The 220,635-nt window shown below is 43.3% G+C and overlaps 6 protein-coding genes across 16 annotated transcripts; 2 read left to right on the forward strand and 4 right to left on the reverse strand.

Annotated features, from left to right (window-relative positions):
* The first annotated feature begins 787 nt into the window (after positions 1–787).
* Positions 788–2,667, forward strand: LOC142070946 (uncharacterized). The gene is made up of 2 exons (XM_075124945.1): positions 788–1,415; positions 1,802–2,667. The coding sequence occupies exons 1-2, from the start codon at positions 836–838 to the stop codon at positions 2,341–2,343; spliced, it is 1,122 nt and encodes a 373-aa protein (XP_074981046.1). The 5' UTR covers positions 788–835; the 3' UTR covers positions 2,344–2,667.
* Positions 2,668–23,649: 20,982 nt separating this feature from the next.
* Positions 23,650–101,321, reverse strand: CDC123 (cell division cycle 123). 2 transcript variants are annotated; one of them, XM_048836591.2, is made up of 13 exons: positions 101,107–101,315; positions 100,299–100,370; positions 96,818–96,878; positions 95,362–95,394; positions 87,445–87,540; positions 86,384–86,490; positions 73,664–73,712; positions 72,512–72,587; positions 65,689–65,811; positions 54,444–54,472; positions 38,988–39,116; positions 29,787–29,924; positions 23,650–25,215 (listed from the first exon to the last, which is right to left on the reverse strand). In XM_048836591.2, exons 1-13 carry the CDS (start codon positions 101,178–101,180, stop codon positions 25,189–25,191), a joined length of 1,014 nt encoding a protein of 337 aa, XP_048692548.1. In that variant the 5' UTR covers positions 101,181–101,315; the 3' UTR covers positions 23,650–25,188. The 2 variants fall into 2 exon arrangements, with proteins under 2 accessions (XP_048692548.1, XP_048692549.1); XM_048836592.2 differs by lacking the exons at positions 23,650–25,215; positions 29,787–29,924; positions 38,988–39,116 and adding an exon at positions 48,172–48,312 and having other exon boundaries at positions 101,107–101,321.
* Positions 101,322–101,330: 9 nt separating this feature from the next.
* NUDT5 (nudix hydrolase 5) lies at positions 101,331–121,355 on the forward strand. Of its 4 annotated transcripts, XM_075124543.1 has the most exons (10): positions 101,355–101,463; positions 106,227–106,390; positions 108,698–108,803; positions 112,690–112,757; positions 115,756–115,808; positions 116,581–116,688; positions 117,238–117,333; positions 118,849–118,950; positions 119,256–120,269; positions 121,000–121,355. In XM_075124543.1, the coding sequence occupies exons 3-9, from the start codon at positions 108,741–108,743 to the stop codon at positions 119,279–119,281; spliced, it is 516 nt and encodes a 171-aa protein (XP_074980644.1). In that variant the 5' UTR covers positions 101,355–101,463; positions 106,227–106,390; positions 108,698–108,740; the 3' UTR covers positions 119,282–120,269; positions 121,000–121,355. The 4 variants fall into 4 exon arrangements, with proteins under 4 accessions (XP_074980643.1, XP_074980645.1, XP_074980644.1 ...); XM_075124542.1 differs by lacking the exon at positions 106,227–106,390 and having other exon boundaries at positions 101,331–101,463; XM_075124544.1 differs by lacking the exon at positions 106,227–106,390 and having other exon boundaries at positions 101,341–101,463; positions 108,701–108,803.
* Positions 121,356–122,557: 1,202 nt separating this feature from the next.
* SEC61A2 (SEC61 translocon subunit alpha 2) lies at positions 122,558–145,239 on the reverse strand. Of its 5 annotated transcripts, none has more exons than XM_048836585.2 (12): positions 144,857–145,226; positions 142,834–142,901; positions 138,333–138,398; positions 133,477–133,555; positions 130,021–130,152; positions 129,767–129,876; positions 128,920–129,073; positions 127,737–127,897; positions 125,865–126,062; positions 125,483–125,674; positions 125,252–125,328; positions 122,558–123,672 (listed from the first exon to the last, which is right to left on the reverse strand). In XM_048836585.2, the coding sequence occupies exons 1-12, from the start codon at positions 144,945–144,947 to the stop codon at positions 123,486–123,488; spliced, it is 1,515 nt and encodes a 504-aa protein (XP_048692542.1). In that variant the 5' UTR covers positions 144,948–145,226; the 3' UTR covers positions 122,558–123,485. The 5 variants fall into 5 exon arrangements, with proteins under 5 accessions (XP_048692542.1, XP_048692543.1, XP_048692544.1 ...); XM_048836586.2 differs by having other exon boundaries at positions 144,941–145,215; XM_048836587.2 differs by lacking the exon at positions 125,865–126,062 and having other exon boundaries at positions 144,857–145,239.
* Positions 145,240–151,191: 5,952 nt separating this feature from the next.
* LOC142071028 (uncharacterized) lies at positions 151,192–152,733 on the reverse strand. The gene is made up of 2 exons (XM_075125221.1): positions 152,121–152,733; positions 151,192–151,733 (listed from the first exon to the last, which is right to left on the reverse strand). Exons 1-2 carry the CDS (start codon positions 152,674–152,676, stop codon positions 151,192–151,194), a joined length of 1,098 nt encoding a protein of 365 aa, XP_074981322.1. The 5' UTR covers positions 152,677–152,733.
* Positions 152,734–154,736: 2,003 nt separating this feature from the next.
* Positions 154,737–203,581, reverse strand: DHTKD1 (dehydrogenase E1 and transketolase domain containing 1). Of its 3 annotated transcripts, none has more exons than XM_048836599.2 (17): positions 203,373–203,581; positions 196,266–196,421; positions 193,908–194,119; positions 191,072–191,266; positions 190,470–190,739; positions 183,039–183,210; positions 181,172–181,370; positions 179,886–180,198; positions 178,356–178,440; positions 172,106–172,245; positions 166,868–167,018; positions 162,532–162,638; positions 159,627–159,791; positions 158,687–158,769; positions 157,395–157,564; positions 156,426–156,511; positions 154,737–155,302 (listed from the first exon to the last, which is right to left on the reverse strand). In XM_048836599.2, exons 1-17 carry the CDS (start codon positions 203,527–203,529, stop codon positions 155,201–155,203), a joined length of 2,763 nt encoding a protein of 920 aa, XP_048692556.2. In that variant the 5' UTR covers positions 203,530–203,581; the 3' UTR covers positions 154,737–155,200. The 3 variants fall into 3 exon arrangements, with proteins under 3 accessions (XP_048692556.2, XP_048692557.2, XP_048692558.2); XM_048836600.2 differs by lacking the exon at positions 203,373–203,581 and adding an exon at positions 198,087–198,704; XM_048836601.2 differs by lacking the exon at positions 190,470–190,739.
* Between the last annotated feature and the right edge of the window lie 17,054 nt (positions 203,582–220,635).

Raw genomic sequence — 220,635 nt, forward strand, 5'->3', positions numbered from 1 at the left:
GAATGAGCTCCTGATGGTGTGGCTAATGTGATTAGGTCCTGTGATGGTGTCACTTGGTTCTGAGTTATCACTAACTTTAAAACAGGTCATGATGTGTTTAACATAGAGTGCTAGCCCCCACCACCCCTTTTACCCCCTCTATCCTTCCTAAACCAGTTATAGCTAGTGATTTTAACATTCCAGTCATGAGAATCAGCCCATCAGATTTTAATGGTAATTATATCAAATTTCTTCTCATTAGTGAGAATTTCTAATTCCTTGTGCTTGTTACCCAGACTCCTAGCAATATTTATATTATATTGTGTGTGTATATGTTATATTGTGTATGTGTATATATATATATAAACAATTGAAAATTTTCTTCTCTTTTTTTCTCTTCCTCTCACATTCTTTGTCACATCGATTCAATTTGTTCACAACACGCTGAGTCTGAGTGTGTGAGCTTGTACCACATTTGCTTTCTTAGTACTTTCCTCTTAGCCCTGGTCTACACTAGGACTTTAGGTCGAATTTAGCAGCGTTAAATCGATTTAAACCTGCACCCGTCCACACAATGAAGCCCTTTATTTTGACTTAAAGGGCTCTTAAAATCGATTTCCTTACTCCACCCCTGACAAGTGGATTAGCGCTTAAATCGACGTTGCCGGCTCGAATTTGGGGTACTGTGGACACAATTCGATGGTATTGGCCTCCGGGAGCTATCCCAGAGTGCTCCATTGTGACCGCTCTGGACAGCGCTCTCAACTCAGATGCACTGGCCAGGTAGACAGGAAAAGAACCGCGAACTTTTGAATCTCATTTCCTGTTTGGCCAGCGTGGCAAGCTGCAGGTGACCATGCAGAGCTCATCAGCACAGGTGACCATGATGGAGTCCCAGAATCACAAAAGAGCTCCAGCATGGACCGAACGGGAGGTACGGGATCTGATCGCTGTTTGGCGAGAGGAATCCGTGCTATCAGAACTCCGTTCCAGTTTTCGAAATGCCAAAACCTTTCTGAAAATCTCCCAGGGCATGAAGGACAGAGGCCATAACAGGGACCCGAAGCAGTGCCGCGTGAAACTGAAGGAGCTGAGGCAAGCCTACCAGAAAACCAGAGAGGCGAACAGCCGCTCTGGGTCAGAGCCCCAAACATGCCGCTTCTATGATGAGCTGCATGCCATTTTAGGGGGTTCAGCCACCACTACCCCAGCCGTGTTGTTTGACTCCTTCAATGGAGATGGAGGCAATACGGAAGTAGGTTTTGGGGACGAAGAAGATGATGATGATGAGGTTGTAGATAGCTCACAGCAAGCAAGCGGAGAAACCGGTTTTCCCGACAGCCAGGAACTGTTTCTCACCCTAGACCTGGAGCCAGTACCCCCCGAACCCACCCAAGGCTGCCTCCTGGACTCAGCAGGCGGAGAAGGGACCTCTGGTGAGTGTACCTTTTAAAATGCTATACATGGTTTAAAAGCAAGCATGTGAAAGGATTACTTTGCCCTGGCATTTGCGGTTCTGCCTTTGCAAAAGGTTTCTGGGGAGGGCAGCCTTATTTCGTCCTTCATGGTAGGACACTTTACCACTCCAGGCCAGCAACACGTACTGGGGAATCACTGTAGAACAAAGCATTGCAGTGTATGTTTGCTGGCATTCAACCAAAATCCGTTCACGCGGTGGGAGGAGGCAAAATGCGACCTTGTAACGAAAGCACATGTGCTATGTATGTAATGTTAACAGCAAGGTTTACCCTGAAAGAGTGTAGCGACTGTTTTATAAAATGTGTCTTTTTAAATACCGCTGTCCCTTTTTTTTCTCCACCAGCTGCATGTGTTTCAATGATCACAGGATCTTCTCCTTCCCAGAGGCTAGTGAAGCTTAGAAAGAAAAAAAAACGCACTCGCGATGAAATGTTCTCCGAGCTCATGCTGTCCTCCCACACTGACAGAGCACAGACGAATGCGTGGAGGCAAATAATGTCAGAGTGCAGGAAAGCACAAAATGACCGGGAGGAGAGGTGGAGGGCTGAAGAGAGTAAGTGGCGGGCTGAAGAGAGTAAGTGGCGGGCTGAAGACAGGGCTGAAGCTCAAAGGTGGCGGCAGCGTGATGAGAGGAGGCAGGATTCAATGCTGAGGCTGCTGCAGGACCAAACCAGTATGCTCCAGTGTATGGTTGAGCTGCAGCAAAGGCAGCTGGAGCACAGACTGCCACTGCAGCCCCTCTGTAACCAACCGCCCTCCTCCCCAAGTTCCATAGCCTCCACACCCAGACGCCCAAGAACGCGGTGGGGGGGCCTCCGGCCAACCAGCCACTCCACCACAGAGGATTGCCCAAAAAAAAGAAGGCTGTCATTCAATAAATTTTAAAGTTGTAAACTTTTAAAGTGCTGTGCTTAAAGTGCTGTGTGGCATTTTCCTTCCCTCCTCCACCACCCCTCCTGGGATACCTTGGTAGTCATCCCCCTATTTGTGTGATGAATGAATAACGAATGCATGAATGTGAAGCAACAATGACTTTATTGCCTCTGCAAGCGGTGATTGAAGGGAGGAGGGGCGGGTGGTTAGCTTACAGGGAAGTAGAGTGAACCAAGGGGCGGGGGGGTTCATCAAGGAGAAACAAACAGAACTTTCACACCGTAGCCTGGCCAGTCATGAAACTGTTTTTCAAAGCTTCTCTGATGCGTACCGCGCCCTCCTGTGCTCTTCTAACCGCCCTGGTGTCTATCTGCACATAACCAGCAGCCAGGCGATTTGCCTCAACCTCCCACCCCACCATAAATGTCTCCCCCTTACTCTCACAGATATTGTGGAGCACACAGCAAGCAGTAATAACAGGGGGAATATTGGTTTCGCTGAGGTCTAAGCGAGTCAGTAAACTGCGCCAGCACGCCTTTAAACGTCCAAATGCACATTCTACCACCATTCTGCACTTGCTCAGCCTGTAGTTGAACAGCTCCTGACCACTGTCCAGGCTGCCTGTGTATGGCTTCATGAGCCATGGCATTAAGGGGTAGGCTGGGTCCCCAAGGATACATATAGGCATTTCAACATCCCCAACAGTTATTTTCTCGTCTAGGAATAAAGTCCCTTCCTGCAGCTTTTGAAACAGACCAGAGTTCCTGAAGATGCGAGCATCATGCACCTTTCCCGGCCATCCCACGCTGATGTTGGTGAAACGTCCCTTGTGATCCACCAGAGCTTGCAGCACTATCGAAAAGTACCCCTTGCGGTTTATGTACTCAGCGGCTTGGTGCTCCGGTGCCAAAATAGGGATATGGGTTCCGTCTATAGCCCCACCACAGTTAGGGAATCCCATTGCAGCAAAGCCATCCACTATGACCTGCACATTTCCCAGGGTCACTACCCTTGATATCAGCAGATCTTTGATTGCGTGGGCTACTTGCATCACAGCAGCCCCCACAGTAGATTTGCCCACTCCAAATTGATTCCCAACTGACCGGTAGCTGTCTGGCGTTGCAAGCTTCCACAGGGCTATTGCCACTCGCTTCTCAACTGTGAGGGCTGCTCTCATCTTGGTATTCATGCGCTTCAGGGCAGGGGAAAGCAAGTCACAAAATTCCATGAAAGTGCCCTTACGCATGCGAAAGTTTCGTAGCCACTGGGAATCGTCCCAGACCTGCAACACTATGCGGTCCCACCAGTCTGTGCTTGTTTCCCGAGCCCAGAATCGGTGTTCCACAGCATGAACCTGCCCCATTAGCACCATGATGCATGCATTGTCAGGGCCCATGCTTTCAGAGAAATCTGTGTCCATGTCCTGATCACTCACGGGACCGCGCTGACGTCGCCTCCTCGCCCGGTATCGCGTTGCCATGTTCTGGTGCTGCATATACTGCTGAATAATGCGTGTGGTGGTTAATGTGCTCCTAATTGCCAAAGTGAGCTGAGCGGGCTCCATGCTTGCCGTGGTATGGCGTCCGCACAGAAAAAAGGCGCGGAACGATTGTCTGCCGTTGCTCTGACGGAGGGAGGGGCCACTGACGACACGGCTTACAGGGTTGGCTTCAGGGAGCTAAAATCAACAAAGGGGGTGCCTGTACATCAAGGAGTATTTCAGGCAGGACTGCACGGAGGGTTCCAATAAGAAATGGTGCACCTAAGTTATCGTTGTTATTGGAACAAGGAGGTTAGCCTGGCCTCTGATTGATACATGGCTAGATTTACCTCGCTGCACCTTCTCTGTGAGTGACTGCAGTGTGACCTAGAGGAATGAGTCCCCTAGACAGGGGAGGAGGCAAATGAGTACAAAACAAATCTGGTCTATTTCTTGTTTTGACCCACTGCATCTATCTTTTACATCTTTGGCTGGCAGCAGACGGTGCAGAAGGACTGCATGCCATCCACATCTCATGGCTGCTCGGCAGAAGATGGTACAGTACGACTGCTAGCCATCCCCATCTCTTGCCTGCCTGGCAGAAGATGGTGCAATACGACTGCTAGCAATCCTCATCTCTTGCCTGCCTGGCAGAAGATGGTACAGTACGACTGCTAGCAGTCCGTATCGCCTGCCCGCTCACCATAAGACGGTTCAATAGGACTGACTGCAGGACTAAAGAGAATGACCTGGTCAAGTCACTCCAAATTTAGTCCCTTCGCCCATGTCTGCCCAGGCGCTCCCAGCCGACGCGGCCAGGAGCACCTCGGACACGATGAGGACGACTACCAATCGTATTGCACCGTCTGCTGCCAGAAGGCAAGGGGTTGCTGCTACTGTGCAGCAAAGCCGTACCGCGTCTGCCAGCACCCAGGAGACATAGGGTGACGGTTACCTGAGCGGGCTCCATGCTTGCTGTGGTATGGCGTCTGCACAGGTAACTCAGGAAAAAAGGCGCGAAATGATTGTCTGCCCTTGCTTTCACGGAGGGAGGGAGGGAACGGGGGCCTGACGACACGTACCCAGAACCACCCGCGACAATGTTTTAGCCCCATCAGAGTGCTCCATTGTGACTGCTCTGGACAGCACTCTCAGATGCCCGATTGTTTGCCATTGCTCTGACGCTGGGAGGGGCGCTTACAGGGTTGGCTTCAGGGAGCTAAAATCAACAAAGGGGGTGGCTTTACATCAAGGAGTATTTCAGGCAGGACTTCACGGAGGGTTCCAATAAGAAATGGTGCACCTAAGTTATTGTCCTTATTGGAGCAAGAAGGTTAGCCTGGCCTCTGATTGATACATGGCTAGATTTACCTCGCTGCACCTTCTCTGTAAGTGACTGCAGTGTGATCTAGAAGAATGAGTCCCCTAGACAGGGGAGGGGGGGAAGCAAATGAGTACAAAACAAATCTGGTCTATTTCTTGTTTTGATCCACTCCATCTATCTTTTACATCTTTGGCTGGCAGCAGACGGTGCAGAAGGACTGCATGCCATCCACATCTCATGGCTGCTCGGCAGAAGATGGTACAGTACGACTGCAAGCAGTCCGTATCGCCTGCCCGCTCACCATAAGACGGTTCAATAGGACTGACTGCAGGACTAAAGAGAATGACCTGGTCAAGTCACTCCAAATTTAGTCCCTGTGCCCATGTCTGCCCAGGCGCTCCTGATCGACCTCACAGAGGCGACCAGGAGCACCTCAGACATGACGATGACGGCTACCAGTCGTACTGTACCGTCTGCTGCCACAAGGCAAGGGGTTGCTGCTACTGTGTAGCAATGCCGTACCGCGTCTGCCAGCACCCAGGAGACATAGGGTGACGGTTACCTGAGCGGGCTCCATGCTTGCCATGGTATGGCGTCTGCACAGGTAACTCAGGAAAAAAGGCGCGAAATGATTGTCTGCCCTTGCTTTCACGGGGGGAGGGAGGGAACGGGGGGCTGACGATATGTACCCAGAACCACCCGCGACAATGTTTTAGCCCCATCAGGCATTGGGATCTCAACCCAGAATTCCAATGGGCAGCGGAGACTGCGGGAACTGTGGGATAGCTACCCACAGTGCAATGCTCCGGAAGTCGACGCTTGCCTCGGTACTGTGGAAGCGCTCCGCCGAGTTAATGCACTTAATGCACTTAGAGCATTTTCTGTGGGGACACACACACTCGAATTTATAAAACCGATTTCTAAAAAACCGACTTCTATAAATTCGACCTTATTCCGTAGTGTAGACATACCCTTACATTGCTAATTAAAACCCATTAATTGACTGCTCCAGATAGTCTCCACCTGAGAAGAAGATTAGTCCCCTCTACCTGTGAGATGCAAGCCATCCTGTTTGTACAGCTCCCCTCTCCTCCTGGAACGTGGCCCAATGCTCCACAAAACCAAAACCTTCAGCTTCACACCAGGTGCACAGTCAACAGTTCTCTGGGGTATTTTCTGCCTTCTCTTGCTCTTGGGACTGGAAGGATCTCTGAGAAGATCACTTGGACTTTCTTCTTCAACTCCCTTCAAAAATCCATTTCCTATCCCTATTTAAAGGAAGGGAAACTGAGGCACAAAAAAGTTAAGTGCCCTCCCCAAGGCCACACAGCAAGTCAGTGACAGAGCCAAGTTTAAATGTATGAGCTGCTGGCTCCCAATTCTCTATTAATTTCTCTAGATCATATATGGCCACTTGATATAGGGCCCAATCCAACTCCATCTGAAGTCAATTGACTCCACTCGGAGTTAGATCAGCAGTATAGTCCTTATTTCAAATGAATGTGGCCGACAGTGGGACTCAATAGTCTCAGCACCACTGAAATGTAGGAGGCAGCTCCCATATCCCCAAGGAAATTTCTGAAAGCCTGAAGCTGCTCAGGTATGGCCCTGACCCATCTTTTACCTGAAGTACTCACCAAACCAGCACAGACGACCCGGGGGAGACGACATTCAGAATTGTGCCAAGAGTGTAACGTAGGCTGTTGTGTCTGTTGCCCTGACCTGCACAGCTCCAATTCAGGCATAAACCAGCTACATCCCTACTTAAACCCAGCTCAGATTACATTCTGCACACAGGCCCTAATCTGGTGTCCATGGAAGTCAGTGGTCATTGGCTCAGGCTCCCTAGCTGTGGAGCTCAGACACATTTTCCCCCCTTTTAGCCCACGTGCTTTAGGTTGCTGGGAAACCCCAGTAAAACCCGACAGACTATTATACCCATGGTCAAATTCTGGTCTCATTAAAGTCAGTAGCAAAACTTCCATCGATTTCAACGAGACCAGCATTCGACCCTCAAAGTATTATTAGAAAAGAAACCTTCCGTCCCTTATTTGATTGGACAGGCATTCGGTTCGTTGGCACACGTCGAAATGTTGTGAGCCAAGGAAACCGAGGGTACTTTGCAATCCCTGCGGTCAACGGGAGCTGAGTGTGGCTCAGCACCTTTCAGGATCTGGCCAAAGCACCCTCATTGAAGCTAAGCCTATGTAATTAGGAGTCATACAGGTGCAAATTGGCTTCTATGCTTCAAATCATCACATAGTGTTTACAGTGGCCCCGGTGTGGGTTCCATCTTTAGGACTCCTAGTTTAACGTTAATGACTTTTCACACGGAATATTGGCTTTAGACAAACTGGCCGTCCTAACGAGCTGTTTTTGTTTGAAGGACGGAAGCTGCTCTTTGGAAGGAAATGAATGAAGGTAGGATGGAAGGAGGGAGCAAGAGAGAGTGGGCGAACAAATGAGCTGCTCACTTCCGGACCAGAAATAGCTATAATCAAAGTTACAAGGACTTGCAAAGTTTCAAAATGCATCTCAGAAATTCCTCAGCGTGACTCTCTGTTCCCCCATAGTGCTTTTGGGCATTGAGCTAACCTGTGCTGTGTCTCTGGCTGTACATCTTGTTGGGCAGAGGGTTTTGCTGCCCTTTGCCTGCTAGGTAATGTGTGCTGTCACCCCGCACACAGACAGCTACAATGGGGGTGACCAGATAGCAAGTGTGAAAAATCGGGATATGGGGTGGGGGGTAATAGGTGCCTATATAAGACAAAGCTCCAAATATCAGGGCTGTCCCTATAAAATCGGGACATCTGGTCACCCTAAGCTACAAGCAGAAGGCAGGGGTTCACCCTGCTACTGCTTAGAGCAGCAAAATGGGCTCTAGAGTATATCTGCTCGTAGTGGTCCCTCAGGCTCAGGCCCAGAGGGAGGCCACTGAGTGTTGCTGCATCAGGCAACAAACAGTCGATTAACAGTCTATGGCTCTGGCCCTCTGGCAGGCAGCGCGATAAGCGGTCCCCACTCCAAGCCTTGGGGCTCAGGAAGGGCCAGTCACAGCCAGGGCCCCTGGCCCTCAGGGCGAGGGTGAGCAGGAAGCAGACTTCAGCCTAAGCCTCCTAGCTACGGGAGCCAGCCAATGCAGTCTGGGGCCCACAGTCTCCTGGCTGGGGCAAGCCACAAGCAAAGCACAGGCCTTCTGACCTAGGGGTGAAAAGGCCGACACCCCCCAGGGATGGGGTTGGCGGCAGAGGGTAAGGGGACCCAAGTCCTCCCTACTCCACCAGGTCCCAGCCCAGGGCCCCGACAGTGGCGAATAGTTCCACCTCAGGGTCAGCGGAGATCCCACCAAAACATGCTGACTTGTGCTCCAGCAACAAACCTGGACTAAAGTCTGGTTTCCCTGGGCTACTTCTTACCACAGTCTGGGTGGGGAGGCTCCACAGTCCAAGGGCCCTCTGTCTCCTCAGGGTACGCTGCAGACAGCTGTCCGCCAACTCCTCCCCAGGGTTGGTCTCCTGCAGGGCAGGGTGCTGCACAGCGCAGGTTTAGCTCTGGCATTCTGCAGCGGCCTGGAGACATCTGCCTCCTTTCCGGGCTCCAGCCCAACTGAGCTGTTTCTACTTCCTGTCATGCCCGTTTCCAGCATGAGCGGGGGAGGCTGGCCCAGCTCCGTCCACCAGGAGGAGTGTAGTGGTCCCTTGGTCTCAGGCCTCATGCCCACCGGGGGGCCCTGCAGGTCAGTGCCTCCCCCTCCCTCCCCATGCCTCCCGCTCGCTGCGAAACAGCTGTTTGCGGCATGCAGGAAGCTGGGAGGGAGGGGGGAAGGTGCAAGGATGTGGCATGCTTGGGGAGACGGAACTGGGCGGGAAGGGGTGGGGTGGGGTGGGGTGGAGCAAGGGTGGGAAGAGGCAGGGTGGGGTGGGGCTTTGGGGGAAAGGGTGGATTGGGGGCAAGGCCTGGGTCACTTTGGAAAGTCAGCGCCTATGCCCAACATTACCCTCTTTGGCAGGTTCTTTCAGTGCAGGACATGTTGGCAGCATCTGCCTATTTCGTTACTTATATGGCCTTCATTACTGAAGCATAAGCATTGAGCAGCTTGCTATTTCTGCTCCTCCTTGCATCCCCCTCCAAGTCAGGATTTGGCTTTAATGCTTTTTATGAAGTACAGTAGTAGCCATGTCAGTCCCAGGATATTAGAGAGGCAAGGTGGGTGAGGTCATATCTTTCATTGGACCAACCTCTGTTGGTGACACAGAGCTCTTCTTCAGGTGCACATACATACATTCATGCAGACACTAATTTGCATGATCAAGTGCAATAGTACTGTCTCTGGGCCAAATTAATATCTGGTGTCATTCTATCAAGGATACACTTAGCTCTAAATGCACTTTGTATATTGATTCAATAAACCATCGAATAATCTTAAACCCACATTACAACATCTGTTGGAAAATAAACAATTCTGTGGGCCCCATTTTGATTTAATTCTCTCCCCACCGGTGACTGTGTGATGGTATTTTTCCTTTTAATTCAAGGGCTGGTGAGTTCAAAAAACACTACAGACTGGATGGAGCCATCTTGTGGAAAACTCCTTTAGCTATTTAAACAAATCAGACTATTGTAACTTACTTCTGAAAAGAACAATAGCACTTAGCACCTTGTAAACTAGGGGCACCTGCTGGTGAACCTCACAAAAGTTGAGGTTTTGCAAAACTCTCAAACTACATTCAGGTGCACAAAGCAAGTATGAGTTTTCCTAGTTTTTCCAGGATGGTTTCATTTAACAAGCAAGCTATTTTTCTGCATAAAGGGAACTCTCTGCTATGTGACGCTAAGCAAAGAAACCCACACAAAACACCACCAACCACAAACAAAATAACACAACAAAAATAATTCAGCTGGCACAAAGGGGTATGTTATGACCTGTATTTTTTTCCGGGTTGGATTGCTTCTCTGTCTCTTGCTCTGGTCCCTCTTTCAACCTCCCCATATTTGAACCTCAATTCTGGAAAGATTTATGCACCCCTTTAACTTTACCCATTGTGAGTACAGTAGTTTCATTGAAGTTAACGGGGCTATTCAGCATGGGTGAAATCCTGGCCCCATTGAAGTCAATGGGAGTTTTGCCATTGATTTCAGTGGAGCCAGGAGTTCACACAACACGTGCAAAAATAAGCACATGGGTAAGTCTTACAAGAAAAGGAGTACTTGTGGCACCTTAGAGACTAACCAATTTATTTGAGCATGAGCTTTCGTGAGCTACAGCTCACTTCATCGGATGCATACCGTGGAAACTGCAGTAGACATTATATACACACAGAGAACATGAAACAATACCCCCTCCCAGCCCACTGTCCTGCTGGTAATAGCTTTTCTGAAGTGATCATTAAGTTGGGCCATTTCCAGCACAAATCCAGGTTTTCTCACCCTCCGCCCCTCCACACACAAACTCACTCTCCTGCTGGTAATAGCCCATCCAAAGTGACCACTCTCTTCACAATGTGTATGATAATCAAGGTGGGCCATTTCCTGCACAAATCCAGGTTCTCTCACCCCCTCACCCGCCTCCAAAAACCACACACACAAACTCAATCTCCTGCTGGTAATAGCTAATCCAAAGTGACCACTCTCCCTACAATGTGCATGATAATCAAGGTGGGCCATTTCCAGCATAAATCCAGGTTTTCTCACCCCCCCACCCCCATACACACACAAACTCACTCTCCTGCTGGTAATAGCTCATCCAAAGTGACCACTCTCCCTACAATATGCATGGTAATCAAGGTGGATCATTTCCAGCACAGATCCAGGCTTTCTCACCCCGCCCCCCCCGGGAACACATACACACACACACATAAACTCACTCTCCTGCTGGCAATAGCTCATCCAAACTGACTACTCTCCAAGTTTAAATCCAAGTTTAACCAGAACGTCTGGGGGGGGGGGGTAGGAAAAAGCAAGGGGAAATAGGCTACCTTGCATAATGACTTAGCCACTCCCAATCTCTATTTAAGCCTAAATTAATAGTATCCAATTTGCAAATGAATTCCAATTCAGCAGTTTCTCGCTGGAGTCTGGATTTGAAGTTTTTTTGTTGTAAGATAGTGACCTTCATGTCGGTGATTGCATGACCAGAGAGATTGAAGTGTTCTCCAACTGGTTTCCCTATGATCCCACTGAGAGTTACCAAAAGCAACTACAGCATTTGCTCAAGAAACTTCCTGAAAAAGCACAAGATCAAATCCGCACAGACATACCCCTGGAACCCCGACCTGGGATATTCTATCTACTACCCAAGATCCATAAACCTGGAAATCCTGGGCGCCCCATCATCTCAGGCATTGGCACCCTGACAGCAGGATTGTCTGGCTATGTAGACTCCCTCCTAGGCCCTACGCTACCAGCACTCCCAGCTACCTTCGAGACACCACTGACTTCCTGAGGAAACTTCAATTCATCGGCGATCTTCCTGATAACACCATCCTGGCCACTATGGATGTAGAAGCCCTCTACACCAACATTCCACACAAAGATGGACTACAAGCCGTCAAGAACACTATCCCCGATAATGTCACGGCTAACCTGGTGGCTGAACTTTGTGACTTTGTCCTTACCCATAACTATTTTACATTTGGGGACAATGTATACTTTCAGATCAGCGGGACTGCTATGGGTACCCGCATGGCCCCACAGTATGCCAACATTTTTATGGCTGATTTAGAACAACGCTTCCTCAGCTCTCGTCCCCTAAAGCCCCTACTCTACTTGCGCTATATTGATGACATCTTCATCATCTGGACCCATGGAAAAGAAGCCCTTGAGGAATTCCACCATGATTTCAACAATTTCCATCCCACCATCAACCTCAGCCTGGTCCAGTCCACACAAGAGATCCACTTCCTGGACACTACAGTAATAAACAATGGTCACATAAACACCACCCTATACCGGAAACCTACTGACCGCTATTCCTACCTACATGCCTCCAGCTTTCACCCTGACCACACCACACGATCCATCGTCTACAGCCAAGCTCTGCGATACAACCGCATTTGCTCCAACCCCTCAGACAGAGACAAACACCTACAAGATCTCTATCAAGCTTTCTTACAACTACAATACCCACCTGCGGAAGTGAAGAAACAGATTGATAGAGCCAGAAGAGTTCCCAGAAGTCACCTACTACAGGACAGGCCTAACAAAGAAAATAACAGAACGCCACTAGCCGTCACCTTCAGCCCCCAACTAAAACCCCTCCAATGCATTATTAAGGATCTACAACCTATCCTGAAGGATGACCCAACACTCTCACAAATCTTGGGAGACAGGCCATTCCTTGCCTACAGACAGCCCCGCAACCTGAAGCAAATACTCACCAACAACCACATACCACACAACAGAACCACTAGCCCAGGAACCTATCCTTGCAACAAAGCCCGTTGCCGACTGTGCCCACATATCTATTCAGGGGACACCATCACAGGGCCTAATAACATCAGCCACACTATCAGAGGCTCGTTCACCTGCACATCCACCAATGTGATATATGCCATCATGTGCCAGCAATGTCCCTCTGCCATGTACATTGGTCAAACTGGACAGTCTCTACGTAAAAGAATAAATGGCCACAAATCAGATGTCAAGAATTATAACATTCATAAACCAGTCGGAGAACACTTCAATCTCTCTGGTCACGCAATCACCGACATGAAGGTCACTATCTTACAACAAAAAAACTTCAAATCCAGACTCCAGCGAGAAACTGCTGAATTGGAATCCATTTGCAAATTGGATACTATTAATTTAGGCTTAAATAGAGACTGGGAGTGGCTAAGTCATTATGCAAGGTAGCCTATTTCCCCTTGCTTTTTCCTACCCCCCCCCCCCCGACGTTCTGGTTAAACTTGGATTTAAACTTGGAGAGTAGTCAGTTTGGATGAGCTATTGCCAGCAGGAGAGTGAGTTTATGTGTGTGTGTGTGTATGTGTTCCGGGGGGGGGGGGGGTGAGAAAGCCTGGATCTGTGCTGGAAATGACCCACCTTGATTACCATGCATATTGTAGGGAGAGTGGTCACTTTGGATGAGCTATTACCAGCAGGAGAGTGAGTTTGTGTGTGTATGGGGGTGGGGGGGTGAGAAAACCTGGATTTATGCTGGAAATGGCCCACCTTGATTATCATGCACATTGTAGGGAGAGTGGTCACTTTGGATAAGCTATTACCAGCAGGAGATTGAGTTTGTGTGTGTGGTTTTTGGAGGGGGGTGAGGGAGTGAGAGAACCTGGATTTGTGCAGGAAATGGCCCACCTTGATTATCATACACATTGTGAAGAGAGTGGTCACTTTGGATGGGCTATTACCAGCAGGAGAGTGAGTTTGTGTGTGGAGGGGCGGAGGGTGAGAAAACCTGGATCTGTGCTGGAAATGGCCCAACTTAATGATCACTTCAGAAAAGCTATTACCAGCAGGACAGTGGGGTGGGAGGGGGTATTGTTTCATGGTCTCTGTGTGTATATAATGTCTACTGCAGTTTCCACGGTATGCATCCGATGAAGTGAGCTGTAGCTCACGAAAGCTCATGCTCAAATAAATTGGTTAGTCTCTAAGGTGCCACAAGTACTCCTTTTCTTTTTGCAAAGACAGACTAACACGGCTGTTACTCTGAAACCTGTCTTTACAAGATGAGGGCCTGGATTTTGTACTCTGCTGTGCTTTACTCTGCATTTTCACTCTGGTTTTTTTTCCCCCCACATCTGAATTACACTCTCTCCCTTCTCTGTGCTATTGTGCCCGCAGAGTCTCTCCTATGCCAAATGAGAATCTGCTACCATTTGAGATCTAGCTAAACTTTCAAACCCATGAGAGTTGTGGAAGATTGCCGTTAGGCAAAACGAATTCTTCAAAGTCCATTCTCCAAGGAGCCAGATGTCCTGTATTGAAGTTTCCCACCACAGAATGAAATTGTGAACATTTAATTTTGGATAACTGTGTAAGGAAGGGTAGGTATTTAAAAAGCAAAACAAAACTAGCTTTTAAATGGAACTGAATGATACTTTAACTCACTGAATAGCAGCTCAGGCTTTTCATGACCAAACAGAAGAAAAAAAAGAAAAGCAAAGTCTAGAATTCAGAATCTGCAAATTGCATTTTTAATAAAATGGATGATCAGGCTTCATAATAGCACCTGACTTACTTTCTTTGCAAATATAACATGATATTTTTAGTGTTTAATGTTAATTATTTTGTGTACTGTTAATTAATTTAATATAAAGATGAACCTAACCCTGTAAATAGAGGAAACACAGTTGAATGGGGGCTGTTGCCTTTAACTAGGGCACCCGTACCGGATCTTCAAATGGAAACATTAGCTAGGATTATCTTGTTTAATGAGCTGTCTGAGCCTTATGGAAAACTTTGAAAAACATTATGGGCCAAATTCTGCTTTCATATGTACATACATTGATGTCAGAGCACCAGATGTGACTTAAATGGGAATTCAAAGAATAGATCTGAAAGAAGATTGTGGACAGATGTTGAGACACACACGACTCTCCTATTTTTGTATAATTATTTTGGTCTTTACTAACAAAGGTATTTGCAGGAAAACAAGACCTTTGTTTCAACTGCATCTGCTCCTGCTACCTATTCCCCGCTTGGCTGCTCCCCATAAAGAGATCTTCTTGGCTAGTAGCTAGATTAGGGAGTTCCATTGATGAAGTATTAACCAATGTTCCCTCTAATTTTTTACATCCATGTGCGGAATGAATTTTGCTGTATGCACCAATATGGAGGTGATGTGTGGCAGAGGTGGGGCCGAAGGGTTCGGAGTGTGGGAGGGGGCTCAGGGTTGGGGCAGAGGGTTGGGGAGGGGGGGTGAGAGCTCCAGCTGTGGGTGCGGGCTCTGGGGTGGGGCTGGGGATGCAGGGTTTAGGGTACAGGCTGCGCCGGGGCTGTGGCAAGGAGAGAGGACTCCCCTGTCACGGAGTCCCTGGGCGATGCTCTGGAACTGCTCCCCATGAAGCCAGTCAGGACTCTGGGGCAGTCGCCTTTCTGTGAGCAGCCTGTCTTCAGGACACACAGCTCACACAGCTTCCACCTTCCTGGGTCTGACCTCGGAGCATTCAGCCTCCTCTGCCCCTCCGTGCGCTTCCCCCCAGCGAGTCCGCTCAGGCAGGGCTCCTGGGGAAGCCAGAGGGTCCTGCACCCCAACTTCGCAGTCAGACGTGACTCTCACCAGCCAGTAAAACAGAAGGTTTATTAGACGACAGGAACATGGTCTAAAACAGAGCTTGCAGGTGCAGAGAACGGGACCCCTCAGCTGGGTCCATTTTGGGGGGCAGTGAGCCAGACAACCACGTCTGCACTTCACTCCATGTCCCAGCCAGCCCCAAACTGAAAACCCCCTCCAGCCCCTCCTCCTCTGGGCTTTGTTCCTTTCCCGGGCCAGGTGGTCACCTGATTCCTTTGTTCTCCAACCCTTCAGCTCTCACCTTGCAGGGGGGGAAGGGCCCAGGCCATCAGTTGCCAGGAAACAGGGTGTTGGCCATTCTCTGTGTCCAGACTCCTGCACACACATGCCCTCTAGGGCTCTGCAATGATCATACACCCTTACTCCACCCCCTAGATACTTAAGAACTGCCTAGGGGAAACTGAGGCACCCCCACACTATTCAGAGGAAACCTTAAGAACAGTCCCACTTCGTCACATGCAGGGTTTAGGGTACAGGCTGCGCCGGGGCTGTGGCAAGGAGAGAGGACTCCCCCCAGCCCTCTCTTGCTGCAGCAGCCTGGGGAGAGGCACCTCTCTCTGGCTGTGGCAGCTCCAGGGCCAGGGGAGAGGCACCTTTCCCCAGCTGGGGCAGCTCCAGGGCCAGGGGAGAGGCACCTTTCCCCAGCTGGGGCAGCTCCGCGGCTGGGGCCGGGTTGAGGCGCCTCTCTCCACCTGCGCAGCCCTTAATAGCCAGCTGGGTGGCTGCACAGCTTAGAGGAAACTTAGGTCATAACTCTCTCTACAAGTGACATCATAACTGGCTGCTGTGGCAATACCTGTGATGTCATACAAAGAAGATTACATCATCATGCGGGGAACAAGCAGCAAGGGAAAAGGGGGTCTTAAAAACAGAGGGAGGGATTCTCTGTGGCACCCCCTGGAGGTACAGCACAGAATGCACAACCAAGGAGTGGGAGGTGAAGGTGATTTTAAGACATCCTTGTGCCCATGCTATTCTGGTTTGTTACGTGGAACTGGTGTGGAGTTTCTGGATGCTCTAATTTACAGCAACCTCCTGAGGGCAGTCTATAAGGTGCTTGCAGCTCAAAATTTCCATAGTATAGTGACTGTTCCAACATGTCCCCTCCCACTCCCAGCATCCCCCCTATGACAAGGCTTGGAAGTAGGGGAAGGAACAGTGTAGGACCACTTATGGTAGCCCTGTGCGGGTGCTGCAGGGCTTATAAGGCCCCAAGGTGCCACTAGAGCAGCATATAGAGGCCAGAGTGGAGAGGAGAATCCCATCCAGAAATTCTATTTGCATGCAAATGTCCTCATTGGTTAAAGATCAAAGGAAGAAAAACACCAAAATTATGCTATATATACACACAGCATGCAAAACAGCTCTTGGGTTCCAAAGATTTCCATGAGGTGTTAAGGGCATTTTCTAAGAGAAGCACATATCTCTGGCTGTAAAGCCTGTGACTCAAAGCCAGACGTTTAGAAGTAGCAATTTCAGGTGTCTGAAAGTGACAGGACTCTAGTTAATTTATTCCAGGGCTGGGTTTTTTCCCCCCCATGATGTTATTTTTAAAGTGGATTCCACAGCTATGAAGTCATTCCAGCCCTCAGCTCTCAACATGGGGGAGCCTCAGACTGACTAACTTATCATCACTCTGCAGAATTTAACAAAACTTCGAAGTTTAACGTAGACTTCCACACAAGAGAAAGAGGCTATGTAAACAGCATATGTGCAGCCATGTGCTGGAGGTAATAATTAAGGAGAATTATCCCTGGTAAGTATTGAAACAATGTAACTGATAAGGAATTAAATGTGCAGATTAAAGAGAAGTGGATGATCTCTTATTTAGGAAACGTATGTCAAAGGACACTAGCCTAGAAGAACCTCAAGCTGAATTGTTTCCACAGTGGATTGGAAAATCATGTTTGCAATTAAACTTTAAACAAAAGGAAAAGGGGACCAGAAATACAAATATGATGATCTTCTGTGCTTTAACACATGAATTCAGGTGCCAGCAGTCATTGCTTTTAAACAGTTCTTTCCAGTCTACTTCTGGAGCCCCACCAAGTGTTGGTTTCTGAAGGGATTAAGTTGTAGGCCTTGTCTCCAGTGGGACTGTCTACAGGAAGTCCAGTGGTAGAGGCACCAGCCTAGGACATTGGAGACCCAGCGTCAAGTCCTTGCTCTACCACAGACTTCCTGTGTGCCCTCGGGCAAATCACTTAGCCTCTCTGCGCCTCAGTTCCCCACCTGTAAAATGCAGGATAACAGCACTTCCTTGCATCACAGGAGTGTTATGAGGATAAACACATTAAAGATTGTGAAGTTCTTTGAGATCTAACGAAAAGTACTATATAAGAGCTAGATATTATCATCATATCAATTACCAGAACAAACTCATAATGCAGTTTATTCTAGTTTCAAACTCTGGGGGAAGGGAAGCACTGCACCAGTATAAACTGTGTATGCCAGGGAGTGGCACTAATGAGATGGCTCTGAAACTAGAGCTGACATTGCACCAATTTCAAGGTTTCAGCTGACTTCTTTATTATTATTATTTTTATTTTCAAAGGGAAAAAACTGTCAACAAAAATTTTAGTTGAAATTTTTTGAGGTTTTCCTATCAGCTGGTTGAAATTTTTTGAAAACTAAAAAAATTGACAATTTTGACAGATTTCAAAATTTAAAGAAGTTAAAAAAATCAGAAAATTACTGGGATTTTTTAAAAAACTTTTTTCCATCAGTTAGTTCCATGTACAAAAAGCACTGAAGAGCACTGTGACGTTGCACCTCATAAGGCTTTATGGAGATATGCCTATGAATGTATATATGACATAACTAGAATATGTTTTATGCTACATATGCCATGTAACATATCTTTGTAAAGGTTATGATCTACTGAATATATTCATCCTATTTGTATGTATGTATCAGTTTTGTATTCGAAGTTATGAAGTTGGCTGTGTACTTGTTTGATTTTAAGTAGCTTGAGTAAGGCATTTCATCAGCTTCTTTAGATATGATGGAATGTGCAAGTTTAGTACCCAATCAAAAAACACTTAAGCTTATAATAGACCTTGACAGATGCCAATCCACACCTGAGCTTTCCTGGCTATGTGGCTTGGCCTGTAAAGTTCTGAGTCATGCATGGATGTGTGACTTGCCAATGTGACTCCAAAACTCCATTTTGTAGCTGTAATTCTGCACAGGTGGAGGGAGGGGTTTAGACCCACAAGGAGAAACTATATAAAGCTCTGGGAGACCCCTCCATTTTGTCTTCACCTGGCTCAAGAGATAGCCTCTCCACCCCCAAAGGATACCTAAAAGAAACTGGAACAAAGAACAGTAACGACAGGGGTGTGAGTGATTGTTGGACCCAGACTAGAAGGAGGCTAGTCTGTAAAAGAGGCTTATTGGAACACCTCTGAGGATGAGATTTTATCTGTATTCAGCTTCTTACTGTATTAGGGTTAGACTTGTGTGTTTTATTTTATTTTGCTTGTAACTCACTTTGTTCTGTCTGTTATCATCTGGAACCACTTAAATCCTACTTTTTGTATTTAATAAAATCACTTTTTACTTATTAATTAAACCAGAGTATGTATTAATACCTGGGGAGGCAAACAGCTATGCATATCTCTCTATCAGTGTTATAGAGGGTGAACAATTTATGAGTTTATCCTGTATAAGCTTTATACAGGGTAAAATGGATTTATTTTGGGTTTGGACCCCATTGGGTACTAGGCATCTGGGTGTTGGAGACAGGAACACTTCTTAAACTGCTTTCAGTTAAGCCTGCAGTTTGTGGGACGTGGTTCAGACCTGGGTCTGGGTTTGTAGGTGGCACAACCAGGCAGGGTTCTGGAGTCCCAACCTGGCAGGGAAAGCAAGGGCAGAAGTAGTCTTGGCAGATCAGTTGGCAATCCCAAAGGGGGTTTCTGTGATCCAACCCATCACAAGCACCAAATCCTGTTTCTAAATAAGGGCACATTCCAAGAACAAGGGCTTAACTCAAGATTTTTGTACCCATTTACTAACCACAATCCTATCTCCTCCTAGAAAGAAATAATACCCATTTGCAAGGGCTACATAAATACAAAAGATGATGGGTTAGGTCTCTTCACAGTGCCGTAATGTTACAGGGAGAACAGTTCTCCTGAAACCATAAACTATCACACGAATTAACCTAGTTTCCTATAAACGAGCACCTATGTGCTCTCCTCCTCCTCCAACAGACCTATTGACTGTAACGAGGTTACTCACACATAAGGGGTTTCAGATGGGGTCCTTAGATCAAAGTCATTGTCCTAAGGTATCTGGCCTTCGATTTGAGTTTTATTTTACTTTACACACACTCTCCCCTCCACTCCCTCCATTTGTGTCTCAGCTTCTTTTCAGGGAAAACAGCACCACTTCCACCCCCCAAACACACCAGAGCTGAAAGAGGAAGATGGGGGATGTCATTTGAATGTGCGTTTCTGTCCTCACTTCCCTTTTCTTCCTTATTCCTCTTTCAGTCAGATGCTTTTTGAAGAAAGAACACATATCAAAACAAGGATCTGGTGCTCTAGCTACTTCAAGAAGGCCTGAAATCCTTAGTTAGGCAAAACACCCACTGATACAGGGAAACTCTGGGAACTCTTAAAGTGCTTCTTCTCACCTTCTGCTGAAGTCAGTGGGAGCATTGCCTGAATGCAGGTTTCAGGAAGGGACCCTTATGGACAAACTTTCCAAGGTGCTCAGAATCCAACAGCTCCCATTGTTAACTATCAGGCTCCCTTTAAAGTTGTTAATTGTAGCTCAGGGTTCAGACCCACTAGCAAGGCAGCATATGAAGAACTTGCACTGCTACCGTCCATGTCACCTGGTACCTACGCTATGGAAATTATGTCCTGCTTCTTTTGTGAGTGTTGTATAAATGAAGGCTCTTTTATAATTAGTATTAGGACATGGGAAGGAAAGAAGTCATATCACTGAAATATTGCTGGAGGGTGTTTGTTCAACAGCTGGGATTGGCCTGTGTGATCAGGAGCAGCTGGAATTGAGCAACAGAGAGCAGTTTCTCTAATGCACCTTTAATTTGCATGTATAGGTTTGCATAATTAACCCCTGGGAAATGGCTGTTCATGCAAGTCCTACGGTAAAATGTTCAGATGTTTTAGTCGCCTAAGTCTCATTGTGACAAATTCAGAACTCAGTGGAAAACCCTTTTCTCTCAATCGTTCTTCACACAGTTAGTCATGTCCACTTACACACACCCACACCCCAACACCCAGCCAGCCACCCGCACACTCTATCTATTCAAATTTTACTCCTGCAGATGGAGGAAGATCAGATTTTTTTTAAAAGTGACTTGGAATATTCTCAGATACTGCAGTGATAAGTGTCATGCAGGTACTAGATAGTATATTTCATACTTTACCATACTGTGCAATATTTAGCATAAATTTGAAATATCCCAGAAAACAAGAATCCCACAATTGTGTTATGCAGATAAATGCAATTTTAATTACATCCAGTCTCAGGATTAGCATATGATATTGAAGGCTGTAGTCTTCTGAGGGAGCTAACAAAATTAATCAGTAACAAAGGAGCTACAAATCCAATTTCTGGTTGAGTTTTCACTAAACAACAACAAAAACAAAAACATCCCAAAGAACCGCCCCCCACACACAACATGTTAAAAGATTTAGAAAGGAGTTTCATGATACTGTTGAATAGCCACAATTTAAGCCTCAAATGTATATAGGGTAAAAATGATCTAAACTTATTTAAAGCACTCTGATACCAAGCCTCTAACATCAGGATTTATCTAGGGTTCATAATGTGTCAAAAACTGTGTGACTGTGGCCCCTCAATTATACTTTTAAGCATCATCTCAAAGACCCAAAGATATGTATTCTATTCCAGTGTTATTTCCTAAAATGATAGTAGGTTTGAGGAGAAATGCTATCCAAACACAGCTCTATCTGCAGGATCCTTCTACTTCAGAATGAAGAACTTTGCCGGGCTGATTTGCTTATTTACATTTTGGCTGCCACACTAGCAGATGTCACTCAGCCAGATGTCATTCCCCTCCAGCTAGAAAAGAGACATCAAGAGTTGCTTAAGCATGTTAAAGGGAACTAGCTTAAATGTGTACTAAGGAAGCAAATTCTATTTTTATCTATGCTTGCCCATTTCTGCTCTACCAACAATGCCAGCATTGACAGCTTGTCCCCTCCTCCTACAAAGATCCATGCTTTCCTCTGCTATGCCTTACGCATGGAACTGATCTGTAAAGCTTTTACCCTCTCCTCTAAGCCTACTTTCTGCCCCTGACACCTACAAGAATTCCCCAAGGATGGCGATAGACTGATAGTCAGTTGGGAAAGCTGATATTTATAAAATACAAAACAGAGTAAGTGTATGTATGTATATGCAAGACATATTTGTCCTCCTCTCCCCCATCCTTTGTAAGATGACAAACACCACAGACACTCTTTGTTTGCAGAGCATCACACATAATACGGCCCTGATCCTCTGGGTGTTACTGTCATAAGTACTTTATAGTAAAAATGTTACCCAAGATCTCACTACATGTGAAGGGTCTGCTAGCCTTTTATAGATCTACCAAAAGAGCCTTTACACAGAGTTAGTGAATACCACATTCTTTAGGATGCCATGGCAATATGCATTGCCACTTAAAGGCTGTGTTGTGACTTTTATCCTAATGTCTATATTCTCACTCGACTGTCTCTCATTGGGTTTCAACTATGCTTACTATGGTGCCCTGGGTGTCAGCCATAATGGGCACAGAAGGATATGTGAAAGATTTACACAGAGTGCCTGACTGAGAATGTTGGATATGTTTGTGAGGATAATTTTATGGCCATATAAGGTGTCTAGCATCCAACAGGTGGTATTCATTCTGCCAAAGGAGGTGGTATGGGGGGGGAGGGAGAAGAATACTTACCTCGTTCATATTTCCCTTTCCAGACTTGGCAAAGCAGCACATTCAGAAATGAAATCTGCAAATCTGAATCATGTAAAATATTATGCAGAGCAAGGTGATTTTTTTGGTTCAGTTCATTATTATATTTTCTGTTTTTTCTGATGTTGAGATTAATCAAACCATTTATCAGTGGGATTAGGAAAGATGAGGGGGATATTAAGAAAGCAAAGGAACTACAAGAGCCCCCATGGCCAAGGGAAGGAGTAAGGCTATATTCATCAGAGTCCTCTTCATTAAGTAGGCACACTGTACTGGAGGTAACTTTTACTCTTGGTAATTTTTTAAAAGAATATTGGAATATTGTTAAGACTGATGTCCAGCTAAGAAATTAAACACAGCTACTATTGACTGAGGCATAATGGGGAGAATTTTCTTTAGCACGCTGGGAAGAACTGCAATCCAAGAACCATGACTGTCCCACTGAGATGATGCATAGATCAGACCCTGAGCAATTCCAGCATTTTATAAAAGATGTTACTAGTTGGCAAAGTGTTTTTTCACTGTCTGCACAACTACCCTGCATGCACCTACCTCCATTCTCTAATAATTTCCTTATACTTCCCATGTACTTCAAATTTAAAATAATGTTTGCTTACATTTTTAATTGTACAATGTAAGGATCTGATCCTACAGCCCTCATTCACATAAGTAGTCAATAGAATTATTCACTTATGAACATGGCCTTGATGAAATGGATTCTTGTATTTCAGTAATCATCATGGTTCTGTGTAGAAATTCATCTCACTATGACCTGACATAGAGTGAAGTAGAGAAATATTCAAAAAGAGGATTGGAAAGGTTAAAATTGTCCTGGGGCAATGGTATTGACACCCCGCCTACCTTTGTCTGACCAAAAAGAGAATTATTAATTTTTCTCATGGTCTTAAGTACCTCCAGAAGAATGTTATGACCCTCCCTTATGAGTGCTACAAGAAGACTTCTGAGAATAGAGCTCCTCAATATAGCAGAAAAAATAACAAGATCCAATGGCTGGAAGCTGAAGACAAACAGTGAGGGTGGATTCTCTACCTCAGAAGTACTTGAAGTCTTCAAATGAAGGTTGGGTGTCTTCTTACAGGCATGCTCAAACACAACCAGAAGTTATGGACTTAATGCAGGAATTCTTAGGTGAAATTCTATGGTTTGTGTTATGCAGGTGGTCTGACTGGATGATTGTAATAGCCCCTCAGCCCCACCACCTTAAAATATATGAATTTTCTGAACATTTCCTTTGTTGTTGTTTTTTTAAGCAATTCCTACCTGAATTAGCAACATTTGATACCTCATGCTTAAATGGCAACTCTTTAATATGCACCTCAAGCTTCAGAAAGAAACACATTTTGTAATTTCAGACTGCAAGAGCCATTGTCTGTTACTTCCTCCATATCAAAGACAGCAATCTTCCAGATGTATGTTTGAAGAGCACATATGGTAGATCAGGATGTATATTACAGCGCTATGCCACAAGTAATGATCATTCAAAACTAAAACCACAGAGGGATAAGCAGTGACCAATTTTCTAAGTATTATCTACCTTTTTATAGAAAAACTGAGGAACAGCGAGGCAAAGGACTAAACTCCTTAAAATAGCTGTTGATTTTTGGATGGCCAGTTTGAGACAAATTAGGATCAGATTTTCAGAACCAAGGAGCAACTGCAGCTCGTTTGCACTTCAACTGCAGATGAGTATGCTGTGCTCTCCTGAAAATAAGGCCCCACCTATCAAGCTGGATACCCAAAAATGGAGTTACCCAAATTATTTGACACTTTTCCTAGGTTTGTTACCAACTTGCCAGAGAACCCAGGTTTCCAGCTCCGTAGTCACTGCATTAAGCTGTCTCCTATCACTAGAGGGGGCTGAAGCACCAAATGAATCCAAAATCCATCATAAATTACAGGGCCAATCCTTTTCCCATCAAAGCCAGAGATTTTGGCCACTGGATGCAATAAGAGCAGAACTGAGTTTAAACACAGGCTTACTTCACTGTATGAAGCCACAGCTGATTGCTTAAAACTTATACTAAATGAATAAAACACAGCTTCAAATATTAAATTGGTTTCTGAAGTGCCCCGTTTCTGCAAATTTCCCAACTACATCTGCACTCTGAAAAACACTACTTCATTTCACAGTGCTTTCAGGATTTAGAAAAAAATCAATGACATCCACATTTGTTGGTAAATTGTTTAGCAAATATTAATGGATTAAATCTATTTTTTCTTTAACGTGAAATACACTATTGGTGGTCTTTACTGAGAAAAAATTATTTTTTTTCAACCTTCTCGTCTATAAAAACAACAAAAAAGTGTTCTCAAAACTTAAATTAAATTTACAAAGTTAAAGGAATTTTTTTTTGTTTCCCTACAACCAGACTGCTTTAAAATAGTCTGTGTCTAAGCATTGACATTTTGACTGCACAAGAGTTAAATTTGTAGGATGTACTGACACATGAGTGAAAGTCTTACAATTTCAGTAAAGCTCAATGACTTGGGTGCGCACAATCTTCAAGACTGGGGATTTGATTACTTAGATGCACGCAGAGCTTGACTTGTTTGCATTGTGGCATTTGTACAAGCGTCTAACTTGGAATCTAAGGATGTTGTATCATACAACACAGGCCGATGTACCATGTCACCATACCAAAATGGTTTCCTAAAATTTGTATTTATTAAACCAATACACACATTAGATTAGTATCTCTTCAGTTGTTTCAGATGAATATAAAAAACAAGTAATTCTTTAAATTGATGGCTTTGAATAGCTACTCTATTATGTGGCCTTAATTAGCCAAATTTCTTGTTTTAAATTTCATCTTACACTTCGTGGTTCCTCAGTCATCATCTTGCTGATTTCTTTTCTGTCAAGGAAACACGAAAATTAATATCAGTGTTAGATAAACTTATCTTAAATAAGGCACCAATCTAACATTATATATATTTTCCAGAGATTGACATTGGGATGCAGCAAATTCTGTTCCCTACTGGAAACCAACACAGGTTTTTATTTACAATAGGGAACAGAATCTGTCACATCCCAATGTCAACCAATAAAAATGCTCCCCAAAACAAGAACTCTGGAAATCCAAGAATTACAGCCAGGGTAATACCAACATTCACCATCAAAAAAAAATCTGATCACACAGGTGCCTTTTGCATTGCATCCTGAAACTGGAAAGTCTCTAGGTGTGACAAGCTGCTGGTTGTACCACACTGCAAAGCAGATGACCTACCACTAAGAGTCTAGATCTTCAAAAGGCTCATCACTATGGTATCTAGGCACTTCAATGCAAAACTCCCCTATGCGACTTTCATATGAGGAATACACAGATCTCAGCAATAGGTGCACCACGAAAACTATACGGATTAGATAGTGTTCCCATCAGCCACTGCCTGAACGAGAGATACTGAATGTTAGCTTGCTGAAGATAGTACATTAATCGGATTAATGGGCTTGGCTGGTTGCTTAGGCTTTGGGGAAGGCTGCACTTGCAAATTTTTCATAATGCAACCCCTCCCCATTCAGTAATACATATACTAAACGTTTTCTTCTGGCCCTGGGACAACACAATCTATTTTCCTCTTAACTCTTTCTAGGGCACCTAGAGATGTGACTGCAGTGGATTCTGCAGTCTCTCCATCAAGCTTCTCAGCTAGCAGATGAAAATGCCTGCATCATAGGCTAGGGCAGCAAGCTTCAGATAAGCCTCAATATCACGAATTCTAAATGCAAATTCTGATCCTTCCAGCTCAGTGGTTCCCAAACTTTAACAAGCTGTGAACCCCTTTCACTAAAATGTCAAGTCTCGCAAAACCCCTCCTAAAAATGAATATCTCCAGAGATTTTCTCCTTTACCTGAGTATAAATTATAAAAGCAGTGATCTTGGAAATATAAAATTTGTTTTATGACATGCTTATTACACACTATTTATTATTAATTATTTATCATTACAATATTTTTATTACATTATGAAAATGGCAACACTCTTCCAAGATCTCACTTTCGTAGCTCGTATCACTTTGAATAAGCCTGTTATAAGACAAGGCTCCTCTGTTTCATCAAGGAGTATCAGATGTGAAACAGCAGGAAGGGATTTAAGAAGCCAGCTCAAAGGGTTCCTCCTACACAAGCATTCAGGTCTTGAGCACTCCAGGCAAACATTACATTACAACAAAGCTTAAACTTGTTCTTCATCATAATTTTAAAAACAACACTAGCTGCCTACTTAATTTTAAAAACAGCAAAAAATATCCACCTCCCTTTCCATTTCTTATAAGGAGTCTTGAAGTTTAAATCTCCTCAGTGTGATAGATATGCTTGCTTTGATCTGTTTAGTTCTTGGAAGTCAAGTGCTGCCCGGGGTCCCGAGGGACAGCTTTGTCCGCCATTAGGGAATTTTTTCCTCAGAATCCCCTGTAACATTTTGCGAACCCCTATTTGGGAACCACTGTTCTAGCTCATAGCTGAACTTCACAATACATATTACTAGCAGACTTTATAAGGCAAAAGAGTCATTGTTAGGTCATTACCACAGCACCTAACACTGCCACCCTCCTTTGAATGTTTCTGAGAACTGAATTTATTCCATTTTACACTCCTATACAATCAGGACCTGCAAAGATGCATAGCTGGAGAGGTGACTTGAAGTACTAATAATTAGTTTTGGCTTGAGCATAAGATCGTGCTCTTCAAAACCCCACTATAAAGTACCATTCAACTCATGGCTCCTTGAGTATATTTCTCTATAGAGAGGATTCACCAAAACAGCTAAATTTTTAGCGAAGTTTTTGTTAATGAGACTTCAGTCTACACCATCCTGAGGGCCTATTTAGCCCTAACACTGTGCCTGAGGGCCAATGAGTAATTAATCTTCATTAGAAGGTCAGACCAGAGATTCATTCAATCCCTGATATTTTGGGCTGCCTACCTGAGGACCAGAGTACAATTTGACCACTGAGCAGAGCTAGTCAGGAATTTTCCATCAAAAACGTATTTTAAGGATAAATGTTGACGGCTAATATTGAGGATACTTGGAGTCTTATAGTTGGCTGATGCCAAACAAATCCTTGGGCTTTGCCTGCCCTCAAAATGTCGAAGATAGAGAGTTAGATCCTTCACTATTGGTAAGGAAGAGATTTGTGCTGGTACAAAAGGAGAGTAATTAGAAGTAATGGGATTAAATTGAAAAGGGGGAAGTTACAACAGATGTAAAAAGATTTCTGATAGCAAGTACTATTAGACCAGGGGTCTCAAACACGTGGCCCACATGCGGCCCATGGGGTTCTTCCCTGCAGCCCGCCAAGCTCCCCGCAGCCCCGCCCTCCATCCCCTCCCCAGCATGCCACGTTCCCAGCCTACCTCCAGGCCAGGGGTGGGCAAACAACGGCCCCGTCCCCTTAGGGCTTTGGATCTGGCCTGCGGATTTGCCAACCCCGTGATGCTGAGGGCCCCGCGTTGCTCCGGGAAGTGGCAGACACCACTTCCCTGCGGCCCTGAGGGGAGGGGGAGCAGAGAACTCCGTGAGCTGTTCTTGCCTGTGGTTACTTCCCCTGAAGCTCCCATTGGCCAGGAACAGGGAAGCACTCCCTCCTGCACCCCAACTCCCTGCCCTGAGCTCCCTGCTGCACTCGCACTCCCTCCTGCACCCCAACCACCTGCCCTGAGCCCCCTGCTGCACCCTGTGGTCAGCGGCGGGGGTGGGAGTGATGCGGCCCTCAGTCCAATGTATGAGTTCTCATGTGGCCCTCCTGGTGATTCAAGTTTGAGACCCCTGTATTAGACTGAGGAGTAGTCTTCCAATGGGAGTGGGGAACATTGCAATCTAGACTGGAAAAAGCACCAATTTGTTTTTATTATATATAATCGTCCAGAGAATAGAGACAATCTTTGCCCTGAAGAAGGACTTACAATCTAAGACAAGTAACATGTAAAAAGTGCATCTCTCACAGCTCATTACACTGTTCTGTAGCTTGCAGCTTTTGAGTGGAATTTGATTTATTTGTGTTGCCCTACAAAGTTGTGAGTGGTTGGGGGCTTGAGAGACTGCTGTTATACAGAATACTACTCTTGGTTAAAATCTTTCAAACTGCCTAAAGAGGTTGAAAGGAGGCAAAAAGATCATTTCAGCCTATGAACAAGTCATGTATATGAAAAAAGAACTGAGAAATTAAGTTTGTTTGAAGAAAAAACTGCTTAAAGTGTTTAAAACTTCTTGTGACATTACAAAATTATTTTGGTATTAAAAAACTAATTTTTTTTTAAACTTTCAGCCATTCAAACAGCACATTCCCACTTAGCCTATATTTATCTTTGTCATAAATATAAAGGGAAGGGTAAACCCCTTTGAAATCCCTCCTGGCCAGAGGAAAATTCCTCTCACCTGTAAAGGGTTAAGAAGCTAAAGTTAAGGTCGCTGGCACCTGACCAAAATGACCAATGAGGAGACAAGATACTTTCAAAAGCTGGGAGGAGGGAGAGAAACAAAGGGTCTGTGTGTCTGTCTATATGCTGTTTCTGCCAGGGATAGACCAGGAATGGAGTCTTAGAACTTTTAGTAAATGATCTAGCTAGGTACGTGTGAGATTATGATTTCTTTAAATGGCTGAGAAAAGAATTGTGCTGAATAGAATAACTATTTCTGTCTGTGTATCTTTTTTGTAACTTAAGGTTTTGCCTAGAGGGGTTCTCTATGTTTTGAATCTAATTACCCTGTAAGGTATCTACCATCCTGATTTTACAGAGGTGATTTCTTTACTTCTATTTACTTCTGTTTCTATTAAAAGTCTTCTTGTAAGAAAACTGAATGCTTTTTCATTGTTCTCAGATCCAAGGGTTTGGGTCTGTAGTCACCGAGGCAAATTGGTGAGGCTTTTTACCAAACCTTGTCCAGGAAGTGGGGTGCAAGGTTTTGGGAAGTATTTTGGGAGGAAAGACGTTTCCAAACAGCTCTTCCCCAGTAACCAGAATTTGTTTGGTGGTGGTAGCGGCCAATCCAAGGACAAAGGGTGGAATATTTTGTACCTTGGGGAAGTTTTGACCTAAGCTGGTAAAGATAAGTTTAGGAGGTTTTTCATGCAGGTCCCCACATCTAGAGTTCAGAGTGGGGGAGGAACCTTGACAATCTTAAACAAAAAAGGGAGCGTGTCTTCCAGTCACATTTTCATAGTCTATATTATGCAGTAGCTTTGCCTAAGATAAGGTAATAATAAAGTACAGTTTGTTCTTGGTTATTACAAGTAAAAACAATAAATCAGTCCAACAATACACACACACACCCCGCGCTCGCTCTCTCTCTCTCAAAAAAAAAAATCTTTATTTTACAAGTCGAATATTGTAATCCTTTTATATCAGAATACCATAATTCCATGCGCTTTAGTGCTCCTGGTTTACAGACTCTGCAGTCAGAAATCCCTCCATTGTGGTTTGCTTACCAGTTTGAGAAAATCAACTAGTTTGTGAACATCTTCTCCAGTAGAAAGGTCTACAAAGTCCTTGGGCAGTCGGTAGCTCAGGTAAGGGCTAGGCTGGACGGTCACTTTGCTGTTTGTACAGCGGAATGCTGGATAGTCCTTCGAGAAAGACAGGTTAAAAAAACCCTTCAAGTGTCTAAATGCAATTAAACACATTAATTTTTTTCAACTCCTGATAACACAGTTTCAGTTGCTCTGGTATTGAGTTTATTCAGTATACTAAAAATGGACTTATCACAGAGTGACACTGGCCCTTTAAAATGAAGCTGCCTCCTGATTCATCTTAAAAGAGGGTCACCTGAGCCCTAGAGGTGAGAGAGACCTCGTGAGTCAGAGCCACCTGAGAGCCTGACAACAGCGTGAGTCAGTCAGCGAAATGGGAGGATGAGAACTGCCTGGGCCAGTGGTAGAAAAGGGCAGGTGAGAGCTGCCTGGGAGCTGGCGACTGGAAGAGGTCACTGGGGAAAAGCCCAGAGAGCAGAAAGCTCTCTGCAGGTCCTCCATGAAAAGAGGGAAGAATTATCACAGAAGCCAGCGGAAGGCTAGCCTGCTGACATTCCTGAGCCTGAGAATGCTGGAGAGGGTAGAACACAGAGCAGTAGAGGGAGATACCTGCTGGCTCTCTGAGCCAGAGAGCTGAAGCCAGAGGACCAGGGAGGGCTAAAGTCTGGGAGTGAGAAACACTGAGGCTAGACTTGGTATGTTGTCTCTACTGTTTGGACTATGCTAGAGAAATGGACTATGTTTAGGGACTTTTGTAAAGGACTATTTTGCACTATGTTTTTATAATAAACGGGCCCCCTGGAGGGCTACACTGGGGCAAGAAAGCTTCCAGTGGAGCTATTGGGGACTCTGATAGGGAAACTGAGGCAGGTGCAACTACTGTGTCATGGCCTGCTACAGGAGGGCATTCCAGGTGGGGATCACCCCATGACAGGAGCATTCACAGATGCTAGGTTCCTTCCCCCTCCCCCTATATATATATATATATATATATATATATATATATATATATATATAAAATAAATAAATAAAATCTTCTGACCACTTATGGGCAGAAATTAAAATGCTATTAAATATTCAGATCTCCCCACACCTCAAACCTCCAGTAGGACACTCACTACATGAATACTATTGATACAGTATTGATTAAGTAAATAAGAAGTAATAGTGCCATAATAATTGGACTCCCCCTCTGATAGTGAACTTTAGATAAGGCTGTTGAGCCCTCAGCTAAAAAGCCTGTCTGAACACAAGTATATAATTTCTAGCATCAAGAGCATTAAATTCCCCTTTAGTAAGGGCTTCTGATTTAAATCCATATTTACAAGTAAAATCCTGCCAACGTTAAGGTCAAGACTTATGCAGCAAATATTTGTTGAAACCCAAAGATTTTTTTAAAGCTTCCATTGCTAGCCATAAGTTCTGGGTAGCCCCATCTCCCTTTTAGTTTAACAGTGATAGCAATTGTTCTCAACCATGGGTTCAGGGCCTCCTGGGGGGCCACAAGCAGGTTTCAGGGGGTCTGCCAAGCAGGGCCGGCATTAGACTTGTTGGGGCCCAGCGCAAAAAGCTGACGCCCTACTGCATGGGGTTGAAGCCCAGAAGCTCGAGCCCCTCCACTGGGGCTGAAGCTGAAGCCTGAGCAACTTAGCTTCGTGGGGCTCCCAGTGGCGTGGGGCTCCAGGCAGTTGCCCTCCTTGCTACCCCCTAATGCTGGTCCTTGCTTTTATATGCAGAGAAACAGTTGCTGGGGCACAAGGAGGCCATGGAGTTTTTAATAGGACGTTGGGGGGGCCTCAGAAAGGAAAAGGTTGAGAACCCCTGCTTTATAACATGGTCAATCTTCAAAGTGCTCTATGAGCGGCATGAGAGGTAGGTAAGTTTCCTCATTTTACACATGGAGGCAGAGAGATCTAGCAATTTACCCAGAATCAGTAGACCTAGTTGTTGAGCTAGAATTTTAACAAGATAAGCCATTCTACTTCTCATTTCAGTTTACACTAGGAAGCTGCACAAAGCACACATGCAAGATAAGTGAAACCCTTCAAAATAGACTAATAGTCAAACCACATCTCCTTGGACAAAATGCACTCTGAATTATTTAGATAATAAACAAAGAAGTCCTATCCTTTAACAGAACCGCTCTCAAATCTTTTCATATCACGCAGGCCACATCTTAATGTCTTGTGGAGCACCTTCCACCACATTAACCATCACACAGTCCATCTATCCCCACTTCATTTGCAGTTTCATAACATCTTGGTAGCAACTTGGGAGCAATTGCTTCCATGTAAGAGTAAGCTAAGGAAAGCATAATATGTTTTGACGTTTTCTAATGTTTAGCAGCTAGAAAGAGGAGTTTACTTATCTGTAACTGAAGGTTCTTCAAGATGTGTGGTCCCTATCTGTATTTCACTGAAGATTACGCATGCACACCATGCACCCGGAGGTGGTGATTTTGAAAGTAGTGTCCGTTTGTCCACGCATGCGCCCTGGCTCACCTGGTGCTTCCATCCAAGGCGATAACGGGTGAGGCGCACCAACCGCATCTCCAGTTCCTTCTCTACTGTGAATCCGGCAGATCTGTAACAGAGGGGAAGGAGGGTGGGAAGCAGAATACAGATAGGGACTACTTATCTCGAAAAATTTCCAGTTACAGGTATGTAACCTCATCTTCGAGTGATGGTCCCTATTGTATTCCACTGAGGGTGATTAACAAGCAATACATAGTTTGGAGGAGAGTGAGAGGATGAGGATGGAATAGTAGTGCAGTACTGCTGCCAAGTCCTGCCTAACGTAGAGTGAAGGCATGTATGGAAATCCAGGTGGCTGCTTTACATATGTCAATGAGTGGCATGAGGGGGAGGTAGACTTTATAGTTGGTAGTAGAATTTAATACACCCTGAAATCCACTTGGAGATTTAACGGGTGGAGATGTCCTGCCCCTTGAGTGTCTCTGCTATCACAACAAACAGTCTAGGGGACTTCCTGAATGGTTTTGTTCTCTGAGGTAGAACACCAAAGCTCAGCAAACCTTGAGGGAGTGGAGTCAACACTTCTCTGCAGATGCATATGGTTTGGGGAAGAAAACAGATTGATGAATGGCTTGATTGATGTGAAATTGAGAAACCTCTTTTGGCAAGAGCTCAGGGTGTAGTCATAGGAAGACCTTATCTCTGTGGAAAACTGAAAGGTGGGTCTACCATCATGGCTCCAGTTCACCAACTCTTCTCGCCGAGGTGATAGTAACAAGGAAGGCGACTTTCATGGAAAGGAGGGCCAGAGCACGATGCTAAGAGTTCGAAGGGGGGCTTCGTTAGCACAGAGAGAACAAGATTCAGGTTCCATTGAGGTGCTACATGTTGGACAGGTGGGAAGGTTCTGATGACCCCTTTCCAGAACCTGGTGGTTAGTGGGTGTGTGAAGATAGAGGAACCCTCCACTGGAGGGTGGAATGCACTAACTGCTGCCAGGTATACTTTCAGAGACTTGACGGTGAGACCTGATGACTTCAATGACAGAACGTAGTCCAGTATGAGGGGGATCCCCGCTGATTCTGAGGAAACCCTTTTTCATTGAACCCATGATGAAAAATGTGTCCACTTGGCCTGGTAACGTTGTCTGGTGGAGCCTTTCCTGATGCTAGAAAGGATTTTCTGCACCACCAAGAGCATGTTTGCTTTAAGGCAGATGACCATCCAAATAACATGGTCAGAGGTGTAACGCATGTGGACTGGGATGTCTGATCTCGCCTTTGCATTGGGACAACAGAGCTGGATGGCTGGGGATGGGAGCGGATGAAAGCACGTTCTTCTGATAGCTCGGTGCTCCGGGATGTTTAAGTGCATCGTGGATTCTCTGGGAGTCCCCTCAACCCACCCAGGATGCATCAGTGATAATCTTCTTGTCGGGGGAAGAGGGAAGAAAGGGAACTCCCATGCACATATGATGTGCATCCAACTGCCATTGAAGGGATGACAGTACCATGGTGGGGACTGGAGCCATGACTGAAGGCATTGACGGTGGAGTTGTGCAAAGGGGGACACATATGTACATGAAGCCATGTGACTGAGGAGGGACAGACAAATCCTGGCAGACATATGTGGGTAGCTCATGATGTGAGCTAGGTCATCTCTTAACACCTGGAGCCTGTCTGCTAGTAAATAGGCTCATGCCATGACCGAACTGATGGTAGCCACTATGAAGTCCAAAGACTATGTTGGGTCTCAGATCAATTTCTTGACGCTGACTCTGAGTGACAAGAGAAAGTTGAGCAACATGGAGGTCGATGCCTTGACTGCCCAGCTAGAAGCCAGTTGCCAAGACATGGAAACACCAGGACACCATGTTACGACGTAAAAGACCTTGGTGAAGACCCTGGGAGCAGTGGCTATCCCAAAAGGGAACACCCTGTACTAGAAATGATGGGTGTCCACTGTGAATCGCAACAAACATCTGTGGACTAGATGGATATTGATGTGAAATAAGTGTCCTTCATATTGACAGGTTTCAGAGGAACAGCCGTGATAGTCTGTATTCGCAAAAAGAAAAGGAGTACTTGTGGCACCTTAGAGACTAACCAATTTATTTGAGCATGAGCTTTCGTGAGCTACAGCTCACTTCATCAGATGTATACCATATGCTTTTCTCTAAGGACAGAATAACTGCTGCCAGTGTGACCATACGGAACTTGAGTCTGTGGATGAAGCGATTGAGATGATGAAGATCAAGGATCAGTCTCCATCTGCTTTTCCTCTTGGGTATCAGGGAAGAAAGTGGAGTAGAACCCTATTCCCTGATATTCCATGGGAACATATTGTATTGCTCCCCACTGTAATAAGGAGTTCATCTCTTGGGCGAGAATGCTGTTGTGAGAGTGGTCCCTGAAGGGGGACAGGGAGGGTGTCTTTGAAGAGGTAGTGATAAACTTGATCATAGATACGGTGGATGATGTTCAATACCCATTTGTCCATTGTTATCACACTCCAAGCATGGGAAAAGAGTGCTAAACCACCCCCAAAGGTGGTCAGAGGGTCATGAAGTGGTAGGCATAGTGGTTGGTGGCTTTCAGGGTTGCATCAGAAATACTCTTGGCTGGAGATTGAAGCCGTGACATTAAAGCTTGTGAAGGGGGCCTTGGGAAGTGAGGTCTCTGTCTCTTTTGGCTTTTTCTTTAGAGGCTCATGAGGTCTCAGAGTAGAATTGAAGAGACCTATAATGTTGGGTGGATGATTGGTGGTGGAATTTGCACTTTGGGGCAGGAGCGTAAATGCCTAGTGAGCGAAGGGTGACCCTGGAGTCCTTGAGGGTATGCAGCCATTCATCTGTCTTTTGGTAAAAAAGATGGGATTCATCGAAAGGGAGGTCTTCAGTAGTGTTCTGTACCTCCATGGGAATACCAGAAGAAAGGAGCCAGGACTCTATGCATAACTATAGCCATTTCCATAACCCGGGAAGAGGTATCTGCTTCATCCACCGCTGATTGGAGGGTTGTTCTGGATACCAGCTTTCCCTCCTCAACAAATACCTGAAAACAGGCTTGATTGTGTTGTGGTAGGCTATCAGTAAATTCCTTGAATTTACTGTAATTCAGGGAGCCATACTTGGCTAGTAATACCTGATAGTTCATGATCCTGGATTGTAGGCTACATAAGGAAAATACTGTGTGTCCCAAAAGGTCCAAACACTTGCCCTCCTTATCAGCTGGTGTAGATTGAGTGTGCTGTTTGGCTCACTCAGTTGCAGCCTGGACAACTAGTAAGTTTGGTGGAGGGTGAGAAAAAAGGAACTCAGGTCCCTCCTCGTCAGTAACATAGTAACACTAACATTTTTTGGCCCCTTTGGGGGTAGCTGTGCATGTCGCAGGGATGTGCCACACCGTCCTAGCAAGCTCCAGAACAATGTTCCCTCTAATTTTTGACAGGCTGTGCGCGCAAAAAATTTCTTCTGTGCAAATTTTTGACAGGCCGTGTGCACAAAAAATTTCTTCTGTGCATATTGTTGTGCATGTGACGTTTTGCCGTGTGCGTGGGGTTTAGGATCTGTGTGCGCGCGCACACACACACACAGCTTAGAGGGAACAGTGTTCCAGAATAGCATCATTAATTGGTAGTGCAATCCTGACCGGCCCTGAGGTGGGGAGGATATCCAGAAACTTATGCTGGGGGTTTTTCAGGAACTGTTGCAGAAAGTCATTCAGAGGGGATGGGGATGCTACAGTCACCACTTCCGTCTGGAGATAATGAGGGAAATCTTGCTGGTTCTGGTGGCACTGCTGGGACTGGACTAAGAGGTTCTTCCTGTACCACAGATCCAAGCATCTGCTGGAAGGACCCTTAAGGGGGAGGAAAGCCAAAAGAAAATTTCCTTGCAGACCAGGCTGATTGAGAAGGGGGGCAATAGGACCAGGATCCTCACTATGGCCAAAAGGCCAGATCTAAAGGGGGTTGTGGTGGTCCCCATGGCATGGGGTGCCCACGGCTCTGAGGTGGTTGAGATGGTAGATGTTGCCAGGGACATAGCTGTCTCCATAAAGGTGTGCAGGGACTGATAAGACATAGTCAGCTCTTCTCCCAGTTCTGATTTGTTAGAGGAGGAGAAGGTGGATTCAGGTTCCAATGGTGGTACCAGTGAAAGGGTGTAGATTATTGGAGAGGATGGTGAGGGCTCCCATATCTGCGGTATATCCGGTGATGGAGAAATGATCTCTCTGGAGGTGGAGGGGACTGACGGACAAGATGACTCCACATCTGGTAAGGCAAATGCATCCTGGAGCGCAGCTATGGCTCCAGATCTCCCAAGTGTAAGAGGCGTACTCCCCTCCACGGGTATCTGCGTCGGCACCGTGGACTTTCCCAGAATGGGGGGATCCCATGTCTTGTGGGGTGCCGGTGATGATGGTACTGATGGTCTGGTGCTCGGAACCGCCGGATCCCATTGTTTGTGGGATTCTTGTGCCTATGGGACTTCGTGCATGTTCCGTCACCAAGGCTCAAACTCATGGAAGGAGAATCCACTTTCTTCGACTTTGAGAAAGACAGTCCTAGGCTTATGGGTATGTTTCCTTGCCTCCTGACTAGGCCCCACCATGGAGACCATGGGGCTGGTTCCACCAGCACCGGATCTGGGCATGGCAGTGGAAGCTGTGTCCCTTGGTGATTTAGGCCGATGTATGGGAGGGTTCCCCAGCATGCATGAGCAGCGGGTCACATAGGCTGAGGAAGGCTGTGCCTACCCGAAGAACCCAACATGGCCCTGCCCACGCTCCTCTCTGAAGCCCTGCTTGCTGCCTTTCCCCCTTGGCTCCAGCTCAGGCAGGCTGCTCCTCTTCAGGGAAGCAGTGTGCTGGGTCTAAGGAGGCTGGGACTTGGGGGTGGCTGGGGCCATCCAGCGCTGGGAGGGAGGGGGAAGGGCTGGGACCGCGCGCCGCCCGCTTACCCTGTGCTCGGGGAGGGGCCATGCGCCACCCCCCCACCCTGTGCTCGAGGGCTGGGGAGGAGTTGCACGCCAGCCGCCCTGCACTCTGGGGCAGGAGGGCCAGGACTGGCGGCTGCAGGGCCGGGGGACGCTCTGGTAGGGGAAAGGCTGGGTCCTTGGGCAGGAAGGTGGGTCTGGCCGGGGGGCTAGCTTCCTCCAGCCGGCAGTTCACCCACTGCCCATGCCAGCCTGGGTCTGAGTGAGGTCTCATGGCGAGCTCCATGGGGGTGTTTCTGGAGGTGGAGAGCCTAGCTTTCTCAGCTGTGGCTGGAGAAAGAGAGGCAAATTATGTACCTGGATGCCGTCAGCTTCCCCCAAGCAGTACAGGCGCATTGGTGTTAGTCATTGACCAAGAAGAAGCGTGGGCGGGAGGTGCAGCATTTGAAGCCGGAAGTCCTGGGCAAAGTTCGGTACCCGCATGCGAGTACAAGGGTGGGGGGGGCATTGTCAAAGAAAACAAAAACCCCCAACTCTATCTAAACTAAGCACTAAAATTATGATAAAACTACAATAAACTGGCAAAACTAGTCTAAAAACTGGCAAACTATGTACACTATCTTATTTAAAAGTGCATCAGAGATGAGGACACTTAAAAGTTCTGACCCAGACCATGTGGTGATGAGAAGGAACTGGAGAGGCGGGTTGGTTCGCCTTGCTCTTTATCGCCTCGGACAGAAGCACAAGGTCAGCCAAGGTGCATGGACGGACCAACAGACACTACTTGCAAAATCTCCCACTCTGGGCGCATGGAGTGCATGCGTAGCCCTCGGAATACAATCCAATAAGGATCATCACTCGAAAAAGACAAAAGGCCAGCACCATGTGACAACCCACTTCTCCACAGATCACCAGCCAAATGCTTCACAAAGCACCAGTAATCTATGGTTTCAGAACAGCCATTTTAAATGCTCCCCCCAAGAGTTGCACTGGTGTTGGATGAACTGAGTCTTAAGTTTTAGTCACACGGGAAGAACGCCAAAGGACCAATAAATGAAGTGTTTTCTTCCTACAAACAGAATTTTGGTTTTACAGAGGAATTGCAACATGGAGCAGGGAAGTGAGAGCCTCTCTGTACAGTTCCAGTGAGACTGCACTTGGAATATTAGGCTTAGGGGTCAGCTCCTGCATACAAGAAAGACCAAGAAGTTGGTGGGAGGCTTAGAGAAAAAACAAACATGATTATGGAGCTGGGGTGATTAAATTAAACACACTGGGAAAGAAGCAGAGGTTGGTTAAGTGATGAAGAAAAAGGACAAATATTTGAAGGGTAAATACCAAGGAGTAAAAAGAAATTGTTTAAGGTGCCATATGTGCAAATAACAAGGGGTAATGGGGAAAAGGGAACAAAGGTAAATATTAGGACAATTTCTTATAAATCTGGTCAAGGCTGCAGAACAGAAGCCCCATTTTTGCATTTAAAACTGGACAAAAAAAAGCATTTGTTGAGCTTGAACACTGTCCAGAAAAGAGGAGACGTAGTAAACTCCTTGAGAGTAGGATCTATGTATGGGCCGGATATAAAGCCCACGGAAGTCAATGGAAGTGCGCCCACTGACTTTAATAGGCTTTGGATCACATCCTAAATACACTGAAGAAAAAAAAATCAGAGGCTAGACCACCTTTTGAGTTAACTAAATCCATCTCTCCGACACTGCAGTCTTATTCTTTACCATATTTCCTTACCTGTTCCATAGCCTCCCCTTCACTATGGTCACCTTTCAAGTTCTTCCCAGATGTCAGTTCTTCCCACGTAAACAGCAGAGAGTCTGTTACTTCACCAAAGGGGTTAAAATCGATTAACCATACCTTACTCTGCAGTACAACAAGAAGAAAATAAAATATCAACAAACAAGAGTGTATGTGAAATAAGAGGAAAAATTATCGTCTACTTAAGTGTGGAAACAAAAACATACTGCATGGGCTGTTACAAGACAGTTTTCATAAGAGGTCAAACAGGTCATGTAAATTGATGCAAGTTCTATGCAGTTTCCTATGGAAGGATCTTTCAGATTAGGCTTTATAGGGATTCTCTCTGCTCTGTGTAGACCTTCGCGATCCCCTGACACTTTGGATGACAACAGGCATTTGCCCTAAATGTCTTTTAGTAAAAGTTCCATTCCTCACACCAATCTTGTGACAGTGCTACATACAGTGGCAGTCTGCAGGATGGCTGCTTTCCACCCCAGAGATGGCTACATTTCAGGAATACTGTATAGTTTTTAAAATGCTTTGGGATCCTTCATGTTGAAAGACATTTAGAGTCATAGATTCTAAGGCCAGGAGGGACCACTATGGCCATCTAGTCTGACCTCCTGCATAACACAGGCCATACAACTTCCATAAAATAATTCCTGTTTGAACTAGAGCAGATCTTCTGGAAAAGCATCCGATCTGGATTTAAAAATTGCCACTGATGGGGAATCTACCACAACCTTGGTAAATTGTCCCAATGATTAATTACCCTCACTTATTTCCAAAATTTGGTGCTGCATTGGGTGTGAATCAAACCCTGGTCAAGCACTTGGAAGGCATCTTTGATACCACTATCCCACTTGGTAGATAATTTAACTAAAGACTAACTTGCATTTATCGAAGCTATGTATATGTAGCCATTTGCATAGTATCTGAGTGTTTCAGTCTTAGTGTATTCAACCTCACAGCGCCTCTCTGATGTAGAGACATACTATTATCCCCATTGTATAGATAAGGAGTGAAAGAAAGCACAAAAAACTAAGATGACTTGCCCAAGGTCACACAAAGTCTCTGGAGGGAACTGAACCTGGATCTCTCAGGTCTCAAGCTAGCACCATAAGCATTGGACCATCCTTCCTTTTCAGTAAAATCTTACCTATTCTGATATTTAAGACAAATTAGATTGTAACGAAGCATTACTCCTTACCAGTTGGTAGCAAGAATTCTCTCAATTTAGGCATCATATACAAGCCTAGATTTACCAAATAGAAGAAATGCTATTTGTACCATATTTGAGTGGCCGAGGAGTTTTCGTGGTTATTCATCAGAGCCATAATTCAGTGCAATTTGATAACAAAAGACTAGATAGCTACTTAGGTCATGGTATATTTAATTTTCTATTCCTTCCCTCCACTCCATCAGGGTCCTCTTTCTCTAGGACTATCAGAAAGGAGATCCTTTCTGACTCCGTCTACTCTACGGGTGCTAGAGCAACATAGGTATGGTGCTGTAGATATGCTGCTGTAATCCTACAGTGTAGGCGCAGACTACCGCAATGGAAGGGGTTTCCATCGTCACTATAGCAACTCCACCTCCCTGACCGACAGTAGCTAGGTTGACAGAAACATTCTTCTATTCACCTAGCTGCTGGGGGGGGGAGGAGGGGAGGGAAGAGAACTAAATTGAGAGCCAGATCAGCATAGCTATGGCACTCAGAAGTGTGGATTTTTCACTCCCCTGAGCGCAGTAGCTATGTTGACCGAAGTATAGGCCAGGCCTCAATCTCCTTGATACACTTGACAACTTCCATCCATTTCCTCTAAAATCCCTTTGAAGCTGTGAACACCAGCCTGGTTGCTGAGCAACATGAAATCTCCTCTCCCACTCCCTCCCAACTACAAGTTTAACATGCCCCCTATAGAGCCCTCGTGGGCCCTGATGGCTTGGAAAATGGAAGACATATGGAACCCAGTTTCACACGGCTTTTCATGAGTCTCCTTTGTTGTAATATCATGACACTGATTATCATACTGCAAGAAACTGAAGCTTCAATAAGCTAGTGCACAAGCTCACTATAGCAAATGATAGTACTGAAACCATAACACATTCAGAGAACTAGAGTTTGTTAATATGGAAAATAAAAGCTGTAGAGAGAGTGACACACTCTGTACCTTGGGGGAACATCCTGCACCCCAATGTTCATCCTTATAATGATTCTGTGGTATCCAATGCAAAGTTTGTCATGTTGGGTGTCTTTGGAAGGCTCATGATGCAAGACGGAGGTTCCTAGGGTTGTGTCTGGGACCAGAGATATTGGCTAATGTCATTCGGTTGCACAATCCAAGCAGCAGCTGGCCAAAAGTGCTTACTCACGTAGAGGCTGTGTGTGAACAGCCCGGGAGCGGGGGTTCTCACAATAGAGCAGGGTAAGGCTGGCTCCCAGAGTCGAGGACTGGAGTGCAGATCACCGGTCCAGATAACACCAGCGGAACCACAGTGAGATACTTCAGCTGTTATTTATTGCAGAAGGGTAAAGAAACAGAGGTGGCTTTGCACTGTTGAGCTGCAACCATGGTGTAGCAGCAGTACCACCACCAGAGCAGCACTCCAGGAAGCAGACTATTTGCATCAGCCTGGCTTATCATTTTCAATCCCTCTGCTTCTCTTCGCAAATAGTCAGATATTCTAATTACAATGATGCTTTGCTTGTGCTATCATCAGGGCATCTTGTCAACCCAATGACATCAGGAAAAGGAATTTATCATTTGGATTCCTACCACATCGGAAAACAAGCTAATGAACCAATTTGTGTGTCAGAGACAGGCAATGGCTGGCAAAGTTCGCTCTGCAGTTCAGAGAATCTTTCCTTCATCTCTGAAATTTTTCAGCTTGTTAAAAAAGAGTGGGGATTTTTTTTTGTTAAATGTATTCAACTTAACTGTTCATAGGGATTTTACATTCAGTTCATTAGGGAGTTTTACATTGCAGAGGCTTTAATATCAAAAGATAAATTATGGGATCGGTGAAAAGCAAGAACTGGAGTCTGTGGGCACCACAGCAGCACTTTCCTCTTCCTGCAGAGACAGGAAAGAGCCAATGTGCCTTCCACAACCTCTAATTGTTCCCAAAGCTTCTCCTCTAGTTGCTCTTATATCCCCACTGAATTTTGGTAATTACAAATTGGTAGGAGGAGGCATAAAAAATGAACAGATCTAAAACACTCCCCTTCAGCCCCTCTGAAGATTTATTAAAAGTAAAGCATCTATCCTCTGGATCAGCCACTGAACAGTCTTCAGACTAAGTGGAAAAACAAGACTGAAGCATATCTAGGAAACCCAGAGTAAAAGCCAAAGGCCCTAAAACACAATCCAAGACCACTTTCACGTCGCAGCTATAGAGCAAGAATAAAGCTATTTAATTGCAGGCTTCCAGTATTAGCAATCTCTTTTCACTTAACAAGGCAGATTAACATCTGCTTATATGTCTGAGTTGTATGCAATTGTTTTTGATAAAACCATGTACAGGGATCTGCATACATACTAGGTGTGTCCCTCTGCCTCTTGGTAAATTGCTAATGCAGCCTTTGTTGTCCCAAAGTTTGGGTGCCTCAATACCGAGTGTTTACTAGGCAAGCATACATACATTTTCCTTCAAAGATAGTCTCTCCTTTTCTATGTTCTCAAATTATGTAGCCTCAAGACTATGCATGATGTTTTCTGAAGATCCATTTGTGTAGCAAAAACACCACCATCACAATAGTGAAATTAACATAGGCTATATTTTGTATATGATGAGGGGAAACAAGAAACAACAGATGGTATGTATTTAGCACCCTAAAAATATACACCGGTAGGTCTATTATAACATGGTAACATTCATTTTATTTTCATAAAAAGATAAAAAGCATACTGCTTTAAGGCAGTAACTATAATATAAGAACATTTAAAGGAAGTTACTAGATAGATAAGAAATGCGATGTTAGTAAGGATAACCAGCAAAGTGAATTGCCACATTTCCCTAATTTCAGCCGTGTGCGTTCGTGCCCACAATGACAGTACACATGGGGCAATGAAGCCTGAGTATTAGTTTAAAATTTAGAAAAAAGAGTTGTGAACTAACAGTGGTCTGAAATATCTTCTTTATAATACTTTATGATCTTTAGATAAAAGTTACTGCAGAACTGCAAAGTGTTTTTACAAACAATTAAGATTTAGGAGGTATGCAACACGAAGTACAGCTACTTCCAGGCAGCCCATCACTAGACAATAGCTGAGAGCAGAAGTAAAGAAAGGTATCCAAAATGGGCCAACCAACCCTGGAGGGTAGCCTCTCCAGTGCTAGCTGCCTGGCTTTGGAGAGCATCCGGCTTTAAAGATTGTGGTAGAATGTTTAAAGAACCCTTCAAGCTGGCTGTTCTGCAAAGCCAGTCAAGAACCAACAAGACTGAGTTCAAGGAAGCCAGAGCACAGCAGAGAGAATATCAGTAATATCAGCTCAGAGTAGAAGCAGAAGGACTGAACTGAGTTTACATGAGCCGTATTAGAAGGCATATGAAAAGTTGCATAGAACAGATACATTCAAGTTGCTTATGTCGTACTCCAATCTACTGACGTGCAAATTCCAGCCTCCTGGAACGACAGGGACTTGCGGCAGCCTCCCCAGTGTTCTTTCAGTCACTCTACAGGGTTCTTGATCTTCCAAATGTTGCAGCCCTTGCAACAGAACAAACACACACCCAAGAGACATTTTGCTGGCGAAAGAGCTGTAAATAGGCAGAAGCTGGGCACTTCTCTCGTTCTCCAGGTGAGGTTGCCATGCAACCACATTGATCTGGAGCACAAACTCTGGAAACTGATTGAGCTACACAACACTCAACACCATTTCAGCACCTATAATTCACAAACTAAAGAGACACTGAATAATACATTGGCAAGTCATGAAAGTGTGTGTACAGGCAGGGATGAAGGAGGTGGGTCTGACACACCAAGGGACTAACTGGCAGTTTTCCAGGAGCCTGAGGGCTGCATGGAATTTGCACAAATAATTCAGAGATACACAGATAGACACAGCTATATTAACTGGATAGATGAAGAAAACATGCTTTTTGTCCAAGATCACCAAGATTAAAATCTTTCACTTAAATAATCTTTGTCTTCACCCTTCAAATTACAAGACAAGACAGCTACAGGCTGAATTTGGCCAGACTTGAAAGATTCTGCTCATTAACTTGGCTGTGGTAAGTAAAATTTTCCCTCTCTCTCTATCCTCCCTGCCTTCCTTCCCCCCATCATAGGCATAGAATATCAGGGTGGGAAGGGACCTCAGGAGATCATCTAGTCCAACCCCCTGCTCAAAGCAGGACCAATCGCCAACTAAGTCATCCCAGCCAGGGCTTTGTCAAGCCTGACCTTAAAAACATCTAAGGAAGGAGATTCCACCACCGCCCTAGGTAACGCATTCCAGTGCTTCACCACCCTCCCAGTGAAAAAGTTTTTCCTAATATCCAACCTAGACCTCTCACACTGCAACTTGAAGTCCTTGTTCTGTCATCTGTTACCACTGAGAACAGTCTAGATCCATTCTCTTTGGAACCCCCTTTCAGGTAGTTGAAGTCTGCTATCAAATACCCCCTCACTCTTCTTTTCTGCATGCTAAATAATACCAGTTCTCTCAGCCTCTCCTCCTAAGTCATGTGCTCCAGCCCACTAATAATTTTTGTTGCCCTCCACTGGACGTTTTCCAATTTTTCCACATCCTTCTTGTAGTGTGGGACCCAAAATTGGACAGTACTCCAGATGATGCCTCAGCAATGCCGAATAGAGGGGAATTATCACGTCCCTTGATCTGCTGGCAATGCTCCTACTTATAGAGCCCAAAATCCATTAGCCTTCTTGGCAACAAGGGCACATTGTTGACTCATATACAGCTTCTCGTCCACTGTAACCCCTACGTCCTTTTCTGCAGAACTGCTGCCTAGTCACTCAGTCCCTAGTTTGTAGCAGTGCATGGGATTCTTCCGTCCTAAGTGCAGGACTCTGCACTTGTCCTTGTTGAACCTCATCAGATTTCTTTCAGAAGTCAGGTTGGGTCAGCGGTTCTCAAACTGTGGGTCAGGACCCCAAATATTAGTGGGATCACCAGGATTGGCTCAGACTTGCTGGGGCCCAGGGCCAAAGCCAAAGCTCAAGGACGTCAGCCCTGAGCAGCGGGGCTCAAGTTACAGGCCCCTTGCTTAGGGCTGAAGCCCTTGGCTTCTGCTTTGGTCCCCCTGCCTGGGGTGGTGGGGCTTGGGGTTTGGCCCACTACCCGGGGTGGCAGAACTCGGGCAGGCTCAGGCTTCGGTCCCCTGTCCTGGAGACGTGTAGTAATTTTTCTTGTCAGAAGGGAGTCGCGGTGCAATGAAATTTGAGAACCTTTGGGTTGGGTGAATAGATTTTGTACCTGTGCTGTGTTTAGCTTTTAGCCTGACTTGAAACCAATGTCATAAAATGACCTGGTGTTGACTGGATGCATTGGTACAAGAAGTACTTCCAATCCAGACACACATCTGTTTATACAATGACAGTGCCAAAAATAGTACCTAACAACAAAACCCAGAAACTTTCTCTACATATCAGCCACCGAGAGACCTGAGAGTCAGAATCAGTACTTAAAATCATCAGTATTGCCAACTCCATCTGCTGGAACATTGTGAGTCAGGCCCCTCCCCACAAATCACAACTGGTTCAAATAATGAGTAAGACTGTCAAGCGATTAAAAAAATGAATCTCGATTAATTGCACTGTTAAACAATAATAAAATAATTTAAATATTTTTGGATATTTTCTACATTTTCAAATATATTGATTTCAATTACAATACAGAATACAATATGTACTTTGCTCACTTTATATTATTATTTTTGACTATAAATATTTGCATTGTAAAAAACAAAAGAAATAGCATTTTTCAATTCACCTAATACGAGTACTGTAGTGCAATATACTTACCATGAAAGTTGAACTTCCAAATGTAGAATTATGTACAAAAAAATAACTACACTCAAAAATAAAACAATTATTTGTTTTAAAAATTTTAGAGCCTACAAATCCAATCAGTCCTACTTCTTGTTCAGCCAATCGCTCAAACAAGTTTGTTTACATTTGCAGGAGATAATGCTGCTCACTTCTTGTTACAATGCCACCTCAAAGTAAGAGCAGGCGTTCTCATGGCATTGTTGTAGCCAGCCTCGCAAGATATTTACGAGCCAGATGCACATGTCCCTTCATTCTATAACCACCATTCCAGAGGACATGCGTCCATGCCATTGACGGGTTCTGCTTGATAATGATCCAAAGCAGTGCTGACCAACGTAGGCTCACTTTCATTATCTGAGTCAGATGCCACCAGCAGAAGGTTATTTTTCTTTTTTGGTGGTTTGGGTTCTGAAGTTTCCGTATTGGAGTGTTGCTCTTTGAACTATTCTGAAAGCATGTTCCACACCTCGTCCTTCTCAGATTTTGGAAGGCACCTTCAGATTCTTAAAGCTTGGGTCGAGTGCTGTAGCTAACTTTAGAAATCTCACATTGGTACCTTCTTTGTGTTTTGTCAAATCTGCAGTGAAAGTGTTCATAAAATAAACGCGTGCTGGGTCACATTATTTCTAGAGTACAGCAAAAGGCAGAGTCCTTCAAATAACATCGATCTCAAGAAGAGAGAAGATCTGTTCGGTAGTTAAGTCTACCCAATTCCCTTTTCTTTATTAGGAACTTGTCATCACCAGTAGTTTCTATCACACAGTCAAACACAATTAAGCCTGCAAAGTTAAGCACTAAAAATTAGAAAATGCCAGATTAAGGTTGCCTATGCAACCGGATCTCGGCCTCCTTGTTTGCAAGCAACATGATACAGTCTTTGGGCTTGTCTACAAAACGGGATAATGCACTCTATGGGGATGTGATTTTTAAGGTGCACTAATGTGCTGTGCATTAACTGTTCGGTGTAGATCCTGCTGGTGCACACTAAAGGCTCCCTAGTGCACTTACATGTAGTGCTGTTTCATTGAAACATTATATAGACAAGCCCGTTAATTACATGACCACACATTTTTCCACAGTACCACAACTTCATTCAGTGCACAGGATGGATGGCCCTCACTTAGTGAGCAGCTATTCAATATTTTGTTTTATCCTTATTCCATGTGTGGCCCAATGCCTTATTTACTGCATTCTACTCAAACCCTGTTATGAAGACAGAATTATTAATTTCTCCCTGATTCATCCCCAGATAGTGCTATTCACTAGTATCTGAGTGCTTCACAAATATTAATTTATCTTCACTATGCCCCTGTGAGCTGAAGGGTAGTATTATCTCCATTTTACAGATTGGGAGCTAAGGAACAGAAAGACTAATGTCAAAAGCATTCTGATTTTGGGTGCCCAAATCTAAGATGCCTAAGACCTGATTGGTTTCAGAGTAGCAGCCATGTTAGTCTGTATCCACAAAAAGAACAGGAGTATTTGTGGCACCTTAGAGATTAACAAATTTATTAGAGCATAAGCTTTCATGGGCGACAGCCCACTTCATCAGATGCATAGAATGGAACATATAGTAAGTATATGTATACACACACACACACACACACACACCCAGAAGGTGGAATTTGCCATACAATCTATAAGAGGCTAATTAGTTAAGATGCGCTATTATCAGCAGGAGAAAAAAAACTTTTGTAGTGCTAATCAAGATGGCCCATTTAGACAGTTGACAAGGAGGTGTGAGGATACTTAACATGTGGAAATAGATTTAATATGTGTAATGACCCAGCCACTCCCAGTCTCAAACCCAAGTTAATGGTATCTAGTTTGCATATTAATTCAAGCTCAGCAGTTTCTTGTTGGAGTCTGTTTTTGAAGCTTTTCTGTTGCAGAATTGCCACCCTTAAGTCTTTTACTGAGTGGCCAAAGAGGTTGAAGTGTTCTCCTACCGGTTTTTGAATGTTATGATTCCTGATGTCAGATCTGTGTCCATTTATTCTTTTGCGTAGAGACTGTCCGGTTTGGCCAATGTACGTGGCAGAGGGGCATTGCTGGCACATGATGGCATATATCTCATTGGTAGATGTGCAGGTGAACGAGCTCCTGATGGTGTCGCTAATGTGATTAGGTCCTATGATTGTGTCACTTGAATAAATATGCGGACAGAGTTGGCATCAGGCTTTGTTGCAAGGATAGGTTCCTGGGTTAGTGGTTTTGTTGTGTGGTGTGTGGTTGCTGGAGAGTATTTGCTTCAGGTTGAGGGGCTGTCTGTAAGCGAGGACTGGTCTGGCTCCCAAGATCTGTGAGAGAGAGGGATCATTTTTCAGGATAGGTTGTAGATCTTTGATGATGTGCTGGAGAGGTTTTAGTTGGGGGCTGAAGGTGACAGCTAGTGGCGTTCTGTTATTTTCTTTGTGGGCCTGTCCTGTAGTAGGTGACTTCTGGGTACTCTGCTGGTAGGAGAACACTTCAACCTTTCTGACCAGTCTGATGTTAGGATATAGATATTTAGGCCTGTTTGCAAAGGCCTATACTTTAAGAATTTAGGTGTATTTTTATTACTTAGCTAGTTATAGAGGTATAAAAGAAAGAATCAAAATCACTGTTTGCCAGCGTAAGGGCCTTTTGTTTACCGTGATAGTATGAAGCCCTGTTTTTAGGCTTATGCCTTTGGCTAAGCAACAGAGGCAGCCATAAGCTAGGAAGTGTAGGGTTACATTTTTACATTTTAAACCAGTTACACTGAAACAACAAAACTGTATTCTTAACAGCCCAATAGCACCTTATATCAATGTAACTGGTTTAAAATGTAAAAATGTAACCATACACTTCCCAGCATTAGCCTAAGAACAGGGCCTCAGACTGTCACAGTAAACAAAAGGCCCTTACACTGGCAAACAGTGATTTTGATTCTTTCTTTTATACCTCTATAACTAGCTAAGTAATAAAAATACACCTAAATTCTTAAAGTTAGGCCTTTGCAAACAGGCCTAAATATCTATATCCTAACATCTGCTGTGAAAAGTGGTATTGACGAATATCACTTTTCACATTGCCACCCTTACTTCTGTGCGGCTGCAGCCCAGCTAGCAGCTGCTGCTCTCCACTCTTTGCCTTCAGAGCTGGGTTGTGGTATAAGTACTTGGGGGGTGGGGTGTAAACTATTACAGACATAAAGAAAGGGGGCCCGACTAAATAATCCTGATCAAATAGCCACTGCACTAGATTCCTTGTTGCAATCTCCTCCTTTACCTCTCCCCAGTATGGCTTTCATCCCCTCTGTATTCAAATCAGACATTTTCCTCCCCCATGTTGCCTGGATGTTCCTGAAAGGCTATCAGTGAGAACACAGGAGAGAGAGGCTCCCTGCTTTCAGTTCCAGTGCCTAGCCTCACCGTGGTCTGAAGCAGCTAGGAACAGTCATTCTCGGGAAAGTCCAGCTTCTCCCTATTGCCCTTGGGTGGAGCATATTACTTTGGTATGTGGGGATAGTACACACTCAGTTTGGTCAGCATGAGCAGCTATGAGGCTTGAGCATGCTCAGTGAGGATAACAGGAGATTTTAGCTATTAAAATTGAAGTCTGAGCACGTGCAAACTGTGATTTTTCACAGGCTTATAAATTGGCCAACTTTGGGTGGATTTTCTCTGGAATGGCAAAAGGCCCATCGCTGACATAAAGGCCACGCTCTGCCATATTTCAAGTCCTTCTTCCAAAGCAGCAGGGCAGCTAGAGCTGGTCAAAGAAAAGATCAACAGAATTTTGTTTTGCATTGGCAAAACAACGTACTTTTCCCTAGCCTTGCTCTCAGAAAAGGCTAAACCATTTTGGCTGAAAGTTTTGGAAAAATAATTCAGCTGAAGGCAGACACCCAGTTTGGAAAATTTCAGGCCAAACAGTCCAGTTATAAGCAACTAAAACCAGGCTCTTATAGAGGGGACATGACAGACCACCTTAATAATAGGTGGAGGTATCAGTCGCCCCTGTAATATTTAATCAGTTTCTTGCGATATTGTGACACAGACGCCCAACAATGGTTCACTATTCTACATCAGCAACTCTTGTCTGGTCTGACATAGTCACTGCACCTCACACACTCGGGTCATGATATTTATTTAAAATGTGAGATGTAATATATCATTTGAAATCCACCACTACACTGGTCATTAATGTCACTGTGAAATGTTTGTAACAACTCTGTAGGTGAAATTATGGACATGCTCTGGTATTATATCCCAGAGACTGTAAACAGACAAAGGAGACAAAACAGGTTTTTTCTATATAAAGGAGAAAGAAAATATGGTGGCAGACACCCTGGCCAAGAAAGAGGATCCTGACCTGCTGCCTCTGGGTCAGCCAATGACTAACCCTCCTGCAGCTTTGTAAGGGGGGAGGTGTGACCCTCAGAGCACCCCAGTGCCTTAGGGCAAGTGGCTTCCTGGTATCTAACACTGAGTTTCAGCAGGCTTGATCAGTGTACCCCAACTCATTAGTGGCGTGATCTGTACGTAAAAGGTGTCGTGTCACTGGAAAACTATTGACACACTAGTGATTAATATCATTGTGAAATGTTTGCATTAAATACTACATGTGGAGTTATGGATGTTGTCGGATACTATGTTTTAAAGTCTGTATTTGAATGTAGTCTAAAACAGGTCTGCTCAGGCCTTGAATACAAATGGAGCAGGGTTGACCAGTAACAATGGGATAGTAATTTACATATGCAGTAAACAGAACTATTAAAACTCACAAGATGGCTGGGGAGTCAGCGTTTTCAGATCACAAAGGACTGTGTATTTGCTTGTCTGACCAGCCTCGTTGTCAGGCAGAGACAAAGGTGGCATATTTATATGCAAGGTAAACAAAGTCAACAGGAGAGCAAGTAGGGAAAGATGACCACTTACTCTTGGCAGGAGAAGGAGACAGCACCCCCCAGGGAACTTCCCTGCCTCTAGAAGCAAGATCAATTAACTTAGAGATATGGTTTTCTATGGTTTACTGGACTATTAAGGCAGGGGCAGAGAACCCTTAAGTTATGCATCACTGCACAGATACAATAGACCAGATCCTTGCAAGCCGAGAAAGATAGGTCCTTCAACCAAAGGGGTTGAAGTCTCTTATAATGGAAGACTGGTAAAGAAGCTACCTTGAACAAAGACTTTAGCTTGTTAAGTTAGGTGTTAGCCATTACAAAGTATTTTTACTTTTGTTTGTTTGTAACCCTTTCTAACTTTATTCCTTCTACTTGGTATCACTTAACCTGTGTCCTTTTGGTAATAAATTTGGTTAATTTTTACAATAAACCAACTCAGTGCTGTGTTTGAAGGGAAGGGTGTATTTACCCCAGTTCAGTTAAGCTGTGATGTGCTTCTGTGACGATCCATCACTCTCACAGATCTTGGGAGACAGGCCAATCCTTGCCTACAGACAGCCCCCCAACCTGAAGCAAATACTCACCAGCAACCATGTACCACACAACAAAACCACTAACCCAGGAACCTATCCTTGCAACAAAGCCCGTTGCCAACTGTGTCCACATATCTATTCAGGGGACACCATCATAGGGCCTAATCACATCAGCCACACTATCAGAGGCTCGTTCACCTGCACATCTACCAATGTGATATATTCCATCATGTGCCAGCAATGCCCCTCTGCCATGTACATTGGCCAAACTGGACAGTCTCTATGTAAAAGAATAAATGGACACAGATCAGACGTCAAGAATTACAACATTCAAAAACCAGTTGGAGAACACTTCAATCTCTCTGGTCACTCAATTACAGACCTAAAAGTGGCAATTCTTCAACAAAAAACTTCAAAACCAGACTCCAACGAGAGACTGCTGAATTGGAATTAATTTGCAAACTGGATACAACTAACTTAGGCTTGAATAGAGACTGGGAGTGGATGGGTCATTACACAAAGTAAAACTATTTCCCCATGTTTATCCCTCCCCCCCTCCGTTCCTCAGACGTTCTTGTTAACTGCTGGAAATGGCCCACCTTGATTATCACTACAAAAGGTTTCCCCCCCTGCTCTCCTGCTGGTAATAGTTCACCTTAAGTGATCACTCTGGTTACAGTGTGTATGGTAACACCCACTGTTTCATGTTCTCTATGTATATAAATCTCCCCACTGTATTTTCCACTGAATGCATCCGAAAGCTTATGCTCAAATAAATTTGTTAGTCTCTAAGGTGCCACAAGTACTCCTTTTCTTTTTACTCAGGATACTGTGTGCTTTTCTGTTGGTGTCCAGGCTGTGAGCCACAGCAGCATAACATTCACGCACCTAAGGTTACAGGGCAAGCGATGACAACCCCACACTGGTCTGGATTGCACCCCAAAATGTGAGAGACACCATTAAACATTTTTTTAAAGTCTTATCAAAGATTCTGTTACATACTTTTAAAGATAAACTGCTTATTCTCTGGAGAAAATTATTTGCAAAAGAACTACAAACATTATTGTAATATAACACATGCACATCCCAATCATCTTACTTTCCTACCTGAATGGTATCGAATCTAAGAAAATCTGAGAGAAAAAGGTGTTGTGGAGAGCTGGCAGCTTTTCAAAGAGACAATATTAAAGGCACAACAGCAAACTATCCTAATGTGAAGGAAATGGAGGAAGAATAGTACAAGGCAAATATGATTCCATCAGGAGCTCTTTTAATGACCTAAACATCAAAAAGGAATCCTACAAAAGATGGAAACATGGACAAATTGCTAAGGAGCAGTACAAAAGTAAACATAAGCATGTATAGACAAAATCAGAAAAGCTAGGGCACAAAATGGTTCTATAAATACATTAGGAACAAGAAAAAGAAATAGGAAAGTGTAGGTACACTACTTAACGGGAAAAGAAAGCGAATGACAGATGAGCTCAAGAAGGATCAGGTGTTTAACGCCTATTTGCTTTAGTCCTCACTAAAAAGGTTAACGATGACCTGATACTTAGCACAATCTTAACAACACAGGTGGAGGACATAAGCCAAAATAGGAAAGAACAGGTTAAAGAATATTTAGATCCATTAGATAACACTCAAGTCAACAGGACTTGATGATATAAGAAAACAACTGCAGAATGGAATGCTAAATAAAAAATCTAGATATTTTTCATTCACTCTGTGACGGGTTGGATCACAGAAACCCCCTAGGAGCTGCCACCTTATGTGCCAAGACTATGTCTGCTTCTGCTTTCCACCCTGTCAGCTTAGGACTTCAGTGCCCTGCCTGGTTTGAGCCAGACCCACTAGCCTGCTGTAAACCCAGACCCAGGTCTGAACCACGTCCCTTAAAGCTGTGGGCTTAACTGAAAGCAGCTTACAGAAGTGTTCCTGTCTTTAACACTAAGATGCCTAACTCCCAATGGGGTCCACACCCTAAGTAAATCCGTTTTACCCTGTATAAAGCTTATACAAGATAAGCTCATAAATTGTTCACCCTCTATAACACTGACAGAGAAATATGCACAGCTGTTTGCCATCCCCGGTATTAATACATACTCTGGGTTACTTAATAAGTAAAAAGTGATTTTATTAAATACAGAAAGTAGGATTTAAGTGGTTCCAAGTAGTAACAGACATAACAAAGTGAATTACCAAGCAAAATAAAATAAAACACACAGGTCTAAGTCTAGTACAGTAATAAAACGGAATACAGATAAAATCTCACCCTTAGAGATGTTTCAATAAGTTTCTTTCACAGACTGGACACCTTCCTAGTCTGGGCACAATCCTTCCCCGTGGTACAGCCCTTGTTCCAGCTCAGGTGGTAGCTAGGGGATTCCTCATGACGACTCCTCTTTGGTCTGTTCCACCCACTTATATATCTTTTGCATACGGTGGGAATCTTTTGTCCCTCTGGGTTCCCACCCCTCCTTCTCAATGGAAAAACACCAGATGAAAGATGGATTCCAGTTCAGGTGACATGATCACATATCCTGTGAGACCCTAAGCCCTCATTCCTCCCAGCCTGACTCACAGGAAGGCCTGCCTGCAAACAGAGCCATCCACAGTCAATTGTCCTGGTTGATGGGAGCCATCAAGATTCCAAACCACGATTAATGGCCCACACTTTGCATAATTACAATAGGCCCTCAGAGTTATATTACATATTTCTAGTTTCAGATACAACAGTGATACATTTATACAAATAGGATGACTACACTCAGTAGATTATTAGCTTTGTAATGATACCTTACAAGAGACCTTTTGCATGAAGCATATTTTAGTTACATTATATTCACACTCATCAGCATACTTTCATAAAGTCATATAGTGTGCAATGTCACACACTCACCATCACAATATTTCTCAGGAGGTTAAAGCCATCATTCATTTCACCTCTATTGTACTTAGGAAGCATAAGAATTTCCACAGAATATAAAGAATATGCCACTAATATGAGCCATTAACAACTTACCATGCTGTCTCTGTACACATCAAAAACAACTGGAAAGAAGAAAAATTGATTTGTTAGTTTCAAAATATATGTGGTTACATACATGGCTAAGTGTAAACAGATAAACAAGTGCTTATAGCACAAATGCCCAAAGTTTAGTCTGCCTACAAAACGGAAAGCCCAAGACAGCGCTCATTTATGATGGAGAGTAGAAACAGTAATAGAGAAAACTCCTGTTGCCAGTGCATAGACTGGGTTTTCTACAGGTCTTTATTGTTTAATACAGATATTTCCACCCCAAAACATTTTATGATGCTCTTCGAAACAAAGGAGAGCTTATCTTCAATATTATTGTTTGTACTGTAGTAGCACTTAGAGGCCTTAATCAGGGATCAAGGCCCCATTGTGCTAGCTGTGGTACACACATGTAATAAAAGGAAAAGGAGGACTTGGGGCACCTTAGAGACTAACCAATTTATCTGAGCATAAGCTTTCGTGAGCTACAGCTCACTTCATCGGATACATTAGTGGAAAATACAGTGGGGAGATTTATATACACAGAGAACATGAAACAATGGGTGTTACCATACACACTGTAACCAGAGTGATCAGTTAAGGTGAGCTATTACCAGCAGGAGAGCGGGGGGAGGGCAGGGGGCAGGAAGGGGGGAAACCTTGATGGGTCATTACATAAAGTAAAACTATTTCCCCGTGTTTATTCCCCACGCACCCACTGTTCCTCAGACGTTCTTGTCAACTGCTGGAAATGGCCCACCTTGATTATCACTACAAAAGGTTTTTTCCCCCTCACTCTCCTGCTGGTAATAGCTCACCTTACCTGATCACTCTCATTACAGTGTGTATGATAACATCCATTGTTTCATGTTCTCTGTGTATATAAATCTCCCCACTGTATTTTCCACTGAATGGATCCGATGAAGTGAGCTGCAGCTCACGAAAGCTTATGCTCAAAGAAATTTGTTAGTCTCTAAGGTGCCACAAGTCCTCCTTTTCTTTTTGCGGATAACATGGCTGCTACTCTGAAACACATAATAAAGAGTCCTTGCCACAAAGAGATTACATTCAGCACCTGAAGAGACAAAACAGACAGTGAAAACCAACAGGGGTGGGCGGTTGAGAGAAGGTAGAAGTGAAATGATCACTTTTAGTACACAACACAGTAGTCACAACACACCTACTGCCTAGCGATGTCTATTTTAATACAAACCCTTCACTATTCAGAGATTTCAATGAAACAGTTGTTTCTCCATATCTATATATCTATCTATATTTTTCACAGTAAACTTTTTTGTATTGTTAAACAAATCCATATATTTATTGCATCTTGGAGCAGCTTGTCCTAGAATCCACAAGAGATGAGGCAATTCTCCATTTAGTCATAAATGGATCACAGGATCTGGTCCAAGAGATGAATAGGTAATAGCGATCCAGTAGGTAATAGCGATCGTAATGTAATTAAAATTAACATCCTTGTAAGGGGACAAATGCCAAAGAAACCTACTACAGTACCATTTAACTTCAAAAAGGGGAATACACAAATGAGGAAGCTACTTAAATGGAAATTAAAAGGAACAGTCACAAGGGTGAAATACCTGGAAACTGCACGGTGACTATTTAAAAACACCATAATAGAGGTGCAAACTAAATGTATGCCCTAAGTGGGGGAGGAGAAAACAGTAAGAGGACCCCCCCCCCCCCCCCAAAAAAAAAAAAGGCCACTATGGCTAAACAGAAGAGTAAAAGAGGCGGTTAGAGGGAAAAAAGGTATCCTTCAAAAATTGCAAGTCTAATCCTAGTGAGGGAAATAGAAAGATGTATAAACTTTCAAGTTGAGCATACAAGGATAATAAGGCAGGCCAAGAAAGAATTTGAAGAGCAATTGGCTAAAGACACAAAAAACTACCAGCAATTTTTTTTCCCCCAGTACATCAGAAGCTAGAAGCCAGGCAAACAGTAAGTGGGGCCACTGGAGCAGTGGTACTCAACCACACAGACGTCTTCCAGGGGGTTTGTCAATTCATCTGAATCAGCGTTTCTCAACCTGGTGGTCGTGATCCCCCGGGGGGTCATGGGATGAGTTAAGTGGGGCAGTCACAAGTGCAGGGCTGGCATTAGGGTATGACAAGCCGGGCAATTGCCTGTGGCCCCACACTACAGGGGGCCCCACAAAGCTAAGTTACATGCTTTAGCCCCAGGTGGTTGGGCTTGGGCTTCAGATTCCTGAAATGGGTACAGTATTCTGGAAAGGTTGAGAACCACTGCACTGGAGGAGTGAGGGCCAAAAGGAGCACTCAAGGAAACTGAGGCCATTGTGGAGAAGCTAAATGAATTCTTTGCATTGGTCTTCATGGCAGAAGATATGGAGGAGTTCCCCACACCTTAACTATTCTTTTTAGGTGACAAATCTGAGGAACTGTCCCAGACTGAGGCGTCAATTGAGAGGTTTTGAAATATTACTGTTTAATATATCAGTTTAAGTTACCAGGCCAGATGGTATTCACCCAAGAGTTCTGAAGGAACTCAAATATGAAACTGTAGAAATACTAACTGTGGCATGTAACCTATCACTTAAATCAGACTTTGTGCCAGATGACTGGAAGGTAACTAATGAAACGTCAATCCTGTGATCCTGTCAATTACAGCCCATAAGCGTAACTTCAGTACCAGGCAAACTGGTTGAGACTATAGTAAAAAACAGAATTATCAGGCAAATAAATGAACATGATTTGTTGGGGGAAGAGTCCACATGGCATTTGTAAAGGGAAATAATTCCTCACCAATATATTAGAATTCACTGAGCATGTAAATAAGCATGTGGACAAAGGTGATCCAGTCGATATAGTGTACTTGGACTTTCAGAAAGACTATGACAAGATCTCTCACCAAAGACTCTTAAGCAAACTAAGCAGTCATGGGATAAGAAAGAAGGCCCTCTCATAGATCAGTAACTGGTTAAAAGATAGGATACAAAGGGTAGGAGTAAATGGTCAGTTTTCACAATGGAGAGCAGGGTCCTCCAAAGATCTGTACTGGAACCTGTGCTGTTCAACATACTCAAATGATCTGGAAAAGTGGGTGAACAGTGAGGTGGCAAAATTTGTAGATGATACAGAATTACTCAGAATAGTTAAGTCCAAAGGAGACTGAGAAGGTTTACAAAGGGATCTCACTACCTGGGTGACTGGGCAACAAAATGGGAGATGAAATTCAATCTTGATAAAAGCAAAGTACTTCACATTGGAAAACATAATCCCAACTATACATACAAAATGACCGGGTCTAAATTAACTGTTACCACTCAAGAAAAATTTTGGAGTCGTGGATAGTTCTCTGAAAACATCTGCTCAAAGTGCAGCAGCAGTCAAAAAAACTAACAACGTTCGGAACCATTAGAAAAGGGTTAGATAATAAAACAGAAAATATCATAATGCCACTATATATATGTATCCATGGTACACCCACACCTTGAACACTGTGTGCAGTTCTGGTCGCCCCATCTCGAGAAAGATGCACTGAAATTGGAAAAGGTACAGAGAGAAGGGCAACACAAATGATTAAGAGTATGGAACAGGTTCCATATAAGGAGAGATTACAAAGAATGGGACTGTTCAGCTTGGAAAAGAGACAACTATGGCAGTCTGTATCTCAAAGCAGCACCCCGGAACCGCCCTATTCACCGTGGTCATATCATTATATGTTTTGTATGAAGTACGCCTTGTGAGGCATCATTTTAAAAGTTGTAATCTGTTGAACATGAATATCCTGTTGGATTGTAGGCGCTATCATTGCATGTGAAGTTATGAAGTTTTGCTGTGTGTGTGTTACTGAAATATGTTGTGAAGTTGGGAACACTCAGAACCAGCATTTAGGTATAACAATGGAGCAGCCAGACCGTGTTAATGGCTCACCAACACCCATCAAGGAAAGAATCCACTGTCCCAGGAACTGTATACAATGGAGCTTGATCCACATCATAGCAAAAGATCTTTCCAACAAGCTGGAAGAAACTATAAAAAGAAGGGGGCAGTGACATCGTGACTTGGCCTTACTCCCCCCCACAACTCAACACTTGGAAACACATCTGGAGGACAAAGGTTGTGGACTGTGGAAGATGGCCCCAGGCTGGAGAAGAGTCCCAGTCTGTGCATTGAAGAACTATACCATCTGTTCAGGAGAGACACTACTTGATTCAAATCCTGTTTAATTTGTAGAACTCAGACTGCAAATTTATTTTATTTTTAGGTAACCAACTTTAATCTCTATGCTTGCTACTTATAATTACTCAAATGTCTCTCTCTTTAGTTAATAAATCTGTTTATATTTTACCTAAAACAGTGAGTTTTGATTGAAGTGCTTTGGAAATCTTAGCTCAGTTTACAAAGGCTAGTGTGTGTCCTCGCCACACTGAGGGAGGGGCAAACTGGGTAATGAACTTTCACTGGTCAGGCTTCTGCCCAGTGTGAGACAGTACAGTTATGGGGTGCAAGACTGGGGAGCTGGGGGAAATTGACTGGAGCCACTCTATTGTTGGTTCATGAGTGGCTAGGAGAAGCATTTATGTAACTCAGTTGGGGGTGTCCTTGCCTGTGGATGTCTGTGTAAGCGCAGCACCTGTCAGAGGTTTGTAGCTTGGTAACAGCATCACAGAGTGAGAGAGACACCCCAGATTGTGGGAAAGAGGGCTCAGCAGTCCCACTGTCCAGGATGCACCCCAGGAATCCCATCACAACAACTAAGGGCGGATATGATAGAGGTCTATAAAGACATGAATGGTATAGAGAAAGTGAAAAAGGAAGTGTTATTTGCCCCGTCACAAAAAACAGGAACTAAGGGTCACCTGATGAAATTAATAGACAGCAGGTTTAAAACAAATAAAAGGAAGTACTTCATATAATATACAGTCAGCCTGTAGAACTCTTTGCCATGGGATATTATGAAGGCCAAAAATATAACTAATTAAAAAAAATAGATAAATTAATGGATGATAAGTCCATCAATGACTATTAGCCAAGATGGGCAGGGACACAACCCCATGCTCTGGATGTCCCTGACTGCCAGGAGCTGGGACTGGATGACTGGGGATGGATCACTCAATAATTGCCCTGTTCTGTTAATTCCCGCTGAACCACACGGCACTGGCCACTGTTGGAGGACAGGATATTGGGCTATATGGATCACTGGTGTGACCTAGTATGGCCATTCTTATGTCTTCCTATGCAGAGTTAGGCACAGACTTTTTGAAAACTCAGGCCTTGTCTACATGCAGAAGTTGCACTTGTTTAATTGAAGTAATTTAAAAACTGATTTAGTGAAACCCGTAAAACCGCTGTGTGGTCACTCTTATTTCAGCATTAAGAATAGCTTATTGCAGCTTGGCTTAAACCACTTCCCAATTGACTTTAGCTAAACTGAAATAAAGCTGGCTTAAACTAAAGTGTGTGTCTACACAGCCTTTTGCACCAGGTTAGCTAAATCAGTTTAAAAATCACCTCAAGTTAAACCTGTGCAATTTTCTCAGGCAGACAAGCCCCAAGTCTGGCTGTTCATCTGTGCAAGGAACAACATTTAATGGAAAAAGAAACCTGGCACCTCTGCTCAACCAAGCTTATTGATTAACAGAAACAGGAGATGTGAGCACACTTGTTTCATTGATGCAAAAGCTACAGGCACTTCATAGTAAAGTCATCTTTGTCAATTTAAATCAGGCCCAAGGCAGTGATGACCATAAATCATTGCAATCTGATGGTTGTTTGATGCTCCAAGCTAGTTGTCAGTGGACAGGCATTCACATCACAACTGGTATTAAGTGGCACCATTGGCTGGTAATCTTTGCACAATAAAAAATCTAAAGAAGCAAGAACACTTGAGCTACTCCCTCTCCCACAGAGGTGCCTCCCGGACAGAACTGAGGTGTTTTGGTGGGGATTTATGAGACAACTTGCTCCACTATTGCCCACGCTGTACCATGCATTCATAGCTAAACTGAAGGTTTCAGATGCAAAGGCTACGAATTCAGCACCTTTCGTAAGGGTAATTAAAAATGAGGATTAAGAAAAAGTTTTCCACATTCCTCTTCATTTTTTGGGATAGTATTTTGAACTTTTTAAAATTAGTTAAAAGTTTTTCTAAAAAAAATTCATCCCTCTATTCTCTAACTGCTATGAATCTGAGGTACTCCAGCTGCAATTATTCAGCACTTCCACCTGGACATGGTACTAATCCAAGTGGAAAAAGCGCAAACAACTCTCTCTGTGAACAGCAGAGAAGCTAGGGAAGATTGCCAGAAAAACTAGAACACTATAACTTAAAAAAAAAATGGAAGTGAGAAGAACCTATTTAATAAAAAACAGAATCAATTTGCTACCCAACAGTGAATACTGTAACTGTCAATAGACAAGCTGGAAACAAAAATTAAAATCAATAGACACAAACAAACAAAAAACCCACTGTTGTGTGGCACTTCCTGGAAGTAGCCTTCCAAAAGAGAGAAGATCAGCATTTATTAGTGCCTGAGCCCACAGATTTGCAAGACTTCATCAGGTCAGGTCACCCTGAAGTCTTCTTTTCTCAAAAGAGAATTCAGAAGGAGAGCTCTGTCTATTTGGTATGAGGAGAAAGATTAAAGAAAGCCAGATGGCAGCAACCAGTAGAAAATCTTTTCCCCACCCACAGACCGCACTTTAGGAGCCTAACTCTAGGCACCCATTTTTTAAAAGATTGGTCTCATCAATTGATTGGTGTATCAATTGATGACATATCAGGTAAAATCATGTTGGAAATAAAGTAAAGGGGAAAAGCAAGATGATAATCAGAATGACATGATCTTCTGTTTGGATTTTTCACAGCTCTTTAGGTCTAGAAACACTATCACACTAGACACTGCTTTCAGGGCCACTAGCCTTCTCCAAGGACAGTGATCAGGACAAACAGAATTCCAGCCTCTGAGACTATCAAGGTTCTTTCATAAGATACCTGTCTCTGCAAGATTAACAACAATAATTCAGTAAAACATAGGTTGGCATGAGAAAATGTCACTTTTCAGAAAAATCAAGGGGACAGAAGATTGATTTGGTCACTAAGATTGCAAGCCCCTTTGGGCTGTTCTGGGTTTGTACAGTGCCTATCACAGTGAGGTCCTGGCCCATAACTAGGGCTCCTAGGGACTATGGTAATACAAATGGACAAGAAATCTAATCCAGAAAACCATTTAAACATGCACACGCTTAACCATTTGACAGGGTTATTGGCCTAGTAGATGAGGAGAAGCCGTAGAGGTGATACATCTTGATTTTAGTGAGGTTTTTGACACAGGCCCACTGGACAGTCTCATAAGCAACCTAAGAAAATGGCATCTAGATGAAATTATTACAAGGCAGGTGCAAAACTGTTTGAAAGGCTGTAATCAAAGAGTAGTTATCAATAGTTCATTGTCAAACTGGGAGGATGTATCTAGTGGGGTCCTGCAGGGGTCTGTTTTGGGTTCAGTTCTATTCAATATTTTCATTCATGACTTAGACAATGGAGTGGAGAGCATGTTTATAAAATGTGCAGATGACGCCAAGACGGGAGAGGTCGCAAGCATTTGGAGGACAGGACCAGAATTCAGATTGATCTTGACAAATCAGAGAGCTGGTCTGAAATCAACAAGATGAAGTTCAATAAAGATCAGCAAAAAGTAGTATGTTTAGGAAGAAAAAAATATCAAATGCACAACTACCAAATGAGGAATAACTGTTTAGGCAGTAGAAATGCTGAAAAGGAACTGAGGGTTATAGTGGATCATAGATTAAATGAGTCAACAATGTGATAAAGTTGCAATAAAGGCTAATACCATTCTGGGGTGTATTAGCAGAAGCGTATGTAAGACAAGGGAAGTTAACTGTTCTGCTCTACTCAGCTATAGTGAGACCTCCGTTGGAGTAGTGTGTTCAGCTCTGGGCACCACACTTCAAGAAATCTGATGGAGATACTGAAAGAAACTGTTTTACACTGGGCAGGGGATGGACTGAGTCCCCAATCCAGCAAACACTTAAGCATGCACATAACTTTAAACTTGTGAGTTGTCCCATTGAAGTCAATGGGGCTACCCACTAAACATGAGCAGCTCGCTGACTTCAACAGGACAATTCATATGCTTAAAATTATGTGCATACTTAAGTGGTTTGCTGGACTGGGAGAGTGTGGAGATTGTTCCCACTGTGAAATGTTTTGCAATTTTAGTTTTTAAACCACAATGCAGTGCAAGTTACTTCTACTACTGCAGTGGGAATCTGTTAAATTATAGTCCAGCTATGAAAAGGTCTAAGCAGCTAAAATGTTGAATGTCAACATTTAAAAATATATATATATAAAAAAAAGATATCATAGCTGTTCTAATGGCAAACATTTGGTAGCTTTTTAATCTTCATAAATAATTGATCCACATACTTTCTTATTAAATGTTCTTTCATATATGTTTCCATCCCCAATGTTCAGTTCTGAATGTTTTGTTAATTTAAAAAAAATCAATGAAGTAGTTAAACAAAAAAGCATCAGCACCCTTTTTGAAGGGACCATTTAATCAATATTTTTACTGAAAGGATCCAGCCTATTCCTTTAGTCATTGTTGGTAACTACCCATCATTTAAGATCCTGAATTGCTCTAGGCACTCATGTTACAGAACTGGCCTTTTTTCCCCCTGCAGTATTTATTAGGGCTGTCAAGCAATTAAAAAAATGAATTACAATTCATCACACTGTTAAACAATAATAGAATACCATCTATTTTAATAATTTTGGAGCTTTCTACATTTTCAAATATATTGATTTCAATTACAACACGTACAAAGTGTACAGTGCTCACTTTATATTTATTTTTTATTACAAGTTTTTGCACTGTAAAAAAAGAAACAGTTTTTTTCAATTCACCTCATACAAGTACTGCAGTGCAATCTCTTTATCATGAAAGTTGAACTTACAAATGTAGAATTATGTACAAAAAACCTGCATTGTTGTCACATAACTACACTCCAAAACAATGTAAAACTTCAGAGCTTACAAGTCAACTCACTCCTACTTCTTGTTCAGCCAAATGCTCAGACAAACAAGTTTGTTCACATTTACAGGAGATAATGCAGCCCATTTCTTATTTACAATGTCACCTGAAAGTGAGAACAGCCGTTCTCATGGCACTGTTGTAGCCAGCATCGCAAGATACTTACATGCCAGATGCGTTAAGATTCATATGTCCCTTCATGCTTCAACCACCATTCCAGGGGACATACGTCCATGTTGATGACGGGTTCTGCTTGATAATTATCCAAAGCAGTGCGGACCGACGCATGTTCATTTTCATCACCCAAGTCAGATGCCACCAGCAGAAAGTTGATTTTCTTTTTTGTAATTCGGGTTCTGTAGTTTCCGCATTGGAGCGTTGCTTTTTTAAGACTTCTGAAGGCATGCTCCACACCTCACCCCTCTCAGATTTTGGAAGGCACTTCAGATTCTTAAACCTTGAGTCGAGTGCTGTAGCTAACTTTAGAAATCTCACATGCTACCTTCTTTGCATTATGTCAAATCTGCAGTGAAAGTGTTCTTACAATGAACATGTGCAGGGTCATCATACAAGACTGCTGTAACATGAAATATATGGCAGAATGCGGGTAAAACAGAGCAGGGACATACAATTCTCCCGCAAGGAGTTCATTCACAAATTTCATTAACACATTGTTTTAAGGCGTGTCATCAGCATGGAGGCATGTCCTCTAGAATGGTGGCTGAAGCATGAAGGGGCATATGAATGTTTAGCATATCTGGCACGTATATACTTTGCAACGCCGACTACAGAAGTGCCATGCAAATGCCTGTTCTCACTTTCAGGTGACATTTCTAAGAAGAAGAGGGGAGCATTATCTCCTGTAAATGTAAACAAACTTGTTTGTTTTAGCGATTGGCCGAACAAGAAGTAGGACCGAGTGGACTTGTAGGCTCTGAAGTTTTACATTGTTTTGTTTTTGAGTGCAGTTATGTAACAACAACAAAATCTATATTTGTAAATTGCACTTTCGTGACAAACAGATTGCACTACAGTACTTGTATGAGGTGAATTGAAAAATACTATTTCTTTTGTTTATCATTTTTACAGTGCAAATATTTGTAATAAAAAATAATATACACTTTGACTTCAATTACAACACAGAATACAATATATATGAAAATGTAGAAAAACATCCAAAATATTTAATAAATTTCAATTGGTATAATATTGTTTAACCATGCAATTAAAACTGCGATTAATCCGATTTTTTTAAATCACAATTAATTTTTTGAGTTAATCATGAGAATTATGTGCAATTAATTAATAGCCCTAGTATTTATTTATTGGGAAGTATTAACTGGTTTATAAATCTGTGCCATGTAAATATCAGAAATAAAATAATTACTACAGTGAACTTTTGTTTAAAGAGATATTATATAGAAATATATAATTCAGAGTCATGAGATCTCTGTTTAATGGCGTTACAACATCTAAGACATCTCTTGCAGTGATTTTATTAAACTGAGCAAAATCTAATAAGACATTTAGCAGACAAGGCATATTTATCAGATGTTGATATTTAAAAAATTGGAGGTGTGTTTTTTTTTTGTTTGGTTTTTTTTTGCAGGTGAATAAACTATTAACTATTGAATAAAAGGTAACCAAATATCTAAATACCTATTTGCCCCCTATCTATTTTGTTGGGTACATAATTAATGTGTAATTTTTCCTTACCACCAACCTCCTCTTTTTTTTTTTTTTTTTTAAATCATTCCTCTACAGGTGGAAGGACTGATATTTTCAGTGAATACAAAACTCTCTCAAATCGAAGAGCCAAACACCGTGCAAGCAGCAACTAGCATTAGCATGCAGTCAGAGAACAAAAACATTACATAGCTGTAGAGTTAAGATATTAGCAATGTCAAATATTACTAGGAAATATTATTTTTCACTGGTATTTCTAAGTAACTGTAGGAAACAATCCCAGGCTGGCAAGCAGCTGATAGGCCTCATTTCTACTTTCTTGGCCCTGCAAGCCCTTTTGAGCCCAGAACTCATAGTGAAGTCAATGGGAGTTCCATGAAGAAATGTTTGAAGGATCAGGCCCCCAGATTCTATTTTAAAGTTAATTTTTACTTGTGTGACTAATAAGCAATTAGGAACTTCCATAAAACATTTCCCACTTCCCACAATCTTGCTTTCTAATACAACCCTTAAAGAGATACTTACAATCTTCATCCAAGAATTTATATTGAATGTGCTTCTTGAAGAACTCCTGTATACATCTACAGATCTCATCGTTTTGTTTAGAGATATGCTCATAGTATTGAGTGTAGTCTCTCTGGGATATACCTGTTATGAATTCAATTAATTAATTAATTAATTACATATGTACATTTTACAGCCTTTTTTTTCCTTTTCTTTTTTTTAAGTGTTACTGAGATGCCAAGAAGTTAGTGGGACAGGATTGAGTTATTAGAAAGATGCACATTGTGATCTATATTGAAAAATATCAATTTTAAATGCAACAAAATAACACTCCCAGCTGCTTACTCTTCAGCTTTACTTTCTAGTGTTTGAAGATTTCCCCCCCCCACCCATTACAAGACAGACAGACAGACACCCCTGGTGGTTTGTCACTTTCGTTATATGAGGACACTGTCTCAGTTTCCCACATTTTTAATAACTCCCTTTCTCATCAAAAGCCTAAAGCTGAGTTCCCACTGAATTACTAGCTTGACCTTCAGTGGTCCTCAAGCCAACCCTCTGACAGGCAAGCTACCTCAAGCTTAAAATCCCACTTAACTTGAGCCACAGATTTTTGTGTGTGGGCACAAGTTGGATTAGGGGCAACACTTGAGTTATACCTCTAGCTAACAGTGCTGTGAAAACAAGACCTATGTCAAAGCCTGTCAGGTCCAAAGAAGCTGAGCAAAACACCTTTTTTCAAACTCAATCATAAAAGATTAGGGTTGGAAGAGACCTCAGGAGGTTATCTAGTCCAATCCCCTGCTCAAAGCATCGGAGGGATTGAAACAGAGAAAAGGAGTCACTGCTGACTACTGCATCCTGCTGCAGAACACTTATTTTACTGTGCTGACAGAAGCCAGTGTGGCTCCTTACTTCTGTCTGTACATCCGGAGTCATTGAAGCTAAGTGGCACACAGCTCTAAAAGCAGTACTAACTGCTGCTGCACAAGACAAAATGGGAGCTCACTTAGCCCTCTTTCAAGGGTATATAACCTCCTGTATAGGAGCTCTTAAAATCATCATCATGGCAAAATCCCTAAAGGAAGAAGCTTTCTTGAAAATCAAGTGCCATTCCGATGGATTTCTACCTAGGCCCTTAATGTAATAAGGCTGGATGTTCAGTCTATGTCCATCACTGGCAATTTCATGGCGCTACCAAAGGTTTTGGTGACCACATGATCGTCAATCATGTCGCAGCATTCCTTGGTCCCTACACTTTGTAATTTATGGGTCTTCCATCCTAATATCATCTCCACACCAAGAAAGCCACCAAAACTGAATCAGCACTGATTGAGGTGGTTGCTGGGTTCAGCTATGAATGTCCTCATTTCTGGTCTTGTCCTGCCACTTAATATTGAGCAGCTGATGAAGACAAGAATCGAAAATGTCAGTCTGCCACTCTGAAGCCTTCCTCAGTGCTCAGCTTTCACTGCCATACAACAGAGTTAGCACAAGTGTGGTTCTCTAGCTGCAAGCTTTATAGCTAGCTTGACATTATGATGTTCCCACAGAGGCCTCTGAAGGCCCTGAAATATGGCACCAGCTGCTGCTGCTATTTGAGTGTCCAGATTCTTTGACAGGTTTCAGAGTAACAGCCGTGTTAGTCTTTGAGTATCTCCAGCGCTGTCTACAACACTGTGCAAATATTTTAAAATTGCCAGCTGCTCACGTCCCATCTGGACAGGTTGCTACTGACCTGGCTGTAATCTGGAGCTGGAGGCTGCTCGATGTTAATGGCCAGGGACTTTATTTTTAAAAATAATTCCAGCTCTGAAATGGGGTGGGGCAAATTAGCCCCAGCTGCGGCCCATGTACACAGCCAAACCTTTTCTATGTGGCTGTTTTATAGGTAACATCTTTACATAAGATGGGAAGGTCCTTTGTCATTTTACATTTTTTAAATAAATGGTGAAAGGTATATTTATTACATTTTTAAAATTAGAATTTAACAGCTAAGGGCCTGTAATACATCTAGAGGGAAATATAGGAGGGGGGAAAAAAAAAGATTCTAACCAAAACCCTCAGCATCACATCACACCTATGTTTTATTATATATTTAACCCTTTGGATACGTGCTAATCCTACAGTTAACAATGGAAGACTGACCAGCTCCTTTTACCACAGTGAGTAGGAAGGTTATGTGGCCACCTTGTGCCCCAATTGTTTTCTGGACATTGCAGCTACTTGGGACTCCTTGAAGAAGTCTCTACCCGCCCTGCCTACTTCTGCCAGGAACTTTTTCTCCCATGCTCTTTACTTGATGTAGTGCTGGGCAACCATCCAGGGTAGAGGAGGCTGGACACAGTGCAGAGAGGAGAGGAACTTAGCTCTGTATAGTGAAAGGAACAGTGGTCATGACTGCTCGTCAGGAGACAAGGCACAGTCTAGGAAAGCAGGAAGGCTCTCATTGATTAAAATTGATAGGCCCTCAGTAAAAAGCGTGAAAGGAAAAATGCCTTCATTTATAGTGCTCTCAGGTTAAATCCAAATATAGTCTCACAGTATCTTAAAATTGATCCAAAAGCAACTTTCATAACAATTTACTCCACTGGAATGAAATCCGAGGCGTTGTTTTGCTAATTCACTTCAATAGAGCGATCTCTTGTATCCAAAGCCAAACAAATGATAAACTGCCTTGTATTTGAGGCTCACAATTGCAGACTTTTTCTTTGTTTAGAAGACACTGGTTTAAATTGGCATCAATAGGATTATTCAAACCTGATACACTTAACGTATATCCTCAGTGACAGATGCTTTGACACTGGATACATAAACACGACCAACTGCACAAAACCCTGCTGGACACTGACAAATCAAGACATTCTATTATTACACATGAGTAACTTATGAAAAGAGAAAGCCATAACCTCCCACTACAGACATATGGATTACAACTGTTTGCTATTTTAAACTATATAGCAAACAATATCAGAGCTTGCAATTTAACATAAGAATATTGACTACCTTTTCACAGGCATGTTCTTAATCCACGTATGTAAAGTGGGGAGCTTGTGAGCTTAGTTGAATTTTTAATTACCAATAGTACTGCAAAGCCTACTGCAGGCCCAATATCACACCAAAAGAAGGTGGCAACTCTGGGGATGCAGCCGTCTTATTGCAAGTGTGCACTTCTCTAACACAGGATGAAGTGTTACTCCTAATCTTGGTTGACAAACGTGTCCATTTTAAGGAAATGGGAATGCAGGCATGTAGCTGGAATTATTTGCAGAAATGCAACTGACATGCCAATTAAAAAAAACTTGGCAGGTTTGTTATGTTTTAAAATATAACATGATGAAATGTATATTTTTATAAGACATAGTACACATACCCTGGGGTATTTGCAATTATTTGTATTGTGGACATGTGTTTGTCTAATCTGTTTTTAAAAACCAACAACAGAGATTCCACAACCTCCCTAATTTGTTCCAGTGCTTAACTACCCCTAGTTAGGAAGTTTTTCCTAATGTCTAACCTAACTCTCCCTTGCTGCAATTTAAGCCTATTATTTCTTGTCCTGTCCTCAGTGAATAAGGAGAACAATTTATCACCCTCCTCTTTATAACAGCCTTTTATGTACTTGAGAAGACTGAAGGAGGACATGATTGCAGCCTTCTTCTCCAGTCTAAACTAGTCCAATTTTCTTCTCTCTTTCCTTGTAGGTCATGTTTTCTGCATCTTTCATCATATTTGTTGCTTTCCTCTGGACTTCAATTTGTCCACGTCGTTCCCAAAACGTGGTGATCTGAACACAGAACTCCAGTTGAGGTCTTCTCAGCACTGAATAGAGTGGAAGAATTACTTCTAATGTCTTCCTTACAACACTGCTGCTAATACATCCCAGAATGATGTTTGCTTTTTTTCCCCAGGAGTATCATGTTGATGACTCTCATTTAATTTGTGATCCACTATAACCCCCAGATCCTTTTCTCCAGTATCCCTTCCTAGGCAGCCATTTCCCATTTGTGCAATCCATTATTCCTTCTTAAGTGTTGTACTTTGCATTTGTCCTTATTGAATTTTATCCTACTCATTTCAGACCATTTCTCCAGTTTTCAAGATCATTTTTAATTCTAATAAGATATTGAATAGAACTAGACTCAAAATAGATCCCTGAAACAAAAAAGGCATTTAACACTTCAGCCATTGCTACGTTTTCTGTTATTGTCTTTCTCTCCTCATTGAGTAGTGGTCCTACCCTGTCCTTGGCATTCCTCATGTATTTGTAAAATATTTTTTTTGTTCCCCTTTGTGTCCCTAGCTACTTAAATCTAGTTTTTCCTTGGTCTTTCTAATTTTGTCCCTACATGCTTTTTTTAAAATTTTATTTTATTTAATATATCTTCATCCTTTGTAATTTGACCTAGCTCTAGCTTCCATTTTTTGTATGACACTCTTTTGAGTTTCAGGTCATTGAAGATCTTCTGGTTAAGCCAGAGTGGTCTCTTGTCATAGCTTCTATCTTTCCTATGCATTGGGATAGTTTGCTCTTGTGACCTTGCTAATGTCTCTTTAAAAAAACTGCAAACTCTCCTGAATTTTTTTCCCTTAGACTTGCTTCCTATGGGATTTTACCTACCAATTCTCTGAGTTTCCTAAAGTCTGCCTTCTTGAACTCCATTGTCTTTATTCTGCTGTTTTACCTCCTATCATCCCTTAGGACCATGAACTCTACCATTTCAGGATCACGTTCACCCAAGCTGTCTTCCACCTTCTAATTCTCAGCCAGTTCCTCCCGGTTTGTCAGAATCAAATCTAGGACAGCCTCTCCCCTACTTGCTTTCTCCACCTTCCGTAATCAAAAGTTGTCTTCTATGCATTCGAAGAACCTGTTGGATAATCTGTGCCTTGCTGTATTATTTTCCCAACAGAAGTCCAGGTAATAGAGTCCACCACCACCTCCAAGCTCTGTGCTTTGGATGATTTAGTTAGTTCTTAAAAAAAAAGCAGAGTCATCCACCTCTTTTTCCTGGTTAGGTGGCCCTACCATAACCCACCCTTGGGGTTTTTTTTACCCCTTTTATCCTTACCCAGAGATTTTCAACAGGTCTGCCTCTCACTTCTATCTTAAGATCTGTGCAAGTGTATACATCTTTGACAAAAAAGGCAACACACCTCCTCCCTTTTTTCTCCGCCTGTCCTTCCTGAACAAGCTATATCCTTCTATACCGATATTCTAGTCCTGTGAATTATCACACCAAGTCTCTGTGATGCTAATCATGTCAGATTTGTGGTTATTCACTAGTATTTCTAGTTCTTCCTGTTTATTCCCCAAACGTCTTGCACTGGTATGTAAACATCTAAGATGTTCATCAGATTTCCCATCTATATTCCTTCTTGTCTCTCCTTGTTCCCCCTAGATTCTGATTCTCCAAGTAGGTTAGGTCAAATTCTAGATACATGTATTCTGGTCCCAAAAACATAAGCACTGATAAAGCAGCACTGTGTGACCAGCTGAACCTCACACAATAGCTTTTAACTACAGGATCATGGCCAGATTAGAGCCCTGAAAATGTGAGCCTGTCAAGGTTCCTCCCCCACTCTGAACTCTAGGGTACAGATGTGGGGACCTGCATGAAAAACCTCCTAAGCTTATCTTTACCAGCTTAGGTCAAAACTTCCCCAAGGTACAAAATATTACACCCGTTGTCCTTGGCCTGGCCGCTACCACCACCAAACTAATACTGGTTACTGGGGAAGAGCTGTTTGGACGTGTCTTTCCCCCCAAAATACTTCCCAAAACCCTGCACCCCACTTCCTGGACAAGGTTTGGTAAAAAGCCTCACCAATTTGCCTAGGTGACTACAGACCCAGATCCTTGGATCTTAAGAACAATGAACAATCCTCCCAACACTTGCACCCCCCCTTTCCTGGGAAATGTTGGATAAAAAGCCTCACCAATTTGCATAGGTGACCACAGACCCAAACCCTTGGATCTGAGAACAATGAAAAAGCATTCAGTTTTTTACAAGAAGACTTTTAATAAAAAATAGAAGTAAATAGAAATAAAGAAATCCCCCCTGTAAAATCAGGATGGTAGATATCTTACAGGGTAATTAGATTCAAAAACATAGAGAACCCCTCTAGGCAAAACCTTAAGTTACAAAAAAGATACACAGACAGAAATAGTTATTCTATTCAGCACAATGCTTTTCTCAGCCATTTAAAGAAATCATAATCTAACACATACCTAGCTAGATTACTTACTAAAAGTTCTAAGACTCCATTCCTGTTTTGTCCCTGGCAAGAGCAGCATACAGAGAGACACAGACCCTTTGTTTCTCTCCCTCCTCCCAGCTTTTGAAAGTATCTTGTCTCCTCATTGGTCATTTTGGTCAGGTGCCAGCGAGGTTACCTTTAGCTTCTTAACCCTTTACAGGTGAGAGGAGCTTTCCCCTGGCCAGGAGGGATTTCAAAGGGGTTTACCCTTCCCTTTATATTTATGACAGAGCCATACCCTTAATGACCACTCCAAAAACCTAATTCTTTGTGGTGGGTTTCTGCACAGCCCATCCATAGATTTCAAGGATATATCCACCACCCTGACGGGCATAAATATGTTGTCAGGCTGTTGGATTTAATACAGAACAGAATTTAACTCATCATGTTTAATATGACAGAAAAAAAATTGTAAACCCAAAGTTAAAACAAATATAGATGGAAGCAAGAAGGAATAACAATCCTAGGAAGATAGTGTTGTGATAGGGGAAGAAAGGTTTCCATGTTCTACTGTTTTTAAAGGAATAGGAGCAAACCTTAGATACCCCAGTGAATACTACGGAGTCTTTAAGAAGATCCTCACCTATAAGTTTGTTTTCCTTCACAAAGCATCTGAATTCTGCCCCAGGAATTAATTCACACCATTTTCGAAGCACAAGCTATAGGAAAAAAATATACAACATATCAAATTATGGCTTAAAAGAACTAATTCAATTTTTTTTTTTGTCAACACACACACACATTTTGGTCCTAAGATAGTACCTGCTGTTAAGAAAAATATCACAGGATACTCTTAACAAAAAGGAAAACCCCTCACAATTGTAATGTGTGTAATTATCTTGGCAAATAAGCCAAATTTCTTTGAAATCTTATCTGTCACTTATTTCTTTACCTGTGAAAAATACCTGTAAAAACAAAATTGCATCTCTAATACACCATAATTTTGCCCATTGGATCTTTCTCCCTATACTCCACTAGCATGGCACAGAACTCAAATATGAAAAGCAATAAACATTTAAAGACAAGCACGGCATTTCAAATATTTACTTGAACACTGTTTTAAGAATACAGGCACTGCCATGCGATTCAAAATAATACATCAGTTACAATTTTAAAGACTCTGTTATTGTTCAAAAATAAGCCACTGTTAATGATTGTATAAGATCCGAACAGTCACCACAGTTAAATGCAAGATTTACTTACCTAGCTTCTCATTCAATACAATGGACTCCGAAGATACTTAAAGGGATCACTAATGCACTATGCCTAGGTCAGTGGTCCAAATCCAGTACATGCAGCATTAACCAAGTCATTCTGATTACTCTGTAGACTAGGCAAAAGGAGTTGGTTATGCTGTCCATTAAGAACAGGACAGAGGCAAGTCACCTCAATTGACGCCTCCCTGCTGGCAGTCTCAGCAGTAAGGCTAAGGACTAAAATAGGCCATTTAGAGAATGAACAACTCTCTCAGCCATTCAAGTTTCCCCTCACTGGTCAAAGTGGACACGCTTTGGGAGAGTATTATGGAGAAGCTTGCAGGGCTACTGCTTGCAATGTATCTGGTGTGTGGATAAGCAGAGATACTCGTCAGTCTCCATAACTATTAGTCTGGCATTTTTATTTATTTATTTTTTACAAGCGCTAAAGTGTTTTATTGGTGTCACCCCAAGCATAAGTATCAGCCTTCTCAAGGGTAAGATATTTAAACTATCTAGAGCCAGGAGAGGAGTCTTACCTCATATTCCATGCAAGGATCAGGGGTATCATCAGTACAGTGAATAAATCTGGAAAAATAAATTATGTTGTCAAGATCTATTGTACATAGAACTGTTTTCACTCAGAGCAAGCATGACAAACTGGAACCATGCATCATAAAGGCATTCTTAAGCATTTCTAAGAGATTTTAACTCAAAGTAAAAACCAAGTACGGGTAAAATGCCACTGGCAAATGCCTCTGCCTTGGCACAGCCGGACAGTTACTCAAATACCAACAGAGATCACCTATCACCCATTTCTTTTACTGTATATTAAGGAAAAGCCTTGTTTGGGCATGAACTTCTTAGAGAAATTAATTTAAGACAGGTTAGAGGAAAGGGAGAAAATTATTTTAAAAAGGAGACACTATCCAGTTAGATATGAGTCAAAGTTAAACTGTATCAGAGCAACCTTCAACCAATAGAAAGGTTTCTACAATTACACACAACATTCTCGTCCAAACTATTGCTTCTTAACAATGGATATTTCCTCAGAAATGGTTGGATCATCAACACTGTAGCACTAAGAATCTCAAAGTGACTTCCTTGGATTTCCATTGACCACGCTGAGAGAAATGCAAAAAAGATAAACAGTACAAAAAAAGTGAAAAGTACTCTTAATGATTTAAGAATTTATTAGTAGCAGAGAAAAGCATTTGTTTATCATGTATGACTGTTATATTGATGGTGTCCCTTCAAAGTACTTCTTCATTGCCAAGATATTATTTGCTTGAGATAACTACAATTTGCCTTCCTCTTAAATTGTTATCCTGGCATAATTGCACTGACACAGAAATAGCACACACTTTGATGTTCTAGTTTCATTACATTGCCTGGAGCAAACAAGTACCTTTCTCTGGTAACTTCCTAAAGCAATGCACCCTTCAGTGAACCAAGCGATATCACCATGATTCTTACAGCAACAGTGGGTCTACTTTTCCTTTCCACCAATGAGGGAAGCAAAGTAGTTTAACTTGCCACTGCCTATACCAGAGCATGGCATCCCTCTGAGTCAACAATAATAAATAATGCATTTGGAAGAACAGATCTTAAGAGACTGAAACAAACAAAACCCAAAATATCCCTTCTCCCATGTTATTCACACAAATTTGATATCTGTAGCAGACACCAAAGATTTTTCTCTTGTGAGTTACAGTCTCTTACTCCTTCATTCAGTAGCCAGTAAGAATAGAAGCAGTTATTCCAATGCCAACTATTATGTATTCTCTATATTTTCAGAGTAATTATGAACACTACAATAAATCCTGTAACTTTCAAAGGAATGATAACAAAAATATATCCTCTTTCTAGAAGTAGAGTTCCCAATCTCATTTGTACTTGAGCTGTTAGTAAAATGCCTACCATTTAGTGAACAGCTCAACTGTGAGGAAGAGCTGGTTAAAAGGGTCACAACTGAGTGCCCTCCCAAAAGTGACAAGATTTATCCAAATTCAGTACAGATTAAAGAAGTATGAGGAGGTTACTTACCTGTAACTGGAGGTTCTTCAAGATGTGTGGCCCCTATCTGTTTTCCAGTGAGGATTTACACACGTGTAACACGTGTCTAGAGTGGGAGAATTTAAAAGTAGTGTCTGTTGGTTCGCGCATGCACCTTGACTCATCTCATGGTTTCATCTGCGGTGACAAAGGGTGGGGCGGACCAACCACATCTGCAGTTCCTTCTCCACCGCAAATCAGCAGATCTACTGCAGTGGGGAAGGAGGGCAGGAAGTGGAGCCCCTACGCAGACCTGATGAGGTTCTCTCCACCAGTGAAGGAATAAGATTACCTTTGGGGGAACTGTGAGCCTGACGCCCATGGTGTGATGAGTAGGCGAGTAAACTTTCTGGAACCTCCTCTGGAGGCAGCTAAGGGGAAGAAGAGCAAGGGCAGTGATGTATGTCCATGAGGCCATGTGATCCAGGAGGGAGAGGCAAGTCCTGGCCGGGATTGAAGGATTGTTGACTACATGAGTTATGAGCTCTTGCAGAGTCTGGAACCTGTCTTGTGGTAGGTAGGCTTGAGCCATCATTGAGTTGATGGTGGCCCCTATGAAGTCTAGGCATTGTGTAGGGTTTAAAGTTGACTCTTTGGTATTGATACCAAAGTACAGAAGAAAGGTGGTCCAGCAACATAGAGGTTGAGACCTGAGCTTTTCATCTGGAGCACGCCACCATGAGCCAGTCGTCGAGATATGAGAATACAAATACCCCGTAATGCCTGATGTGGGCTGTTATCACTATGGGGAAAACCCAGTGAGTATATGCTTTAATATGTACTACAGCACATGAGATACTGACTTCCCTCATCTTGCATACTATGATCAGTACTTCCTTCCACTGCATATCTGAATATTTGACATGAGGGTATCTGCAAGCTGCTCCTTTCTATGCCAGTTTGGTGCAGTCCTTGGGGACCTGGCAAGTATAGTCCTAAAATGGATAAAGTTTAAGTGCCCCGCTGGTGCCTTTGACAGAGACTAAGAGATGTTACTGCTCCTCTTCCTTTAAGGGAGGAATTAAAAACCTTGCATCCTACCTTCAGCACCCGTAGGCTGCCTTGAATATAGGTACCAAGTTCAGCAAAATGCCCGATAGACAACAGAATGCAACTAGGACACAGTGTCAAAATGATCAGGAGTGTCCGCTAAGCCACACCTTGAACATTGCATGCAGTTCTGGTCGCCCCATATCAAAAGAGATGTATTAGAATTGGAAGAGGTACAGAGAAGGGCAACAAAAATGAGTAGCAGGATGGAACAGTTTCCATATGAGGAGAGATTAAGAAAATTGATGCTGTTCAGCTTGGAAAAGAGACAAGTAAGGTAAGAGGGGATAAAATAGAGGTCTATAAAATCATGAAAGGTGTGGAGAAAAGTGAATAAGGAAGTGTTGTTTACCCCTTCCCATAACACTCGAACCAGGGGTCACCTGATGAAATTAATAGGCAGCAGGTTTAAAGCAAACGAAAGGAAGTTCTACTTCACACAATGCACAGTCAACCTGTGGAACTCGTTGCCAGGGCATACTGTGAAGGTCAAAACTATAACTGGGTTAAAAAAATAATTAGCTAAGTCAATGGAGGATAGGTCCATCAAAGGCAACTAGTCAAGATGGTCAGTGATGCAACCTCATGCTCTGGGTGTACTGAGCCAGTGGTTCTTAACCGGCGTACAGGTACCCCTGGGGGAATGCAGACATCTTCCAGGGGTACATCAACTCATCTAGAGATTTGCCTACTATTTCACCAGGCTACATAAAAAGCACTAACAAAGTCAGTACAAACTAAAATTTCCTACAGACAATGACTTGTTTATTCTGCTCTATATACTATAAACTGAAACGTAAGTACAATATTTATATACCAAATGATTTATTTTATAATTATATGGTAAAAGTGAGAACCTAAGCAATTTTTCAGTAATAGTGTGCTGCAACACTTCTGTATTTTTGTCTGATTTTGTAAGCAAGTAGTTTTTAAGTGAGGTGACACTTGGGGTATGCAAGACAAATCAGACTCCTAAAAGGGGTACAATAGTCTGGAAAGGTTGAGAGCCACTGTACTAGACCTCCTGAGGTCCCTTCCAACCCTGATATTCTACTAAGCCTCTAATTGCCAGAAGGCTGGATCACTTGATAATTTCCCTGTTCTGTTCATTTCCTCTGAAGCATCTGGCGTTGGCCACTAATGGAAGACAGAATACTGGGCTACATGAACCATTGGTCTGACCCTGTATGGCCATTCTTATGTTCATAATGAAACACAACTGAGTCCAGTCAAAGCTAAAGTGGAAAAATGCTTTAAAAGAAATAATCTATGAATCCTTCTCTCTCCTGCTGGAAATTGTCATGGATGTTTCCCACAAGATAATGCACCGCTAGCCCTGAAAACTATCTTGAATGTATTCATTCTATTAAGTGTTAGCACTGCCTATTTTATACCAAACTTATTGTGGTACTGAGCGTTAACAGGCACAGCCAAAGCCATCCAGTTACTTGTCTGTGACAGAGGAGGCTTTCCTTGAACACTGGAAGCAAGAGGCTGAGCAGAGTTCCTTTAACCTAAACACTGGTAAGGTTTAAAAGTACTGAGAACAGCAGCAAATAATTTTCACACATGCAGAATTAAGAGATGCCAGGGATCTTATTTCTGAAACTGTGTCAGAACTTATGTTTCAGACACTAGCAGGGGCTGAAAGATCTAAACCCCACAGCTTACAGAGCATGGGTGAAATACCGTTGGTCTCCATTTTATTTATTGAAATCTTATTTACAGGTAAACAGGAGAAAGATCTCTTTTTGTATATTTCACAAGTATACGAATCCCCACTGGCACATACTTGCTAAAAGACATCACTGAATAGAGCAGATATATGCTGTATAATTCCACTCATCCTTTGCCCATAAAAAGGAGTGAAGTGATTTACCAGGATTTACAATGCCTGCAGTATACATCAACTAAAGGGGCCATGAATTGATTTGCAAATCATTGTAATTACTCTTGTGGATAATAAAACAAACCATCGAAGTTGTAATGAAAATTGTAACAGTTATTTTATACCTGAAGAATACTACAGCCTTACAGTCTGATCCAAAGCCTGAACACAAGTCTTCCTGATGACCTGAACAGGCTTTTCGATCAGGCCCTTTTTCTCTACCCTTGGATTTAATTGTTAGAGATTTTACTTTAAGAACTTAAGGCAAGTTAGAGGAGGTGGTTCAAATGCCACTCAAAAAGGGCCTTGTATCAAACATTCTTTTAAGTGCACAGAAATGATGGAAAACCTAACCGAAAGATATCTCCAAATGTCTCAGGGAATGTCTACACTATAATCATCAGCCAACCTATGTAAGGTTGACTTACAACCACTTCAGTAATTACTGCAGTGGTTCATGTCCACATTGCCCTTCTTCTGCCGGTGATGCGGTCCTCACCAAGAGTGCTTCCATCAACTTAAGAGGGGAAATGTCGGGGGCTGAGAGCCAGGGCCCTCAGCTGCCACACTGGGCTTCTCGGCTCCCTGCCTCACGTCAACCCAACACTGTAGCGTAGACCAAGCCTCAAATTGCATATGGTACACTCGAACTAGGTTAACCTACCACCTGTATTAGCAGTACATGCAGAAAGAGGCTCCTGTGTTATCAGCAGATTTTTGTACAGGAATGAGGCATGGACTCTTATACTCTTATCAGGAAAAGACACTTAACAGCTTTCATATGCATTGTCTTCATTAAATCTTTGCAATCTCCTGCAGGGGACAGAGTCACCATCACGGAGGTGTTCAAGTGGGCCAGTATACTCAGCATGCAAACACTCCTCAAACAGAGATGCCTCCGCTGGGTAGGGCATGTGCACCGAATGGATGATGGGAACATCCCAAAGGACATCATCTATGGCAAACCGACATCTGGAAAAAGACCCAAAGGACACCCAAAATTGCGTTTCAAGGATGCGTGCAAGCAAGACCTCAATGAAATGGACATGGATGTGGATAACTGGGAAGATCACACTCAGGACCACAGCCTTTGGAAACAAGAGCTTAACAAATGTCTTCTAATACAGGTGGTAGGTTAACCTAACTCAAGTGTATCATATGCAATCTGAGGCTTGATCTACACTACAGTGTAGGGGCACTGTATCCATGATTTATCAAGACCGAAGGATGCCTACTAGAGGTCTGACATGAGTAATTAACACATGAAGGGAGGCCTCATTTGTTGGAAGATAGAATTAGAGAGGTAAAAATATCATTAGGATGAAAACAGAACATTTGTGCTAAATAAGGTAAATAAATAGATCAGAAGGTGGAAAAAAGAATGTGACCCAGCTAAGATAAGAGGGGGAACACCCATGGAACCATTTACTAACAATGGACAAGATAAATTAGGAATGGAGAGATGAGGTAAGGAGTAGGTCAAGTGTGGACAACACATGGACACAGCATCCTGCACAGGGATTGGTTCCTACACGGTAGCCAATCCAAAATGTATGTGCAATGTATAGTAAATGCAATGCGTAAATGTATATAAAGGAAGAGGTTTTCTGTATAACTTTGTATGGGTAGTATGCCCTATACCCACTCCTATTCTTGAGTCTGATCAACACAGCATAGTTTGCTGTAAGCCAAATAAAGGAATCTGAGTGATGAAATCTGAAGTTTAACTGAGATTTTTTTGGATCCCAGAGAACTGGATGAAGTGTTCTTTCAGAACTGGACAAGGTGTTCTGATAAGCCAAGTGGAAAAGGTCTCAGAGGGAATCCCACTATATACTAAAATCATTTACTGAAAGGCAGATAAAAACAAAACAAGAAAGTTTTGTTTATAGGAGGGACAAGGTTTTCAGCTTGATACAGAATCCAATTAAAACAGGGACGTTTTACTGCCTATGAACTACATTAGGTTATTTTAAAAAAACTGGCTTAAGGCTCATACTACACCAAACCCTGAATAATCTGTTTTCTGTTAAATTAGTTAAGTGAAATACAGTGCTTACATGAAAGATAAATAACACTGACTGCACTGTAACTAGTGTGCTGTGTTCAAGTCCTTGTTAGTCTATTTCTGTTCCATGAGGGAAGTTCTCATATTTAAGAATTTTAAAGTGATAGAAATGCCAGCTTCATGTCAGAAGCCAAACATTTAAAAGTTGGAAATGTAGCCAGTCATATTCAAGATGCTCTGACTAATCAGATTGTATATTGTTTATGATCTATACTATAGTAGCACCTAAATTGGAACCCCAGTGTGCTAGAGACTGCACAAACAATCCCACCCTGACCTGATTAGCTTGGTATAAACAAACCAGACATGCAGTGGGTGGGAGGGGAAAGAGGCACAGAGAAATGAGGTGATTTGCCCTTGGTCACAAAGCAGGTCATGGGTGGAGCTGGGGTAAGAAACCAGGTCTACCAATAGCCCGTTCAGTGCCACACTACCTCCCAAACAACAGAGCTTCTTTTACTTGTTGGACAGTTCAGGAGCACAAAGGTAACAAAATACAAAGAAACGTACATTAAAAAGTTTTTTGGCTGTTATTTTATGTCTGAGCAAAAGCTTTTTCATCCCACTAAATACAATCAAATCTATTTCTCTCTCTTTTTTACAAGCGCATCCAAGTGAGAGGGCACACAATGTCTCCAGTTTTTACCAGTTCAGCATTTTACTTCCATATGCTAGTTGCATTTCTAATTTCTGCTTGCCAAGATCTATGGCACTGGCATTTAATCAATAGCGTAATTAATAGAGACAACCTTGTGATTCAGCAAGTCTAATCATTTAGCCTGTTTGACTGCCTATGTTCATATGAATAATTTAGCAGTTCAGGAATGCTATGAACGGACTGGATTAAAAGCAGGATGTTTTATTCAAATACCTTTTATTTACAACAGTTCATCTAGGAGGAGGCCAAAGTGCTTCACAGATTAGGAGCAAAATTAATCCCACCTTAAATAAGTACAACTCTCACTCAAAATCAACAGAAATTGCCAAGGTTAAATTTGCCCATATTATCTACATCTCTATGGAATAATTCACCCTATTACCAAACTAAAGCCTGCTTTTGCAAAAACCACCACAGTATTTTACACTAACATTACAAAACAGCTTTTAGGAGGGAAAGTGAAGTGTAACTTTTCCCCAAGTGAAAACATGTCAGCCTTTAGATTAGATTGTAATTACCTATACCACAATTTGCCCAGAAGCCCAAGTCTCTTGCTGGGCATCTTTATACAATGAGAAAATAGGGGACACAATCCCATTAACTAGCATCCAGGCCTTGGGGTCATCATACAAGAAGGCTGAGACCATCAAATCCAAACTGGACTGAGAGTCTAAAATGAAGTCCTTACTAAGAACAGTTAAATGTCTATCCTTGAGCTAAGGGAAAAAGCAAAGCCAAAATATATCCCCTGCATGATGAATGACGATGAAGAAGCCCCTGGGCTCATAAGTGTCTTCTGTTTACTTTGGCCAAAGCATTTTCCATCAACCTCACTGGCAGTGGCGGATTAATGATTTTGCCGCCCCTAGGCCCTGAAATAATTGCTGCCCCCGGGCAGCTCCCCGCGCCCCCCCGCCCCTGCTCACCTCTGCTCTGACTCCTCCCCTGCGTGCGCCGCTGGGTCCTGCTTCTCCCTGCAGGCGCTTGTGCGCAAAACAGCTTCACGCAGCTGGGGGAGAGGGGGGAACGCGCCACGCTCAGGGGAGGAGGCGGGGCCGGGATTTGGGGAAGGGAACCAATAGGGGCAGGAAGGGGGTGGAGTTGGGGCGGGGACTTTGGGGAAGGGGTTGGAATGGGGGCAGGGAAGGGATGGAGTTGAGGCAGGGCCGGGGGGGTGCGAGCACCCACTGGTGCTGGGGGAAGTTGGTGCCCCTGGTTGCTTTTACAAATTTGCCGCCCCTGCAAATTGGACGGCCTCGGCATTAATACACCGCTGCTCACTGGGATTGGCACTAAAATTTCAATGTGTGCATTTGCATAGTGGCGATAGAAGCAAACCCTCCGTTGGATTATTAAACCCTCTTTAGTAAATTGTACTGATATACTGTCCTCTTACCCACCAAGGCATGGCACCATTTTAAAATACAATATAACAAGACTAAAATTAAATAGCCAAACCTAAGAGACAGAGAAGCATTACTAGAAAAGAAATATGGAGGTGTCCAACACAGGAGTGGACTTAGAAAAATCAAATCACAGGAAAAAGCTAGAAAAACTACACTATATGAAGCATCTGGCTTGCTGTAAAATAAGAATAGTGCAGGTTTTCATTGAATTGCATTATTGTTCAATTTCTTCTCTAATAGGATCCAGTTGTTTAAATGTATTTCTATCCCCTCTATGAACTTTTCAACCTTACTGCCAGGTCCATAGAATTTTTCATTTGAGTACTCTGATGCTCCATGACTAAAATATGTCTCACTCAAGTCCACTCAGGGTTGGCAAAAAAAAAAAAAAAAAACTTTTTTGTAATTTAATTTGAAAGTGTTTCAAGTAATTTATGGCACACTTCAGCAAAAGGCGGCCACAAATCCTTTTATAATGAGATAAGGCACTAAGACTAGTCAAATTCAAAGGTATGATGATGCATTAATGCTGACAAGAGGTGCACCACAGCACCATCATAGCCCAAGACCACTAGTTTAAGGATTATTTATTGGTATGTGTTTGTATGGCAATCTAGTTCCCAACCCTTGATTGGAACTTTGGGGTGCTATTTTAATACAAATTATACAACAATGAATTTGTGGTCCTGCAGCAATACATAAAGGCAAGACATATATAGCATTTCTTTCACACACTGTACAACTGGGTGGTTTACAGAATAAAGAACGTGGCCTGCATGAGCAGTTTACAATCTAGTATTACACACAAAATGCAGTGTTGTCTTCCTGAGACGACAGACAGCTCGTGTCTCTGCAGCTAATTAACATTTTGGCAAACAGCAGCAATGTCAAATTGACAAGCATCTCATCAGTTTCGCTGGTGCGCTTTAGAAACCACACTACAATTTCTGTTTTCCCAATGTGACCCCTAGGAAGACCTTGGAAATAGAGGGTAGGTAGAGAGTAGAGAAGCAGAGACTTATTTCCTCATTTCCACTCCCACACTGCAGGAGACTAAAGGGTAGAACAGCAGAAACTCTGCCAGTAGGCTCTGTGTGACGGAGATGACTTCTTCCAACAATTACAGAATGTGAAGCTTCATATTTATAAAAAAAAATAAAATATGTACTAGCTGGATGCTCATACTCAAGATTGACTCTGCCTGGAGACTTCAAGGACAACATCCTGGTAGAAACCCCAGCATCTTACCTCTCCCTAGCACCTGTGCTTCTCATGAAGGCACAAGCCGTAGACTTTGCTAGTGGAGCTACTCCCACCCTTGCATTTCCTACCTCTGGCTAGTAGATTTAGTCCTCCTGCTAGTAATTACTGGGTACATTTCCCCAAGACTTATAAACAAGTAGCAGCAAATTTTAAATGGCCAAAATTTCCAAGGACAACACATAAGTTGCACCTGCAAGATCTGCACACCCGATGGGCAACAATGCATGTGCTCAGTAGGGTTAGCAGCCTCCTTCCCTCATCTATGGGGAACAGCCGCTAGGAGGATTTTGTTGGGAAAACTGTGGAAGCTTCCAGACCTGCGTCTCACTCCCCAAAGCAGCCAGCGCCAGCTACAACAGAAGGCACCACATGGGTTAAGTCGGGGTCTTCCAACCTCTTTATGGATGGAAAGAGGCTTGTGGCTAAGCAGCCTCCCATCCCCTCTGAACAGCAGGAGCCAGAGCAGTTGCCAAAGAGTTGTCACAGCCTCCAGAAATCTTCACTTGACTCTGAAAACTTGAGCTCTGGATAGGTTTTTCCTCATTTGCTGTGTTATTGTTACTGGCGCGGCCTACTGCAACTTCTCACCTGCCCCAGCTCATTCCCCTAGTCCAACCTCCCTCCCTTCCTCCTCAGTTCAACCTCATTTCCTCATTTCCATACAGTTCTCCTCTCCCTCTGCCATTTCCTCTCTTACTTTCACAATCCTATCCTATCTCCGACCTCAATTCCACTGAATGACCCTCCCATCAGAACAAAGACACTAAAATTTAGCTATCACCACCCTGATCCGTTTGCATACGCGCTATCACCTTTTCCTCCTCCCTTTATCTTTTAAGTGTATAAGTGCTTCTGAGCAAGGACCATGTCCCATGCTCTTGGCTGGAAGTTGAAGCTAGACAGATTCAGGTTAGAAATAAGGAGCATATTCTTAACAGTGAGGGTAATTAACCATTGGAACAACTTACCAAGGGTTCCAGTGGATTCTCCATCACACAAAATCTAAATGAAGACTGGATTTTTTTTTCCCTTCTAGAAAATAGGCTCTAATACAACAACAGCTATTGGGCTTGAACCAGAGTTTTAACTGAGGGATGTGTGATGTAAGAGGTCAGACTAGATGACCACAACGGTGCCTTCTGGTCGTAAGAAGCTTCGAGTCTATGACTTTCAGTGTTTGGACACTGCCTAGCAAGTTATGGGCACTGCCATAATATAAAAATACAACTCCCCGTTTTGCATACACAATGTGGGCTAGGCGTTTGCAATGACGGCCGATATTGCACAAAACTTAACACCCCACCCAAGGAAAAGTCTGGCCCTACATTTTCCAGGATAGGGCAATGCACATGGACATTATAACTTGCAGAGCTGCTTTGACTTCACTACTGGACTGAAACCATTGCTAAGCTCCACAGAGAAATTTGGGGACCCGGGTGAGAATTTTTTGCACCTTGACAGATGCCAAAGTCTGTTGCCAAAGTTGCAGGACCAGAAAAGAAAGCAGTTGCACAGCAACAGCACAATTAAGTTTCACGTTTTAAACAAGAAAAGGCCTCATTACATTGTAAGTGCTCTGGGGCAGGGACTGTCTTCTTTGTTGTCTGAGTTGACAGCACCTAGCACAATAGGTCCCTTGCTCTTGACTGAAGTTCCTAGGCACTACCACACAATAAATAAGCAGCCAACAACTACTGGATAAAGCTTCCTCCCAAATATATAAAATTGGATTATTAAACTGGGGTTTTAGTTTAGTCATGGAAGGCATTTCTCCCCCTCCTGATCTTGATTTTCAAAGAAGTACTTTTTAAGCTAGACAATTAAATAGAATTTCCAAGATGGTTCTTAGCAGGGTACCAGCAACTGGAGTTAAACACTAATTAAGCTTCAAGTTAAAAAAGCGGTCTCTTCATTAAACACAACACTTTCATTGCAAAGAAATAAATTTAGGATGAGTCACATGTTTCAGAGGTCTGGAGGTCACAGATGCTAAATGGTCTTACCCAACTGACTGTACCCTCCTAATCAGAAGATTAAAAAGAAAAAACCTAACCCCTGCCTAATCCCATTGTACTCTCATAATTTTATCTCTGACGACAGAACAACACACTTCCGAGCAATAGTATTTGTCCAAATGCAACAAAAGGAACTGGGATCAAGGAGCTCCAGAAAAAAAAGGAGAGGTGACACAGCAGCAGAGGTCTCAGTTTCCTCCCAGCCAACAATACTGAACCCAAAAGTATTAGAAGCTGTAAATGAAATGACTGAAAGTGATGCCGGACCACAGTGAAGACACGTAATAATAAAAACCCCTAGCAACAAAGAACCGAGAGAGAAACGTCTTGATTAGAATGTGATTCAACTCTGATAATAGTGCATTTAGTCCACAAAGGCATTCTTGGTTTGTAGTCAGGGTCAGAACCCATTACTTTAATAAATAAATAATATTTTACTGAATTTTACCCATTAACACTGCAGAATCAGCACAGCTAAGAATGAGAGTAAGACAGAGTCCATTTCCTTCTTACCCGATTGGAACTTAGTAAACAATTCCATTACCCCTGTATAGCAGTGAGGTGGGTTGCCCAGGTATTGCTGAGGGGATAATTTGGCGTATAGAATCTTTTTTCTCATGCATCATCATCACTAGAAACAAAATCTGGTTTCACTCTCATCTTGGAATCCGAATTTGTGCAGAGTTGGCAGTTAGAAAACAAAAAAGAATTTTTTTAGTTGTGTATGGAAGTCACTGAGAGACAATGAATCAAACTCCACAATGACTTTTACAGTTACTTTTCAGAGAAGATTTATAGGAACTATTACTTTAGATTTGATCAAATTAATAAAACTATCTGTCTGAACTATACTTACGGCTGAGTGAAGTCACGAGTAATGAAGTCTGAACTCTTGAAGAGGAGGAAGATATCACTGAGGGTTTTACATTTCAGAGAACTATTCATTGCTATCCAGTAGGCATCCTAAACAAGAAGGAATGATATCATTTGAAATGTACCTTTACGTGCCTTATCAATAGCTGATATACAACTACTGCACACCATTTTGAAGTACGAGTTGACAGGCAGGACTACAAAGATGGACAACTGATTTTGGCAGGAGTTTCTCTTCTCATCATAGATTCATAGATATTTAGGCCAGAAGGGACCATTATGATCATCTAGTCTGACCTCCTGCACAATGCAGGCCACAGAATTTCACCCACCACTCCTAAAGAAGACCTCACATCTATATCTGTGCTATTGAAGTCCTCAAATTGTAGTTTGAAGACCTCAAGGAGCAGAGAATCCTCCAGCAAGTGACCCGTGCCCCATGCTACAGAGGAAGGCGAAAAACCTCCAGGGCCTTCCAATCTACCCTGGAGGAAAATTCCTTCCCGACCCCAAATATGGCGATCAGCTAAACCCTGAGCATATGGGCAAGATTCATCAGCCAGATACTACAGAAAATTCTTTCCCGGGTAACTTGGGAAACAATTCCATTACCCCTGTATAGCAGTGAGGTGGGTTGCCCAGGTATTGCTGAACACATGGCTGAATTAAGCTATTGTTCTGTGCATGGACATCTACTGACATCAGTGCAAATTGATTTTATTTTCTCTACAAAGCACTAATAAGTGCCTATCAAATGAAGAGAAGAGCTGAATTTTTGAGAAGAACACGCAGACTGTACCTCTTCCCATATAAATTCCAGCTCATGAAACAGTACCTGGGTGATGCAGAGCCGTATGACATCACTCAGGAAAGGCTGTGCAACTCGACTGCACCAAATTGTACTGCAGCAGCACTCCACTGAGAACTCTGCTACTGCACCAGCCTCCATCAGTGCAGTTACTCTCCTCCCAAGTCCCAGATACATCAAAGAATTGATTACAACGAAGTCTGTTAAAACATTTAGGATTTAATCAGTGTTCTTACCCTGGGAGCACTCCAGTTGAGCTTAGGGAAGATGCTGCCTCCCAAGGACGTGATAGCTTCTTGAACTTTAAGTGCAAACTCAGGGAATTCTGGTGCCTAAATGGAGAACAGAAGGTAATTCACGTTCATTTAATCAGGGAAAAGATTAGCTTTAGAAATAGAATTAAGGATGTAAATTACAGTTGCAATAGATTCACACGCAAATCCAGTATTACCACCCAAAAACCATGAGGCAGGCTCCAAAAATCATGAGATTTTAAATAATTTTTTGTTTTCTGGTGCTTGAACCTTGGCCGTTCATGTTTTCAAGCTTTTCTCTGCAATAATGAGGGCTGGAAACTTACTTGTTTTTTAAAATTAAAACTGAGGTTCCTGGGCTTTAGAAAAAAAACTGTATCACAAGACTGATGATAAAATCATAAGAACTGGCCACACTGCAAGTCAAACAAATAAGCAACTTTTAAAGAGACACCTGTAGGAGAAGTCCAGACTATAGATAAGGAAACAACATTTGACAAGATTAGAATTTTTTTCATGCTGATTTTAGGCATTTCAAACAAATGGTCTTTTTTGGGGGGGTGGGGGAGGGGTGTTGCATGTTAGACATTCCCCTAAAAATTTTGCACCCAAATATTGTAGCATTATGCCAAGGTATGAAAGTTAGAAAGTGGAACAATAAACAAAACTGACTGGTCTAATTTCAGTGTTGAAACTGATACAAGTGCAAAAGTAAACAAGCCAGTTAAATAACAAGAATATGCATCAGATCTTAACACCTCACTAAACTAAAAGTTAATTTATTAGGAATGTGTGTGTGTGTGTGTGTGTGTAAATGGACACACACACACACACACACACACACATTAAAAAGTGTGTGTGTCACACACTTTAATATTTATCACTTAACATGACGACATCCCTGTGGAGAAGAGCAAATCTTTAAACATCTACGTACACAATACCAGATCCCGATCTCCAAGCTGTTCTGCACCTGAAGTTAATAGGGCTTCATGCAATGTGGCTCCCCCGGATGGGAAAAGAGCTTGTAGGGCTGGGGCCTTGAAGACAGTCTTGAGTAATACATGTGTTGTTAACTTGCACCAAGAGAATAGACTGTGCTGGGAATCTTTGGCTTTGAAAAAGAATGTGATGCTTGTTTAAAAATAAATGATTTACTGTATAGTAGAACACCAAACGTAGAAAAAAAATCCCGCACGATGCTACAAGCACTACTAGTGTGGGTGGCTAGCACAGAGGAAGGAATAAATCTCTGCCCTTCAAAAGAATATCAAAGACTTGTGGACAGTTGCCAAAGATTTTTCATCCTGAAGAATAAATAAATGATGTCACAGTAAGCAGTGTTTAGAAAATGCTATTTCCATCAGTGTTTATATAAAATGCATCTCAAAAATAACACCTAGCTTAAAGATAAACTAAGATCTTTCTCCTCCCCTCGCACCCAGACTGCAAATTATAAAACCTTACATCCACAAGAATATTTTATAATTTCAGAGATCCTTTTTTAGCTTCTCCCAACACAATTTCCCACCAAATCACTTAAAAAAAAATCATTCCACTTAAGTGGAATGATTTAAGTTGTGCTTGGTTCCATATGTTCTGAGTTTTTACTTACTGCACTTTTTAGTTTTCAAGAGCAATCGTACTTGAAGTTCCTCCCTCCCAACCCCGCCCCAAAAAACCTGAACAAGCAATTTTTTGCACCATCTAATTACTTTTCAAGGTCCTCTACGGTGACATTCACCGAGTGATAGCTGGCAACACTGATGCTCTGTCACTTTGTGTGCATGCAGTCCAATCAGCATGAAGGTGCTGGGAGTGAAGGGGCATGCTCAGTGCAGATGGCATCTTCTGAGCATTTAGCAGCCAAAATGTAACAAGTCTCAACTGACCATGTGCGAACTGTGATTTTCGGAGACTCAGAACGCAGCCAAATTCAGGCAGCAAAGGCCGTATTCTGGAACTAGGGCAAAATTTGTCATATTTCATTTCCCTGCTCCAATGCATGGTAATGTTAAAAATTCGCAATAAAAATGATTGTACACATTTTGTTTACCATGAGCAAAACAAATTAGTCCATAAGCTTGTTGTAAAAAATTACTGAGCAGTTTTTGAAGTTCTCCACTCTCCCACCACAAAAAAAAAATCAACCTGGTAGACATCTGCCATGGAAAACTTCATCCCAAACAGTTAAAGTTTGCCAAAGTTCTAAGCAGCTGAAAATAGGGTACTACAGTGGAAAGTGTCAAGCACCTTAATGATAGGTGTAGCTACCTGGACTACCTCCAATTATTATTTCTATTGTTAGCTCCTAAGGACCCCGGACAGGAAGTTGGGCTCCATTGTACTAGGCACCATGCCAAAACAATACAAAAGAAGTCCTTGCCCAGCATGCTCACAACCTAGGACAAAATTAGATCCAGAATCTTTAAAAGAAATTGAAGCTGGTTTCAGTCCATCAGTTCCTAAAGAATCAACTTTGCAAAGACCACCTCTTTTTGCAGAACAAGTATTATAGTAGAAAATCAGAATATGCTGATACGTCACAAAAACGTCATCCCACTCACTCATGCTGTGAACTAATCAGACACCAAAAGAAGTCTTTTAAACCCATTTTTCCTGTGTTTTCTCAATGTCAGAGCACTCATGCTGCTTTTATAACCATTAGTACAGCATCACTGCCTTGGTCATATAGTCATAGAATTTAAGGCCAGAAGAGACCACTGGATCATCTAGTCTGATCTGCTGTATATCAGAAGCCACCACCCGCACACTAAACCCAACAACTGATATTAGACCAAATATTACAGCCCTTAGGGGACTAAACTATTATGTGCCACACCAGTGCCTGAGGCCCTTGAAATAGCAGGGAATTAAGTGGGATATATCCAGATGATTCTGGCAGGTGACCCGCATCCACATGCTGCTGTGAAAGGCAAAAACACCCCAAGTAGAATGGCAGGCCAGTGTTGCGGAAGCTTGTGTTAGCAGTGTGCCTGTGCTGTATAGTGCCTGGTCTGTGGACAGAGGACTGAATTCTATCGGGCTGTCAATCTGGCCCCTTTTACCAGCATTCAATTTGATCTTTACTGTCATTAAGTAACTGTGAGATGACTGTCTAGAGCCTTTCCATTTTAATACATTCCCTGCCCGCCCCATCCCTGCACAAATGGATTTCTTTGTGAGGTTTATGCAGCTGGCTTTCCTATGTAATTAACTTCTCCATCATGAATTTCTTAAGTGTTCATAGTGGCCATGACAGCCACGGCTGCAGGGCACAAAGTAAGGTTCAGAATGTAGATTATGAGCCAAGTAAAGAAGTTATTTTCACTGAATCTGAAAAAGATAGTTGGCTGTGTACGTGTGATGGATTTTCTTAGTAGTTTTTCTTTTAAAATACTTTGACATTTGAGAAGGCACTTCTTTGTGTTCATACAGCAGTCCCACAGTCCCAGGCTACACCCTGGGGGAACCCCATCACAGTTTGTCTTAGTGATTGGCTGAACAAGAAGTAGGACAGAGTGGACTTGTAGGCTCTGAAGTTTTACATTATTTTGTTTTTGAGTGCAGTTATGTAAAAAACAAAAAATCTACATTTGTAAGTTGCACTTTCAGGACAAAGAGATTGCACTACAGTATTTCTACGAGGTGAATTGAAAAATATTATTTCTGTTATCAGAGGGGTAGCCGTGTTAGTCTGTATCCACGAAAACAATGAGGAGTCTGGTGGCACCTTAAAGACTAACAGATTTATTTGGGCATAAGCTTTCGTGGGTAAAAACCCCCACTTCTTCAGATGCATGGGTGAAAATTACAGATACAAGCATAAATATACTGGCACATGAAGAGAATAGCTACCAGCTATTTGGATTCTCTCCTCAGACCCTGTGCTACGGGCACTCCTTGCTATCTTCGAGACACCACCAACTTTCTGTGGAAACTACAATGCATAGATGATCTTCCTGAAAACACCAGCCTGGCCACCATGGATGTAGAAGCTCTTTACGCTTTTTACACCAATATTCCACACAAGGATGGACTACAAGCTGTCAGGAACAGTATCCCTGATGAGGCCACGGCACACCTGGTGGCTGAATTCTGTGACTTTGTCGTCACCCACAACCATTTCAGATTTGGGGACGACTTATACCTTCAAGTCAGCAGCACTGCTATGGGTACCCGCATGGCCCCACAGTATGTCAACATTTTTAAGGCTGACTTAGAACTACTCTTCCTCAGCTCTCGTCCCCTAGTGCCCCTCCTCTACTTGCGCTACATTTCTGACATCTTCATCATATGGACCCACAGGAAGGAGGCCCTTGAAGAATTCCACCTGGATTTCAACAATTTCCACCCCACCATCAACCTCAGCCTGGTCCAGTCCACACAAGAGATCCACTTCCTGGACACTACAGTGCAAATAAAAGATGGTCACATAAACACCACCCTATACCGGAAATCGCTATACTTACCTACATGCCTCCAGCTTCCATCCAGGACATCATCACACGATCCATTGTCTACAGCCAACCCCTAATATACAACTGCATTTGCTCCAATCCCTCAGACACAGACAAACACCTACAAGATCTTTATCAAGCATTTTTAAAACTTAATACCCACCTGCGGAAGTGACGAAACAGATTGACAGAGCGAGACCCAGAAGTCACCTACTACAGGACAGGCCCAACAAGGAAAAATAACTGAACACCACTGGCCATCACGTATAACACCCAGCTAAAACCTCTCCAGCACATCAACAATCTACAGCCTATCCTGGAAAACGATCCCTCACTCTCACAGACCTTGGGAGGGAGGCCAGTCCTCGCTTACAGACAGCCCCCAACTTGAAGCAAATACTTACCAGCAACTACACATCACACCACAGAATCACTAACCCAGGAACCAATCCCTGTAACAAACCCCGTAGCCTACCCTGTCCCCATATCTACTCTAGCGACACCATCAGAGGACCCAACCACATCAGCCACACCATCAGGGGCTCATTCACCTGCACATCTGCTAATGTGATATGTGCCAGCAATGCCCCTCTGCCATGTACATTGGCCAAACCAGACAGTCTCTACGTAAAAGAATAAATGGATACAAATCAGACATCAAGAATGGTAACATACAAAAGCCAGTAGGAGAACACTTCAATCTCCCTGGACACTCAACAACAGATTTAAAAGTAGCCATTCTTCAACAACAACAAAAACTTCAAAAACAGACTTCAAAGAGAAACTGCAGAGCTAGAATTCATTTGCAAATTTAACACCATTAATTTGGGCTTGACTAGGGATTGGGAGTGGCTGGCTCACTACAAAAGCAGTTTTCCCTCTCTTGGTGTTGATACCTCCTCATCAATTATTGGGAGTGGACCATATCCACCCTGACTGAATTGGCCTTGTCCACACTGGTTCTCCACTTGTAAGGTAACTCCCCTTCTCTTCACATGCCAGTATATTTATGCTTGTATCCGTAATTTTCACTCCATGCATCTGAAGAAGTGGGGTTTTTTATCCACAAAAGCTTATGCCCAAATAATTCTGTTAGTCTTCACGGTGCCACCAGATTCCTCATTATTTCTTTTATCATTTTTACATTGCAAATATTTGTAATAAAAAATAATATACACTTTGACTTCAATTACGACACAGAATATATATGAAAATATAGAAAAACATCCAAAACAATATTCTATTGTTTAACAGTGTTAAACAAAACATGACACTTTACAAAGGTAAAATACAACAAATAACTCACAAAATCCCTTATCTGAACAATTTACAATCTAAGGCACCAATCTGAAAAAGACATAGGTGTGTAAGTAGCTCCACTGACATCAGACACTACTCACAAGCGTAAAGTTAAGCACATGTGTAAGTCTCTACAGATTCAAAATGCAAGGGTGTAAACTCTAAGTGAACATATAAGCTATTGAAGGTAGAGATCAGGATAGGTGTTTGTACAGTGCTTAGTACAATTACTCCTGGGGGAAATCCTGTGCCATTGCGTGCACACATATTTCATGTGCCATGCATATTTTTAATTTTTTTTTTTAACAGAAAAAAAAAGTTTCTGCTGAAAAGTTGCTGAAGTTCTGCCTTTTGCCCATCAGAGGGCGCTATGGTGCTAGAATACAGCAGCCGCTTCTGGCAAACCCCAGCTACGATAGGGAAGAGAAAGAGCCTGCCTTCTTCACAGTGCCTGTTGGGCCAGGTCAGGAGATATGGGGAGACAGACAGTGTGGGGCTGTTGGGGGGGGTCAGACAGGGGCTCATAAGGGCTAATGGGGGAGGACAGACTGGAGCAGGGGCTGAATGGGAGTGGAGGCGCAGGGTCACAGGGGGGAGGTAGGTCCAGGACCACATGGGAGGAGGGGGTACAGAGATACAGAGGGATGGCTCAGTGGGGGAGACAGGGGTGCAGGGGCACGTGGGCAGAGGAGGAGCAGAGCTACAGGAGGAAGGGGGATGGCTGTGTGGGGGCACAGACATGGGGACAGGGTGTGCATGGGGACAGCGGGAGAGGGTGTCTGAGTGGGGATGGAGGGACATACGGACAGGGGGTGCAAGGATACATGGGAGTGCAGGATCACATGGGGACGGGAAGAGATGTGCCTGACTGAATGGGAGAGGCTAGGGGTCAGCCAGGATCTGCTTGGGGGACACGAATCCCTCCCCACCCCCACCCCCAGAAAAACCTGTTCCATACTTTTCCCACCCATACCCAACAAACCTTCAAGTTCATACCCAGGCTCCTTCCCAGCAATTACTTCCCTCTCCTTCAGCTCCTCCATTACCCTTGACTTCCCCAAGCCTTTGCACTGCTTCTGAGAGGTGCGGAAAATATGGTTCTGTACTGTAGTTTAAATGAATTATTACTCAGCGTTCTGTATTAATATCCCTCGTAAAGAATCTATTTGTCAAAAAACATTTCCTGAATCTTTTTTGTTGTCTGTATTGTTAGAGACATACTTTCTGACAGGTATTTAGAAATAAGTTCCAAAATAATTGAAACTGGTGTGATTATGTTGTGTTATTTGACAAATAAAATATGCAGAATTTTAAAATGTGTGCAGAATTTTTAATTTTTTGGTGCAGAATCCCCCAGGAGTAAACAATGGAGCCACAAAACTGATCCACCCCCCCCAACACTTTGGCTCTACCGCATTAATAAGATGGATGGCTATGGCACAGATGATAGGCAAAAAGGGGTGCAAGTACATTAATATTTGGGGAACTGATGGACTTTTCAGAAGTGATTTGGAAGAGAAGAGGGAGGGGGCTTGGTTCACAGTAGTCAGGATCCTGTTTCAAGAGCAGGGGGCTGCACAAAAAGGATGCAAAGACAGGAGAAGGAAAAAATGACAATTTGAGCAGACAGTATGAAAGGGCCATAGGAGGAAATAATGGCAAAGGTGTAGGAGAGTGGGGTTGCGGAGAGCTCTGAAAGCAGAAAGCTACAGGGCCTTCATCTCTTCTGCTTAAGGTTTGATTATGTAATTGGGGAGCCATGTTGGAAGTGGCAAGAATGAAAGATGGCTATATTTAGTGCTGAACTTCAGTTCATTTCCTATAGCCTGGTGAGAGTCTGATCCTTAAACACTGGCCCATTTTTATTTTTGATTATCCACAAAGGAAGCAATAACAACTTGTTTTTCATATTACAATTTAAATAAGTTTCCGGTTACTGGTGTGTTTTGTACAAAAAGTGAGATTCCACCAGGTTCTATAATGAGAAACATCCACCCTGCCACAAATCTGAAATGGCCTGATACATGGTCAGTGTAACAATGGGTAAATTTAATCTTCTGAAAATGAGCTTAATTCTCAGGTTACAGAAAGAATAATGTGGACAAAATTCCATGCTTTTAGGTACATAAAGCATCCTTACCGTAAGTGTTGTGGTATTCTCATCATCCGACCACTAAATAAAAGAGGAATAGAACAATTTTAATGGTTTCTTGTATGTCCTAGCATATTTATTATTTATGTAACACCATAAATCTACACTGAATTGTACAATAGGTAAAACATACCAAACAAATCCTCTCTCTGTCCTGGAGATCTTGTACCATAAAGATGGGAGCGGGTACAACACCCAACATATAGAGAGGTGTTGTTATTGTTGACTGAACACTTCACATAAATGAAGATAGCAAATAAGAGCTTGTCTACACAGTGAGTTAGCATGCAGTAAGCCAGAATGTGAATTAACAGCGCACCAGTGTGCTGCACACTAACCTGATGTGTAGAACCTGCTACAATGCAGTGAAAGTCCCAGAGCATGCTGGGCTTCTGAGCCGTGCTCCGGAACTTTCACTGCGCTGTAACAGAATACACACAGAGAGTTAGTGTATAGCAGGCTGTCATGCTGTAGAGTCATACCCTGGCTTGCCACACACTAACTCACTGTGTAGACAAAACCTAAAAAAAATAATGGTCTAAATGAAAAAGGGAGAGGCAGAAATGTTCAGGTATCACGGGGCTATGAAAAACCATGCACAGCACGAAACCTTGGGTTCAGCATCAGTATCACCATCCTTAACTGTAGAAATAAGTCTTGAAGTCATCTTTGCAAATTGCAACCAGAATATGACAGAGAAGCAAGCCAACAAGATGTGCAGTGTAAAGCTTGGCACAGCTCTGTCCCTGCCTAAATCTTGTCCCAATTCCCACCACTTCTCAGTTCTAGACCAATGGTTAGCTAACTCCGCTTCAATTCTTTTTCTCTTTAAGAGCTTACATTGTTTTTCTCAGGGTGCCTCCTTTGCCTGGAATGTCCTCCCTGATCCTGTATGGTACACAGCCTCTCTTTGTTCCTTCAAATGCCCCCTGTAAAACCCACTTCTTTCCACAGCCTCTCCACTGTTTCTTTCGGAGCTTAACAAACCAGTTAATAAAGAAACTAATAAGAAATGTGCCTTGTGAGAAACAAATATCATAGCAACATTTTATCCAAACTTTCCTCCCTCCCTGAAGTCAGGATGCATCTAACTTAGGGATCGGCAACCTTTGGCACGCGGCCCTTCAGGGAAATCCACTGGTGGGCCGGGACAGTTTGTTTACCTGCAGCGTCTGCAGGTTAGGCCGATCACAGCTCCAACAGGTAAACAAACTGCAGGTAAACAAACTGCCCCGGCCCGCCAGCGGATTTCCCTGGCGGGCTGTGTGCCAAAGGTTGCTGATCCCTGATCTAACCTAAGATATAAGTTCCTCATTGCAGGGACCATGTTTTTATTATTCAGTAAAGTGGTATGCCTCCCTATGGATCTCTACAGATGTGGTAAGTATTAATACATTTACTTTGTAAGAGACTTCACACAAGTTTTATTACATTTTGTACCCACCTGTATTTCCTCTGCCTGATCATCAACACTGGCTTCCTGAGAACATGTTGGGGGATCATCCCTGAAACAAAAGTTAGAGAGGGGAAAAAAAAGCTCTTAGAAATCTTGAGTCTTGAGAGTTTGATTTTGACAGAACACTTCGGACTTCAACCATAACTGCTAGCTAAAGATCTCAAAGTGCTTTTATAAGTGGATGAATTAAGTCTCACAATACACTGTGATACAGTTACAGTGAGTCAGTGGCAAAGCCAAGAATAGAAGACAGATCTCCCAAGTCCAGTGCCCTAGTCACAAGATCATTCTGCTTTTTTGTCAGCATATCACTTTCACTTCTGAAACCATTCAAACTCATTGAATATTGTGTGACTCATTTTATTCAGATTTTTATACCACACCCATCAACACGGTAAGTGCCTCCCAGCAGTGCATTAAATGAGGTAACTAGAAAACCACAGGACTGATGCGGCTCCTCTCCCTGGGGGAAAACTGGGAGCTCTTAACTTTGCTTGATGTTCTGTGTGTTTTTGTAGGTAAGGTCAAAGAGGCAGGCCTTACATATGGAAGAGAAGTCGAGGTTTTTAATGGTTCTTAGATATTATTGGAATTCATTCCACAGTCTCAGACCACCATTTGAGAAAGTTCTGTCCCCTTACAAACAAGCTGGACTGTTGGTGCTTTGTTGTGCCTGGTGAGTGGAGTGGTTGACCACAATCTTCATCTTGGAGCTTTAGGTGATCTCTTAGGTTCCTTGGCCCATATCACTGAGCACCTCAAAGGGAAGACCGAGTCCATGACTATGATTCCATATTCTGCGGGAAGTCAGTGTAGCAAACAGGACAGGTTTCATGTTTGCCATGTTGCTAACGAGACAGCGTTACTGGAGAGCAAATACTGCAAGCAGCTAAAGCCTGGTCTATACCTAAAACCTAGGTCTACCTAGCTACATTGACTTAGGTGTGTGATTCCTCTCCCCTTCCCCTCCCACTCCCGCAAGATGTAGTTAAGCCGACTTAAACCCTGTTATAGACACCATTATGTCAACGGAAGAATTCTTCTGTCGACCTAGTCACCACCTTTCAAGGTGGTGGATTTACTACAGCAATAGAAAAAACCCTTCTACTGCCGTAGCAAGTATCTACATTGTAGCTGTGCCACTGTACACTTGCAGTGTAGACATAGAGTTTCTGCTAAAAGAAAAGGAGGACTTGTGGCACCTTAGAGACTAACCAATTTATTTGAGCATGAGCTTTCGTGACAATGACAAAGATACTATGGGGCAAACTACAATTCAGCTCTGCAGATCTAAGATTCAGATGCTGATTCATCCAGGTTTAAAAGCAAGACTAATCGTGATTGAGAGAAGATGATGTCTAGGACATGTGTGTTTGCTTTCTGGCTAAGAAAATTCACCTTCCAGAAAGTCTGGACTTTATACAGGACTGTATGTTTAAAGACACTTAAAAATCAAATTATGCAGCAGTATATGACAACCTCTCCACTGAACACAGTAGAAACTGCTCATGTCCAGCGACTGCATAATCAGACCTTGAGTCTTAGATTTTCAGAAACTTGGCCACAAATTGAATAATAGCGGCTAAGTTGATTTACATAGTGATGCAGGATCAGAGGCAGGATGCAGGCCCTTCCTAGCCATAAAAGTTTGATGATAACTCTAATTTCCCATACGCATCCTACAGAAAACATTTCAAATGGGGGGGGGGGGGTTCGGAGGGACAACCACCCCATCATAGTATGGTTTCATCTTTTTGAAATATTTTAATGAACACTCCCTCAGTCCGACTTTACTCCTGGGGAAATTCTGCGCACATTTTAAAATTCTGCAAAATTCTACATATTTTGTTTGTCAAAATAACACAACATCATCACACCAGTTACAATTATTTTGGCAATTTATTTCCTAATACCTGTCAGCAAATATGTCTGTAACAATACAGACAACAAAAAAGATGGAGGAAATGTTTTTTTGACAAAGATTCCTTACTAGGCATATTAATACAGAACTCTTGAGTAATAATTCATTTAAACTACAATCACAGGGGCCAGCTTCCTCATTTCCCAAGGGGTGATCAACCCCCACTCTGCCCCAGGCCATGCCCTCACTCCACTCCTTCCCACAAGGCCCCACCCCACCTCTTCCTACCCCCTCCCCTGAATATACCCTGTCCTCGCTCCACCCCTTCCCCTCAGCGCCTCCCACACACCACTGAACAGCTAATCCGCAGAGGGCAGGAGGCACTGGCAGGGAGGGGAAGGAGCCGATCGACATGGACGCTGGCGGGCAGGAGGCACGGGGGCGGGAGAGGGGAGGAGCTGATCAGTGGGGCCCCTATGGGTGTTGAGCACCCACAATTTTTTTCTGTGGATGCTTCAGCCCCAGAGCACCAACAGAGTCGGCACCTATGACTACAATACAGAAGCTTATTTCCCACACCCCTCAGAAGCAGTGGCAAAGGCTTGTGGGAATTAGGAGTAACGGAAAAACTGAGGGAGAGGGAAGCAATTGCTGGGAAGGAGCCTGGGAGTGAACCTGTGGGGTTGTTGGGTATGGGTGAGAGAAGTATGGAACAGTGGGTTTTTTGGGGGGAGGAGGATTGTTAGGGAGTTGGGGAGCTCCTCCATGCAGAATCTGGCTGACCCCCTAGCCTCTCCCATTCATTCAGGCACATCTGCCCCTATCCCCATGTATCCCATACCCCCACTCGGCCACCCTCTGCCCCGTCCTCATGTGGCCCTGCACTCCCCTGCTCTCCGTTCCCATGTGGCCCTGCACTCCCCTGCTCTCCGTTCCCATGTGGCCCTACACCCCATTCCCATTCAGCCCTTGCCACAGTTTGTCCCCCACCACTAGCCCTTCTGAACCCCAGTCTATGTGATTCCCCAGCAGCCCTCTCCCGCCCCCCATAACCCATGCCTCCTAACCTGGCCCTGCAGGCAGGGCGCTGTGAGCAATGCAGCCAGCTGCTGTTTGCTACTGCCGGTGAGCTGGCTGCTCTCTGTTCTGGTGCCACAGCAGACCCTGGTGGGCATAACAGCAGTGCCTCTCTGACGGAATGTATTCTCTCTACACTTGCAAAAAGATGCTACTGTTGTCAAAGGTTGGTTTAGCACTTCAAACTCTAGTTCCAGGTGCTTAGCCAGTAACTTCCACTGCTTCAGTGATCTGACTTTCTTTAAAACTTGACAGCAAACAAGTACTATTCAATTTAAAGGATTTTAACAGATTACATAATAAATTTAGGCCTGAATATAGGTTGTCATTTTCAAATTTAATTTTAAAAGGGCTGATTTTAAAAAAATAAACTTGTATTTAACTAAAATAAAGAATCTAATTTAAATTAAAAATGGGGGTGGGTTTGTTTCCTAAATAATTGATTTTCATTCACCCTATATTATCAAATATATGCAGATGAATTAAGTATAGGGAGACAGAATTTAATATTTGAAAAATACTTGATTTTACCTTCCTGAAACTACCAGAGTTCCATCATCCAGCAAATAATCCTTCACATTCTCTGGAAGTGGAAGTATAGCACTGAACAAACAAAAGGCAGAAAATTTATTAGAATAATTTAAAAAATCCCAGTAACATTCCATGTCCTTTTAATTCTGCGGAAGAAACACACACAGACATGAACACAGTTGTTGTGTTCTATCCCAACCTTACGCTCCCCCTCACGCCCCCCCCCCAAAAAAAGCCCAACCAACAAAAACACCTTTTCTTTAGATGGGGTAAGGGAGGTGGGGCAAAGAGAAGACTAAAACTTCATGAAGGATTTCTTTATATGAAAGATTTTCTATGCAATTCATTTTGTCACTGTATTCCTCAACCATGAAAAGGTGTAAGCTCCATGCCCTGCGTCCACACCTTCCCCAGCCCTCAATGCTCTCCCCTACACTCCGACCCCAGCCTCGGAAACACTGGGCACTAGCAGAAGACAGGATACTGGGCTAGATGGACCATTGGTCTGACCCAGAATAACCATCCTGGTGCTCATGCCCTCCCCAGGCCAGCTCCCCCCTTACTGAGTCTACCATGCCCTGCCCCCACACCCCGCCCCACGGGTCTGCCCCTCCATGTCCTGCCCCCCACTTGCCCCGGGCCAGCCCCACCCCTCCATGTCCTGCCCCTACACGTCCCCCGCCCGCGGCGGGCAGCCCCTCCATGTCCTACCTCCACGCCCCGCAGTCTAGCCCCTCCATGCCCTGCCCCCAAGCGCCCCCGGGCCAGCCCCTCCATGCCCTGCCCCCCGGGCCCGCTCCGCTCCCACCTGCGGATGGTGAGGGCCCGGAAGCGCGGGTACCACGCCGAGAACTGGCAGTGCAGCACCTGCTCCTTCTTCATCGCCGTGGCTCCCAGTCCGCTCCCGCGCCCGGAACCCTCCGCCCAGGCCCAGCGGAGCCGCCCGGAACTCGCTTCTAGTGCGCCAGGCAGGGGGCCCGGCGCGAGCGGCCAGCCGGAGACACGGGGGCGGAAGGAGTGGCAGCCGAGACCCGGAAGGGAAGCCCGGGAGGCTGAGAGGGGGGCGGGGTCAAGCGGTCCCTGCGCGAGGCCGGGAGCGAGCAGTGAGCGCGGAGCAGCCGCTGGCGAGGGTCCCGGCCAGCCAGTCACCGCGCAGAGGGCAACGGTCAGAGGCGGCTGGGGGGGAGGGGCCACGCCGTGTGGAGAGCGGGTGCGCCTAGGGCGGGAGCGAGACGGTGGGGGGATAGGGCGGCAGGAGGCGGGGCAATGGGGCAGTAGTGTTTCCAGCTTTGCCTGTTGCTTTGGGGTGTGCTCATTTAATAGGGTTACTCTTCTCGGGGGGGGGGCGGGGTGTCTGTATTTCTAACCGTGTGCTGCTTGTGTCCTCATACGGAGCTCTTCTTCTCCCTGCTCCCGGTCCCCTCCCCGAGGAGCGATCCTGCAGGTTCCCCAGGGCTGGCTTCTTCCTGCCCCACAGTCAGACAAGCACACACATTCACTGAGTGTGTCTGAGAGGACCGGGTTAATCAGCACTCCCAGGCTGACCCCTTATATGTCCCTGGTCTCAGCAGGCTGGTCAAGCAGCATTTCTAGGCTGTCACCCTCATATGCCCTGGGCACCGCACCGGCATAGAGTATGCCGAGCAGGCTGGGTCGAGGAGCACTTCCAGTCTGCCACCCTCATATGCCCCTAGACTCAGCAGGCTGGGTTGAGCAGCACTTCAAAGCTGCCACCCTCATGTGCCCCAGGTTCAGCACGTCCCTATCCCCGCCTTCACGTTACAGTTGTTCTGGTCGTAACCCACTTGATGAGCAAACCACAGGATTTTTGGATGCTGCAGGGATCTTTTAGCCGAGGTATGAGGAGCATTGCTGCAGAGCAAATGAGGAAACCAAAAAACACCTGCGAGGGGGCAGGGAGAGAGAGAAGCAACCAGCTTAGTCATGAAAGTTATTTATTGCCAGGTAATAACCATAGGGGAGCCAAAGAAACAAAAGAGTTAGATTTAATATTATAACTTAAACTTGATTATAAAAGTCAGGTTTAGAAAACTATAACTGATCACACAAGTCAGGGTCAGAAGGCTATACCGAGAGAGAGAGCTGGGTTCTCACCACCCCATGAAGCTTGAATCGATCAGGGGTCCCAGGTGGTCGTGGGTCCGTAGTGCTGGAGACAGGCAGAGCCCCTAGAATGATCAGGCAGGAGAAGATGAAGTCCCAATGGAAGTGATGCAGACTTTGGATCCAGGCATCACAACACTTACTTGAGCATGGGTAGGGGTTTTTGTGGAGAAACAACAGTGGTTCAAGGGAGAACACTAGATTTGTTTATGTGTAAACTGATGGCTCAAGGGAGTATACCAAAGTTGTTTTGTTCAGGCTAGACAATGCAAGCTGATCATTCCTTACTATGGGCGGTGTTCTTTGGAGGGAGCTCACAATGCTTAGGGAGCTTCACTATTTTGGATACCCATAAGGGATTTATTACTCAAATTGGTCTAATGACAACTGAGCTGGATGTGTGCAGGCATGGGTTCATTAACATCTGGAGCAGAGATCCCCATCGTGCAGTGCTTCCCTGCTTTTCTAGTCTTAGAATCTCTGTTCTGCATTCTGTATGCTAATGGAGATGCCTCCATGTCCCATCTCTGATGCAGATAAGGCTAGGGGAGTTTCCTTAATCTAGTCATCCTTAGCCCAGGGGTTTAGGTGTCTTTCTCCCTGCCTTTCCATTGCTTTTTGTAAGTCTTCGGATCAGTTTTGGTTTAAGCAGAGGCTGTGGGGGAAGGTCTTTTGTGAGTCAGAGCTGCTGGGTACTGCACCCTGGGTTCCCCAAGAACATAGAGGTGACAGGTAACAATAGGGATGGGCATGGCATAACAAGGAGCAGGGGCAATGGGGCAGTAGGGACAGGGATGGCATGGGCGAGCAGGGGGTACATGGCTTTTCCTCCTCCTTTGGGGATGATTCCTCATCACTTGTTGTCAGGGCAGCATATTGGTTTTCCGTCACCATGGTGGATGGGTTGGGGGCAGGGGTGGAGCACTGCCTGCTGCCAGAATTAACCAGCTGCCAGTGTCCTCCCTGTGACAGAGCCATATGCTCCTTTCCCGGTGATGTGACAGCAATTCTCTGTAGCTGGATAGCTTCCTCAGTCTTGGATGTCTCCATGTGAATACTCTCCAGGAATTCCTTGTGGGCACGGATGCTCCTCAGCCTAGCCACCTCCTCCTGTAGCTCCCCACCTGCTTCCTAAGACATTTCACCAGCAGGCACCTTTTGCACTGTATGGTCCCCCCCAGCCTGGCTTTCCGAGTGTGGGAAATGCAGGCCATGGTTTCTGCAAATCCACACCAGGATCTGGGTAGAGGCTTCCAGGTTAGGCTGTCTGTCTGGATACAGGCGCAGGTGGAGGAGACAGGAGCAGCCTTGGCACTGGCGATGCAGCCCTTCCTAACCATAGCAACTATATTCAAACTCCCTCTCAAACTCCCCTGTTTGCAGTCCCTTGGTTGGTTAGCCTCTGGCTTTTAAAGTCTTCTCTCCTAGGTCAGCCCTACCCCCTCATTAATCACATAGGGGGAGGGTGATCACAAGGCTAATTGAGGCTGATCAGAGATGATCCAGGGAACAAAGGCTCAACAGTCCCCAGACACACAATCCCATCTGATCCTGCAACTGAAAATAACTGAAATAACCTGAAAGAGAAAGAAAAACAAACAGCCAAACAAGCTCACTCATCCCAAAGTTAATACTTACACCTAGTTCATTCATCAGGGGATTCTCCTTCTTCCCATCTCAAGCTCCCCTGTTTGCTAGCAGGAGATCAGGCTAGATGGTCTAATGATTCCTTCTGGCTTTAAGAATCTGTGAATTTATCTAATCTGTGAATAATCTAATTATATGGCCCCATCACTTATTTTTTTAGGCCTCCCAAAATTATCAAATAGTCATATAAAGATAGATTTTTCCTCTTCTTGTCTTACTCCAGTTAGCAGGGTCTTGATTTTATTCAGTGTGAGGTGATGTTAGGGGCAGTATAAGTTGAAGAACTGTGTGCTCACCTTTCCAACCACTCTCCTTATTCCCACTATTCTTTCACTGCCTCTCCCTTTTTGTGTCTCTCTTCATGCCTTTTACACTGTAGCCCTTTGCACTCAGAACTACCCTTGCAGAAGGTGCACAAAATTATTATACTCCCTTAATTCAGACTCTTCTAAATTGGGCTAACTCACGTAAATCCTCACCTGCCCATTAACTGAAACAGACTTTGTAATAATAATTGCAATGTTCTGATAATCACCCTCTGGCGATTCAAAGCAGTTTTTCTCTCTCTCCATTTAGAACATAACCCCAATGAGGCAAGGACCATTTATTCCTTCATATCCCGTACAGTGCTGAGTAGGCCATTGGTGCTAATAAACATCAGAGCAGAAATGTAACATTGCCAAATATCAGGATGGCAACCATTGATTTCTTTTCCTTTTGGCTATTATTTTCATGCTCTTTCTCAGAGCTCAAGTTAGTGCACTATTTGCCTTCATTAGTTGTTTTTTAGGCTTGGTCTACACTCTATACCAACACAAGTTGGTACTGTAACTACGGCACTCAGGGGCATGGATTTTCCACACTCCTGAGCAATGTAGTTATACTGACCTAACCCCTAGTGTAGACAGTGCTATGTCACCGGGAGGGCTTTGCTCATCGACATAGCTGCTGCTTTTGGGAAAGTGAAGTTTCTATGCTGGCAGGAGAAGCTCTCCCATCTGCATAGGTAGCGTCTTCACTAAGTGCTACAGCCGCAATACTAAGTGTAGACAAGCCCTTAGCCTCATTAGTGATGTGGCACAGTTCAACAAATGAAGCTGGACTTAAGCTGCTAGCTGCTTCTAGCAGCAAAGCCAGATGCATTTGTGCAATGCAAATGCAGTGGCTATTGGTGACAGATCAGTGGATTTAAAAGATATTTAGAATCTGGAGGACAAATCATCTCAAATATATACATCAAGGTGCTGTAGGAAAAAATTTATACTTCAGCTACTTGACAGTATCCCCTTAGAACATTTTTTGAAAGACATCCTAGAGTGGTAAGAAACCTGGATATTTAGTTTAGTCCTGAGCTTTTCTGAACAACATACTCTAGCTGCTATTAACTCTGGTTGCTATCAACTGGGAAACATAGCTGGGATCAGATCATGCCTTTTGAAGACTGATTTAGGGAAGCTTATCCATGTTTTTATCACATCTTGTTGTAATGTTCTTTCAGCAGGGCTAACCTCTAAGCTGATTTGTAGGCTTTAGTTGGCTCAATTCTGAATTGCTTCAAGGATAAGTTTAAAAACTGATTGGTGAGGGGGGGTTACCTTCAAGAGAGGTCTGATCAGAATGTAGAATTAACAGTGGGACCAAACTCACTCCTCAGGTAAGCAGGACTCAATTGAGCCCCAGGAGAGGTGAGTGGAGCAGATACCATGACAAATTTAGTGTCCTATATTACTAGGCATAAGAGGCAAGCAGACAGGACTAAGACGATCACGTTTCTGCCCATGTTTACAATACGTATCAGCTGTTAGGCTGAGAATGCAAGCTAACCGTGAATTCACTGTTTTGTTTTGTTTTACTGAAATCAGGATTTTAAAATTGCACTGCTAGCTATAAAGCATTACATTAGTGGAGTTCATCTAAACCTGATACAGGACTACACGTTGTAGGTGATAGTACAAGAGAACATCATGTTCCAGATCTTTGGCATGATGTGTGTCCATAGATCAGATACACAAACGTAGTGCACGTTGTTACAATGCAGCTTTAAACCAGCTTATATTCCATTGCAGTTAATTGTTTATTAATCTTTAACTCTGTTGCTGCTCTCGAATTTTGACAGTATCTGAATCATAACCCTCAATGAGCCAAATTATATTTCAGTGTTTTGACACCTGAAAGTCCTGGTTCCATGCCATCTGCAGAATGTGGAAATCTGACACTTCTTTCAAAGCCCTTGTCTAAATGTTACTCGGAGTTATTGCACCAACTAGTGGAAAATATCAAAACTGCTGAAGCCGAGACACTGACCTGAAGAGAACCTCGGTGTAAGCTCAAAACTTGTCTTTCTCACCAACAGAATTTGGTCCAGTAAAAGATATTACACTTCACCTACCTTGTCTTTCTAATATCCTGGGACAGACATGGTTACAGCAACACTGCATATGTCTAATATCTATCATTGTCTCTTTCTGAAACTGTTGTGAAATAGGAGGAGGTATTTTCTGTCTATTTTGGATTCGGATATTACTAACCATTCAAGCTTAGTTTATTTTAGAACGTGTGACAAATTTTCCTTGTATCTCTTTGCTGCAGGTCTAACTAAACAGTAACTTTAAAGTCTGAGTCTTTTTTGTGAAAGATGCTTTGGCTTCATCCAGCAATCATTAAACTGGCAAGGACTCTGTCATGGGATACACTCACTGCTAGGATAGTGGCTACTCTGGGGATTAGCTCCCTCCAGCTCTGATGCCCTCTTCCATCATCCCACCCTTACCACAGCCCCACTTGCTCTATGGGATTCCATGCAACTTCTATTTGTAACTCAGCTCTCCAGCCACCTCACTATAGGTCCTTCCTTTCCAGGGTAACACAGTCTCTCCAGACCAACTGTCCAGCTGCCTTTCCAGGGCATCCTCTAAGACTATACACTATCCCAGTGGGTGATCGGGGAACCCAGACCCACCCACTATTCCAGGTTTCAGACCCTCTGCCTCATGGTCCGCTTATGCCAAGACCACATTGCTATTTCCCTGTACTCTTTCCTACTTCATTTCTCTTTCTCTGTGTTCTAGCCCACCCCCGGGGTTCAATTCAAGTGCCTAATTCTCAGGGAAAGACTAGCCTACTTCCCCTACCGCCTAATTCTGTTCTCAACTTGCTGGCTTTGTACAGGCCCAGCCTATACCTGCTCAGCTGAGCTTCATCTTCTGTTAGGGCTTACCTATCCAGTCTAATTCTTCCCTAAGTGCAGCCTGTTATTTTAATTAGCCCCTTCCTAGCTACCTTAACCCTTTCAGGTGAGGTGTGCTATGAAAACTCCATCACAGACCCCATTAGACCTACGAGAGTCTCTGGCCTGAGTATGGATTGTAGATTTGGGCCTGTAATAAATTAGTTGTGTTTCCGTAGTAGTATCGTTTAGTGTCCTCCAGACTATGTAACATTCCTTGTCTCTGTAGGACTGTGCTAGGGGAGATGTGCCCCGGTGCATATACTCAAGAAAGCTGAGATAAGCACACGTCCAATACTTTAAAAATATAGAATGGATTTTGTGAAAGAATGAGAGGTGAAAAGCACCAGCTAAAGTCAAATGTACAGCAGGAAAGTGCTGTGCAAGTTTTCCCACCCGTTGGTCATTTCTCATGATCACAGAATCTGTAGGGCTTTATCTAATGTATCCTGAAATTGGGGGAAAGACTCCTATTGGCTTCGCTGAGAGTTGGTGTAAGCTCATAAACACTAAACAAAAAGTTATTAGGTCATCTCTTCCACCTCATTGTCAATGTTGGATTGTTCCCCAGTGGGTTTTTTCCTCCCCTTCTGCTTTGTCCTGTCTGTTATCTCATTTCAGTAGGAACCCTGGGCTTCAACTCTGTACTGAACTATATGATAGTTTTGTGATGCAGACAAAGCACCAAACATTCCACTGACCTGAACCCAAGATTTTAGTGGTAAAAATGCACAGCTGTGCATCAGTGTGCTGCCTGGCATATCTTCTGCTTTAGAGCTAGACAGGACAAATTAATTGGGAAATGGATAATCCTGCATTGCCTCTTGAGTGGGAAAGGGACTGAATGCCCTATGTGATTTTTTTCCCCCTAGTCTAATAGCTTGTTACTCTATGAGATTGATTGATTGATTGAGATTGATTGATATGAGAATGAGATTCCTCATTCTCAGCAGTGGTGGTTTTCACTCTGAATTCCCTTTGATATTTGGGGTTAATTCCTTAGCCTTACCGTGTCATGCTTTGTCCTCTAGGCTAGTTTGCATGCTGTGGCAATAGTCTATTGAGTAAGATTCCATTGAGAGCAAAGTAGCACTGTGACTTAAAAGGGGCAACAGTAGTGGTGCACCCTGCCATGCATGGCATATAAATATTGTGGGGCAGCTCCATAGCTGGTGCAAATTTCCCTAGCTCTTTTGCAGTCAGCGGAGCCATGAAAATTTATATCAGCTGAAGATCTGCCCCCATCTGTCTTAGCAGCATCCATGATGTTTGCAAACTGATGAGTGTGTGGGACCTTAAATGTTAATGAAGCATGTTTAGGAGAATGATTTGTTAATTCAGAATGCACGGATGAATGGTTTGACTTTACTCTGAAGATAAATATCGATTCTCTGTTTTGTAGTAGTGTGGACTTTGTGCAGGAGGTGCAAGAGACATCCCTGAAAATGGAAAACAAAGCAACCACAGAGATTCTGAAATCTACCAGACCATCCATCCTTAAAGAAGAGGTATAAAGCGTTTATTTTTGCCATGTTTATATTTATTAACTAATGTAGCATTTATTTAAGGCTGCTATTGAATGTTAGAAAATATTACATCTGTGCAGAGTGAGAAAACCTTATGCTATGTAGCATGTTAGATGTATGAAGATAGGGCTTTTGTCCTGAAGTCATTAGAGTCAAAGTAGGTGATACGCAGATGAAAGATGAGGAACTTTCACCTTAACACAGTCATAGAAATTACACAGAGGTTATCTAGTGCATCTCCCCTCTCCCTCAGACCCCAGGCACAGTTGTTCCCGACAATACTTTCTAGGCTGTTCAGGGTAGCTTTGAATGTCTGAAATAATGGGACTTTCACCACTCCCCTGGAGAGATCATTCCACTGTAACTGAACTCACTGCTTTCTGATATTCAGCCTACATTTTCCTTTCCTTAAAGATGACCTGCAAAGGATTTTTTAAAATTGTGTGTGCGCCCTTCCCTTCCCTTCCCCCCCCCCCCCCCCCTGCTTTATGGTACATAAAGAGGACCTAACATGTTTGTTTGCTTTTTAGGGTTTTTTCAACAGTTTGTGCTTGTTCCTATCTTAGCAGTATTGGAAATATCAGAACTAGTCCTCTCTGGTTATAGTGGTAGTGTCCTGAGAGTATTGTGGATGTTTACTCTGAGCTTGTGCACCTTAACTGAAGCTGCAGGAGTGTTGTCTTTTAACAATGAAATCCTTTCTATAAAGTGTTTGTTAGCCATTGGAGTTAAATGGTTGTTTAAAAGAGGACTTTTAAACTGTCTTATTAAAAATCTCTTCCTCTTTCAGTTGCTCAGCTTTCATTCTCTTGATGCTTTTGGTGTCATCATTTCATTAGATCTCCAGTCACGATAGTTTCCCAGGGCAGACAAGACCCAAATTTCTTACATAAATAAGCAAGCAGGAAAACTAACATTTCGGGGGGGCTGGGGGCGGGGCTAAGGGGGTATTTTTCAATGAAGCAAAACTGGGCACAAGCCTTTTCAGGCCATTTTAGTTTCAGCCTATTACACCTCAATCCCTTTTGCTACTCTTAATGATTCCTTCTCCTGCTTTTTCTTTTGCACCCTCCAAATAGTGGTAGCAGGTTGTAGCCAGCTCTAGTATATTTCAGGTCATTTGTGTTTCCCTGTGCCATGCTGGTTTTCACCAGACTTCTTGTGGCATTGTTTGAGAACAGAAGCCACAGCCCCTCTGTCCAGGACCTTTTACTAAAGAAGTTGTGGACTTCTGATTCTGGATCACCTAACATTGGAGTACAGTTTCTCTCTAAGGCACCTGCTGATTGTGTCCTCTAACTGTTTCTGCAGTCAGGTTATGTTGGAGAGAAGCAGATTTTATTGGCATAACAGCAATAGAGAGAAGTCACAAATAGAAGGTGATTCAAACTGAATATGCTTAGCTGAATGTTATGTGAAGCATCCTTAGCTAGGGTCTAAGCAAAGGATTTGTGTCTCACAGCATAAAGCTTTCTCTCTCTCTCTATCAACTGGCACAGAGTTTGACCATGCATCCAACCAGGCATGTGACAGCAGAGTTTCTTTTTCCTTTATAGGTAACACTGAGGGCTTTGTGGTTCTCCAGTAGCATGTAATTCACCTGGGCTTTGGGGTGGATTCTGGAGCATTTAAATAACAACCACTCACAGGAGGTGCTGGATGACCTATACCCTATTAACTATTACACTGGGTTGCCTCTTAATTGCCACTTTTGGCCTCTGTTGGTATACCAGGCATTCTTATGACAGGTATCCTGTTTTACTCCCTACATGGCATCCCCTTTTGTCTTCTCCTTTCTCAAGTTTGGATGTGGTCCATTTCCTGGTAACTTTAGTCATTTCTTCCTTCCTCACTTTCTTGTAGCACATTGATATGGTTCTGACTTCCGCCATTCTCCTCTTTGCTATTTAGCAATGCCAAGATAGATACTGGGGTAATGATTTGCTGGGTTTGCTGCCTGTGCAACATTGTTGGGCCATGATCAATAATCCAGGCCTTTATACATTCTGCAAAGTTTGAAAATAATTGCTTAATCCCCGTTAACTCAAAGGCTTCAACTGGTGTAGAAATCTTGTTGTTTTTTTTTAATTATAATTCCCTTGATGTTGGCTGCAACTGTAACATGATTTTCGTCTCTTCCTATTTTGGGTCTCATTCAGTTTATTCCCTATATGCCTTAGGGGTTAATTTAAAGCAATAAAATATACGTGGGTGCTTGCAATCCAATCTTATAGAAGTCTGCATGCTTCCTACCTGTTATACCTTGGTAAAGGAATTAGAAACTTCACCTTCTCCATTCCTGCTACACTGCTGTGACCACAGATCATCCAAAAGCCCTTTGAAAGTATTTCTGGCTTCCTGTAATTCAAGGATAACTTAGAACAACCTTGCAAAATAACCATGAAAATTTCCAGGCACAAAATCGAGTTGGCCATGGTGATGGAAAAGTGGTTGATATTTTGTTTGCCCCTCAAAATAACTGACTTGTCCCAGGCAAGTGGACAAGCAGAATGCTGTAAGATGGACTTAGAATTGGTTTTAGGGATGAAGTGAAATGATCCATTTCCATTGTCAGTTACCTAATTCTTAGGTTACTAGTGGCTCAGTCTCTGTCTCTTCATCCTATGCTTGTTTTTCTCTCTTCACATGCTCTCGATGTTGCTGCTCCTTCTTGGGCTGCATTCTTTCTCTTTCTAGCAGGAGTTTCTCCTATTTCATGACCTTTGTGGCCAGATGTCTCATTTACTCTGTGGCCTGGTCTACACGACAGAAATTTGATGTACTAACCACCTGAGACTACGCTGGCCTCTAGAGAGTCTCCCTATTTATCCACCACCACAGTTCCCTGCTTCTGTCAGGTTTTCTCTCTGCTCACAGCTTGAGAGTGGAGTGATCCTGGTTCCAAATGGCTAATTGGAAACGCTTCTCCTCTGTAGCTGCCAGTCCTCCTCTCTGACCTCTTGCTGTTCCCAGTGCCATTGGTTTGGCATCACTCTGCTGATGTAACCTATCCCCAAGCCTCCCAGTCCTCTGCAGGATTTCAGAAACAAGTCTTCTGTCTGCCCTCCCAGCAGCCATTTAATTAGCAAACACTTCCAACTTACGTGCAAGCCATAATAAATGAGAGAAACGGCAAAACTAACATCTAGTTCCACCTCTCCTCAAGGGACCACACACGAATGGGCAAAACACTAGGTGGAGGGAAGTTAAGAATACCTCTGCTCAGCCATGAAAAGCCCACAGGCATGTAGGTGGCCATGGAGTTGATAGTAATGATAATGCGTAGAGCCTCTCATTGGTAGATCTCCAAAGGCCTTCAAATCAGGTCAGAATCGCTATCCCTATGTTACAGATGGGGAGAATAGTGACAGTCCCAAAGTGAGTCAATGGCAGAGTTGGGAATAGAACCAGTTCTCCTGACTCCCAGATCTCAGATAATTGAGCAGTCATAACCCGCATCATGGCTAAAGCCCATGTAGGCAAATTCTCCATACCCCTTTTACACACAGCTGAAACCAGCCCCCTTCTAGGGGCAAGGCACTGCCTTCATGTTTTATTTTAAAGATTAGGGCTGAGACTTTCAAAGCAGCCCAAAGGAGATGGGCACCCAAATCCCACCAAATTCCATTGAAACTTGGTTGTCTAATTCCCCTAAACTCCTTTGACAGTCCCAGCCTAGCCTTACATATGTCACATGAGTTATTTTCAGTTCCTATTTCAAGAACTCCTCAGTGCATGCATTTACATGTTAGTATTGCAGCTTCCCACACACACTGAATTTGCAACATCTTTCCAAAATAACAAAATTGCCTAGCAAATCTCGATGGGGACAATGTCCCTACTTGTTTAATTTATTATTTTTTGTTAGACAATCACAGAAAGAAAATGGGTGAAGCTTGAACAGACGACCTATGTTGATCCCTCCGGTAAAACCAGGTAATTTCCTTGCTGAGACATTTTAAAATTCTTGCAGTTCTTCCAATTTTCTCTGTCTGAACTAGCCAAAGGCTATGGAATTTGAGCACCTATAAACCAATTACTTGACATACTGGGCTAGATTACCCCTTTGACATTAATGCAGTAACTCTGAAGAAGAATTTGACCTTTTTTGTTGTTGGACTTTGTTAGCAAATATTGTTAGCAAATATTCTTTATTCTGTAGGTTAATACCTTGGATTTAATCCATGTGTTTATCTTGCGGTTCCAGTCATTTGCAAAGATGCTGTGCAGACCTAATGCTGCAAGGTTTTAACATGCAAACAGATGATTATCAAGAGCTCCCTTTGGTTTTTCTGGTCATTCCCAAAGAACTCAGTTTCCCCTGTTGATGGCATGATGTCTGAGACTGTGCAGGGTCTTGCATATTGTTGGGATGGTATTGTTTGGAGAAGGGGTGGTCTTGCCTGCTTCTTACCCTCTCATTCATATTCTCAGGCCTGTCTAATTCTTTTCATGTGTCAGATAAATCTATCTTTTTAATTTGTCGTGATGACTGGAAATGACAGCGCTACCTTATTTTTCTTCTTCCTAGAGCATTGGGGTCCTTTCTGATTGCTCTCTCTAAAGTCTCCTTCCCCTTTAAGAGTAGCCTCAAGAAGTGGCAATGATTGAGGCCTGTGTGAAAGGTTTATTTTTTGTGTCAGTCCCATCACTTATTTTTGATTTGCAAGAAAGGCTGTGTCATTTTTGACTTCCAGTTACTAACAGGAATGGGTAACTGAGCTAGGACCTTTCAGAGTAACCTTCTTTTATTTTCACATAATGATTGTTATGCATGAGGCAGACAGAATGTAAGTATTTGCTTATTGCTTTTTCCAGACAAAATTAGCCAGTCTATAAAATTTGTCTCTTCTATTTTATGTTGCAGCTCTTCAAAATAACCATTCTAAATATATTGACCTGCTGTCTTAATTTCACCTCTATGCTTCAGTTTCCCCATCTGTAAAATGGGGATAATGATACTTGTCTTCCTTTATAAAGTGCTTTGAGATCCATGGATGCAAAATGCTATAGAAGAACTAAATATTATTAGGACTGTCGATTAAGCGCAGTTAACTCATGCGATTAACTCAAAAAAATCACAATTAATTGTAGTTTTAATTGCTCTGTTAAATGATTGAATACCAATTGAAATGTATAAAATATATTTGGATGTTTTTCTACATTTTCAAATATATTGATTTCAGTTACAACACAGAATATAAGGTGTATAGTGCTCACTTTATATTATATTACAAATATTTGCACTGTAAAAATTATAAACAAAAGAAACAATATTTTTCAGTTCACCCTATTCAAGTACTGTAGTGCAAACTCTTTATCGTGAAAGTGGAATTTACAAATGTGGGATTTTTTTTGTTACATAACTGCACTCAAAAATAAAACAGTGTAAAACTTCAGAGCCTACAAGTCCACTCAGTCATACTTCTTGTTCAGCCAATCACTAAGACAAACAAGTTTCTTTACATTTATGGGAGATAATGCTGCCTGCTTCTTATTTACAATGTCACCTGAAAGTGAGAACAGGTGTTCACATGGCACTTCTATAGCCAGCGTTGCAAGGTATTTACATGCCAGATATGCTAAACATTCGTATGCCACTTCGGCCACCATTCTAGAGGACATGCTTCCATGCTGATGACGCTAGTTTAAAAAAAATGCATTAAATTATATTTGTAACTGAACTCCTTGGAGGGAATTGTATGTCTCCTGCTCTGTTTTACCTGCATTCTGCCATTTACATCTGTTATAGCAGTCTTGGATGGTGACCCAACACATGTTGTTCGTTTTAAGAACACTTTCACTGCAGATTTGACAAAATGCAAAGAAGGAACCAATGTGAGATTTCTAAAGGTAGTTACAGCACTCTACCCAAGATTTAAAAATCTGAAGTGCCTTCCAAAATCTGAGAGGGATGAGGTGTGGAGCATGCTTTCAGAAGTCGTAAGAGAGCAACACTCTAATTCGGAAACTACAAAACCCAAACCACCCTAAAAGAAAACAACCTTCTGCTGGTGGCATCTGACTCAGATGATGAAAATGAACATGCATAGGCCTGCACTGCTTTGGATCCTTATCGAGCAAAACCCATCATCAACATGGACACGTCCTCTGGAATGGTGGTTGAAGCTTGAAGGGACATACGAATCTTTAGCACATCTAGCACGTAAATATCTTGCGATGTCAGCTACGACAGTACCATGCAAATGCCTGTTCTCATTTTTAGGTGACACCGTAAATAAGAAGCAGGCCACATTATTTCTTGCAAATATAAACAAACTTGTTTGTCTGAGCGATTGGCTGAATAAGAAGTGGGCACAGTGGACTTTGTTTTATTTTTGAACACAGTTTTTTTTGTACATAATTCTACATTTGTAAGTTCAACTTTCATGATAGAGACTGCACTACAGTACTTGTATTAGGTGAATTGAAAAACACTGTTTTTACAGTGCAAATATTTGTAATTATATTTATTCTTTAAGTGAGCACTGTATACTTTGTATTCTGTTGTAATTGAAATCAGTATTTGAAAATGTAGAAAACATCCACAAATATTTAAATAAATAGTATTCTGTTATTAACAGCGTGAGTAATCATGTGATTAATTTTTTAATTGCTTGACAGTCCGAAATATTATTTATTTATTGTCCTAAGCAACCATCAAAAATCATTGCTAGCTAGACTATGTCTCTAACTAAAGGTGAAACAAAATTGAGACTGAGACCTTACAGATACTTTACAGGGATCACTTAGTATAGTGCTTGCCTCTTGGCAGTTGCTCCTTAGTACCATTCTCACTGTATGTTTGCATGTTTTGCTTTTGAATGAAGGTAGCAAAGTTCCAAGTTGGCTATTTGTGTGGAAAGCATGTATCTATAGTACACTTCCTTTTTTAGGATTAACACATCCACTTTCTCCTCTTCTTACCCAACAGAATTTGGGAAACCGTAAAGCGTACTACCAGGAAAGAGGACAGTTCAGCTGATGGTATGGCACCAGTTACATTTTTGTGCATAACTTCTAATATTAATAATGATGAGGTGGTCTGCTTCCATAAATGGCAACAACTGACACAATAAAAAGGTGCAAGAGAATAGGAGTAAAATAAAGCAAATAGTATATAGTGCCATAAGCCATGTATGGTGCTGTACTGTTGATCAAGTGTAGCTTAGAAGGAGTAGAACCTCTGCCCCAAGGAACTTACAAATCAGTACCCTGATTTTTGTGAGTAATCACATTGATGTTATTGTAATGGCTGGAGTAAGAACTGCTTGCATGACTAAGAGTTGCAGGATCAGGCCTTACAGCAAAATATTGTCAGAAAATGGATCTGTAGTCTGGGGGAAATCAGTGTCTGAACAAATATTTTATTTGATCACTTTTCCAATGGGAAGTCAGTCATGGTCCCGGGCAGTCAAAGGAACTGCAGCTTCCTGTTTGTTTGGAACCTGTTGTTTGGACAAGGGTGTGGGGACCAAATTAAAGTGGAAAGACTGTTAAGATTGTTGTAGCAGAGGGAAGGCTCTAGGGTACTTGATTGGAGCTGTTGCTTTCAGACTCAGAGTTCCTGATGATTATTGGGGTTTAAATCGAGATGAGGTCATCCAGCAGAGAACAACAAATGAGTTATCTTTATCCCTTTCAGTGCAGTTTTATTTTTCAAAGTCAGTGGAAGTTGAGGGTGCTCACAAGACATAAGTGTCAATATTTGAACTACTTACATGCTATGTTTTCATTGCTCTTTTCTTTATGCTGGCAGGTGTATCAGTTATACCTGTATTACAAAGAACTCTCCACTATGATTGCATTGTCCTAGTGAAACAATTCAGGCCTCCAATGGGAGGGTATTGCTTGGAATTTCCTGCAGGTAGGTAAAAAAAATATGAAGATGAAATACACAGAATGTATGTGTAGTTTACTCTGTCCATCTTGCTGAGGTGTGTAGATTTCAATGTGCTGTGTCTTTCAGATTCCAAGATCAGTGGTGGTTTCTGTACTAGAATACAGGCTGTTGAGAAAGAGGGATATTTAGTAGTAATAAAATGTGAAATAGCATAATGTCAGATTTTATTTGTAGAATCTGTCCAACCCAGTTTTTTTCCTCTCTCTCCCCCATCTTCCACCTCCAAAAGAGGGAAAACCTTTGTGAGCTTGGCATTGGCATACTTATTGTGAGAGAGGAAATTCCTTTTGGAGGGAGGCAGCATGATTTGGTGGATAGGAGGCAGCAGTTTTGGGTTCTGTTCCTGGATCTGACACTGATCTTCTTGACCTCGCAGTGCCTCAGTTACCCCATCTGTAAAATAGGGCTGAAGATATTTTACCTTCCATTGTAAAGCTCTCTTAGATCTAAGGATGGACAGTGCTGTAAAAGAGCTCAATTTTAACTATTTTTAATGTAATGTTTACACCGCAGGTCTCATTGAGGGAAATGAAAGCCCAGAAAGCGCGGCCTTGCGAGAGTTGGAGGAAGAAACGGGGTACAAAGGGGATGTCGTTGAATGTTCTCCAGGTCTTTGTTGTTTCTTGACTACCTGACTCAGAGCCAGTCCTGCCCCTCTTCATGGTCACAGAATGCCCTAAATTCAGTGGATCTACGATGGGTCCACTGTTCAGGATGGGAAGGGCACAGCGAGGGAGTGTGCACTCCCACAGTACCACATGGCAGTGCCCCAGGACAACACCAAGGAGCCATAGACATAGTCTGTGTGTCTGACAGATGTGGATCCACTGGATAAAATCCAATAAAGAAGGCTATAGAAACAGCTTCACTGTTGCTCTGAGGCATGTGGGGGAATGATTCTGCTCTTAAGGAAAATCCCCATTTACTCATGCTTTGCTCATGGGGCCAAGATTTCGTACTTAATACAAAAAGTTCAGTAACTTAAAGGTTTGGCGTCTTGTAATTAAAAGGTTTAGATGCCTGGGCTTGATTTGACTTCTTCTCCGATAGATTTAAGTGGCTCTCTTGAACCTACCCAAGAATAGCAGTTGCATCATGCAGTCTCTGTGCAAATCATCCTCATTTCAGCTGTGCAAAGGAAGGAGAACTCGGGTTCTCTCACAGCTGATTAGCAGGAATGGGGAAGAAAGAAGTGCTGCCTGACATCAAAGTCCCCAAATCTTTGCAGCCAACATCTGTATTTAAACATTTTGTACTGCCTGCCACAGAGCAGAGGCAAAACTGGGATTTAAGGAAAATCTTTATAAAGGGGGAAATGCTCGGGAAGAAATGGGAAATCTGGACCATGGCTTTGAGAATGTTGCTATTAAGATTGAACTTCGCCCGTTACTTTTGCACAATTTCCATAGACTGGAGTGTTGTGTGTGTAACTGATGGCAAAATTGGACTCTTAGCATAGTTTGACTAGGAGCCTGCAGTTTAACCTTTGAGGTACAGTGAATGAGGAGAATGTTTGTCACTGCAGTAGAAGTAATCAGTAGGAGCTAATACAAAAATGAAGAAGAATCTGTGTGGGAAGAAGCACTTGTAAGTAGAGCTGAGTGAATAACTAATTTTTTGGTTCAGTGGCAGTTCTGAGGTGGGGAAAAATCAGTTCAGATTGAAGCGCATCTGAATAGTTTTTGGCATTTTCAGTGAACTGAAAAAATTCATTTTGGGTCTGTCCAGAGCAGGGATTTGAACCTAGGTCTTGTACTTCAAGTGCATGCCTCAACCATGGGACTAACAAGATAGTGGTTGTGCTGCTGTATCTCCTTCTCCTCCTCCTCTGGCCGTTTTGTGAATGGCCAAAACTGTGGATGAATCTCACAAATAGTTTTGGGTTGACCAAAACTGCATTTTGTGGCAAATAAACGTTGTCCAAAACATTTTGCCCAGCTCGCCTTGTACAAACAAATAACTAACCCTGACTTTTTGCCTGGCTTTGTGATGCATGCTGGTGAAGTTGCCTGCTGAATAAGTTTTGTCTTAATGTATCAACTAGCTCTGAGTGAAAGTTGTGGTGTTAAAATGTCCAGTAGTCTCGGCTCTTCTTTCTCATAATGAACATCCTTTACTTTGTAGCTGTTTGCTTGGACCCTGGTTTGACAAACTGCACAACGCACATCGTGACCGTCACCATTAATGGAGATGATGCTTGTAATACAAGACCCATGCAAAAGCCTGGTGAGTCCAGGGCATGTACAATATTTAATTTTTAGCTGTCTCATTGGAGGGACCGTCCTCTCTAAATATGCTCGGAAACTGTTGAAGGGCTCAGCAATACAGGATTCTAATAACTTCACTTGGGTTCACTGACTCTCTAACTTCTGTCTGAGCTTTTAGGGCTTCATCCACCTCCCACTAAAGTCAATGGAAAGGTTGTCACTGACATTCATGGGTGTTAGAGCAGGAGCCGGCCCTAAGCTCCCATGTGTGTCCAGACTTAGTTTTCTTTGTGTTAACACTTTTCTTTCTTCTTGTCTTTACAGAGGAAGGAGGTACGTTGCTCACTTAACTTCACTGTGGCTTCAGCTTTACCGGATGTCACTCTGAATGTGCATGTCACCCTGCACTCTGCTCTTCTCTGTGGTCAGGAGATATTTTCTCAACATCGTTAGGATCACAGTCCTGATGGTGACACACTGTATGGGCTCCACTGACTTCAGCGCTCTTTAGATCAGACTTGAAATTCCCAAACAATTGTACCACAGTCAGCTTTAAGGAGGGGAAATTTCAGTTGAAATGGTCTCCATGACCTATCTAGGATCAGTTCCTCAGCTGATGTAAATTGCTGTAGCTGTATTGAAGCCTGTGGATCTGGACCTAGACTGAAATTCTGCAATTGTTAATCCAGATAGGGGGAACTGCTTGGGTAGTTACAGGCAAATAAGCAATACCTTGCATTCCTCAATCATTTCTGCCCAACTTGTGTGACAGGCAACATGTCAAGATGAGCCCTCAGTTCTCAGATGTCTTGTCATTCTTCCTCCACTCTGTGAAGTTAAAGGTTTGTGGTCTCTCTTACCATACCAAGTATGCAGGCCCAGGTTACATTAACATTTCAACAGTGAAATATCTGATCAGATGGATCTAATAGGGGGAAGGGGAATAGTGACTGTCCTTACAGGACAGTGGTTCCTGTCCCTAATAGGTCACCATTCTCCTAGCTAGTTCTGTAGTTATTTCCCAAATTACTGCCTCAAAACTGCATGTCAAAGATGCCTTTGATCTTGCCTGTGTCTTAGTCAGCTGAGCATGGTAGTGTGCCTGGGTGATACTGGTCTCTGGCTGAAGGTGAACCTGAATCCAGTTCCTTGTCTGCTTTCCATCTGAGTTTAAAGAGAAGGGAATGAAATATACTTCTCTCAATGTTAACTCAACTATCAGATATAACTTGACAGATTAAAGACAATCTGTGTGAAATACACAAATTTAATTTTTTTTAATAGAATTTGTGGAAGTTGTTTCACTACCAAAGAATGATCTACTGCAGAGAATTGAAGGTAAGAGCACTTATTTTCTCTGGTACATTAAGCCAGTTAATAAAACCTTTGAAAATTTTTTAGCTTCTTCACACTTACTGTAAATCAACCCACTTCTTAGTCCTTGTATTCCAGTTTCTCTGGGGATCTCTCAGCCTGGGAGATTTATAACAATTTTTAAAACCAAAACCATCTACCTTCTTACTTCTGTAATCTGGAAAACTTGCATATAACATGCCATGTATCAGGTGAACCTTCAAAATGTTGTTTGTCTTCCAAAAAGGAATGTTCATTAGCACAGTCTAGCCAGCTGCAGTCTTTGTTAGATGCAATTACCAATGCAGTGCCTGTTCCAGATAGCTTCCTACATCAGAGTAGCTACCCATTTCCACTCTGAAGCTTATCCTTTGTGCTTCAAGTCAGTTCATATGCTTTTTTTAAAAATATACTACCACTAAATTAGTTAGTAATAATGCTCCAGAGGACTAACATGTCACAAGACTTTAAAGGACTAATGTGTTAAAGGAAATATGGCAAAGCCTCCAAAAATTTTAACTGTGGCCTGGATTTGTTCTGATACTTCACACATCCATGGTACTTGTCAGCCTCTGTCTTGAAGTCTTCTGAAGTTTGTTTTTAATTTCTTGCTAACCGTATGAATATGAATTTGCATCTGCCCTTGTTATGTCTGTCCTGCCCATGCCTTTCTGTTTGGAAATTCATATTATTGGTTGGTTTGGGTGTTTTTCAGAGCTAGTGGCAGAAGAGCATATTTTAGTGGATGCCAGAGTTTATGCCTATGCAATGGCACTGAAACATGCAACACAAAAACCCCTCCAGGTGCCTTTTATGAAGTTCTAAGGCTGCATATGTAACCTCGTTGAATACTTCCAGGATGGAGTCAAATGGTCAATATAGACTTGGAAGCTGTATCTTTTCATACAATAAAGGTCCTGTAGACTACACACAGTATTAAGCAATCATATTTCTAGGAAAGATTGCTTGAACTATTTGTACTGTATAAAGCTTTTCTCTAACTGTTCAACCTCTAACTCTGAATGGAATTTTATCCTTTGCAGAAGAATAAAAAGAATCATGGCCTGTTAAGAGATCACATCTTTTCCTTGCTCCTTCCTCTTAAAGTATTTTTTATGGTTGAGCACTTTACAATTATGCTGAAACTATACACAGGAGTCGCTTAATCCACCATTAAAGTGGAGCTGCTTCTCTGGTATAACACCCTTGGATTAAGGTAAGGGGCGGTACTTACCAAACTGACCTACACTAAACATAGCTGGACAGAATAAACCACAAAGCTTTAAGCCTTGGCTGTGCTAAGTATATACACTTTGAAATGGGGTCAGACCAGTGGCATTAACAATATTATGCAAAATGCCATGTGATCGCCTGGGACAAGAACAAATCAAGCCTTTTGGTTTTTATATCTTCCTTGAAGATATCAGCCAAAGTTTTCAAAACTGTCAGCCCCTTAAAGGTGTCATGTTGGGTACCCAAAAATCACTAGTCACTCAAACTCTGGCTGGTGTCTTTGAGGAAGATGTAAAAACAAAGGGCTTGATCTCTTCTGGTCACTGGAGATTACATGGCATTTTTCATAGTGGTAACTGCACTGGATTGACCCTATTCCAAACTGCTACTCTGTAAATCCTGTGGTTGCTTAGCATGCAAGATTTCATGGGTCTTCAGCCTCAGTGAGGGGAAAAACCACCTCAGTGGTTTAAAAAGTAAGCTGATTAACTTAGGAAATCAAATTAACAAAGTTAGGATCCAAGATTTAAGAGTTGTCTACACTTGAAACACCGATGCAGTTTTAGCAGTGCTGCTGTAATGTAGTGCTTCAGTGTAGACACTACCTATGCTGAAGGGAAGGATTCTCCCATCAGTGTAGGTAATCTACCTCCCCAAGAGCTATTAGCTAGGTTGACGGAAGAATTCTTCCATTGACATACCACTGTCTACACTGCAAGTTAGGCTGGCTTACCTATGTTGCTTTGGGGTATGGATTTTTCACACCCCTGAATGATGTAGCTGACAACTTTAGTATAGACCAGACCTTAGCATGTATTTAACACAATGCAAACTACTCTAACAGATCTTTAACTTTGAAAAACCATCAAGGATGATTAGGTATTTTAAATCTCAGCTTAATTAGGACTCAAACTACTGTGAACAAATGTTTGTTCATTTAAAACGAAGTAATTTCACCATAACGTTATTTAAGCAAACAGGTTGGTTTGTTTGTTTTTTTTACAAGAGAAAAAACTTGCTTAGATAAGACAAGAACAGAATTTAATTAAATAAGTTTATTGTCTAATGTTTATACTAGTTACATTGCTGTTGTAAAGTACGACAACATAAATAATTTTTCAACAGGAATTGCTTATTTCCCCCATCTCCCCACTCCGAACAATGCTTTAGGAAGCAGGCCTCTGTCCTTCAGAATCACAAAAGCAAAGTGGACATGAAGTTTCAGTGGCAGTTTTCACAAGTACATGTTAAATACAAAAGGTATAGGCCAACCTGGTGGCATGACTGCACCTACCATGCGGGAAGCCCAGGGCTGAGAATGGAAGTGCTCTATGGGCCTTGCACATACAGCATCCCCCACAGCAGAACCAATTCACCGGTGAGAGGAGTAGCAATCTCAGGTAAAACATTTGTCCACCCTCATGACGAGGAGTTTGGTGACCAAGTGGAGACAATACAAATGAAGAGGGAATACTGAAGCACAACCATGGGGAAATGCACGTAAAAAAGTATAAAAAGTAATTCATGTAAAATATAGATTACATACAAATTCTGTCAAGAACTTATTGAATAAGCTCAAGAATATTGGCATGTGGCAATCTACACTCTGGTATTTTTTTCTGACTAAAAATGGGGAAATCAATTTAAGATCTTCACGCTGTGTGCAAAATGTTTACTAATAATCAAACTCTTACATTTTACCATCTCACTGTAGTGTCTGAATAGCAAAGTAGATGCATTTATTTCCAGCATTACAGGCAACACTAGATCTATTTAAACAAGATAATGTAAACTTTATTCTTAAGGCAGCTGGTACTGATGCTGCACACAGGCATTGCTCAGTGCCCATTACGATAATGGGACTTAGCACTTGAAAACAAAGAAAAAGACGACAGCATTATTGGACTGATGTGAGGCATGTTGTCAAAATACTTTCCCTTTCAAGCAAATCGTGAAATATTTGGACATTTAGAAAAATAAAGCACCCACTCCTCCAACTTCAGCCTGTTCTTTTACAAATATTTCAAAATACTGATAAATAATGGTGACTGCAAGCAGGATGCCAGTGCCTGATCCAATGGCTCCAAGAAAGTCTGCTAATACTGAGAGGGCACCAATACACAAGCCACCAAATGCAGCTGCTGTAGGGATGTACCTGAAACAGAAAGTTTTCATAATTAATGTTTTCCATCCAAGGGTCTTGTTTGCCTTGTTGTTGGTCACACTGTGCGTGACCAACTGAAGTAGCAACAGGAATGAGTGGATTCAGGCATTAGGAATTCAGAGTTCCATCCCGACTCTGCCAGTGACTACTGCTTTTGGTAAGTCATCACCTATCTGCGGCAGTTTCTCCAACTATACAAAGTTAAACAAAACATATTTGTCTACCTGACAGCACTGTGGTGAGGATTAGCGTTTGTAAAGTGGTTGGACCACATAGCATGCTACGTACATGCTAAGTAACTGCTGGGAAGCTAAAGAGACCGAAGACTGCTGCTTTTCAGTAGCTAAGCACGCTATTTATTTTGGGGCAAATTCTTCCCTTCAATACAAGTGTAAAGTCCACACCTGAGGGTAAAGTTTTTCTCTACATTTTAAGGAAACATAGTTAATTTGAGTCATTTTAATGTGTGATCTTCGAAAGAGCAAAAACTCACTCATACGGCAAAGAGTCACTTCTTAACTATTAGCGAACAAGAACATTTTGTTTCTTTTGCACCAGATCTCACTATGAAAGAGGGGGAAGAGGCAAGATTACAATGAGCGTCATCAGCAAGAGGGCACAATCATTCTAAGTAATTAGCCGCCAATTCCCTCCAATCAAGTACCTGCCAGCAGACACACACTGATTGTGCTGCAGCAGACCCCATCACAGGAAAAACAAGGCTGGGGTATAACAAAGGTTTACAAAGCATACATGAACATTGTATAATGTGATTAACGAAATGCCTTCCACTTCTATTTCCAACACATTAATGGTCTTTACAACAATAGCAGCACCACTGAGCATTATCCAGCCCTTTTATCTAATGTAGTTTTCAAATATGCTTCCACACATTTGAGTATTTAATAACTACACAAACCACAGGTAAAGCATGGAAGAGACTAATGATCTTTCCAGTTAGTCAGAATAGTTAGCTTTCCAGTTAGCTTTCAACACTAGTACCTTTCTAGAAAACATTCCACAACCTAACTAACTGTAATGCAAGTTGCTGACTCCAATCCATGATTTTTAAAACACAGGAGCCCATCAGACAATGTTGCCAATGGACAATGGAGGGAGCCCCTCACCCCCACCTCAGGGACAAGGCATAATGTGTTTTGCTTGGGCTCCAGTGCCACATATTGTGGAGGAAGAGCTGCTTCATGATGTCAGAGCTCTGTAGTGATCATTTGAGTGATAAGCTGGGAAATCAGGTTGTCTCCCCTTTAATAAAGCCACCCATGGCCTCATCCCAAATTCCCCCATTCTCCTGTTTAAACAGGAAGCCTCCCTTCATCTATTTTTTCGCAACTCTTCCATGAACACTTTGTCCCTCCTGTCTGCCTTCCCCAACTGACATGACAGCATAGTATGGAACATGTGAGAAGAGTGAAAAAGTAAGCTGCATCTGCATCTTGCACTGGGCACAAATCTTAGTGGCTCTGCAGGTGACCCCACCTTTGGTTGACCCAATGTATTAAAGGTACATAGTACTGCGGCGAACTGCTGCAGAGAGCCAGCATTTCCTTACCTATTAAGCTCATGAACCATCGATGTATCCCTGTGGCCTCTCATCACCATTTGCTGTTCTTTCAGTTGCTTAGCAACCTGCAGACACACATTTCTATCAGACTTCTGCAGTGTTTTATAACCAGCTGATAGTCATACAGAATAATAGCTGTGATCTGTTAGAAGCTAGTTATCTAAATTAGAGACAAGATTTTAAAACACAGTATTTTAGAGCAGTTATCAGAACACCTACATCTTTTGCTGATGAACCAGACACCTCAATCCATGTCTTGGAGAAGAACGCACAGGATCCCAACATAAAAATGATATAAACAATTACATGGACAGGATCCTCAAATATAGCACCCATGGATTCTGGGGGAGATAGGTAATAGCAGAGACCACCAACTGGGTAAGAGCGAGCAGGGCCACCACCACTGACATCCTACATGGGAGGAAGAAAAGGCAACTCATTATCTCTGGGACTCTCCTCCTTACCCTCTTTATGGAGGTTTCAGATTCCTTTAATTAAGACTGTAGATGCATGAACTTGAAAGAAAACTAGTAGTTAAACTTCCCACTTGTTAAATACCAAAATACTTATCAAAGTTATTTTATAAGTGATAGATACTTACTGCCCACTGTCCTAGTAAGTTTACTAAGAAGTTGCCACTAAACCGAACAGACAACATCTGGGAAATAACATAGAGGTTTGAAACTAAGGCAGACTGAAGAATGATGGGAATGTTGGAGGTATAGAAGAGCTTGATGGGATAGCTACTGTACTGTCCACGGTATCGGGCAGACTTGATAGGTAAATCAACACGAAACCCCTAAGAGAGAATTAAGGAAGTGTTAAGTTTATTTCTAAACCCAAAGGCATGTCACAACAGCACTCTTAATGAGATACGGTATTCACTAGATAACCTAGAATGCAAGGACTGAAATAAACAGCCTTTGGAATAGCTTGTTTGTTTTCCCATAATAACAAACAGAACAGCACTCTGGAATCTTCCTTGGATTGAGCCAAATATTTACACTGTCATCTTTATGCATTTAAGTCGTATGATTGACTGTAACATGGCTGTCCAATTTGTATGCCATTTCTCCTAGAATTTTCATTCACCTAAACAGACTACAGGTTAAAAATCACTTAAGAACTTTTTTTACCTGTTAGTAACACCTTAAATTAGCTATCATTTATGCCATTTTGCTTGACTTGGAATGTTAAAAAAATGGATGAGTTTCACGTTCTGATTTTCACTTGTTCACACAATGCTACAATTTTTGTCCTGAGGGGAATTGGATTATAAATTCTTTGGATCAGACAGAGATTGTTTGAACAAGAGCTAGTACATGGGGCTCTGAACCTAGGAATGTCTCTAAGTGATAACTGCAAATATAATGTTTAAGTCTGATTTAAATAAAACCTTAAGGATATTTAGAATGTCTTATTGCTGAGTTCCATAAAACCTCTTGTACACAACCCTTTCCCACTCTAAACCCAACAGCACCCTTTTAAAATGCACTCATTTTGTATCTAGGGTTTGGGAAAAAAAACACAACAAAACTTACCAGCTTTTAATGCAGAAGCCTAACCAACCTCTGAAGACAGTTGCAAGCAGAGCATTCTGCTGTTTTCTGGTTATAGCTAATCTCCTAGACTGAACAGGCATGTTAAGAGTCACATATGGTTTAGGAGCCAGAGATTTCAGTCCTTACAACTTGGATGACACTTATTCCACATGGGGGCATTCTTTTGAAACTGATCTCTCACAGAAACCAATCATAAGTGTCCAATTTTTAAATATGATCAAACATTTACATAAAAAGGCATATTGCATAGCTGGACATTTAGAGAAAACTTACAGGACAAAAGCTATGCACCAGTTCCAAGATTCTCGAACAACTGAACCAGTCATGTCACAGAGAAGTATGGCTCTCTGGCTGAGACTGACTATATTCTTTCAAGAGCTGACCACGAAAACAAACCGTGCTGTATTAAGTGTATTATCTACACTGTAGAACCACTAAGACTCGCAATAAAATTATTTTTCATTTCCAGAACATGAAAGTACTTCACCTGGAAAGGTTAGTGTGTGTGGCATTTAATGGCAATGTTAAAGATCTCACAAGTAACTAATGTAATTAGTAGTAGTATTTATTATTATTGTTGTCATAGTTCCTAGGAACCCCAATCACAGACCCCTGTGCTAGGCACTGTACAAACACAGAACAAAAATGTATCTGAATATCAACCACAGGTGGTTTTGGGTATAAAATTAAATAGCTGTAATGTCAAATGTCTGTTAGTGAAATGACAATATTAGAAAAAAAATTCTTACTTTGTTACTCCCTGAAATTATAAGACAAATACTTTAGTTGTTCCATTTTAACTTTTGTAATTAGTTCTTTCAGTACAAGACTAATAAATTAAGAGTCTGGATCCTTCTTCCTTTTGTAATTAAGTAATTGCCCTATAGCTGTAGATTGCACTTTTAATTTACCTGAAAATATATGACCACAGCAAACACAAAGACGGTAGCAATCAGATTCATGAGATTGGGCAAGTTTTGTCTGTAGAAAGCCTCCCGCAAAGCACGGACTTTGTCAGTTCGTGTAGCCAGAAGATGGAATAATGCAATCACTGCACCTTCAAACTCTGTTCCTATATAAAGCAAAACAGAGTAAACCACTCCATCTTTCTTTTTGAATTTTAAAGTAAAAAATTAGTGTGAATTTCTAATTAAGAAGGTCTGGTATTAATTTATATTTGCAAAAGTGCTGTATACACGTTATGAGATATGTTGTACTGTAGTCCTATTAGAACATGTATGTCAGAATGTAAGATTCCCTTCCAGCCTGCAGAATACAAGGACATTCAGGACACTGTCCTTTGTGATAAAACCTATAGTTCTCAACCATGTGACAAAAACAATTCTTTTTTTAATGGAGTGAGGAGAAGTTGGGGAAGAAGAGAAAAGGAGTGGTAGAAAGGAGCAGCAAGCAAGCACAGTAAATAAAAATGCCAGAAACTGGAGATGCAATCAATCAAGGTAAAATCTGGTTTAGAATTTGGAGTTTACACATAAACTATCTGATAACCTCTCAGCATAGATAGAAGCAGCATTTCTCTTTGGCCAAGGCTGGTCTCAGTGCAGCCATGGACACTGAGGACATGATAGAGAACTGAAGGTGGGATTCCCATTCTCCAAACTGTCACACGTATTTCAGAGTGTTATGAGGAGACACTAAATACAGGAATGTCTTATTCACAAACAGTAACTGTACCACAAACATCTCCTTTGAAAATACTAAATCCACTACCTTTCTATGTCTGGGCACCACAGTGTGCTAAAAGTAAAACACAGGATTCAGACTAGGAAATCCAGATTCCTGAGGTCAAGGAAGGATTAGGGTGATGAGGAAAAAAAAAAAAAAAGTCTGCACTGCAACCACTAGAATTTAAAGCCACAGAAGCGAACCTTTGGATTGTTATTCTTGATAAAGTTACTCTTATGGATCTGACAGTGTTTAGTCTCCATTTTTGGACAACAACTGTTGAAAGCTAATCAGCACCTCACTAAACCAACAGTTCCATAGTCAACTGCTACTCAGTAGTACAATAAAGTTAATTTCTAGCACGCATCAAGTGAAACTGGTGCGGTTATGGTTATCTGTGCAATGTACCTCTGCCAGTGTTAATGGTAGTGGGACTAAAGGCCTTCCAGACAATGGTTTCACAGATGTTGGTAGCAATAAAGAGGGAAATACCAGACCCCAAGCCGTAACCCTTCTGCAGCAGCTCATCTAACAGCAGCACAATCAAACCAGCAACAAACAACTGTGGGGAAAGAAATGCGAGTAAGCAGAAACAAGAATAAATCAGTCAAGAATTTAAGTATTAAAAATATTACTGATCATGTTTTCATTATTATGTGGGAGTATTCAATATTAAATCTAGATGTCCTGTTCCCTTCTAACCCCCCAACACAGATTCAAAGTCAGAAGGTCAGGAATTTAAGAGCAGGAGTCTTCTTGCTATATTTACATAACTTTTCAGTATTGACAATAATAGTCACATTGTTTAATAAAAATGTTTTCTACACAGAAGTGATGTGTTGGTTTCTTTCATTGTGCATGGACTGCTTTGATAAGATTTCATTAGGATCTATTTGCACCCTTTAATCAGAAATTTCCTAAACCCAGTGTCCACTGTTTTCAAAGCCACCTACTCCTGTTTTAATACTTAACAGCTTTGACAAATGGGATCAAACACGACGCACTTATCTGGGACATCTTGAACATATTTAACCACTGCATGTATGTTTGTCCTTCTGGGAGATTTTATGCCTTTCACATATATGCATTACATACATTTAGGATGTGCTGTTTACAATGTTAAGAACACTTAAGAAAAGAGAAGACAGACAATGGTTTGTTAGGGGAAGTAGGAGAAGGGTCAGGATTTTCAATCCATCTATACTATATCTGAATGTCACAGAAGTATTTATTCATAGAAGAATTAATTTTGTACCTGAATTATGATAAGGAGACAAATTCCAGCACCCATTTCAGCAGGATCTCCATACATCCCAGTCATGACGTACACAATGGCCTGCCCAATGGTAATTATCATCCCGAACACTGAAACAAAAAGCAAGCAATGCTCATTTATAGGCAGTTGCTGAGTTAGTATACTAAGGATGCCTTGTATCTAGCATTTTAGTTATACACTTTGGTTTGCCAAGAATAGAAATGTTTAGTAATTTTAACCAGAATAATGCTCACATTTCTGGGCTCCATTGAAAAGAGCTCTGTCTTTTGGTGTATCACCAACTTCAATGATCTTGGCACCAGCTAACAGCTGCATGATCAAACCAGATGTCACAATGGGCGAGATACCCAACTCCATCAAAGTCCCTGAAGAGGAAGAAAAATTATTAAACCACATCCCAAACCCCTGCACCTCTAAGGATCGGGCCTTTAGAAAGGTTCTGACCTGCAATAAAAAATAAACAACTATTCTTCATATCCTTTCAGTCAAACACTTTCCAGTCTAGTGATGTTTCAAACAACTCTCAAAGAAAAAAATCGCTATCTCCTCAAAAACGAAGAATGCTGTGTCACAATCTGAAGTTTTGAAGGCAATGTGGGAGAAATATGTGTAGCCTTTCACTTCAAACATTTTTGTGAAACTACCCTACAATCCAAAGCTGATGTGTACAGAGGCTGAACAGGGTAAGTAGTGAGTTCTCCAGGATTTCACAATACTCAACACTTCACTAGGGAAAGTCTTCCCCTGAATTCTCCTCTCATGTCAGCCGTATCTCTCAACTTCTTGGTCCATTTTGTGGACCATCAGAAATGTCTCAGAAGGCCACTGTGATTTATCACTCACCAATCAGAGAACCACTGAATTTCCAACTGAAGGTGCAGGCGGCGTTTAGGAAGGCAGAATATAATTACCCACATTAGAATCTGATGAGGACAGCAGGATTAAATTAACACTTTTAAGAAACAAGTCATGTGGCTATTAAAATGTTCTGATTTTTGTATCATCTACTAGCACCATGCCTCCGAGCTCTCTGCTAGGATATTGGTTCAGTATCAGCTCTGAGGGTAAAATGCTACCAATTGAAACAATACCTCCTAAGACATAGATATCTGCAGTGTAGTCTGTAATAATTCAGGGCTACTTCTCCTGAAACTACTTTTAGCCTTCTGGCTCTCTAGCTGTCAGCTCTCTTGGGTAGAGACCCATGTCTCTCCCCATCCTGACTGGGGTTTTTCCAGACTGCACAGTTCCCTGCTTACAACGTGAGTTACCCAGAAAGTCAGACTGCATGAGCTGGCCTGCTTTGCTTTCTCCTCCGAGGCTATACCCAGCATAATTGCACGCACTTAGAAGTTACCACACAGCCCTTTCTAAGTGAGCACATTTATACTTAAGGTGAAAGCATTACAGAAAAGAAAAAACATGAAAAACAATAAAAGGACCTAAACACATGCTAATAAGTTTACTAGAGATCGTCCCAACTCCAACAAGGGGTCTGGCAGGTGATCAGTCCTTCAAATCCCACCACAGGGTTTTTCTGGGGTTACAAGATCATAACAGCTGTTAGCTCATTCATCCTTTCCTTTATACAGTTTGGGCCTTTGATAGCGTCCTCATGTCTGCCGGTCACCTCTCCTCAGGGGGAAGCTTCAAAAGGATGAGTTCTTACATAACCAGCAGGGGCATACAGAGATTTCCTGGAAAACCCCTTTTTAACTGCGTTGTCCCAAAAATTCATTCTTCTCTGGCACTTTGTGTGAAATAGTCCTTTGAAGCTCATAACACTTCCCAGGGTGTACTGCATTTATAATACAGTAGATTCCAAAGCTATTAAAAAAATAATTCAATAAAATCTCCCAAAGCTATTACACATTTGGTTCTAAGCCAGCATTATAAATTTTGACTTTTTGAAGGTTTATCCATCCTTCAGCGAATCATAGGAAAGTCTCTTCTTTCCGAGCATGTTGCCAGTTTAACTGTTTGGTCCAAATGCTCAATGTTTCAAAGAGCCAAAATTAGTATGTGGCCAGTTCAACATTTTATATTGTTTTCATAGTCAAAATCTTAACTATGAGGAAGAACAAAAACATTTACAATTTTGATTCAAATAGGCCATATCATAAGAACATAAGAATGGCCATACTGGGTCAAACTAAAGGTCTATCCAGCCCAGTATCCTGTCTACCGACAGTGGCCAATGCCAGGTGCCCCAGAGGGAGTGAACCTAACAGGTAATGATCTAGTGATCTCTCTCCTGCCATCCATCTCCACCCTCTGACAAACAGAGGCTAGGGACACCATTCCTTACCCATTCTGGTTAATAGCCATTAATGGACTTAACCTCCATGAATTTATCCAGTTCTCTTTTAAACCCTATTATAGTCCTAGCCTTCACAACCTCCTCAGGCAAGGAGTTCCACAGGTTGACTGTGCGCTGAGTGAAGAAGAACTTCCTTTTATTTGTTTTACACCTACTACCCATTAATTTCTTTTGGTGGCCCCTAGTTCTTATATTATGGGAACAAGTAAATAACTTTTCCTTATTCACTTTCTCCACACCACTCATGATTTTATATACCTCTGTCATATCCCCCCTTAGTCTCCTTTTCCAAGCTGAAAAGTCCTAGCCTCTTTAATCTCTCCTCATATGGGACCCGTTCCAAACCCCTAATCATTTTAGTTGCCCTTTTCTGAACCTTTTCTAATGCCAGTATATCTTTTTTGAGATGAGGGGACCACATCTGTACACAGTATATCAAGTCAGCTTTTTAATTTATCTTTGTGTGTGTGTACGTGTGTGTGTATAAAGTGATTAAAAGGAGATAATATTCTGAAAAAAATATATATGCAAGCCAAATATTTACATTGCAGTATCATTTAGAGGCATCGCTTGGGGCTCAGGACAGCATTACTTCAGGCACTGTGCAAATGAGAAACAAAGACAGCCCTGACAAGTTTGATTACCCTTCTTTCACTTGCAATGAATTAATATACTGTCACATAAAACTATCAGCAAAGTTAATTTAAAAAAAAAAAAAAAAAAAGACCTAAACTGCTGCAGACTGAGAACAGATACAAATCAACAAAACAGAACAAGAATTAGCAATAGAGGCAGCATGATCTGAACAACTGAGAGAAGGACTCAGAGCTAGGAGTTCTAATCCCAGCTCTGTCACAGGTGCACTGTGATCTCGAGCAAGCCTCAACCTCTCTACCTTCAGTTTCCAGACCTGTAAAATTATTTGCTCATCTATTTTGTAGTTGTATTTTGTGGTTTAATTCACTAGTATTTATAAATCACCTTCTACTCCAAGCATCTCAAAGTGTAAACTAGTATTATCAATAAGTGGGAATCATTTATTCATATGGTAGGTTACCTGCCATACATATTTGAGATACTCTTTCCAAAAGTAGAGCATCAAGCTGAATTTCATTTGCTCCTCAGATGATGCCAAATTCCTATGCTATTTTCAAAATAGGAGATACCTGTATTGGCTTTTGAAAAGTGTTATGAATTTAAAGTATTACATCTGTCCTAAACACTCACAAAGTACTTAATTCTGACTCCTAGACTCCATGAAATCAAATACTTGAAAATCAGTTTAATGTCTATCAATTGTCAATCATACTAGTTTAAATTAATAGAATACCAGAGAGAAAAACAGTGAAGAGATGACTAATTTACTAACCTCTGTTTGATGCAAGAATTACTCTCATCCAATAGAAAGGATCTGCAGAGTCTGATGACATGATTCCAAACAAAGGTATCTGTAAAGATATGTGTAGTACTAAACGTCTAGACTACTCTGTAAAGCTAGACTGCATAAAGTACAAACAAATACATACTATAAAGAGTAATCCTGAACTGGTTTCAGGTTATAGATACATTGCTTTGGATAATTTATTCCAATATTCTTCATGTTTCGGACATTAAAACCAGAGCATAAAATTTATACGACAAGCAATATAATCCTCTGAGGAAAACCCAAAGCACAATATGAGAGAGACATATTTAATAACCTGTACAAATTAAATATACTGGTCTTCATGTGTTAGGAAGACAATAAAATAGTAAATTTTATTGGTTTTGTATTTCACTGACATTTTTGCATCAGAGTGTTTGAGCTTTCGATGAATATATAAAAATAAAAAGTTTTCAGATTTGAAAATGAAAACAGAAAGCATTCAGTTGCTAACTTAATTTTACCTTTGGGTCCTAATATTGTGTTTCTTTACAGTTAAGAGACATAGCAGAAAACTTAATACAAATATTTTCACCAATGATTAATTCCCCAACCACAGAAATGAAATATTTAAAATCATTTAACTCTGAAAAGTACCATGAATGGAAACAACCACAAATTTAAGTCAATAAAAGCCAGCATGGTAATTAACTTCACCTTTCGAGTTTTGATACCATATATCAAACAGATCAGAAGAACAAAAGAACTGCCATACTGGGTCAGACCAAAGTTCCATCTAGTCCAGTATCCTGTCTTCTAACAATGGCCAATGTCTGGTACCCCAAGGGAAATGAACAGAACAGGTAATCATCAAGTGATCCATTCCTTTGATACCCATTCCCAGCTTCTGGCAAACAGAGCCTAGGTACACCATCCCTGCCCATCCTGGCAAATGGACATTGATGGACCTATCCTCCATGAATTTATCTAGTTCTTTTTTGAACCCTGTTATACTCTTGACCTTCACAACATCCTCTGGCAAGGCGTTCCACAGGTTGACTGTGCGTTGTGTGAAAAAATACTTCCTTTTGTTTGTTTTAAACCTGCTGCCTATTAATTTCATTTGGTGACTCCTAGTTCTTGTGTTATGAGAAGGAGTAAATAACACTTCCTTATTTACTTTCTCCACATCAGTCATGATTTTACAGACCTCAATCATATCCCCCCTTAGTTGTCTCTTTTCCAAGATGAAAAGTCCCAGTCTTATTAATCTCTCCTCACATGGCAGCCGTTCCATACCCCTAATCATATTTCTTGCCCTTTTCTGAACCTTTTCCAATTCCAATATATCTTTTTTGAGATGGAACGACCACATCTGCACACAGTATTCAAGATGTGGGCATACCATGGATTTATATAGAACCAATATGATATTTTCTGTTTTATTATCTATCCCTTTCTTAATGATTCCCAACATTCTGTTTGCTTTTTTGACTGCCGCTCCACATTGAGTGGATGTTTTCAGAAAACTATCCACAATGTCTCCAAGATCTCTTGAGAGGTAACAGCTAATTTAGAACCCATCATTTCTGTATGTATCGCTGGGATGATATTTTTCAATGTGCATTACTTTGCATTTATCAACACTGAATTTCATCTGCCATTTTGTTGCCCAGTCATCCTGTTTGAGAGAAGGCATACTCTCTTGCTGCTGTTTTAACAGTACAGGCCAGGAACTCTTGATGTAGATTAGAATTTTGTTCTACTTTACCTGGAACTGTTTTTTATTGGTTCAGATTATCTTATTCTAAAAACATCATGAACAATGATTATTCCGTCTTAACTCCACTTACTTTCCAGACTGTACCGGGGCCTCCTTTGGCTTATACACCTTCACCATGTACTGTTACTTGTCCTCTCAGTCTTGATACCATATGATGCAGGATTTCTGCATATATAATTTGGTCCCTACAGATACTAGGAAACAGTTTTAAGTTTTGACTACAGTAGAACCTCAGAGTTACGGATACCTTGGGAATGGAGATTGCCCATAACTCTGAAATGGTCTGTAACTCTGAACAAGACGTTATGGACTTCAGCGGGGGAGTTGGGACTGCAGCCACAGCGCTGGGGGGAATGGGAGGGGGACAGCCAGGATTCAGTGCTGGGAGAAGGAAGTTGGTGCTTCTGACCCTACGGGCCACCAGGGCTCCTGGCTGAGGGCTCAGGGCTTTAGACCTGGGTGGAGCGCTGGGGCTTCAGCCCCATGACTCTGTTCTGGCTTCAACCCCGAAGGGGATGCTGGGATCTGGGCTTCAGCCCCGCAGCTCTGTTCCTGATTTCAGCTGTGGGGGACAGAAGGGGATTCGGGGCTTTAGCTACAGGGAGAGCACTGAGGCTGAAACCGGCGTTCCCCTCATAATTGAAGCCCTGAGTCCCAGCAGCCCCCGCAGGGCTGAAGCCTTAAGCCCCAGCGCTACCCCCCTAGTCTAAAGCCCTGAGTCCAGGTGCTCAAGAGGGTCAGAAGCCACGAGCACCACCCCCGCCAGAGCCCTGACACCTCCCACCTCTGGGCTGCAGCCCAGTCCCCCAGTGGCTGAAGCCCTGACACAGTACAATATTTGTTGTTTTTTTTTTGGTCTGCACTGCTGCTTGATTGAGGACTTCCAGTTTCACAGGGTGTTCGGCAGACCAGTATGTCCGTAACTCTGGCGTTCATTACCTTTGAGGTTCCACTGCACATACAAGTTTTGCATAATTCTCTATGATGGAGAATTGCACACATCATCAAATCTTCTAAAGCTTAACAGATAAAAATGATCTGTTACTGATTCGTTTGTTGGTTCAAAAATCTTTTCTTTTTCTTCTTATGCTACTCTTTGGAAGCAGTTCGTTAACCCTTCATGAGTAGGGCCCTACCAAACTCATGACTGTGAAAAACACGTTACGGACTGAAATCTGGTCTCTGCTGTGAAATCTGGTTTTTCGTCTACTTTTACCCTATACTATACAGATTTTATGGGGGAGAATAGTGTTTCTGAAACTGGGGACCCCAACCCAAAAGGGGATCATGCGGAGGGGTCTCAAGGTTATTGTAGGGGGGTCGCAGTACTTCTGCGCTACCTTCAGAGCTGGGTGGCCGGAGAACAGAAGCTGCTGGCCAGGTGCCCAGCTCTGAAGGCCACGCCCTGCCACCCTTACTTTTGTGCTGCTGTGATGACAGCAGCAGCGCTGTCTTCAGAGCTAGGCTCCTGGCCAGCAGCTGCTGCTCTCCAACCACCCAGCTCTGAAGGCAGGACTGCTGCCAGCAGCAGTGCAGAAGGGTGGCAACACCACAACCCCTTTATAATAACCTTGCAACCCTTCACAGTCCCTTTTTGACTCAGGACCCCTACAGTCACAACACCATGAAATTTCAGATTTAATATCTAAAATCATGACATTTATGATTTTTAAAATTTTAAGACCATGAAATTGACCAAAATGGACTGTGAATTTGGTAGGGCCCTATTGATGAGGTATTAGCTCTTTTGGAACCTACCTCAATTATGGAAAAAATGTGTCCCAGGAATTTTGTCAGACTGAAATCTACATTCTTCTAAACTAAACTACTTACTGAAAATCAGTCTATACTTGTTTCTTCCCTATTTTACCATTGTAATCCTTGTAAAGCTTCCACTATTCAAAGTCTACATTTAATATACATTTAGCAGCTACACAGTGCTGAAATAGTATGTTCTTCCATCTCAGACAAACATTTTAATGGCTCCCCAAAAGAAAACAAGCCAATTTTAAAAGAAGACTTCCTTTGGCCTCTAAATAGCCTTTCGCTGTTCAAAAACTTACAGACTGTATTTTGTGGATCACTTGAATATACCCATTACTCAGTGGCTCTAGAATGGTTATTTTATACACTACAATTTCAGAATCAATGTTTTAAAGTGCAATTTAAAAGCGCTGCAAAACCATGTACAAAAAGGTTTAAATGGACATTTATATTAACTTCATGCAATGAGATGTTCTCAGGTTAACTTAGGCTCCAAATTTAGGTTTTAATGATTCTTGGCCTGTGTTTTACAAACACTACTTAAATTTGTAAACGCTTGCTTTTTAGTAACTAACATCTCTATCCATATTTCCATTCCATTTTTTATATTTAAACTGAAACAGTATTTAAAGAACTATTTCCTTGTAGAGTTTGCAACCCATATACTGTGCCATCTTGTTAAAAGCATGGCTAAATTTAAAACAATCACGCTTCTATTTTTTTAAAAACTTACTATTACAACTAACGTCTTAGTTATAAGATTAAAAAGACAAATCTATTTTTCAGTTTGTTTACTGTGTGAATTTGGCAGCACTTTGTACGTAGTTTCACTTTTTACTCTATTATCAGCGTCCCCCATTTGTATGGGTGTTTCACACACAGTAACAAAGGAGAGAAACATATATAATTGTTAAATAAAGAGGAAAGATGATATAGTAAAATCAAAGAAATTGTCAGAGGAAATCAAGGGTAGGTGTGAAACCTGAAACTACTTTTAATTTATTTTTCAAATGAGACTAGATTTCAAGTTCACAACGCCCTTCTAAGGTCCGAAAATTAGGGTGTAACAAGAAGTTAATTTTTGTGGGGGAAAACCGTATGAATTTTAACAAAGGATGCTTCACAAGAGCAAGTTTCATTGACAGAACTACTTAAACGTTTAATGTAAAATTACAAAGTAACTGAACTGGTACAGATATACAAGGAATCCTCACTACTCCAACATTAAAAACAAACATTATATCCTCTTGCATGTCTTACAGAAAGGGGGGGGGTGTGCCTATGTGCGTGCATGCACATGTAAACAGGTACATACCTGACAGCACACTAAGAAAATGAATAGTGTAATAGCTGTCCATAGTACTTTCTCTCTGAACTGGATCTATAAAACAGAATTTAGAAAAAGTGGATTAATCACAAACCTGTGTTAACACTACATATTTAGAGATCATAATATAATAATATTCTATGACATAAAATGCTACATCATGTAGAGTTCAGAGCCAGAGTATTCAACCGTAACAGTAGATTTCTAACACTGACTGATGTTTAACACGGATTATCTGATATATCTAATGTGACAGTAGTGAAGTTCCTATGTAATACTTGAAGAATACCAATATGTAAGCTAGCTGTTGAGTTACACAATCTAACTTACACTGGCATTAGTGGAATGTATATAATTATCTATGATACATTAATGTAAGAGGGATTGGGGCAGAAAAGCAACACAATGGCCTAAAAAAAGAACATCCCAGCACACACCTCCCAGAACATACCTGAAAAACAATGGGGAAAACTATTAGCTTCAAGGATCCTACCACCTTTTTCCAATAGTTTAGGGTAGTCCGCCATCTTTTTTGCACTCATATTTTAAGGCACCTTGTGTGATAACTAAAATCCATATTCCCTCTGGCTCTACAAGACTATGACGACACTTCAGTATCAAAGAAAACACAGCTTTGTATCACCCAGTACACCCTCAAGCCACAAAAGTAAGAAAAGTTTCTTTAGCTGTAGTCTGACACGAAAGGAAAAAGGAAATGAGCTTTCTGAGGCCATAGGCCAGACACAGAAAAGGGCCATCCAGGTACTACCGCCAGAAACAACAAGTACTGAAACAACACGAAGTTATCGGATCAGATATGCCTGGACACTTCACTCCTTTGACATTTTCTCACCTACAGTTGGTGCAAAATGAGTGACATAAGTGTCCTCCTCACAGTGTTTTCAGTCTGTTCAAGTTCTTAGTTTAGAAAACATCCTGTTCAAACAGATTTTAACTATGCATACCAGGGAAATATGAACCACAGCTATCTGTTTATAACTAGTAGTAATTACTACTACTATAATTACTACTGTAATTACAATATTAACATATCCAATCAAAACTCACAAATGATGCTTTTTCATGAGAGAGAAAAGAATAGAAAGAGAAAAGCACATTTCTTGCTCTCACGGAATACAATGAGAAACTGATTTAATTGGGAGGAGGACTGGATGCAACTTTCACACATATTAGAAACTGATCAGTGACCTGGAAGAAAACAAAATCCTTACTGATAAAGTTTGCAGATGACACAAAGATTGGGGGTAGTAAATAATGAAGAGGCACTGGTACAGTATAATCTGGATCACTGGCCCGGCTTGACTAAGCCCTGGCTGGGATGATTTAGTTGGGGTTGGTCCGGCTTTGAGCAAGGAGTTGGACTAGATGACCTCCTGAGATCTCTTCCAACCCTAATCGTCTGTGATTTTATAACACTTGGCAAACTGGATGAGGGTAAACAATATGCATTTTAATGCAGTCAAATGTAAAGTACTACATCTAGGAGCAAAGACATGAGGCCTCAGACGGGGGACTCTATTCTGGGAACCAAGACTTGGGGGTCATGGGGATAATCAGCTGAACACGAGCTCCCAGTGCAGTGCTGTGGCCAAAAGGGTGAATACAACCATTGGTTATATAAACAGGGGAATATTGAGTACGAGTAGGGAGGTTATATTACCTCTGTATTTGACACTGGTGTGACCCCTACTGGAATACTGCATCCTGTTCAGGTGTCCACAATGCAAGAAGGATGTTGATAAATTGCAGAGGGTTCAGAGAAAAGAGTCATGAGAATTATTAAAGGAAAACATGCCTTATAAGCGAGAGACTCAAGGAGTTTGATCTGCTTTGCTCAAAAAACAGAATTTAAGGGTTGATTTGCTCAATTTGATAATAGGTGTCAGATTCAGTCGAGTGCCCCTCTCTGACACTCATTAGACTGCTGAAAGGGAACCCAGCCATTGAGTTCCTGGGCATTTTAAGCCTCCAGTGCCCAGCCACTGCTACAGTCTTCGAGTTCCTAGGCAACTCTTGGGACACAGACCCTCTATGACACTGCATGCCAAATTCTTCACAGTGATATTATTATGATACAATTATAGAATAATTCTGATGTATTTTATGCAAGATATATCATGTGAGGTGTCATTGGGAAAGTTATAATTTGCTGAATACGATTATCTTATTTGTCTGCATGTATCATTTTTGTGTCTGAAGTTAAGAATGTTAACTATGTACCTGTACTTCAAATGTAGTTACACCTGGGTAATGCCCACTAGACAAGATGCTTTCAGTCTAGACAGTGGGTGGGAAAGGGCCTATTCAGGGCAATGGACCATTAGGAAAAAACAACAGGCCTTAGGAGAAGCTTATCTCCCACCCGGGAAGCCTTCCTGAAAATGCTACAGACAGCCTCCAAGTAATGGCTGCTATGACTCTACTGGACATGTGATGAGACCACATGTCTCTAGACTCCATCTTGGGATGTCAGTATTTTTCCACAGACTGGTCTGGGAACCAAGCTTTGAAACAAAGAGTTCCCACCATACGTAAAAGCTATAAAAGATAGGGAGTGACATCATTTGGTGTTCTTCACTCCCCACCCAAGAAGACTCCTGGAAACACCCAAGGGACAAAGACTGAACTGGGGGAAGTGCTGGACTCAGACCAAAGATACTTTTAGCCTATGAATGAAACACATAGGGATTCCAAGCTGTAAAGCAAGTGCAGTTTGCCCTTAAAAATCTTCAGCCTGCTCGTATCATCTCTTAGGGTGAGAATCTGCTATTCACATCCTATCTATTTAGTATATTAAGCTTAATTTGCATTTTTTTGTTTATTTGCTAGGTAATCTGCTTTGATCTATTTGCCATCACATATAATCACTTAAAATCTATCTTTTGTAGTTAATAAACTTGTTTTTGCTTTATCTAAACCAGTGAGTTGGAATGAAGTGGCTGGGAATCATAACTCAGGAGCAAAGGCTGTTGCATATTCCTCTCCACATTGAGGGAGAGGGTGAATTTTATGAACTTACGCTGTACAGCGCAAGACGGTATAATTTTGGATTTATACTCCAGAGGGGGTGCACATCTGGGGAGCTGGGAGTTGCCTTAACTGTAGCCTTCCTATGCAGGGGCTAGTCAGAGAGCCCGCATGTAACTGCAGCTGGGTGTGGCCCTACCTGTATGTATGCTGGTAAAAGTGCAGGCTGGAGGGCTCTGCAGCTTGTCACAGCAGTACAGTGTGAGAGGAAGCCCAGGGTTAGGGGGCTCAGTGGTACCCCAGCTCCCAGACTGCACCCCAGGGATGCCCTCCTAACAGCTGGAGCCTGCTGTCCAGCCCTTGGGCACAGTACAAACCATTTATACTCCCTCATAGCTTAAATACACCCACTCCTAGAATTACACCCAAAGGTGAGAGACTTCTGGTTTACCTATTCCAGGGGCCAAGTGGTAAGTGTAAAGCATACAACACACACAGACACTGACAATTTATGTATTCTGTGTGAGATTATGAAGTCTTTGCAAGTACCTGTATCAGACTGTAAACTCCATTTGATTGTAAGGCTGGTCTTACCGTCTTTACATTCCCACTGTCTTTTAACCTCCATCTTGAACTATAATTCCTGAGATGTGCTGGCATACAGCTATCAACAGAATTGTTAAATTTTAGGATTGTCCATCTACATGACAAAGAGATGGCTGCCAACCATTTTTTCAAGTCTGAACTCAAAGGCAAAGGTAGCCTGGCCACAAACATGGTAAGGGTTTCTGGTCACCTGTTGAGGCTGATGAGGGAGTCACCCAACAGAACAGACTGGAAAATTATAAAAAAGGAGCATCTTTGGTGACAATTTTCTCCAGCTCAAGAGGAGGGAGAAGCAATCCAACATATAGGGAGCTGATGAGGCTAGGGACCGTGACTACATCCCTGAATACTGAGGAACCACAAGGACTCCCTAGGGACAGGTGAGCTAGAGAGGGACACTGCAAAATGATCTGTACTCACATGCTTTATCTGTTAAGTAAAAGAGCAATGGTATTAGATGTGTACAAAGCGACTGTTACCTGCTTTATACTTGCCATAGGCCTCCTTGCACTGTCAAACAGTAACCCAGAAGGCTCACACCTTTGGGTGGAGTTCTGGAAGTGGGTATGCTTAACCTATGGAGGAGTTTGAATGGTCAGCACTGAGTCCAGGGGCTAAAGAGCTGATTCCAGCCCTCAGTAGGGGGTGCTAGACAGAAGGTTTGCACCCCAAGAGCATACTTAAGAACCCCAAGGATGGGGTGTTGGCTTGGCTCTATTCAGGCTCTGGAGGCTTAAAACACCCAGGGACACAGTGACTGAGTCCCCTCACAATTGTCTACTGAGTGACGGGGACCCAGTGACTGAGTCCCCTCACAAAATAATCTATGAATTCTATCCCTAAAATAATCTATGAATTCACCCAATACAAGCAAAAATCAAAACACAGCACTAACCTTTCTTTCAGGCTTCTGGATTTCAGGTAAAACTGCACAGAAAGGCTTAATAACTTCTAAAAATTTAACTGTTTAAAGAAAAAAATAAATAAAATAAGTTTTTCAAGCTGAATCATAGTGAACTGTTACATATTACAGCACTCACTTTCTTACCTAGGATTCAGCCCTTTAAATATGCACATTAACTACTTGTATGACATTCAAAAAATGAGTTGCATACATAAATTCATACTCTTACCACTATCTGCAAATTCATGACAAAACATGGCAAAAGTTTGAGATGGAATTTAATGGTTTTTACTAACAAGGTCTGAATTTTCCTTCAGATTTGACTTGGTGTCATTTTTATACTCATGAAAGGAAGTATTATATATAATAATGACAGTAAGCTGGAACTTAAACATTAACTGAAGATGAATATCTGCTATCTTTCCATGTTAGGTAAATACAGAGACAAGATGTTGATTTATAATAGCACTAAAATATGCAGAGGGAAAAAAATCATCCTAAATCATATAATAGAATGGAGTTTCCCAAAGTAGTCACTTAAAAGAAACACCTGTCATTTTAAGCTCTCTAAAATACTAGATGTAATCAGAGCAGTGTGGGATTTTAGTTCCTTTATCATTTGACGTGGTTCTGCCTAATATTTCTAACTGAGAAAGAGTGAACAAGTTAGACAGTATGATCCCTTTTATTGGAACAAATTCCAGAGCAAAGAATGATTTTTTTAAAATTTTTTTTTGGCCTCCAAAGCATGTGCATTATAAGAAGACACAGTAGGTACCATGAATATCAGCAAAGATCAAGTCACCAATCCACCCACACACAAATATGCAGGCAGAACTGAAATGATCCCTTTTTCTTATTTTCTAATCTATTAGGCTGTATTTTTACACTTTAATACTTGGCGCCATGAAATCATAAGACAGGCCATTAAAAGACATGTTTCATTTATAAAGTTGAAATGATTCCATTGTTGGTAAACTAAGGCCAGAAGATCCTACAAAAATCCAACAGGTGCCAACAGATTAGCTGGATTATGTTGGCTTGACAGCGAACAGAAATTTGGAAATTAAACAGTCAGAATGAGATTTCAATTTTCGAACCATATTCTTCTTCTCTCAGTTTGTTGCTTCAGCCTGTTCAGTACATACAAACACACAGTACACATAGAGCAAGGCCAGAGCTCCCGTGCAGGGGATCTCAGGCAGTCTTATTGGACAAGCATGGTTTCAGAGTAGCAGCCGTGTTAGTCTGTATTCGCAAAAAGAAAAGGAGTACTAGTGGCACCTTAGAGACTAACCAGTGCATCCGATGAAGTGAGCTGTAGCTCACGAAAGCTCATGCTCAAATAAATTGGTTAGTCTCTAAGGTGCTACTAGTACTCCTTTTCTTTTTGGACAAGCATGGTGTCACTAACAGGCATGGCCCCACATGGCCACGGGTGGCACTTCAGCAGGCAAGGGCAAAGGCCAGTGTGGTCAAAGCCTCCTGACCTGCGCAGAACAGGCAAGCTGGACAAACCCACAGAAAGATCCACAGCCCTAATGATTCGTTTCCCCTTGCCTGGGACAGGTGTATTATTCCCCAGCGCATTTAGCCAGGCAGAATCACGCCCTCATGGACATGGTCACCCCCAACTTCTCCCAGCACATTCTACAGCCACCCCTGGGCCAATCCTCCCACACGTCCCTTCCAAGTCACAGCCTCCCGCTCGCCGGCCACAACTCCCCTGTACCATCCCCCTACAGCCAAGGCTTGTTCCTCCCGCTGGATTGCCCCATACGCCTCAGCCGAGGGTCTCTCTGTTGCCCAGATCGCCCCTCACTCCAGCCTAGTGTCTGTCAGTCAGCCCCCTTCCGGTCGCCTCTTGCCCTCGGTCCGTCCGTCCCTCCGACAGGTCACCCCCAGACGCCCAGCCCGGGGAGCCGTCGGTCCGTCCGTCCCCGCCTCCCTCAGGGCGCCCCCAGGCGCCCACCCTGGTGTCTGTCTGTCCCTCAGGGCGCCCCCACCCGCACACCTGGTGTCCGTGGCCCCGATCGCCCCTTCCCCCAGCCTCCTCTGTCGCCGCCCGTCGGATCCCGCTTCTCCGCCCGATACTCACTGCCCATGGCGGCGGGGGCCTGCCTGGCCGAGGGGAGTCCGGGCTTCCCCTCCCCCTGCAGCCCCCTCCTCGCTCGAGGCGCCGGCCGCTGCCAGTCACGTGACTGCCAGCCCTGTTCCGCGACGCAGGGACAATCAGGACCCCTCCCCTCTACCGGTCCGGTAACGGATCAGGCAGCGCCGTGGCCACCCACTTCCTGAGCAGTGTACGTGTGGGAGTCTGGGAGAGGGGCGGGACCCGGGACAACAGGCATCATTCCCCTTTCCGGGAAGGACCCTTCACCCCGCCAAAATGACTCCATTCCTTGACCCGTTAAGCGGACCGGGGCAGATGGCTCAGGCGCGGGGACGTCGCCTAAACACGTTAAAGGACCCAACGCGTCATCCCCAGCGGGTCAGAGGTCAAGGTCTGCGCCTCCTTCAGGCGGGGAGCGTCCACACATGGCGGGGCGGGGAGGTCCCATGCGACAGGGAGGGAAAGGGGCCCATGATGGGAGCGTGCACAGACATTTAACTCCGACCCCGGAACATGCCCCCCTCCCCGGCCGGAGCTCGCTTTCCCCTGTCTCGCTCCCCGCGTCCTGGCTCCCGCCGGAGCTCGCTCTCCTCCCCCGCAGCCCCGGGAGAAGCTCGCGCTCTCTCTCCGCCGCCGCGGGGCTGGAGGAGTCTGTGCCCCGGCGACTCAGGGCTCTGCCCCTGCTTCCGCCCCCCGCCCCCGCGAACTCGATGGGGGGGGGGTGCTAGAGGGGCACAAACCGGTTCCCCCCATGTCAGGAGGCCAGGGGAGGCGTTGCTATTTACGTTTCACCCTGAGACCTCCCGGGCTGGGCGCCCCCTGGGGTGAATGTGCTAGGCTGGGGCACAGCCCGGCTCAAGTCCCTGCTCTGCGGCAGCCGCCCTCCCCGGGGTGCTGTGAGACTAAGTAGAAGGAGACCACAGGCTCTGTCTGCATTACAAGCGAGGGTGATGCCCTGGTGCAGGCACGCATCTTCTTGAGGCGGTAGGAATATAAATAGCAGCATAACCACAGCTTTAAGGGCAGGAGCTACCTAGGCAACCCAGCCCAGCCCTACCTCCAAGGCAGTTAAACGGCTATTTATAGTCACACTAGCGCAGCAAGGTGTAGTGCTAGGCATACCCGAGCTGGGGAGTCACAGCCCTAGGGCAGCGAGCCCTAGATACAGGCAGCCCACGTTCTAGACTTAAGGTGCAGAGAATAGGTTTTCTGTGCTATGATGAAACCTGGTTGGAAGGGGAGAGTCTTCCTCAAGCCTTGCTGCCATAACCAGCACCAGACTTGCTTTCTTTCAACAGGGACCAAGAATTTTTCAGCAATAGCCTCTGTCTAGGGTAGACAGAAAAGGAGTACTTATGGCACCTTAGAGACTAACCAATTTATTTGAGCATGAGCTTTCATGAGCTCACGAAAGCTCATGCTCAAATATATTGGTTAGTCTCTAAGGTGCCACAAGTACTCCTTTTCTTTTTGCAAAAACAGACTAACATGGCTGTTACTCTGAAACCTGTCTAGGGTAGAGTTTCTCGACCTACCTCAACTTCCTGCTGTTTGGATTCCTGCTACAAAGTTAAAGAAATATAATATAGATCCCCACCCTCAGTCATTTCCTGCTTAGAAACACACAAACACAGCTATTACTCCTACTTTAAGGGATATAAGAGCAAAAGTGCCAAACCTCCATTGAATTTTAACAGGATGTGGGAGCCTAACGGTAGGCTTCTTTAAAAAACCTAGCCTACATGCAGTTGGACAATAGCAGGATCTGCAAACTCTTTTTGGTGTGACCACACAACACCCCTTTTCTCCAATCTTCACTGCATTCAATGTCATTCTGACAGCAGCTCCTAACAGCCATAGCTACACCTAATGTGGGAGGTTGGGGGCAGGCATAGGAAGGCTTGAAAATCCCACAAAACTCAACCACAGTGAAAAGGAAGGAAAGGGTTAAACACTGTAAAAACAAAAAGCATAAATAATTAGGGCAGAGCTATAAAGTGACAAAGAACAAAGGAACTCAAGTTTAATTCAAAGACAGGATTCCAATGGACACAAATGGGCACAATATACATATAAATTAAAAACCAATTGGGGAGGGGAGGAGGAGGAAAAGGTGGTGTATTCCATTCTCTCCTCATTTTGATGTCTGTTTTGTCAAACACTGAGCTTTTCAAGGAAGTGAGAGTTGTCTTTTTGTGTGTTTATGGCTAACATAGAACAGTGCCTACATAGGTTTAAACACAACTATTAACCTACACCATGGCTCAAAAGCTTCAGTACTACTGTTACCATATGAAATCAAAACAGGGATAGAAAATGAGCATATCCTCTTCACTCCACTGAAATGGACAGAACTAAGATTTCTGGGAGGAAAGTGTAGGAAGATGGTCAATAAACAGAGACTGTTCCCCCAAGGAAAAGTGTAGGGACTTCGGCATAGCTCTGGATTTGGACTTCATGCATGCAAGTGTCTGTAAATTTGTTATTGACAAAACAATCGCTGTCAACTTGGTAGAGGAAGGAGATTATGTAGAGCCCACTTTTGGCGGGGGGGGGGAGAGAAGGGGGAAAATGAGGTGAGTAAGTACTATATTGATGCAGTATTAAATAGAGGAGAGCAAAGAAAGCAGGGGAGTAAGGGATAATGTACCCTACGGCTGAACTCTGAAGTGCCCTACTTCAAATAGGGTTTGCTGAGTGAAGGCGGTAGGTTAGTGTACACACTGCAGTCGGTCCCAATTGTGAGCAATGAGTAGATGCCAGTAGATTACATAGCACTGGAGACTCACTGGTCCAGCTATGACTTCCAAGAAAAAACAGGAGCTCATTTACTAAGATATGACTAAAGTTCCCCAGAGCCTAACAGATAGAATGTAAAGAACACTAGATGTGTTTGCTTACACTGACTGTATTATAACTAGCAAAAGTTTGAGATCTACTGTTGCAATACTGTATGCAGCATACCTAAAGAAAACTGGAAAGGCCAATGTTATTGTTGCTATTAACCTCAGGAGAATGCAACACAACATTCCACAAGTACTCTGCCCAGGAAGACAAAGTGTCACAAGCTCCTGCTGTGCTCTGTCAGCCAAAGTAACATGTTAAACAACTGCTGACAAAGGTATAGTCTGGACACAAATTCCAACGTACTATTCTGCCTTGCTACAGACTCCCTCTGAAGTTAGGCAGGGTCACTTAACTTCTATGAAATGGAAGAAAAACGTGCCTCATACAGGAGTGTTCTGAAAATTAGTTTGTGATGCTTGTTTGAGATAAAAGCAATTTAATTTTAAAAATCAATGGGATTACTTATGTTAGTGCCCACCTGTGTAAGGGCTCCACAATCTAGTCCACTGAACAGAAAAAATGTTTCAGTGAAAACAGAAGTTTAAAATCTAAATCCCTGCCTGGAGCTGTTAACCTCTCCCCATCATGTGTATCTTAGGGTATTGTCTACACTACGGAATAAGGTCGAATTTATAGAAGTCGTTTTTTTAGAAATCGGTTTTATAAATTCAAGTGTGTGTGTCCCCACAGAAAATGCTCTAAGTGCATAAGTGCATTAACTCGGCGGAGCGCTTCCACAGTACCGAGGCAAGCGTCGACTTCCGGAGCGTTGCACTGTGGGTAGCTATCCCACAGTTCCCGCAGTCTTCGCTGCCCATTGGAATTCTGGGTTGAGATCCCAATGCCTGATGGGGCTAAAACATTGTCAGGGGTGGTTCTGGGTACATATCGTCAGCCCCCCGTTCCCTCCCTCCCCCCGTGAAAGCAAGGGCAGACAATCATTTCGCGCCTTTTTTCCTGAGTTACCTGTGCAGACGCCATACCATGGCAAGCATGGAGCCCGCTCAGGTAACCGTCACCCTATGTCTCCTGGGTGCTGGCAGACGCAGTACGGCATTGCTACACAGTAGCAGCAACCCCTTGCCTTGTGGCAGCAGACGGTACAGTACGACTGGTAGCCATCATCGTCATGTCTGAGGTGCTCCTGGTCGCCTCTGTGAGGTCGATCAGGAGCGCCTGGGCAGACATGGGCACAGGGACTAAATTTGGAGTGACTTGACCAGGTCATTCTCTTTAGTCCTGCAGTCAGTCCTATTGAACCGTCGTATGGTGAGCGGGCAGGCGATACGGACTGCTAGCAGTCGTACTGTACCATCTTCTGCCAGGCAGGCAAGAGATGGGGATGGCTAGCAGTCGTACTGTACCATCTTCTGCTGAGCAGCCATGAGATGTGGATGGCATGCAGTCCTTCTGCACCGTCTGCTGCCAGCCAAAGATGTAAAAGATAGATGGAGTGGGTCAAAACAAGAAATAGACCAGATTTGTTTTGTACTCATTTGCCTCCTCCCCTGTCTAGGGGACTCATTCCTCTAGGTCACACTGCAGTCACTCACAGAGAAGGTGCAGCGAGGTAAATCTAGCCATGTATCAATCAGAGGCCAGGCTAACCTCCTTGTTCCAATAACAACGATAACTTAGGTGCACCATTTCTTATTGGAACCCTCCGTGCAGTCCTGCCTGAAATACTCCTTGATGTACAGGCACCCCCTTTGTTGATTTTAGCTCCCTGAAGCCAACCCTGTAAGCCGTGTCGTCAGTCGCCCCTCCCTCCGTCAGAGCAACGGCAGACAATCGTTCCGCGCCTTTTTTCTGTGCGGACGCCATACCACGGCAAGCATGGAGCCCGCTCAGCTCACTTTGGCAATTAGGAGCACATTAACCACCACACGCATTATTCAGCAGTATATGCAGCACCAGAACATGGCAACGCGATACCGGGCGAGGAGGCGACGTCAGCGCGGTCCCGTGAGTGATCAGGACATGGACACAGATTTCTCTGAAAGCATGGGCCCTGACAATGCATGCATTATGGTGCTAATGGGGCAGGTTCATGCTGTGGAACGCCGATTCTGGGCTCGGGAAACAAGCACAGACTGGTGGGACCGCATAGTGTTGCAGGTCTGGGACGATTCCCAGTGGCTACGAAACTTTCGCATGCATAAGGGCACTTTCATGGAACTTTGTGACTTGCTTTCCCCTGCCCTGAAGCGCATGAATACCAAGATGAGAGCAGCCCTCACAGTTGAGAAGCGAGTGGCGATAGCCCTCTGGAAGCTTGCAACGCCAGACAGCTACCGGTCAGTTGGGAATCAATTTGGAGTGGGCAAATCTACTGTGGGGGCTGCTGTGATGCAAGTAGCCCACGCAATCAAAGGTCTGCTGATATCAAGGGTAGTGACCCTGGGAAATGTGCAGGTCATAGTGGATGGCTTTGCTGCAATGGGATTCCCTAACTGTGGTGGGGCTATAGACGGAACCCATATCCCTATCTTGGCACTGGAGCACCAAGCCGCCGAGTACATAAACCGCAAGGGGTACTTTTCAATAGTGCTGCAAGCTCTGGTGGATCACAAGGGACGTTTCACCAACATCAACGTGGGATGGCTGGGAAAGGTGCATGATGCTTGCATCTTCAGGAACTCTGGTCTGTTTCAAAAGCTGCAGGAAGGGACTTTATTCCCAGACCAGAAAATAACTGTTGGGGATGTTGAAATGCCTATATGTATCCTTGGGGACCCAGCCTACCCCTTAATGCCATGGCTCATGAAGCCGTACACAGGCAGCCTGGACAGTGGTCAGGAGCTGTTCAACTACAGGCTGAGCAAGTGCAGAATGGTGGTAGAATGTGCATTTGGACGTTTAAAGGCGCGCTGGCGCAGTTTACTGACTCGCTTAGACCTCAGCGAAACCAATATTCCCACTGTTATTACTGCTTGCTGTGTGCTCCACAATATCTGTGAGAGTAAGGGGGAGACGTTTATGGCGGGGTGGGAGGTTGAGGCAAATCGCCTGGCTGCTGGTTACGCGCAGCCAGACACCAGGGCGGTTAGAAGAGCACAGGAGGGCGCGGTACGCATCAGAGAAGCTTTGAAAACCAGTTTCATGACTGGCCAGGCTACGGTGTGAAAGTTCTGTTTGTTTCTCCTTGATGAACCCCCCCCGCCCCTTGGTTCACTCTACTTCCCTGTAAGCTAACCACCCTCCCCTCCTCCCTTTAATCATTGCTTGCAGAGCCAATAAAGTCATTGTTGCTTCACATTCATGCATTCGTTATTCATTCATCACACAAATAGGGGGATGACTACCAAGGTAGCCCAGGAGGGGTGGTGGAGGAGGGAAGGAAAATGCCACACAGCACTTTAAGCACAGCACTTTAAAAGTTTACAACTTTAAAATTTATTGAATGACAGCCTTCTTTTTTTTGGGCAATCCTCTGTGGTGGAGTGGCTGGTTGGCCGGAGGCCCCCCCACCGCGTTCTTGGGCGTCTGGGTGTGGAGGCTATGGAACTTGGGGAGGAGGGCGGTTGGTTACAGAGGGGCTGCAGTGGCAGTCTGTGCTCCAGCTGCCTTTGCTGCAGCTCAACCATACACTGGAGCATACTGGTTTGGTCCTGCAGCAGCCTCAGCATTGAATCCTGCCTCCTCTCATCACGCTGCCGCCACCTTTGAGCTTCAGCCCTGTCTTCAGCCCGCCACTTACTCTCTTCAGCCCGCCACTTACTCTCTTCAGCCCGCCACCTCTCCTCCCGGTCATTTTGTGCTTTCCTGCACTCTGACATTATTTGCCTCCACGCATTCGTCTGTGCTCTGTCAGTGTGGGAGGACAGCATGAGCTCGGAGAACATTTCATCGCGAGTGCGTTTTTTTTTCTTTCTAAGCTTCACTAGTCTCTGGGAAGGAGAAGATCCTGTGATCATTGAAACGCATGCAGCTGGTGGAGAAAAAAAAAGGGACAGCGGTATTTAAAAAGACACATTTTATAAAACAGTCGCTACACTCTTTCAGGGTAAACCTTGCTGTTAACATTACATACATAGCACATGTGCTTTCGTTACAAGGTCGCATTTTGCCTCCTCCCACCGCGTGAACGGATTTTGGTTGAATGCCAGCAAACATACACTGCAATGCTTTGTTCTACAGTGATTCCCCAGTACGTGTTGCTGGCCTGGAGTGGTAAAGTGTCCTACCATGAAGGACGAAATAAGGCTGCCCTCCCCAGAAACCTTTTGCAAAGGCAGAACCGCAAATGCCAGGGCAAAGTAATCCTTTCACATGCTTGCTTTTAAACCATGTATAGCATTTTAAAAGGTACACTCACCAGAGGTCCCTTCTCCGCCTGCTGAGTCCAGGAGGCAGCCTTGGGTGGGTTCGGGGGGTACTGGCTCCAGGTCTAGGGTGAGAAACAGTTCCTGGCTGTCGGGAAAACCGGTTTCTCCGCTTGCTTGCTGTGAGCTATCTACAACCTCCTCCTCATCATCATCTTCTTCGTCCCCAAAACCTACTTCCGTATTGCCTCCATCTCCATTGAAGGAGTCAAACAACACGGCTGGGGTAGTGGTGGCTGAACCCCCTAAAATGGCATGCAGCTCATCATAGAAGCGGCATGTTTGGGGCTCTGACCCAGAGCGGCTGTTCGCCTCTCTGGTTTTCTGGTAGGCTTGCCTCCGCTCCTTAAGTTTCATGCGGCACTGCTTCGGGTCCCTGTTATGGCCTCTGTCCTTCATGCCCTGGGAGATTTTCAGAAAGGTTTTGGCATTTCGAAAACTGGAACGGAGTTCTGATAGCACGGATTCCTCTCCCCAAACAGCGATCAGATCCCGTACCTCCCGTTCGGTCCATGCTGGAGCTCTTTTGCGATTCTGGGACTCCATCATGGTCACCTGCAGCTTGCCACGCTGGCCAAACAGGAAATGAGATTCAAAAGTTCGCGGTTCTTTTCCTGTCTACCTGGCCAGTGCATCTGAGTTGAGAGTGCTGTCCAGAGCGGTCATAATGGAGCACTCTGGGATAGCTCCCGGAGGCCAATACCATCGAATTGTGTCCACAGTACCCCAAATTCGAGCCGGCAACGTCGATTTAAGCGCTAATCCACTTGTCAGGGGTGGAGTAAGGAAATCGATTTTAAGAGCCCTTTAAGTCGAAATAAAGGGCTTCATTGTGTGGACGGGTGCAGATTTACATCGATTTAACGCTGCTAAATTCGACCTAAAGTCCTAGTGTAGACCAGGGCCTAGTGTAGACCAGGGCTTAGCCCTACAGAGTACCTTCCAAAGGCATGGGTGGCAAGCGTACAGTGGAAGACCACCCCACTATCCACATGAAAAGGGTGAGAGCCATGTGCAGATTTGGGGATTACGATCTAGTCCAACATCTCTTATGTCTGTGTGCACTTTATACTTAGTACATAAGATGTTGGTGATTGAAGATCTCTCTCCATGTTCCCAGAGCTCACTTTTAAGAGAATGGGTACTGAAATATACGTTTTACATAAGTTAGTGAAAGCTGGAAAAAAAAACTGAACGTGAACTTCTTATGAAACTCTTATAACTTATGTCACAGTACTGAAGAGCTCAACAAAATATTACGATAGCATTATTTGTGTGACACTTTTCTAAGTGCCAGCCAAAAAAGCCAAAGGAGTCATTTAACCTTTATATTAAAAAAAGAACTGCTGTATTCAATGTTCCAAATGCTAGATATCAAATAATCTGCATGTATTTCTGCTATTCAAATCTCTCTCAAAAAGCCAAGACAAGAGTTAAACTAAACTAATGAACAAATGCAGCAACATTTCTCGTCCACTAAGACCAGACAGCTGCACAGTAGAGATGTGTTATCTCAGATTGCAATAGTTACGGAATTCAGCACAGAAAAGGGCTTGGAAATGGAAATATAGGGAGAAAAATTAGTATTGTATTACAGTAATACATGTTAAGGAAAAGTTAGCACATGTGACTCCATTTTGGTTTGGGGCCCACCATTGTCTAAAAGCAAGCACATCATGCACCAAGAGGAGTGTTCCTTAGATACTGCATTCCTGTGAAAATCCTCCTCCTTGTCTCCAGCCTGCCTTGACTCCCAGTATCTGTTCTTTGTCAGTCCCTAAACTCCCGGCCTTTGATGTGAGGCCTCCCATCCTGATAATAAAAGTTACTGATGCATGGCTTTAGGACCATGCTGTGTAATTAACATACTAGTTTAGCACGAGGAATGCACCAAGCAGGGATAGGTGGTAGATAAGAAAAGGGTTTGTTTATTGGCTAAAGTTTCCAATGCACGAGGGCAACATGCTTTGCTAAAAAGTATATAACCTTGTATAATCTGTATTCGGGGTCCCCTCCTGGCTAGCAGGGGGGCACCACGCTCGAGCATAATAAACTTGGTGTTTTTTGGGAACTTGGCAGTTGTGGACTTTGTTTATGTGCCTCAGCCTAGATTCGAACTGTGCGTGTCCTACCAGGTGTAATTCGCAGCTGTTGTGTGCGTGTCCTACCAGGTGTAATTCGTAACATACATGCACTAAATGTCTGACGTCTCATATTCAAGAGTGTTGGGATATGAACAACAGAAATTAACAAGGTAAACAGCCATTTTGATACATCAAAACTCAGAAAGCAATGGCTAATTCTTTAAAAATGGGTGAGTGAATTTTTTGTTGAAGAAAGATGCTGGTTTCACAGTCCTGGAGACTAGAGCTCTCCATTTATCCTCAGAACAAACACAAGCAGCCAGCACAATCATCTTCCCATACACTGCCCAGCCATTGACACTCAACCCTGACACAGAGGCACTGCTCAGGGGGTGAGAAGAGAGTTGTGTCCATGGCTCATTCAATTCTCTGCTGAAATTGTCAATCAGGGAACCCAAGTGTGGTGGTATTTTTCCCCACCACTGCCCACTCAAAGAGAAAGAGACTGAGACCCATCAAACCTGGTTCTCAAATGCCAACAAAAAACACTTTATTGTTATAGAAATGCCATAGTTGAAGGCATTACTCAATTCTTAAACATCCACTGAGGTTTAAAAATCTAAATTTAAAGTCAAGGGAAAACTGTTCCCACAAATGAACAATACCAAAGAAATATGGATTTGTACTGCTATGTGGGATAATGCTGTATAAATTAAACATTTGATCTCCCAGTTAACTGACTGATCTCACTGCAGATTTGTTTTTATATAATGAAAAAAATACAAAGGACACTGAGAATTATCCTCTGCATAATACACATAGGCTGAGGTCATTATGGGTTTTGTTGTATTCGTACATTTAAAGAACTGTCTGCTCTTTCCAGAACAGTTCCTGATTTGTTCTTCCTTTGTAGGATGAAAAGGCCAAGGGGTTTTCCTTTTAAGGCGTTTACAAATATTATAAGAAACTGGTTTCCACGTAGAAAGGTCTTAGACAAAAGTTTTGGCAAGGAGGTCTTCCTGTTGCTGCTGGTGTAGTGTTCCAATGCCCACTGCTGGGGCTGGTAAGGGAGGTCTACTCACAAGATGGAGCTGCAATTAAAGTTCAAGCGGGGGAAGGGGGGGGAAATTAGTGATTTAGACGGATGTCTGATTAAGATTGATTTTACTCATTTAACATGATTCTATGCCATTATCACCATGGCATTTGAATGCCTCAAAATAAATGAAACACAAACACTGGATCCTTGAGTCCTATGTATACATGATTTAGGAAGCTACTGCTTCACCCTAACTGAACAATGGGATGATTGTCTGAGTAAACTATGCCCCAAGACCAAAATATTCATGGTGACAGTCCACCCAAAGGAGATTTCACAGTGGAGGACCCATAAGGTTGCAAAAAAGTTCAGTTCCAAGAATGAGAGCAAAAGTGCCCCAGTAGAACTTAACCACCACAATGGGACATAAGGGAAGAGGTAATCTTCTAAAGAGCTGGGTTTCAGACCATTAAGGAGAGAGTGGCTCACTGAATAGGACCTTAGACTGAGATTCTGGAGATATGGGTTCTAGTCCTGGCTCTCCCTCTGACTGGCTGTGAGACCTTGGGAAAGGCACTTAGGGATAGATCCTTAAAGGGATTCTGGCACTGCAGTGCCTAGCCTTGAGGCTCCCCTGCCACCTTGTGGAATTTGTACCCTGAGTAGGTGCCCACACCCCTATACAATGCATGGCAAGAGATAAATGCTTAAGAAAGGGCTTCACAGAAGCCAGCACTCTGAGCAGGCAGCTGCCTAAGCTAGCCAGTAGGAAACACTGATTAGAGTGAGGTAGCCTAACGTCCCATGCCAGAAAGGGACTAAGGCATCTGAGCTGAAAGGAGGCATCTATATCTCCACTTGGGATCCACAGCCATGGAATTAGGTGCCTATGCCCCTACTTGAGGCCTGTTTATCTTGTCTATTTCTATTGTGAACTCTTCGGGGCAGGGTTTCTCACTGTTTGTGGAGCACCTCACACAACAGGGCCCCAATTCTGGCTGTGACCACTAGATACTACTCTAACATATATAATAGCTTAAGTTGGAATATTACACTCATTCAAGGGTTTTTATGTTTATGAACATTAAACTAATTACTACTAATTCCTGGTAGCAAAATATATATAGTATCTAAAGACTCAAACATCAATTTAAAAAGATTACTGTAAACCTTACCTTACATGCCAACTGCTTCTCAAACCTTGGTGACACAAAGGCCCAGGGACCCATGTTCTGTGGCTCCTCCTGACTCCAAATAAAATCTGTAGGAAAGATAAGAGGCCATGTGTTTGTATATTCCATATGGACCAACTGACCTTTCCACTGAATCCAGAAACAGGTACTAATGAATCTCTAAGCTAGTTCTCTTCGCTGTATATTCCCACTCCATCTACAATGGTCCTGCTATCACAGCAAAGGCACCACCCTTCAGTCTGAGGATTAGTAGACTGGACTGACTTTGTTACTACGCAATGCTGCCGCCAGGGGTGAAAATAAATGGATAAAAATTCATATTTTAAGAACAAATTATTCTTTCCTTTTTGGTTCCTCTACCTCCAAATCCTTGCATTACAGAGAACACTCCCTCACTTCCATGTGCTTTGAAGGCTATCCCTCCCTCAAGGCCAAGGGATCTAACAGTGGTGATCAATAGGAAAAACGGCAATTAACTGATCTGCAATATTTGTTTAAATGCATGTGTTGTAAAATTAAACCATTGTATCAATAAGCTCTTTAGGGCAAGGATGGTCTCTTACTCGGTTTGTACAGGGCCTAGCACAATGAAAACCCAGCCTCAATTGGGCTCCCAAGTTCTACTGTAATACAAACTCAATCTGTACTACTAACAACCTGTAAATTTACCACACCCATCTGCTGAATAGATTCAGAACTGCTTATCTGCATCATAGGTTCCACACTAGCATATTCCCCTATGGTGCAAGTGATAAGGACTTGCGTTTCTAAAGCAGCAGATCTGAAGTTGTATTGGGGGGGCAGGACAACAAAACCAAACCAAATCTAAACCTTTTAATCCTAAAAGGAAAGAACAATGTGGAGCAGCAACAAGTGGAGTTCCTAGATGGCCATGGATTTGTTTCAATACTTTAAGAGAGGTTAAATGCAAAGTATAAAGATCTGCCTGACCTTTGGCATTTCTGTATTTGTTCATCTCTTGCTGTAGAGCTTCCAGGGGGAAAGGACACAGTTCTTCTAGCCTGACAATAGCAGTGCTGTGCTTCTTCTCTGCTAGTGCCTCTCTCTGTTTCACCAAAGCATAGTAATGCTTGCCAGAACACAGCACCACTCGGCTGATGCTAAAAGGCAGAAAAATTGAAGTGTTTTCAAGTACAGCATTTTAAAAAGAGACCCTACACAACCACTTGTTATACATTAAATCCTAAACTTTTAGCTTTTTCTTTTAAAAAGAGAAAACCGGACAAGGCCAAAGTGCTGACTATCAGATCAAAAGAAAGAAAAGAGGGCAGAAGAGGAAGGACTGTCCAGTTATTAAGTTCCCAGTCTTCGATCAACTCCCTGCTCTGCCCCAGACTTGGGAAAGTTACTTAGTCTCTCTGTGCCTCCATTTCCCATCTGTTAAATATGGATAGTAGTACTTTCCTAACTTTCAGGGGTGTTGAGGATAAATACATTAAAGATGCTGAGTCATTCAGATTCTACAGTGATAGTAGCCAGATAAGTACCACAGACAGAAGCTTATCCAAACAGGGCTGTTTATATTCCTATCTAAGGAAGGGAAAGACACACAAAACATACTTTTGAAATATAGTTCTCTGCTCCAGCCATGGTTCTCATCTCTACAGACTCCTCACATCAGCATGTGAAGTGTTCAAAGACCAATATTACAAAAATTATTATTTTTCTCATAAAAATAGCAGCAGAGTGGGGGATTCATTTGTTTATGAATGAGCAGCACTGGTCCGTGTCAAGCACACTACAGGCAGAAGCAAGATAAACCACCAAACTCAAGCTCTCTGAATGCACCTGAGCTCAGGCCTCAATGACTATTATCCTACCCACTCCTGCTGTTTCATTCCTGGGGCTTCTTTACCAACTGTCAGTTGTGCTGAAGTTTCTGGTGGTGTAAGATATGGCCACCAGTGATGCAGAGATCACATTTCCTAAAAGATTAGATCAATCTCCTTTATGTGCAGTGCAAAACCTTCAGGCCTAATTCGGTTCTCATTTATAGGGGTGTAAATCCAGGCTAACTAATGAAATCAGTGGAGTAAGTTTTACAGAGGTGACAAGAGAATAAAAGGACCTATAATTCTATCTTAGGTCTTCTATTGATCCTGTTTATTTTTTCTTCATAAAATTCTCAGAAATTAATTTTCAAGGAAAAAAACTGGTTTTACAGCCAATTATGCTTACATGCTGTTTGAAACGGTGAGTATTAGAAACAAGAATCAAGTTACCTGTTAGGATCCACTGACAAATCACCAATTACAGGCTTGAATGTTGTCCCTGGGGCCATTTCTTGAAAATCTGACACCGCCCCCTAAGTGAAGAAAAAGTAGGATATTTAACTTGTGGTTTTCAAATCTAAAAATCTATATACTGTATAATGATTAAAATATGATCCCGAAGAAAACCCCCCCAAGTCTTGTACTACTGGTTATTGATCAGAAAAGTTTGTCAATCAGTTGTTTATGGGGATTCTGAGCTTCCTGGCATAACATTCATTATTAACAATGGCTACAATCAAACTGATTAACAGCTGATGCCAGAAGATTAAAGATACATTGTCAAACAGATTTTAGCCCACAGATTTAGACTAAAATTATTTTACTGAAAACTAAAATGAAGAGTTATCCAGTATATATATATATATATATTTAAATTTCCAGGATTTCCTCCTACTCTCTTGAAAGGGCAAAGGGTGGAAGATTTAAAACAAAAAACCCACATGCTTTGCCAACACTGTGAATGCCAAAACACAACAGAACATTTTTGCTAATGCATGAGAACTGGGAAGTGAAACTCACCAGTGTAGTCTCAATATCTAAGATGAGTGAAATGGAAAAAGCAAACTTAAGTGGAGAAAGTCAAATTAGATACCATTTTAACTAAAATCCTTTTGAAAACCACTGTAGAGTCAATGTGGTGAAAAAACCTGTGTGGACACACTTATATCAGTGTAAAAGTTATATTGGCTTAGCTTGCACTGGCAAAGTTTACAGGTGCAAACTAAACCATGTTTAAATAGATTTATGAAGGCCAATGCAAGAAGTTTGAACCAGTTTAAACTGATGCAAACCACACTTAGTTAAACTGGTATAACGGTGTGTTTTAGAGTAGGTCTTAGAGGGTAAAACCAAACTAAAAGTAACCCTAGCAGAGAATGTTTCTACTTACTGGAAATCTGAGTAGCATTTTGGGAGAAGCAACAATTAAAGGTTTCCGGAAGTTTCGGATCATCTGCCTACGGAGCAAATGGAAATACTGTGCTGGGGTGGTTGGATGCACAACTGACATGTTCACGTTGTCACCATCAACTCCCTCTTCTGCACTGTCACACATCTATGCAAGGAGAACAAAATAATCCCTCACCAAGAAGCAAGCTGTCAACCAAACATGCTTGAGACAGCACAGATGATGGAGGTACAATCACTAGTGTTTGTACAGGGAACAGTTACACACTCCAATATGTGCTGAAGGTCTCAAACTTACAGGAAAAGGCGATAAACAAATGAAGAAGTTGCTCTAATTCTTTTATAAAACATTGCTAACATCTCAACTAAACTACAAAAGCTTTAACTGTGGTGTAACCAGGACCCTTGATTCTGTTGCTTTTAAGAGCATAAATGGGCTCTTAAACAACTTCTGTATTTGATCCCAGATCCACACACTGCAATCACCTAGTGAGTTTGTAAAGCACTTAAGGAGTTACACAAAAAGATGTGTTATAGCCTTTAAAAATAAAATATTTATAATGCAACTTTTTTTAAGATCACAACAATGTCAAAATGATAATATGCAATTCTGAATCATAGAGTATCAGGGTTGGAAGGGACCTCAGGAGGTCATCTAGTGCAACCCCCTGCTCAAAGCAGGACCAATCCCCAACCAAATCATCCCAGCCAGGGCTTTCTCAAGCCTGACCTTAAAAACTTCAAAGGAAGGAGATTCCACCACCTCCCTAGGTAACGCATTCCAGTGCTTCACCACCCTCCTAGTGAAAAAGTTTTTCCTAATATCCAACCTAAACCTCCCTCACTGCAACTTGAGACCATTACTCCTCGTTCTGTCATCTGCTACCACTGAGAACAGTCTAGATCCATCCTCTTTGGAACCCCCTTTCAGGTAGTTGAAAGCAGCTATCAAATCCCTTCTCATTCTTCTCTTCTGCAGACTAAACAATCCCAGTTCCCTCAGCCTCTCCTCATAAGTCACGTGTTCCAGTCGCCTAGTCATTTTTCTTGCCCTCCACTAGACATTTTCTAATTTTTTCACATCCTTCTTGTAGTGTGGGGCCCAAAACTGGACACAGTACTCTAGACGAGGCCTCACTAATGTCGAATAGAGGGGAACGATCACGTCCCTCGATCTGCTGGCAACGCCCCTACTTATACATTCCAAAATGCCATTGGCCTTCTTGGCAACAAGGGCACACTGCTGACTCATACCCAGCTTCTCATCCACTGTAACCCCTAAGTCCTTTTCTGCAGAACTGCTGCCAAGTCATTTGGTCCCTAGTCTGTAGCAGTGCAAGTGCTTGCCAATGGAGGATCCCAACGTCCCGTTGCAAATATTAGTGAATTCAGCCTTAAAACTCACCTATATGGTAGGTAAATATTGTTCCCATTGAAAGTCAGTTTCCTGATCGGTTAAATGGCTCATCTAAGATCACACATGAAGTTTGTTTCAGAGCCTAGAACAGAACTGCAGTCTCCAGACTTGCACCTTAAGCACATGATCACCCTTCCTCCCAATCCATGCCATTTTTTTCAAAGCAACCATCTTGGTTATATGATCTTGCAGAAACCTAACATCAACCCCAAGCCTTTAATTCAAGGTGGATGGAAATACATGATCTTAAAAAAAAAAAAAGAAATACATTTCTTCTTTTAAAAAATAAACCTGTTAAATTAAAATTGAACTGATGACAACCTACATTAAGGCCTAAATTTACTATAATCTATTAAAATCATTTAGAATTGAATAAAAAATATTCAAGCAGTGCATGTTTACTGTCAAAATTTTAAAGAAAGTCAAACCACTGAGCTTGTGGAAGCTTGCTGGCTATTGCACCTGAAGTGCTAAACTATAGTTTTTGACAACATTAGCCTCTTCTTCAGGTGCAAAGGTAGTATGTTCTTTATTTCATTCGACTAGTTCAGTTCAAGTCAATGACTAGTTCATCCAAAGTTGAAAAATCAATTGGGAGTTGAAAAAAGCAGGAAAGTGTGTGTTTTCATCTACCAATTTATGAATAAAAACTAGGTTCAAGAGGATGAGATAGACTAGTTCTAAAATCTGAAAGAACATGACCACCAGAAACAATCAGTTCAGTACAGGTTATTCCTTTAAAAAAATTTTTTTAAAGGAATAACCTGTACTGAACTGATAATTCTACATGCTGTTTTTATGCATTTTTAAGTCAATTCCAGCTTGTCACAAGTCAGATGTAAAAAATTAGAGAAGATGGGGGAGGTAATTTCTTTTATTGGACCAATTTCTGTTGGTGAGAGACAAGCTTTGAAGAAGAGCTCCGGGTAAGCTTTAAAACATGTCTGTTTCACCAAAAGAAGCTGATCCAATAAAAGATTATTACCACACCCCCCCCTCGTCCCTCTAATATACTGGGACCAATACAACTACAAGAACACTGCAAAAAAAGTAAAATATTAATCATCTAAGAAATAAGAAAAGCATTTTAATATAATAAAAATATAAAAAATTAATAATCTGAATAAATGTAAGTTAATCTATACAATTAGTTAAATAGATGTGTATAGATATAGTGCATCAAAAAGGATCAAATTTTGCGCAACTGTATTTAGTTGCAAATAAACACGTTTTAATGGTTACCAATCAATGAGAATCAGCCTCTCTTTGGAAAATAAAAAGGACAAATGCAAAACAAGATTAAAATCAATGATTTAATCAAGGCTTCCCGATTTAAATCGATCTACCCTGCTTAATTAGACCGGCAAGTGCTATTGGCATGTAGCAACTTTTAAGAGAACAGCTTTCCTGAGGCATCTGACATTGACCTGCATTGACAGAGGGTATGACACAGGCAGGTGTGTCCAGCTACCTGTAAGAAACGTTCCATTCGGCAGGAAGAGTGTTCAGGGCCTGCACCATCATAGCCATGGGGAAGAAGAATGACTATCCCGCTCTGCAGAAGCCACTTAGCTTCACCTAAAGAAGCAGGATCCGGGGGGGAGGAGAGAAAAGAGTTACACAGAGCCTAAGTCAACATTATACAGACAGTTACTTGGTAAGTCTATGCAAATCATCTCCCAAAGGTTTACACACACAAAATATCTAGCAAGATATGGTCTTTAAATAAACAAAACTTCCTGTGGAAGTTTAGTGGTCAGTTTGATTATCTGAAAGTCTGAGGACACTGAAGCTTTTGTGTAAATCAGAGACTCTGGGTTCTGAGGAGGATTCTAAGTCTGCAGTACTGATGCTAATTCCCTCTGTTTCAATTATAAATCCTAAATTTTGTTTTAAAAATTGCACCAAAAAGTTACAGTAGAATCCTCTTAACTGGACAGTGTCATTCTGATTACACAGGTGTTCAATTAAAAGCCTCTAAAAAAAATAAATAAATCCAAGAATACTTCAAGTTCAACAAAACATACTGAATAAAAGTGATTCACTGCATGCTGTCTTTTAAAATATTTATTTGGAGACTTCTATATCAAAATACCAGCGCTAAGAATTTTATACCTATTTAACCTCTGATAAGTAATTTCTTAATGAGTTGCCACTGTTGAAATGTTTCCATCCGAAGCAGAGCGTATGCTAATACCGTCCTGCCTAAGGATCATTTCCTATTCTCAGTTTGCCAGTTTCCTGGGAACTATGTCAATAAAGTGCCATCTCAGATTAAGTGTAGTGTGCTGGAACAACAATTTACAACTCTGACAATTCCTTCTTTCAAACAGAAACTGAAGTCTGTAATAGATATATATAAACAATCTGTGTCCAGTTTATCTATACACACACCCACACACCACAAACTATCTATCTGCATCCGGTTATAAATTCCATTTGGCTTTACCAATGCTATTTGTAATGGTAACAGCCATTGTGTAGCCATTTTGTAGCAGGAATTTGACACAGTGGAGAGTTTAGGTTTGGAAAGCTGTGCCAGAGCATTCACAGGCCATCAACAATAAAGGACTCTCCCCTACTTCAACAATGGGGTTTCTGCCAGCGAAGCCTTTAACCTTGAATGGGCTCTTTCTTCACAGAACCCTGTCAGGAGGGAGAAGGGCAGGTGGGGTGGAATTCCCACCCCCCACCTCCAAGCACACAGCTGAGGGAATTGCAGTTTCTCTGCTTGACCACCTGACCCAGAGGTGGCAGGGACTGTTAAAAAGGCAGCTTGCTTTCTAAGCCAACAAAGCCCTTTCCTCACCAGAAACAAAAGACCCAGAAGGAGTGGAGGCAGGATGGACTTTGCCTCCCCTAAGGACTTGTATCGGACCCAGAGACTCCAACAGGAGGCAAAGATCAGACTAAGGAGGATTGTGTTCAGGAGTTCGTGGTTTTCCCATAGATCTATAACTCTTGTGCCTCTAAAAAGCGTGCGCGCGCAAGGAACCTTTTACTAAGGCTGTATTTCCTTGTTTTACTGCCACATTGTCCCTGAAAGTGGTAACTAGCAACCAGAGCTCCCACAATCAGGTGGTCTTTGAGGGGCAATCGGTCCAAGCAGCCTGGGGGCTCGGGAAGGCCAAAGCACTAGTTCCAGAGTCTAGGTAGCAGGTCTGTGGGGTCCTACAGCTCAAGAAGCATGTCAGACATGGGGTCTGTATAACCATTTTATCCCTTCAGTGCCAACTGGCAGAGGCCCCATCATAGCAAGCCTGTTACACTCTTTGCCCCCAACACACTTGTCATAATATGTATCTAAAAGGTGTCACGTATCATATCATATGTAAACTGGTGCCACGGTGGTCCTAAAAATCATTGTGTGAAGCATATAAGGGTTGTGCACAAAGATGTGTGCTGGAAATATGTTCTTAAAATGTGTTTGGGAGGGAGTGCATAAACCCGGCCTGTACCTACCTGTCTGACCGGCTTCGCTGCAGGCAAAGGACAATGAAAGTACATTTATATATAAGGTTAACAAAGCCATCAAGCTAACAAGCAGCAAAGACGAAAGTTTGGCGATCATGCCAGGGAACAGAACCTGCACCCCAGGAAGCCTTCCGGGCTCTTGAGCACAGACAATTAATTTTGGGTAATATAAGGGGAGGGGGAAAAAAAACAAAAAACAACTTTAGTGATCCATCACTTAGGGGACATGGGGAACAGCACCTTGTGGGCCTGTGAAAGTTGGATCCCCTGACCAGGAAGGCTAGAGATGTCGGAAATTTTATGTAAGTGAGAAAACTGCTTAGGCAAAGATTGTAACTTGCTAAAATTACATTTTATCCCCTAGAAAGCATGTTTTGTTTGTAACCATTCCTGTCTTTTTCTCTTGCTTAGTGTTAGGATATAGATATTCAGGCCTGTCTGTAAAAGGCCTATACTCTAAGAATTTAGGTGTATTCTTATCACTTAGCTAGTTATAGAGGTACAAAAGAGAATCAAAATCACTGTCTGACTGTATAAGGCCTTTTCTCTCTGTGACAGTCTGAGGCCCTGTTCTTGGGCTAAGGCCTTTGGCTAAGCAGCAGAGGCAGCTATAAGCTGGGAAGCGAACGGTCACATCCTCACATTCCAAACTAGTCTCACTGAAAGAAGGTGCTATTGGGCTGTTAGGAGTACAATCCTGTCCTGATAATGCCTATCACCTCCAGAGAAAGGGAAGTGCCTAGAAGATGTAAAAGGAAACTTAGTTTGATAGCATCCTGTCTGGCAAGAACTCACTTATCAATAGATGTAGTTGTGAAATCCTCACTTCTGTATTGTTTTGTCATTATAGTTCCCACTTTGCTATTGTTTATTTGCATGGTCTCTGTCTGGTTCTGTGATTGTTTCTGTCTGCTGTATAATTAATTTTGCTGGGTGTAAACTAATTAAGGTGGTGGGATATAACTGGTTAAATAATCATGTTACAATATGTTACGATTGGTTAGTTAAATTTCAGTAAAATGATAGGTTAAGGTATAGCTAAGCAGAACTCAAGTTTTACTATATAGTCTGCAGTCAATCAGGAAGTAAAGGGGGTGGGGAATGGGAACAGGGAATAAAGGTGGGGAAACTGGAATCATGTTTTGCTAAGGGGGGGAATGGGAACAGGGACACAGGTAAGGCTCTCTGGTGTCAGAGCTGGGAAGGCGGACACTAAGGAAGGAAACTGGAATCATGCTTGCTGGAAGTTCACCCCAATAAACATCAAATTGTTTGCACCTTTGGACTTCGAGTATTGTTGCTCTCTGTTCATGCGAGAAGAACCAGGGAAGTAAGTGGGTGAAGGAATAAGCCCCCTAACACTTAGTATCACTTACACCTCTGTTCTTTGTTAATAAACTTATTTTTAGTTTTACCATAAACCATCTCAGTGCTGTTATATTGAAGTGAAGTGGGAGTCTTCAGCTAAACTAACAGGCTGGTATGTACTCTCTTTGGAGACAGAAATTAAGTTTGCTGTGAGTGTCCAGTGAGAGGGACTGGAACCTGCAGGAAGAGGTCTCTGGGGAACTTGGAAATTGAAGTTCACTATTAACTTCAAGGCAAGGTTTAGACTGGCAGAGCCTTAAGGAGTTTGCTCCCCGACACTCCAGCCTATCTGCCTTGCCAGCAGACACACAGGTTAGCAGCAGCAGCAAAGCTCTCCCTTGCTGAGGCAGCAGGGTAACACAGTGGCTCACAGTTCTGGGTGTCCTGAGCAGAATGTCACAGTCTGTGCCTGGGGTTACCCCTAAGCGACCCAGAGCTAGGAACGGTGCTTCGCAACGTGTGGAACTCCGTGGTTGGATCCCACCGTCACAGACTGCTGTTCATTCAGGAAGGAGGACTAGAACATGCTGTGAAAAAGTCCAAGGAGGGGAGAAAAACCCAGCCACCTGGTAGCATTGGAAGGATGATGCAGTGGTTAGGGATTTAGCATGAGTCTCTGGGGACCTGGGTTCAAGTCTATGCTCCTGTATAGACTTCCCAGTTGACTTTTGGGAAAGTCATTTAGTCTCTCTCTGCCTCAGTTCCCCAACTGTAAAATGGGGAAAATAGTACTGCCCTACTTCACAGGGGTGTTGGGAGGGTAAATACATTAAAGACTGAGGTGCTCAGATATAACAGTAATTGGGGCCATATAAGTACCATAGCCAGATTATCCAAATTGTATTACATATAAGAAATCCAAGATACAGAATTGCTTGCCATGAGCATGGGGTCTTTTAGTTAAAAAGGAATTTCTGTAACACATGTAAGAAATATCTTTATTTTAATAAATTTGTTCCACTCACCTCCAGAGATGAAAGTGTCAAATATTATCTGGGCTCCATTAAAGAAGTCACCAAACTGGGCCTCCCAAATTGGCAGTAACTTGGGGCTTTCAATACTCATTCCATACTCAAAACCAAGCACAGCTTCTTCAGACAGTGGGCTATTGCTTACCTAACAAAGAGAAAGAGTTTGGAAAACATAGGTGGGTGAAAGAAGATGTTTGAATTTGACTATTTTTCAGAATCAGAGCACGTCTATGATAGGAATGTTTGGGAGGCATTCCATAATCACCTTTTTTCAGGGGAGGGAGGGCGAAATAAATTGCAGGGGAGCTATAATGCTACTTCATAGTCTCATTCACCTCCACAGCTGATCTCCTCCCCCTCTGCAAAAAGAAAAAGAAAACCCAGAACCCCTCTTTCTCAACTATCCGAAATAAAATAACCAAGAGCTTGAGTTGAATGCGTTGCTGAACTGACACAATTAATTGACCTCCTCCCTGTAAGTCAGACCACAATTCTTTTTACCTGCAGAGTCACTTCTGTGGCAAAAACCCACCCATCTCAGTCATTAGAGAAGCGAACTGGAATTCTGTAAACCCTGGCTCTCCAACAGATTGTCCACATGGATTCAACTCCTGATGTGCACATGCCCCGTGTGCATAAGATTGGATTCTTCTGGCCACTAGTGTCTGTTGGAGCAGCATCTGCATTCAACATATCCTCCTTACTCCCACTACCACCCAAGGACATAAAAGGCAGAATGGGCCCAACCGTTCCTCAGGTCCTTCTTGCAGACCGTGGCAGTGAGACTGAACTTTCACAGCGTCCGCCTTCTTCACTGCACATTGTGCTAGTATAGTTAGTTAGTGGGCCTACTACTTAGTTGTTCGTTAGTGCCGGTTGTAAAAAAACATGATATTATATTTCTGTTGCATAATTTTTCTTGAGTAAGTTTCAGTTAGGCTACACTACACCCATCCTCCCATTCAGGGGTGCTAGTAACATGGCAAAAGCTAAATGGCTGGGATTCAAGACATGTCCCTCATGCAAAACTTCGATGCCCGTGACGACACACACTTCTGGTGCCTGCTTTGCCTAAGAGAGAGATACAGCCCCAAGCAAGGCTCCATATGTTTCCGAGTTCTCTTCGAGAAGGGGCAGGCTAGAGAAGCCCACCTGAAGCCGCTACTTGAGAGCGCAGTACAAGCCTCCTCGCAGAGTGAGAGGAAGGTCAGAGCTCAACCATAGTCACCTCGTCATTCCCTTTCCGTTAGTACCCAGTATCCTCAGATGCCATAGCCTCCATAATTCCCTTGTTAGAGCCTCAAGACTGATTCAGTTGTCTTGCAGGTCAAGAGCCATCTTTCCACTTATCTATTCATGCAGCCCAGAGGAAATACCTCAGATTTCTAGCAGGATCATTTTATTACTGGTACAGGATGGTGACCTCTGGTCTCTCCACAGCATCAAAGGTATTTATGAAGGATTTGGCACTTGTGGCAGCTCATCTAAGGAGGCAAGGTAGCCAGGTCTACACACACCTCAAAGACTAGCTGGTTTGAGGAAGATAAACCCCACAGATGACTACTTCTATCCAAGTAACTTTAAAGCTCTTTACTTCATGGGACCTCACAGTCAACAGAAAGAAGTCCACACTAATTCAGACTCAAAGCACAGAGTGCATAGGAGCAGCACTAGATTCCAGGTCAGCGAGAGTTTACCTTCCACAGGAAAGATTCTTGACAATAGTAAAACCTCACCAAAGCACATCAGTAAAAGCATGTCTCAGATGTCCATGACACATCATGCCTATGTGACACAGTTTGCCAGAATTCCCCTATCCTCCATGCAAGAATGGCTGAAATTAGTGTATCTACCCAGTAGATATCACATGGAAATGATGGTTGTGGTCTGAAGTCTTTGTTAATCTGGTGAAAAAAGCTTTTTTAGGTATGCAAAAATTCTCTGCACATCTGTCTACCAAGACTGGTGACAGATCTCCCACTGAGGGATGGGGAACTCCTCTAGATTATCTCTGAATTCAGGACCCATGGTCTCTTCAGGAAGCTCATCTCCACATAAGCATCCTAGAGCTCAGAGCCATCTGCCTGCCATGCAAAGTGTTCCTGCCTCTTCTCCATAGATCCATAATTTAAGAGTTGACAGATAACACCACAATCATGCATTATGCCAATAGATGAGAGAGCATGATGGCCTGACAAGGCAGAGACTACTTGGTGCATTCCAAATCAAATCTTACCAGCGGCTCTGCATCTTTCCAGCCTTCAAAACACGTTAGGAGACCAACCCAGCAGACCATTCTGAGAGACTCAGTCCTGCAGAATGCCTTTTGCAAGTGGGGATTCCCAGAAATAGACCTATTTGCCACAGACCAGAATAACAGGTGTCAAACAGTTTGTTCCAGAGGGGGTTCTAGCCCAGGATTTGACAGATACTGCTCATATCCCTGGTACTCTGGGACTGATGTATATCTTTGTGCCAATTCTCACAATACCAAGGGTTTTGAGGAAACCAAGACAAGACACAGGACTAATTATTACAGTGATTGAGCTCTTTAAGTCTATCTGTTCAGTTTACCAAAAAGAAGATTGAGAGGTGAATTGATTACAGTATGTGAGTACCTTCATATGGAGAAAATACTAATGGCCTCTTTAATCTAGCGGAGAAAGGCAAACAAGAACTAATGGATGGAAGCTGAAGCCAGATAAATTCAAATTAGGTATAATTCTGTTTTAAAAATAAAAATAAAAAAGTGATAAACCATTGGAACAAACTATCAAGGCAAATGGTGGATCCTCCCTCTCTTGATGTCTTCATAGAAGACTGAGTAAAGCACATCCTCCGGAAAGGCATCCAATCACTAATTATTGGGCTCAATACAGGGGTAACTGAGTGATATGTTAATGGCCGGTGCTATATAGGTCATACTAGATAATCTAAAAGTCCCTTCTGGTCTCAAACTCTGAATCATGACAGCTCCAGCATTTGCTGGACAGTTCCATTATTTGGATCTGACAATCTCTCAGTTCAGCCCTCGATCACCTTACCTGCTCAATCTAGTAGTCATTCAGAACAGTGAGATCCTGCACCTGGACCCAGCACTGTTACACCTGACAGCCTCGATGCTGGCTATATGACATCCATTGAAAGAAGCTGCTTAGACAAAGTTCAGAAAATTCTGCTCTAAAGCAGGAAAGCCTCAAGCCAACTTTGCTTTTTAAGTAGAAGAGGTTGTCTATCTAGGCATCTCAGCACTAACTGTCTTACTGGACTACACTCATTTCAGCAATACTGGGCTATTTACTACCCCTTGAAAAAATCTGGATGATATTAGCACCACCTAGCAGCTACATCTGCACACTGCCCTCCTATTCAGGGCCATACTGTTTTTTACTCAACTGTGACAAAGCTCCTTAAGGCAGGTTTTTCCCTCAATTTGGGAGATCCCTCCCTCTTGGGAACTCAATATAGTATTAGCGGAGTTGATGGATTCCCCATCTGAGTCCTTAGCCACCTGTTCCATTTACCACAATCTATGAAAACTGCCTTTAATAGCCATTACATTAGCTCAAAGGATAGGAGAGATTCAGACCTTTGGGGTGGGCTCCTTTACACAGTATTCCCTAAGGATAAAGGGACTCTCAGGCCTCACCTCAAGTTCCTGCCCAAAATTGTTTCAGAATTCTATAGGAACCAATTTATTCTCCATCTCCTAGTTTTCTTCCCCAAGCCTTCCTGCACCCCAGAGAAGCTAACCTTCACACACTAGATGTAGTAAGGCGACTGTCTTTTTACATTGAGAAGACAAAACCATCCAGGAACACACTCAGACTGTTTGTAGCCTTTGCAGAGAGCATTAATAGTCAGGCAATATCCCCTTAGGGATAATCTAACTGCATGAGGACATGTTATAAATTAACCAGGCTAGATCCATTTAGCTATACTGGAACTTATTCCACTACAGCTTAGGCAGCCTCTGCTGTCTGTTTCAAGAGTGTCCCTATTCTGAAAATCTGCAAGGCAGTTATGTGGCACCCAGTTGACACATGCACTGGACACTATTCTTTGTATCTGAAAGCCTCTGGGGTAGAGGCTTTCAGATTAGATCTCTTTTGGTAGGGCTGTCCTACTATCCTAACTGGAACTCCTACTACCCCACTCCGACCAAACATAACTGTTAGCTACCAAGAGTAGAGTCCATGCGGACAATCATTTGAAGAATGAACAATTGCAAGTTAATGTAAGGCAAGTTTCTTGAAGATGTGTTGTCCACATGGATTCTACATACCACCCTCCTTGCCAGCTACTATAGAGTCGAACTTCTCTGACATTCTGCTTTAGCAAAGAAACTGAGAGACAGGTGGGCCCACGCTTTCTACTGTGACTAAGGCTAAGATTTTATCAGGGTTATTTTTAGTAAAAAAGTCACAGATAGGACATGAGCAATAAACGAAAATTCATGGAAGTCGTGACCTGTCTGACTTCTGCTGCTGCGGCTCCATGGTTTCCCCTGCCATGGTGGTGGCTGGGAGCTGTGGTGTTCCCCCTCTGCCCACGGCAGCTGGAAGCTGCAGGGTGACCATATTTCCCAAAGAGAAAATGGGACACCCCCAGCTGCTTGCCTGAGGTGTCTGCCTTCCCGCCGCGCAAAGTCGCCCGTCACTGGAACTCTGAGGAGGGCCCCCTGTCACCACTGTCGCCGGAATCCTGCTGCCATCGCCCCACTGGCTGCCAGCTCCTGAGTCCTGCAGCCCCAGGGACTGAAACTGAGAATGTCACGGAGGTCTCTGAAAGTCATGGATTCCATGATTTCCATAACCTCCAGGACATAAATGTAGCCTTAATTATGATCTTGTTTTGTAGGGTGGGAGTGCACAAAGACATCTAGGGCACAGGCACTGCTCCAACAGACTCTAGTGGACAAAATAATCTGATCTCACATGCATGGGGATGCAGGTGCACTGAAAGTGGAATCCACAGGGACAACACATCTTGAAGAACTAGAGTTACTGTAAGGTAAGTAATTGGTCTTTCTATTCCCTACTCTCACTTTGGCTCATTGTATGACCTTGGACAACCCGATTAATTTCTGAGGCTCAGGTTCCCCATTTATGGAATGGCAAGTTATCCACCTTTGAGAAGACCTTTTGAGAAGCAAAACACTGTTATAATAATTTGCATATAACTATGCGAAGACATGGACAAGTGACCTGTTCTATAAAGCATACACCATACCTCTAGGAAGCCTTTCTGATCCGGAGACAAATGATTCAGCGGGATATAGGTTTCATCTGTCTCTTGGCAAACCAACATTGCGTGTCGTTGGCTGAATGTTCCTCTGCCAACATCCTGGCCACTTAGTCGGATATTAAACCCTTTATCAAGCAAGAAACAAAAGTAACCTTAAACAATCAAAGTCATAAAGGGAGAGACTACTAGTGACAACTACTCCTTACTCAACAATATCACTTCCCTCTTCAAAATCCTCTCTGGTTTCGCCTCACTAAGCATATCAAATTAAAGCTTCTTTTTCTAATCATCAGGGCTCTGTGCAACTCTACTCTTCTTTAGACATCCCTGCCCTCACTTCTCCCCCACAACTCCCAAGGCTTGTTCCTTAATGGCTCTCTAGGAATCCTTTCTACCATTCTTATCTTTATACCTTCTTCCACTCCACTCCTTACTCTTACACCAAACATCTCTAGTTCTCTTGGGCAAAATCTTCCTCCCCTCCTTCAAACACACACACCTCCTATTAAGACTCAGCATGCTCTTGCACCTCTCCAGGCACGGTCATGTAAATAGCTAGATCGATGTGTTTGAACTGTTTTTAGTCTGTGTCTGCATTAGAGTTTTTTTGAGCAAGTACTGAGATTACTTATGCGATGGTACAGCATGAACTTTACTATCAATTATTAAAATTACTATTAGTTTACCCATGCGGAGGAATAAAATTAGTACTGGGTATCTGCCTTCTACTTTAGAACAGGATGCTCTTGAGCAGAGACCTCCACTAGTGACAAACTGCTTACCTATTTTATAATGTTAAGCCAGAAGCAAACCACAGAATGCATGTGCCCTGCATGCAATGTAGTACAAACCTGAATCCAGGCCTAGGAGGTGAAAAAATTCAGCCTTAAGCTTCAAGTTAAATATATACTTATGGGAAGGAATTTTCCTCCAGGGCAGATTGGAAGAGGCCCTGGAGGTTTTTCGCCTTCCTCTGTAGCATGGGGCACGGGTCACTTGCTGGAGGATTTTCTGCTCCTTGAAGTCTTTAAACTACAATTTGAGGACTTCAATAGCACAGACATAGGTGTGAGATTTTTTTTTTTGTAGGAATGGTGGGTGAAATTCTGTGGCCTGCATTGTGCAGGAGGTCAGATTAGATGATCATAATGGTCCCTTCGGACCTAAATATCTATGAATCTGTGCCCTGGTCTACACTAGGACTTTAGGTCGAATTTAGCAGCGTTAAATCGATGTAAACCTGCACCCGTCCACACAATGAAGCCCTTTATTTCGACTTAAAGGGCTCTTAAAATCGATTTCCTTACTCCACCCGACAAGTGGATTAGCGCTTAAATCAACGTTGCCGGCTCGAATTTGGGGTACTGTGGACACAATTCGATGGTATTGGCCTCCGGGAGCTATCCCAGAGTGCTCCATTCTGACCGCTCTGGACAGCGCTCTCAACTCAGATGCACTGGCCAGGTAGACAGGAAAAGAACCGCGAACTTTTGAATCTCATTTCCTGTTTGGCCAGCGTGGCAAGCTGCAGGTGACCATGCAGAGCTCATCAGCACAGGTGACCATGATGGAGTCCCAGAATCGCAAGAGAGCTCCAGCATGGACCGAACGGGAGGTACGGGATCTGATCGCTGTTTGGGGAGAGGAATCCATGCTATCAGAACTCCGTTCCAGTTTTCGAAATGCAAAAACCTTTGTCAAAATCTCCCAGAGCATGAAGGACAGAGGCCATAACAGGGACCCGAAGCAGTGCCGCGTGAAACTGAAGGAGCTGAGGCAAGCCTACCAGAAAACCAGAGAGGCGAATGGCCGCTCCGGGTCAGAGCCCCAAACATGCCGCTTCTATGATGAGCTGCATGCCATTTTAGGGGGTTCAGCCACCACTACCCCAGCCGTGTTGTCTGACTCCTTCAATGGAGATGGAGGCAATACGGAAGCAGGTTTTGGGGACGAAGAAGATGATGATGAGGAGGAGGTTGTAGATAGCTCACAGCAAGCAAGCGGAGAAACCGGTTTTCCCGACAGCCAGGAACTGTTTCTCACCCTGGACCTGGAGCCAGTACCCCCCGAACCCACCCAAGGCTGCCTCCTGGATCCAGCAGGCGGAGAAGGGACCTCTGGTGAGTGTACCTTTTAAAATACTATACATGGTTTAAAAGCAAGCATGTGAAAGGATTACTTTGCCCTGGCATTCGCAGTTCTCCTAGATGTAGTCCTAAAGCCTTTGCAAAAGGTTTCTGGGGAGGGCAGCCTTATTGCGTCCTTCATGGTAGGACACTTTACCACTCCAGGCCAGTAACACGTACTCGGGAATCATTGTACAACAAAGCATTGCAGTGTATGTTTGCTGGCATTCAAACAATATCCGTTCTTTATCTCTCTGTGTTATCCTCAGGAGAGTGAGATATAATTCATGGTCACCTGGTTGAAACAGAGTGGTTTTCTTCAGGGGACACTCAGAGGAGCCCATTCCTGCTGGGCTGTTTGCCTGTGGCTAAACAGAAATGTTCCCCGCTGTTAGCCACAGGGAGGGGGGAGGCAAAATGCGACCTTGTAACGAAAGCACATGTGCTATGTATGTAATGTTAACAGCAAGGTTTACCCTGAAAGAGTGTAGCCACTGTTTTATAAAATGTGTCTTTTTAAATACCGCTGTCCCTTTTTTTTTCTCCACCAGCTGCATGTGTTTCAATGATCACAGGATCTTCTCCTTCCCAGAGGCTAGTGAAGCTTAGAAAGAAAAAAAAACGCACTCGCGATAAAATGTTCTCCGAGCTCATGCTGTCCTCCCACACTGGCAGAGCACAGACGAATGCGTGGAGGCAAATAATGTCAGAGTGCAGGAAAGCACAAAATGACCGGGAGGAGAGGTGGCGGGCTGAAGAGAGTAAGTGGCGGGCTGAAGAGAGTAAGTGGCGGGCTGAAGAGAGGGCTGAAGCTCAAAGGTGGCGGCAGCGTGATGAGAGGAGGCAGGATTCAATGCTGAGGCTGCTGCAGGACCAAACCAGTATGCTCCAGTGTATGGTTGAGCTGCAGCAAAGGCAGCTGGAGCACAGACTGCCACTGCAGCCCCTCTGTAACCAACCGCCCTCCTCCCCAAGTTCCATAGCCTCCACACCCAGACGCCCAAGAACGCGGTGGGGGGGCCTCCGGCCAACCAGCCACTCCACCACAGAGGATTGCCCAAAAAAAAGAAGGCTGTCATTCAATAAATTTTAAAGTTGTAAACTTTTAAAGTGCTGTGCTTAAAGTGCTGTGTGGCATTTTCCTTCCCTCCTCCACCACCCCTCCTGGGCTACCTTGGTAGTCATCCCCCTATTTGTGTGATGAATGAATAAAGAATGCATGAATGTGAAGCAACAATGACTTTATTGCCTCTGCAAGTGGTGATTGAAGGGAGGAGGGGCGGGTGGTTAGCTTACAGGGAAGTAGAGTGAACCAAGGGGCGGGGGGGGGTTCATCAAGGAGAAACAAACAGAACTTTCACACCGTAGCCTGGCCAGTCATGAAACTGGTTTTCAAAGCTTCTCTGATGCGTACCGCGCCCTCCTGTGCTCTTCTAACCGCCCTGGTGTCTGGCTGTGCATGACCAGCAGCCAGGCGATTTGCCTCAACCTCCCACCCCGCCATAAACGTCTCCCCCTTACTCTCACAGATATTGTGGAGCACACAGCAAGCAGTAATAACAGTGGGAATATTGGTTTCGCTGAGGTCTAAGCGAGTCAGTAAACTGCGCCAGCGCGCCTTTAAACGTCCAAATGCACATTCTACCACCATTCTGCACTTGCTCAGCCTGTAGTTGAACAGCTCCTGACTACTGTCCAGGCTGCCTGTGTATGGCTTCATAAGCCATGGCATTAAGGGGTAGGCTGGGTCCCCAAGGATACATATAGGCATTTCAACATCCCCAACAGTTATTTTCTGGTCTGGGAATAAAGTCCCTTCCTGCAGCTTTTGAAACAGACCAGAGTTCCTGAAGATGCGAGCATCATGCACCTTTCCCGGCCATCCCACATTGATGTTGGTGAAACGTCTCTTGTGATCCACCAGAGCTTGCAGCACTATCAAAAAGTACCCCTTGCGGTTTATGTACTCGGCAGCTTGGAGCTCCGGTGCCAAGATAGGGATATGGGTTCCGTCTATGGCCCCACCACAGTTAGGGAATCCCATTGCAGCAAAGCCATCCACTATGACCTGCACATTTCCCAGGGTCACTACCCTTGATATCAGCAGATCTTTGATTGTGTGGGCTACTTGCATCACAGCAGCCCCCACAGTAGATTTGCCCACTCCAAATTGATTCCCAACTGACCGGTAGCTGTCTGGCGTTGCAAGCTTCCACAGGGCTATTGCCACTCGCTTCTCAACTGTGAGGGCTGCTCTCATCTTGGTATTCATGCGCCTCAGGGCAGGGGAAAGCAAGTCACAAAGTTCCATGAAAGTGCCCTTACGCATGCGAAAGTTTCGCAGCCACTGGGAATCGTCCCAGACCTGCAACACTATGTGGTCCCACCAGTCTGTGCTTGTTTCCCGAGCCCAGAATCGGCGTTCCACAGCATGAACCTGCCCCATTAGCACCATGATGCATGCATTGGCAGGGCCCATGCTTTCAGAGAAATCTGTGTCCATGTCCTGATCACTCACGTGACCGCGCTGACATCACCTCCTCACCCGGTATCGCTTTGCCAGGTTCCGATGCTGCATATACTGCTGGATAATGCGTGTGGTGTTTAATGTGCTCCTAATTGCCAAAGTGAGCTGAGCGGCCTCCATGCTTGCCTTGGTATGGCGTCCGCACAGAAAAAAGGCGCGGAACGATTGTCTGCCGTTGCTCTGACGGAGGGAGGGGCGACTGACAACACGGCTTACAGGGTTGGCTTCAGGGAGCTAAAATCAACAAAGGGGGTGGCTTTACATCAAGGAGTATTTCAGGCAGGACTTCACGGAGGGTTCCAATAAGAAATGGTGCACCTAAGTTATCGTTCTTATTGGAACAGGAAGGTTAGCCTGGCCTCTGATTGTTACATGGCTAGATTTACCTCGCTGCACCTTCTCTGTGACTGCAGTGTGACCTAGAAGAATGAGTCCCCTAGACAGGGGAGGGGGGGAAGCAAATGAGTACAAAACAAATCTGGTCTATTTCTTGTTTTGATCCACTCCATCTATCTTTTACATCTTTGGCTGGCAGCAGACGGTGCAGAAGGACTGCATGCCATCCACATCTCATGGCTGCTCGGCAGAAGATGGTACAGTACGACTGCTAGCAATCCGTATCGCCTGCCCGCTCACCATAAGACGGTTCAATAGGACTGACTGCAGGACTAAAGAGAATGACCTGGTCAAGTCACTCCAAATTTAGTCCCTGCGCCCATGTCTGCCCAGGCGCTCCCAGCCGACGTGGCCAGGAGCACCTCGGACATGACGATGACAGCTACCAGTCGTACTATACCGTGTGCTGCCACAAGGCAAAGGGTTGCTGCTACTGTGTAGCAATGCCGTACCGCGTCTGCCAGCACCCAGGAGTCATAGGGTGACGGTTACCTGAGTGGGCTCCATGCTTGCCGTGGTATGGCGTCTGCACAGGTAACTCAGGAAAAAAGGCGCAAAACGATTGTCTGCCCTTGCTTTCACGGAGGGAGGGAGGGAACGGGGGCCTGACGATATGTACCCAGAACCACCCGCGACAATATTTTAGCCCCATCAGGCACTGGGATCTCAACCCAGAATTCCAATGGGCAGCGGAGACTGCGGGAACTGTGGGATAGCTACCCACAGTGCAATGCTCTGGAAGTCAACTCTAGCCTCGGTACTGTGGAAGCGCTCCGCCGAGTTAATGCACTTAGAGCATTTTCTGTGGGGACACACACACTCTAATATATAAAACCGATTTCTAAAAAACCGACTTCTATAAATTCGACCTTATTCCGTAGTGTAGACATACCCTATGAGTAGTCCCATTTATTTCAATGGGACTTAGCTTTAAGCACAAGAAAATATGTTTCAGTGAATCAGGGCTTTATCCTCTGGACCTCCTAGTATCTAACCTACAAGTATAAATGGCACAAGGTGGTCATGGTTGCCTTTTTATTGGAAAAAGATTCTATTTTATTGGGCTTTTATATAGTCACAACTCTTGGAATTGATCATGAGATACATTAAAAAAAACAAACTCTCATAGCATATTAGATTGTCACTGAAGCAACGATATACTATCTGCTGTCTAGTTGCCCCTTACCTTGGCTGAGTAGTGAACCAAAAGCTAATGTTTCAGCTGTAGCCCAGTCCAACTTCGTTCCTTCCTTCACTTTCTGTATTCTTGCCTGAATATTTTTTAAAAAATAGATCAGTGAATTTAGCTTTGTCATTCTGCACCTCAGACGTTACAGCTCAACCGAGATAACTAGAAAAATACACAGAGCAGCATCTCTAAAGTTTTATTAGTCACTATAACAGAGTGGCTCGCCCCTTTAAGAGCTGGAGCCCTGGAACTTGTCAACTCTGTACAATTAGCCCTGTCTGCCACATCTGGGATGAGTTGTGTGGTTTAATTAGAGCCAGCTGGGTATGGACCAGGTGACTCCCCTTTAGCATCAGAGTGAGAGGCTCCTGGAGGGAAGGCCCTGAAATCAGGAGAACTGCTCCAGCTGGGAAGGGCTGGGAATTGCCTGCTAAGGCAAGAAGGACCCTGAGACACCAAGGTAGTTTGGGGCTGTGCCCAGCTGAAAACTGGAGGGAAGACTTTGTTTAGTTTTGAACTTTAAGTTCAAACCGTACCCTAAAGGAGGGCTGATATTGGACTTGACAGAGCCCTTTTGAGTTTATTAAGAAATCGAGGAGAAAATGAGGTGGTAGGGCACTTGCAGGCCACCAGGGAACACCTGGGAGGAGGCCACTTGCTGACAGTCACCTTAGGCCCCGATCCTGCAATCAGTTCTATGTGGTGGACACATTTGTCCATGCAGATCATCAGTGAATCATGGATCCAATTGCAGGATCTAGATTTTAAACTCCTTGGAGTACAGGCTGTGCTTTTAATATCACAGTTTTTTGTTTATGTTAGTGCTGGGGAAAGATGCCAGATGGAAGATTTCCAGTCTCCAGAGCTGACTAAAACAGATTAGACAGCAACCATACAAAATGTTCTCCAAAACACTCCCCTTCCAACATGCACCCATGGATGTGGAGGGAGGTAGGCTAGGTCAGTCTTCCTGCCCATTCAACTCTTGGCCTCTCTTAGGCTGCCTATCAAGGGCCAATCAATGCCAATAATTTTGTTATGTGGATGCATTCACTCAGAACTGGAACAAAATAATTTTATACAGACAACTTACTAGCCATCACACATTAGTAATGAAGGTGACTAACAACAACCTGGTGCACATTTATACTGGGGACCTAGGAAATAGACTCTATATTCTATTACCAATCCCTGAGAGTCTCCCATAAAGTAAGTTTTTATTCCATTTAAGAGTTTTAAAAAGACCTAACCCAAGTTTGTTAAAAAAATTTTTATTGATAGAATAAAGGAAAAAACAAAGTGCTATAATTTTGGGGAGATTACCCTGTATTTCTCGCACACATACAAAAAATAGTGGTTCAAGCCTTGCAAAGCTCAAATCAGCCTCATCAGGGAAGAATTATTTCTTTTACAAGACTACTTTGTTGTTCTTTAGTTGCATGCTTTGTGGTGTTAGATTTCCCCCGTAACAGGTTTTTTTTTTTGAGCTATGGAATAAGAAGATAGACTTCATTAAGCCTTACAGACCTGTACATGCGTCCTCAGAAGATGACTGTGCATCTGGAGCTCTTCAGGCACCTCCACGGACTTGATGCCAATGAATTGCAGGAGTGGCACAGGCAGGCCTGTATCCCAAATGGTGATCCTAGCAGAGGGTTCCACCATGCCACTCCAGTGAGCTTGCAGGTTGGTTGAAGGGGGGCTATACATCATCATGTTGGCTAGATGATCATTCAGCTTGGAGTAATATGAAGTCTTTATCTCCAATACCTCATCCTCAGTCATGAGCCCACTGGCTATTAGACGCTCTGCATACATGTCTGGGACACTCTTACGGGATCTGTCAGGGAGGAAGTCAAACCCCATGCACGTACACTGTGCCATCACTGTAATAACAGGGAAATACAACCTTGTTGCTGCCAGATGGCAATATAAACTCATTCCAAGAACTGGAGTGAATGATCTGCTGGGTTACAATCATTCAGATGGAGGCCCTCCAAAAAATAAGGGGCATAAATTCTCCAGGACAATTTGTGCTATCTTGTTTATTATTGGAGAAGCATCTGTACTGGCAGCTATGGTCAAAAAGAAAGACTCAAAATCAGAGTTGCACTCTAATAATGATAAACTCACAGCAAGGTGAGTTAAGACAAGGAGTCTAAGCCTTCTCTTCCACCATAGTGAACATTGCATGCATGCTCCATCTGAAGTGCCAGAATATACTGGCTAGCACATTTTGAAAAAACTTTTTTGGAGTGGGGATAAAGTTAGGGTAAGTTTTACTGCTCATAAAACAGGATTCTAGCTGAACTGGCAGGAACCAACTTAAGCAGGCATTGTGTAAGCCTCCCACACACAGCTCTGCCAATGGCCATCAGCCCTGATCTGCAAACCCTTCCCAACCAGTTGTCTGTGTCCTGAATCCCAGACGCTCATGAGCAAAGGGCAAACCAATCAAGAATAGCTACTGGGAAGTTTTAAAATGCAGATGGACTATATTAACTTGTTCTTCAAAGGAGCATCAAACTGCATATTCAAGCACTAACACCATCATCAGTAATGCCCAGTTTCTCTTTAATATGCAAGATGTCTTGACAGTGTGCTCCAAAGAGCATAGCCATGTCCACACTAGTACTTACCCTGCTGCAAACACAGATGCTGGTGCACCATTGCCAACAGCAGGACAGAATGTGCCATGTAAACAGGGACCTTAAATTTCATAGAGGCTTCTGTTACAATTGAGGATAAACTGATCATTACTGCAGCTGGTTTAGGCATGAGTTATACACCTTCCTTTGCTAGCATTAACCTACCTGATGATTTTATACATGCTGGGGTTGGTGAAGAATGGCTCATCGAGTTCATTGTGGCCCCACTGTCTGTAGCACAGCAAGTCTACAATCACATCCCTGCGGAAGTGACGCTGGTATTCAACAGCTAATCGCGTCGCTCGGATGACTTCTTCAGCATCATCACCATTCACATGGATAACTGCACACCCAATTATCTTACCTGAACAGAAGTTCAACATATGGATTTATGAGTCAAACTCAGGGCAAGATCTAACAAAGTGCTCCCTACCCTTTGCAATCACAGGAGAATGAGCACATGGGATATGCTCACTGGAACCCAACATGTGATCTCTGCTCAGTGCATCAGAGAGAGGCCAAAAAAATCCAGAGAGATCCTGCCCATGCGAGCAGGGAGAAGAGTCTTTGTGGTTGTTACAATCACCTCAACCCTGTGCATGTGTGCAAATGGGTCCACAGTATGGTTCCAGAGTGAAGTAAAGCTTCTAACAGGTTTTGTGCACACAGTCTCTAAATCCTCTCATTCTGGATGGAAACTAAAGCCTTCCCAGGCTGGCAGTCTTTTGGTTGCCTCTTGCTCCAGCAGAGAAACAAAATACAATTTTTAACCTGAAGCAGGGTTTATCTGAAATCTATACAGGATTTCCTTGGTCAGAAGCAGTCCTTCCCCTAATCCACTCATGCTCTGTTGCTCCCAGCAGATCCCAGACAGGTTTGTCAGAATCAAAGTCTTTTCAAATAAGCAGAAGAAAATCCCAAACTCACATTAGAGCTCCCTTCCCTCTGTGTGGCAACTAGACTGTCTAGGCAGAAAATCAGCTAGTTCCCAGCTGTTCGCTTGTACTTCCTTTTAGATGTTCCATTTAGATGTTCCAGAGAAGTTAACATGCTCCTGCTATTTCCCTGGCCCTTCTGGTGATTTTTTTCCTCTCCACATAGAATCCCAGGAGTACCACAGTTCTCTGACCTGATCGCTCTCCAAGGACTCAAATGGGTAATAAACCATGTCACAACCAATACACAACATGGAAAGGAAATCTAGGGATGTGAGCCACAAAACCAATGCAGGGAGAAAATGGAATGTAATTTGCTTTCTCTATCAGTTATCATGGGTCCACCCTATAACTTCTGGTTTGCTAAAGCAGTGAAACAAAGATTTAGTGTGAAACGCCCAAGACATTAATATGTTTTTAGTTGTAGGGGATATAATTACATCTGCACACATGGGAAGGACAAAGCATATACAATCTAGCTAATCAAAGAAGATTTGTGAACAAAGATAAATCAGAGAGAGACTCTTCATTCACCTTATTCTAGTAGTGGCATCAACCTCATATTTCAACACACAAGTCCACCAGTTACACTACAATCACAACCAAGATACAGTCATACAGTAGAACCTTGGTAAGTCAATGCTTCAGAGACCCACTGTGTTTAAAAAAATGCTTGTTGAATTTAACAAATCTGTGATAAAGTCTCATACTATATCACAAAACATACTTGAAACACTGGTCAAATAAATTTAAAAAGTTTGTTACTGATAAAACTTAACTATAGCCTGGTAAACATTCTGTAGCATTCTGTAAAATTACTATGTAAATTTTCTCTGCTATTAAGTCTTTGTCATGAAGTGCATGAAAACAATTTTTTGTGTTTAAATTATTATTATTATTAGCAAAGTGTATTCTACTCTATTAACAAGTCCAATTTACCTAATTCATCATAAGTGTGGAAAAAGATTCCCTGGGATTCATAAACACTATCTGTGAAAATCCAAAGAGGAATTTGTACTTGACATTCACACTGGGGAGTTTAAATTTCTTTTACACAGGTTACATAACCACTTGTGTGGTGACCCTTTTACACATACCAATATCACTACAGTATAGCGACGATCTTCCTCGCTCTGGAGGAGTGGTGTAACCCAGCTGATTATTAACAATCAAATGGATGCTTCCACCAACTCTGAAATGTGGGAGATTAGAGAGTGTCAACGTTTCAGGAACAATCCCTTGACCAGAGAAAGCAGCATCACCATGAACCTAAATTATAGAAGAAGGAGACAGAAAAGGATTTGTTAGTAGCCATGCTGAAAGATGTCACAATGAGAAAAAATTCATTACACAAGATCTTTCAGAGTGATCATACAGCCCTACTAATACCAGTCACTCACTCCCATGCTAATTTGATAGATTTTATATAATCTTTTAACTCCAAGGAAGAGTCACGGCCAGCAACTGTGCACACATTGGCTGATCTGTTAACTGCTCGGAGCAAACCTATAATCTCTTAAAATAGACTTTATCATTACACACAGCATTATAACCTAATATGGTTGGTCAAGTGTGACAGTTGTTAGTCTGCAGTAGATTTGCAGTAAAAGATCAGTGAACAAAATTAAGTCAGTCACCATCTGATACACTGCCCCTCCCCCAAAAATTAAATGTTGCAGGCCAAAATATACATGGCTTCTGTCTGTCTACACTTCAGTAAATAGAGGCATAGAATAGACATATGGAGAAAGGATAAAAAAGGGATGAAAAAACAAACATAAATGAAGATAAAAGGTTTTTAAAAAGGGACTGAGAGCTACTGAAGACCCTAAATCAACAGGAGATACAGGTAGGCTTAAAAACATATTTGAAGAAAATTTATTTAAAAAGTTACAAACAGCCCAGGTTTTTGAAAAAGTTGAAAACACTGGGCTCAATTACAGGTTTGCATTGAAACTGGAGTCTTTAGCTGCAGAGCTTGAATCCAAACATCCCCAGAGTTCAGTGTGGTTCAGACTGAGGTTCTATTAAAGCCTCCCTCTATAGTCAAAATCATTAAAGATTAGAAGTTTTAGGAAGCTGCTAGGTAAAACCTGGTGAGGGTCTTACCTTCAGATTCAGGATCCGCAGACTCAGATACTCTATAGATACAAACCTAGCCACATCACAGTTGAAGAAAATGTGCATGTGAAGCCCTGGTGACATGAAACCTCTGGATTTTAAGTAGTTCTAATAAAACTTTTCAGTTAATCTTTACAAGGGGGCATTACAGATAAGCAGCGTTATTCATTACAAGGGAGACCCCCAGCATTCAGTTCCGTTTCTACTCCTGACCCTGACATTCCCTCTGCAAATTTAGAAATGAACTGTGGCAAGTTTCTGGCATCTCTGAAAGGATTTCACTTCTTGCTCCAGCTGTTTTGCTGCTCTCCAAAAGCCTCCATTTTGCATGGTCCCACTCAATAGCACCAGCTTCATTCCAGTACACACACTAAAGCAAGTGAAAAGGCTTGTCGGCCAATGCTCTGGTCTCATCCCAAGACCTTCAGAGTGTGTCACTGAAAAAGGCTCCTCAGAACCCAGCACACAAGTTTACAGGACATTTGATATTTGAGAATTTAAGTCTCATGCCCTCTTTCTACTTAAATCTTCCCCCCTCAGTAACCAGCTAGCCTCCAGCCATGACATTTCATTCTACTGAAGAAAAAGCTTCTTGGGTCTTCCAGTCTACTTAAGGTGCAAGAAAACGGAAAGGAATGAAATACAGTGTAACTCGTAATAAACAATCACTCAATGCACCAGCAAGTTGCTTAATAATCTTGGTCTTAAACTAAAGGATGAACCAAGTTATACTCAATGATTTGATGCTAATATTTTAACAAGCGTCTTCCACAGAAGGCTGACTCTGAATTATTGCCAAGAAAAGCCTCTTTAATCTGCACACCAGGAGTATGAAAAACAGAGTGCTCCCTGCTCTACAACCAAGGAAAGCAGCAAATCCACTTTGCAAGCAAACTTGATTCCTGCTGAAGTTCTGTGCCACTGCACAATGCAGAGTTTGCACAGAATTAATGTTCCCCATAGAATTTGTGATTCCACCCCAACCCAGGGCTGCCAGCGGGAGCCCCAGCTGCCGATGGGAGCATCATTATACGGTGTTATTTTGACAAATAAAATATGCAGCATTTTAAAATACTGTGCACAGAGTTTAATTTTTTGGCCCAGATTTCCTCCAGTTGTAAAACTTCTCATGTGTACTTTGGTGTTAAATTTATACTTTGTTTCTGAGAACTCCAGCGCACGTTGATAGGAGAGAAAACCATTCGGCTTCTGTAATGGGAAATGGACCGGAAGGGAATGAGACACACTGTAAGGGATGATTCCTCAAGGATTATTTGTTTTTGAACACCGGATACTTGGTGCTATCTAGTGCACTCCAAAGGCAAAGGACTTGCTCTTCGGAAGCATTTTGATGAGCCTCTGAAATAAGTTGTCACTGGCAGGGATAGTTCAGAAGTATCCAAAAAAAAAAGGGTGAATTCTACCACAGGCCAGGCTTCAACTAGAAGACAAGACTTTAATAAGAGGATCCTGATTATAATGGAAACCATGTCAAAGGGTCATGTAAGGCATGAGGCTGCCTGTTACTTAACTTACGGTATTTTATATGCCCCACCCTCTTACTATAGTATCGGATTGCCTTAGAATCTTGAATGCCTCAACCCCACCGTGAGCTAAGGAAATGCTATTCTTCCCCCATCTGTAAAACTGAAGCACAGACAGTGACTTGCCCAAGGTCACACAGGAAGTCTGTAGCAGAACAGAAAATTCAATCTGGGTCTCCTGAGCCCCAGGCTCATGCCCCAGCTACTGTTCCATCCTTCCTGTCTCTACTGAAGGTAGGCCCTTAAGCTATGTCTACAGTATGGACCATACAGCAGCAGAGCTGTACCACTGCAAAGTCTCCTGTGTAGCAGCTCTATGCCGGCCGGCATAATTAAACTACCCCAATGGGCAGAGGAAGTTATGTCGGCGGAAGCGTGTCTCCCACTGACATAGCGCTGTCCACACCGGCGCTTTTGTCAGTGACGCTTATATCAGTCAGGGGTGTGTCTTGCCAACAAAAGTGCTAAAGTAGACAAAGCCTTAGTGAAGGTTTCATTACACAGTGGTCATTTTATTCAGAAGGAGGGAAGAAGAAAGTGCACATTGTGGGTGTCAAGGAGATTAGGCGATGAAAGGGAATCAGAGACTCTTCCATGGGAATTAAGTTTGGCCATTCCCCCCACCCCCAAAGAAAAACAGAAAAATTAGAAGGCAGGAGGGTGTCTAGTGGGAAATCAATTATTAGGGCGTGTGTGACATGGGGCTAAGGTTAGGGAAGGTTTTATTTGTACAAAAGAGATGGATGGGTCTGGGTAATGGAATCTGGTGGCAAAATCTAAGGGGATAAACAAAAACCAGCCTCACTGGTATCAGCCATGAGCATCACTTTCAATTCTGCCCATGGCATTTGAGTCCTCCTGGAATTTACTGGGGTTGGGGGGGGAGGGGAAGAAACGGGAAAAAAACGTGCATGTCTCATATGCTTCTCAAATCTAGGATGTCCTTTGAAATGCCTTGACATGAACAGGCTACACCTAGTTGTTTCCATAAAACAACTCCTGGAGAAATAAGTTTATGTTTATATAGACCACCCAGCAATGCAGTACAGGATTTTTCTGGCAGCCTCCATATTACATTTGAGGGAGGAAATAAAATAATGTTGGCCGATGTTTTAATTGCTGTAATTAGGATTTAAAAAATTGGTGGACTGAAATCTCTTCCCCATGGTAGTCACCTACCACTGTCATAGAAGGCTTCTTCTAATTAAAATCATCATAGCTAATTAAATCCTCACAACAGGCACAACCCCTACTTTGGGGAAGGGGAACCTGGAGGCACAGAGAGGCTAATGGCCCGATTTTCAGAGATGTTGAGAAATCCACCATAAAAGAATCTGCGGGTGCGCAGTGCTACTGAAAGTCAGACCACACATGCCTTGCTCAAGGCCAGAAGAGTCAAGGGCAGGTCTGGCTCTCAGACCCTTGCTCACAATAGTTACAGAAATGTCAAGATTATTGTATTAACGGCAACTTTTAAGTCACAACAACCAATAAAATAAAATAAAAATTGTAACTTAAGAATATTTTCAAGGTTTAAAACAAACATGTCCTGCAGGTCAGACATTTCCTTTGGTTGGGTTTGCTTATGGCCCGCAACTACTCTGGCTGCCACTAGTTTCTAGACAATGCCTGATCAAGAGGCCACTACTGCTTATTTATCATAGAATATCATGGTTGGAAGGGACCTCAGGAGGTCACCTAGTCCAACCCTCTGCTCAAAGGAGGACCAATCCCCAAAAAAATCATCCCAGGCAGGTCTTTGTCAAGCCTGACCTTAAAAACCTCTAAGGAAGGAGATTCCACCACCTCCCTAGGTAACCCATTCCAGTGCTTCACCACCCTCCTAGTCTTCAATAAGTCTTCAGCTCAGTCTTCAATAATAGTCTGAGCCTTAATTTCACCCCCTTCAGAAGTTATTGAAGTGTAACTTAGGAAAAGAGATGGTCAATTCTTAAGTCTCAGTCAGTGAGCTTTGATTACAGAGAGATGGGTCAATGGGCCAGACAGTAGGAATTATTAAAAATTAGTCATACACACGATTAGAGTTCCATTACCCAAGAACTTGCAGAAGTTTGATCTTTTCCACTACAGTGGATGGCAAATTCAGAGAGGCTTGATCATAGAATGGAAAAAGATTATGCAATATTTTCCTCCCCCCTTCTTACAAAATTGATAACTCTCTCAAAACTGCTCCAGATGCTGGAGTCTTTTCCTTTCCTCAGACTTGTGGTTTGGACAGAATTTCTGAAATTATCTTGAAGTTAGAACGCAGCTGTGCTGAGATCTTGGGAGGGTAAGAGATGAAGATAAAAGTTGGTTTAACAAAAAACAAACAAAAAAAAAAACACAAACAAAAACTCAAGCCCCCATAAAATGTCAAAATTCTTAGGAAATGCTCCTTGTCTAAGCTTAACTAGAGGTGAATGCCCTGCAATCCTGGCCAGAATTTACAACTACAGGAAAAACAAATCCTTTAAAGAGGTTTAAAACAAAAAGTAGATGAGTGGAAGCTGCAAGACACATAAGCCATGAGCCCAAGACACTTAAATCAACATATACGTATGGTCAAAGACTGGCATTTATATCTAAAAGCCCACTATGACTCAAAACAAATAAATTCCCACACCAGAGCAGAAATGTAGCCCATCTAGACCAGTTCTCATTTCCTGTAGTGGTTCATGCCAGGTGCTTTATGACCTGTCCAGACTACAGCTGAAACCATGCTAGCAATAACTGTATTTTATAGTCTTACACTATGGACAGGAATTCCCCCCGCCATTTATAACCATATTTCAGTGAGATTATTATAGGTTACCTCAGCGGTCTAATGGTATGTCACAAGGCTTATCCCACTCATGAGAAATGGTCTGTATGCTGATATTGGAATGAAATACGTATCAGGAGGCCATATTTATGGACTTTAAACAGCATGTGTCAATGAAAGAGGGAGTCAAGGAATGTGAGGTGAAAAACTGATAACTCTCAGGCATAAGAGATGGAGAAGTTTGGGAGATACTTACATGTGTTTATCTCCCAAATGGACCCTTTTTACAATCTTGGGACACAGAACTTCATCCAGAAATTTTGTGAAGGAAGATCTGGAGACCTTGGAGAACTAGGTTCACTGTCAGTCTCACTGCCATTTTAGCTATACTGCTTCCCTTTCACCATCTATAACCAGCCATAAAACAGAGAGCAGGAGCCAGCTGCCAACTCCCATGCCAGTACTGCTGTCCCTAGCCAAAAGCAAGTGAGCAAAGAGAACTCGAGCAAGCCAGCCTTGAGATTTCTACACTTATCACTGGGGAGAGAAAATAACTTGCAGGGAGCAGTGCAACAAAAACCCTGAAGTGAGGCTCTAAGGCCAAGACTCTGAAAGAAGAAGAGCTTTATACCTATTTTCTCCCTCTTGACTGGCTGAGTGCCCCCAACCAATAACCACTGTAGTCCTATGTTCACTTCATTTTTAGTGACTAACCCAAACCCCCGTTAAAAACCACCACATGATCATCAACATAGCAAAGCTATTCTAAGCCTGACAGCAATCCCTGACATGGGAGTTGGCTTGTGTTGAACAGAAGTGGGTAGAAGACCTGAGACCACTACTAGGTTAACGGGCTGGTTGCTCCCTGAACACCTTTGTTTTTCAAGAGGAGAAAGAGTTACACGTTTAAGTTTATGAGATCACTTTCCTTGTTATCTCCACAAGAAGAGGTATCACAAAGAAGGCCACACAAACAAAGGAGTTTTCCATATCCTCTCTAAACTGCACGTGGAAAAGTGCAATTTTCATCAATCCAGTAGAGCACTGTACAGTGTTCCCAGTTTTGCAGAATGTGCAAGGGGAAGGGGAAAAAAAAAAAAAAGTGTTACATGGTTCAATTTGGAACCTGAACTTCACACCAGAGTGACCATGAGCTAATGCAAGGGAAGGAACGGGCCAGTAAGCTCAGGGGCATGTTTTACCAAACAAAATGCAAGTAAGTTTCCTGTTTAAGAAAAGAAAAAAGTTCAACAAATGCAGTTTTGTTGGAAATGTGAATGAGGCCATTCAGTCCCAACAGTATCTTAACCTCTCTTTTCTGCTTTTTTCCAAACAGTCCATCAAACTCACACTCCAGAAGCAAAACTGAGGCATTTCTTTTATTCCAATTATTTCCCCACTAATGCCTTCCATGTTCATTGCTCTTGGCTTGAAATAGTTCTTCCCCAGTTCCCTATTTACTCCTAGTTTCTAAAAGTCTAAGAGCAGAGTTCAGTTTTGGACTCAACAGAACGGAGAAAAAAAGTCTTTACTAGCTTTGAGGGTTTTTCACAATTTCGATGCAGTTCTGAAGGAGAAAGAACCCCTTTCGGTAGCCAGGAAAGATTTACCAGGACAGTATAGTGCTGAGACTCCCCCCTCACCACAACCACATACTCTAATGGCCAATACACACTGCAGTGTTTGTTTTTCTCCAAGGACATGTTTTCAGAGGCTGGGAGATTGAAGGTTCCTGCTTGGTTCTATTTCAAGTTCTAATCACCCTGATTAGAAACAATGGGTGAGCATGACAGTTTAAACTGCAAAAATTGCAAAATGGCCATCAGGGAAAACAGATGTGTGCAGCTTTCAAAGCATTCTTACTAGCAAGAAGACTACTAGAAAAACTACTAGACTACTAGTACAGATAGAGATCATTGGCTTGGAAATCTTAAAACTGGGATGCTTAAAAATGCCAGCTGCATTGTCATCTGGAGATCTTCCTTTTTCTAATAGTGAATAAACCTAGCTCTTCACCTTTCCTCTGATTTACAAACTTTACACCAAGTATCATCTTTTATACTCTCATTTGCGAAAATTTGTTTGAGCTCTCCAAGTACCTGCAGGCAGATAACTTTGTCTCCAGGTTGTGCGGCACTATCTAGCGAGTAATCTCCATCAAGAAGAGACTGTTGCCTTCCGCGTGTCTTGCCAACCGCCACTGGATTAATTGCTTCTAGATGTGATGGATTAGGCAACATGGTGACATGCAGAGGGCGGTGTGAACCAAAGTCTAGATCTACAGAGGATGTCAGGTGGGACAGGACATCCCCAATTGCTGGCGAATTCTCTGGAAACTCACTTAAGCCACGCATTTTACGGAACATCAACTGCACAGAAATAAGATTAGTTATACAATGCACATTTGTATTTACGTTACAAATTTTGGAGATATTTTTGTTTGTTTTAAGTCACACACTTTGGGTGAAGTCCTATAACCCTTTGGACCTTGCCACTTAAGCCCTTTTGTTGCAATTCTCTAAGTATTTTCACAGGGAGATCTGCAGAGCCCATGGCAGGAAGAAGTATGCGCTCACATAGGTCAATTTATCACTTGTACTCAAGTGCTGGCAATGAGATATTTTCTTGCCAAATAAACTTATTACACAAAAAATTTGAGTAAACAGCAAGCTGCTGCTAGTAAGACAAATCTGTCCCTTACCTCAGGTGGAAACTGAAGCAGCCCAGTGAGGAGATTAAGCCTTCCTCGATGAGGCATTCCAAGAATGATGTCTGTCACCCCACTGTACACGCACATCTTTAACAATTCATAGAAAAAACCCATCATGCTCTCTGCTCCTTCACCACTGTAACGTTTCACTGTGGCAAACTTGGTGGCCAAGAAGCGGTCAAACTCCTGATAGAAACAGAGTATGACTACAAGTCATTTAACACAATATTGAACAGTTACACAATTCTATGCAGAATATAAACCTGGACAAAACCCCAGCTCGCCTCAGCAGATCTTTCTCGCCAACTAGCACCACACCCAATCTAGTAGAAGAGGCTACGAATGAAATCAAATGAGAGATCAGCCACTGTCTGGTTTTATGTTAGGATGTGAGAACATGCATTTGCCCCCTGAACACATACATGCATCAGGTGGTGTAGGAAAAACATGACACAACGTGGAGGGAGGCAAAGAGGGCCAACTTGTTCAATCTGAAAATGGTGTTTATAGCAAAGTTACTTATTTCACAGGGGCATTAGGAACCCAAGTTCGTTAGCATTCATAAACCCCTTAAAGATCCTCTGATCCAATATGCAATATATTATTTTGATTAGTATTATACATATTCAGAAGAGGAAAAGACACTCAGTTCTATGTCTAGTTTTTCCCCTCACTAGTTTTGTACAACAAAGTTTTGGGAGAAACCTTAAAGTGTAAAAAATTCCCGCAGTGTTTACAATTATGGATTGAAAACATATAGCTATGTCTATACTAGAGACCTTACAGCGGCACAGCTGTACCAATGCAGCTGCGCCACTGTACGATCTCTCGTGTAGCCGCTCTGTGCCAATGGGAGAAAGCTCTCCCATAAACATAATTAAATCACCCCCAACGAGCAGTGGTTGCTATGTCAGTGGGAGAAGCTCTCCTGCCAACATAGCGCTGTGCACACTACCACCTATGCCGGTGCAATTTATGTCACTCGGGGGGTGGGGGGGTTGTGCGCATGAGTGTGTGTGCACATACGTGCAACAGCCTCAGCATCTGGCTGGCTGGCTGGCATTTGTTTGTAGTTAGCCAATGCTCAGCAGCCTAGAATTTAAAATTCCTGCAGTGTTTACACAAAAGTGCAGCAGGAGCTGCATTTCCTATACAATCTTCTCTAGACCCTGAGCCAAAGGAAAATTTGCAATTGACCTCAGTAGGGTCAGGAAAAAACCCGATTTTACTAATTCCCTTAATGAAACAGCCACTGAGGGAAATAAGCCTGTCAACTGCATTTAAAAAAGGCAATGTAGCACACAACACTCATTTGCACAGAGAAAAGGGTAGTTTCAAATTCTCCCTATTTGGGCCACATGAAAGCCAGAAGCAGGGACACCTTTATATAAATACTCGTGCCACTATATGAACAAGAGAAAAGGTAAGATGAAAAAAACCACAGAATTTTACATTATGGAAATATATGGCTAGAGTCCCCCAAACAAACACTCAGCCCACGCACTTTATTAGGGCCGCAGAAGGGAGCCTTTCACTGCCCCTTACAGAACGCACTGGGAATGAGGCAAGAGCTGCTTTGCCAAATGCTTTGGCAGTGCTATCCAAACAGCTACTTCGCCAGAGCAACACTGCCAGAACCCTGATCATGCCCCCATTTAGCTTCCCTTCTCTCTAAAGAATAAAGGGCTTTCTTCCTGAATATTCCCAGTTGAGAGAGATTGTGACTAGAAGCTGTTGGTGAGGGGAACAAGTGACAAATAGGGAGAGTGAAATGGGAAGGGAAACACAGAACACTGGAACAGCAGCACATGTGCCTGAAGTCTCCTTGAGAGCAATACCTCACTGTTTCTCACGCAATCAGCTACTGACAGAGTAAAGCACTGCAGTTTTCTTTTAAGCATTGCTGCAGTAGTTAAGGTGAACAACTCCCTCCAACAAGAATTATTTCATTTCTACACTGCATCCAGCAGACAAAACTCAGGTCTTCCCCATCTCAAACACATCCATATTTAGACTGTAAGCTAGTTGAGTAGTGTTTGTTTTTGTTTTGTTTTTTTTGGGGGGGGGGTTGATCCCCCCCCCCCCCCCCCCCGTGTTTGTAGTGTGTTATTAGTGTTGCTGCAGCGCTGTTAATGCTGTTCCTGGAGCTCTGGTGCCAGCTGCAGTAGCAAACAGTGCAGCGTGTTGATTCAGCAGACCTCAATGTTATTCATAAGAAAGCCCACAGGCTTGGTTTGGTGGTGAAGGCGCTCAGCCAGGTGTATTGTCAACGAAGCACGTTCCTAGTGTGCCATAGGAGCTATGGGTACATTAAACAGACGTATGCCCGCAACAAGGTACCAGTTCAAGCAGCACACTAGGATGGTGTCTCCTAGACTAGTACAAAAATGCCCCTCCTATGACTTCCCCTTTCATACATTAAAAAGAAACAAGTTACTTATTACACTCCAGATGTAGTTAGTTACTACCCTTGTACCTGCTCGTTTGAATAAGACATCCTAATTCATTATCCTGTTATCCCCGCCTCATCTTTATGAGGGATCAGTGTGCTCTTGTACCTTTTCTTAGGAATGAGTTTATGTAGTTACCTGAGAAATCTGTGTTTTTGTACCATCCTCCCTGGTCAGGACTGTGCTGCTTTGGTTAGCGGACACCTAGTGTGTTACTATTCTGCCATGCCTACTCCGGTTCACAGCTTTTGGTTCACACTGCTAGTTATGCTAGGGCTCCAGCAAGGCCTATACAGTGCCTAGCACAATGGGTCCTAGTCCATGACTGGGGCTCATAGGAACTACTGTAATATAAATAATAAAGATATGCAATGTACCTGAGATTCTAGCATCACTTTAGACAAATGCTTTCTCTCTTCTGTTGTAAATGCCTCCTGTTTTAATTGTTCAAACCTTTTAGCAAACCATTCTCTCTCCTCCAAGCTTGACAGCTGACTCATTTCTATAGAAATATGTCCACAATATACATGGTCAAGATAAGTCAACACATCCTCTAAGGAAGCCTCTTCTTTTCCCATGTTCAGGAGCCCTGTGATGACAAAAAAAAAAAAAGTGATATAGTCAATAACAATAGGTTTCAGAGGAACAGCCGTGTTAGTCTGTATTCGCAAAAAGAAAAGGAGTACTTGTGGCACCTTAGAGACTAACCAATTTATTTGAGCGTGAGCTTTCGTGAGCTACAGCTCACTTCATCAGATGCATCTGATGAAGTGAGCTGTAGCTCACGAAAGCTCACGCTCAAATAAATTGGTTAGTCTCTAAGGTGCCACAAGTACTCCTTTTCTTTTAGTCAATAACAATGTGATTAATGATTTGAAAACACAATATTGTGTCCTGTCCCTCTATTCTTCATTTGAAGGTAAAGTTCTCAAGAATCTTTATAAAAACACTACGGTGTTAAAAATAATTAAGATGTCTATAGCACTTTTCATTCAGAGTTCTCTGAGCACCTTCCAAAGAACAGTATGCATCACTGTAAGCTTTTTCAGTCAGAGTTGTCTTTTTACTATGTATTTGTATAGCATCTAGCACAATAAGACTCTGATGGATTATTGGGACCCCCCCCCCGCAAGCACTAGTGCAATACAATACCAGACATACTCACTTCACAGATGGGGAAATGAGGCACACAGAGAATCTGAGTGATCCAAGGTAACTGAATGAGTGGTAGAGCCAGGAAGAGAAGCCAGCTCTTCTGATTTTCACACCGTGCCCATTGGGCCACAGTGCCTCTGTTACTGTAGTGCTTTATAACGTAGTTGAACATGGTATACTATTAATATGTAACCTGAAAGCTACATTAACAATTACAGAGTTACCTAAGGTTTCAGAGTAACAGCCGTGTTAGTCTGTATTCGCAAAAAGAAAAGGAGTACTTGTGGCACCTTAGAGACTAACCAATTTATCTGAGCATGAGCTTTCGTGAGCTACAGCTCACTTCCATCGGATGCATACCGTATGCCTCCGATGAAGTGAGCTGTAGCTCACGAAAGCTCATGCTCAAATAAATTGGTTAGCCTCTAAGGTGCCACAAGTACTCCTTTTCTTTTTAGAGTTACCTAAGTTACCCAAGAGTCATTATGAGATTTCAGGAAATGTTATAAGCTAGGCACTCAGCTGCCACAGTGAATGGCATAATAGAAGAATTTATATTTTGATAAGATAAAATGTGTTTTCCTCCCCAAGAACTGCCTCACTAAACAGCAATGCACCAACCAGCTCTTTCATACAGGCAATCATTTAGGATAAGAACATTTTAAGAGATGACTAAATGATTAGTGAGAAATGGATATGATTCTGAATGCCTAAGGCAGCAGAACCTGCAAGCTGATGGAGTACTCATTTCCACATAAAGAAAAGGAGTACTTGTGGCACCTTAGAGACTAACCAATTTATTTGAGCATAAGCTTTCGTGAGCTACAGCTCACTTCATCGGATGCATACACATGTCATTTCCACATGTCCCATTACAGCTAGCCTTTTGTTAGGTAATACAAGACCAGTGTGCGATGGCCCCTTCAATAAACTCCTGTGTTGTATTGAGAATATTTATACTTTTGAATGCATATTAGGAAACGCCTACCAGGCAGCAAGATGCTGTGGAATTTTAACTTCCAGAAGGACACGGTGGAAGTTTCAGTGTTTGCGTCTCTTCAAGGCAGATTAGATAAAGTACCAGAAAAAATAAAATGCTGCAGGAAACAATCCTGCACTGGTCAAAAGATGACCAAGTCTAATGGGTCTTTTCCCCATCTTGAATTTCCGTGATTATAGTTAGAAGTGGGTCCCAGGCACAAATTTCTGACCAGGATTTAAGTTGTTGCATGTTTGCTGAGATTTTAATCTATGCTTTTAGTTCCTGCCTACTTTAGCCAGAGGATTTTGAGTTATTTCTGAACTAAACAGGACCACGCCCTTATCAGCACTTCCAGCTAGAAGGCTCCCTCAGTTAAAGGTGTAACTGCGGCTTTAGCAGTGATTGATACTGAAAACTGTCTTTGTATCTCTTAAAATCCCTCAACCTTAACAAAAACCATGAAAACAGTATGCCATACTAATGTTGCAGTATCACCTCATTTTCAGCCAACAGGAAAAAGAAAAAGCTCAACCATTTCCTTTGTCTGACAGATTCCAAACACAGGCCAAGTCAGCTGTGCACCAGGAAGCAGATTTACCTGTGGTATTGAAAGGTCCCTGAAGCACTTCTGTCAGCACTCGAATTTCAGGTACCATGTCCATCACAGCTTGGCCAGCAAACAAAGGGTTAATTTTGGCAGCTTTGTGGCCATGTTCACAGTATGCAGTTACTAAACGAGCAAGGCCATGATCAGCTAAATATAAAGAGGGAAACAGAGAACAATTTTAGCACATACACTCCTAATAGCATCAATTCAGTGGTCAGAATACAGGCCTGCATACAATCACAGAATCTAGGACTGGAAAAAACCTCGAGAGGTCTTCTACTCCAGTCCCCCACACTCATGGCAGGACTAAATATTATCTAGACCATCCCTGACTGGTGACTGTCTAACCTGCCCTCAAAAACTTCCAGTGACAGAGATTCCACAACCTCCTAGGCAATCTATTCCAACGTTTAACTACTCTGACAGTTAGGAAGTTTTTCCTGATGTCCAAACTAAACTTCCCTTGCTGCAATTTAAATCCATTGCTTCTTGTCCTATTCTCAGAGATTAATGAGAACAGTTTACCTCTTGAAAATGGTTACATCCCCTCTCAGTCTTCTCTTCTCCAGACTGAACAAAAAAAAAAAATTACAATCTTTCCTCATAGGTCAAGTTTTCTAGACCTTTAATCATTTTTCTTGCTCTTCTCTGAACTTTCTCCAATTTTTCCACATCTTTCCTGAAATGCGGCACCCAGAACTGAACACAACACTCTAATTGAGGCCATATCAATGTGAAGAACAGAAGAATTACTTCTTGTGCCTTGTGTACAAACACTCCTGCTAATACATCCCAGAATGATGTTTGCTTTTTTTTTTTTTTTTTGCGCAACAGTGTTGCACTATTGACTCATTTAGCTTGTGATCCCTCTGACCCCCAGGTCCCTTTCTGCAGTACTGCTTCTTACACAGTTGTTTCCCATTGTGTGTGTGAAACTGATTGTTCCTTCCTAAGTGGAGTACACAGGATTTGTCCTATTTTAATCCTATCCTCTAAAGCACTTGCAACCCTCCCAGCTTGGTATCATCCACAAACTTTATAAGTGTATTCTCTATGCCCTTGTCAATCCATGTATTACTCCTGGGGGAATTCTGCACCAAAAAATTAAAAATTCTGCACACAATATTTTAAAATTATGCATATTTATTTGTTAAAACAACTCACTATAATCATGCCAGTTTTAATTATTTTGGTAATTTATTTCAAAATACTGGTCACCAAGTAAGTTTGTAATACAGATAAAAGAAAAGTTTCAGAAAAATATATATGTATATATATTTATATTTTTTGGACAAATAGATTCCTTACTAGGCAAATTAATACAGAACTTCGTGTATTGTAGTTTAAATGAATTTCTCAAACATTTCCCACACCCCTCACAAGCAGCGTAGAGGCTTGGGGGAGTCAGGGATAACAGAGGAACTGAGGGAGAGGGAAGGAGCCTGGGAATTAGCCTGGAGGATTGCTGGGTGTGGTGGGAGAAGTATGGAACGGGGGGGAAGGGCGGCTTAGGAGGAGGAGGGAAGGGACTGTTAGAAAGTTGTGGAGCCTCCTGCATGCAGATCCTGCCTGACTCCTAGCTTCTCCAATTCAGTCAGGCACATCTGTCCCCATCCCAATGTGGCCCTGCAGCCCAACTACACACCACCCATCCCCACGTGGGCCTGCAGCCACCCTCCAATTCAGCCCCTAGCTCCTGAGCCCTCTCCCCACACACTAGCCCTTTTGAAACCCAGCCTGCGACACCCCTCCCCCCCAGCAGCCTCATATGCCCCACTCTGTCTGTCCCCACCATATCCCGTGCCTCCTAACCTGGCTCCACAGGCAGGGAGGTGTGATGAATGCAGCTGGCTGTTACTGCTGGTCAGCCACTGCTGTCTGTTCTGGCGCCACAGCAGCCTCCGGAGGGCAAAAGGTGGAACTGCAGCACTTCTTGGGCAGAATATATTTTCTGTGCAGAAAAGAAAAATTCTGCACAGGACATGAATTCTGCACATGCAGAATTCCTTCAAGAATATATGTACATGCTGAAGACTGACTTCCCTGGATGAACAATACAAGCTTTTATTCCTGTTAGCTCTGCTGAATCAAGAGAATGATGTGATTCAGAGCAGGATTCTGCCCTGTGTACCATCAACAAAACTGTAGGCTAAATTCTAACTTCAGAATCTGTACCTTTTGCAAGCTCTTCAGTAACAGAAGAGTCAACTAGATTTTCAAATCTCAAAGAAATTGCGTTGCATAGCTAGTCAGTGGCAAAACCAGAAAGAATCCAGGGGCCTGACTGCCACACTCATTCCTTACTCTTATCATAGAATCATAGATTACCAGGGTTGGAAGGGACCTCAGGAGGTCATCTAGTCCAACCCCCTGCTCAAAGCAGGGCCAATCCCCCAAGGATTGAACTCACAACCCTGGGTTTAGCAGGCCAATGCTCAAACCACTGAGCTATCCCTCCCCCCCCCATTGGGCAATGCTGCCTTCATGCTTTTTTTCCCATGTAAACTGCAAACTGAGTAGTAGCTGCTCAAGTTAGTCAGTGAACAATTTAAAACAAACAAAAACAAAAACGACACCCAAGAAAATGGTGACCTGCTCAAGGACAATTTCTAAACAGAAAATAAAAATTCAAATAAGTTAGTCAGAATTATTCATCCAGCTCATTTAAAATAAAAATAAAAATAAATAAAAAAAATGACACCCAATAACCCAAACCAAACTCAAGATTTATCAGAGTTGCGTACTTTCAATACTACTTTATAATGCAGAATGCTAGGGAATGAGAAAGTATGACATGACCAAACTGTCTTCATTCCATACAACCTGTCTCAGAAAAATTCTCCGTATCTTTTGGCCCAGAACAATCTCAAACCAAGATCTATTGACACAGTGCAGCCAAGAGGATCTGAGCACCATCATTGCCAGGAGGCATTGGAGATGGATCGTTCATGAGCTTCAGATGGAAACTGATTCCATCACCAGAGTGGCAAGAAGATGGATACCTGAAGGCAAGCGAAAACAAGGCCACCCGAAAACAACATGGCGAAGAGCTGTGGAAGCCAAGCTGAAAAACCTGGGGCACAGCAGGGGAACCATTGAAAGACTTTCCAGAAACAGACAGGAGTAGAGGAGCTTTGTCACTGCCCTAAATGCCAGAGGCATAATAGGAACATGATGATGATGATGATTATGAAGAATAACCCATAGTCCTGTATTTGCAATTAGACATCAGCAGCGTCTAAAAATGACACCTTCTTTGTTTTTAGGTCAGAAATTGTCACATTAGCAAAGTTTGTCAGAAAAATTAAATTGACCTTGAAATCAAATATACAATATTACTAAATGCAAACTAACATCGTAGACCAGATGCGTCAACCTTTAATCACTAAAGCAACAAGAAGGGTCTGTTGCAATTGTATCAAATGGCTCATTTTACATTTTGTTCTTAATGTGAATTTTTGACCTGCAGAAAGATGCTGCACAAACAGTATTTGAGGCTAAAGTCCTTTGTTTTCCAACACAACTCAATTGTTTGCCAAGCTCAATTTTAGCCACTCTGTTGTGCTTCCTTAAACTCATGTGTCCAAACAGGTCACTCTTGCTTGACTGATCTGTATTTTCCTTTTGCAAAGTGTCACTCTCCCTGCTACACTCTTGCAGAGACAAAACATTTAATTTTAAATTTAAAAAGCAGTAGAGAAAAAACATTAACTTTCTTTCCCTAAATATGAGGAAGGAGGCTTACTGATCAGACAACAGTTTAGGAGTTGGGAGATTTGATTTATTGCCTCTACCACTGATTAGCCATGTTACATTGAAGAAATCACTTAATTGATGCCTCAGTTTCCTCAGCTGTATCATGGGAATAATATTCCTCCACCTTCAAGAGCCTCAGATCAAATCATATGTTGTCTGCTATAATAATCATAATGCTATTTTTAAAACATCTTGTTACAACCAGGGCAGCCAGAATGTTGCTACAGGAGAAACTTATCTTTAGTCAAGTCACTCTCTCAGTCCAATGTCTGTCGAATAAAATGTTAAGCCCTGTAAAATATGTACTTCGTATGCAGCAGGAACTCTCCAAGTGCAGATTTACTCCATGAGAGTTATTTCACTGATAATCATTCTAAAATTCAATTCTGCCAGCAGGATTTGATTAGACGATAGATCTTACTGCTGACCATTTAGAGTGAATCTTTGAGACCAGCCTAAAGTGTTGCCAAAATATCTGCCCATTGAACAGGCAAAGGACACTACTATCATCACACAAATTAGCTTTCCATAACTTCTTCCACCCAGATTGTCAGCCAGAGATACTCATAGGATCAAATGAAGTAACGAATAGGGCTTTCAGGATCATCAGAACCAAACAAGATGAATGATTAATAGGCAAATGCTCTGGAATCTCAGCTAATCTTGCCCGGAGTAACACTCATGACAGCCATAACTGCCTTACTGAAAATAAACGGTTCTTTTTTCCATTTCTTCTAAACAGCCACACCAAGTTTATCCTTTGACTACTTTCTTTTAATATGACTGGTCAATGTGAACAATTCTTTCCCCCCTTTTTAGTGTTGGTTTTGACAGAAACACTTTACACAGAGAGTCTCATAATACTCTCCTGAGAGACAGGGGGCCAGTGGTCCAGTAAATACTGCAAGAGCCACCTCTTCATGCTCTCTTTGGAGGGAATAGTTTGAGGGTGCCAGAGGGTACAGATCCCTGTAGGGATCTCAGCGGGCACTTAAGTCAGGTGATCAGTAAAGCCAGCCAATGATTCATGACCGCCTGCAGCCAAGATTTCAAAGCCATTGATTAGTCAGCCCAGCTTCCCTGAACTCTGAGACCCTGATTTTCCAAAGGTTTTGAATGTCCCCTGTCACCTGCAGAAAAATAATCATAGTCATACACTGTAAAAACCATATAACACGGGATTATTCATGCAACACAGAAGTACAGATGTATCATCTAAGACTACATCTACACTACATACCATTGGCGAAGGTGTATAGCATTCGCATAGCTACATGCCACAAGTGAAAGGCTCTGGAAGTGGGGAGACAGCAGGGAAAAGCTCTGGCAGCTTCCTGCTGGAAAGTCTCTGGCAGGGGAGAGGCAGTGGGGAAAGGCTGAGCCCTCCTCAGCTCCCTCTCCCCCTCAGAGTCTTTCCCCACAGAAAAGGGGAGGAAACAGCTGGGGAAAAGTTTTAGTAGTTCCTTGATACCAGAGCCTTTCACTGGGGAAAACAAAGGCTCTAGGAGCAGAAAGGCTCCTTGTCACATTATAGAAAGATTTCAACAGCAGGTAGGGTTGCCAGTTTTGGTTGGATGTCTTCCTAGAGGTTTCACCACATGACATAATCTTTAATTAAAGATTAATCTTTAACTCCAGGGATTCCAGGACAATCCTGGGAGGTTGGCAACCCTACTAGCAGGGAGCTAGTGGAGCCTTTTCCTACGCTCCTCCCCCAGCTGCTGGGAATTTTCCCTGCAGCTGGGAAGGGCTCCAGCTGCAGGGAGCTTCCCATTCCTTTCCCTGCTGCTTCCCACCTGCCAAAGTCCTTCCCCACTCTTGGCATTTTTTTCTGCAGAGGGGAAAGGCTCTGGCACTGGGTAAGTAGTGGGACCACACCTTTCGAGCATGTCTTTACTCACCTAAACTGTGCCTCCAGACTGCAAGCCCCCAGAGAGCTTGGGACTCTGGTTGCTAGCCTGTGCTGAAGCCCCTGGCACCATGTCTACACTGCTGTTGTTCCCCTTGCTAGCTCCTCGTTAACACTAACAGGGAGATGTTCACCATGGGCTACAATCACACCTTCACTTCGCAGTGCGGACCCTAAGCGACAGCTCTTCAGGACAGGGTGGGCAAAGGCAGACCCCGTCTCGGGGTGGGCAAAGGCAGACCCCGTCTCGGGGTGGGCAAAGGCAGACCCCGTCTCGGGGTGGGCAAAGGCAGACCCCGTCTCGGGGTGGGCAAAGGCAGACCCCGTCTCGGGGAAAGCCATCGACACACACACAGTGGCTAGCTCAGGAGAGAGGGGTGCATCCCCCAGAACCGGCATGGACAGGCAGCCCCTCCCCAAGATACACCAGGGGCAGGCAGAGAAACGACGCTGTGAACCAACCCCCGTACAGACTAGGGTGACTGGATGTCCCGAGTTTATGTCCCCGATGTTTGGGGCTTTTTCTTATGTAGGCACCGCTTGGCCCCCGCCCCCCCTTGCGTTTTTCACATTTGCCATGGGGTCACCCTAGCACAAACAGAGGGACGGACAGACAGCCAGCCACCTCCCCACTGGAACAGTACAGTACAGTACAGTGCCCCCCTCCAGGACAGACAGACAGCCGGCCGCCTCCCCACTGGGGCAGTACAGTGCCCCCCCCCCAGGACAGACAGACAGCCGGCCGCCTCCCCACTGGAACAGTACAGTACAGTGCCCCCCTCCAGGACAGACAGACAGCCGGCCGCCTCCCCACTGGAACAGTACAGTACAGTGCCCCCCCCCCAGGACAGACAGACAGCCGGCCGCCTCCCCACTGGAACAGTACAGTACAGTGCCCCCCTCCAGGACAGACAGACAGCCGGCCGCCTCCCCACTGGAACAGTACAGTACAGTGCCCCCCCCCCAGGACAGACAGACAGCCGGCCGCCTCCCCACTGGAACAGTACAGTACAGTGCCCCCCTCCAGGACAGACAGACAGCCGGCCGCCTCCCCACTGGGGCAGTACAGTGCCCCCCGCCCCCAGAACAGACAGACAGCCAGCCGGCCGCTTCCCCACTGGAACAGTACAGTACAGTGCCCCCCCCCAGGACAGACAGACAGCCGGCCGCCTCCCCACTGGGGCAGTACAGTGCCCCACCCCCCCCAGGACAGACAGACAGCCAGCCGGCCGCTTCCCCACTGGAACAGTACAGTACAGTGCCCCCCTCCAGGACAGACAGACAGCCGGCCGCCTCCCCACTGGAACAGTACAGTACAGTGCCCCCCCAAGGACGGACGGACAGACAGACAGACGGACGGACGGACGGACAGTTCTCTACCCCCCGGAACAGACAGACGCACCCCACGCGCTGGGGCCGGGGGACTCGCCCACCTGCTCTGCCGCCCACGAAGACCCGGCTTGGCTCCGGGGCGCCCCCGCTCTCCGCCTTGCGGGGCTTGTAGCCGTACACCCCCCGCTCCGTGCGGTACCAGCGCCGCAGCGTCCAGGCCCGCCCGGCCATCGCCAGGCTCCTCGCCGCCACAGCCATCGCGCTCCGCGGCCCTGGGCAAGCGGCGGCGGGGCTGCGGCCGACACCCCCAGCACGGATTGGCCCGGCGCGCCTCGCGGGCGAACCGTTAGTCCCGCCCATGCCAGCAGGCATTTAAAGGGGCAGGGACCATTTATAGAAGGAGGGAGGGGGGCATGGGATGCAGGGGGAGGGGCATGATTTGTGGGGAGATGTGATTTGATGGGGGGGGAGGAACGAGTGGTGGTGGTGTGGGAGGGGCTTTGGGGGGAGAAATGTTAGACTTGGGGAAGGGTTGGTGGGATTATGGGATCTGATGGGGGAGGGGGGCTTGAGGGGGTTAGGGGATATGTGGTTTGGGGAGGAGGGTATGTTTGGGGGGGGGAAGTGCTAAATTTGGGAAGTGGCAGGTGGGTTGTGGGGATTATGGGACCGGATGGGGGAAGGGGTGTTTTGAGGGGGGAAGGGGATATGTGGTTTGTGGGGGGAGGGTCTGTTGGGGGGGAAGTGTATGCTGGTGGGAGAAGTCTTAGACTGGGGGGAGGTTATGTGGCTTGTGGGGGGTATGTGATCTGATGGGGGAAGAGGTGCTTGTGGGGAGGGCCATGTTGAAAAGTATTTAGTTGTTAGGGGAAGGGTGTCTGGTGGTGAATGGTGCGTGGTTTGCGGGGAGAGGGTTACTGGGTGGGAGAGGTATTTCGTTATAAGGCATATGGCTAGTAACAGAGAGGTATTTTGTAGAATATTGGCTGGTTTGAGGGCAGGATGTTTGATGGTAGAGGAGAGGTCTTTTGGTGGATCGGGCTGCTAAAAGTCCAGTCGGTGGCACAGTGGGGCTAAGACAGGTTCCCTGCCTGCCCTGGCTCCACGGGGTTCCCGGAAGTGGCCAGCATGTCTGGCTCCGAGGCACTGGGGAGTTTCTATGCATTGTCTCTGCCCTGAGCACCAGCTCCACAGCTTCCATTGGGTGGGAACTGCGGCCAATGGGAGCTGCAGGGGTGGCGCCCTGCAGGTGTAGGCCATGCACAGAGTCCCCGGGCCTCTTTGCCTAGGAGCCGGACATGCTGGCTGCTTCTGTGACCTGCCTGAACCCAGCTGGAGCCTGCACTCCAAACCGTCTCCTGCACCCCAAACCCCTGTCCCAGCTCACAACCCCCTCCTGCACCCTAATTCCCTTCCACAGCCTGCACCCCTTACCCCCTCCCGCACCCCAACCCACTGCCCCAGCACTCCAAACCCCTCAGCCCCAGCTTTAGAAAGATGAAGAATTTGTTGGGAAGAGCAGTTTTTGGGGGTAATGCTAAGAAAACTGTGAGATCAGAAAGAGAACGTGGCTGCAAACAGAGTTAAGGAAGTTAATGCAGCCTCCCTTTACCCCAAACTGAAACAGGAAAGGACAGTCACAAACAGATTAGTGCTTCCCAAATGTTTTCTGAGTTGCATGCATTGGGAACCATAACAAATTCCCAGAACCTGCTACAAACAAAACTGCTCCGGAACACACATTCTTTTATCTAATAAAAGGTGAACAAGTCTGTGCTCGTCTCTGAACTATGTCAGCTCATACTCTTATTGATTCAAAAATGATGTGGTACAGTGGTTCTCAACCTGTGGGCTGTTTGTGGCCCAATCAGCCCACAACTGTGGTCCATGTGGCATCCTCAGAGCTACACAGGTAGTATATATAGTGTGGATACAGCACATATAACACATAGCTGCATATGTGGCCCACAATGTGAAATAGGTTGGGAACCACTGATGTAGTATCAACATAATTAAGAAACGTGTTGGCTCTCTCTACAACCAGTTCACCTTGTGCTTTGATCCTGCAGATAATTTAATGGTAATTATTATAATTAAGAAAATACATTAGAATGAGAGGTATTATGCAAAGGTAAGATTATTATAATCATCGTTACCCCAGTTGCTTTCCTCCTGTTTCACTCTTTCTTCCCTTCTTACACAGTTGCCAGTTTTAAGCCGGGGTCAGATTTAATGTGGTTATGGAGAGCAAAAGCACAGGGCTGCAGGGAGATTTGAATGGCAGTAGATGATTTGCACAAAAAGTACTTGCCTGTGATTATCCATTAATATTTAATGGGAGGAAAATGTAACTATTTTATTTAAGTATTCTTCACCAGCACCTAGGAAGGACACCAAAGTTTCAGAAGCTCTGTAAATGTGGCAGCATTTTTATTGAGGGGGGCGGGAGAAGAGCATAGACAGATTATAAAGGACTCTCTGCCAGTAAGAACTAGAAAAGCATCATCATCTGGTTGATTTTTAGATATTGCAGACAGCTTGTACCCTGTATATTCTCAGGTCATGCCCAGATCCACACAGGGATTTAGACTTTGCAACACTGAGCATCATGGCACTTAAAAAAAATCAAAACACCACTGAAATCCACAAAAGTCAGCATAGTACAGGAGCTCCCTAACCTTGTCAATGGGACATGAAGATTGTGTGAGGTCATGCCACATAGAGGCATCATCTTTACAAGCACACCATGCAACCCCTGTTGGCCTGACTTTGCATGTGTAGTGTGTTCAAGGTCATGCCAGAGGGGGCAGTGTGGTGCACTCTTAAAGATAACACCCTCCGTCTGGTTTCAGAGTAACAGTCTGACACGGAACAAAACCACATCCAGTTTTGTCCCAGTACTGGATGGGGGACAAACCATCCAAAAGAGGACTGTCCTGTTCAAAAGCATATGAATGACCTCCCAAAGGGGGAATGGCACTGTGGGTAAAAAATGGCATTACCTGTTTTAAAGTCACTAACTACCCAGAAGCAAGTGATCTTGAATGCTTATAGATCAATGCTCTAACAGATAAAGCACAAGATAGGGTGTCACAGTTTCAGGGTAACTGCACCTTTAACCCATTCTCTGTGGTCCATGGCAGGAATGCCTTCTGAAGTCTCAGGTCCCTGGCCCCTAGCTGTTGCCTCTCTCTGGGTGAGGACCCATGTCTCTCTGCCTTCAGACTGGGGATTTAAGTTGCAGCTGCTTGCTATTGCACTCTGATTTGTTCAACAAGTTTGACTAACTCAATACAACTCCTGGGGGAATTCTGCGCCACTGCTCGTGCGCAGAATTCATGTGTCCCGCACACTCCCCCCCCCACGCGGAAAATACATTCTGCCCCTGAAGTGCTGCAGTTCTGCCTTTTGCCCACCAGAGGCCATTGTGGCACCAGAACAGCCAACAGCATGAATGCTTGCAGGCTGGTCTGGTGCCACAGCAGCCTCTGGTGGACGAAAGGCGGAACTGCAGCACTTCAGGGGCAGAATGTATTTTCGGTGGGGGGAAAAAAAAATTGTGCTCGCAAAGTGGCACAGAATTCCCCCAGGAATAGACGTTCATCACAGCACCTGGCCCATGGAGCCAGGTTAGGACAGAGTGGGGCACATGGAGCTGTTGGGGGGGGGGGGGGTGGGTCACAGACTGGCGTTCAGAATGCCTAGTGGGGGAGGACAGACTGGGCCGTGGGCTCAGGAGCTAGTGGGGTGCCAGCATTGAGCCAGGGACTGAATGGGATTAGGGGTGCATGGCCAGACTGGGGAGAGGTGCTCCAGGGAACCATTGGGATGGAGAGTTTCAGGATGGGCAGATGTGCCTGACAATGGGAGAGGCCTGGGATCAGCCAGGGTCTGCGTGGGGGAGGCTCCCTAACTCTAACAATCCTGCCCTTCCCCACAAAAAACCTGTTCCATACTTCTCCCCGCCCCCAGCCAACAACCTTCCAGGTTCACTCCAGGGTCCTAGCCTCTCCCTCACTTCCTCCGTTACCCCTGACACTTCCAAGCCTTTGCACTGCTTCTGCTAGGTGCAGGAAATTCATTTAAATTACAATATAGAATTGTATTACGCTAAGTTCTGTATTCATATGCCTAGTAAGGAATCTATTTGTCAAAAGAAAATTACCAGAATCTTTTTTTTTTTTTAAGTCTGTATCGTTACAGACATACTTACTGAGAGATATGTTGAAATAACTTTCCAAAATAATTAAAATGGGCATGATTATAGTGTGTTATTTTGACAAATAAAATATGCAAACTTTTGCAGAATTTTAAAACTTTTGGTGCAGAATTCCCCCAGATGTACAGCACCTACAGTTTCACCTTTTTTTCCCCCTCCAGGGAAAATGACATTGACAAACCAGATCTTTATTTAAGGACAAATGCAGTCAGAGAAAATATCTAAAACAGTAACAGTCTAAACACTTTACGAGGAGCCTTCCACCCACTGGTGGCTGGTGAACAGGCTGTTGTGGGAGGCTAGCACCCAGCCCCTCCCCTTCTGCCCGAGATCCTGCCCCTCACCCTCCCTTTCTTCCCCCATAGGAGCCCAGAGCACCCACACCACAGCCCCTGGGCCCTCCAGTTCTGGGCTGCCTGAGCACCTCCAGTCCCGGTGCTCCAGGCAGGCCCCCGGCCCCAAAGTGCCCCTCAGCCCCAGAGCGCTGGGCGGGCAGTGCAGCCATGGCCCCAAACACCAGCCACCCTGAGTCTCAGTGGCAGACTGGCGCGCCCCAGCCAACCTGGGCTACTACCGAAGAGTGGGAAGGAATTTCACTGCAGGAAAGGGCCAGCGGGCAGAGTGTGGGCAGGGCCACGCCAGGCTGTTTGGGGAGGCTCAGCCTTCCCCAGGCTATGATGCCTGCCACCCATGCTCCCACCAACCATCAGTTCTATGGGGACCCTGGCACGCTCCAGTCTTTTCAACCCTTCAACAAGATGGAGTCCCTCTTCGGACAAGAGGTCATGTCCATTTGCGAATTTAAAAAAAAAAAAAAAAAAAAAAAAAAGACACGACCTTCTGTCAGGCTAAACCCAGTTTTGTATCTGCATAACCAGCTTTGGGATTTTGCATTAATCACCCTGTGGTGATTCCAGATTCCACAGGGAACCCCCGCTAGTAAGCCAATAACAAACAAATAATACTTATCAATACAAAAGTCCACATCACTATAATGTTCTTTGAAGTTTTCATGCTTTCAAGGCTAGCTCAAACAATAACTTCCACAAAACATTAAATGCAATTGTCTCAGGCTAGGACTGTGTTCATTATGTGTCACAGGTTACTATTTGATGTCTGTTACAGATCAGACAGACAAACAAATTAGACAGCAGAATGACTGGCTCCCTAAGCACCTATCTATAATGAGTAGAGGGGAAAAAAAAATCATCATCATTGGGGACTTCAGTCTGAATGCCATATACTGAAAGTCTCATGCTGCCAGTAACAAAATATCCTTGGAATTTCTACAAATTCTAGATGACAATTTTGTAACTCAAATTATAGCTGTCATGGGGGAATTCTGTGTGGACTTCATCTTCAGAGATGAAGAGAGCTGATCTCACAGAACTAAAAGTTAGTCATTTGCTTAGGTGCAAGTGATCATGACTTGATTACATTTTATGTAAAAACACAATTTGACACTCTGTACCTCAAAATAGCACCCTGAAACCTGCATATTCACCACTGTGATAGGATTATGTTTTATACAAAAGTATGCCTTGGGAAGTATCATTGAGAAGTCATGATCTGTTGAAATTTACTATCCTGTTGAATTATATGTTACCATTGTATCTGAAGTTATGCTATGTGTGTATTGCTGATATATGTTGTGAGTCTGGCAGATGCCCACAGCTGGTCTTTTGGTGGCAACAACAGAGCAACTAACATCCCCACGATAGATTTACGTTAGGACTAGCTGGCCATGCATGTATTGATAATCCACTATTCCGGTAGGATCTTTCCGAAGCACATAGACATTGGAGCTTGCTTAACCCAGTGACTCAGCAGGGGACATAGAACATGTGATCCTTGACTGCATAATTGAGATGGTATCTTTCGATGCCCATGGATTGTGGGGTATAAATTGGAGTCTGACAGTCCAGAGCCTCTCTCCTCTCCCACCTACTCTGAAGGCCACAAGAACGTTTGGAAGAAAAAACCTTGAACTGGAGAGACTGGTCCTAGGTTGAGCAAGGAATTCAGCCTGTGTATTAAGAACAGTGAACTGCTTACAACACCTAGTGGGGTGAGAAATGACTTGATCCAAATTTTTCTTAGTCTGATAAAGTGTGGAATTTAGACTGTGATTTAAGTTTTATTTCTTATGCAACCAACTTTGACCTCTATGCCTACTGCTTATAATCACTTAAAAATCTATGTTTTATGCTTACCAGAGAGTTTGTCTGAAGTGCTTGGGGAATCTGCTCAAATTATAAATGCTGGTGCATGTCCACTATCCTTGACGAAGTGGCAAACTCATTAATGAGCTTGCATTGTTCAAGAGAAGGTCTTGAGCCGTGTAAGATGGTACATTTCTGGGGTGCAGGGCTGGGGAGATTTTTCTCTCTTTGGCTTTGAGAGTATTCATGCAATTTAGTTTGGTGTGTCCCCGTATGTTGTTGGCTTAGTGATCACAGCACTCAGAGGGGTTTGCTGCTTGTCACTAGCACAGCATCGTGAAAGACAGCCCAGTCTGGAGAGTTAAGGGGGCATAAAGAGTCCCACAGTTCCAGGTTGTAGCCAGGGGGTCTGTCACACAGAATAAAATCTGAACTGGCAATATATATAATTGGTGCTTTAAAAGGCCAATATAACAAAGCTGAAAGCAACAGGAGACAAATCAGCTGGCAGAAAAATTTTAAACAAAAATGTGAATGATAATATGGAACATTTTACTGGATTACCACATTTCAAAAGGAAGGCTATGCATTTTAAAAATATAGCCTGTCTTAAGGGGAATGAAAGCAGCAATACAATTTATAAAAGAAAAAAAGCCACCAATATATAACAAATGGGAAAGGAGAAGCTGATAGCAATTATTAGTTAGAAGTTAGGAACTTTAGAAAATTGATAAGGGAAGCAAAAGGACAAGGAGGTTTGGAGAAGGAAGTATTTAAAGAATATCTAGAACAAAAGGCCCCCTAAGACTGGTATAGGTCCATTACTAGGTGGAAATTGTAGATTTGTCAATAATGCAAATAAGAGTGAAGTGTTCAATACATATTTCTGTTCTGTATTTAAGAAAAGGCTAGATGGTATTTTCACACCATATGATGATGAAACACTTTCCACTCTGACAGTAATTCAGGAAGATGTTAAATGGTAGCTACATTATTTTAAAAATCAGCAGGTCTGGAGAACTTACATCCAAGAGTTTTAAAAGAGCTGGTTTAAGAACTTTTTGGAGCATTAATGTGGATTTGCAATAAGGTTTTAAACACTGGGGTAGTTCCAGAAAATGGGAAGAAAGCTTATGCTGTGCCAATATTTTAAAAAGGTAAATGGGGTGACCCAGGTAATTATAGGCCTATCAGCCTTACATTAATCTCAGGCAAAAAATGGCACAGCTGATTAATAAAGAAGCTCAATCTATTTAGCTTATCAAAGAGACGGTTAAGTGTTGATTTAGTCACAGTGTACGAGTATCTATATGGGGAACAGAAATTCGATAAGGAGCTCTTCAGTCTAGTAGACAAAGGTAAAACAAGATCCACTGGCTTAAAATTGAAGCTAGACAAATTCAGACTGGAAATAAGATGCAAATTTTAACAGTGAGGGTAATCAACTATTGGAACAATTTACCATGGGCTGTGGTGGGTTCTCCATCACTGGAAATGATTAAATCAAGATTGGATGATTTTCTAAAAGATATGTTCTAGTAGTTCAACCACAGCTACTGGACTTGAACAAAGAAATAATTCAGGGAAATCCTCTGGCCTGTGTTATGGAGGCATTCAGATTAGAGGATCACAATGGTTCCTTCTGGCCTTAAAAATCTCTGAATTTGTTACTTTCCAATGGACAAAGGGTCTTTCTCTGATTCCAAGGTGAAGAGATTCAGTTGAGTTGCCGTACCCTGGAGTCCTGAAGGTTATCTATTGCCTGTTTTATCATCTAGGACTCGGATGAGAGCTGCTCATGGCCTGGAAAAGCCAAATGTGACTACTGGTACTTCAGATCCTTTTCCCTACTTTTGCACAGGGCCTTGCTGCTGTTCTGCAGTTAGAGATTCAACACTGCCAAGCCAGTCCCTGCCCCTTTCCCTACCTCCACCCTCCAAGCAGGAGCTCCCTCTGTGGTGTAGTTTTTCCTCCCCTGTTGCAGGGCTACCCATAAAATTCAGGAATAAAAGCTATTGGATAAAATTCCCATTCAGTTAAAAACAGATCTTCCCATAAACCACTATCCCCCCTTATAAGAGACTAAGGAGAGGGTTTTTATTTCTACTCAGGAATTCTAATGACAGCACATCTTCCTCATGTTGAAAAGGCAGCAACACAGTCAAATCATTCTGCAAAAAGAATAGGCAGGTCTGGCCCTAGACCAAATGGCTCCCCAGGCGAGGAGTGTCTTCCATTTATTTAAATTTTTTAATACCTTATTTTTTATTGCATTTGTAGCCCATTTCATGACTTTGATGCACGGATTTGCATGCATGATTTATCCCTGTTATAGAAGATAAAATTTGCACACTTGGATCTGTAAAGCTGTATTTATTCATGCCATATATAAGCAGCAATATAAATATATAAAATATATAAAAGCAGCAATTGTTTCCTCTAAGCTTACAGAAACTTTTTAATTTTAAGAAGATATTGAACTGTGCACCAACACTGGGTAAATAACGTTACGGTAGGTAACAGCCTTAGAATGTTAACCCTAGTCCTTTAGTTCAAAAGATTGCTTTTCTCACCTTTGCCCCTGTGAATTGAAGCACAGCACCAGAGAGATCCAAAGACTGGCCAATGGCATTTTCAAGCAATAAAGTAGCAAGCGATGTCAGTCTCTCATCGGCCATCATCAAAGATATGTTTTAATATGCCTGAACTTTGAAAGGTTACGCTCACTACTTGTGACTGACTGGCAGCGTGAGCAGAATCCTCCCATTAGGAAAAGTGTCCTTCAGTTCTGCATCATGAATGAATTGGAGAAGAGAGTGCTTCTTGTGTTGCAAAATCTGATGGACATTGTTGAAATTGGCATACAGGTCTTTATCATTGACATCTGAACATTCCACATGTGTCAGTGTCCGATGAAGGTCTGTACAATTGTTCAAGAGTGTTTTCTTTTTTGCTGGCAGCTTACTATTGCCATACAACCCCCCCAGATCTTTTCATGGTGCTTCATTTGCTCAAACCTCTCTTTGATGGACACTTGAGCAGTGTCAATGAGTGAGGGGAAAAAAAAAAAAAAAAAAAAACCACAAACAAAAAAAACACCACACCCTTTTGAATTTTTCTTCTGAGCTTCCCATCACCTCATCTCTGCCCTTGTAATCAAACTCTCTCTTCTTCCAGTGAATACGAGTTTCCTAGAAGACAGGCTAAGTTGTATACCTTTTTTTGGCAGCAATGATGGTATCTTCAAATCCATTGTCTCTCTTGGCCACAACGAAATCGAGGCAGCTTCTCATCAAAGTAGTAGGGGTTTGGTAGCTATGTCCCTTTTCAGTTGTTACTTACACTCTTCAAGACTTAAAACACAAATACACTTTCACAATAAAACAAGGTTCCCAATATCACAGCTGGACTCTCACTTCACTTCATTCTTATATCTCACTGACTGACTAGCAACACCCCATCCTTTAAATACCTGTGAGGGGATGGCTTACAACATTCTAGGAGGGTCATGGAAAATGTAGTTGTCAGAGAGTCTGGAAGGTACCACAAGATTCTACAAAAGGTCAGAACATTCTAGGAGGTTAGTAAAATGAATACACATATGGAATACCTGAAACATTTTATTTTTGTTGCTAACAAAAAGAGCACCCCAAGCCTGGTGCCTCCAAGCCCGGTGACCCAGGCGCTTGCTGGGATCGCCCTCTCCTAAATCCAGCTCTGAGTACAGGCCAGATTCCTCGCTGGTATAACACCACTGAAGTCAATAGACTTACACCCTGGATAAAGCTGGCCCTACTTGTGCAAACTTTGCAGCTATGTCCACAAACCGTGCGCTGTGCACAAGTAGATCCGTCAGAGGCAACTTCTTCGTGGCTGCACAGCTGGCGGCAGCTTCAGTGAAGAAAGTACCAATACCAGTGTCAAGCTGTCTGGAGTGGTTCATGAACATGAATACTGAACTTAAGACAGACTGTTACAAAACAGGGCACAAACCCCAAACTGGTCATGAGTTCTATACTTAGTTGATGAAATCTAAGTATCAAGTGGGAGCTCCTCAGGCACGACAACACCCTTAACATGGAGCCACAGACAGTCCCCTGGGTACTCTGGTCTATGTTGCCCATCCAGGTAAGCCTGCCTTTGTGATAGATTGTCCCATACACCAAAAAATCCCAACAATATTCAGGTTACTCCCAGTCCCAAAGGGCCAGTCACTTACCCAGGTCAAGTGCACCTCAGATCTCAAACCAAAAGACAACACTTGTAGCCAATCCTATGATAAACTAACTGCGACGGAGTCAAGACTCACCACCGCTGGCACCTCCCGCTGGTTGTTCTGGGAATTAGCTCTGTCCGCTGCAGAGCATCCTCAGTGCATGGTGTCTTGCCCGTTGTCCATTCTGCTGCCCTGGACCCACATTGCTCCCCACTCAGCGGCGTCCGCTTCAGGACACTGCCCTCCAGCAGTGCTCACTACTCCAGACTCACCCCCTTCCAAGGGGGGGCCCACAGTTAACAGCAGTGTTTGGGACTCGCACCTGCCTCAGTGGCCAACCACACCCAAAGTCTAGCCCCTTAGCTCAGGGGCAAGTTGCAGTCTGTATTGGCCACCATCTTCCATGGCCAGGTGCAGTATAAGGAGGGAAATGGGGGGACCCAGGCCCACCCGCTACTCTGGGTCCCAACCTAGGGACCCTCTAGCCACAGCCTCTTTCTGCCCTCCTTCATTCCCCTCTTGTCCACCTATTCTTCCCTGGGCTACTTCCCCTTTGGTGCTGCGCACCTCCTAGGCCCTTTCTAGCAGGGTCTGCAGCCTGGCAGGTAATGGGGCTGGAGCCCTCTCCTGCTCCCGCAAGCCTGCCCTGCCTAGCACTGCTCTGTCCAAAATGCTGGCTCCTCGCTTCAGGAGTCTGTCCTTCTCCCTCACTAATCAGGGAGAGACTGCCTTCTTCTCTGTAGGCAGCCTTTATATAGGGCCTTTCCCAGCCCTGATTGGCTGCCTCTTCCTTCCCCTGATTGGCCCTCCACAGGCTTTTATTGATTGGCTGCCGGTCTGTGCAGCATCAAAAGGCCTGTTCCAGCCCTTTTCTCAGGGGGTGGGGCGACCACCCCACCACACTAACTAAAGATTTATTAACTAGGAAAAAAAAATCAGAGCATTATTTATAATGTTAAAGCAGGTTAACATGCACACACAAATGAGTTTCAGTATCAGGGTCCAAAATTAGATAGAAGCTGCTGTAATCTGCAAGCTCTATATGTTCTTTAGGCCCAACCCAAGCTAAACAGCAGGGGTTCCTTGCTTATACTTAGAAGTCTTGCCTTCTCCCTGAAGTCCAAGCAGCATCAAGATAACAATTTCTTGTTGACAGGGATTTTTATTCCCCTTGCCCAGAGCTCAAGCTGTGATGGGACAAGCATTTATGCACATCTTCTCTTCATGGGTCTGGGGGAGAAATCAACAATCTTTTGTCCACTGATATTCCATAATGGCTTGACTGATGTCTATAGGTTGTCTTTTATTGGACAGGAGATGACACCTCTTATGGTAAACTAGCATTTCTCACTTGCTAATGCTTCTTTCCTGACTGTGGGGGTTTACAGTTTCATAGCAAACACTATTATAGTCACAGAGCAAAACACTTAAATATCACCTTATAATGTGGGATAAGATATTGTAAGTGAGATTAATGCATGCAGCAACTCACAAGCATTTCACAAAGTCAAAACATGAAACACATTCTTATAAACTTAACATCCATTTTAACAATGCTAACACACAGGTGAGCCAGACTGGTTTCCAGCTACACATTTGTCAGTGTTCAATGAGGACTAGGAGCCTTGGCATCCGCTGGCCACAACCAGCACAATATGTTTTGATTTCTGTCTGGAATACCATTTTGTCTGAACAGTATCTGGATCATCTGTCTTTTGGTAAATCCACCCTAATCAGGCAACCAGTTCTCGTTTTGGAGATCAAGTGAGGTCACATCTGTGACTAGCAGGGAAACTGCTGTAATATTTATAAATAATATTCAGCACTTATGCAGTGCGGTACAGTCTCAAACATTAACTATTGAAATTCACCAGGATTTTGGACACTTCTGGAATTGTTAGGTAGAGGTAGAGTCCTCTTGGAAAAAACTTGTTTGGTCCTGTAAAAGTTGGCAATGTACACCGCATCATTAAACAGTGCACACAGTCTTTTAAATATGAGCTGACTCTTGCTTTTGGATTATGGGAAGTAGTAAAAACAGAATAGCATTCCAGAGCCAGTGAGCGACCTTGTGATCAAGTATTTTCTCATGCTGATTACCATAAATGTAGAGCTATATGAAAATTACATCATAAAATACCGCTTGCAACAAGAACCAGGATTCTAACTGCAGCACTGGCCCTATCTCTGTAGCGAACTGAGGCAACCTCCTGGATTCAAACTTCTGTAAACTTTGGGTAGTTCAAATTCCAGATCTGTATCTTGCAGCTTGGGCCAATCTCAACCCCCAAACTGGAGAAATATGCTTATGGCTTTAGTCACCAACCAATAATATGGCCCAGGCTTACTGAGGATTGTGAACCTTTCAGGATAACTCAGAGTTGTTGTGCTTCTAAATTAGTGTTTGTAAAATGGTTTGAGATACTCAGACAGCTGTTCCTACAGATATGCAAAATAGTACGCAAATGGACCAGGATACAAGGATGTTTTACTCATTGTCAAATAGGCTTGGAACTCCAAATACTTGCAATGAATTATTTTACTATTATTTTATGTTAAATGGAAATAAGCAAAGACCGCATACTAAAAGGAAATACACAAAATAATCATCAGATTCTATGATTCAATTTAGTGATCTGACGTTATACACTTGAGAGAGAGACACGGTAGGTGAAAAGAAAAGGAGTACTTGTGGCACCTTAGAGACTAACCAATTTATTTGAGCATAAGCTTTCGTGAGCTACAGCTCACTTCATTATGCTCAGATAAATTGGTTAGTCTCTAAGGTGCCACAAGTACTCCTTTTCTTTTTGCGAATACAGACTAACACGGCTGCTACTCTGAAAGGTAGGTGAAGTAATATCTTTTATTGGATCAAATTCTGTTGGTGGAAGGTACAAGCTTTTGAGATATAGAGAGCTCTTCTTACATGGCTACAACAACACTGCAATCATTATATTATTATTATTACTATTCCTAATTTATCCTTTTTTATCATGGTAATGGCTAAAGGGTCCCAATCAAGATTGGAATCTCAGTATGTTAGGTTACGATCACTGCTCCAAAGAGTTTGCCACCTGATTAAAGCCCAGACACAACTGAGGGAAGAAATAATAGGGAAAAAAAGTAAGAGAGGACAAAAGTAACAGTAATATGATTACATAGGCTAACAGTGTACACAACTTAATGATTCCAAATCACAAACTTTTTTTAATTAAAAAATGTCCCTATCAAATGGTAAATCCGCTGTGTTCCCTTACTCTTTAGTCCCACCTGCAGCTCAGAAAAAGTAACCCTGATATCATGTTGCTGACCATTTTAAATTATAACATTTATAATTACTTCTGCTGGAATTCTGCACCACTGTGCAGGGCAGAATTTGTGCAGAATTAATGTTCCCTGCAAATTTTTATTTTTTCGCGCAGAATTTGTGATTTCCTCCAAAATGCTTCTTTTTCCCAGTTTTGCATGTTTCAAATGTATTAGTTACATATAGAAGTAATATTTTTGCATGCACATGAGCCTGAACCCACCCCCCTCAGCTCCCACCTATCACTACACACACACCCAGCACTGCCACCCATGCCTGGCACACGGGCGTGCATACTACCTCTGGAGACAAAGGGGTGTTGACTGGTGAACTATGTACATGACCCAACACACACACACACACACACACAGACACTCACCCCGACACACACAGTTTACCCTTCCCCATGCTAACTACCTGCTATGCTACAGCTAACCTATAGCGAACTCACCAACCCCCCTCCTGCTACTGTGGTGTGACCCAAAAACCTTACAATACACATATAAGCTTGAACTTGGACAAGACATGACAGACACAAAACAGTCCTTAAGGATGTTAGTGCCCTCTTAGGCCAGGTTGTTACAATACTTTTGTATAACATACTTTTGTATAATATCTTTGTTTAAATTAAATATTTAATTTCACTGAAACAGAAGATACTGTCAACAAAGATTAACAACTTGCTGACAGGTATTTTGAAATAAATTACCAAAAAATTTGAAACTGGTGAAATTATATTGTGTTATTTTGACTAATAAAATATGCAGAATTTTAGAATATTGTGTGCAGAATTTTTAATTTTTTTGGTGCAGAATTCCTCCAGGAGTATATAGTGCTATATATGTGATAATACACAAAGTGTCATGGCATATGTAATGAACACAAGTGCTGAGAACCTAATTTTTATGACTCATCTAAACCCCAAGTAGCACAGTGCCTCCAAACACAATGATGGGGCACTGTTCAGTGTTGACTTAAAGGGGATAATGTCCAAGTCATCATACTGAATTGAGGCATGTCACTGATTTGGCATCATGTCATGCTGCTGTAGTATCATTCCATTGTATTGGATCATAGAATCATAGAATATATGGTTGAAAGGGACCTTGAGAAGTCATCAAATCCAGACCCCTGCACTGTGGCAGGATCTAGTACACCTAGAGGACATCTGACAGGTGTTTGTCCAACCTGTTTTTAAAAACTTCCAGTGAGAGAGATTTTACAACCTTCCTTAGAAGCCTATTCCAGAGGTCATAAAGATTTCCCTGTTATCTAATCTAAATCTCCCTTGCTGTAGATTAAGCCCATCACATCTTGTCCTACATTTAGAGGACATGGAAAACACGGATCACAGTCCTGTTTATAGCAGCTCTTAACATATCTGAGGATTGTTATAAGGTTCCCCCACTCAGTTTTCTTTTCTCAAGACTAAACATGGCCAGGTTTTTTTTAACCTTTCCTTATAGGTCAGGTTTTCTAAACCTTGTATCATTTTTGTTGGTCTTCTTTGGATTCTCTCCAATTAGCCCACCTCTTTTCTAAAGTATCATTGTGGTACCCAGAACTGGACACAATACTGAAGCTGAGGCCTTACCAGTGCCAAGTAAAGGGGGACAATTACAATTGACTTATTCACACAATGCACAGTCAATCTGCAGAACTTGTTCCCAAGGGATGTTGTGAAGGCCAAAATTATAATGGGGTTCCAAAAGAATTAATCATCTCATGACCCATACGTAAATCTATGGTAGAGATCATCCTTGAATTGAGGGATTGCCAATGATGAGATAAATTCATGGAGAATAGGTCCAATAAAGGCTATTAGCCAAGATGTCCAAGGATGCAACTTCATGCTCTGGGTGTCCCTAGCCTCTGACTGTAGAAGTGGATGACAAAGGATGGATCACTCAATGATTGCTTGTTCTATTCATTCCCTCTGAAGCAACTAATACTGACCACTGTCAGAAGACAGGATACTGGTCTACCTGGACCATAGGTCTGACCCACCAATTAGGGATGTAAAGATCGTTTAAAAACGTACTCATTTAAATTATTAAAATTATATCGGTTAACCATTTAATCGTTAACAAGACAGGGCTCCAGGTCAAGGGCTGCCGCCCAGCCCCATATAGTGGGGTCCGGGATCAGGGCTGCTGCCAATCTATTTTAAATGTTAACTGTAATTTATTAACAGTAAGACTAATACTTATCGGTAAGGCTATGTTTAGTCACGGGTATTTTTAGTAAAAGTCACAGGCAGTAAACAAAAATTCATGGCCCATGACCAGTCCATGACTTTTACTAAAAATACCTGTGATTAAAACTTGTGGAGGAGCTGCCCGGGGGCACCGCGGGTGCTGGGGGAGGGCAGCTGCGCATGGCTCATGACCCCTGATCGTGCTGGAGGGGGGCGGGCGGCAGCACATGGCCCAGGACCCCTGCTAGTGCTGGGAGGGCGCGGGCAGCAGTGCACGGCCCAGGATTCCCACTGGTGCTGAGGGGGCGTGGGTGGCGGCGCATGGCCCAGGACCCACACTGGTGGGGATGGCAGGTTCTCTACCTGGCTCCGTGCCTCCCCTGACTCAAGGCAGGCTCTGGGTGGCGCCTACCTGGGGGGCTCCCCAGAAGCAGTGACATCCTCCTCACTCAGCTGCTAGGTGAAAGTCTGGGCTGGCAGCTCTGCGCGCTGCCTTTGCCCAGAGCACTGGCTTTGCAGCTCCCATTGGCTGGGAACTGCAGCCAATGGGAGCTGTGGGGGTGGTGCCTGCAGGCAGAAGCAGCGCACGGAGCTGCCTGGCCACACCTCCACCTAACAGCTGAGCGAGGGGGATGTTGCCACTTCCAGGGAGCCCCCCAGGTAAGCGCCGCCCAGAGCCCGCGTCACCCCATCCCATGCCCCACCCCCCTGCTCCCTCCAACAACCAAACTCTGTTGGGTGAGGGGTGTGGGGGGGTCACAGTGGCCCAAGACTGCCCAGCACTGGCCGGTATGACTGGCACAGGGGCTGCCTGAGCTGTCCCTGAGCCAGGCGCACCGGCCACTACAGAAGTCATGGAGGTCACAGAAAGTCATGGAATCCGTGACTTCCATGACCTCCGTGACAAACTCTCAGCTTTACTTATCGGTTAACCGTTTAATATTTTACATCCCTACCAGCAATGTGGTTCTTATGTTCTCCCGTGGCTTATATATGACATTCCTGTAAATACACCCCCCAAAATAGTAGACTTTTTTGCAACTGCATCACATTGTTAACATATTCAATTTGTGATCTGCTAGAAACCCCAGACCCCTTTCAGCAGTACGACCACCTTGCCAGTTATTCCCCATTCTGTAGTTGTGCATTTTAAACATGAGGGCACACCACACTCCACAGATGTCATTGAGGTGTGCCATGACTGTAATCGTAATGCACTGTGCCACCCACAGTGTGCTTGATGTGACATGATTCTACCAA

Source organism: Caretta caretta, chromosome 1, assembly GCF_965140235.1.
Source record: "Caretta caretta isolate rCarCar2 chromosome 1, rCarCar1.hap1, whole genome shotgun sequence".
Classification (NCBI taxonomy): Eukaryota; Metazoa; Chordata; order Testudines; family Cheloniidae; genus Caretta; species Caretta caretta.

Bases quoted from the DNA above. Each gene is read 5' to 3' on its own strand.
- CDC123 (XM_048836591.2), bottom strand. From the start codon at position 101,180: ATGAAGAAGGAGCAGGTGCTGCACTGCCAGTTCTCGGCGTGGTACCCG. The intron at 100,371-101,106 runs GTGGGAGCGGAG...TTGTTTGTTCAG, and splicing joins CGGGCCCTCACCATCCGCAG to TGCTATACTTCCACTTCCAG. The intron at 65,812-72,511 runs GTGAGGATCTTC...AATTCATAACAG, and splicing joins GAAGGAAAACAAACTTATAG to GTATATCCCAGAGAGACTAC.
- LOC142071028 (XM_075125221.1), bottom strand. From the start codon at position 152,676: ATGATGGAGTCCCAGAATCGCAAAAGAGCTCCAGCATGGACCGAACGG. The intron at 151,734-152,120 runs GTGAGTGTACCT...TTTCTCCACCAG, and splicing joins AGGCGGAGAAGGGACCTCTG to CTGCATGCGTTTCAATGATC.
- DHTKD1 (XM_048836599.2), bottom strand. From the start codon at position 203,529: ATGGCTGTGGCGGCGAGGAGCCTGGCGATGGCCGGGCGGGCCTGGACG. The intron at 190,740-191,071 runs GTAAGGGACAGA...ATTTCTGTGCAG, and splicing joins TGCTTCAGTTTCCACCTGAG to TTGATGTTCCGTAAAATGCG. The intron at 162,639-166,867 runs GTGAGTGGAACA...CTGCTTCTTTAG, and splicing joins TGACACTTTCATCTCTGGAG to GTGAAGCTAAGTGGCTTCTG.
- NUDT5 (XM_075124542.1), top strand. From the start codon at position 108,741: ATGGAAAACAAAGCAACCACAGAGATTCTGAAATCTACCAGACCATCC. The intron at 112,758-115,755 runs GTAATTTCCTTG...CTTACCCAACAG, and splicing joins GATCCCTCCGGTAAAACCAG to AATTTGGGAAACCGTAAAGC. The intron at 118,951-119,255 runs GTGAGTCCAGGG...TTGTCTTTACAG, and splicing joins AAGACCCATGCAAAAGCCTG to AGGAAGGAGGTACGTTGCTC.
- SEC61A2 (XM_048836585.2), bottom strand. From the start codon at position 144,947: ATGGGCAGTGAGTATCGGGCGGAGAAGCGGGATCCGACGGGCGGCGAC. The intron at 133,556-138,332 runs GTATGTACCTGT...ATATCTTTACAG, and splicing joins TTTTCTTAGTGTGCTGTCAG to ATACCTTTGTTTGGAATCAT. The intron at 130,153-133,476 runs GTTAGTAAATTA...CTTCCTCTTCAG, and splicing joins AATTCTTGCATCAAACAGAG to GGACTTTGATGGAGTTGGGT.
- LOC142070946 (XM_075124945.1), top strand. From the start codon at position 836: ATGCAGAGCTCATCAGCACAGGTGACCATGATGGAGTCCCAGAATCAC. The intron at 1,416-1,801 runs GTGAGTGTACCT...TTTCTCCACCAG, and splicing joins AGGCGGAGAAGGGACCTCTG to CTGCATGTGTTTCAATGATC.